This window comes from Phyllopteryx taeniolatus, chromosome 20 (assembly GCF_024500385.1).
Source record: "Phyllopteryx taeniolatus isolate TA_2022b chromosome 20, UOR_Ptae_1.2, whole genome shotgun sequence".
Taxonomy (NCBI): Eukaryota; Metazoa; Chordata; class Actinopteri; order Syngnathiformes; family Syngnathidae; genus Phyllopteryx; species Phyllopteryx taeniolatus.
Genome location: NC_084521.1, coordinates 15,978,195 through 16,225,000, shown reverse-complemented (window position 1 = coordinate 16,225,000; position 246,806 = coordinate 15,978,195). Strand labels below are relative to the sequence as shown.

The 246,806-nt window shown below is 44.8% G+C and overlaps 14 protein-coding genes across 38 annotated transcripts in view; 7 read left to right on the top strand and 7 right to left on the bottom strand.

Moving 5' to 3' along the window:
* Positions 1-3,341: 3,341 nt before the first annotated feature.
* zfhx2 (zinc finger homeobox 2) lies at positions 3,342-31,679 on the bottom strand. Of its 8 annotated transcripts, none has more exons than XM_061757842.1 (7): positions 30,627-30,917; positions 26,560-26,718; positions 25,794-25,851; positions 18,785-18,854; positions 11,706-11,903; positions 7,930-11,589; positions 3,342-6,783 (listed from the first exon to the last, which is right to left on the bottom strand). In XM_061757842.1, exons 5-7 carry the CDS (start codon positions 11,802-11,804, stop codon positions 6,340-6,342), a joined length of 4,203 nt encoding a protein of 1,400 aa, XP_061613826.1. In that variant the 5' UTR covers positions 11,805-11,903; positions 18,785-18,854; positions 25,794-25,851; positions 26,560-26,718; positions 30,627-30,917; the 3' UTR covers positions 3,342-6,339. The 8 variants fall into 8 exon arrangements, with proteins under 8 accessions (XP_061613826.1, XP_061613827.1, XP_061613825.1 ...); XM_061757843.1 differs by having other exon boundaries at positions 18,794-18,854; XM_061757841.1 differs by lacking the exon at positions 30,627-30,917 and adding an exon at positions 31,136-31,241 and having other exon boundaries at positions 7,930-11,903.
* thtpa (thiamine triphosphatase) lies at positions 30,572-38,340 on the top strand. 4 transcript variants are annotated; one of them, XM_061757846.1, is made up of 4 exons: positions 30,572-30,674; positions 35,312-35,381; positions 35,889-36,437; positions 38,124-38,340. In XM_061757846.1, exons 1-4 carry the CDS (start codon positions 30,609-30,611, stop codon positions 38,222-38,224), a joined length of 786 nt encoding a protein of 261 aa, XP_061613830.1. In that variant the 5' UTR covers positions 30,572-30,608; the 3' UTR covers positions 38,225-38,340. The 4 variants fall into 4 exon arrangements, with proteins under 4 accessions (XP_061613830.1, XP_061613831.1, XP_061613832.1 ...); XM_061757847.1 differs by lacking the exon at positions 30,572-30,674 and adding an exon at positions 32,271-32,384; XM_061757848.1 differs by lacking the exon at positions 30,572-30,674 and adding an exon at positions 32,391-32,588.
* Positions 38,341-42,262: 3,922 nt separating this feature from the next.
* dcaf11 (ddb1 and cul4 associated factor 11) lies at positions 42,263-60,932 on the top strand. 4 transcript variants are annotated; one of them, XM_061758954.1, is made up of 15 exons: positions 42,263-42,471; positions 45,340-45,571; positions 47,215-47,300; positions 47,419-47,537; positions 50,401-50,465; positions 51,164-51,264; positions 51,455-51,601; positions 52,358-52,412; positions 52,735-52,803; positions 52,996-53,053; positions 53,172-53,357; positions 54,833-54,986; positions 57,165-57,317; positions 57,391-57,497; positions 60,311-60,932. In XM_061758954.1, the coding sequence occupies exons 2-15, from the start codon at positions 45,354-45,356 to the stop codon at positions 60,398-60,400; spliced, it is 1,608 nt and encodes a 535-aa protein (XP_061614938.1). In that variant the 5' UTR covers positions 42,263-42,471; positions 45,340-45,353; the 3' UTR covers positions 60,401-60,932. The 4 variants fall into 4 exon arrangements, with proteins under 4 accessions (XP_061614938.1, XP_061614936.1, XP_061614940.1 ...); XM_061758952.1 differs by having other exon boundaries at positions 47,215-47,342; XM_061758956.1 differs by lacking the exon at positions 42,263-42,471 and adding an exon at positions 46,863-47,060 and having other exon boundaries at positions 45,435-45,571.
* A 3,313-nt stretch (positions 60,933-64,245) lies between these two features.
* On the bottom strand, positions 64,246-68,346 carry psme1 (proteasome activator subunit 1). Its single transcript, XM_061758961.1, has 11 exons — positions 68,135-68,346; positions 67,985-68,017; positions 67,664-67,726; positions 67,084-67,197; positions 66,903-66,945; positions 66,580-66,677; positions 65,838-65,906; positions 65,699-65,766; positions 65,546-65,600; positions 64,862-64,948; positions 64,246-64,424 (listed from the first exon to the last, which is right to left on the bottom strand). The coding sequence occupies exons 1-11, from the start codon at positions 68,171-68,173 to the stop codon at positions 64,344-64,346; spliced, it is 750 nt and encodes a 249-aa protein (XP_061614945.1). The 5' UTR covers positions 68,174-68,346; the 3' UTR covers positions 64,246-64,343.
* A 2,491-nt stretch (positions 68,347-70,837) lies between these two features.
* Positions 70,838-84,784, top strand: pck2 (phosphoenolpyruvate carboxykinase 2 (mitochondrial)). Of its 2 annotated transcripts, XM_061758951.1 has the most exons (11): positions 70,838-71,380; positions 78,763-78,975; positions 79,057-79,241; positions 79,634-79,704; positions 79,786-79,921; positions 80,831-81,018; positions 81,266-81,428; positions 81,494-81,709; positions 82,279-82,416; positions 82,572-82,667; positions 82,786-84,784. In XM_061758951.1, the coding sequence occupies exons 1-11, from the start codon at positions 71,349-71,351 to the stop codon at positions 83,253-83,255; spliced, it is 1,908 nt and encodes a 635-aa protein (XP_061614935.1). In that variant the 5' UTR covers positions 70,838-71,348; the 3' UTR covers positions 83,256-84,784. The 2 variants fall into 2 exon arrangements, with proteins under 2 accessions (XP_061614935.1, XP_061614934.1); XM_061758950.1 differs by lacking the exon at positions 70,838-71,380 and having other exon boundaries at positions 77,614-78,975.
* An 868-nt stretch (positions 84,785-85,652) lies between these two features.
* Positions 85,653-93,386, bottom strand: fen1 (flap structure-specific endonuclease 1). Of its 4 annotated transcripts, none has more exons than XM_061758957.1 (12): positions 93,271-93,386; positions 92,885-93,003; positions 92,677-92,779; positions 91,509-91,611; positions 91,265-91,328; positions 91,013-91,122; positions 90,024-90,160; positions 88,303-88,369; positions 88,050-88,181; positions 86,744-86,895; positions 86,410-86,524; positions 85,653-85,829 (listed from the first exon to the last, which is right to left on the bottom strand). In XM_061758957.1, the coding sequence occupies exons 2-12, from the start codon at positions 92,964-92,966 to the stop codon at positions 85,752-85,754; spliced, it is 1,143 nt and encodes a 380-aa protein (XP_061614941.1). In that variant the 5' UTR covers positions 92,967-93,003; positions 93,271-93,386; the 3' UTR covers positions 85,653-85,751. The 4 variants fall into 4 exon arrangements, with proteins under 4 accessions (XP_061614941.1, XP_061614942.1, XP_061614943.1 ...); XM_061758958.1 differs by lacking the exon at positions 93,271-93,386 and adding an exon at positions 93,102-93,264; XM_061758959.1 differs by lacking the exon at positions 86,410-86,524.
* Positions 93,387-93,847: 461 nt separating this feature from the next.
* Positions 93,848-101,607, top strand: tm9sf1 (transmembrane 9 superfamily member 1). 5 transcript variants are annotated; one of them, XM_061758321.1, is made up of 9 exons: positions 93,848-93,960; positions 95,828-96,039; positions 96,130-96,261; positions 96,531-96,653; positions 96,773-97,131; positions 97,971-98,125; positions 98,191-98,376; positions 98,840-99,113; positions 100,778-101,607. In XM_061758321.1, the coding sequence occupies exons 2-9, from the start codon at positions 95,833-95,835 to the stop codon at positions 101,169-101,171; spliced, it is 1,830 nt and encodes a 609-aa protein (XP_061614305.1). In that variant the 5' UTR covers positions 93,848-93,960; positions 95,828-95,832; the 3' UTR covers positions 101,172-101,607. The 5 variants fall into 5 exon arrangements, with proteins under 5 accessions (XP_061614305.1, XP_061614302.1, XP_061614303.1 ...); XM_061758318.1 differs by having other exon boundaries at positions 93,920-94,374; XM_061758319.1 differs by having other exon boundaries at positions 93,920-94,754.
* Positions 101,608-101,849: 242 nt separating this feature from the next.
* On the bottom strand, positions 101,850-104,862 carry nanog (nanog homeobox). The gene is made up of 4 exons (XM_061758323.1): positions 104,433-104,862; positions 102,806-103,182; positions 102,581-102,724; positions 101,850-102,350 (listed from the first exon to the last, which is right to left on the bottom strand). Exons 1-4 carry the CDS (start codon positions 104,809-104,811, stop codon positions 101,988-101,990), a joined length of 1,263 nt encoding a protein of 420 aa, XP_061614307.1. The 5' UTR covers positions 104,812-104,862; the 3' UTR covers positions 101,850-101,987.
* Positions 104,863-109,556: 4,694 nt separating this feature from the next.
* ipo4 (importin 4) lies at positions 109,557-124,759 on the top strand. The gene is made up of 30 exons (XM_061758630.1): positions 109,557-109,916; positions 110,096-110,182; positions 110,291-110,370; positions 110,474-110,515; positions 111,383-111,512; positions 111,580-111,759; positions 113,691-113,756; positions 113,852-113,953; positions 114,048-114,131; positions 114,227-114,388; positions 114,479-114,532; positions 115,229-115,338; positions 115,427-115,535; positions 115,641-115,770; positions 117,205-117,318; positions 117,505-117,621; positions 117,698-117,821; positions 117,899-118,010; positions 118,314-118,444; positions 118,524-118,601; positions 120,035-120,092; positions 120,176-120,281; positions 120,369-120,562; positions 120,796-120,840; positions 121,275-121,400; positions 122,732-122,958; positions 123,032-123,164; positions 123,250-123,354; positions 123,871-123,940; positions 124,018-124,759. The coding sequence occupies exons 1-30, from the start codon at positions 109,851-109,853 to the stop codon at positions 124,146-124,148; spliced, it is 3,273 nt and encodes a 1,090-aa protein (XP_061614614.1). The 5' UTR covers positions 109,557-109,850; the 3' UTR covers positions 124,149-124,759.
* Positions 124,760-126,635: 1,876 nt separating this feature from the next.
* pdcd6 (programmed cell death 6) lies at positions 126,636-140,519 on the top strand. The gene is made up of 6 exons (XM_061758292.1): positions 126,636-127,009; positions 130,098-130,159; positions 136,642-136,686; positions 136,851-137,009; positions 139,209-139,318; positions 139,432-140,519. Exons 1-6 carry the CDS (start codon positions 126,927-126,929, stop codon positions 139,528-139,530), a joined length of 558 nt encoding a protein of 185 aa, XP_061614276.1. The 5' UTR covers positions 126,636-126,926; the 3' UTR covers positions 139,531-140,519.
* Positions 140,520-146,109: 5,590 nt separating this feature from the next.
* Positions 146,110-190,446, top strand: bmp6 (bone morphogenetic protein 6). Of its 2 annotated transcripts, XM_061758286.1 has the most exons (8): positions 146,110-146,238; positions 150,204-150,648; positions 168,139-168,331; positions 170,473-170,621; positions 170,833-171,030; positions 186,048-186,124; positions 187,768-187,878; positions 187,949-190,446. In XM_061758286.1, the coding sequence occupies exons 1-8, from the start codon at positions 146,230-146,232 to the stop codon at positions 188,096-188,098; spliced, it is 1,332 nt and encodes a 443-aa protein (XP_061614270.1). In that variant the 5' UTR covers positions 146,110-146,229; the 3' UTR covers positions 188,099-190,446. The 2 variants fall into 2 exon arrangements, with proteins under 2 accessions (XP_061614270.1, XP_061614271.1); XM_061758287.1 differs by lacking the exons at positions 146,110-146,238; positions 150,204-150,648 and adding an exon at positions 160,627-165,329.
* txndc5 (thioredoxin domain containing 5) lies at positions 189,781-199,559 on the bottom strand. Of its 2 annotated transcripts, none has more exons than XM_061758288.1 (10): positions 199,244-199,559; positions 197,548-197,700; positions 195,834-195,942; positions 195,658-195,742; positions 194,985-195,100; positions 194,706-194,792; positions 192,886-193,140; positions 191,836-191,918; positions 191,374-191,503; positions 189,781-191,076 (listed from the first exon to the last, which is right to left on the bottom strand). In XM_061758288.1, exons 1-10 carry the CDS (start codon positions 199,423-199,425, stop codon positions 190,954-190,956), a joined length of 1,323 nt encoding a protein of 440 aa, XP_061614272.1. In that variant the 5' UTR covers positions 199,426-199,559; the 3' UTR covers positions 189,781-190,953. The 2 variants fall into 2 exon arrangements, with proteins under 2 accessions (XP_061614272.1, XP_061614273.1); XM_061758289.1 differs by lacking the exon at positions 199,244-199,559 and adding an exon at positions 198,425-198,595.
* A 6,692-nt stretch (positions 199,560-206,251) lies between these two features.
* bloc1s5 (biogenesis of lysosomal organelles complex-1, subunit 5, muted) lies at positions 206,252-217,882 on the bottom strand. 2 transcript variants are annotated; one of them, XM_061758290.1, is made up of 6 exons: positions 217,613-217,882; positions 216,982-217,064; positions 216,690-216,819; positions 216,538-216,596; positions 215,596-215,679; positions 206,252-210,081 (listed from the first exon to the last, which is right to left on the bottom strand). In XM_061758290.1, exons 1-6 carry the CDS (start codon positions 217,629-217,631, stop codon positions 209,743-209,745), a joined length of 714 nt encoding a protein of 237 aa, XP_061614274.1. In that variant the 5' UTR covers positions 217,632-217,882; the 3' UTR covers positions 206,252-209,742. The 2 variants fall into 2 exon arrangements, with proteins under 2 accessions (XP_061614274.1, XP_061614275.1); XM_061758291.1 differs by lacking the exon at positions 206,252-210,081 and having other exon boundaries at positions 214,792-215,679; positions 217,613-217,869.
* A 23,231-nt stretch (positions 217,883-241,113) lies between these two features.
* eef1e1 (eukaryotic translation elongation factor 1 epsilon 1) overlaps positions 241,114-246,806 on the bottom strand; it is a 7,364-nt gene continuing 1,671 nt past the window's right edge. The window contains exons 3-4 of the mRNA XM_061758813.1: positions 242,139-242,234; positions 241,114-241,497 (exon numbers count right to left, since the gene is read on the bottom strand). Coding sequence (XP_061614797.1) covers positions 241,354-241,497; positions 242,139-242,234 — 240 coding nt within the window. The 3' untranslated portion in view covers positions 241,114-241,353. The remainder of the gene's footprint in view (positions 241,498-242,138; positions 242,235-246,806) is intronic.

Genomic DNA, 246,806 nt, shown 5'->3' with positions numbered 1-246,806 from the left:
TTCTGAATGACACACTGACAACATTCAACTCCGGCGAAGATTGTGATTAGTGGCAACTCTCCACCGCCGGTGGGTGTCGCTCGTGTCCCATCCATTGTCCCAGATGTCTTAACGAGTTGCCTTTCAAAGGACGAATGGCCTTTGAACTTTTATCTTGGCATGCGGGACCAGCGGATTTTCAAGCTTGGACTCTCCAGCTTGGCAGAGTGGCCCGACAGAAGCCTCTACTCAGTGCAAGACACATGAAAGCCCGCATGGAGTTTGCTCAAAAACACCTGAAGGACTCAAGGATGGTGAGAAATAAGATTCTCTGGTCTGATGAGACCACGATATAAATTGTTGGCCTTAATTCTAAGCGGTACATGTGGAGAAAACCAGGCACTGCTCATCACCTGTCCAATACAGTCCCAACAGCGAAGCATGGTGGTGGCAGCATCATGCTGTGGGGGTGTTTTCCAGCTGCAGGGACAGGACGAGTGGTTGCAATCGAAGAAAAGATGAATGCAGCCAAGTACAGGGATAGTTCCAGGGAAGAAAGCCTTCTCCATAGTGCTCAGAACCTCAGACTGGGCCGAAGGTTCACCTTCAAAAAAGACAATGACCCTAAGCACAGCTAAAATACCAAAGGAGTGGCTTCAGAACAACTCCGTGACTGTTTCTGAATGGCCCAGCCACAGTCCTGACTTAAACCCAATTGGGCATCTCTGGAAAGACCTGAAAATGGCTTCCCACCAACGTTCACCATCCAACCTGACAGAACTGGAGAGGATCTGCAAGGAGGAATGGCAGATGATCCCCAAATGCAGGTGTGAAAAAGACTCATGGCTCTATGAGCTTCTACTTTGCTCAATACTGAGCAAAGGGTCTGAATACTTGTGACTGTGTGATATTTCAGTTATTCTTTTTTTTAATACATTTGCAAAAATTTCAACAATTCAGTTTTTTTTCTGTCAATATGGGGTGCTGTGTGTACATTAAGGAGGGGGAAAAAATGAACTTAAATGATTTTAGCAAATGGCTGCAATATAACAAAGAGTGAAACATTTAAGGGATCTGAATACTTTTCGTACCCACCGTCAATGCCTTCAGGAAAGTGGTTCTGTCTCAGCACCTGACCTGAAAACAACGAACAGAGAACGTGCCTGGTATGTTAACATAACATAACAGTTATTCAGATAACTATAGCATAAAGAACATGCTAACACGTTTACCAAACCATCAATGTCACTCCAAATCACTAAATCCAGTCAAATCTTCATCCTCGGTGTCACTTCTAAACAACTCCGCCAACTCCGCAGGTAGACGATGCGCCGCTTCCTCTTCGACGTCGCTTTCGGCAGACTCCTTGTCAGTTGCAGGTACAGATGCACAGGCCTAGAGCGCCCTCTTGCGGTTGTCAGTGTGAAAAGAACATGTGAAATTATATAATAATGTGTTAATAATTTCACATCAGCTCCAGAGTGTAAATCGCACCCCCGGCCAAACTATGAAAAAACTCCGACTTATAGTCCGAGAAATACAGTATACACGATGTACACACCCCTAATAATGATGGTCCAACTTTTATTCACATCTGAGCAATTTGTCAGCTAATTCAACAATTATTATAAGCGGCAACTTTAATATCGCACGTAATCCAACCATAGACCGCTCAAATTTCAAAAACAAAGTCCAAACAATCACACTATATATGCACGATTTCAGACTCCCTGACATATTGCAAACATACAAGATTCAAATGGCAAATTTACTCAATCACCACAGGAAATTAACGATATATTCTACAACTACGACAGTAGCTTATACAGGAAGTCCTCGATTTATAAACGAGTTCCGTTCCTACGCTGGCGACGTAACACGAATTTCCGCATAAGTCGTATTTCGCCGTTGAAGTTGAAATTTACGCCGAAATACTTCTGTTACAGGTGTTGTCCCACGTGATTGTGACAACAAGCTCACTCAGTGTGTGTGAGTGAGACGGGACTGCCAAGGAGGAAGGAGCGCACGCCGCTGCGAGTGTGTACGGTAGCAAGTGGAGTGACGGCGACCGGGGAAGAGTAGCGATTAGCGGAGGACCCGTTGACGTCGAATGTGCAGAGGAGGCGACCGTAGCGGGAAAGGTTAACACTTCGTATAAAGAAACTAAAATACATTCAAATAAAAAAATACGATTCTGTACTTAGCATTAGTGCTGAGAGTGTGAAAAGAAGAAGGGTGAATAAGGCAAAGATACTCCCGCCGCACAAACACAGACAAGCACTATGAACTAGCTAAGCAGAAACCTTACGGTGCTGGGACAAAATGGCGGCCGAGGCACGGGCGTCGTAAAAAGTCGAAAGGTCGAGTGCGTCGTAACTCGAGGACTTCCTGTACCCATCCCACATTAAGCAGAATAAAAACGACATTGAAACTTTCCAATAACCTAAACATCCCTCAATTAACTTGAGTTTTTAGACGCCCCATTAACTCTTGCAGAGTTACCGTGATTTCTTGGGTATAATGCGCATTTTTTCCACCCAAAATATTGTCAAAAGTCAATAGTGCGCATTATACATGGGTAAAGGGGCAAATGGAAAAAAACTTGCGCATTTTATAAATGTATGCCGCCATCTAGTGGTTATGAAAAAGCTGTACACTTTCATTCCAAAATGCCATCGCCACCTGGTGGCTATAAAAAAGGTGTAGCCTCCACTTTCATACTGACAGGGGTACGTACGTATGACTGCATATATGTACAGTTGTGCTCACAAGTTTACATAACCCTGGAGGAATTTGTCAAATATTGTGGGGGTTTTTTTTGGTTTGTTTTTTTCAAAATATGAGTGAGGACTGAACAATAACCATCATACATTTCTTTATGCTTATGTTTTGTTTAAAGATAAATGCTTTTCTGAAATTTGAATCCCAAATGTGCCGTCGGCGCAAATTTACAGGGTTTTTTTGCACCCAGAGCCCTTTGAGGTGCACGTGGAAGACCTTGCAGCTTAATTCTGTATACTTGGCTCAAATAAATTAAACTTTTCAAACTGATCATTGAAGAATCACCTTGATCAGAATAAAATCGGGTATCAGAGGTTGGCATGGCGGCCAGACTCAACCTGGGTCGTTGCCTTCCTTTGTCCATAAGCCTCTAACAGGTTTTACGGCAATGACAATGTGCCTTTTTGCCAACATGACACCAAAACATTTGAAACCCCCAAGCAGTGGTCAGAGTCCCTGACCATTTCATCCAGGTCTTGCTTTTGAACCTTTTAGGGGAACAAAGTCTGACCAAAATACAGTATTCGATCAAATCTCAGTTTTGAAGGGCAACTATATTTCAAATAAAACCAGTTCCACCGTATTTTGCCATGTTCAACTGATTTTATTTTTCTGTATATCAAAGAAAGCATAATGGAGACCAAACACAAAAAAAAGGCAAGGTACAGTAAGGAGGGGGTCGGGAGGGGGGGGGGGGACTAATCAGAGGTCTAACAATACATAACAACACTGCCACTATTATTGATCAATATTCAGAGGAATACCATACTCAGTCTGAGCATAGAGGTGGCATGAAAACAACAATAAGTAATAATCAAAACAGCATGAGTAGTAATGGTAAATCGAATAAGTAGTAGTACAGTTATAACAATAGTGATAATCAAATTGACAATGAAATGTAAGATAATAAAAGCATATCTCTGTAAAAACCTATTTCATGTGGACAGTGCAACACCGCGTTTGTTTGTCTGTGTGTATCCCAGTCTTGACATCAGAGCACTCACATCCTTGATTCACACACAAGATGATTCCCAACGGACAAACTTTTTTTTTTTTTTTTTTTTTTTTTTTTTTTTTTTTTTTTTTTAGAAGTCGGAAGGAACATTGCCACCCTTTTTGTTTCAAGACACACCGAGTCACTTGTCACGTTGCATCCATGGCTGTGTCCATTTTTGAAATGTCTGTAGCTTGTGCAAATATAGTGGACTAGTGCAAGAGTCAAGCTGTGGGATGTCCTTTACAGTTTGCATTTGTGAACACCTCTTGATTGCTTTTTGGTTGTTATGTTTTTTTAAATGACTGAAAGCAATAATAATAAAACAAACAAAAAAAAATTACTTTGGAATATCACTTAATATATATCTTTTAAAAAACATTTTAGTTTTGCATTTGAGTTAAAACTAACCATAGTAACAATATACAAATTCAAATGGAAGGAAAAAGCTCTTTAGTGAGTCGCGTGTCCTTCAACACAGCACCATCTTATTAGCTCTCAGTCAAAACAATACATTGCTAGAATGAAGTATCCACGAGCGGCCTTCAGGATATTAGTGAAAGCCAATTTCCTCCCTTGTTTGGTTTGCACACATCACGTCCCATTTCACGGCACGTGCATTACCAGCACTAGTCACTAAACAAGTGGTGGTGGGGGGGAATTGAATAAACACTCATCTTGCCAAGCTAGTTGGTGGGACCTTTCGTGCTGAGCAATTCTAATACATTTATTCAATAAGCATTTACATTTTAAGGCCATCTTACTTTAGAACTTCAGAGATGAACACTACTCACAAAAAGTAAGGTATAGCAGGATTTTCGGGAGATTAACTTAAAATGCACAATAACCTTTACAGGTGAAGTGTATTTTATCTTCACGGTAAATGTCCAACTGTTCACGTTTCAGTACTTTTTGCAGAACCTTGTGTTCCCTAACAAGGTGCTGAACGGCAAAATTTACCCGAGGTGTTTGATCCATGACATTTCAAGGACGTCTGATTCTATTCCTTTCAGTGACTCTTCCGGTCTCTCTATGCATTGTAATCTGCTGATGGCATTCTGTGACAGTCTTAAGATCAGTGGCCACTTCCCTCTGAGAATGCCTCACAATGGCAAGGTACTGTTCATGTCATCTTGGTCTCCTGATGTCAACATGTTATTAGGATGACGAAGAAGATTGTTTAACTACCAATTCTAATTCAATCAGGTAATGTATTAGTAAATTCCTGGCTCACACACCTGTTCAGCTCCTTGTAAGAAAACAAGTTGTGGAAAAGTTCTAAAACAGTTGGACATGTGCGGTCAAAAGTTTAGAAAAGCTCAAAATAAGATCACCTGTAAAAGGTTATAGTACTGACATTTCCACCGATACCAATATCCCAAACTTTTTGTGAATAGTGTTTGTATAGGTCATTAGGGTGGGAAATAGAAACCCACAGGATCATTTGTTTTGAATTTTCTTCCCCCCACCCGCAGGATCACACATTATGTCCTTGGCTGAGAAAAAGCTGGTTACAATTTAACAGGCAGGGTCTGCTCATGTGATATCAAAAGAATGACATTCACATTGCACTCCCCCCCCACCCGTGTATTAGCAATTGGGAACAGCGCTTGATTTCACTTTCATTTCCCGTAAGGTTCTTGCACAATATTATGCTTACACCCAAAGCGTGACTGAAGAGACTAGCAAGAAAAAAATAAAATATAAAAATCACAATTTATATTAAGGCATCCAACATGCATGAATGCATCTTTCCATAAAAAGACACTCGCATCAGAATGCTTAAAAACATTTCAAACAATGAAATATGTGTCAAAGTGCGGTATGCCAAGATTCCTCGCTATTTCTATAACCTGTTTTTTGTATGGATTGTCATGAAAACTATAAACATGGGTGGGAAAGGGGGCAGGGGTAGGGTTTAAAAGCCCTGTTCGCTCTCAAGTACCTCTACTGTATCCCAAATGATGTATACTCAACACTCCTCAGATCACATATCCCGTTAGCAAATGAATAAAAGCGACAGTCAACACGCATGTCACATTTGTTCAGTCCATTCATGTCATACACAAGCAATCTTTGCTCTGGAAGTGAAAGCACCCCCCCCCCCAAAAATATTCCACAGGAGCAAAGTGGGAGTTATTACTGCGAGTATTTCGTGTTATCCCAAATAGTGACATGGCAGAGAAACAGTATCAGTCTCTTTCAGTTCAAGCCTGGAAAGTCGAGTCCCTTTAGAGTTTTGTAGGAGGGTCATTGAAAATAAAAATGTTTGGGTGAAAGGTGAGATGATTTAAAGAAGTATTATCCAACACTCACAGCAAACCGATGAGCTCAGCAGCAGCATGGGAACTGTTTGGTGTGAATTCACGGTGAACTTGATGAACATGTCCATTCGAGTCATCAAAAAGCTTGAAAATGGGATATTGCGTGAACGGGACGAACAGCCAACTTCAAAACCAAAAATAATTAAGTTAGGTGGTGAGAAATAGTGCTCAAACTTATTAAAATTGGAGGAGCCCAAATGGGTCCAAATAGTCAGTGTGCAGACCAATCCTGATCTGAGTTTTTTTTGTTTTTTGTTTTTTTTAACTGTTGCTGGTGGCCGCGGATGGAGGCAACTCGATAACGACTACGCCTCCAGAACCAGCACCGGAGCCGGTCACCGGAGGAGACGAATGACAGACCTGCAAACTCAGGTTGACGCTGCCCGAACCTCCGTTGCCAGTTCCGTTCTTGTTGACGAGTGCGGTGGGCTGGCCAAAGTTAGTGGTGCGCAGCTTGGCGAGGTGAAGCGGCGAGAAGACATGGGCCCTCGCGGCCGCCCGTGATTCAAAGGAGACCTTGCAGACCTCGCAGCTGCCCGTCAGGGTCTCGATGGGTGACGTTTGGCCGGCCGCTGGGGAAGTGGGAGACTCCGTGATCGTGAGCTGAACGGGTTTGGGCAGGATGGGACGGTTGGCTTTGAGAGCATTGTACTGCAGGTAACTTCCTGATGTCATGAACACCTTCCCACCACCGGCTTGAGGACCCTGGGAGTGTGCGGTGGATAGAAAGAGAGGCCAAAAGGGAAAGGGTTTAAGAACACTCTAGGCTCGAAATATTTGCTTTTCCTTTGAGGAGCAGTTTTTCCTAATCACTCATTTGAGGTGCAACTTTCAAATTTGAGGCGCTCCGGGGTCGAATGTCAAATACTTAAGTGTTCGGGTCGCCGACTGAAAATCGAATCATTTGGATAAACTATTTTTGCATGGTTAAAGAGCAATTATGAATACCAAAGAAATTAAGACCCTTCACTTAACATATGACCAATTTGCTTCTTTGTTATATAGTCAGTTTTATTTCTTACATTCACATAAAAGACAAAAAAAAGGCATTTTTATTTTTTAAATGTATTTATATTTTTAATAATAAAAGTGTCTACTCTAGAATAAAAGGAGTAACATCGAGAATAAAGAATTTTTGAACACTTCTTAAATATGCCTTTTTTCCCTCGTTGAACTTGGACTTAAATATCATATCACAACTATATTGGAAATATACAACTTTATTCACCTAAGTTTACGATATTTTATCCAGTTTTTGTCCATGTAAAGATTACAACTTTTTTTCGAGAAAACTTCGACTTTACTCTCTTAATGCTACTTTTATCTGTTAAAAAAAATTATGAATTTGTTCCTGTAACATTACACATTTTTCCAGGAAATTTTTTAATACCTATGGGATTTAGGGGTACACATGGGGGTACACGTACACATGTGAAGAGTGTTTGGATTATGAGGGGGTCTCCTCTGTAAAGTGTCACTGGACTGAAAGCTTGAGAGCCCCTGGTTTTAAGGGTTCATTAATGCACTTGCTAGATGGAGGCTTACACTAACTTAAGAGAAATGTGTAAGCTTGTGGTCAAATGCAACAAAATACATTGTCAATGTCAACAATATATAAAAAAAAAATCATTTGATGGTAAATAATACAATGTTAAGAGCACTGAAAAGACAAAAATAAATATGATCCTTTATCACCACCAAATGGGAGCGGTGCTCACCTCCTCCCGTCTTTCTAATCTCAAACACCCCTCTTCAAAAACGTAAAGTGGCTAACTTATCATTACTCCATTTTACAAATGTATCCACTCCCAACTGTATTGTAACTTTTGGTTCCTAAAATATTTTACTCACCATTTTCTCTTGCTGCAGCCTCCAGCGCTTCTCCTTGGCTCTAGTGTTTTGAAACCAGATCTGCACCACCTTGAGGGGCAGGTTAAGCTCTGCACCAATGGCCTCGCACTCCATGGCGTTGGGGTGGGCACAGGTCTCGTAACAGGACTGCAGAATGGAGAGCTGCAGGCAAGACAAATGCGTGCGTGGCCTACGGCTGGAAGAGTGGGCCAGAAAGCTGTTTTCCGTGGGACTTGATTTACCCAGGACGGGGGTGGATGAGCGGGCCACCTTCGCCAAGTTAGGGGTGTTGGGGCTGACTGGTGCAATGCTGGGGGTGGGCGGAGGGGGGATAGTACGAGGATGCACGTGAGCGGGAAGAGCAAGTTGCTCTCGTGACAGAGTGTTGATCCTGATCGGGACTTTCGGTGTCCAGTAGTTAAGGCCGTTTGGTTTCTGGGGCAACACAGTCGTGGAAGGAGGCCTGTTATTGATGGGCGTTGTGGGCAGCTTGGGCACCATGCGGTTGGTCATCCTAGGCCCCGTCTCATTCTCGTCGTCCACATCCTCGTCTGTTTTGTCCTCCTCGCTCTCGTCCTCAATTGTTTTTTGCTGCTTCAGTCGAGGGGCAATGGGAACGGGATCCTTGGGAGGCGTTAAAAGGGTCGGGACAATGCCGGATGCGACTTTGACCATGGTGACGCTGCTGGTGGTTTCAAGCTTGGTCCTTGGCATCGCAGAGGCCCCACTACTCACCGCAGAGGCGTCAGAAACCACTTCCTTGGGCTTGATTGGAACAGGAGTGTTTTTTTTCACCACAACGGGTTTGCTTTCAGTCTTGATGAGGGTGCGCACAATTGGAGCGGTTGTGATGCAGCCAGTATTGTTTGCAACGGGCTTGTTAGAAAAAATGGGCTTGGAGAGCGGCCAAGTGAATTTGATGAGCGGTTTGCCAACTGCTGCCAGGGTGCCGTCGCTGATGAATCGCACCTCGCCTTTCCGTTCCCTCGCTCGCATGTTCTGGAACCATATCTGAACAACTTTTTTGGGAAGCTGAACCCACTCGGAGATTTGCTCAAATTCGTGTTTTCCAGGGTTGGGATCTTTGAAATAGCATCCATACAGTATGTCAAGTTGTTCAGCTTGAATGATGGTCCTGGAACGCCGCATATCGCGATACCTTTTCCCTTTGGCCTTTCTTTGCTGTTGCTCTTTATCCTTCTCTTTGTCTTTGTCGTTATCACACAGTGTGATGTTCATTTTCTCATCTGGCCTTGTGTAAAGACTGGGCTTTGTCAGGTTATTGCTGTTGACCAGATCCACACGACTATACGAAGGCGGCATGGTAGTAAGAGATTCAGGTTTTACCTGAACAACGACCAGATTTTGAGACGTGGGCCTCAGGCCAAGTCCATCAAGCAACTGTCCTTTCTGTGCTGAAATTTTGTCGGCCAGAGATGAGGATGAATTGTTTTTTCCCATACTAAGGTCCAGTGCAGTCTCACAGTCGCTGCCATTGGACAAGTATTGAGAAGATTGGTTCATGGGAGAAAGTGATTGGGAAAGAAGAGAACTCGAGAAACGTGTGATGGAAGGTGGGTTTGAGAAGACTGGTATTTTGCTCCCAACTAATGATGGTGTTAGCGAGAGGACATAAGGGCTGAGGAATTGTGCAGAGAACGGTGCGAGAGACAGTGGGAGTGAGTGAAGACCGCCACTTGGAATTTGGTCAAGAGAATAGGGCAGTGAACTTGGGGGATCCCCTTGGGCTTCCAACTCGAGGTCCACATCAGGATCCAGCCTCTCCCTTTTCACCTCCACCTCATGCTCAAATTCTCCTTTCCTTTTTTTCTTTCCAGGCCTATGAGCCCCTCCACCATCCTCTTCTTCATATTCGTCCTCCACATCAGAGAGAAACACCGTTGTGGAGCGCAAGACTTTCCCGCCAACTGAGACTTTATCACAATGGACCTCATGTTGCACTTCATCTTTAGCGGGGCTCTCTGGGGACTCCCGAAAACCTCCATTCTGACTTTCCTCGTCTGTCACAATCACAGAGGTATAAACCTCATTTTCTGAGTCAGAAGTCAGACAGGAATCTCCCTGACCCTCCCTCCCAACACCTCGCTGTCTGCGCGACCCTCTTGTACGAGACAAATCTATTACCTGACTACCTGACACGTCAGCATCCTCCTCCTCTTCTGCTATAATCAAGGAGTTTTCTTCGTCATCAAAGTCATTGTCACTGCTTGGAGTGGTCTTTGCGAATCCCGATGAGCCATGTTGGTGCGTGAGCTCTGTGGCTCTCTGTCTCTGTTTGACATATCTGGCTTGGCAGAGCCACTTGCGTACCTCCTCTTCTGAAAGCCCTACCTCTCTTCCCAGCGCCTCGCAGTCCTCGCGGAGAGGACTAGCAGCATGAGCCTCACTTCGTGACTCAAAGAAAGCCCAAAGCACCTCGGACTGAAACTCTGACAACACTGGAAGTTCCGGATAAATGGACCCCACGGTATTGCAACGTAGCCGATATTGGTTGCTTAAGACATTTGAAAGTGGGCTTGATTTGGGCGTACCAATAGATGCACAAGGACTAGTTGCAGCTTGTGATTTTTGGGGAGTGGAATCGGGGCTAAGCGTGAGATTCAAATGTACAGGGCTATAGCTTGGGTTGCTAGGCATTGATGGAGACGGTGAAAGGTTGTTATGGAGGCTCTTCTCCATGGCAACTGGGGAGAAACTTGGACTTACTGATTTATCATTTTCCACATCCATCTGATGGGCCACGGTTCTGCTATCGCCGGGCACCTTCCAAACGTCTTCATTACTCTCAACTTGCACTTTGCTTTCTGTATTGGGGCAACCCTCGTCCTCAGGTTCATCTGTTTTTATGCTTTCCCTTTCCCTGATCTGATCTGACGGCTTTTCAATACTCTCCTGCTTCACACTCTCCACAACCTCTGACGTATTAGTTGGAAGTGCAACAGGAGGCCACTGGTTCTGTAACAAACTAAGTCTTTGGGTCAAGAGGGCCTGCTGTGCTGTGTTGAGACCTACAAATGGCACGCACTGTGTAAGGAGCTGTCCTTGCTGGTTCTCAGGAGACTGCTGGGTTTGCTGAGCTTGGAGGCCGTTCAAGATCAAGGGCATGACCATGTGAGGCTGAGGCACAATCTGAGCTGCATCGGCACCAGTAGGGTGGCTGGGTGCAAACAGGGAGGGGAGGAGAGGGTGCGAGAGTGCACTAGGGCTGGACGTGAGGAGGGTGAGAAAGGCTGAGACCGCCTGAGCTGAGGCCACAGGGGGAGTGATGAGGGAGGGAGCCACTTGTGATGTTTGGAGGTGCTCCGCATTTCTTGCCGTAGTCACCATCATGCTTCCAAGAGTAGCACAGTTGGTGGTGGTCGCCAACTCGCCGGTTCCACTTGTAGAAGTGCTCACTGTGGTCTTTGGAGTACTGGCATTGCTGCCTCCACAAATACCAAGGGCAGATGAGTTCACAGCATTTCTGCTGCGCGTCTGGTGCAGGACGGATTTCATATGGCTCTCGAGGGTGATAGAATGATTGTAGGAGACTCGGCATATAGCACACTGGTAGGGTTTGTTTGATACAAATGGCCGAGAAAGAATAGAGGCGGAAGGAGCTGGAGGGTCAATTTCCCCACCTTGTATTGTTGTCATTCTCTGAATATGGGATGCAGAGTAGTAATGAACACTCAGGGCAGTTCTGGTAGGAAATGTTTCCAGGCAGGCATTGCATTTGAACCGAGCGTTATTTTCAGCAGGCACGCCATTTTTACCGTCTTCATTTTCTGCGGCAGTTTGCTTGGCTCCCATGATGTCATCTTCTGGCTCTGGTTCAGCTTCACCACCCTCCTGGTCCAACATTCTGTCTTCATCCATCTCCTTCTCGTTATGTCGAAGAGGAACGTCCAAACAAGGCTCGCGGAGTTCGGAGCAGATGTCCTCAGATGGTCTCACTTGTGTACAAACTGCAACTGATAAAACAGATATACACAAATAAATGTCACGTATTAGTTTACTGCTGGACAGACAAAATGAGACATGGGGTTTAAACTTAGAATGCGGTTGGAAATAAGCCAATCTTTGATTCAATTTTTAAAAACAATTTAGATCGATTAATAATGCGCCGAATACAGTGACTACCATTCACAATTCCACATCACAATACAGTGAGTTCTCGGTTTATGACGGAGGTCTGCTCCTACTGCGTGTTCCTACTTGCGTAAAAATTCGGGTTTACGTCAGTGTTACCCACATATACATTTATCCGTGGATGGCCGCCACAAAGGAATTTTGGCCGCCACTAATAGATTTTGGCACTACCTGTCAATATGTAACCAATGTCTAACTTCCCTGAGATTGGCTGGCGACCAGTTCAGGGTGTTCCCCACCTCTCGCCCAGAGTCAACTGGGATAGGCTCCAGGACCCTGTAACGCCTGTTCAGAAAACGGATGGATGAATGTATAACTTCCTTTTGCGCGGAGATTGTGCTGCTATTCCCCTTGTGTGCGTCTGCTAATCGATACCACCGCTTTCCATTCTGGTATGATACTGCAAATACAGTACCTCAAACAACTTAAGTATAAAAAAATATCAAGATTTAAATTTGACAGTCGATCTTAAGATCCTAACATCTGGTAACTGAGGCATCGAAATTTCAGACAGTGTCGATGCCCACACCACTCCAGAAGGCGTAATGGCAGTCTCATCACAGCACATTTGGTGCCGTTTTTGTTGTATTTGTGTATTTTTGCTTCACAGTAGGGATGGTGTTAGCCAGGTGATGAGTAGTGCCTCTTCTCCAGATATGAAGCTTGCAATTCAGGCCAAAAAGTTCTATTTTCGTTTCATCAGACCAGAGAATTTGGTTTCTGCAGGTCTGAGAATCCTTCAGGTGCCTTTTTGGCAAACTCCAAGCGGGGTGCCATGTGCCTTTTAGTGATAAGTGGCTTCCATCTGGCCACTCTACAATAAAGGCCTGATTGGTGGAGTGCGTTAGCAATGGTTGACCTTCTGGATGGTTCTCTCTCAAGGGAACACTGGAGCTCCGCCTTGGTGACCATTGGGTTCCTGTTCACCTCTCTGACCAAGGCCCTTCTTCCCCGGTTACTCAGCTTGATCGGACAGCCAGATCTAGGAAGGGTCCAGGTGGTTCAAAACCTTTTCCATTTCTGAATTATCGAGACTAGAGTGCTTTTCGGGACCTTCATTGCTGCTGAAATTCTTTTGTATCCTTCCCCAGATTTGTGCCTTGACACAATCCGGTCTCAGAGGTCTGCAGACAATTCCTTAGAATTCATTGCTTGGTTTCTGCTCTGATATGAACCGCCAACTATGAGACTTTATGCAGAATAGACAGATGTGTGCCATTCCAAATGATGTTCAATCAATTGAATTTACCACAGGTTGTAGAAGCCTCTATTCCGTTTGAATGTTGACATTTTTTAAAATGTACACAAATGTCTGAACATTTTTCACTTTGTCATTATTGGATATTTGATGATGTTTTTTTTTTTTTTTTTTTTTTAAAGAATAATTAAAGTCTGTAACAGCAAAATGTGGGGGGAAAAAAAAGGTGTGTGAGCACTTTCTGGTGGCACTGTGCAGACCCTTTCCAAAAAAATTGATTATGATGGAAAAGTGTATTTCCATAATTCCACTCAAAACGTTAAACCTTCATTGACTAGATTCAGGGCCCACAATTTAAACAATTTCAAGTATTTGTTTATTTTTACATAATATGGGCTTCAAGCTCATAAAACCCACGAAATCAAGAATTAAAAAATTGAGAATACTGTGAAGAAATCAACCCAAATTTTGCAGGCCGTAAATGTTTTAAACTGAGTGTCACACACTAATCAGCTACGAAACTCAAAGCACTTGCACAGGTTTCTCCAGGTGTCATTCAATTGCTTCCGTTTGGTTCAACTGTCTCAGTTGGGTTCAATATGGGGAAGACTGCAGACTTGACAACTGGACAGAAGACCATCATTGATACCCTCCATACAATGGGTAACCCACAAAAGCTAAGGAGGCTGGCTGTTCACGGAGTGCCGTGTCCATGCAACTCAAGGACAAGGACAAAATGCAAAAGAGATGACCGTGGGCTTCAGCAGCTGACTTAACAGAAGATTCAAGAATATAGGAGAGATCCAGAAAGAGTGGACTGAGGCAGGAGTCAAAGCTTCAAAAACCACCACATTCAGATGCATCTGTGGGAGGGGCTACAACTGTCTAGTCAAGCCCCTTCTGAGCCTGAGCAGACATAGGAAGCGTCTCAACTGGGCCAAGGAGAAGAAAGAAGGGCTGCACTGTTGGCCAGTGGTCCAAGGTCTTTTTTTCCAATGAAAGGAAAGTGTGCCTTGCAAACACCAAAGGTGTGAAAAAGGTGACAAAAAAAGATCTTTGTAGGGGGATCCCATGCAGAGATTGTTTTTATTTGAATTTTAAAATAAATTAAGCAATCTGGAAGACTGAAGAGGACAATAAGGCAAATTAAACATTTTCTTCACACAGAAAAACATTTATTTACACCGCTCAAGTCCATGTTGATGTACAAATTTAAGCTTAAAATTAAATTTGCCTCATTTCTTTGCTTTTTTGTTTTGGCCTCCAACTTGAGCCAGGCCCATCTCCATCCACCTGCACCTGATGCCTGCTTAAAGCTGTGCCACATGAAAGCATCCTCTTCTTTAAGCACGCTCATTCTGGAAAATAATTGGCTCAAAGCATTGTCTGTTTCACTTCATTTTGCACTATTACCAACTTCAAAGGCTAATCCCAAAAACATGCTCCAGGAAAATATTAAGTACAGTATTTTTCCGTTTTTTTGGCCATTTCTGAAATTGAAGTTAGTTCATTCTGTTGTGACATAATCCCTAACATCGCTCTGTCGCTTAATACATTTCACATTAAACTAATTATATAATTGTTGGCGTGTTTCCTAATGAATACAAGATCTACTAGCGGATTGGCTCTTGTCGCCGATGTTACATGTCCTCCGCGGTTCCGCTGGGACCACAACCGCAGCGAAAATACAAAAGACCAGTGCAACAAATACGACACTGGCTGATCTGGTGAGCAAAAATGTTGCTTAAACGTAAGAGTAGCAATAGAAGATGTCCGCTCCAGAGGTGGGGAGAATAGCCAAACATTGTACTCAAGTAAGAGTACTGTTACTTGACAATAATGTGACTCAAGTAAAAAGTAGCCCTCTAAAAAAGTACACAGTGAAATAATTTAAGTACTGAGTAAATAGTGAGTATAATTTTTTTTAACCACAGCAAGAACATCAATAAAAAGTAAATGTGCAAATTCTGATATTGCTGCATGCATGTATGCAAAGCCAAAACAAACATCTACAAATTACTGCAAGGTGTTTTCTCAAGTTACAAGTCGGCTGAAATTTCCACGTTTGGGAAGACAGTGCCAGACATATACTACAATATATGAAAGCTGTTGTTTTTGTTTGTCTAAAATGTAAACACAAGTAGCACGCCATTGCCTTCATAGTAACGAAGACCTTCCCAAAATGGTTGCCATGCAGGCACAACGATCAGCTGGGCTGGCTTATCTAGTGTTTTAATACCTACTCTCTGGAAGCCCAAAAGAAGACCTTGTGTGAGGTCATGTGACTTTCTTGTGTCGTTTTATTGGGGAACTAGACAAACGTCACTCGTGCTTAAATTGGATTGGAGCAACCAGAGGCCAATGTGTAGGTCGAAGTCGTAGTCGCGTGCAAGAAATAGTTGATAGATAAGCAATAATTGCTAAAAGTAGCGAACGACATTTAGATCATTGTAACAGAGTAAAAGTACCATTACTTCTTAACAGCAGAAGTGGCGTGTGAAGAAGCGTTTTTTTTTCTGGCCTCGTCAACTCCTGTGACGTATCCAAAGCAGGTCCCGAGGGCACAGGCGGAACCTCAGGCCGATGCGCTTGCATAATTAGTGTACCGTGGAGTAATAAGAAATTACATCTGTGTGCTGATGGTGGATGTGTGCAATGAATCTCGCTGCCAGCGTTCAAGGTCTACAAAACAGCCTATGACGGCAGCGATGGCGGACCCCCTACCCCAGGAAAAACTCATCTGAGCTATAAGATTCACGTAAATGGCCTATTTTGAGTTCAAAACTGCAAATTTCTCCGAAAGGCGACTGATTTGCATGTATGTTAATCAGAACAGCCGTGTGACACGCGCACTTCGTCGCGAACGTCACATCATTTATCAAGCTCAATACTATCAATACTGATTTAAAAGCAATAAAATAAAAAATAAGGGCGGACCTTATTTTTCATGATTTCAGAGGCATTAAAAAAAACATTATCGCTAGTTATTGGGAAAATATATCTTAAAAAAATTGTCATCATGACAGGCCTAGCCAATTGGTTGGAGGAACGGTTCATTTCTGGATGCTTCATCTGCACACAAAACCACCTGCTGGCCATGTGTATAATCACAGGCAGTGTTTGATGTGGTGCATCTTTACATCATTTGGCTCTTGTCAATGACTATGTCTTACAAAACAATGTCTGACCAAGTCATTTCCTGACATAAAGTGTGTCATTATTTTTAAACATACTCTGGGTATGGACTGAAATATGTGCCAGCAGGAACTGAATTTGAATCATTTATATTTGAATTTGAATTATTGCATTAAAAAACTGAATTTGGAAAAACAATTTTAACGTGTACTGTTTAATTTGAAATATTGCATTTAAAAACTGAATCTGAATAACAATTGTAAATTGAATGTATTAGTTTGGAACTGAAGGCCAATAAACCTGAACGTGAATGCAAGATTATTTTATCCCCAATGAAAATTAGAATTATATATTTTCACACCAGTTTGATCATTTCAGATTCAGTTCGACAAATTCAATTTCAAATTAGCCGTGACAGAGATTCGGGGACTGTAGGAATAGTAATTGATATACAGATCTCCTCTTCGGCCAATCAGCGCCTTCGTTTTTGAGCATGTGACATACGGACTATCCAGCAACAGTATTTTATACCACCTTTCTTTAACCTTTGTAGAATGCATCATATGGTCAGAAAAAAATAAAATGGTGCTTCCTTTCGAACATACGAAATGACTAGGCTTGACACAGGACTTTTGGGGCCGATTAAGCTAGTTTAAAAAAAAAAAACGATAACCGATCATCGAACCGATCACAAGCTGGAGCAACGTATCCATTTACATGACTTCATTTATTGTATATACTTGTGTACTTTATGACTTGTTAATTTATTGTATATACTTGTGTACTGTATAGTGAGTACTGTATCCATGCATCCATCCATTTTCTGTACCGCTTATCCCCATATGGTCGCGGGCCGTGCTGGAGCCCATCCCAGCTCAAAAATTATTCTCTAGCATTTTAGACAAAAGTTAAAACATCAATGACCTCTAGGGGACATTTAAGGATTGGCCAATGACATAAGTTTAGGTCAGATCAAACATTACAACATGACAGAAATAATGGGTGCTAACTTACTGTAATTCAATTACTTTGTTGAAATTAAATTACTTTAATAAATGCTGTTAATGACATGCTTACTCTAACTTTCTCACTGTCCCGGCTTATATGGACGAGTGATGTCCAGAGTTTGCGTAGGTTTGGCTTTTCCTTTTTTTTTTTTTTCCTCGACGCTGCGTTGCTTGAACGCGGCATGCACCTCCTTGTGCACATTCTTCAGGTGCCCGATCAAATTTGTGATGAAGCATTTAGATGACGTTCCCCACAATGTACTTCAGTTGTGCACAGACTGCAAATAATTTGCGTGTTTTTTGTCCCACACCGATGACGTGTTTTTAACTGACAAGATGGGGAAAAAACTTTATTGGCCGTCAGATACTTACATTACTGCGCCACAAGACGTGTGACAAGGCTAAAAATAAACTTTTGGATTCATACGGGACGGCGACGCGGAGTTAAATGTCTTCTGAGGAGCCGATCGATGACGTCATTGATCGGACCGACGAATTATGACATGAAAGCCGATCAGCGTAAAAGCTAATTATTATTATTTTATAATACGGTATTATAAAATAACATTTCACGAACTAGCATTTAATAATTGATCAATATGGAGGCTTGACATGACTTTGGCTCACAACACTAATTTTGACTTTATTATTATTTATTTTATTTTTGTTTTATCCCCAACTTACTCAATAATTTTTGGGGTTTAAAAAAAAAATTAAAATAAAAAAATAATTTAGGAAGACTTAAGAACATTCTAGGGGGGCTGAAGCCCCCTCTAAAACAGGCCTAACGACGGTCCTGACACAGCTGGTCCTTGCATTAAAGTCTCAGTGGGACCATACTCCCTGAAGAATCGTTCATCTTCGCTAATTTAAATATGGAAACATTTGCTCTGATTGGTCCGTATGACGGCGTCTACTATGTCATGTCCGATGCCGAGCTCAGACTCGCGTCCCGCAAGAGTTTGATTGCGGGAGTTATTTGTGCACAATGAACGTATATTCACTTTGTTTGCAGCCGTCTGGGTCCTCTTCGGCACAACGGTGGTGGCTCATGTCCGGCAGTGCAGTGCTGTGGACGGCCGCGAGGGGACGGGTGTCGCCGTGGCCGCTCATCTACTGCTAAAAATCTCCAAATGCTCCCGCAACTTAATTAGCCTGTCTGGCACAAGTGCGTCTATTTACGCTACGAGTTATGTGTTTGTGTACGTGTGCATCGTTCATATTTGTGCAGACAGCAGAGGAACATAAGAGAGAAATCCACCGAAATGAAGACTAAAAAAACATGAATAATATGGTACAAACATTTACGTGACGTGGCAGAGTGCCCTCTGAGATGTACACGCCAAATGGAAAATTTACTCACATTTCGCACCTGGCAAGTGTTAATTTTGGGCCCTGGACCTATCGTTGTGTGGATCTCAAAACTCAGCACTCTGTGGTGAAAAATAGTACAAACAAACGCAAATAACATTGCTGATATCATAAATACAGTGGAACCTCGAGTTACGAATGACTGTTTACGAAAAATTTGGGTTATGTACAAAACTTACCTTTAGTTACATATTTTGGTTTTGTGAACGGTCTTGACATGGACGAAGGGAAGGATCTATTTTGTGCTTCTACACGCGCTGCGTGACGATCATTGACTCTGTGCATAACGCTTGGATGTAAGCAGAAAACTAGTCTGCTCTGTGGCGTAAGGCCGACGACATCTGTTCTTGGCAGAGGTTCCGCCTCCACATCCTCGAACATCCAATCACAAATCTAATAGCGTTTGTGAATGGTGTAAAACGAAAAGTCCGGAAGTTTTTTTGTTTTTTTTTCGTCCCCCCAAAACGAAGTAAGTAAATAAATAATACTATTTACAGTGTGTATATCATTTATTGAATTGCAGTGCCTCTATTTAAAACAACAAATGGTTAACGGTGTCATCATGTCAAAATAGCCTTACATGGAGGCGCTTCCTAGGCAGAGGTTCCGCCTATACATACATTCAGTCAATCCAAATGCGAACAGCAGCTGCCACATTATTAGGAATGAAGAATGAAAGGTGTGCTATCGGCGCACAGAACCTTTTCTAAAAAACTAAACAAAGGGCTCAACAGTCAGAATGGCACCAAAGGGAAACTGCTAAAAGATAGTGTTACGAAGCACTTTTCATACAAGCAGAAATGTCTGTGCTTTTTGCAACTGTCATTAACTGTGCGTCTCGCGGTGCAACTACGGTAGGCACTGGATCTTTGGTTTTTTTGCTCTTTATTAGACTGACAAAACTGAGAAAGCTATCACTGGTGATAGCGTGAGCGAGGCAAGACAAAACAATTATCAAAAGAAATGTGCAGCAAATTGACCAACAGAGCACCTAATCTTCTCTAAATCACAACGTAACGTCCCACTTTTTTTTTTTTCCAGAACAAAAATAGCTCCCTGGATCAGTTTGCCTGCACCCATGGGGCCAGGCCGGGCACACCCCGAAAGGGTAACATGGGTCCGCCTTCCCATGGGCTCACCACCTGTGGGAGGGGCCATAGGGGTCGGTGCAATGTGAGCTTGACGGTGGCTGGATGCGGGGACCTTGGCGAGCCGATCCCCAGCGACAAAAGCTGGCTCTAGGGATGTAGGGATGTCACCTCTAAGGCAGGGAAGGAGCCCGAGCTGGTGTGTGAGGTTGAGAAGATCCGACCAGATATAGTCGGGCTCACCTCCACACACGGCTTTGGCTCTGGTACCAGTCTTCTTGAGAGGGGTTGGACTCTCCCCTACCTGGAGTGGAGCAGGTGTGGGTATACTTATTGCCCCCTGGCTCGGCACCTGTACGTTGGGGTTCACCCCGGTGGACATGAGGTTAGCCTCCCTCGCCTTCGGGTGAGGGGGACGGGTCCTGACTGTTGTTTGTGCATATGCACCAAACAGCAGTTTATAGTACCCTTTTTGGAGTCTTTGGAAGGGGTGCTGGAGAGCGCTCCTGCTGGGGACGCCATCGTTATGCTGGGGGACTTCAATGCTCATGTGGGCAATGACAGGGTGTTATTGGGAGGAACGTACCCCCCCCCCAAAACAGAACCCGAGTGGTGTTCTGTTATTGGACTTCTGTGCTCATCACGGATTGTCCATAACGAACACCATGTTCAAGTATAAGGGTGTCCATACGTGCACTTGGCACCAGGACAGCCTCGGTCGCAGTTCGATGATCGACTTTGTGGTCGTGTCATCGGACTTGCGGCCGTATGTCTTGGACACTCGGGTGAAGAGAGGGGTGGAGCTTCCAACTGATCACCACCTGGTGGTGAGTTGGCTCCGATGGTGCGGGAAGATCCCGGTCCGACCTGGCAGGCCCAAACGTCATACCTCCCTCTTCCTGTCGGTTTGTCCAATCAGCGATTGGTCTTATCCGCAACCTTTTCCGGTAGCTTAATGTCGTTGTTTTTTCATTTGCTGTTGTGTTTTTTTTTTTATTTGCTGTTGTGTTTTTTGAATTTGCCGTTGTGTTTGGTTACTTGCGTTTGTGTTTTTTAATTTGCCATTGTCTAGTTACTTGCTTTTGTGTTTAGTTATTTGTTGTGATTAGTTATTTGTTGTTTTTTGATTTGCTGTTGTGTTTAGTCATTTGCTGTTGTGATTAGTTATTTGTTGTGTTTTTTTAATTTGGCATTGTGTTTAGTTAGATGTTTTTTTTATTTTTGCATTGTGTTTAGTTATTTGCCGATGTGTTTTTAAATTTGAATTTTTGTTTAGTTATTTGCTGTTGTGTTTTGCACTTCAGGGCCTCCGTATCTAAGCACGTATTCTGGTGTTTCAGTACTCAACATTTCACACTGGCTTTGCGATTAGCATGTTTTCTCTTCTTCCTCCTCGTTGTGTCACATGCTTAACTACTCCTCATCGTGAACTGACAAACAACAAGGAGATAAAATATTTACATATGCAGGACAGGTACATCTCAATAAATTAGATGATGAAAACAATTCAGTACTCACACATTATGTAGATTCATTAAACACTTGGGAAATACTTGTCAGAAAGGCATATTCCTGCTTAATTTCTACATTTAAAAACCATTTCCATCATTTCTTGATTGTTAGGTAATAGTCTAATTTCCAGAGAAGGTGAATTTTGAGGTTTTGTTTAATGAAGCTATAATCATCCAAATTATGCATATTAACATAAATCATGGATTATTTCATTCTGTGTATGTGTAGTGCATTTCTATAATGAGTTTTGAATTCATCTACCCAACTAAATTAAGCTTATGACACCGTTTTAATTTATTGAGATGTACTTGTACATAGTTAATATAGTGTAATTCTCAAGCAGCCTGCAACAATGACTTTAATGTCATATTAATGTGATTACCCCCATTCAGGGTACAAAGATAGAGTCTATACAGAAGGACTCAAGAGCAAAACACAGGAACTGCGCTTCTTGGACTGATGACGGAGGCCGCTCAGAAGGACTCATTCACACCAACAACCTGAAGACAACGACAATGGCCAGCCAAAAGAGAAGTTCCACAACCTGGATCCCCGTCTTAAATTTTTGGTGAAATCCTTGCAGAAGAATTCCAGCAGCACCAGCGGCAGGCTCATGCCGCCACTGCCGCACCATCAGAGATGATCATCTACCTCTCAGAGCCACCCATCTCTCAGGGTGCATCACCACTGGAATACTGGAAAACTAATAAGGTAAGCTTTCCAGACCTTGCTACAGTAGCAAAAGCCTACCTTTCCGCACAAGTGTGGAGAGTAAGCGCTTATTCAGCGCTGCATCCAACATTGCGGATGAACACAGGACTAGACTCATGACTGAAAAAGCAGATGCTCCTCTTTATTAAAAATCATCTTCCCACAATGCTTAGTGAGTAAAGGCCAATTTATACTCCCGCGCTGGTGCGGCCCGACAACGCCCGCATTGCATCACGTGACCGTCGCATTGGGCCGCGCGGACCCTCTGTGTCACTTGACGCGCCCACAGCAAAAATTGTTGCTGCGCGTAGAATGCCGTGGAGATTCTCTCTCGTGATTGGTCTGTTTTAGTCACATGCTGTGATGACGTACTCACCGTTCCTCTCTGTTCCACATACCACCTACGCCGCCGCCTCCTTGACCGATTTTGCAGTATAATTAAATGTATCATCTGGTCATCTAGGTCCATTTGTTCTAGCAGACACTGTTCCACGGTCATCATTGTTGTTGCTATGTTCCTTGTTACGGAAAGTAAAGTAAAAGCGGCTACCGGAAATGGCCCAAAAGAAAAATGCTTAGGAAATTCCACCCTGTGACGTCCTAGCCAATACCAGCCGTAGCGACACCCCGACTTGGAGTACTGCAGTACATTTTCAAAACAGCGTGTGTGGGTTGCGCTCGAGTATAAAGGCAAACGGCGTGCGGGATAGCCACAGTGACATCAGCGCGGTCGCCGCCCACGCGAGTATAAAGAAGCCTTAACAAGTCATGGGTATTGAGCTAGGGCTGCATAATCAATTGAATTTTAATCATGACCGCGATTATGGCTGCCAAGATTAAATAAGCCTGATCATCAGCCATTTTTTTACATTTAAAATGCGGGCACTGCTGCATATGAAAAGTGCTTCATTTGCAGCAGTGCACGCAACCTGGTTGCCAATTCATGTTTACAGATATAAATATAAAACATAATCATCCAGGATGCCGTGTCTAAACTGAAATTTAATTAGTGTGTCATTGCATAAATCACGTCATAACGTGGGCAGGTTAAAAGTATATTATTAATAGATAATATAAAATAACCTTATTAGTCCCACAATGTGGAAATTTGCTTCGTTTCAGCAGCAAATGTGGATATAGGAAATATAGGTATGTATGTATGTATGTAAGCATGCAAGAGAAGACGTAATTACATTTCCTCTTCTTTCATGTACTTCTTGTACGCGTAAAAAGTACATTGCACAAATTAGAAACCAAAACCATTCTCCATAAACTACCCAATTCAGTCTATCAGCAATGTTATTTGTTTGTTTGCAAAATATAGTGCTGAGTTTTAATTTAGCATTTGAGATCGGATTAATTCGCTTTCATATCTTTTTGTTAGCAGGGTTGAGAAGAATTGGCAAATGTGAATTAATCCATAGACAGATATTTTTGATGATGGAACATCGAAATCTCATACTGGTACTTTGATTCATGCTGCAACTGCGTCCACCATTACAAGGTTGATGTAATAAAATACATATTGAAGCTAGAATATATTAACAATTATGACTGTCCCACGGAAATGTTCTTTGGGTAATATGGAAATTCAGACAAACTGTTCTGTAAGTTAATTTTTTTAGGTTGGCAGCTCTGCATGCATTTTTTTTTAACTTCACATTATGCAATCTAGGCATTGTTTGTGGCGCTTTATTTGCACTATGTAGCCTGTTGGGAGTCCTGTTAATTTCAATCTGTTGAAACATTGTGTAGCACACCTGCCTCACAATTCTGAGGACCGAGGTTCAAATCCAGCCTCGCTTGCGTGGGTTTACTCCAGTTTCCTTCCAACATCCCAAAAACATGCACGGTAGGTTGATTGAACACTAAATTGTCCGTAGGTGTGAATGTGAGTGCGAATGGTTGTTTGTTTATATGTGCCCTGCGATTGGCTGGCGACCGGTTCAGGGTGTACCCCGCCTCTCGCACAGTCAGCTGGGATAAGCTCCAGCATGGCCGCGACCCCAGTGAGGATAAGCAGTATGGAAAATGAATGGATAAACATTGTGTTACTAAAAGATGGGAAATTTAAGGTTTCAATTATGTCTGAACCGTTGCAGCATTGTGCCAGCAATCGTTTTTTCATTTATTCTCTTGACAAAATAAAATGCTTTTCTTTAAAATAAGGTGGTGTTATGGTTCTTGTGTCGTTTGATTGGTGAACTAGACTTAAAGGTCACTAGCGGTTAAATTGGATGACGCAAACGGCGCCCGATGCTGGAGTCGAAGTCGTAGTCTCACGCACAAAATAGTTCATAAATAAGCAATAATTGATATAAGTAGCGAGCGACATTTAGATCATTGTAACGGAGTAAAAGTACCGTGACTTATTAACAGCAGAAACTGCGGAAGTTTTTTGCTGGTCTCGTCAACGCCTGTGACTTCGAGGGCACAGGCGGAACCTCAGGCCGCATATTAGTCCGCCACGGAGTAATATTCAAAATTACATCTGTGTGTTGATGCTGGATGTGTGGAATGGATCTAGCTGCCAGCGTTCAAGGAGTACGAAACACCCTATGACGTCCGTGAACACAACCCCCCCACCCCCACCAGGAATAACTCATCTGACTTTTTACGATTTACAAAAATGGCCTATCTTGAGCTCAAAACGGCGAATTTCACCGAAAGGCGATTGATTTGCATGCATGTTTATAGACTGTATTTCTATGGCTTGGTAGACTTGGCTGAGACTCACTTGCTTGATATCCAAAAATTCCGTGTTGCCGTTCAGACGAGTTCAGTGGGTGGATTCCAACCACAAAGTAGGCAAGTACTTGAATATCAATTGACAAAACTATGTCGCAAAGTCAGCAATTTCAAATCAACCCGCTTTGCAAGCCTTATCCCGTTGACTTTTGCATTCAATCGAGAAACCCCATAATGTGAGATTTAAGCCATGCCACAGATTTATTTTGGCCTATGTTATGCATAAAATAGGAAAAAATGGATTCAATAGAAATTGAATTGATTGAAGGGGACCTTTAATATAAGACAATTTTACAGCGCCAGCATCCCACTTCACCTCATACTGCCATACAGGATTTGTCAGGGCTTATGTTCATTAAAATAATTTTGAAAAGGTTCCAAGTAAAATATTCAGCTGGAATTGTATTTATTGATTTTGTAAGTTTTGAAAGCAGCTACATTGGTATTAAAAATCAAGCTCTGCTCATTTATCAACTCAGCACTCCAGCAATCAACACGCCGCCTACCCCCTCAACCTGCTTGGCGAACCAATGAGTTCCGGTCATATGGGAAAGACACCGCCAGTTAGTCTATCACTAGGCTATGCTTAGACGGTCGTAAAACCAGAATTACAGTAAATGTGCGTATTACAGTAAAACACTTCTAGGCCATAAATACAAAACAATCAAATGGAAAATCAGTAAGTATGGCGGCAACTAAGCCTACCTTCTTGTTTTTTTGTCGCATGACGACGTATCCTCATGCTGCCGTGTAAACTAGCTCATTGGGTGCCGTTCGTAACCCCAAAATGATTCAAGATGGGACCATCGTAAATCGAAGAACCCTGTGATTATTTTATTAGATCCGAGTAAACTACTCCAAGCAGAGGATTATCATATGATGAATGTGATTGAAAATATTGTTTTGAAAATCAATACAACAGCGAGAAAGATTTTTAATTACCTGCAGATATTACAGCACCTTCGTCCTCTTCTTCCCTCACCCCCTGTTTCAAAACAGACTGTTTCAAAGAAAAAGAGAGGAAAGAGTCAAAATATTATTCTAAAGCAATAACTGGTTCAGGTGTGTTTTCAATTCCTCAATACTTGGGTGTGACCCATTGCTGAGTGGCTTGATTACAAATAGCGGCTATGGTATGCCTTTAATTTTCTAATTAGCCTAAAGGCACACATATAGCAGACTCCTTTTATCCGCCACTTTCAGAGAACACGAAAGTATTGCACAAAATAAGACCGCACCCCTTTCAGATAAATGAAAAAAAAATATATATATATATATATATATATTGCCTGGAGCAATGATAAAGTGTTTGCTACCATAAGCAACCCTTGACAATGTGTGAACATTTTAGCAACCCAAGGATTGTCAATGCTGACAAAATCTCAGTCGTGCACTTATGATCTTGTACTCTCGGAATCAGGAGTGTTTACAAGCACTTAAGTGAAAGAAAAATCACGTTAGGCTGAGATTTATTTTCAGACAGGACCTTGCAGAAAAACAACGCCAATGCCACCATTACAACAAAAGTTACATGATTGTCAAGTCAACGCCGTTGCCAGATTCAACAAAAACTAAATAGCTTGTAAAAGGTGTGATTGAGTACTTTCTTATGCTAGGTGCAGCGAAAGAACTGGCTCAAACAAGTTTTCATAGATATAAGCATCGACAATGTCAATCAGGTTCGGCAGTATTGCTGGGCCACACTTACGATGTCTAACAGTTTGTCAACACACGTTGGAAGTACGCTGTGTTGTTCAGTGAGGTGTTGAGACAGGGAGGCTTGGTCTTCTTGGCTTTTTTGGCACAAAGGGCACAGCCATGCTGCTGTGCCATTGCTGTAACTGCTCGCCTTCTCCCCAGACTCCTCCTAACAAAAAAACAAGTAATTGGAAGATAAGTACTCAATTTAAGTTTTTCAAGCAGGGCAGAGTTAACAGCGCATTTGCATGAATTATATGTAACAAATAAAGTGCTTAATTAGGAAAGATGTTAACACAAAAAAAATAAGAGCGAAACCTTGAAATTCAAGCATCCTTTTTTTTTTGTTTGTTTCAATCACTTATCCGAAGCCTGAAAAATGCTTGTCAATTTTTTTAAATGTAGGACAAAAACTGCCTTGTTGACCGAGGTGGTTTCATATCATTTCATATGATCACTGCATATGAGATTTAACAGAAACCAGGAAACATTCCTGCTTAGTCAGTCATGTCTTAGCAGTCTTTGAAATGCTTTACAAAAAGGACAACAGTTCATTAAATGGAAACATCAATTTGGCAACTACATGGTAATTGCAAACAAGGTGTTCCAATGTAAACTCAAACAACAAAGAGGGATGATAAACCGCACAAAAACTATTATCGTCGCAAATTGTAATCATCGTTACTACTATACTTAGCATCTCTGAGAGTTGTAGCTGTCTTTCAGTGAACGGCAAACAAACGGAAAAAAGCGGAAGACGCAAATTGTCCAAGCATCAGACTCCAAAGTTACAATGATAAGAAACGAGGCAGTCCAGGTGATGGTGATATTTCAGCTACAATAGCGGACTAGGGCAGACGTGTTAGTCTATTGTAGTGTTTATAAGACTCCAAATGGAAAATGAAGCGCAAAACAAATAACCCTGTATGCAGAGAACACAGGGAAACCACATCAAATGCTTCAAGTTACCACCCAGACGTTTGCTGTTAAACATATTACAGGCACCACACTCATTTCAGGTACATGGGGTCCTCAGTTTACAAGTGTTCTGACATTCGACATTTCAAGGTTACAAACGGCACGTGGCATATGAATAGGTGGTCACGCGGCACAGGGAGGCACACTCAGCTACTGCAGTTCATTTGATTGTTTTATATTCATGGCCTAGGATTTTTAAATATATATTTACGGTAATTATGACAGTTCAAGGTTACAAACAGGGCACAATGAACTACTTTGCGCGTGTTGTCATGCAGCACAAGAAGGTACACGGTTATTGCAGTACTTACTATTTTTCATGTCACTGTTTTATATTTAAGGCTAAGATGTGTTTCTCATAAATAACTGTAATTGTGACTTTACTACTCCCTTCGCGTAGGTTACTGCACCGTAGTTTGACATTTTGTAGTGTCTTTCATCGGTGAAAATTAATTTTAGCTGCTGTCGCTTATGAAGATGCAAAAAGTGCATAGGGTTGCTGATTTAATATATTTGTATTGAAAAAAAAAAAAGCCTGTTGCAACAATTTAAGTGCATGCATCTGTAATGTTATTTTTGTAATACCTGATCTGAACTCTGATCATTGTGGTCACTATAACATCCATCCATTTTCTATAGCGCTTATGCTTATTAGGGAGACAGGTGGACTGGATCCTATCTCAGCTGACTTTGGGTGAGAGGCGGGGTACAACATGGACTGGTCAACCTGGATAGGACAAATGACTTAACACTCAAATTCACACCTATGGACAATTTAGTGTCTTCACTGAACCTAAGAGGGAACCAGAGTGCCCTGCTGAAGATCTACGCAAGCAAGGGGAGAACATGCCAACTCCACACAATAAGGCCAGCGACTCAAACTCCGGACCTCAGAAATGTGAGGCACATGTTCTCAATATGAGGTCACCTTGCTCCTGTATATACAAATGAATAGTGGTTAACGTTAACATAATACAACTCCAACTCCACAGGAAGGCCAAAGCCAAGATTTTAACCATGAACCATTCATTCATTCCTTTTGATTGCTGCTGTTTACTTGCATACATGCATAAGGTAATACATTTGTTTTTGTTTTTTTTGGTAACCAAAATGAAGCCCGTTGCAATGCTTTCAGTGCACGGATGTGTCATTTTCATTTAGCAATATCCTGACAACCTCGATTAATTTGGTCACCACAAACCACTTCATCTCTAACTTGACTCTAAAGGCCGGATTTACTAGAAGCCCAAACGGCGGGCATGTAATTGCGTGTTCACGCTAACATTTTGTGTTGGTGGGGGTGTTGGACACAATCTACTAAGATTGCAATCTTTAAGGTCCTAAATAGTGGGCACTAAATTGAGTGTTCACTCAAACGCGGTATTTAAAGACAGCAGCCATGAACTGTGCGACAATTTTGTGCATCTGTCTGGCAGGTTAAGAGATCAGCTTCCACATCTGTTAGTGTAAGCAATTAAGTTGGCGGCAGTTTTTGCACATGAAATCAGTAGTGGCCGAGACAGGTCAACAATCGCAAACTCCGTAACACAATGAGATTAACTCACAGCGGAAATGCAAACGCCACAACACAACTCATGAAAACCACAACATAGCTACATTAAGATACTTTACAACAAAAGTGACTACGGGACTCCCTCCGACTGCATAATTTGTCTAGATTACCATATTGATGATTTATGACAATTGAAAAATATTTAATTTCCGAAACAGGTCATAAAAAGCTTACTTTCACTCATTTTTCCAATTTGGTTAATTCAAACTTGTGCAACTTCCAGCCTCAGTTTCTTTTTTTGTCCTCAACTATATTCATAGAAGTTAATACAAGGATAGATATCGTTTAAGGTTTTGAAATGTGTTTCTTTAGCTTTTGGAGATATAGGCAGTGTGAGGTATTCAGTTCTAATCAGAACTTTAATTTCGTTAGGATAATCTTTTACCATTTTCCCCTATTAAAGACAAAGGGAAGCTCGCTGGTGCGCTGGCAATATGAGTCCCCAGTAACACGGACAAATTATACAGAGGGAGTCCCGGCGCTCACTGCCATTGTACCTTAATGTCGCCGTGTTGTGGGCTGATGTCGCCGTGTTCCGGCGTTTGCATTTCCATTGTGGGTTAATGTCGTCGTGTTGTGGCATTTGCAATTGTTGTGACCTGTTTCGGACACCGTAAATCAGGCCCTAAGAAAGGCATTACTTTTCAAATATGTTTAGCACTGGCAGGATTTAACTAGGCCGAGACCTATTAATTAGGACAGTGATTTCCAAACACCTTGTGAGATCATCAGGTGTGCTGTGGGAAATAATAAAAATTGCACTTAATTATTTAATACAACTAAGATATCTTTGTTGATTTAGCTATGCCAGCTATGTTTAGTTAAAGGCAGAACAATGAACAATGCTCTTCCACCACCGCACATGACATTTTTCTAACAATTTTATTTGGTGGTGGGCAGTGACAGTTTTCTACTGTAAAATATGTTCCTTGGCTAAATAAAGGTTGAGAAACACTGATGGAGGATATCAACAATGTAAAGCCCAACATTTTACTGCCACACATTTGTTTCTAGTGCTATTAAGTATTGCCCATTTTAATACCCTCATGTCGCGACCAAATTTCTTTCATGTAGTCTCTTCTAAGTCTAAATATTATTGTTCACGTTGAACGGCACAGAAAGTTTTCCACGAGCAAAATACAGTAAGCAACTAAAAGGCGAGCAAAGTTGCCCCATGCGGCGAACGAACTATCGACAATTCTTCACTTCCTCGTCAAGCCAATTACCAAGCTAGCAGGGGTATATGACCAGATAACACTCGGAGACGTCAAATAGCCTCACGTTTAAACGCTCCACATGGCGTCATTTGCGATTAAAAGCTAAAACACAACTTGATCGCCGTTTCCGCGATAACAGTTGGCTAATTAGATAGCAGTCTAATTAGCTGGCGACGCAAATCAATTAGCTAGCAAGCTAGGTTAAGCAGCCCCCACCCCGGTCTTGTAACGTCGCATAACAGAGGTCTCGCTGGTTACTACACACAAAAAGGAGGAAGTAGTAGACACAATATGTTAAGTGAAACACACCACAGCGGGGCTCCAGGCGAGTCCGAGCTCGGTTGTAAACAACAAACGGTGAGTTCGAGTCGTGTCACTTTGCTAGGCTAGCCGTGTTAGCAAAGAGAGATAATTAAGCTCCGAACGGGGCGAGTCTGTCTCTCTCGCTCGCTCGCTCTCTCTCTCTCTCTCTCGCTCTCTCTCTCTCCCTCCCTCCCCCCTTTCCAACTCCGCATGATCCAGGTGGCCCTCAACCGCAGCTACTTCGCCCCACTAATAAGACATTAAAACACGCTCCCTTTGACACCTTATCAAACACACGGCCCTCGAGTAGTCTCCTTACCCGTCGGGCATCTACTAGTTTTCCGCCCGCCGCCTCCTGCTTGCTTGCTTGTTTAACAGCGCAAATTGAGGCCTAGCCTGACTAAAGCCATTTAATTAACGAACGTTCTCATCTTACAGATGTTTCGAAAACACTCGACTCCCCCTTCCCTCCTCCTATCAGACCTCCTTTTCATCCACCCCCCTCGGAACCCTACCTTTAAGCACCAGCAGTGCAACACATGCTCGTCCTACGGTGACATTTTTTTAAAAGCGTAATTGAGTAGAGGAATTAAACGCCTTGGGAGGGAGGGTGTTTATAAAAATAAATAAATAATAAATTAAAATAAATTAAAAAAACCGACTTGAAGCTGGTTAGTCTGCGAGTCGCGATCGCTTCCCTCGACAATGGGGGTGGTCTAAAGAGAGCAGAGCAAGGCGAAAGACAGACAAAAAAAAAGTTTGGAATGCAATGTTACATTTCTACAAAGGATCGGATTAGTAAACGGCGCAATGGTCGCTCGATAGCTTGATCCTCTATCGATCGCAGGCCACCCCCTTCCAATCCGATCACGATTGGCGTTTTAATTAAGTTCGTAGCAATTAGCTCATGTCTCTCGTTTTTACCTGCATGGTTGCCGCTCCAGCGCACGCGCACGCACGCACGCACACACGCACGCTTCCTCCGTGGGCTCCTCACAAGTGAAAAGTTTTCTTGCCTGCTCTCTCTCTCTCTCTCTCTCTCTCTCTCTCTCTCTCTCTCTCTCTCTCTCTCCCCCCCTTCCTCTATTCGCCCTCTCTCCTTCCCCCAGTAAACACACCAGAGCTCCCCCCAAGGCTGATTGCTGACGTTCAGAAGGGACACACACACACACACACACACGCACACACACGGCCATCAAATCCCTTATGTAAACCCGCAGATATGACAGATGAATCAAAAAGCCAAATATTGAAATTAGTGAAGGAAAAAACAAAAGAAAAGTAATTGTGACTAATAAAGTTACGTCAGTGTATTACATTTGAAAATTACGACATGCATATTTAAAAGCTGTTTTTAAAAAAAACTAAAAAGGTGGCCCCATTCTGCCAGTTCAAATAGTTGTAAAGCGAGTTAATCAATGATACATTACACCGATATAACCACTCGACTTGGGCTCTACTAGCGTCAATTATGTCTTTATTTATGTGTAAAATATCTTATATGTTGAACACACGTCCACACAGAGTAAATGTTTGTTTAAAAAAAAAAAAAAAAGACAGGAGATTAAAAATTTGGCACCATCCCCATGCTGCTGGGAAATGGGAGTGATGGTTCTGAAGGCCCTAATAGGTGTCCCTAATTGCGCCTGTGCAAAAATTGACTTGCTGACGTGTAGGGTGGGGGCTTCCGGAAACCGAGCGTCGCTCAAATGTGTCTTTACATGTCGATGTTCTGAGGGGATTTGAAGGACTTGACGTTGAACGGTGTGTGCTAGTTTCGTTATACGGTGGAATACTGGTGGTGATGTTTTGCTTAACTCTTTTCGGATCGAATGGAATTGAATGGCCCTCGCGTTTGATTTGCAGGGGACAGGTGCAGCAGCTATACGGCTTAAAACGCGACACGAAACGGAAACGTGCTTCTTAAACCTTCATAACTAATGCGTGTGATACCTGCTGAATTACCGAGTGAGTCGCCCAGTAAACTATATAAGGCACATGGGTCCAAAGTAGGTGCAATATACTCGTATACACAAACTAATTGGATCACATTAGGCTAGGGCTTTATTGCAATGACATTTATTAAAACAGTTTAGTTTCATATAGCTTGAAAGTAGGGTTTCGACTCCATGAGGCTTTTCAAAGTATGGTTTTTAAAATAGGATTCGAGTTTCTAGCCTGGGAATAGGAGGGATTTTTGTGGGTTTGTGTGTATGGCGTCCTTCATTGCTTTGTCCTTCTTTGCTTCCTTTTTTTCTTTCTTCCTACCTCCCTTCAATAACTGAAAAATAAACTGTATACTGTACCTACTTTTGGCCGACCTGTATAATGTAGAATGAAGTTAGTGGTTTCAGCGAGCAAGTATATTTTAGTATATATTAATATTTAATATCGTTGAAAACACTACATTTTGTAGTAACGTGGAGTAAATGTGCACAAGGCGTTAGACGTACTTACAGTGGAACCTCTACGCCCTACATCTGATTTGATTGTAATTTTAAATATTTTTTCTTTCCTGGAAGAATCAAGGACTTTTTTTTTTTTAAATAACATTTTGAAGTGTTATGTGGAAAGATAATGACTAAAATGTAAAAACAACACCACCAAACTGTGATTATAATCACAGAATGCAGGGGTGGGCATAATATGGCCCAAGGGCAACATACAGCCCGCCCCTTTCTTTAATCGGCCCACTGAGCATTTACATCGTCAAGAGTCCTGAAATATTTGTTGTTAATTTAGCTGTTTTATTTCCTTTAATTGGTTAAATAAAATGAACGCATTCATTTTTTCCAAGTTGTAGTCATTTATGTCATGAAGTCATTGGGTAACATATATTGTAAATAAAAAAAATATTTTATTTAAGTTCAATATGCTAGGTTAATTGACGACTCTAAATTGCCCGTAGGTGTGAATGTGAGTGCGAATGGTTGTTTGTTTGTATGTGCCCTGCGATTGGCTGGCAACCGGTTCAGGGTGTACCCCGCCTCCTGCCCGATGTTAGCTGGAATAGGCTGCAGCACGCCCGCGATCCTAGTGAGGAGAAGCAGCTCAGAAAATGGATGGATATTAAATATCTGGTTAATTAGGTATAATTAAAATAATTCGAAATAATAACTTTACAAATGGCACCAGGGTGTGTGTGTGGTTAGCACATCTGCCTCACAGTTCTGAGGTCCCGGGTTCAAATCGGGCCTCCTTGTGTGGAGTTTGCATGTTTCCCTGTGCCTGTGTGGGTACTCCGGTTTCCTCCCACATCCCAAAAACATGCATGGTAGGTTAATTGAAGACTCCATGATTGGAGCTCCAGTGTACCCACGACCCTTGTGAGGATAAGCTGTTCAGAAAATGGATGGATGGAAATTTACAAATGAAAATGTTATTATTTTCTGATTAAAATAAACAGTTTTAAATGCACTTTTTAACTTTTTTTTCTTTCATAATCTGCCAATGAGATGGGCCAGGTCCATTTTAAAAGTCAAAAGTGGCCCTTGAGTGCAAATGTTTGCCAACCACAGACTTAAGATCAACCTCTGATTTGATTCATGATTCAAAACTACTTTATTGACCCCTTCGGCACTAATAGAAATAGAAATCATCTTTTTCAATGTCAAACTGTTGCTATCATAAAACCTTTATTAACGACACAGACATTTTTTTAACATCTTTTGTCGTACAAGTGATGAATGTCAAAACAATTCAGTTTTGAGTACCACGGCTTAAGATGAAGGTTTTACCCTCTTCCGGTTTGGTGAACTATGACAGCTGTGTAATCAGTCTCGAGGAAACATCTGAGTAGGCACCTTTTATAAAAGATCTCTTTTTTTTAAATGACAAAATCAACACACAATGTTAGCTACATGTCCATCCGTTTTCTATACTGCGCTTTTCCTCATTAGGGTCGCGGGTGTGTTGCAGCCTATCCCTGCCAACTTCAGGCGAGAGGTGACTGGTTGCCAGCCAGTCGCAGGGCACATGTAGACAATTCTAGACAAACAAACATACACACTCACATTCACACCTAAGGACGAGTGAGTGTTCACTTAACCTAAGAAACATGTTTTTGGAATGTGGGAGGAACCCGGCGTGGCGGGTGAAAACTTGCGCATACACGGGGAGAACATGCGAACTTCATATGGGAAGGTCGGAGTTCGAATACGAACCCGTGACTGCGGATCCGTGAGGCAGATGTGCTCACCGGTTGGTCAACATGCTGCCAATGTTAGATATTTGCTGCTGAATTAACCAGAAATGTTCATACCAACATGAATACATTACCACACGCATATTATATCACTTAACTGGCATTGTTTATAAGCATATTGACAACCTGTAGCTCACGTAACCACGATGTTAGCAAGAATATTGACTAACACCTTCATATCTTAAAGCCCTTCCCTAAATTGCTGCTGGGTGCTTTGGAAGAGAACTTACAAAGACAATGTACGTCATACTATGCGTGACAGTAAGTCAAATGCTACGGTCAAATTCTAAATTTTCCGACTTTAGGTGCATTCCAATGTTATACCTGTGGCATGTGTGTGTGTGAGAGATGAGGTAATTTCTAATATAATTAGGACAAGATGAGCGGGATGAGATACTTATGGTAAAGTCGATAATGACTTCATCCTTCAGGTTTGCATGCATTTGTTGCCATGCTGTGTTGTGAATGTGAATATATTATATTTCAGATGAGTATAGAAGTGGAGAGAAAATTTGTATGCAATGCCAACAGTCTGAAAACCCTGGAAGAAATTGGAGGTACGTTTTACTTTTGTTTTCCTGACTTAAGGGGGGGACATATGATGGAAAATTCACTTTCTAACTGCTTGCAGACACAGCTGGGCCTCTGGAGTTCCTGCCTATTCATCAAGTATTGAATTAAACAACCAATTCATCTTTTTGAACTGTCTTTCTAAAAAGATTTTGTAAGCTAACAGCGTTTGCTTCTGACAAGCGGCACTTGATGTAGTAGCTGACGTTGTGGGTCTCGGTGGAGAGTTCTTTCATGTATTCGTTGACGTGTCCGTGTGCCACATATACTGGACACATCCATTGTATGTCCTTCTGCCGCGGGTCGTCACGGTAATGAAGAGCCGTATTATACGTGTAATCTATGCGGTGGATGAGGGCTGGCGCACTTGACCCGAAAAATGATTTCAGCAAGACAAGAAATAGAGTGTGAGCAAATTCGGCGTGTAGATGACACTATAAGAATAACATTTTCAGTTTTAATCAGCCTCCTCTCTTTCTCCCTTTTATATTCAGTTTGTGCCGGTCAGTGCCAGTTTCAGGACCGATACTTTGACACCCCAGAATTTGACCTCACTTTAAGCGACGTGTGGCTGCGTCAACGCAAAGGATGCTGGGAGCTCAAGTGTCCAACCACAACAGTCAAAGGGGCAGAAGAGACACGAGGAGAATCATCCAAAGCAGCCAAACTATGTACTTGCTACAAAGAGATAACCAATGTGGCCGATATTCATCTGAAGCTGAAGGAGTTTCTGAAAGACACTGGCCAAAGCGTTAAGTTCTTGATGACTGAGGGCTGTCAGACGTTAACTGACCGCCATGGTCTTGGCAATGCGGAGATGAACTGGGCGCCAGGCGAGTCCTGGGTCAGTGCTATGAATCTAGTATGCTTTGCGGAGTTTACCACATTGAGGCGGACGTTCACTTTAGAAGAGGACGGTGTGCGAGTAGATCTAGACCAAGCAGACTTCGGCTACATTGTGGGAGAGATAGAGGTACTCATACCAGAGGGAGGAGATATGCAGGCGGCCTTGGACAAGATTGAAAGAACCGGAAAGAAGCTTGGTGAGCTCAGAGCTGATATCTGTTATCATTGGAATTGTTGCACTGTGTTAAACATACAGTGCGTACATTCGGTGGGAAACAAGCTCTTCCGGGGAGCTGGCAACCTCTGATTTACTCATATTCAACATTTCCCAAAGGATGTATGCTAATAGAACTCATATATGTTATAGGGTCAACCTGTCACCAGCTTCAAACCTGTATTAACTGCATAGCGGGTCCTCGGTTCATGATGATCCCGACATAACAGTGGGTACGGAAAGTATTCGGACCCCCTTCAATTTGTCACTCTTTGTTATATTGCAGCCATTTGCTCAAATCATTTAAGTTCATTTTTTCCCCCTCATTAATGTACACACAGCACCCCATATTGACGGAAAAAAAACGGAATTGTTGACATTTTTGCAGATTTATTCAAAAAGAAAAACTGAAATATCACACAGCCAGAAGTATTCGGACCCTGATTTTAGCAAATGGCTGCAATATAACAGAGTGTGACAAATTGAAGCGGGTCCGAATACTTTCCGTACCCACTGCACAGTACTCCCTTGTAAAGAAGAGGACTCCCTGCACGGACAATTTTAAAAGTACATAAAACATCTGTAACTCATGCTTCAAGTGTAAAAAGAAGCTAATCAGCATACAGTGGAATCTCTAAGGAGGGTCGACCGCTGATTTGTTAGGATATAGAAATACAGTGGACCCTCGGTTTAATGGACTAATGGGGGCCGGGGGTATAACGGATTGTCTGTTATATTGAAGCACTTTTTTTGTGGCCATATGCACTATTCGTGCACATTACAAAATTATTTTTTTCTCATTAAATACATTTTGAAAAGTTGTACATTTTATCCACACTTACCACGCTGGTGTGCTTGTTGTTAGTACCAAGTCGAGGCTGGCGGCTTTCGTGAGGAATTAGTGCGCTTCGTGTTTCCAGTTCCGTTAATGAGAGGCCATAGACGAACGGTTTGACAAGAAAACATACTGTACCAAGGCACATGTCAACAAACTACCATTCGAACTCACATTCATACCTACGGCCAATTTAGAGTCTTAAATTAACCTACCTCCAGATGGTATGTTACCTCCAATATACCTTAAATCGGGCTTCCACTGTAATGTAATTTCTCGTAGGAAACAATGGAAATACAAATAGTCTGTTTGCAAATTGCCTTTGCAATCACTTCGCACATTGTTTACGGTCACGCAAGTGTTAAAATAACCATTGTCCTACCATGCATCTTCGATACCGCTTATCATTTTGGAAGCCTAGCCCAGCTGATGGGTAAAAGGCAGACGACACCTTGGACTGGTCGCCGGTCAATCACGGGGCACATATAGAGACAGAGGACCATTCACACTCACATTTACACCATCTATGAGTGGGAACCGAACCCGCACTGCCTGTGCAGAAGCATTACAAGCGAAGTGCTACAGTCTACGTGTCCTTCAAATGGCTGGCGACCAGTGCAGGGTATAGCCACCTCTTGTCTAAAGTCGGCTGGAATAGGCTGTGATAGGGTTAAGTAGGACATGAGGACAACTGCTATGGAGAATGGATGGATTATATTTGCCAACATTTCGATTTATTGATGATCATTTTGTCGTCGTCAAGTAGCTCGTATACAGTTGAGTCGTCTGAAACTTTCCTCAATGAAGTCAATTTGATTTCCTCCTCCTTCACAGGTGTGAATGCAGATCAGGTAGTTGATGGGAAAATGTCTGTTTACCTTCAAAGGAACTACCCAGCGCACTATGCAAGGCTACGGAGTCGATACATCTTGTAGAAGACAACTTGAAGAGATGACAGGAGGAGTCACTCACTGGCAGGGCATTTGGTTTGATTATTGAATGTGTAATTTATGTTCCTGAGAAGTAAGCCAATAAATGGTGTTCTCGCTTTTGTTGTTGTTGTTGTTGTTGTTGTTGTTCGCTGGAAGATAACGTTGTAAAAGCCATATGTTTTGAGGTATGTAATCATAATCCTATTCTGGAATAATAGCATTTGAAAAACATTGTGGAAAAGCTGACTGAACAATTAGTTTCTATTAAATATTAATTATACATAATTTGTCAAATATATTGCCTGGGCAAACAAGTTAAAATAGTTTGTCTGGGAAAACAAATTAAATTGGCTGAAGGCGCAAGGCTACTGAAACTGAAGGTGACGTAACAACTGAACGCGCATGCGATAGTGACTTCAGTTTCAAACCTCAACAAGTTAATATTTTCAAACTGTTGTTATTTTTAAAGCAACTGGGTTTTTCACTTAACGTTGAAGTTATGACCAGATAAACTAATTGCCCGTAAGACTTGTGAATACCTACATGCCCCACATCGGATCAATTACAACCCAAATTCCAATTAAGTTGGGATGTTGTGTTCAACACAAATACAAACAGAATACAATGATTTGCAAATCATGTTCATTTAATTGAATACACTACAAAGACAAGATATTTGATGTTCAAACTGATACACTTTGTTTTGAGCAAATAATCCTTAACTTAGAATTTTATGGCTGCAACGTGTTCCAAAAAAGCTGGAACAGGGTCATGTTTACCACTGTGTTACATCATCTTTTCTTTGAACGACATTCAACAAACGTTCGGGAACTGAGGACACTAATTGTTGAAGCTTTGTAGGTGGGATTCTTTCCCATTCTTGCTCGATGTACAGCTTCAGCTGTTAAACAGTCCGGGGTTTTACGCTTCATAATGCGCCACACATTTTCAATGGGAGACAGCTCTGGACCGCAGGCAGGCCAGTCTAGTACCCGCACTCTTTTACTACGAAGCCACGCTGTTGTAACACGTGCAGAATGTGGTTTGGCATTGTCTTGCTGAAATAAGCAGGGGCGTCCATGAAAAAGACGTCGCTTGGATGGCAGCATATGTTTCTCCAAAACCTTTATGTACCTTTCAGCATTAATGGTGCCTTCACAGATGTGCAAGTTACCCATGCCATTGGCACTAACACAGCCCCGTACCATCCCAGATGCTGGCTTTTGAACTTTGCATCCATAACAGTCCGGATGGTTCTTTTCCTCTTTGGCCCGGAGGACACGACATCCACAATTTCCGAAAACAATTTGAAATGTGAAACTTGTCGGACCACAGAACTCTTTTCCACTTTGCGTCGGTCCATCTTAGATGAGCTCGGGCCCAGAGAAGCCGGCGGCGTTTCTGGGTGTTGTTGATAAATGGCTTTTGCTTTGCATAGTAGAGTTTCAAGTTGCACTTACAGATGTAGCGCCAAACTGTATTTACTGACATATGTTTTGTGAAGTGTTCCTGAGCCCATGTGGTGATATCCTTTACACATTGATGTCTGAGGGATCGAAGGTCACGGGCATTCAATGTTGGTTTTTCCCGCTTACATGCAGTGATTTCTCCGGATTCTCGGAACCTTTTGATGATATTATGGACCGTAGATGATGAAATCCCTAAGTTCCTTGTGTACGTTGAGGAACATTGTCCTTAAACTATTTGACTCTTTTCTCATGCACTTGTTCACAAAGAGGCGAACCTCGCCCCATCTTTGCTTGTGAATGACTGAGCAATTCAGGGAAACTCCTTTTCTACCCAATCATGGCACCCACCAGTTCCCAATGAGCCTCTTCACGGATAAATCCCGGTTTTCACTGTTCAGGGCAGATGGCAGATGCCGTGTGTGGGTGAGCGGTTTGCTGATCAGAATCATCTTTATTTGCCGAGTATGTCCAAAAAACACAAGGAATTTGTCTCCTGCCGGATGGTGGGCCAGAATTCCCTTCAATCTGTCAAGAAATTTGTTCTCCGTAGGCCATACCGAACTCCTTCCATGCCTGAGTTTTTGCCTCAGCGACCACCAAAGCAACATTTTGCTTGCCCTATCAGTACCCATTGGCTTCCTCCAGAGTCCCATAGGCTAAAAAGGCCAGATAAGACTCCTTCAGCTTGACTGCATACCTGGTTGGTTTCCACCGACTGGTTTGGGGATTACCACCATGACAGGCATCGACCACCTTGAGAGCATTGAAGTCCCCGAGCAAACTGAGGGAGTCCCCCACGTGAGTGTTGTCCGACAACTCCAAAAACGGAGGATATAAAGTGCTGTATTGTGCATTGGCACAAACGACACCCAAAGTGGGAGGGAGGCTTCCCTCTCGTCCGCTGGGGTGAACCCCAACGTACAGGCACAGAGCTGTGAGGCGATTAAGTATGCCCACACCTGCTCGGTACTTCTCATCCAGAGAAAATCCAGAGTGCAGATGAGTCCAACCCCTCTCAAGCGGACTAGTTCCGGAAGGGTACTAGGAATGTACATCGACCGGTAAATCGAGAGCTTTGGCTTTCGGCTCAGCTCCTTCTTCACCACAACAGACCGATTCAGAATCCACATTACTGCAGACGCTGCACTGAGCCGCCTGTTGATCTCCTGCCTTATTCTTCCCTCACTCAGGAACAAGACCCCAAGATACTTGACAACGCCCCCCTCTGATTTATGCAGACATAGGAAGACGTTTTCCCTCCCGGAGGTGGGGCTTGATGGCGGGAAGCCTGGGTGCCAGGCCTGCACTGAAGTACCTCATCCTGGCACAGCCTGAGGAAGCAACATGGGTGCCCTTCCCTCGGATTCACCACCTGTGGGTGGGACAAGGGGGCCGGGTGCAATGCGAGTTGGGTGGCGGCCGAAGGCGGGGACCATGGCGTTCTGATCCCCGGTTACAGAAGCTAGCTCTAGGGACGTCAAATGTCACCTCCATGGCAGGGGAATAATAATAGTAATTATTATTATTATTATTATTCATCCATCCATATTCTACACCGCTTAATCTTATCAGGGTCGCGGGTATGCTGGAGCCTATCCCAGCTAACTGCAGGCAGGAGGCGGGGTACACCCTGAAGTGGTTGCCAGCCAATCGCAGGGCACATTTCAACAAAGAACCGTTCCCACTCACATTCCCACCTTCGGACAATTTAGAGTCTTCAATTTAACCTACCGTTCATGTTTTGGGGATGTGGGAGGAACCCGGAGTACCCGGAGAAAACCCACGCAGGCACGGGGAGAACATGCGAACTCCACACAGGCGAGGCCGGATTTGAACCCGCAACCTCACAACAGTGAGGCAGATGTGCTAACCAGACGTTCACCGTGCCGCATATTTTATTAATCATTATTATTACAACACAAAGGAATAGAATATAACTAATAAGAAAACCCGTTTTACATAATTATATATTATATAATATATAACATGATTATTTCTGAATGCATCCACTAACAGTTCAATCGAGAGCAACTGAACTGTTAACTATAATTTATTATTACTGTATGTTACTGCATTGCATTGTGTTTAATCCGCACATCGTTGCCAGTGACGTGACGGCGAAAGGTCAGAGGCACAATTTAGTAAACAACATGGCGTATTACACTGCGGTCAAGCCAGCCGCCCCTAATTTTGTTCATACTAGGCATTACGGTAATAAGTCGCCAACTCGCGGCGAGAGGTATGGCAAGACAAGTCCAGATCTGTGACAGACCACCAAGGACTCCACCAAAAGAGGTTTGATGAAGAGCTGATATTTGATTTCAAAATAAAAGTCTCTGAAAACTGCATATTCATTACCCCTGACAGAAAAAAATCTGTTCAAACAAATCTATGAGATATCGCAACACCGGTCCAGTTCTGGGGGACGCTACACCACCCCAGTGCATCTCAAGATTCAAATTAACTTTGCTGGTTGCATTCCGTAACCGAAGAGGGGTTGACGACTTTTATTTTGAAGGTGGCTTTCGCCGCGAGTTGGCGACTTATTACCGTAATGCCGACTATGAACAAAATTAGGGGCGGCTGGTTTGACTGCTACTTCACGAGTGGAGTCGAAAACTGGAGTGGACGACAGATGAAGCACCGTGCGGCCATCCTTGGGATTTTTTTTTTTTTTTTATAACCAAGCACAAGGCGTTTTATGTTTGGACTCAACCGAAGTAACACAACGGGGATAGCAACCACAGAGCGGCGTCAAGGAGACCGTTTGACAACCAAACGGTAATGTGGACGTCAAACTCGTTAGCATTGGTGCTAGCTCACAAGAATATTAGCTCACGTAGCTTGAGCACGCTAAGCAAACAGTAGAAATGCTGCTTCCTGGATTGATGTTTTTGTAACATTTCAAAGGAAGAGCTGACTCTGTAACTGTTTTGCTACCATTTCAAGTGAAGAGATGACTCTGTAACCAGTCAGCAATCTCGAAGTGACATAACGACATCGCATTGGTGCCACTGGATTCAAGTTGTTTGCGCTTTGACATTGTTTTCATGTTGGCTTACAGCTAAATCGATGTTCTTTTCTGTTAAAGGCGTCATTTACACAACGAGGCTGTTTTACCTGTATCCAGTCTGGTTATAAAAATTTGAAATAGAAAAATGTTTCCCTTTAGATTGTTTACCCAAATCAGGGGTAGTTTTTTTTTTTTAATGTAATACAAATTCAAATAAACATGCATATTAAAGTACAGTGAAATGATCCCATTAGGTTGTTTATGGTTACGCTGGTTATTTTATTTGTTCATAGAAGAAGAAGAAGAAAAAAAAAAAAACCTGTTAAATTGTTTATTGTTGCTCTGTCCGGTTAAAAACGGATCCCAATAGGGCGTTATTTATTTTTCGTTTTTATGCAATTTAAAAGTGATCACATTAGATTGTTTACCCTTACGCAGTCTGATTGGTTTTCATAAAAAAAATAACCGCATCCCATTAGCAGGCAAGCTACTCGCACAATGTAGTGAGCTAGACTACAAGTTAGTCTACATCACAGGTCTCAAACTCAAGGCCCGGGGGCCCGATCCGGCCCGCCACTTGATTCGATGTGCCCTGCGAAGGCAACTTCCGTGATTCGTGTTCAAATCTGCACCGAAATGTCAAATAGTCATATATCATAATGATCATGTTGAGATACTGCAAGCATTTTTGTGTTACCAAACATGAACAATAGTTGAAAAACCCATTACCCTTGGTTTCTGATTCCAAAACTAGTTCATAAATTTCGTGTGTAAATATGATGAGACGATTAAAGATTTTTATGGTTTCACTGTCATAACGGCCCTCTGAGGGAAACCGTAACTACAATATGGCCCCCGACAAAAATTAGTTTGACACCCCTGCTCTACATCGACTCGTGGACAAAATTGTTGGTACTCCTCTGTCAATGAAAGAAAAGCCCACAGTGGTCACAGAAATAACTTGAATCTGACAAAAGTAATAATACATAAAACAATTAAGGAAAATTAACCAATGAAAATCAGACATTGTTTTTTATTTTTGGTTCACCAGAATTATTTTTAAAAACTAACTAGTGAAACAGGCAACAAAAAGGATGGCACCTTTAAATATTTTGTTGCACAACCTTTTGAGGCAATCCCTGCAATACATTTTTTTTTAACTTTCAATGAGACTTCTGCACCTCTCAGCAGATATTTTGTCTTTGGATTTTGCCACCAGAGTACTCCAATGTTTTGCGTTTAGCCTTTTTTTTTTTTTTTTTTTTTTTTTTTGAGAGATTTTTTTTTTTTTTGCTGTGTCTTTTGGGTCAAGGCCCATGATCTGCAACTGAGACCAAGCTTTCTGACACTAGGCAACACATTTCTCTCTAGAATAGTGATTTCGAACCTTTATTGCACTACGGCACATAATTTGACATTGGAAAAATCTCAAGGCACACCACCAAACAAACACACACACACTTCATTTCTGTAGTTTCTGCCATCTAATACAAGGCCATTTATTTGTTCTGTCTGTCACAATACGTCACTTGCATAGCTAGAGGAACATAGATGCATTATTTGACAATTCTTCTTCTTGGTATGCTTTATTTTTGTGCCTGTGAACATCTCGCTTTTTTAATGCTTTATTTTCAACAGTGGTGTCCTCCTTGGTTGTCTCCCATGAAGTCCACTTTGGCTCAAACAATGACGGATGGTGCTCTCTGACACTAATGTACCTTGGCCTTAGAGTTCACCTTTAGTCTCTTTGGAGGTTGTTCTGGGCTCTTTTAGTTAGCATTTGTTTTATCTTTCTCTTCAGTTTGTGATCATTTCCCTCCTGTGGCCACGTCCAGGGAGGTTGGCTACAGTGGATCCAAAACCTTTGAATAATATGAACTGCACTTTACACCGATCTGATTGGCGTTGTCGGTATCGGCCGATAATGACAAAGTCATTTCGCGCATTCAACAACAACAAGCCGTGGTTCACTGCCAAACTTAAGCAGCTTCGCCAAGCTAAGGAGGACGCATATCAAAGCGGGAACAGGGCCATGTATAATCGAGCTAGAAACTAGCTGACTAAAGAAATTAACATTGCAAAGAGGAACTATGCAGCAAAGTCGCAAAAACAGTTTAGCGCTAACGACTCTAAATCAGTCTGGCATGCATTCCAATCGCTGACAAATTAAGACTTTCATTCGTCTTGGAGTCCTTCAGGTGTTTTTTGGCAAACTCCATGCGGGCTTTCATGTGTCTTGAACTGAGGAGAGGCTTCCGTCAGGCCACTCTGCCATAAAGCCCCGACTGGTGGAGGGCCGCAGTGACGGTCGACTCTCTAGAACTTTCAGTTTGGCCGGACGGCCGGCTCTAGGAAGGGTTCTGGTCGTCCCAAACGTCTTCCATTTCAGGATTATGGAGGCCATGATTATGTTTTTATGTTATTCCAGTTGTAGATGATCTATTTGATTGTAATTGATTGTTTTTGTATGTATTGTTTTTGTGAGAGTGGCTGTTTGGAAAAGTAATTTCAGCCCTCTGTATGTTCCACATACAGCATATTGAGGACTGACTTGAGAATAAAATGCTACCATACTATATCTTGGACATGTACTACCTCAGATGTCACGTTAATTTCAGCTGCTTTCTTCCGACCAGGCGCTCTTCAGTCTATGGGCTCTCAGTCCAGTTCTGGGATGTCTGGTCGAAGGCGCTCTTCCAGTGGCAGCCCAGTTGATCAGTCTGAATTAGAAGAGCGAAACCAGAGCAGCAGCAGCAGCAGCAGCGCCAGCGGCAGCAGCGGCAGCGGCAGCAGGCAGCAAAGAGAAACGGTGTCAGCATCAGAGGAGGACGTCGACTTAGCTGAAGTCCTGGCTTACCTACTGAGGAGGTGAATTTTGTCGACTCAACACAACGCACAATTACAATATGAGCAGCTTTCCTCCCATTTTTTGGGGTCCAGCTTTAATGTCAAACTCGTATCAGCTCAACTGTAACTGCAACCCGCCATTTTGATAATGGCATAACACAATCACAGTGATACCTTGACTTATGAGTGCCCCGACTCACAAGTTTTTGAATTCACGAGCCGTCGGTTGTTTTTTTTATTTTGTATTTGTAAGGCAAAAGCCTTCCGTTTGTGAGCCAAATATGGAGCCACAAGCGAGCTTCAGATACGGTGCCGTTTGAGTGAAGTGAAAAAAAAAAAAAAGCAATTCAAGGGATACATCCATCCATCCATCCATCCATTTTCTGAGCCGCTTATCCTCACTGTTCTAATTCATTTCAAAACATGCAGAATTTTCATGCACATTTAGTAACTTCATAAACTGTTTCAAAAATTGTAAGGGGCCCCGCCATGTTTATCGAACGTGACTGGATAAACCGATAGTGACGTCCCGTGCTCAATCTGTGGACCACACTGCACAATGAGTAGTGATCATGCATATTGCTTCGAGCGTTGATCATGGAAGGATTAGGCCGTATCGTTTCAAACCAACACGAGCAACGAGGCCTCCCGAAAGAGATTCTCCTTTGGAGGAGGAATATGCTTCTTTTTAAAGTTTTGTGTAATTAATATTTGATTCATGTATAGGGTACCTCCCATATGCGTTATAGGGGGTAACTGCATCAGCATGCCTTGTCTGGGATGGATGGAACGGCCAACAGCAACAGATCAATCAATTTTGCCCAACAAATCCACTTCCCACTCCCAACAAATGCCAAATAACTGACCAAAGCTACCGCATGCATATATTAAGAACAGCGGTAATGGAGATCAGGGGCCTCGTGTACAAAAGGCCCGTACGCACAAAAACGTGGCGTACGTTCTTTTTCACGGCAAAGTTCAGCTGTATCAAGAGTGGAATGAGCGTGGAAATGTGCGGTGCCTCACGCCAACTTCGTGGCTGGCGTACGCGCCTTTCCACAGCTGTTGGTGCTTTGGCGACACTTGCAGGTGATGCTGGGGAACTGTTATAAAACATCTGCGCATCAGAGACACATGAACAATTCGCATTGAGGAACAATTAATGCTTGCTAACATTTGATTTCAACAGTGTAAAAGAGGCAAGCACTCAGAATTCACTTGTTAACAAGAGTATTTAATGAATCACTGATATTTGTGAGGACGCCTATTAATTAATCAAGGCGATCATTTATGCTGCCTATTGCACTTTCAGGTGTTTATTGAAGAGGACAAATGCAGTCAAAACGCATAAATGCAAAATGGAAGGATAAGACACTTCAAGTGAAATGAATGGCAAACCTGACTAACTCCAGCTCCTGCTGTCACTCACTAGGCCTGATGAAGACTCTACATAATTTATATTTGAACTTTACCCATGAGTGACTTGGCCCAGCTGTCTGTTTTATAAAATGTAAGTCAATGTGGCCCTTGAGAACAAGTATGGGCAAAAGACACTGACTTGGATAGTTTCTTGTCAACGTGTAGCGAAACAGGGAAGGTGGGAGCGACATGGTCAACGCTGTGCATGTCCACATTGCAACTTGAAATTGTGTGTATTTGTGCAGGGGCCAGGTCAGACTGGTCCATGGCAGCGGAGCCACAGGGCTGCAGCTGGTTCAGTCATACTCAGATTCCGATGAGGACAGCGATGGTGCGTGGGAGGGTTGGCTGGGCAACCGCTACAATCCGCCTGGTAACCTCAGAAAGAGGCGACTGTGAACTCTTCTGTATGACTGTTGACAATTCTGAGTCTTGTGTTACTTCGACAGTGGACACCCAGCCTGACACGCATGAGCTGGACCGCAGTGAGATCCGAACTCGGATCCTGCTGGCCACTGCTTCGTCTGACCTGAAAGGCAAAACAAGTTTCACACACATGGTAACAGAGGTGAGTCTTGAAGGTCAACGCATTAGAGGCTTAACGTGAGTCGTAATGTAAGGGATAGGGCTCGGTGTGCTCAAATATAATCGCTTATTTTCTCAATAATGTGATTTTCAATAGAGCATCATAAAATGCGCCGTCAAACCGCGTGGCTCGGAAATTGCATAGAGTGGATATCAAAAGTCTACACACCCCTGATCAGGTTTTTGTGATATAAAAAAAATGAGACCAAAATAAGTAATTTCCAAACTTTTCACCACCATTAATGTGATCCATAACCTGTACAACTCAAGTAAAGAAAATAAGAAGCCTTTTGACAAGGTTAAGTCAAAATAAACAGCTGCAATAATGTGGTTGGTGAAATGTGCACACCAACCTTATAATTAGGGTTGTGGTTGTGTTCAGATTTAACCAATCACATTCAAATAAAGAGCAAATGTTCTCGTAGGCTTTTCCTGAAACCAGAATGTGGTTTGGCATTGTCTTGCCGAAATAAGCAGGGGCGTCCATGAAAAAGACGTTGCTTGGATGGCAGCATATGTTTCTCCAAAACCTGTATGTACCTTTCAGCATTAATGGTGCCTTCACAGATGTGTAAGTTACCCATGCCATTGGCACTAACACAGCCCCATACCATCACAGATGCTGACTTTTGAACTTTGCGTCCATAACAGTACGGATGTTTCGTTTCCTCTTTGGCCCGGAGGACACGATGTCCACATTTTCCAAAATAATTTGAAATGTGGACTCGTAGGACCACATAACACTTTTCCACTTTGCATCAGTTCATCTTAGATGAGCTCGGGCCCAGAGAAGACGGCGCCGTTTCTGGGTGATAAATGGCTTTTGCTTTGCATAGTAGAGTTTCAAGTTGCACTTACGGATGTAGCGCCAAACTGTATTTACTGACATTGGTTTTCTGAAGTGTTCCTGAGCCCATGTGGCGATATCCTTTACACATTGATGTCTGAGGGATCGAAGGTCACGGGCATTCAATGTTGGTTTTCGGCCTTGCCGCTTGCATGCAGTGATTTCTCCAGATTCTCTGAACCTTTCGATGATAGTATGGACTGTAGATGATCAACTCCCTAAATTCCTTGCAATTGTACGTTGAGGAACATTGTCCTTAAACTGTTGGACTATTTTCTCACGCACTTGTTCACTAAGAGGTGAACCCCGCCCCATCTTTGCTTGCAAATGACTGAGCAATTCAGGGAAGCTCCTTTTTCTACCCAATCGTGGCCCCCGTCTGTTCTGTTCCCTATTAGCCTGTTCAAACAGGTGTTTGATGAGCATTCCTCAACTTTCTCAGTCTTTTTTGCCACCTGTCCCAGCTTTTTTGGAACGTGTTGCAGCCATAAAATTCTATGTTAACGATTATTTGCTAAAAACAATCAAGTTTATCAGTTTGAAAACATCCGTTAAAACATTAGCGCTCAAAGGTGTGTGTGTGTTAGTTCCCCACATAACGCACACACATGCATACACAAGCACACAGGAAAGTTAGCTGTTTATAAACCATAAGCACAGTGCCACACATGATCAATATTCAGGTAGTAGTTGACTTCAGCGAACCCATTTTCAGCGTCCTTGGATTGACAGATGGAGGTCTCATCACAGTCCAGCAGCTCGGGTGCAGGCCTTATTTGATATTTCATCCTTTATTTAACCAGGTAAAAGCTTATTGAGAGATGAAATCTCTCTTTCAAAAGCCAAGAGGCAGCAGAAATGATTCAGTATGTAACACAACTCCATGTGTGGTTCTGGGGTTTTTGCTCACCGTTCTTGTGATAATTTGGACCCCACTGGGTGAGATCTTGCGTGGAGCCCCAGATCGAGGGAGATTATCAGTGGTCTTGTATGTCTTCCATTTTCTAATAACAGTTGATTTCTTCACACCAAGCTGCTTACCTATTGCAGATTCAGTCTTCCCAGCCTGGTGCAGGTCTACAATTTAGTTTCTGGTGTCCTTTGACAGCTCTTTGGTCTTGGCCATAGTGGAGTTTGGCGTGTGACTGTTTTAGGTTGTGGACGGGTGTCTTTTATACTGATGAGTTCAAACCGGTGCCATTAATACAAGTAACGAGCGGAGGAAAGAGGAGCCTCTGAAAGAAGCTACAGGTCTGTCAGAGCCAGAAATCTTGCTTGTTTGTAGGTGAACCAATACTTACTTTCTACCATTCCATCCATTTTCAACACCGCTTATCCTGGTTAGGGTCGCGGGACACTGGAGCCTATCCAGGCTGACTACGGGCGAAAGGCAGACTGCACCCTGAACCGGTCGCCAGTCAGTCACAGGGCACACACAACACGGACAACCATTCGCACTCACATTCACACCGTCACTGAGTGGGAACCGAACCCACGCTGCCTGCGCCAAAGTCAGGCGAGTGTACCGCTAGGCCATCAGTGACTCACTTTCCACCATAATTTGCTCAGAAAATTCTTTCAAAATCATTCAATGTGATTTTGTGGCTTTTTCTTTCTTTCTTTCTTTTCTTTTCCCTCCTCATTTTGTCTCTCATAGGTGAGGTATACCTGTGTTGGAAATGACAGGCCTCTCTCATCTTTTGAAGTGGGGGAACTTGCACAATTGGTGGCTGACTAAATACCTCTGTAAAAGCCCCTCTGTATAAATTTAAGCATCAACCGTCATATAGGGTTAGGATTACTGTATCTGTACTCCGTGACGATAAATTGCAGGGACTCATTGTTCCAGGGCTGGGACTCATTGTTTCCAGACATGTGTATCCTGGGACTCAAATAGTCTCAAGACCTCCTCATACACGATTTCAAAAATGCCTAACACTTGACAATATATGGGTAGTCAAGTATTGTTTTTTTTGTTTGTTGTTGTTGTCTTGATTAGAGGGAGCAAGGAAGGTGTAGAGGCTCGAGTTTTTCCCACGGAGAGTGCAGTCGGATCCGCTCGCAGTAAGTGCTCGTAAAAGCAGTCAGGTCTCTCAAATACACTGGATGTTTGGAACTTGCACAGTTATAGCGGTTTGAATGTCAGGCATGACTAATTTTGGGCGGCAGTGGTTCAGTAGGTAGAGCCGGTCATCCGGTGACCGAAGGGTCGCCGGTTCGAATCCCGGCTCCGACTGTCCGGATGTCGAAGTGTCCTTGAACAAGACACTGAACCCTAATTTGCTCCCAGTGGCCCTGGCGGCGCCTTGCATGGCGGCAGCCCCCCCTCTGGTGTGTGAATTTGTGTGTGAATGGGTGAACGTGAGGCTTTGTAAAGCGCTTTGGGGACTGGTAGTGCAGATAAAGCGCTATATAAGTGCAGTCCATTTACCGTTTTAATTTGTGTCATGCAAGCCCCAGCGGGCCGGCTCGGATTTTGGTAGAAAAGGAATTTGTCATTCCTGTTCAAAATAGTAAAATATCGATAGCGCGCCCAAAGACGGGGTCTGCGTTAAAGTGCTTTATGATGATGGATGAGCTTATTGTGTTGAGTTCAGAGATGTATTTCCTTATGCTGTCACAATTATTCGGCCATAAAACAGTTCTGAAGGGCCACTCTACTCTTTTTATAATTTTTTGTTTTTGTTTTTGTTTTTTTGCATTTTGCATTTATGAGGGGAATCATGTTGTTCTGTCATATTTCATTTGTGTTTCCATCCTAGTTTCCTGCCAAACTATGTCTCTCACACGGCTACATACCACCACAAAGCCTTCTGCGGCGTCTACAGCGAGGATGGAAACATGTTCCTGTCTGCCTGCCAGGGTAAAATACCCAAAACAAGCAAAACTGAAACCTAGCAATTTTTAAATTAAATAAACAGACGCTTTATACAGTCTACTGTGTATGAGGTGTATTAACGACTGCGTGCGCCGCTCATTAAAGCTGAGAGACTGAAACGCCCTCTAATATTGCAGTATGGCTTGTTCCTGTTGAAAAATATGTTCTGCTTCAGATCAGAACATCCGCTTGTACGATACAAGCAGAGGACGCTTTCTACTACGGCAAACGGTGAAGGCTCGAGATGTTGGCTGGAGCGTTCTGGACGTCTGCTTCACGCCGGACGCGCAGCACGTGCTCTACTCCAGCTGGTCAGACTACAGTGAGTAGAGGGCGCTATTGAGTCTGGAACTTGTAGCACTCCGCTCTGTGTACTTGCCATATGTCTTTCAAATAGTGGCTTGACTAGACGACAAGTCTCATAGACAAATGAACACCTCGCCTCAAAGTTGGTCTTGGTATGCTACATCCTGATTTCTATAGCGACCAAATAGTGTAGCAGTGGTTAAAAAAAGAACAGGGCCTCTCCTGTCTCCCGCTGGCATTCACAGGCATCTTCAAGTCTGTGTTTGCAAGGCTCAGGCTGTTATCATGAGTATCTGGCGAAAGGAGAAGGTATTTCAATTCCGCTAGTGTGGAGTATATGCCACAAGACAAGACTTCTCTATGTAGAGATAAAGTTGCAAATGTCGTGAATTGGTACTTTGTGAAGTTGTGCAAACGCTTTACACAAAAGTTTTACAGTGTAAGGAGTGAGTATCAAGTCGGCTCATGCACGGTTCGAATGGCCCGGCGGGACTTTTCCCTAGTTCACGAATGTAACAATTCTCCGTTGACCTGTCAGCAGACAGCAGCTCATCGAGCGCCACACTTACACAATCATTTGTTCAAATAACTGCCGTATCCCAAATAAACAAACAACCCTGTCCACTATTGGAAGAAATGAAGGGAAGGTGTTTTGACAGCGAGAGAGCAGCCACATTACTGTTTTTAAAATCCTGCTTTCAAACAACGTATTCTGTTACTTGAATGACAAATGGCAGCGTGAAGCGTTTCTCTGTTTGTGTCTCCCCTGCAGTTCATCTGTGCAGCATCAATGGGGACAGTGGGGACCACACTGCATTGGACCTCAAGTTAGTGTTTCACCTCATAGTAACTTAGACCTTTTCAAAGCAGCTCATTTATCACTCTCCACCAAACGAACCTACCTTTCCCTCCATTGCCATCTGGACGAATGATGATGTCGTACACTGTCATCCTTTTTCCACGATTTGTAGTTTCGCCATTTGTGTCTTTGCTAATTGCAGAAGTGACCGTGGCCCCTTAGGCCGTCACGCCACCATATACTGTTTAAAAATAGCATCCTTAAAGATGTGACATTTTGTGTGTCAAGTGTTGTTGCATTTGGCGTTAGTTAACCTGCTTGCGTGTGTGTTTTGTGCTTTTGTTTTGTAGTCCAGATGAGAGGAGGTTCTGTGTGTTCTCACTGGCTGCGTCCACAGATGGCAAAGAGATCCTGGGAGGGTGAATGCAGTTTGTTTTTCTGGGAAATAACAGTTTTTCTTCAAGACCTTTGAATTGGATCATCTCATTATCTTCTGTCCGTTTGTTCCATCGAGAAGCTCGTCGCACTCTCTCCTTAATAGAAGGCCTGCTTCTTAAACTAGTGACGCATGACACTAGTTTGTTCAGTCTCTTCTTCTCTTCTCCATTCAGAGCAAATGACGGCTGTCTTTATGTCTTTGACCTCGAGCAGAATAAAAGAACACTGAAGGTGAGTTTTTCCGGGTTACATGCACTCTGTGTCTGTGTCAGGGTGAGCTAAGACATTAGCAAAACCCAAACCATGCCCCTCTCATATTAAGGGCCAGCTTTACTCATGGTTTGCACAGATCGATGCCCACCAGGATGACGTGAACGCGGTGGCGTTTGCCGACAACTCGTCCCAGCTGCTGTTCTCCGGCAGTGACGATGCACTGTGCAAAGTGTGGGACAGGAGGACGCTGCGGGAGGATATGCCGCAGCCAGTCGGACAGCTGGCGGGCCACCGGGACGGCATCACCTTCATCCACAGCAAGGTGCGGGCGGGGGTGGAGGCAGTGGGTGTTTTTTATCAATCTGTCCGTGCCAACATTGCCTCACACTCACCACAGGAAGAGTTTGAGTGAGTGCGCAGTGTACCACGGTATAATCAATAGCCTTACCTGGAGGTCAACACCATCTGCACCCTCAAGCTGTATGACATTCCCCGGCCATACAATTAGGCGCAATATAATCAAATCCAATGCAAGAGCTGCGTAGAAAATGAAGTTTTGCTCAGTTTTGATTGACATGATCAGTCTGATAGCACGTTGGACTAGTTATTAATCAGTACATCTGCCTCACTCTTCTGTGGTTCAGGGTTGGAATCTGGTCTCCAGCCTCCCGGTGTGGAGTAGAGCGCTCTCGCCATGCTTGCATGGGTTTCCTGTGGGTACTCTGAAGTGAATGTTCCAAAAAAACATGCCCGATTGAAGAAACCAGCAACTCAACTTTAAATATACCTTAAAAGAACACCCAGAAAATACATCAGTCACAAGTAAAATAATATATTAAACAATAGAAATAATAAAACGAAATCAAAATCAGTCATGGCTATAAACATCGGCACGCCTGGGGTAACTGTATTCTCTATTATATGTATTTGTCTAAAAAAATCCTGTCAACATTCTGGCATTTAGCAAATAAAAATGTTGCAATCCTAATGGACCTAAAACGGGTCCGTTTTACTCCAATTTCATGTCAGCACAGTCACGGGTAAAGCCATGACTATCCGCTGTTCCTGCTGTGCATACCTTGGCCTCTTCGGGGGCGATGTGGTGCGTGCGATGCATGCATGGATGTGCATATTTACAGAAAGCTAAAAAAAAAAAAAAAAAAAAGAGTAGATGAAGAATGTCGCAATCAAATTTGATGAGACTCGTTTTTCACAGACTAGGGAGAATATATGCCTGTGACAATTGTGACATTGTCTGTCTGTATGTGTCACTACGGCGTTTGTGCGTGAATATTCGCTTTTTTTAAGTTAAATCCCTCCTGTGATGCTAATGTTAGCTATCCCGTCAAAGGGTATTTGCATTGACTGCCAGCATAAGCTGGCAATGTCTAAAACCATGCGTGTGTATACAATGTGTGCAATTATTTTAGTTTTGCATTTAGTTTTACAGTCAACTCCAACTGAGGGGGGGGTCAAGAAATAGCTTAAAGCACGCTCAGGGAGGGCGGAAGAACATGCGTCAAATATTGCACATACGAGCAACACGGGGTGCGTTCCGGATGAGTTTACAACGCAGGAACTTGCATACACAACCCGCGCTGCGGCACATTAATCGTTTTTCTTTGGTTATTACATTTTTCTGATTATGAAAAGCCAAAATCTAAATCATGACGAAATTTTGAGTACTCACCCAGCCCGACCAAAACGTGTGCATTATTCAGAGGCCAATTTGTACACCGTATCCTGATTTACCATCAGCTGTCATACCCTCTATTGTCACCGTTCGTATCGTGGCAGGGCGATGCGCGCTATCTGATCAGCAACTCGAAGGACCAGTCTATCAAGCTCTGGGACGTGAGGAAGTTCTCGCCCAAAGAGGGGTTGGCAGCCTCGCGCCTGGCCGTCACCCAGCAGAACTGGGATTACCGCTGGCAGCGGGTTCCCCAAAGAGGTATGTGGTCTGAATGGCAAGGTCCCGATGAAGAGCAAAGGCAGAGTTGAAGCTCGTAAGACATAAACGATCCATTCTATGACAGGAGTTAACTTCCAAGTTTGGATATCTTATTGAACCAAAGCAGTATTTTACATCAGAAAAAGGAGTCCATTTTGATTATTTCCAACGGCACACTAGTGTGTCATGGCACGCTTGTTGGGAGTCGCTGATCTAAACAAGTTCTCCCATAGAATAAAGTAATTCATTCCTGTCGCCATAAAAATACCTTTAATAATGGTACAGACGAGGGTTCTCGTTACTGAAGAAGGCAGTGTTGAAGGTATTCAATAGTCCCTTCGCGCATGCGCAGTTCCAGCATGCATACCAAAAATGTCGTTTGCTCCGGTGTCACTACAGAATCTTCTCGCCTGAACACAAGGATTCTCATTGACAGAGAACGCTGGCAGTCATTTGGGACTCACAGAACCGTAGTTGCATATGTAACTTTCGTCCTATTTCATCCCTGCTGATCGCCAGAGGGCGGTGCTGAAAGCACTAAATGTTTTTTACCAGCTAAGTCACGAGGAATCCCAGACATAAATCTAACTGAGAAGCCTCTGGAGACCCAAAAGCTAACTGAGAAGCCTCTGGAGACCCAAAAGCTAACTGAGAAGCCTCTGGAGACCCAAAAGCTATGCGCAGTGGATGGGAAGTAGCGACATACACAATGTAAAATACGGCATATGTGCCAGGCGTCTTACATGAGGCAGCGACACGTATATCCTCCAGGGGTTCCCCCCTCAGGGCAGTCCAAGGTGTGGCAAGATACCTGGTAGAGTGACAATGCACACCCGCTGGCAGGGGGCGCTTTGACATCTGACAAGAATGGCGAATGACATCCATCATCCAGTGAGACAAACGCTGCTCGGGAGAGAGCAGAGCCCGTCTCAGAGGCCTGAAAAGAGACCAGCCCAGAACATAGTGTCTCCAGCGTGTCCTGGGTCGTCCCCGGGGTCTCCTCTCGGTGGGATGTGCCCGGAACACCTCACCGGGGAGGCGTCCGGGAGGTATCCGAGGTGCTGATTCTCGTCCCAGCCGCTTCATACTCGGCTGCAAACCGCTCCAGTGAGAGTTGGAGATCACGGCTTGATGAAGCGAACAGATCCACATCATCTGCAAAAAGCAGAGATGCAATACTGAGGCCACCAAACCGGACCCCTTCTACGCCTCGGCTGCGCCGAGAAATTCTGTCCAGAAAAGTAGAGCTGGTCCACTGGTCCATGGCCAGGATGAAAACCACACTGCTCCTCCTGAATCTGAGATTTGACTTCCCGACAGAACCTCCTCTCCAGCACCCCTGAATAGACCTTACCAGGGAGGAGTGTGATCCCCCTGTAATTGGAACACACCCTCCGGTGTGGACCACCACCCCAGTCTGCCAATCCAGAGGCACTGTCCCCGATGTCCACTCGATGTTGCAGAGGCGTGTCAACCAGGACAGCCCCACTACATCCAGAGCCTTTAGGAACTCCGGGCGAATCTCATCCACCCCCGGGGCCTTGCCACCGAGGAGCTTTTTCACCACCTTGGTGACCTCAACCCCAGAGATAGGAGAGCCCGCCTCAGAGAACCCAGACTCTGCCTTCCTCATGAGAAGGCGTGTCGGTGGAGTTGAGGAGGTCTTCCAAGTATTCTCCCCACCGACTCACAACGTCCCGAGTCGAGGTCAGCGGCGCCCCATCCCCACTAACACTGCTTTCCCCTCCTGAGACGGCGGATGGTGGACCAGAATTTCCTCGACGCTGTCCGGAAGTCTTTTTCCATGGCCTTACCGAGCTCCTCCCATGCCCGAGTTTTTGCCTCCGCGACCACCAAAGCTGCCTTCCGCTTGGCCAGCCGGGAGTCCCGCAGGCCAAAAAGGCCCGATAGGACTCGACTTGACGGCATTCCTCACCGTTGATAAATATTAAATAACATTACACACAAATTTAAAATGTTACATACGTGCATGCAAATATTACCAATTGTATACCAAATGCCAAAGTTACCAATAACGAAGATTTTATTCACTCAATTTTGAACAATAACAGAGGCTTGAGCTGCAAATCATCCATCAATTCTTCTCTGCTCTCTAATGACTTTCACACGTCCTCAAGCAGAACATTACTTTTTCTTCCACACATTGTTATGTCGCAGCCCTGAGGCGACACAAGCTGGTCGGCGACACCTCGGTGATGACGTACCGTGGCCACGGCGTCCTGCACACGCTCATCCGCTGTCGTTTCTCGCCCGAGTTCAGCACGGGACAGAGGTTCATCTACTCCGGGTGCTCTACCGGCAAGATTGTCAGTGAGTGGAGCCTCCGTTTTGAGCAGCGGTCCCTTGCTATCGAGTGTTTCATCACTTTTTTGTCTTTGTACAGTCTACGATGTGTTGACAGGCGCCGTGGTTTCTAAACTGTTGGGTCATGGTGCCTGCGTGAGGGACGTCACTTGGCACCCGTACGACGACAACATCATCAGTAGCTCTGTGAGTGCCATGACAAAAATACAGTGGAACCTTGACTTGCGAACGTTGCCTGTGCACTGTCAGCTGTTTATTGAACAGGACAAACAATCAAACAGACAAATACGAAATGAAAACACTCGGAAGGAGCATGGAACACACACCAAAGCTGACCTATGTCACTCACTAAAGGCACACGAATATACTACTGTGTGTGTGTGTGTGTGTGTGCTTGCATGGATGCATGCGGTAAGACCATTTTTTATATTTTTTGATATTATTTTTTTTCTTTATTAAAAACCCCCCAAAATTGGGGAGTTTTTTTTGGGGGGGGCTGGAACTGATTCATTGCATTTCAATTCATTTCAGTGGGGAAAAGGTATTTGACATACGCAGAGGTTGGCACAGTACAGAATACTGTATTCAAGTAAGAGTACTGTTACTTGAGAATAATTTGACTCAAGTAAAGGGGATGTCCTGATCGTATTTCTCTGCACCGACGTCCGAGTCTTTGATTTTAAGGCCCTGCCGATATCGAGTCCCGATCCGATACCTTGACGAAGCATTAAAAATTCATATACAGCGGAACCTCGATAAAACGGACCCCAATATAAGCGATATCGGACAAAACGGACCATCAGGACTGACAACGTGTCCAAAAATAGTTTCCATCTGTCACTTAAAATGCCGTTGACAAAGTCTCTTAGTTCCAGACTTGGCCACTGTTGTTTACTGGCACTGTGATGCAATGCAAGCAGAGAATGGGGTTGACATATTTCCGGGTCACAGATATACAATATGACAAGATCCATTTCCAAAAAGCCCACGTTTCCCGTGCCTACGTGGCGGCCATGTTGAATGTGGGGCATTGACGGCATGTCTTCGAGGAATACAAAACACAAGTCTTTGGTGTCTGGAACATGCTATTTTTGGTCCAGCAACAGATTTGGTTTGTCACGCCATTTGCCTTTGGCAACGGATTTGGGAAAAGGAAGCACACTAATTCCTCACAGCTTTCCTGCCAGAAGATACACCAAGTACAAAGTCGACCACCATCTGTCCCTCCAAGTTCCTTTCCTGGATGCCGTACTTACCCATCACTTCTTCATCACCCCTGTTTCCTTCACCAACATGTCCATTACAATCTGCACCAATCACGACTCTCTCTCTGTCTGGGATGCTCGGAACTACTTCGTCTAGCGCCTTCCAGGGTTTCTCTTACACCTCCGGGTCACAGCCGACCTGTGGGGCATAGCCGCGAATCACATTATACATAACACCCTCAATTTCAGGTTTCAGCCTCATCTTTCGATCCCATAGACATTCTTAGCTAACGCTTCCTTTAAAATACCCCGACTCCATTTCTCTTCCCATCTACACCACGGTAAAACAATTGAACCCCTGCCCCTAAACTTCTAGCCTTACTGCCTTTCCACCTGCTCTCCTGGACACACAATATATCAACCTTCTTCCTAATCATCCTGTTAACCAACTCCCGAGATTTTTCCCTAACTTGAGGAATAATCACGATTAACAATCGTCATTACAATATTGGTCAAAAGCATCGTGCAGCGTTAATCACACCCTACCCTTCTCACTGTTATTGCCCACGTGAGCATTGAAATCTCCCAGCAGAACGAGGGAGTCCTCCGCCGCAGAGCTCTCTAGCAGCCTCTCCAAGGACTCCATCAAGGGTGGGTACTCTGAGCTGCTGTTTGGTGCATTGGCACAACCAACAGTCAGGACCCGTCCCCCCACCCAACGTGGAGGGAGGCTACCCTCTCGTCCCCCGGGGTCAACCCCAACGTACAGGCACCAAGCCGGGGGGGGGGGGGAATCCAGAGTGGCAGATAGTCCAACCCCTCTCAAGAGGACTGGTACTCGAGCCCAAACTGTGTGCGGAGGCGAGCTGGTCGGAACTTCTTGACCTCGCACACCAGCCTCAGGCTTCTTCCCTGCCAGAGAGGTAACATTCCACGTCCCTCGAGCCAGCTTATGTAGCCCAGTTCACTATGCATCCGGACCCCCCCGGTCCTCACCTCCAGGCCTGGCTTCGGGGCAGGGCAGGGCAGTCACCCGCATTTGGTCATCCAAAAATGGTCCTCATCATAGGAGGTTCAGAGCCATGCTTTGTCTGCATAAAGCCCCAGGTAAGCGCAGCTCCTAGGATCACACAAACCCCATAATAAGGTGACGGCTCAGGGACTAGATTATCCAATCACGGAAAAAATACACTTTATTTGTGTTTCTCTGGAGACCACGATGAAACCCATTGCCTTGTCTGTACGTGTACGTGTACGTGTGTGTGTGCGTGCGTGTGTTTTTCCAGATTAGAAATAATTTTTTTGAAATGCCAGAAGAATCTTTTTAGGCTGCCAAAAGAACACATGCACCACAACTTCTTGTATTTATATTCAAATGCATTCCTGTTTTCATTTTTGATTCTTCTATAATTACCACCACCACTTTGTGTGCAGCTGTGCTTGTTTTAAAGTTGAGTTGAGTTGAGGCCAAGAACATCAAACGATTCTCGTTAAATAAATTGTTTGCAAATTTCTCGCTTGTACAAATCGGATGCTGTCATCATCCGTGGCTCACGTTTGTCCATGTCGCCCCTGTTCCTGATTCCGCCCCTCAATCTCAGTCATCAGTTGCAGTAATTTGACAAACTAACTCATAGAAAGTACAGAGTGTCTGTTTTCAAAATGTAGGGAGTAAAATACTCAAGTTCAGTACAGACACCTGAAAAATCTATGAGAGTACCAGAACGACTTAGTTACTTCCCAAGCACTGAGAGAAGCCAGTAAGAAGTTACCATTCTCATGATGTGTTCGCAGTGGGACTGCGGCGTGCGAATGTGGGAGCACAGACAAACTCACCCTCTGGAAGAAGAGCGAGAGAGCAGAGAAGAGGGAGAAGCTGCGTGAGACGAGGACACCGCAAACGCGGCATTGCAGGAGGAGCCCGCGCCCGGAGGGAAGTCCACTTGCAAAGAGACTTAGCTTTCAATTCAGCCTTGGCTATGATGATCAGAATTTTTAGAGTGAGATGCTCGGGTGCCATCAAGAGACAGGACACGCCTACGCTTGCTTAAGTCACAAGCCCGACATTATTCTTTTGGCCTGTGACTCCGGTGCAAAAGCGAAACCATATTTGAACACGGAGGGGAGAAAGTGGCGGTCAAAATTGTCAAGTATCGGTGCAGACATTGTCTCAAGTGTGTTGAAAAGATGTCCGCTCTTGTCTGTTTTCAGGGGGCCCGATTACGCAAAAACCGTAAATCCCTCAATGTAAGATTCAAAGCTGTCATGCACCTTCTGTGAGTGCACACAGAATTGTCTCTCAATGCTGAGATGACGCCAAATCATCATGTAGGGATCTTCTGGACCCCAGTCAGCACCCAGCTCGAGAAATGCGAATGATTAAAAAGAGACAAAAAAATACTTTGTTAAGCACGAATCAGATGTGTTGTAATGATTCTGTCCAATTGCAGCGAAGGAGCGAGCGAGCGAGAAACCTACAAACGGATCTGGTCTTGCAGTTTCCTGGAACATTTCGCTCAACACAGTTTGATAGTAACATTCAAACCTTTGTCTCTTTTTTATGTTCATAATCACTTTTAAGTCTTTTAAGTCAATTGATCAAATGTTGAACCAGACTGAACCCAACTGGCTACTTCAGTTCTTCAGAAGTTGGAACACCATTAAAACATGTGATATGTTAGTTTCAATAACGTCACTCATATTTCAGTGTAGCGTATTTTCACGACCATAAGGCGCACTTAAAAGTCTTACATTTTCTCCAAAACGGACGGGGCACAATCTAGAAGTGTTGTTGTGTGACTTGAACGAGCGCTCCGCTTGACCGACTGGGAGCATTTCCTGCCGACGCCAAAGGGGGAAGGGTGCGCGTGACAGAGGACGCTAAAGGCACGCCCCCCGGTAAGTACGGACACGTATACAGTCCTCTTCTGAGGAAGGCACTTTAACGTTCTATAAAAAAAACATATATAATAATGGGGCAAGCATGCTTCTATTATCATTGGCTGAAGTGGGCACAGGTAGAGATGTCCATACGCATTTTGGTGACGATTGAAGCGATGTTGAGCTTTTTCTATACGTGTATTGGAAGACACTTTAACGTTTAATATGAATATGAGACACAGAATTCAGAATTCCAGCTTTCATTGCATGTTATTGACATCGAGATGTGATAAAGGACTCGGGACAGAGCGCATTTTGTTTGAAGCCAGCCACAGTTTCACTCTTGTGTGCTGGGCACAGTGCCGACGCGGGCAGTGTTGTTCGCTCCATCACTCGTTGTCGCTACCGCCGTTGAGGACGCGCACGCCGCCAGAACTGAGACAAGAGCGTGCAAAATCCTCTCGGACCCGGCGCATCCCGGTCACCGGCTCTTCCGGCGCCTTCCCTCAGGTAAGCGCGATCGATGGCTGCAAACTAAAAGGAGCAGACATTCCAACAGCTTCTTCCCTCTTGCCATTAACTTCTTAAACGGTTGCTGCCAATCTGTCTTGACATTGTTGTCGGGCCAATTATACATTACTCGTGCACTCACTGTAGTAGTTTCGCCACTCTGTACTACTTGCATATCTTGTTGTTGACCAATACTGGCCACTCGTGGGCTTGAAGTCTCTGCGCCATTTGCACAATCGACATTGTCCCAGATTATCGCACTACGAGTCACTTTAAACTGCGTACATTTCTTGAAGTGTCTGCGCCATTTGCACAATGTTCATTGAACCAGACTATTGTTCTATTAGTCATTTCAAACTGTTCTAATTGTGTATCATTTCTCCACAATTGTCCCAAAATAATAATAATAATAATTGTACCGGCATTACCACATTACTGGTAACCTTTTATTGCTCGGTGACTTGTGTTTTTATGTCTGTATGTCTCCAGAGTGTCTGTTGTCGTACGAGAGCGGCGCCAACTACCGATGACACATTGCTTGTGTATTTTTTGACATACTTGGCAAACAAAGAGGATTGTTTCTCTTTCAGTTCGTTTGTTTCCCGATTAGTTTGGGGAAAAACAAAAACTGTATTAAAACTGTATAAAGGTGTATTCAATTAAATATAGGTCGAACATGATTTGCAAATAATTGTTCAACACAGTCCCAGCTTCTTTGGAATTGGGTTGTTTTTCCAACCAGCAAAATAGCAGCGGTGGGGGACTCGGGTTACATGACTTGACTCAAGTAAGACTTACATTTCTCGTTTAGGACTTGGGGCCTTTTGAAGACGAACTTACATGACTTGACAAGTTCTGTTCAGGTCTGTTATTTAAAGCCTATTTACATTAAAATTGCACATGCAGTCTCGCATGTACAATGACCTTCAGAAGTGACCTGTGATTGCTGCGCCCGCACCGCGGGTACTGAGGACCCCATCCTACCCAGCCGAGAGGTGGGGTCGGGCCCAAGAGCAGCCCACTGGACAGGACACCACCCGCCTCGAGGGACCCGGGGCGCCCCAAAGGCGGCCACCCGGAGGAGGCCGCATGGGCCCAGAAACAACCCCCCGCCCCCGCGCACCCTGCCACTTTTTTTTTTAAATTTATTGTATTGAAGGAAGTTTACACCCTGAACCGGTCGCCAGCCAATCGCAGGGTACACATAAACAACCAACCATTCACACCTACGGGCAATTTAGAGTTGTCAACTAACTTGGTCAACTAACTTGGCATGCATGTTTTTGGGACTTGGGAGGAAACCGGATTGAACCCCGGTCCCCAGAACTGTTGAGGCCGACGCCTTAACCAGTCGACCGCCGTGCCGCCGAACGTTAAACTCTTTGAATGCAATTATGGAACTAAATCAACTTTTCCATGATATAAATTTTTTTGGGAAACCTTCTGTATGTAGAACTGAAGAAATGTGTATTTATGTAGAGAGCAAGCATTACACTAGTGCTTTGATGTAATGGAATATGTAAATTGTAATTATATCACGTACAATTTTGTATACAGTATGTATTTGCTTTTATTTTGCCAGGTCGGCATTATATATACCTTACCTGGGTAAGGTTCAATAAATTAATAAAGAAGAATAAGTAAAGAATTACTTCATGGACAGCTCTTATTGAGTTATTAAATACAGCAGTTTGAAATATTTAACTGTAAATGTGTCTGCATTATCTCCCCCCCCCCCAAAAAAAACCAAAACATTGTACATTGCAAAGGTTTATCTGTGAACGTCCAAACGGAGAAAAAGTCAGCCTTAATTTCCTTGTCTTGCCCAATGGCAAAGGCGGTATTTTCTGCAGACCGGAGGAGCTCCTGCTTGGGATGTTCGTTGTTGTTTGTTTTCTTTTTCCCAATTTTGGAGGGTTCCCGTCGGCCGGCGTTCGGCTCCTCTGGCCTGGCCGAGGAAGGCGCGCGCGCCCGCCCACGCGGGTTGAGGCCTCCCTCTCGCAGACAGGCGGCATCGGGTTTCTCCAACCTACGCCGCCTCAACGGAAAAATGTACAAATCCTGCTTTTCGATGTATTTGAATCCTCTTCTTTCGAGCCTTGCATACAGCTGTACACATCCAGCGATGGCGGTTCTGTGACGTCTACATCGGCACAGCCCACCCCCTCGAAGACCGTGCCCACCAGCAAGAACTAAATAATCCTTCCGTACCCTGGTAGTGTTTTGTTTTTTTTCCCCCCCAGGAGGAACTCAAGCTACCAGGGTAGCTCGGGAAGTTCCTGTGCCCCTACCGTCAACATATCATACTAAAACCAGACAAAGTAGAGGACGACTGCAAGAAATGTTCTATTTGATTTAATTATGTATTCCAAAATGTGCTCCAATCAATGGCAGTATGTCAGCTGAGCTCCAATTGCCTCTCATCCGGGCGCGTGCGTCAGTAGATGAGAGCTTTGCAGTCTCCTCGGGGCCTCTTGATCTTGGCGTAGTTCTTGTTGATGATGTCATAGAGCGCGGCCTGGTGAAAGAAGCGGCGTCACAAGAGATGAGAAGTTTAGAGGCGGAAATGGTGGCGGAAGGACACGTGATTTTGTTTGCCGCAATACCCGGAAAGTCCCGACAATATCAACGTACAGCGATGCATCCAATTCATCTCCAGTTAAAATGCTTACAGTTAAATCTGTCGTTTATACGTATACACTATATTTCCAAAAGTATTCGGGGGGGCATGCCACATATCACTGTCATTGCTCACATGAGCACTGAATCCAGCACCCAATAACGTATGTGCTAAATACAGAAATAGACCCCGTAACTGAGACTGCGCCTTTCAATACGTTGCGCCTTATGGTTGTGAAAATAGGGTATTTCATCTACTTCAGACATGCGAGATCACTGGAATATGTATATGAAAGCGGTAGTTAATAAAAGGCAGCCGTAAATGTCAGCCCTTACATATGTGGTGCAGATGTCCATGACCACGAAGCGGAGCTCGAAGTACTGAGCCTCGTCCAGCTCGTGCACCAGCTCCCGGTAGTCCCCCTGTAGAGCGCACAGAGCAAGGTGACCAACTATTTAACGTGTGCAAACCGCTATTCCAACGAAGTTAGGACGTTGCATAAAACGTAAAAAAATAAAATAATAAAAATTAAAAAAAGAATACGCTACAATGATTTGCAAATCCTTTTCAACCTATTCTCAATTGCATACACTCCCAATACTATATTAAATGTTCAAACTGATGAACGTTATTGTCGCAAACATTGTGTCATTTTGAATTTTACCTTGGTTTTTTTTTTTCCGTTTGTCTGTGTTTTATCCCGTAGAAACACCTTTTCTATCAAATTCACCACTTGCACGAGTGTTTTGTGTGACTGGGTTCGGAACAAAACCGCTGGAAAGTGTAGAACTCAAAACGTTTCTCAAGTGTTTGAGGCATCAAATTCAAAATGAGGGAATATTTGCAAAAACAAAATATCTCGTCTTTGTAGCGTCTTCAATTGAATAGAGCTTGAAAAGGTTTTTGCAAATCATTGATATTCTGTTTTGAATTTGCATTTGACACAACATCCCAACTTCATTGGAATTGAGCTTGGGCAAGTTCCCGTAGTGTAAAATGTTTTTAGTTGAGCTACCGACCACATGAGGCGTCTTCGACGCTTTCGCCACTGCGTCACCTCTCTCGCTGTAATATCTGAAAAACAAAGACAACACGCGATTACGTCATGCTTTATTCAAACAATACGTCATTAGCTACACCTAATACGTGACGTATCAAAACATTCCGCTTACTTTGACACCTGAGTCTGGAAGCCCTCAAGCTTGGTGCGTGAGTTTGTCAACATCTCAAACACTTTTTCCTAATAAAAAAAAAAAAAAAGGAAACCAAAATACTGCAGCAAGAACGCAAACGTTGCTCTCGGTTACTGACCTGCACCGCAACTCCAAAGTTGTTACCGTCTTCAATTTGGGGAATTTGAAGTTGCAGCCACATGGTCACCTGCAAGGAAAATGGAATCTTAAATCTTCAAATAAGACCATTAAAAAAAAAAAAGAATTAGTATGCACCTCGACCTGTAAAAAAAAATATTTCAAATGTCTTGTATTTATCAAAAGACAAAATAATAACGTATGAAAATGTAATTAGACCTCAAAGAATAAAATTGTAATTTATATAATTAGTATTTAATTGAAAATAAATCTAATTAGTATCGAAGTACAAAAAAAAGACTGATTTAATAATAATTGTAACCAGAAAGCACCAAGAGAGAAATATGAATTTCATTTTAAAATTCCTTTATATCCAAAGAATAAGAAAATCATTTATTTTAAAAAACAATTTCATAAGTAGGCACAGAAACATGCAAGAAAAATGAAGTGATTAAAAAAAGCAAATGAATAATGTAGACATCAGCATGAAAGCATATTGATCTAATTAGTAACAACGCAGACCATAAATACTTGTGTACGCGTTTATAATTCATTAGGATCCACAGACGTGCTAATTTTTTTGGATTTCAGTTTTAAAAAGGATCTAATTAGTAGCCAAATTAACAGCGGCAAGAAAGAAATGCCACCGCTTCCGCTCCTAACGTTTATGGCCAGAATTTCTGTTATCTGTTCACTGACAGATCTCATACGAACAAGACGACTCAAGCGGCGTCGGGGCTGACCGTGTTGATCTTCTCCTTCAGTGTCTGGATCTGAGGCCCGACCTCCTTCAGGAGCGTCTCGACCCGCTCGTTGCAGCAGACGGGTCCGCAAGGAGGCCCTGGTGCGTGGAAAACATCCCGCGTTCACTCGTGTAACCCGGCCGGGTTCTTTTGTGCGTGTAAAAATGCTTTTCAAATGAGTCAAGTCGTCACAGCTGCTAGATGGCAACCACGTAATCGCGCATTGCTATCATAATGCATATTATACATACATAATATTGGAATATTTTAATCATATAAGAGACATCATTTCCCCCGTCGTGGCTCACGACTTGAAAGTTCACCTGAATCTTCCTCCTCCTCTTTCTTGTCTTTCTTCACCTCCTTCTGCAACAAAAGGAAGCACTTCATTTGTCATCTCTTACCGAGCAATCATTTCCACCCAGGGCAGTGATTGGTTGCCGTGGTAACTAGCCAATCATTGTTTGCGTGCGCCATTATTTGTTTCCCATGGGAGCTCCCTACCTCCTTTTCCTCTTGCTCCTTCTTCTTGCGTTTGGCCTCCTCCTTCTCAGGGTTCGGGATGGGGATGTCCAGCGGTGCCTTCAGGGACGCCGGGTCATCGCACCGAAAAGAGGTCTGATGGCAAAAGTGACCAATAACTTGTAGTTGGTTAGGTTTCTAAAAACCGAAATGTCTCACACTTCTGTATATGCACACAGTGCCATACTAGCGACGCGACAAGTGGCCGACATCTGTGGAATCTTATTAAAAAAAATAATAAAAATGGAATGAGCACATCTAACGCCTCTAAAATCCCCCAGAAACAAATTGAGGGAAAAAAACATGACCTGTTCTAGTGCGCTTCTCACCCACAATGTCCCATTTGCACTATTTAAGTGGAGTTCTTAGCGCCAGTGACACCATTGGAAACGTAACCGTAATGTTGACGGGAATATCGGCCCGTAGCGGCTTATTGGTGGACAATCGGAGAAGTACCAGACAAAGCGAGAGTCCAGAAGATATCGTACGTATTTAACGTAAAAATGTTGCGTACAAAGTACTGTACACGCGCATGTTTGTCTTTAGCGATTTGGACACTAACCTTCAGGAGAAATTGCAGCTCTTCGATCTTCTGGGGGAAAAATGTTGAGACAAGCGCTTCTGCCTGTTTTCATTTTGAGAGAAAACCATATCATGTAAAAAAAGATCATATACATATATGAAACATACATTATTGTGAATTTCTGGCATGAAATGGTAAACGACTGGCATTTATATAGCATAGCGCTTTAGCTACACCGTCACGGTGCCCAAAGCACTTTACAAAGCCTCACATTCACCCGCTCGCTGCTGCCATCCAAGGCAAACAATGAGACAAACAGTATGAGAATGACGTCAATACATTGTACGTTGTGTCCATTACCTCTTTGGCGACTTTCTTGGAGAAGTCGTCCACCTGCAGATGCAAAAGTATCTTGACTGTGTTACTTCCTGGCTCCCATTACACAACCGAACGACTTTCTATAATCCACTTTGTGATCTCCATAGAAATGTGCGACTGGCCGGAGCTCACCTGCTGCTTGGACTCGGTGCAAATTTCCATAGCGGCCATGCTTCTAAAGTCGGAATCCCCACTTCAAATGAAGTGATGCGTGTTTCAAGTCGACGTGAGCGCCACGAAATATGAGCGATCCTCACACTTCGTTGGAATTCGACGCCGCTATTACGCAGCATTAAAAGTCAAAGCGAAAGTAAATGTTTTTTGGGGAAGGGGGCGGTGGGGGTTTCCGGCATTCCGTCTCCCGGTGCATTGTGGGACTTGTAGTTATAGTCGACGTTGTTTCCTCGTCTTCCTTTTTTTCTTCTTGTGTAACAAAAATCTAAATAATATTCATCCAGCCATACATTTTCCATACAGTTTATCCTATTAATACCTGCAAATATAGCAATTCACACATACACACATGTATATGTGCTTATTTTTGTTTTTGTAGTGGTTGACCGCTGTTTTTTTTATTTATTTATTTATTGAATTTTGTTCTTGTTTCTACATATGTACTAAATAAGCAGGGAACATTTTGACAAACTGCTTTCTCTATGAAGCAGTGCAGCTGTTCACCACGCGTTTTCTTCCATGATGCCGATGATATTCCGTGCCCACTAGCTAGTGCTACTGACCTAGCACACAGTAAAGTTGCTAGCCTGTGGAACTAACTAGCACTTAACTCCAAATGCTTGCGTTTACCCTTGTGTCTCCCGCAAGGTACCCCCCCTACTGGTCGCCAGCCAATCGACATCCTATGTTGCTCCATGGAGAGCAGTTTCGTTAATACTGTACTGTTTGTTTGTACATCTCTAACAATCTTTGCATGTTTTTTTTTTTTTTTTTTTTCTAGAGAAAAGGACAACATAAACTGAACTTAACATGCCGCATTTGTGTGGCGGACATCATAAGTCACTCATTAAATGTGTGCGCTTCGTCGCGCTAGGAACCAAAGGGCAAAGGCCGCACTCGCTTCCGCTGACAAGCGAGGACCACGCGAGGGGTTGATTGTTCGGTTTGACCGAACGGCTGATAAGAACTCGATGTTTTTTTTTTTTTTGTCAGGCAAGTCAGTGTGGCCGAGGAATACGGCACACGCTGTGCAAATGTTGCAAGCACACGGGGACAATTCACCATCCCTCGCTAGCTACACGCTGATTAAATAAAGATTAAGTTGTCCTGACCATTTGTATCGATGCCATTTCAATTTTGTGAGGTCCTCCAAGAAGCCGTACTGAATGTAGGGGAAAAATATATATGTATATATATATATAATGCAGCAACTGTTGATATGTGCATTGTTTTTTTTCATGTTTCGGGTAGAAACGGAGCTTATCTAGCCCGCCTTGCATTTAACAGCTCAGCTGACTTTTTAGAGACATTGAAGGTTGTTGTGGTGGTCACTTTGTGCCAGGAATGGAAGTAGAGCTCTCGCCACCATTCATTTACAGCTGAGGACAATTTAGAGTCTTCAGTTAACCTCACACGCACGTTTTTGGGCACGTGGGAGGAAACCAATTTTTTAAAAATGTGTCGGAATCCCAGCAGATTATACCGTCGATCGTTATTAGATTAGTTTTTGTCAAAATCTTCGGGACAAGAAAGCGATAGAGAGGATTTGAGGGCCCTGCAGGGAGCCATCGTGGGAGTCAAATTGGCGCATGAAAACCCGGCGATTTAACGATCATTCAAGTCATATGATTAAGCATGTGACGCGACGCTTTTGAAGTGGGCTTGGATGGGCCAATAATCTCCTCCAAATTGAAGACAATAGACCAATGGTTCTCAAACTTGATACACAAAGTTCCCCCTCAAGAAATATTTCTCCCTCCGAGCACAACCATCACGACCGACATAAAAATACAATAGCTGAGTAGTTCACATTTGCACAGTCAGCTTTAACGGCCAAGCACGTTACAAGACATGCAAGGGATTTCTCTCCGGTAGTTGGAGTCACTCTTAAGAACAATAAACCGCCACTATGACAGATATACAGCACGTTCGGTAAATAACGCGAGCTTGGAGAGTCATAGAGCAATGAAAGTGTTCCACTAGTGTGGTGATACTGACAATTGTCCCTCTACATCCTGGTCACCACCGATTCCAGATCCTTCCCTCGGTCACGTGTGGGGAGCAGCTGGACCCAAGAGCAGGCGGAGGCAGATGGTGAGTGATAAACAGCCGAGGGTCCTGTTGATGCGGTCATTCAAAATTACGAGAACTAATGCAAATATAATCAAATGTTACTCTGAGAAAGTAACTGCAAATAGTTACACTACTATTACATTTTCTACAGGCGAACTTATTATTGTAACTAACTACTTTTCCAGTCATGTTTCCAACACTGTATATTTGCAAATAATAACAATGCCGTAAACAAACTTTCCGTTTTCGTATACTGTATGAAACACGTGAACAAACTGAAATAACACTCAAAACTTTTGCACAGTATTTTGCAAAGCAATTCCTCAGTCTTTTCACCTCACAAATTCACATCCTGTGCCCCCCCTGCCCCCCCACAAAAGTTAGTTGACGCCCCTGTGTTAAAAGCGGCCGCTCAGCGTCGTGTGTGTGTTTTGTGTATGCGCTTGCAGATGTTTGCGTGCCAGTTCGTTGGCATCCACGTGGAAGATCTACTTCCGGGTTCAAGCGCGTATATGCCGCCTCCCAGTATCTGTATTTCTATATGTCTATATCTATATATCTATATTTAGAAGAGCGCGAGGCCGCGTCCTTCCCGATAGGTTGTTGAGTCGTTGCTGCTGCAAGCAAGTCAGGAAACTTGCGTCAGCCGGCGGCCGCTTCGACTTCGGGGGGAGGAGCGAGCGAAGACACGACAATGACGACGCAAGCCGCGTGGAAGTGAAAACCACTTGTGGACATATTTTGCGCTCCTCTACCTCATTCATTTCGCCCAAAGCGACTTTTTTTGTTTGTTTGGTGTTGTTGCGAAGCTTCAGCCAACTGTCACAAGAGGAGGCGAGGGGGTTAGCGTGTATGCGCTTCGCCGCTGTGTGTGAACGTCCACGCGGAGCAAAGGGCAAAGTGCAAAGTGCAAGGTCCCCCGCGAGTCCAGATATGAGCCGCGACCGGCTCGAACCGACCACTGCCTTCGTTTGCCTTCGAGCTGCTTTCCCTGCGTCTTTTGTTCTGTTTTTAATAACCCGGTTGAACTTTTTGATTTGATTTATTTATTATTGTTATTATTATTATTATTATTATTTTTTTTTTTTTTGCACCGAAGATGTCTTGCCTCTTCCTGAAGTTTGTACGAAGGTAAGAGCTATTGACTTAATTTGTAGTCTTTTAAACATGGGGCTAATTATGTTTTGATTCGTGTCACAGTTATTTTTTTTTTATATATCAGACTGTTAAAAAAATAAAATAATGATAATAATAAAAATAATCCCGAACGCCTCATTTGCTTTGGGATTCTGAACTGGTGGGTCGGGACCCAAAAGTGGGTCGCGCAGCCATTTCCGGTGGGTCATGGTCCAGGTAGTAGAAACAAATTATAGCGTCATTCAGACTGCTAAAACTGTTCTAGTTGCTTTGGTCTGCAGCCTTCATTTACTCATAAGAAGACAAAGTATTGATGTTGCACTTTCCCAAAAGAAGAGATTTGTGTTTTGATATGATTGCACAATTTCGTACATGCAGTTGTGTTCACCCTCAGTTTCTTATTGAGATTCTCTGAAAGGCATGTAAACATGAATAGTTATGTCTAAAAAGTATGAGAGGCACGCTTTCAGAAGCTATTTTTGAACAGGGCAGGAACTAAGGGTTGTTTTAATAATCGATTAATCTGTCGATTCTTTTTCGATGAATCGGATAAGAACTTTAAAAACAATTCCATCCCTTCATTCAGTGCAGAAAAGTGCACAAAATGGTTGCTGCGTAAACATCCTATCGCTCTTCAAGTCATAAATTATTTCCCAAAAATCAAAAAACGAAATGTTGTCAAATAGCCATGGGAAAACAACACAAAAACGTACAAATGCATGCTACACAATATCTGCTAAAAAAATATTGTTTTTGTCATCCTCTGTCACTTCACCGTCTGTCTCCTTCGTCGACTGCCACGTCAGGATTTCCACGCGTGCCCGTGACCGCCGCCCCCCTCTGAATCCACGAACAAAACATTCCCATTCTGGCTCGTGATCTCTTCTGCATTCCGTTCAGATCTAAGAAGGAGGAAAAAGCACAATTTCAAAGTGTGCCGCCGATGCGACTCGTTTTCTCGATTCAAGGGGCGGTGCTGTCACGGTTACCTTGAAACTTTAACTTAGTTACTTTACTGATGACTTGATTTCAAAAGTAACTAAGTTGGATTCTAAGTCACTTTTGAGTTACTTTGAGCACAGTGAGCGTCACTTACCCACAGTACAAAAAGAGCATTAGCGTAACCGTACCCATTACTTGGTAATGTACACCACACAAGTTCCAGAATGACATCATCAACGTGAACTAAAAACTTTAATATTAGTGCACTCGAAGGCACATCAGATGACCTGACGTGCCAAATACAAGAAGTACCTACCTATAAAAAAAAAATAATAATTCAAAAAGGCATCATTCATTCATTCATTCATTCATTTTCTACCGCTTATCCGAGGTCGGGTCGCGGAGGCAGTAGCTTTAGCAGGGACGCCCAGACTTCCCTCTCCCCAGTCACTTCATCCAGCTCTTCCGAGCGGATCCCGAGACGTTCCCAGGCAAGGCGAGTTACGTAGTCTCTCCGGCGTGTTCTGGGTCGTCTCCGGGGTCTCCTCCCGGTGGGACGTGCCCGGAACACCTCACCGGTGAGGCGTCCGGGAGGCATCCGAATCAGATGCCCCGGCCACCTCATCTGGCTCCTCTCGATGCGGAGGAGCAGCGGCTCTACTCTGTGATCCTCCCGGATGACCGAGCTTCTCACCTCATCTCTAAGGGAGAGCTCGGACACTCATTCCGGCCTCTTGTATCCGGGATCTCGTTCTTTGGGTCACGACCCACAACTCGTGACCATAGGTGAGGGTAGCAACGTAGATCGACCGGTAAATGGAGAGCTTCGCCTTTCGGCTTAGCTCCGTCTTTACCACAACAGACCGATGCAAAGTCCGCATCACTGCAGACGCCGCACCGATCCGCCTGTCGATCGCCCGTTCCATTCTTCCCTCACTCGTGAACAAGACCCCAAGATATTTGAACTCCTCCACTAGAGGCAGAAGATCATCCCCGATTTGGAGAGCGCACTCCACCTTTTTCCGACAGAGAACCATGGTCTCAGATTTGGAGGTGCTAATTTTCATCCAAGCCGCTTCACACTCTGCTACGAACCACTCCAGTGGTTGGCTTGATGAAGCCAACAGAACCACATCAACTGCAAAAACCAGAGATGCAATACTGAGGCCACCAAACCGGACCCCCTCCACGACTCGGCTGTGCCTAGAAATTCTGTCTATAAAAGTTATGAACAGAATCGGTGACAAAGGGCAGCCTTGGTGTAGTCCAACCCTCACCGGAAACGAGTCCGACTTGCTGCCGGCAGTGCGGAACAAACTCTGACACCGGTCGTTCAGGGACCGAACAGCCCGTATCAGGGAGTTCGGTACCTCATACTCCCGAAGCACCCCCCACAGGACTCCCCGAGGGACACGGTCGAACGCCTTCTCCAAGTCCACAAAACACATGTAAACTGGTTGGGCGAACTCCCACGCACCCTCGAAGACCCTGCGAGGGTGACGAGCTGGTCCACTGTTCCACGGCCAGGACGAAACCACACTGCTCCTCCTGAATCTTGAGATTCAACTTCCAGACGGACCCTCCTCTCCAGCACCCCTGAATAGACCTTACCAGGGAGGCTGAGGAGCGTGATCCCCCTGTAGTTGGAACACACCCTCCGGTCCCCCTTCTTAAAAAGGGGGACCACCACCCCAGTCTGCCAAGCCAGAGGCACTGTCCCCGAGGTCTTCAAAGTATTCTCCCCACCGACTCACAACGTCCTGAGTCGAGGTCAGCAGCGCCCCACCCCCACTGTACACAGTGTTGATGGTGCACTGCTTCCCCCTCCTGAGACACCGGAGGGTGGACCAGAATTTCCTCGAAGCCATCCGGAAGTCGTTCTCCATTGCCTCACCGAACTCCTCCCACGTCCGAGTTTTTGCCTCAGCAACCACCAAAGCTGCCTTCCGCTTGGCCAGCCGGTACCCATCAGCTGCCTCAGGAGTCCCACAGGCCAAGAAGGCCCGATAGGACTCCTCCTTCAGTTTAACGGCATCCCTCACCGTTGGTGTCCACCAACGTGTTCGGGGATTGCCGCCACGACGGGCACCGACCATTTTATGGCCACAGCGCCGGTCGGCCGCCTCCGCGATGCGGGCACGGAACATGGTCCACTCGGACTCAATGTCCCCCGCCTCCCCCGAGACGTGGGTGAAGTTCTGCCGGAGGTGGTAGTTGAAACGCCTTCTGACAGGGGATTCTTATCCTTTAGATAAATGTCATAATCTTACAAGTAAAAAGTGGTATTTTTGTCTTCTATCTGGGGGAAAAAAGTTAGATTTTTCTGTCAAGGGGAAAAAAAAATACTTACTAGAATAAGGTTGTCATTATTTTTACCCAAAAACTAACTCATAACAGTCTTAAACTGTGGAAAATTAGTGTATTTTTAATTTACAGCATATATTAAGCAAATATGAAATATACAACTTGCAGGACTTAATGTGAAATTGCTTTGGGAGCATTACTCTGTTGCAGAACAGACTTGAATGAATGCAGTACCGTAATTTCTCATATATAATGCGCGCTCATGTATAATACGCACCCTCAGTTGAAAATTCTGGAAAACACTTCTACCTATGTATAATGCATTTTCACAATGCACGATTTTGCTTATACCCATATAATCAAAACACGAAGTATTATCTGTATTTTGTCAGTTTTTTCAAATAATTAATCTGAAGGTAAGCACTTTATTTGAACACATAATACTTTCTTTTGATTTACTTGCTCTTATTTTGAAATTCACAGCCCTACTTTTATTTAATAAATGAGGAAACACACAGTTGTGCTCATATGTTTGATTACCCAGGCAGAATTTGTAAGATGGGTACAATTCTTTCAAGAAAACACGAAGGACCAGGCGAAACACATTGAATTTTCTTTTAATGGGATTCAAATTAAACTGCCAAGCATTCCAGAAAAGCATTAACATTAAACAAAACATAACCATAAAGAAATTATTGATGGTGGTTGTTCAGTCATCAGTCGTATTATATAAAACAACAACAACAACAGTATTTCAGAAATTCTGCCAGGGTATGTAAACTAATGAGCACAACTGTACATATATGCTGTCATACGTACCCATGTCATATTGGAATAAAAGTGTAGGCTACACCTTTTTCATAACCTCTAGGTGGCGGTGGCATACTAGAATGAAAGTGTACAACTTTTTCATAACCTCTAGGTGGCGGTGGCATATTGGAATGGAAGTGTACAACTTTTTCATAACCTCTAGGTGGCGGTGGCATATTGGAATGAAAGTGTACAGCTTTTTCAGAACCTCTAGATGGTAGCATACATTTGTAAAATGTGAAAGTTTTTTTCCCCCCATTTTCCCCTGTACTCATGTATAATGCGCATTATTGACATTTGACAATTTTTTTTTTGGGGGGGTGGGGGGAATGCGCATTATACACAATAAATGATGGTAAATCAATATGTGTGTGTGTTTTAGCATGCATCAAATGTTGAATGATTGCAAAAAAAATATTTGTTTGGTGTTAAAACTTGTCAGATGAGGACTGGAGAGAAGCGACTTGAGTGACTTGTGTCTTCATTGTGCATTCTTTCTTTTCGCCACGTCATTCTCTTCCATGCTTTGTGATGACTCACAAGTGGTCTTCTGGAGTAAATGTGAGCACTCGTGTGAGTATTTTGTGTTTGTGTTTATGCTTGAAAGATGGGGTCGCTCCCTGTTCGTTCGCCCCGCACGCTTCCGAGCATGCTGCGTGTGCTCGCGCTCCGCACGCGCCAGCAGTCATACCTCTGTGGCGGCCGTATTGGCAATTTCACGACGTGCGTGCATCTGCAAGTGATGTCCGTGTGAAAAACGTAGACGGTGGCTCGCGTCAACACGGTCCCGGCGAAAACACGATTCCAGCGGAGTTTCGACACCCAAACCAATTTTTGCGGTCGATTTACCCGAGTTCGTCGACTTTTAGGCCCAGTTTTAGTTTGGAACGTCCACCCTGGCCGAGCAAAGAGAGAATTGGTACAATTCCACCTCCGACCCGGGGATGAGGAAGCCAGAAGGATGTCAAGTGGCTGAAAAAAACAAAACCAAAACAACAACACGCCTACAATGTTGTACGTGTGCTCCTTTCTTTTTGTGGACAAAAAGCCCACGGAGGAAAACGGCGCATCCTAGTTTGCCGTTGGGCTACGACTACGACAAACCTACGGAGAAGAGTCGCGGGGCGCTAAGGAGGATCGAGAGCAATGTCGCCAGAAACTCAGGTAGGTTTTCACGTGTAAGGAGGACACAACACTTTAGTCAGGCAACGTGTATTTTGACCTTTTTCCGAACAGTTCATATGTGACATGCTGCTCACTATGAACATAAAAATGTCATCATTCCAGCACAGACATAACACATTGTTCAACGATTCAGTACTTGAATCGAAATCTTCTGCGTGTAATATACATCACGGTACTGCATATGAATAACCTGTTTTGAGTATTTGAACGATATGAGTCCAAACGTATAGACAACAAGGGGAAGGGCTAGAGAAGTTTTTTTTTGAAATTTCCAATTCCCTTTGAACATGTCAACTGCTGAATGATGTTATTTTCCTTTTGTATTATTCTAGAAAATAACTTAGGGATGAATAACATGTATGTTGATATGCTCAATAAAAATCAATAATCTAGGAAAGATGACTGTAAGAAAGGAAGGTCTTCCAATGGTAGGGAAACCATGAATGTGTTGCTAATGTCCTGTTTTGCGACCCTCAGATGAGCAAGATGGCGGAGCGAGGTGAGGAACGGCCTCGTCTTCAGCTGCATTCACCGCCACCGCAAGTCCCACACCTGCTCGCCGAGCTTCACAGTCATTCGCGTTGAGCGTGCGAGAAGGTGTCCGAAGGTCGGCGAGAGTCTCTCGCGAAGCGCGCCAATCGACGCGGCTCCCGGAAGTCTCAAAATCTGGGCAGGTTTGGTGAATTTAGGAGCTGAGCTTATTTCGAGTGAACAGTGAGAAGAAATGTTACGTGGCACCAAAATATTGTATTTCCAATAAACAATTGCAAATGTCTGATTTTCCTACATAGCATGCTTTTGTTGTTGTTGTTGTTGTTGTATGTAACACACATTACACCCTTAAGTCAGAGTGGGCCACATCGATGGGGTGTTGAAGAACAATTTTTATTTAAAAAAAAAATGTTGAATTGTTTGTTTATAGCATAGTTGTTTTTAATTAAAAAAAAAAAAAAATCCAGAAAGTAAATATGCAGTTAGAATATAATAATCTAATGACTATAATATTAATGTAACCATAATTTCCCGAATGGGCCTGCAGATGGAATGCACGCATTTGTGAACGTTTTATTGCAAGTCGGGATTCGCTTGGGGAACTATTTTAAACTTTGACCTCAACAAGATGGTTTCAATGGCACAACTCTGAATGGTTGTTGCTAAAATGCTAACGGTTGGTATGCGAACGTAAAGTATATTTCAGCGTTGCGTCCCGAGTCCAGAAAAGACAAAAGGCGCATAGAAAAGGATTGGGAGTTTTCCCAATTAGAATTGCTTTACAATTTTCATTTTGCTGCATCACTAATAATTATCATTCTTTAAATTACTTACATGTATAAAGTAGCACAAAGTTAAAAAAAAAAAAAAAAGGTAAGAAGGCGATAAAGCTAAAAGAGTGGAAAAGACGCTATTGTGGGATGCACGAAATAATGTGATTTTTTTTTTTGTTTTGTTTCTTTTGGTCTTTTTTTGTTTCAAACAGAAATAACGTTGAACTCCAAAAAAGTGCCAAACTGAAACACCGTGGGATGGTCCCAAATGGAGTACGAAGAGAAAGAAAAAGAAAAAGTCCTCCCGATGAATCCCGTAGACGAACATTAATTTATTGGCATTGTAATTTAGCATACATAAACAAAATAGAAGTCATACACTTTTACTTTGTTTGAGTGAATCACACTGAACACAAATAATTTGTTATTTTTTTTAGAATGATAAAACTACGATGCAAAAATTGCAGTTTGATGGACTAGAAGTCACAGTCAGTCATCGACATAAAACTTCTATAAAGCAGAAATCAAACATTTGACTGCAGCTCTGCTTGAACGATAAATCCGTCAGGCTGCAACTGGTGGAAGGCGAAACAACGGGGGATTATCGAAGGACAACATAACTGTTCGCAGAGAACGCGTTACTGTATTGTTGTGTGTGTGTGTGCGTGTTGTGGCATTTTTGGGCGTGACGTGTGCATGATGGGCCTTTGGCAGGAATCCAAAGCATGAACGCAGAAAAACCTGCTTTGCCGAGTGCATAGAAAACAAACAGTCGAAAAACTAGAACAGGGCTTTCTCCGTGATTTGCATGTCCAGTAAACGTCCGCGTACGTGGGTGCAAACATTCCCTCGACTTAATGTCTGTTTCAGAAAGGGGGGTGTCGGCGCCGGTCTGGGTTTACGCTCCCTGGCCTCCATCCCCTCGCTGCCCCCTGATGTGGCAGAGTTTGTGAAGGGCGCGGCGGACGAGTGCAAGCCCAGCGGCGTGCATGTCGTGACGGGCACGTCGGAGGAGATGGCCGATATCCTGGCAGGCCTGGAGAAGGAAGGGATGGTCAAGAAGCTCCCCAAATATGAAAACTGGTAAGTTGAGTTGCATTCGCACTTTGCGCGCTGAAAGTTTAGCCTCGGTAGTAAGACTGCAACTCGTCACGTTTGTGACAGCTGGCTGGCGCGCACGGACCCAAAAGACGTGGCCCGGGTGGAGAGCAAGACGGTAATCGTGACCGAGAGCCAGCGAGACGCCATCCCCATCCCTGCCGAAGGAGTCAAGAGCCAACTGGGCAGCTGGATGAGCCAATCCGACTGGCAGAAAGCGAGACGGGAGCGTTTCCCGGGGTGCATGGCAGGCATGTTGGAAAACGTCTTATCCCGGAACGAACACGGTCTCGACCTTTCGCGCGCAGGCATCCCATCGATCTCCCGGCCAAAAGTGTCACGTCGCTTTATGTCCCCGACATTTCCGAGCGCGTTCCCTAGACGCCCTCATTTTGGACACGTCGCCCGTGTGACCGGCAAACAAAAACGCTGAGCCGCGGGCCGGGATCGGCCGCCAGCGGACCTTCGCTTTGCCGAGCCGCATCACATGTATTTGCCACCGTAGCAACACTTACAAACAAATCTGCGATATAGCGCGTCTGCGATCTTTCACCGTCGGCCGTCGACCAATGATTGGCTTTGGTGCCCTCCCCTCCAGGGAAAAGCTGACGCGTTGCTTTTGTGCTCTTCCTCCACCGTGCAGGTCGCACCATGTATGTTATTCCTTTCAGTATGGGTCCAGTGGGTTCCAGTCTTGCAAAATATGGCGTTCAGGTACTGCATGACGTCCCTTTAGCGTGGGATTCCATTTCTACGCGCTGTAAAGTAAAGAGGCACATGTTGTATTTCTTTCAGGTGACTGACTCGCCATACGTCGTGGCCAGTATGGGCATCATGACCCGTATGGGCACGCCTGTTCTGAATAAGCTGGCTGAGGGAGTCGAGTTTGTCCGTTGCCAGCACTCTTTAGGGCGGCCTTTTCCGCTGAAAGGTAGCCGTTATATGACATCATATTACGTGCTTTGTTTCGTGTGCATTTCAGTGATATTGGAGAATCCTAACGCTGATGTCATCAGTGACTTCAATGTTTATTGTCTTGTCAGACAGATCCATAGAATTGTATTAAATACTGGCGGGACGGGTCGCGGGCGGGCCGGAGCCTATCTCGGCTATCTTCGGGCGAGAGGCGGGGTACGCCCTGAACTGGTTGCCGGCCAATCGCAGCGGTAGCTTAATTGAAGACTCTAAATTTCCCGCCGGAGTGAATGCGAGTGCCAATTGTTGTTTGTTTTTATGTACTCTGCGATTGGCCGGCGACCGGTTCAGGGCGTACCCCGCCTCTCGCCCGAAGGTAGTTGGCATAGGCTCCGGCACGCCCCCGACCCGAGTATGGATAAGCATTACGGAAGATGAATGAATGGTTAAATACTGGAAAAAATTAACGTGAGCTCAATTATATTCCCCTCGAACAGTGGACCGGCTCGTCACCCTCGCGGGGTCCTCGAGGGGGCGTGGGAGTCGGCCCAACCAGTCTACATGTGTTTTGAGGACTCGGAGAAGGCGTTCGACCGTGTCCCTCGGGGGGTCCCGCGGGGGGTGCTTCGGGAGTACGGGGTACCGAACCCCCTGATACGGGCTGTTCGGTCCCCGGACGACCGGAGTCAGAGTTCGGTCCGCATATCCGGCAGTAAGCCGGTCTCGTTCCCGGTGAGGGTTGGACTCCGCCGAGGCTGCCCTTCGTCACCCATTCTGTTCAGAAACTTTTCACCAATTGAAATTGGATTCATATTGTTGAAAGATAACAGACGAAGTAGGGACAGAGCAGCGCGAGTATCGGGAAATGCCGTGCACGCCTTGTGTCGGGTTTTGACCTCCGCGTGGGTACGTTTGCCCTTTTCAGCGCCGCTGGTCAACGCGTGGCCCTGCGACCCAGACAAGGTGTTAATCTCCCACTTGCCGGACACCAGGCAAATCTTGTCGTACGGCAGCGGCTACGGAGGAAACTCCCTCCTGGGGAAGAAGTGCTTTGCCCTGCGCATCGCCTCCCGCATCGCCAAGGATGAAGGGTGGCTGGCGGAGCACATGCTGGTGAGAATATAGCGAGCAGTAGGGGAAAAGAAGAAGAAGAAGAATGCATGACACCTATATGGCGGTATTTTCTCGGCACATACCATATAAAAAAAAAAAAAAAAAAACGTATTACAACTTATTAAACCACTTCAACCTTGAATATGTTGTGTGTAAAGTACCTCGCACTTTTTAAACACACGTATGTTTCGTAGTGTTAGATGTGCGGCTGGTGTGGTGGGGCATTTTTCAAATCTTCCCTCCTCAGATCCTGGGCATCACCAACCCTCAGGGAGCGAAGCGTTACGTGGCGGCAGCGTTCCCGAGCGCCTGCGGTAAAACCAACTTGGCAATGATGAAACCCTCTCTGCCAGGCTGGAAGGTGGAGTGCGTGGGCGACGACATCGCGTGGATGAAGTTCGACGCCCGAGGTGGGAGGAGCTGGACTCGGACTCTCCTGCGCGCCGCTTCGTCTCACCTCCTTTCCGTTCCGCAGGGAAGCTGAGAGCCATCAATCCCGAGAATGGCTTTTTCGGCGTGGCGCCGGGGACCTCCGACAAGACCAACCCTTATGCGATGAGCACCATCGCCAGAAACACCGTGTTCACCAACGTCGGCGAGACCAGCGACGGAGGGGTGTGGTGGGAGGGTCTCGATCCCCCCGCGGCTGGCGTCACGTTGACGGACTGGCACGGCAAAACCTGGAAGCCAGGTATCGTCATCGGCAATCGCGGCTCAGAAAATGGACGGAGGGACGGAGGGATGGAGGGATGGATATCCCACTTTCTTATCGCGGGTATTCTTTGCAATGCTGTAGAAATAATGACTTACAGGCGGCACGGCGGTCGACCGGTTAGCACATCTGCCCCACAGTTCTGAGGACCCGGGTTCAAATCCGGGTTCAAAGGTGGTACTGTGTGCGCTAAAGTACATTTGGTGCCTGTGATTAATCACAGTTCAAAAGTGTCCTGCGGAACTCGACGGCGTGACGCAGACGGGATGTTTGCTTTGAGCTCAAGTTCAATGTGCATGTTGAACTTGTCAACGCACAACAACAACATGCGAGGGGCACGGGGTCCAGATTCCAGCCAGGAGGCGGAATGCTTTTCACGTTCTTCCTACTTGCAAAATGGAAGCGTCGCCGATTCATTGACAGCACGCATCAAATGATTTCGACTCTTTTGCGCACATACGCTACATTTTGGATCCTCTAAATAAGTGAAATGGGATTTGAAATGGTGGAGATTAGAGGCAAATGTTTGTTTTCTCTGCGGTAAACAGGAAGTGGCACGCCTTGCGCTCACGCCAACTCGCGCTTCTGCGCGCCGGCAGCTCAGTGCCCCATCATTGACCCTCAATGGGAGAGCGAAGAGGGCGTTCCTATCGACGCCATCATCTTCGGCGGTCGGAGGCCGCAAGGTGGGTGACGCCATCGCGTCCAGTTATAGACAAAAACACCAAACAGGGACATTTCTGTTGTCGCACAAAACAGGGTCCACATTTGCTACCCTATTTTTTTTGTCTTTGTTCAAAACAACCAAAAAGTGTTTTCCATGATGAAATGTTGTCATCAGGAGTTCCTCTGGTCTACGAGTCTTTCAACTGGCAACACGGCGTGTTTGTTGGGGCTGCAATGAGGTCTGAGGCCACAGCGGCCGCTGAGCATAAAGGTACACACGCGCACACGCACACACACCAGTGCCGAGCACTCGGCGTCAAATCCTGAGTGACAGCCAAGTTCCGAATGTCATTTCAGTGGTCGTCAATACAAAATGTTTTCATTTTCAGGGAAGGTGATCATGCACGACCCCTTCGCCATGCGTCCGTTCTTTGGCTACAACTTCGGCGACTATCTGGCTCACTGGTTAAGCATGGAGACCCGAAAGGCGCCAACTCACCTGCCCAAGATCTTCCACGTCAACTGGTTCCGGAAGGACCCCGCCAGCGGTGCCTTCCTCTGGCCGGGATTCGGCGAAAACGCCCGCGTGCTCGAGTGGATCTTCAAGCGCTGCGGCCGGGAGCGCGACAACGAGGCGGCCAAAAAGAGCGTCATCGGCTGGTTGCCGGAAGACGGCGCCATCGACACCCGGGGGCTGGGCGGCAGCGTGGACATGGGCGCCCTGTTCGACGTGCCCGAGCACTTCTGGCAGAACGAGACCAAGGAGCTTAGAGTGTACTTCAGCCAGCAGGTAGGGGCTGACCTACCTGCAAAGGTGGAGGCTGAGCTGAAGGCTCTGGAGGTCAGGGTTCATGGCTAATAACGTCTGCGGGGCGGGGCGGGGCGGGGCGGGCGCAATCAGAGCCAGCGGCTGAATTAGTACACTTTTTTTGTTTCGCTACAACAAAATACCTTTGTTAATGTAGCACTCAACACAAAATTGTTCGGACACGAATGTTGCTGTGCAGAATTTACTCAGGCGGCACGGTGGCACAAATGGTTAGCACATCTGACTCACAGTTCCGAGGACCGGGGTTCAATGCCCGGCCCCGCCTGCGCGGAGTTTGCATGTTCTCCCCGCGCCTGCGTGGCTTTTCTCCGGGCGCTCCGGGTTCCTCCCACATGCCAAAAAACATGCACGGGAAGGTTGATTGAGGGCTCTAAATTGCCCGTAGGTGCGAACGGTTGTTTGTTTGTACGATCGGCTGCGATCGGCCGGCGACCGGTTCAGGGTGGACCCCGCCTCTCGCCCGAAGATAGCTGGGATTGGCTCCAGCACGCCCGCCACCCGCGTGAGGAGGAGCGGAACGGAAGATCAATGAATGAATGAATGAATGAATAATTTACTCAACATTTTTTTTTAGAAAAACATACATTTAAAATGATCTGGGTAATTCAAAGGACTATTACAATTGCATCAGCTATACTGCAAAAAATAAAACGAATAATTGACATAATTGTCAATTCTGCGACAGGTCTGGCTTAGTGATACTTAAACTATTAAAATATTGTTTATGCTATCAAATTCGAGTTTTCAAGGATACCCTTTTTGTTTGATCGTTTCATTCCAAATGTCACCCCACGACAGTCAAAATGTCTTGGGGAAGACCTCAGCTCTGCTGCCAATTGTTTCAGGAGTCGTTATACTGAACTCGATTCATGAAAAAGAAGTGTTTCAAACAAGTTCATATTTCGATTTGATGTTTAGACCCGCAAGGAACCAAATGTGAAGAGTTATCGTATGAAATGACGGTGACAAAAGACATGGGCTTGCGTTTGTGTGAAAACCCAACCGGTGGAGGGACGTCCCTCCCTTCGGGGGCACAGAAGAGGAAAAGCGACTAATTCAACGATGTAATACCTCCCTCGTGCACTCGATATTGATTCTGCCGCATTAAGTGGCAAAAGCGAGATCAATCGCTACGACAGGCAAACACCTTTGTACTTTTTTTTAAACAAAGACCAAAACACACCATCTGTTTGCTATGTGCAGGGTCACATGGGGCCAACCCCGAAAGATAAGAAATATAAATACAATTTGATCAGCTTTTGGGAAATAACAGCCTTTAGTTCCAACGACTGCTATCTGCTCTTTTACACACACACGATCCCTACGCATCATTCATTCTTAATAGTTTTATTTGTATAATGACTTGAATTTTAAAATGATGGAGCAATAAGTATAACTGTGATCTACTCTTTTCCAGGTATTTTCAAAAGTTGTGTGCAACTTTTTTTTTACATACTACAGTGCAATGAATTGATGTCTCAAAGTGCCTATTATTGATCGCTGTGAAGAAATATATACAATGAAATGGGTCACACAACAATAAAAAAAAAAATACAAAATGAAATGAAGAATCATCATCTTTATTGTCACAAACGTGCATGTTCATGAATATTTGCCGTCTGCACGCATCACAGTAGCGGGGGCTCCCATTGAACACGAGTTTGAATGTCATCTGTTATTGCGTAACACAGCCCCCCCCCCACATGCCAGTTCGAGGAGGGAGCTGACAAACTTTATTTAACCAGGTAAAAGATCTCTTTTGCAATGGTGACCCGGACAAGAAGGCAGCAAGTTCACCGGCGAGCCCAAGTCAATCACGTACAAAAATAAATCGGTTGAGTTGTGCAAATTCTTGGTCACCGTCATGGTGGAAAAAGCTTGAACATGATTTATCTTGGTCAAAATTATTTGACATGACAAAAACCCGGCATTTGAACAGGGGTGTGTTGACTTTTTTATATGCACCGCAGTGTTCCAGGCACGTCCCCACCGGGAGGAGACCCCGGGGACGACCCGGGCTACGCTGCAGAGACGACGTCCTTCGGCCGGCCCGGGAACGCCTCGGGATCCCCCCGGAAGAGCTGGGGGAAGTGGCTGGGGAGAGGGAAGTCTGGGCGTCCCCGCTAAAGCTACTGACCCCGCGACCCGACCTCAGATAAGCGCTAGAAAATGGATGGATGGATGGATAAAAATGGCTCCGAAGTGGGTCATGTGCAGGCCTGTTCTTTCAGCAGTTTTGGGGGGACAATTGGTCCATCTGGAACATTATGAAACTACGACACATCAATCATTTGATCAAAATACGATGTTTTAGATGTATATTTGTTATTATTAACCTCATCTACAAATTGAAAGTACAAAAGTGTGCCCACGTCTGCGTCTGACCCCACCCCAAAGCTCAAATGGAAGAAAAAAAAACAAATGACACTCCTTTCAACGAGCATTTATTCCATAAGATATGAAAAACATCATTTAAAAATGCTTGAAAGAGAGAGGGAAAAAAAAGTAAACGGTTTACTGGCTTCTTCATTTGGCTTTTTTGAATTTTCCCGGTGTCGCGGCAGTCTTCAGCTTCTTTTTAGCGGATCCTTTCGCTTCGGGCTCCTGTGTGGGAAATCAAAGTTGGTCGGAAAGACAACACACAGCAATGAATAGCAGCTGCATTGTCTCATGGTAAACCGTTATGTGATATTTGATCGGAAAAGAGTTCAATAGTTCATTTCTAAAGAAATCCCGTGAAAGTTGAACACCCCTGAAGTCGTCATTTGGAATATCATTTAAAAAAAAAAAAAAAACAGTTACAAGTACACAAACAAACAGCAAAGGAAAGTAAAAAAACTTTCACAGGCGGGGACGGGGATTGAACCCCGGGCCCCAGAACTGTGAGGCGGACGCTCTCACCGGTCGTCCACCGTGCCGCCTACTTTTATTCAAGTCAAAATCATCTATACAATTGAGACAATTGTTTTCCTCTTAACGCACCGCTGAGTTATCGGATCGGGACTCGGCCTCGGCAAACACTCCAACCAAGCGACTCGGACTCCGGTGCAAAACAATGCGATCGCAACAACTAGCGGGAAACCCTCATGAGTACAAGCGCTGTGGAAAATGGATTGCGTTTGAAGCGCCATTGTCTCATACAACGTCAATTCTCTGCTGCGCGCTTCGCTTCGATGTGCAGTACCTTCCGTTTGGACGACAGCGACCCAGTGACTGAGAAGAAGGAGTCCAGTCGTCCTTGCGTGCTCCCTTGCCGACTCTTTACCATCTTCTTACACCCGTTGCGGATCCTGTCTTCACTACATGGACGTACGATCATCTTATTCATGCGAGTGATCAGTGTCAAGTCAAAAGTCATCTTGCATTTAAGAAAGTTTGCTTTTGTGGGAAATGTTCACCCCGCGATCGCGCGCATAACAGGGCGTATGCCGCCTCTTGCCGCGAAGTGCGCCGGGGTAGGATCCAGCTCACCCGCGAGAGCGCTACAGAAAACGGATGGATGCGTGCTTGCGTTTCACCTGAACTGCTTTTCTTCGCACATGAAGCGCAGCAGCCCGTCCTCATCCGGCTCGTTCCACTTCAGCGCCACTGTGGAACAATCCACCACTTCGGGCTTGAGAAACAGGTCCCTGGCCTCCTTGTACAGCCAGTCCTCTGGAGCCGGGTGCTTCTACGTGTCAGAAATCAATCAATCCGTGCCATCCTTTATTTAACCAAATGAACACAATTGAAAAGTGAGCTGGCCAAGCCAAGCGGCCAAAAACAGACGTATAGGAAAAGACTTTGCAGTAGCATGCAGAGTGCAATGATTCACTCGGTTGCCACGTTACGCTTTGGTACACACAAACACAGACTTTTGAAATCTTAAAAGATATCTTTGACTGACCCCACAAACAAAGATTTTTCAAAAAAATCTGCCATTTAACACTTTTGGTGGGCTCCAATAATTTCAACATTGAACACCACACAATGCCAAACGCGAAATCTCACGTGGTCACACGTGATCTCACAAAAAAACGAAGAAGAAGAAGAAATTATAGTTCAGTGTCTTGCCCGAGGACATTTCGACATGCGGACAGTCGTAGCCGGGATTCGAACCAGTGACCCTTCAGTCACAAGTCCAAAAAAAACCGAAGCTTGCGGAGTGGCCTCATCAAAGTCCAGACTGAAATGCAGTGGCATGACCTTAAAAGGCCGTTCATGCTCGACAAGCCTTCACTTTTGCTAAATTCAAACAATTTTGCAAGGACAAGTGGGCTAAAATATCTCCACAGAGATGTCGAAGACTCATTGCTTGTTATACAGGGCGATTGAAAAGAACCTCCCTATTTTTCGAAATACTTCTAATGTATTCATCCTGTCCTATTTTTCTAAACTTTTTTTGCGTATGTTGCATGATTAAAGGAGCAAGTGTATTCTACCAAACCAAGGACTTCGGAAGAACTGGAAGGGCCAATACGAGAAGTTCTGTCTCCCTTGTGAAATCAGTTCAGGCGGTTGGCAGGCGGCTTGAGAAACTGCTGGCTCACGCCGGCGCCCGCATCCAATTGGAAATCAAACTCCATTCGATACACTTTCTTCTCACGTTCGTTTCTTGTAAGAATTACAAATAGGGAGTTCCTTTTCAATCACCTGGAAGAAAAGGCTTGATTTCAGTCGCTGCCGAGGGCGATGGCCCGACCAGTTATCAGGTTTAGGGCGCTATTACATTTTCACACAGGCCCTGGTGACTTTGAATGGTTTGGTTTTTTTTCCCCCCTTAATAAATGAAATGAAAAATGTGAAATTTTTCATTTCAGCACCCTTGATCGTTCTCAAGCTTACATTTGGGTCAATGTTTTCTAGGATCTCCTCGATGCTGCCGTGCTGCTTGATCAGGTCGATGGCTCTCTTGGGACCGATCCCCTTGATGGTGCCGCAGTAGTCGCAGCCCAGCAGAATGCACAGGTCTATGAACTGGCAGGGAACACATTAAGATTGCCAAGAGGTCCTGCAGCCTGACATTTCAGCTTTTCAACCATCATCCAATCACCAAACTCAAAACAAAATAGCCCATGACAACACAGTTGATTGGTACCTGTTCATTTGTCAGGTTAATGTCCTGCAGGATGCGACTGAAGTGGAACTCTTGGACTGGAAGCTTCCTAGAAACGGACATTTTCAGTGCAGAAACACAGTGCGACGTTAACAACATTTAAAAAAAAACAAAAAACAAAAACAAAAATGTCGAAATATCTTTTACACTTCTAGTGTAAACACAAAGTGACCGTCTCAAGCATTGTTCAGAAACACTATAAACCATTCATCCATCCATTTTCTTCCGGTTACCCAAGGTCGCTTCAGCAGGGAAGCCCAGACTTCCCTCTCCCCAGCCACTTCCCAGGCAAGCCGAGAGACGACGTCTCTCCAGCGTGTCACGGATCGTCACCGCTGGGACGCGCTCGCAACACCTCACCAGGGAGGCGTCCTACACAGATGCCCGAGCCACCTCATCTGGCTCCTCTCAATGCGGATGAGCAGCGGCTCTACTCTGAGGTCCTCCCGGATGACCGAGCTTCTCACCCGATCTCTACGGGAGAGCCCGGACACCCTGCGGAGGAAAGTCATTTCGGCCGCTCGTATCCGGGATCTCGTTCTTTGGGTCACGACCCACAGCTCGTGACCGTAGGCGAGGGAAGGAACGTAGATCTATCTGCGCCTTGCAGCTTAGCTCCTTCTTCCCCACAACGGACCGATACAAAGTCTGCATCACTGCAGACGCCGCACCGATCCGCCTGTCGATCTCCCCTTCCGTTCTTCCCTCGCTCGTGAACAAGACCCCTCATCCACGTGGGGCAGGCGCTCATTCCCGACCCGGAGAGGGCACTCCGCCCTTTTCCGACCGAGGACCGTGGTCTCATTTTCATTCCAACCGCTGCGAACCGCTCCAGTGAGAGTTGAGCTGGTGTCCGCGATGGAGTCTGGGATTTCCGCCACGACAGGCACAGAGCAACTTGCGGCCACAGCTCCGGTCGGCCGTCTCAGCAATGGAGGCGTGGAATAAATAAAGAATAAGAAATATACTCACACCTCGCACGGTGCGCAACTCCAGAGTGGAAGAGCGTCCAACCCCCTCTCGAGAGGACTCGTACCAGAGGCGAGTCCGACTATATCGCGTCGGAACTTTTTGACCTCACACGCCAGCCCAGGCGTCTCTTCTCGTCTCTGCCAGAGACGGCCCCTCCCGCAGGTGGTGAGCCCACGGGAAGAGGGACCCACGCTGTCCTTTCGGGCTGCGCCCGGCCCCACGGGGCCTCATGGGAGCAGGCCCTGCCACCAGGCGCTCGCCTTCGAGCCCCATCTCCAGTGGGGGGGCATAAAGCCCCTGGCAACTTAGCTCCTCGGATCATTGGGACACACAAACCCCTCCGCCGCGATAAGGTGACGGTTTAAGGAGAGGCTATACAAATAAACTCGAAAACAAATCTTACCTTTTGCCGTTGCCTTACAGAGATAAGGAATGCTCGACTTCACGTTGGCAAGTGCCAGGCTTGCAACAAACAAACCTAGTTTTTATGTCTACCATTCCTCGAAAGGGAGTTTTTGGGAAGGCAAGCCAATAAAATACAAGTTTGTCCCAAAAGCGCACACAACTCTATAGCAGCAACATTCGCATTGATGGTAGCAGCTAATCCTGAGAGAAGACACGCTTGTTGAATCTGTTATTTGACAGGCAAATTTAAAATGAGTACACTGATGCAAACGAATGCACTCTCAATGTCACCTTTGTTGAAAGATTAAAGACCAAAAGTGCATTACTTTGCTTCGCTGGCCGTGAGGTGCCTCAGCAGGACGTTCGTTCCGAACGTCAGCCCGTCCATGTCCTCCGTTGCCGTGGCAAAGACTTTCCCCGCTTTGACCAGAGCGGCGCAGCTGGCCTCAGCCTCGCACGGCGCCTGCAAACACATGAAGTACAAACGCTACTCGAGAGTCAACAAAGCCCCTGTTTAGCTAGCGTCGGTAGCTATGCCCGGCGAGCCCAATCGATGGCGTCCGAGGTCATGTGACTTTGTGTCGTTCGACCGGTGAAACGGCAGTAGCGCTAAAATGACATTGGAGCAAACAGCGCCCGATGCGGACGCCGTAGTCTCGCGCAGGAAAGATTGGATAAATAAGCAAATCATTGATATAAATAAAAGTAGCGAGCGACATTTAGAGCATTGTAAATGCCGTTGATTAATGTGATCAATTACAGTAGCGTCGAGATGATTCACTGCTTCTAAAATAAACATGACGAAGGATCTGAAGGACTTGATTTAGATTCAGGAACAAATTCTAACTAGATAAACATCCAATACTGCATTCAAAATCTTTGGTGTTAAATATTAGTAGGCTAACTTAAGATGGCGTTTTTTGTAGCACCCCTGAAATAAATCCCAGTACCCCTAACCCAATTAAGCTACAATGGCTCCGGGGTGACTTCCCGTTCATTCTTGGAAATGGGTCTTTGAGACGCGCGTCCGTACCACCCGATTTTTGTGTCGATGGCTGAAACAAATGTTTTCCAACCGTTTAAGGCGGCCAAACTGTGACGTTCTATTTTTAGTCCCCCCCCGAAGTGCGGCTCTCCTTCGTTTGGGATTTATGGCCATGTGTCTTCCCGTTCTCTTCGTCAATGTTGAGCCCACCCCGACAGATTCCTTTTAGTCATAAAAAGAGGTCATTGTGCCCATCCGGGTCGGTCGACTTTCAAATCGATTTGATTCAAAAGGGCAACATTTGTAAAGCAACGCAAACCTCCCACGAACCTCAATGTAAGGCACTCCCATCAGATTCAGCAGCTTCTTGCACTCATCGTTATGCTGCTTGGTGACTTTGACGAGACGCTTTGTGAGTTTGTCGATGTTTTCCTGCTCCCCTAAGTTGTAAAAAAAAAAAATATAATAATAATACATAATCATAACTGCAAACAAGCTAACACAGAATCTTAAATATGAATACAAAAATAAAAAAAAAAAAGGTCACGTAATAGAGATTCTTTTGTCGGTGAAATTCTGTACCGAGTTCCTGGGCTTGCGCGAGCAGTTTCTCAGCTTCGGCTCTTCTCTCCCCTCGCTTTTCCAACTGAGGAGTCAAGTTCAATTAGTGACTTCAATTATCTTCAATAACTCGTTATGGTCACCGATGAGCCGGAACCGAGCCCGTCTGATTGGGGGGTGGGGGGGGGGGGGGGGGGGATCTCTCTTGGTTCCGATGAATGGGACTTTAGGTAAGACAACAACAAGAGCGCAGGCACACACAAACCTCTCCCGACTTGAGCTGTGGGGGCTTGCCATCAAACACGTACACGGGTTTGATGCCGTGTTCGAGCATGCGGATGGTCCTGTAGAACATTCCCATGAGGTGGCTGGAAATGAGAAGCACAAGCAAAAAGTGCCGGAGCAATCAACAACTACTACTACAACCATTTCTTCATGAAAATGTGACATTACTCAAAACAAGTTGTGCTCTTTGTTTTGATTAACTTGTGGTATTTGCTTTATTTATTCTCATAATCTTTTTCTGGGCTGGGCAAGTTTTCCCCCTCGAACATGAACTTGCGTCAACCTCCGCAGATATAATAATACGTTTTTTTCAGAATAGTTGCAAACCAGCAAACCAAACGCTGTCCACCCAGTGGAATCTTAGCGGAGGAACTCGACAGGGAGGCGTTCGCAATCCATCCGTCTTCGCTCTTGCTTTGGAACCTCGGGCAGAGACAATCGACAACCACCCCGATATACAGTCGGTACGCAAAGTACCCTCTCCAGTTCTGCCAGGTTGGATGGTGAACATTGGTGGGCAGCTATTTTCAGGTCTCTCCAGAGATGCTCCATTGGGTTTAGGTCAGGGCTCTGGCTGGGCCATTCAAGAACAGTCACAGAGTTGTTCTGAAGCCACTCCTTCGTTATCTTAGCCGTGTGCTTCGAGTCATTGTCTTGTTGGAAGGTGAACACTCGGCACCAGGACACCCTAGGTCGCAGTTCGATGATCGACATTGTGGTCGTGTCGTCGGACTTGCGTCCGTCCGCACGTCTTGGACGCTCGGGTGAAATCAACTTGTATTTCTGTCTTTGGGGGAATACATTTATTCATGTTTATGCATTGTTGTCCTTTAGTGGGATTCAAATAGTTGAATGGATGGTACAGACAAAGATGGCTGTTTTCGTGGGAAAACAAAACATTATATTTGCAAAACCACAAATCAAGGTTGTGAAAAGAAAACGGAAATATGCCATTTTGATATTTTTTTGACAGGTTGGCCAGTGGCTGCGCATATCAAAGCATTTTCCGAATCCGCTTTACTGGCCGAGTGTGTTACAAGACACACAAGGAATTTGTCTTGAAGAATGATTCCGCGAAAGTTGCCGGTTTCTTGCGTGGATGACATCAATTATTCAGCAAACATTTGCCAACACGTAAGTAGCTGTACCTGGTGGTCTCTCCATCCTCATTCTGCAGCACGTTGCCATCCTGTCGCACAGCAATAAGGAACTGGTAGATGCACATGGAGGCATCTACAGCAATCTTTCGGCCTGGGGAATAAAAATACGGCCACAGATTTCTCTTTAGCCATCATAATCACGGAATATTTCATGGATCTCAAGCAGTTCTCATCATAAGCTATGACATTGATTTACCAAAGTAATTCTTGAAGTCTTGCTCTTTTATGGCATTCGGAGCCTGGTCGGCAATGAGTTTGGCGAGCCCATGTATGCCCATTGCGGTCGTGTCGCGTTCAATTCAAAACTCCGAAGCTCTAAAAAAAAAAAAATCAATCGACACAATCAAGAGTGACTACTGTTCTGATATACTCGACTGTTATATACAACAAGCTAACATATCATAAGCACGTACATTTACAAAAGTTGCCTTCAAGTCCCCGATTTAGTAAGGGAACGCACTTATTTCCGTGAGCGTGATAACTAAATAGCATTTTGTTAAAGAATAGTGAACCGCAAAGACAACAACAACAACAACGGATTCAAATTACAATGTAAAGTTTGACTATTCACCAAACACGTACAAGAATTTGCAAGTGTCGCGATGCGTCTGCCGCCAGGATGTGAGTGGATTTCGCGGGACATGAAGTAGCAGGCATGAGCAATCGAGCTATCGAGCGTCACAGATATCTAGCCAAAAATAGATTCGCCAGTGTTCCCCCCCCCCCCGGCAGCAGTAGGGCTAAGCAACATGCCTACGTAGCGGCCACATTGGTGGGGGCAATATTCCCATCAAAGGTGACGCATGGACGTTGAACATCATGCGTAACTTGTTATTTCTCAACCAATGTCATGAGATATACTGATTTTTCAAGGCTAAAAAACGTGTGATCAATACAAAACATTTGATAAAATCCCCCCAACGTATTTTTATCTAATGAAGGGTTATTTCCAGTTCCCCTGTTGTGATTGTACGGCGTTGTGTGCAACCGAGTGCAGCTAACGATTCAAGGCATCCTTGTTTTTTCGGGTTACTTGACGTTCACGCCAATGGAATGCGCTCGCATTATGCCCGCACTAGTTTAGCGTCGCCGTCGGCACGCTGCTCGAAGGGGCGTGTCAGATCTACCTGTTTTCATATTTATGTCAATGGCGAGACTTCCCAGCGATGCGTTCATGTGCATTCACATGACTTGTTATAACAAGGGTGTGTTTGATTGGTCGATTGGAGCAACAAGGAAATCCGGCAAACAGTTCATGGTCGCTGGCAGCAGGTTGACACCTCATGCAAATTCTGAATCTGAACGATTGATAGCATATGGCCGTAATACCTGGTTGTTTTTTTCTCAAGCTGTCCGCGAGCGGGCTTGCATACATGTGATAAAGGAGGGAAGTAAAGCGGAGGCTTGTGTTCTGTTTTTGTTTCTCCGCCCACTCCGGAACACCGAAGCGAGCGTTCGTTCGTTCGTTCTATGTCTTTTCCGAGGTGACGTGGAGTCGCGCGCCTCTCAATTCCTCGCTTTCTCGCGCCGCTGTTTGTGTTTGACGTAAATGGCTCGTTCGCGTGTCTGACGCTCGAGCGCATTTCGTCGACGGTTCCTCCCAATGTTCCGCTGCTAAGTCGATCTATTCTCTGAGCTCCGGCGTCGACGCGTTCCGAGAGACCGTCGGGGCCCGGGTTCGAACAGGTTTGTTGGACGCCTCAGCCGCATTATTAACGAAATGACAAAAGGTCGCAATGGCAGCGCTATGAGCTCGTCTGCTTTGACATTTCGGTGTGACGGAAATTGGAGAAGTGACAGGAAATGAGGTTTTACGGCTCTACTAACAGTACAACTCGGCTCCTTTTTAAATGGGAGCATATTAAAAGCCAATGCAAATATATCAGCGTTGCGTTCTGGAGTTGTGGAGTTATAATGTAGCGTACGCAAATGTATCTGGTGGTCTGTTCATTGAAATATTGCGCTCAGTTCATCACAAAGTGTTTAAAGACCCACTTAAATGTTACGGAGTCACTGGTTTGATGGTTCACTCGTCTGACAGACCGTGTGGGTTCGATCATCACTCAGTAAGTTTACACGTTTATTTCAAAACAAACTGTAGGAGCCAACTCAAAGGCCAAATTCTGAATTCACAACCTCTGTTTGAAATGGGGGTGGGGCAAGCAGGACCTATGCTCCAACTCTCACTGGAGTGTGAAGCGGCTGGGATGAGAATCAGCACCTATAAATCTGAGGCCTTGGTCCTCTGTCGGAAAAAGGTGGAGTGCGCTCTCCAAGTCGGGGATGAACTTCTGCCTCTAGTGGAGGAGTTCAAGTATCTTGGGGTCTTGTTCACAAGTGAGGGAAGAATGGAACGGGAGATCGACAGGCGGATCGCTGCGGCGTCTGCAGTGATGCGGACTTTGTGTCGGTCTGTTGCTACCCTCACCTATGGTCACGAGATCCCGGATACAAGAGGCCGGAATGAGTGTGCGGGCTCTCCCTTGGAGATGAGGTGAGAAGCTCGGTCATCCGGGAGGATCACAGAGTAGAGCCGCTGCTCCTCCGCATCGAGAGGAGCCAGATGAGGTGGCCGGGGCATCTGGTTCGGATGCCTCCCGGACGCCTCACCGGTGAGGTGTTCCGGGCACGTCCCACCGGGAGGAGACCCCGGGGACGACCCAGGACACGCAGGAGAGACTACGTCCTTCGGCTGGCCTGGGAACGCCTCGGGATCCCCCCGGAAGAGCTGGAGGAAGTGGCCACACATTTCACTTAAATGTAGCCTATCACAAAAGGCATTCAGTTATGTGGTATCTCAGTCCGAACACTAGGGGGCATTATGTAAAAGGAGTACAGAGGAGATAAGAGACTACTACAAAGAACTAGGACATATTTCTTTATTTGCAATGGCCTCGCTCCTCTGTTTACATGTTAGCGCCTCCCGTCGAGGAGGGACAAATGTTTGCATTTCATCATTTCATGGCGTCACCTCAAGTATCTCCACACAGTTGACACGGCTCCTACTCCCATCTGCCTGGAAGTTATTTGTCAGGCTGGCCAAATGGCATCTGCGCTGTAGTATCGGCTGTAGTATCGGCATCGCTAATAATTAAGCGGTTTTCGAAAGTTGATCGCTCACTTTTTGTGTCCGCGCCAGGAGTTATGCGCTGTAGAAGAGGACACTCGCCAGGTCGCCGCCAGAGGACGATGAGCCTGCCTCGCGTCTTGGTCCTGTGCTTCCTCACAGCCGCGGCGCTGGGCTACAAGCAGGGGGACAACGTGACGGTCTATGTCAACAAAGTGGGTCCTTATCATAACCCTCAGGAGACGTATCACTTCTACACCTTGCCTGTTTGCAGGCCAGACAAGGTGCTAATACCGTGTCATATGTCCACTTTAGGAGTAGCCGACTAAAGCTTCGTGTCATCTCTAAATATTTGATGGCTAATTATTCCGCAGGTGCATCACAAGTCTCTGAGTTTGGGAGAAGTGCTGGACGGTGACCGAATGGCCGAATCGTTGTATCACATTCGGTTTCGAGAGAATGTTGAGAAGAAAACGCTTTGTCAGCTCACGCTTTCAGAGAAACAGGTATGAAATCGCTCAAGACACTTAGGCATGTGCCATAATACACCGCTGGATATATATATATGAAGTCTCAATGGCTATCATGTAAAGTGCTTTTAGTTTACATAGATAAAGGTCTCCGTCACATTTCAAAATGGTGTTTTTTGTTTTTTTCCCGCGGACCCCGTGCAATTAATTGCGCAAGGACCACTCGTAGTCCACAGACCCATGGTTGAGAAACATGGACATCAGGGACTGACCATATGAGTTTTTAAACTATCGCTATGTTCTAGGTAGACCAGCTCCGCGAGGCGATCGAAGAGCTGTACTACTTTGAATTTGTCCTGGACGACATTCCGATCTGGGGCTTCGTGGGATACATCGAGGAGAGCGGCTTCCTGCCGCACAGCCACAAAGTAAACTCTCATGTCTTGGTGGGGTTGAGGGCTTTTTAAGAGCGACTTGGTCAAAAAGAAGCCCTGCCGCAACATCTTCACGTAAGCGCTCTGCTGCTTTGCCTCTCTCCCGCCAACAGGTGGGTCTGTGGACTCACCTGGACTTCAACATCGAGTACAACGGCGACTCTGTGATCTTCGCCAACGTCTCTGTGAAGGAGGTCAAACCCGTCCCTCTGGAGGACGGTGCCGGAGCAGCCCTGGGCGGCGTCGGGGTGGGCGGGGGAAGCCTGACGGTCATTCACACGTACAGCGTGCGCTGGTTCGAGTCCCCGCTGACCCACGCCCGCCGAGCGGAGCGCCTTAGGGACTACTCGTTCTTCCCCAAAACATTAGAGATCCACTGGCTGTCCATCATCAACTCGCTGGTGCTCGTGGTGCTGCTGCTGGGCTTCGTTATCATCATCCTCATGCGGGTTCTGAAGAACGACTTTGCCAGGTTTATTTCTCAATTTTATACTGTTTGTCTGTCTGTGTCTCTCTGTCTAGGTAAAAAGCTTTTTCCCCACTTTGTTTCAGGTCATCAAACAAATCAGCCAAATAAAACCCAAGTGAACTTAAAATAGTGTTTTTTAAATGGTGATTGAATGTATTATGGGGGGGAAACTTCAGTTGCCCCCCACTTGTTGAACCAGGAAGTCATTTGAGCTAATCACAATTTGTTTGATTTTCACTGATCACAGTCAAGCCTGATGACTTCCAGACCTGGTCAATCAAGAAATCGCTTAAACAGAATCTGTTCCGACAAAATCAAGTCGGACGAAAGATCGAAAATAGCTGCGACGAAATGATGCGAGCCAGAGAAATTCCAGAACGGTCATTAACATCTGTCAGTCTGGAAAGGCTTACAGAAGCCATTTTGAAAGCTTCAGGAATCTTGACGAACCATAGGGAGAGCAATTATCCTCCCATGGTGAAAACATGGAACAGTGGTGAGTCTTCCCAGGAGTGGCAGCCTCCAAAGATGAGAATCCGTCTGCTTTCATGGAAGACTACGGAAATCAGAATATTTTTTTGTTGAGAGGCTGAATTTCCAAAGATTTTGACAATTGTAAGTTAAACAGTGGCTCTCAATTACGCAACTAGTTGTCCATGAATCGTTTAATTGTTGCCCCTCGACTGTCTTCTCCAACGCTACTCGCGTAGCCGATGCAGCTAGTGCCGTCTTGCCTTCGAAGCCCGCGGAATTGCAAGCACTTCTAAGCGAGCGTTTCCACGTCAAGCGTGAACTGCGTTAGAATCGCTCGCTAATTTGACCATCCTGCACCTCATCTGCAGGTATAATGTCGAGGAGGAGGCAGGCTGCGATGACCCGGACCAAGGAGACATCGGCTGGAAGATCATACACACTGACGTCTTTCGGTTTCCCCCTTACAAAAGCTTGCTTTGCGCCGTGCTCGGAGTGGGGGCCCAGTTCCTTACCCTTGCTACAGGTATGCACACGCGATCGTCATAGTTACAAGTTATCGTGTTACGCCGTTACATTGTTGTGTCATAGGAATCATCGTCATGGCACTCCTGGGAATGTTCAATGTGCACCGCCACGGCGCCATTAACTCCGCGGCCATCGTCTTGTACGCCCTGACCAGTTGTGTGTCGGGTTACATCTCGTGCAGCTTTTACACACAAATTAACGGGAGGCGCTGGGTGTGGAACATCATCTTGACTTCGTCGCTCTTTTCCGGTGAGTCTTCTCAAAGGAACGTTAGGGGTAGACCGAATTCCGTGCAACTATTCAGGCTCTTCCGAGAATTATACTCACTCTTTGAGCGGCCATGATCTGTATATTTTGTTAGGATTGTATGAGGGCTGGGGCAAATGTGAAGGCCAATCTTGGAGGTGACACTTGCCGTGTCTGCAGTTTTATAGTGTAAATATCTGAAGTCAATGTTCATACTTTTGATGAAGAAGCGCTTTAAGCCTTTCAACCTTTTATTTGACCGTATTTTTTTTTTTATAGGCAAGCAAACAAAAGTGGATAGAGTAAAGATGAACTGAATATTTCAAGCGAGCAAATCAGGCAGTTTTCGTCAGTACAAACAATCGGAAGAGCGTGACGACTCTTTGTCGCGATTCATATTGACGAGTCGCTCCGGTCAAATGACGAGCTCGAATCGCCGTAAGCTGTTAATCCGTTATTCCCGCAGCTCCTCTGTTCCTGACTTGGAGCGTCGTCAACTCGGTCCACTGGTGGAGCGGCTCCACGCAGGCCTTGCCGGCCACCACCGTGCTCCTCCTCCTGGGCGCCTGGGTGTCGGTGGGCTTCCCGCTCACCGTCATCGGCGGCATCGTCGGCAAGAACCGAGCGGGCGGCTTCCAGGCTCCGTGCCGCACTCGGAACATCCCTCGGCAGATCCCTCCGCAGCCCTGGTACAAGCACGCCGCTGTGCACATGGCCATCGGTGGCTTCTTGCCATTCAGGTGAGATAATGTTGCGATAAATTGCTTTTGCGTGGAATGTCAAGAAACCTATGAACGAGTGTTAGGCCAGCGCCGAAACGGAAAAACCGCTAAATACAGCGAACCCTCACTATTGGCCCGGGTTCAGGACCCAGCCCGGAAAATCTGCGAGTCACGGACACCCGCCCCGAAATGTTACTAGTTTCCACCCTTAATACGGTGCAGTGGTGCCTTGACATACAAGTGACTCAATGTACGGGGTTTTCCCCCAGGTTCTACATTTTTTCATTTTTTTTTTTTTTAATTTGCTTTGACTTGCGAGCGCTGACTTGAGATACGAGCACTGTATGGCGGCAATGAACTCAGTTTGACACACTTTACAATCGGCAACAGTTTGGCAAATAGTGAACAGCGTATCTCCCCCCCAAAAAAAAAGCGGCTTCGAGCTGTTTAATGCCACTCCGAGTCGAAGTTTACATTCAAACTAAACGTAAAACAGAGAATTACACCTTGTATGTTTAAAAAAACAAAAAAAACAGCTTATCCTTTCAGTCTGCTAATTAGCGTCGATGTTGCAGTGCTTTAACCCTTTAAGCAACGGATTGAACACAAATGGTGCACAAAGCGCTGACAATATAACAGTACTCCCATTCGAATAACCTTTAACCTCCGTGTAGAACGACTAATATGAGTGCCATACTCATCGAAGAGCTGAGAGACTATTTATGAATCCCACTCTAGTTTGAGGCAATTGATTCAAAATTGATTAAATGATCTGCTGTGACATTAACGGTTTGAGTGTATTTCATTGTCATTACCGTATGTTCGAATGATGTACAATCTTATGGAGCGCTAATTCTCTCATGAAAATGCACATTACACCAAATTCTGTTCTTTCTTTGCGGGGGAGGCTGGAACGGATTAACGGCATATCCGTTTACATCATTGGGAAAAGATTATTTGAGATACGAGCGTGGCCAGGGAACATATTGTACTTGTATCAAGGCATCGCAGTATACCCCAAACCATATGCAATCCTTTGCAACATGACCCTTACAAATACACATTTTGAAAATGAACTTCAACGATTTAAGCAAATGGCTGCAATATGACAGAGTGAAAAATGTAAGGGTGTATGAATACTTTGCATACCCACTGGAAATTGTGCAATCGCGCAATTTTGATGATGCGGTTTGTCTTTACCGTTATGCAAGAAGTATATAGCAGCGGGTGTCACTCAATAAGAATTGCCTTTACTACGAATGCCTAAAATGTTCAATTTCAAGTGTTTCCGCGCATGCACACCTCTCCACACCGCCTTCTAATTTGGAAATGTCTTTGACGATGCCGCTCATGTCTCCTCATCTTTATTTGCAAATGTCATTTAGACTTCCGATACTGTATATACCACCATTTGATTGAGCTTCTTTATACCGTTTGTTTGCACCCTCGAGTAGCGTAATTTCAATATGTGCTACGCATATTGTAGAATTGACACAATTACATTAAAAAAAAAAAAAAAAAAATTGCCTTTATTATTTGTACATCTTTACCGTTATTGATGAAATTATATGAAAATGACCCGAGTACACCAAGTCATTGTGGCCCCACTCCTCCTCCATATGAATGAATTTCTTTCAGTGGCCAGATATCAATTTGTGGATTCTGTCCATTGTTCTCGTTAGCGCCATCTCCGTGGAGCTGTACTACATCTTTGCCACAGTGTGGGGCAGGGAGCACTACACACTCTATGGCATTCTGCTGTGCGTCTTCGCCATCCTCCTCTCAGTGGGTGCCTGCATCTCGGTGGCCCTCACCTACTTCCTGCTGTCCGGCGAGGACTACCGCTGGTGGTGGCGGAGCGTGCTGAGCACGGGCTCCACTGGCCTCTTCATCTTCGTTTACTCCGTGTTCTACTACAGGAACAGGTCCTCCATGAGCGGCCTCGTGCAGAGTACGGAGTTCTTCGGCTACTCTCTGCTCACGGCGCTGGTCTTCTCCCTGATGCTGGGTAGCGTGTCCTTCTGGGCCTCGCTGGCTTTTATTCGCTACATCTACCGCAGCCTTAAGATGGACTAGGCACGCGTGCTAAAGCTGTTAAAAGCGCTTATCTCACCACACCGAAGGGTGGTCTTTGTTCCCCTGTTCTTTTCATGCTCATGCGCACACACACACACACACACCACATGAGAGAACATACTGCGGGGTAGACTGGAGCCAGCGGTTCAAGTTGAGGAGCAGCCACCATTTATCACGGATTGTCAGATGAAGGATGCATCTGGGGCTGGTGTATAAACAATAAAATGGAGTAACAGAGGGATGTGACTTGTGGGACGCCCCGAACAAATAGTTTCGGCCAGCACTTTAGTGTACGCGAACGTTGACAAACTGTACTTTGGGTTGCACAGAATGACTTGCAATACGATTCTTTTTGAGAGCAACGGTTTTCATTGGTCCTTCAGAGGATGCCTTGTAAACAGTGTTGCATAATCAAGGGAGCGATATTGACATGGTGGCAACCGACTCATTTGTTTTGATTTAAATATGTTGTAGTCATAGACAACTATCTTACTATAGTCACTGAATTATATTAAGACTGAGGAATTATACAGCTAAATATAGACAAGACCTTGTATTTGTAGGAGAAAAAGTGTGCATAGATTTAATCAGGCATTTACCTTCAAACATTTCCCAAAAGTCAATGCAATGCATACCAACAAGCATTAAATAGTTGTGTATAAAAATAAAACTTGGTGGATTTAAAAAAAAAAAAAAAAAAAAAAAAAAAAAAAAGTTTTGGCTCAGCTATATGAACAATATACAACCGCTTAAAAAAAAAAAAAAAACATTCACCTGAAGACTCTTGGGAAGAAAATGTTATACACCACAAGCGTCCTACTGGCCGAGGTCATGTACAATGACTGTATTTGTTGAGTTTTGGCCGGTGACAGACTCGGCATCTTTCCTGTCAAAGCCGGTATCTGGCTCCGTGTTGCCAGTCGGGTGGAACACGCCTGGGTTGTATTCATACTGGTTGACGCCAGGAGGCACAGACCAACCGACCGCCTGGGGCCTGGTGGCCATTGCGGCTTGAGCCGTGCCAGAGGACCACGCGGGATACTGAGCGGATCCGGCGGTGCCGGCCATTGTGGCCAGATAGAAGGCCAGGTTCTGCGGCGCCGTCGTCTTGAAGGCGGCGTCCATCATGGGGTGATTGTAGCATTCTTTGAGTGGTGGTCTTTGGGGCTCAGGCTGATACTGAAAAGACGAGACAGGCGGTCATCACGATCAAGTTACTTTTTTTCTGTTGGACGGTGTTGCGTCTCGCCTTTAAGGCCATAACCAAACTATGGTTAGACCTCCATGATGGACGCGTCGCTCTATGTCCAAGCCGCTGCATTACTGTTATTAGCCAACAGAAAAGCCGAGCTGGACATCAGGATCGTTGAAGGGACAAATTAGAAAACACGTCAAAAGGATTCGCTTACAGGCGGCGCATGGCTGATCACCGTTCCGCTCATCAGGTTGGCTTGGCTGCGGCCGTTGTTGCCGATGTAGCGCTCGGACACCCAATTGCTGTCTTTCTGGTGTCTCCTCAGCTTCATCCTTCGATTTTGAAACCAAGTCTTCACCTACAAGCGTGAAGAATAAAAACTAGTGACGATAACGGGTTAAGATGGCCCGCGCACGCCCGTGTCAATTGTCTGACTTACCTGTTTGTAGGTAAGTCCCGTGAGTTCGGCCAGGTTCTTCATCTCGGCCGGGGTGAGGTATCTCTGCACACTGAACCGCTGGACAAGAGCGTTCATCTGGCTTTTGGAGAAGACTACGCGCACCTTTCCTTTAGGGCTCTTCGCATTGGTGCTTGGCATCTTCAGGGCCGGTATGGGCACTTGTAGCGGGAAAGCGTTGGCGTTCGGATTGCCCACATCAGTGTAGGAGGACAGCTCCCCCATAAGCGAGCTGGAAACCTGGTCTCCGGCGTCGGGGCTCCTGCTGTTAGCGTCCTCGCTGAGCTCCTTCTTGACCCATGTGGTAGGGTCCGCCTGTGGAAAACCACTTTCTCGGCCGCTATTAAAACTCCACGAATCTGCGAGGGAATATAAGGAGAGTATAATAAGAACCACTAAAAGGTGCAAACGGGTACCTTGGAGGATAACGTGAGAAATGCCTTCCCTTTGCTTTCACGGCTGCTAGCGTGTATGCCGTCGCAACCCATAAAAACACTTGACTAATAACTGCTTTCCGCAAGCGTTGATACTCAGCTGATCGGCAACTCCCACCACTGCCAATGATCATCCAGGCTTTCCTCTGCATCGTTTTGATGCGTTTTACCACATCAACTGCAGAAGAGGCCTCTTCTGCAAGCTCGCTCTATGAATACCCCAACGAGTTTTGGGTAACCATTCCTGGGTCTCTCGAAATGAGCTCGATAAAAGTATCGTCGATCTTTTCCAACTGAAAATGATTCATTCATAAAAAGAAATATTCGCAATACTGCACGGCGCTCGCGGGCATGAGGTAGCTCCACCGGTAGCCTGCGTATGGCTGAGATTTGTCACCAAAATTCGAAACGCCACATCAGATTTTGATGAACGTGGTTTTGTTGGAGCCCTGGGGTGGGCTAGTGTCCCCCAGAACTGGTTTCGTTCTGGGATAACTAAGGGATTTTTAAAAAAAAAAAATCTTTTTGAAATCAGTCAATGTCAGATATATATGGAGGTTTAAAATGTGTTTTTTAAAATATTTTATAATTTGTATATAATTTATATATATATATATATATATAATAAATGCACAATGTTGTGTGCATTTATTATATATATATATATATATAAATTATATAATTTTAAAGGTATAATAATTTAAAGGTAAATCGCGGATATATTTGTAGAAGTAATTTTGAGACATCTCGCTCTCCGTACCTGCGGGCCTGTTCTAAAAATAGCTCACCACTGATGGTGCGTTTGAAGTTCCTTGGAACGCGGTATACATTGATTGTTCGAAAACATGGAAAGTAAAGAGTTGGATATTGATATTGATCCACTGCCTACCTTGCTAAATCATTGATGACGACGACGATCAGTGCCTTCGCATGGAAGAATATTCATTGGAGCAGTTTTGTTAAGTCACCCCCCGCCCCCCCCCCCAAAAAAAAAAAAAAAAAGTTTGGCGACCCCCCCGCAGGTAAACGTGTAATTTCCCAATCGGTTCGCGAGATGTCGCCCTTCAGCAAACCCACTTTCCAGTTGGGTTTTGAAACGACCACGAGCGGCACCAAAACGGGTCTAGTAGGCTTTCTGCAGAAGTTTGTCGAGCTCGGAGCGGAGACGAACGTACCGGGAGAGGCGTGAGTCTCCGAGTCGCTCGCGGAGTCGCTGCCGGCCCTCCTGCGCTCCTCGGCGGTCGTCGCATCGGAAGCGGCTCGGGGCGTCGCACCCCGCAGCAGGCGGCCCGCTTGGCTGTCCCCGAGGTAAACGAGACCGGAGCCCGGGTACCGGCAATAGCCGTTGGCGACGCGCCGCTCCGGGCTGTGAGGCGGCGACTCCTGGCGGGGCCTGGCGGCGGCGGCGTAGTAGACTTGCGCCACCCCGGGCGTGTAGTCATTCAATTCGGGGCAGTGGTTCTGTTCGTGGCCCGATTGATACACGAGGCCGTAGGCGTAGGCGTGGTAGGGCGGCTTGTACTTGTAGCTCAGCTGCGTCTTCCAGTCTGCCATGTTAAACGTAACAAAATGCCGTCACCGGCTCTGCTGGCCAAATCGTGTTCGTAAAGCGCGCCACCGCGCCGCGGGCTCGCTTTTTTCTTTTTAAAGAGGCCCCGCGGGCAGGTGCGGGTGCTGGCCGTTGAGCTCGGAGCCAATGGCATGCCCGCACCTATGCACGAGCGAGCATCTCATTGGCCGCCTACACACCGCCCGACCAATGTGGATGCAGTAGTTCAGGCGCTCCCAAAGTGTGTGTGTGTGTGTGTGTGTGTGTGGGGGGGGGGGTGAAGGAACGAAAGCGTTGCATTAATAGCGACCTTTTAATATTGAAAAAAAGACAGAAAGAAACCGCTTCCCCTGAAAATTGTTGCACGGTTGAGGTGCTCGAAAACAGTTGCACTGATTTCAACCTGCAGTTTGTGGCAGTTACCTTTTATTTGCCCCAACAATGTGGAGCGTCGTATGAATTACAATGTGCCAAATAAACTACAATGGACTCTGAAAACCAAATGTGTATGTATGTCGTGTTTAAAAAAAATAATAATAAAATAAAAAAAAAATTTTTGGGGGGGGGGGGTGGTGCGAAAAAAAAAATATTTTGAACCGAAGGAGGGCCCAGCAGAGAAAGTTAAAGTTTGGGAAGCCCACATAAATGAAACAAAACTTCCCAGGAGAATGTCCATACATGCTGCTGTTGAAAAGTTGTGATTCCCTTCGATTCACATCACTTCGAAACTCTCTCTTTATAATTATATATATATATATATATATATATATATATATATATATATATAATTGTGATTTTGCTGGCTGCAAATGACAACTGTTGTAAAATAACAATCTTTAATGCACATCGCTGACATCTGGCTGAAAGCTGCTATGTCCCAATTTGGTCAATTGGATGTGTGTGCGTGTATGTGTATGTATATAGCGGGTGATTGAAAAGTAACTCCCGATTTCGAAGTTCGGAACTATCATTCTTACAAGAAATGAACACGAGAAGAAAGTGTGTTGCATGGAGTTTGATTTCAAATTGTGTACAGTGTGGTTATCAATGTTTTTAATCACATCGCATTTGTGTATTTCAGGTACCCTGTTGATGAAAAGTGTTGTTTTTTCAAACAAAAACAAACTTAAAAATGGCTACTCTTCAAGAAAAAGCACAATGCATATTGTGGTTTATTGAAACAAAATCGGAGATATCCATGACATCACTCAATTCCTGCGTGGCGCAATAAATGGATGTAGACAGGAAGAGCGTTGGATAAAAAGAGGCGTGGAGGACCAAACGTCAATACGTACCCCTTTTTCTTTGTCTTTGTCTTTTTCTTTTTTTTTTTTTTTTTAAATATCCAAATATTTGTTCAATTATAAAGAGATTTTATGGACACCTTGCAGTTCCAAAATCATGTTTCCATGTACAGAGACAGCATATCTCCGCGCATGTGTCTGATTTAGCGTACCGACAAGGAGTTTAGGCTAATTGTGTGGTTGTCTTGTTATTTGGGAGCTCGGGTTCCACCGTTTGCGGCCTTCGCACGGCACACAATCGATTCAAGTTGTGTGTATGTAGAGTAATACGGAGTTAGTAGTTAGTCGCGTGTCAGCGTTACATCAACGCACTCATTGAAATTCTGACTCCGAAATCATTTCATAGACCTTAGGTGATGGATTGTCTGACGTTAAGCCAACGTAAGTGTTTCATGTGCAACGCAAACACCCTGCCACTCAATTGTAAACACTAATAAAACTCTCAAACTGTTATGAAAAGCCCCCAAGTATTTAACCCGCAAATGTTGATAATAATACACATTTGGTTGATTTAGTGGCGAGTCCTTGGCGGACCGAAACGGCCCTTTCCCTGCGTCCGCTCGACTGGGCCGTACGTGTTGACACAAATTACCGCTGGCCTCATTTGCAATCCTTTTCAAAAAGACAAATCAGATTAGGCGTGTCGTTTCCATCAAAGTTGCTGTTTGTGTTCCCCCTCCTCGCGTCCATTGACGTGGTAATGATTCAGTTAGCGGCGACGTGATGTGATAATAGCGAGCCTGATGGCCCGCATTTGCGTTTCTGATCTACGACGAGACCAGGTGAGTGGCGTGTGAGTGAACAGATGTCTTAGATGTCATTAGCATCGGAATGTGCTCGGAGTGCCATTTGAAGTTGAAAGCTGTGTTTTTAGGCCGGGAAGTGTTTTACATTTTAATTGCACACTGTAGACTGAACTGAAAGACCATTATTCCCTTTTGTAAAGCAGTACACACACATTGATAATCAGGCTAAATTTGAACATTTGGGGGAAATGTTTGTTTTATTTCATTAAAAAATAAAAAGACTATCCCGAGAGACGTGAAGTTTTTCCTCATGTTTTGGGGATTGTAGGGTGGAAGCTGCAGCTGGCACCTACTGTGGACTGAAAGGGTGGCAGCAATGACGAAATGAAATGCCAGTATTTTGAGGGAAATAGCCCGTGAGCAACACTGGGGGGGGGGGGGGGGGGGGGGGGGGGGGGGGGGAATTGGACTTCGCGACGCACCTTCATCTCCAGCAACCCCCGAATAGACCTTACCAGGGAGGCTGAGGAGTGTGGGAGATAGGAGAGCCCGCCTCAGAGAACCCAGACTCTGCTTCCTCATGGGAAGGCGTTTCGGTGGAATTGAGGAGGTCTTTGAAGTATTCTCCCCACCGACTCACAACGTCCCGAGTCGAGGTCAGCGGCGCCCCATCCCCACTATACACAGTGTTGATGGTGCACTGCTTCCCCCTCCTGAGACGCCGCACGGTGGACCAGAATTTCCTCGAAGCCGTCCGGAAGTCGTTCTCCATGGCCTCACCGAACTCCTCCCATGCCCAAGTTTTTTCTTCAGCGACCACCAAAGCTGCATTCCGCTTGGCCAGCCGGTACCCATCAGCTGCCTCAGGAGGCCCACAGGCCAAAAAGGCCCGATAGGACTCCTCCTTCAGCTTGACGGCATCCCTCGCCGTTGGTGTCCACCAACGGGTTCGGGGATCGCCGCCACCTTACGGCCACAGCTGCGGTCGGCCGCCTCGGCAATGGAGGCGCGGAACATTGGCCGCTCGGACTCGATGTCCCCCGCCTCCATAGTCCTTCAGTGAACGTGAACCTTTGAACGATTCGGTGAATGAATCTTTTGAACGAATCTTTCGAAAGAACGGATTCTATTTATTCAGTACACTCAAAAGAACTGCCGTGCCCATCACTAGTATACACCCGATCGGAATAGACCACGTCACATGTAAACAGTTGAGCAGAGCTCTTCAATCGGAATGACAAAAAAGTTTCCATGTAAATCCGCCGATTGACTTTTATCTGGCATATGCGTAACCATTTGGCAAAACAGGTTAAAGCACCAAGCTCGGGTGACTAGCGCAGTAGGACTGGGACAAAGCACCCGTATGAACTTGGAAGGCTGTTATGACTGTGACCCATATACAGCACTTATAAATTATTTATTGCCTCATATATACAGAACAAATTGATGGATAACTAGTTTTGAAATCGCGGCACGGTGGCCGACTGGTTAGAGCGTCAGCCTCACAGTTCTGAGGTGCGGGGTTCAATCCCCGTCCCCGCCTGTGTGGAGTTTGCATGTTCTCCCCGTGCCTGCGTGGGTTTTCTCCGGGCACTCCGGTTTCCTCCCACATCCCAAAAACATGCATTAATTGGAGACTCTAAATTGCCCGTAGGCATGACTGTGAGTGCGAATGGTTGTTTCTATGTGCCTTGCGATTGGCTGGCAACCAGTTCAGGGTGTACCCCGCCTCTCCTGCCCGATGACAGCTGGGATAGGCTCCAGCACGCCCGCGACCCTAGTGAGGAGAAGCGGCTCAGAAAATGGATGGATGGATGGATAGTTTTGAAATCAGAAGCCAATACAAAAGTTTGTCAACTATGGCATTATTCAATTTGTTTTAAAATGGCGCTTGGTAACAAAAAAATGCTTGCGATATATCAACGTTATTAAGTGAAGATAATTTGCAATTTATGTTCATTTAGCAAGAAACAAAATCGACGCACATGATTTGCTTTCGCGGGCCGCATCAAATTATGTGGCGGGCCGCATCTGGCCCCTGGGCTATGAGTTTGATGCCCAGTGGTCTTCACAAGATGTCACCATGGAGCCATCATGATGACACCGATATTTAGGTTTTGTTTGTGTTTCCATATGTCAGATATTTTTGTGAATTAATTTATGTAAATGAATAATTGACATGTATTTAACCTGTCCAAAGACACCATCATTATTAAAGAAAACTACATTTTCATAAATTCGGCTTCAAACAATCATGTCATCAATCTGTAGTCATGCTCGTTAGCGTAGCATAAACAGGAAGTCCGCTAACATGTTTCCCGGGTTTGGTTAGGCCCTTAGAAATAAATGAGTAGTTACGCCAGCGTAACGACGCAGCCGGGCTAACGTACGTGCCTATTTAGGGGCCATGTTGGGGAGGTCGACGTTCGCATAGAAGGCAATGCATGGACACTGAACTGCATGGTCACCTCCGCCTATAGCCGATTCCGCTCAAGTTTCAGTGTGTAACAGAAATAATACGTTCATTGGCTACATTGGCTGAGTCAACTTTGGTGTATTATAATTGATCATGATGTATGATTTCTCTGGCCCTCCATAGCCACCCTTGAGGAAGGCACCGCAAATTGTTACTGCACCTAGTCCTCCTCTCCAGTTAAAGGCGCTGTTGCTTTTCATCCGTGTAAAAAAGAAAGCCAAAACGTCTGTCCCTTTATCGCGGTTCACGTGGGACTGTGGGCCGGGACTGTCTCGCGTGCTGACAGCTGATGCCAACATGCTAACCTGTCACACTCACTTCAACAGCACCGCGATCTCTTTTATTTGAGCATAAAAACAAGCGGAGTCACTGCCGACGCGTTAGCACAAACGCCAACTTTCCTTTGACAAGCGTCACTTGTTTTGTGAGGGAGCCCGCAATCTAGAGAGGACGACGCGAGCGTATTCGGTTAGCTGGTACTTTGTATAGTTCACTGGCACCTCCACCGAGTCGTGACAATGACAGAAGAACTTGAGCAGATCCTCCTGCGAATGACACAGCCCGACAGTGCTGTGATCCAGCAGGTAAAACACAAGTCACGGATGTTGCTTGGAAGTTTGATGTCAGCTCGAGTTCCCTATGAAATGATTAAATGGAGGCTTGGCTACTATGGATTCGTTGGTTTTTTTTTTGTGTGACTTCAGTCCGAGCGGCAGACCATGAATGTAACGCGTTGAGCTGTGTGCCCCCTCCCCCGTTTTAGGCCACAATCCAGCTGAAGCAGGTTTTCAAAGACCCTGCCATCATCCCTGCCCTTTGTGCTGTCATGCGTGGCTCCCAAAACCCGCAGGTATGTTACCGCACAGTTAGTTGCTAAGTGCTGTTACTTCATTCAATTTGGATATGGAGGACAAATGACATGACCCATCATTTATTATGATTATTTTTACGACTCTAGATCCGGCAGTCAGCTGCAGTGATGCTGCGGCAGAGAGTGAAGAAACAATGGAGGAAGATAAGTGATGCTGACAGAGAATGGTCAGCTCCAATGCTTTCACCCGACATGTGATAGTTGACTTTAGAGTAACTGAGCTGGGTTAAAAACCAAAAAAGCTGTCACGTTTTACCTCTGTTCACACAGCCTCAAAGTGGTGGTGTTGCAGGCGTTCATGCAGGAAACAGAGTAAGCTACTTTTTTTTTTTTTTTTTTTTATATATACATGACAAAACCTCATGTTCAATGTCCCGCCTTTTGTTTTGGACGTAAGCTTGATATACACCATAGTACAACACGCAGTACGTATACAACAGTGAAGAATTTGGTGTTTAAAAAAAAAAAAAAAAAAAAAAAAAAAAAAAAATTTGCCATTTACAATGTCAAAGTATACAACAGTGAAGAATTTGGTGTTTTAAAAAAAAAAAAAAAGTTTTTTATTTTTTTTGCCATTTACAATGTCAAAGTCATTATTGAATAACATTGCACCACTTGAGCAATCTTTATTATTGTGGTTGTATAGCGAAAGCAGAGTTCCCATCAATGCATGACAATTTCTGAAAATGCTATAATTTCATGTATCGTTTTCAAGATGTTCGGCAGCATGGTGGAATATTGCGGTTCGCGCATCTTCGTGTGGGGTTTCTCTATGTACTTCCAAATTTCCGCTCACATTCCAAAAACATGCAGGTTAGGTTCATGTTCAGTTTGAACTTGAAATATCTCGTCTTTGTAGTGTATTCAATGAAATATAAGTTGAACATGATTTGCAAATCATTGCATTCTGTTTTTATTTATGTTTAACACAACGTCCCAACTTCATTGGAATTGAGGTTGTAAAACCAAAACTTACATTTAGCGTTAAACTGTTTGACTCATCTCATTTGAAATAATGTAATGTTAGTAAATTATGAAATGATGTCCAATTTACGGGGTCACCTTGTGTACAGTATGTCAAACATAAAAGCGGAAGTTCATTACGTCAACATCGTCACTTGGGGCAATTCTGACACACGATTTGAAGGAGTGTGACTTAATTTTTCCTGTGCATTGCAGACACCAAGTGCAGCACTCGCTCTCCCAGTTGTGCGCCATGGTGGTCAAGCATGAGACCCCCGACAGCTGGCCTGCCCTGCTGCAGCTCCTGAATCATTCCACCAAGAGCATCAACCCACATGATAGACAGGTTCGGCACCGACGATTACAACCGACGCCTAAGAGGACCGAAAACCATTGTCACCTTCCTCCTGAAGGTCGGACTGCTGCTTCTGAACAAGGTGATTGAGTCCAACCCGGAGCTTTTCCAGCCTCACTACTGCCAGCTTCTGCAGCTTTTTAGCACGGTGCTACAGGACCACAACAACCCAACGGCCTTGTACTACTGCATCCTCAGCCTCACAGCCATGACGGCGTACACTGGCACCCAACACATGGTGAGACCAATGTTTTTTTTTTTGTCCTTTCCTACCTGCAATTCAGTTTCAGATGTCTGAATTAGTGTTTCCCAATCTGGATTGTGCCAAGGCACATATTTTTCACTCCCTACTACAAAAAAAAAAAAAAAAAGTCACCAAAGTATTTACTGGAAAAAAAGGCTCAATTTCCGGTGGGACCACCACCCCAGTCTGCCAATCCAGAGGCACAGTCCCAGTTGTCCATGCGATGTTGCAGAGGTGTGTCAACCAGGACAGCCCGACAACATCCACAGCTTTTAGGAACTCTCATCCACCTCTGGGGGCTTGCCACCGAGGAGCTTTTTAACCACCTCGGTGACCTCAACCTCAATGATAGGAGAGCCCGCCTCAGAGATCCCAGTTTCTGCTTCCTCATGGGAATGCGTGTCGGTGGAATTGAGGAGGTCTTTGAAGTATTCTCCCACCTACTCACAACGTCTCGAGTCGAGGTCAGCAGCACCCCATCACCACTATACAGAGTGTTGATGGTGCACTGCCCCCCCCCCCTCCTGAGATGCCAGATGGTCGACCAGAATTTCCTCGAAGCCCTCAGAAAGTCTTTCTCCATGGCCTCACTAAACTCCTCCCATGCCCGAGTTTTGCCTCAGCGACCACCACTCGTTCCGCTTGGCCAGCCGGTACCCGTCAGCTGCAAAAGCACGGTAGGACTCTTCTCTCCAGCTTGACGGCAACCCCTCCCAAAGAGGACTGGTACCAGAGCCCAAGCTGTGTGTGGAGGCGAGCCCGACTATATCTAGCCGGAGCTTCTTGACCTCCTTCCCGGCCAGAGAGGTGACGTTCTCACGTCCCGAGAGCCAGCTCCTGTAGCCGGGGATCGGATCGCCGAGGTCCCCGCCTTCGGCCGCCGCCCAGCTCGCATTGCACCCCACCCCTACGGCCCCTCCCGCAGGTGGCGAGCCCATGGCAAGGGGCACCCACGTTACCCTTTCGGACCGTGCCCATTTGACCCATGACCTCTCGACTGTGAGGTAAATGTTCTAACCACTATTCCACTGTTCTGCCTATAAAATTATACTTATTTATACTTTCTAATAAGAGCGTATCTGTGTCATTCAAATAAATGTTCGCAACATATGGCAGAAATTTTGTTGAATCAATGAATAACTAAAAAATATAGAATACTAACATAATACAAGACACAGCATGTAGTGGAACCAATTTGATGACGTCTTTGGAGATCGTATATATTTGATGGGATATGGAATATTTATGAAGGCAGAATTTTGGTTGAATCTCACCGAGTTGATTTCCTTAAATTGATTGTGCATGTGTAAAGTAAATAAAAAAGTTTTGGACTGTCATTGTTTTTAGACCGTGCCCCCTTTTTGTTTTAACGATGTCATGTATGATGTCATTTTAAGTGTGTGTACACGTCATGTGATGTTTTAAGTTGAAGCCAAGGACCCCAATGGAAATAAGTCCGACTTTATTGCGCTATCCTTGACATTTGTGTTCAATACATGACCTGTACGCGGCACGGTGGCCGACTGGTTAGAGCGTCAGCCTCACAGTTCTGAGGTGCGGGGTTCAATCCCCGTCCCCGCCTGTGTGGAGTTTGCATGTTCTCTCCGTGCCTGCGTGGGTTTTCTCCGGGCACTCCGGTTTCCTCCCACATCCCAAAAACATGCATTAATTGGAGACTCTAAATTGCCCATAGGCATGACTGTGAGTGCGACTGGTTGTTTGTTTCGATGTGCCCTGCGATTGGCTGGCAACCAGTTCAGGGTGTACCCCGCCTCCTGCCCGATGACAGCTGGGATAGGCTCCAGCACGCCCGCGACCCTAGTGAGGAGAAGCGGCTCAGAAAATGGATGGATGGATGGACATGACCTGTATTTTAAAACTGATATGTTGAATAAAGTAAAGATTACAATTTGCTGCCTTTTTAGAACCAGATGCGCTCGATCATCCCGAGTCTGATTGTTGCTCTGAAACACCTCATCAAAGCCGATCAGGTAAACGTATTCATGTGATGCATGGGTTTTTTTTGTTGTTTTTTTTTTTTAAAATGACTTCACTATTTTGAACCTGACTATTCGTTCACTCCAAGAGTCAAGCCACGGAGGCAATGGAGGTGTTCAATGAGCTAATGGAGAGTGAGGTTGCCATCGTTTTGCCTCACATTGCAGACATGGTTCGCTGCTTCTTGGAGGTGGGGAGCTTTACGGCGTCTTAAATTGCGGGCGCTTGTCGACTCCTGTTTAAAGTGTTCTGACGCAAAAGCGCGCTTGCGTTGTTGTCGCTAGGTGGGCACCGATACCTCGCTAACTGACTCGCTGCGTGTCAAAGCTCTCTCCTGCATTGCCTTTCTCATCAAGCTGAAGAGCAAGGTAGGGCCGTACGCATCACATCAGCAGGACTTGCAACAGGAAATGCAAGACTACGAGTATTTTTCCAATTTGGATGGTTCTCTTGAATGCGGCAGGTGGTGCTGAAGCAGAAGCTGCTGCTCCCCATTCTGCAGGCCATCTTCCCTGTTTTGACCGCAGCGCCTCCGCCCGGCGAGCACAACCCGGAGAACGACGACGACGACGACGACAATGGCGATGACACCGACGACGACAATCCTCAACATTGTGCTGCTCAGGTTTGTGAGTCTTTCCTGCTGAAAATGGGAGTATTTCGGAGTCTGTTGATTCAAGTAAAACGCCTTTTGATTGTACTCGGTAATGTACAGATAATTGACACCATGGCCCTCCATATGCCTCCGGAGAAACTCTTCCATCAACTGGTAAGTGATCGTGATTCTTTCGTCTGGTTTCAACAGAGTTCTGTTCCTACAGCTGCGACGTAACCCGAATTCGTCGGAACACGCTGTCGTCCGTCACTAACTTATGCTAACACGGTAGTAAAGGCAGAGTAACGGTAAATATATATCAAAAAGCAGAGACCTAATACTGGACCCCCTCGATGACTCTGCTGTGGCCAGAAATTCTGTCCGTCGAGGTTGTGAACAGAATTGGTGACAAAGGTGTGCAGCCTTTGTGGAGTCCAACCCTCACTGTACTTACGGCTGGCAATGGCCCGAAGTCTTGACACCGCGGTGTCTTGCGGGGACCGAACGGCCCATATGCCCGGAGCACCTCCCGCAGGACTCCCTGAGGGACACGGTCAAACGCCTTCTTCAAGTCCGCCAAAGCGCATGTGGATCTCGTCCACTGTTGCTCCTGTACCGGAGACGCTGCTACAACTTCTCTCGCGGAAAAACGAATTCTTCCAGAGCTGCGCAAAATTTGCACTTATTTTCAGATGATTATTTCTGCGGACGTTTATCCAAGTTAATGCTCGGAAAACAATTGGATGGAAAAAAATTGCCCATTGTCATTTCCTTTTTCTATAAGCAAGAAGCAAGTTATTACCCAGCCCTAATTGATAGAGCCCTGAAATCCTTTTTGGGGATTTTTGACTGTTTCATTTTGTACCCCAGATGCCACTGACTCAGGCCTGCCTGGCCAGCGATGACCCCTACGAGCGGAAGGGGGGCCTCATGTGTCTTGCTGTGCTGGCTGAAGGATGTGCAGATCATATATGCACCAAGTATGCCTGGTTTGTTCATAGGAAAAGTGTTTTTGTCAGGAGTGATGGAAAAGGTGCGAGCTGTGTGTTTCCATTAATGCTATTGCAGGATGCTGTCATCAGTGCTGCAGACGGTCTGCCGAAGCCTTTCGGATGGTAATCAGGTGGTGCGCAGCGCTGCCCTCTTTGCGCTTGGGCAGTTCTCTGAACATTTACAGGTGACCCTTCCCACCTTTATATCACGCTCTTTTTTGTGAATTGACCTAAAGTGCTCCTTCTGTGGAAATATTCCACGTTTGTGTCCGTATCCCTCCCTTTCACAGCCTGAAGTAAGTAAACATTGTGAGGAATTGATGCCTTTGCTGCTCGGCTACCTTTCATCCTTAAACCAGGCCAAAGTTGGCCACGTCACGAAGGCTTTCTATGCACTGGAGAACTTCATGGAGAACTTGGGTAAGCTATGGAATAGTGGTGTGTACCTTGCACACTTTCCACCAATCTGTGCACTACTTTAGGCCGGAGGACTGTGAGCTTATCTCAACAGGAATCTCTATTCTTCATCATACCGAGATATTTTGGACAGTTCCGTGCTTCCCAACTTTCCGGGAACAGTTTGCCGAAGACGTCCTTTTCAAGCTGTCTTAAGGGCGTGCTCGGATGAGTCGGCTGTCGAAGAATCTGAATTTGGCGTCACAACAATAGTAGCTTCTACTTGCGCTAACTTTGGGAGCGAGCGGTATTTCAATCTGACGCTCCCACACGCGTTGGGCATTGGCGGCGCGTCTGCCATATTGAATCTTGTCAGTTCTGCTTGTAAACATCGCGTCCTGCCCGAAGCTCCGGCCGCTCTGTCTGCACTGCGGCACTCCCAGACTGTGGGACGGCGCACTCCAACAACGCTCTGCATTTCCACCCTTACCCTCAGAGCGCAGTGAGCGCGTCCGATTGAATTTCCAAACATACCAGAAGCGTTTTTAAGACAGTTCGATGTGTAATGTACACATAACCTGAACGAGCTGAATGGGAGTTAGCGTTTTTTGACCCTAGATGGTAATCTCTTCTGCGCTAATGCTTATCGCGATTGCTAACCATTTAGCATTTTGCCGTGTCAAATTCTGTACGCCAAATGTATCCAATATACTCGGAACCAACCTATGCAGTTTAAGTATTGAAGTACATCCCTCCTAAATGAGAATAAAATGCATGGTAGTAGAATTCAAATGTTTTGTTCATAGTTGGGGCAGCGGGGGTGGGGCTGAATCAATTCCAGAAAGATTCCATTCGTGACCGTCCTAAATCTGATAACAGATTTATTTTGCATTAGTTTATTGCAAAATCATTTTTTTTTTTTTTTAACCAATTATTGTTGTTTATTTGGTATTCTTTGATGAAGCTATCTACCAAATAAACAACAATTAAGCAATATCACAGGAGAGGGAGTGATGTTGTACTAACCACCCTTTTTGGAACTGAGCGCTACTTGTTCAGTGCTGATGAATGCAAACGGCTACTAGTTGGATAGTAGCACTCCTGAGGCTGCTTCAGGTTCAACTACGTCAATTACCGGTTATTCATACTAGGGCTGCAAATACTTATTATTTTCTAAATAGCTTAAACTATTATTTCTTCCATAAATTGACTATGATTCAGTTTATGGTTTGGTCTGTAACCTGTCAGAAATATTGATCATTGTTCCAAACTAAATGCCGATTTTTGCAAAATGTCATGTTTTGATGAAACATTTGCTAAAATCGTTTCAATTCCTTTTTTCCCCCCTCAAATGGTTTTAAACAGGCTAAAAACAGGTGCGGCCATAATGTTCACTAACATTTTAAAGGAAACTATTACGATGAGTGAGGTCAATAAATATTGTTTGTTTTAAAACAGGAGCAGATATCGAGCCCTACCTTCCCACCCTGATGGATACCATGTTGTCCGCCCTCAACGGCACGGACAGCCTCAAAATCAAAGCGCTCATCGTGTCTGCCATCGGCGCCATCGGTGAGCGATGCGTCCGTGGCGCCCTCTCAAACCAAACCGCACATCTGGAAACATCACGTCTGCGAGAAGTGATTTTAGACATGATTGTCATAATCATTTGTTCACATTTCGTTCTTCGGGGCTCTAATGTGTTGATATCACCAGTGTGCAACTGCTCATCTAAAATATCAAATCTCGTCTCATCAGCCAATGCTGCCAAGGAGTTGCTGGTTCCTTACTTCCCCCAAGTCATCGAAAGCCTGAAGGGCTTCCTGACCACCACCACCACAGAGGAAATGAGGTCTCTGCAAACTCAGTCTTTAGGTAAGTGGACCCACAAATCCCCCCCCCCCCCCCAAAATGTTTACAAGACTTGTCAGCTAGCAGGTTTCTGTTACAGACACACTCTCTGTGTTGGCTCGTACCATCGGCAAAGAGGTCTTCAGTCCTCTTGCTGCAGAGTGCGTTGAACTGGGCCTCAAACTGACCGACTCCATCGATGACCCTGACCTAAGACGCTGCACGTACGTTGATCCCGTTTTCTTTTTTAGTAGCCTGTTACTGTTAACCTTGAAGGTAACACAAATCCTCTCGCCATCAGGTACAGTCTGTACTCATCCGTGGCCACAGTCAGCCCGGACTGCCTGACTCCTCACCTCACTCCCATAACGACGGTCATGCTACTCGCTCTCAAGTCCAACGAAGGCATCACGGTACGACGCAGCCCGATGTCAACTGTTTTGCACTTAGGTTTGGGAACCTCTGCTGGCATGCGGTCGATTCGATACACGTCTAGATCCGCAGGTTGTGAATCAATTCAAAACGATATCTTGAAGGGCTCACCCTATTTTCAAACATGTGAAAGACCAGTTATTCCTGAGCATTGTTCCTTTATTGCACTGTAAACAATACAAAATTGAATGTACGTAATCCGGTCGCATCGGTTTATAGTTCTCAACACAAGCTGCACTACAGCTCGTATGGAAGGTGACTTAAGGACGGTTTCCCCTTCACAGGCACACCTCGAGGAGGACAAGACTTTTGTCTTGCTGGACGACGACGACGATGACGACGACAAGGACGAGGCAAAGGATTCGGACGAATTTCTGGATGAGGAGCCTGAGATGGATTTCCATGATGCTACGGGGTACAAACTTCATCCCTAAAGCGTACATTTAAAAAAAAAAAAAATGTATGTTCCACTTCCTCTTTATCTCTTGTGTCAGGTTCAGTGTGGAGAACGCCTTCATTGATGAGAAGGAGGATGCCTGTGACGCACTGGGAGAGATTGCCTACAACATCGGGTATTTAAAGATGCTTAGAGCTGACTCGTAAATACTCCACACATTTCCCAAATAAGTACAGTGGACCAATAGGACGGCGCCTGACCACGAATAGCAGATTTTTGCGAATAATTAGCGCTCCCCTAACTGCGAGTAATTGCCTCATGCTTATATTGACAGTTTAAACCATAAATATACCACAAAGTATGATCACAAAACACTTTAATAGCATTTAAACCATGGAACATCTTCAAATATTGCTTTACCTTTAAAACTACAGTAAACAGCTTAGGTGGTGTTTACTGACCCGAAACCGCTGGATCCTTTCAGCAACAACGTGAACTGCCGGTCATAGATTTTACGACATTGCGGTGAGCTGTTACGGATTCCGCTGGTTTTTATGCTGCATTTAGTCGTATTTTGGCAAAACTATTTAGTTTTTCAATGATTTATTATTCACAAAATCCAGTAAGAATAAAGCTCCACCCTTGAGTGGTGGTGACCATAATGTCATATATTTTAAGTGAATATAATACCTCATGTATAATATGAATTCTCCCCCCGATAATCGGAATTCAGTAGAGTGCATTATACATGGGTATAAGGAAAATAAAAAAAAATGAGTTCACATTGTATTATTGTATACTGTTTACCTTAAGTGTGGACTGTCCATAATGTCATATATTTTAAGTGAATATAATACCTCATGTATAATATGAATTCTCCCCCCCGATAATCGGAATTCAGTAGAGTGCATTATAAATGGGTATAAGGAAAATAAAAAAAATGAGTTCACATTGTATTATTGTATACTGTTTACCTTAAGTGTGGACTGTCCCGACTTGGGGGATTAAAAAAACCAAAACAAAACTAAAACCAGAATCGCGTTCAGAATGCACACAGAGCAGAAAGTTTATTTGAAAAACCTAATCAAATATGGATAATACGTCGTCATGTTTTGAGCATATAGATAGCAAGCAATTGATGGTGCACATAACACAAGGGTTTTCCTCATTTTCGGGGGTGGGCGTTACACTCGAGCATATTTTACACAGCAAATTACGGTGCTGATTATATTATGTATAAATGAAAGAATTTATGATATTGTGTATCGTGGTCTGGTCCAGCCAGGCAGATTTGAAAATTGAATTTCTTTTTGGGGGTTTACATTTCTAATCAATAAAAGAAGATTAAAAGTAAATTTTTGTTTTTTTTTTAACAAAAAGTGGTAACATATTGAATGTCGTAGATTTTTCTTTGCACAAATAACAGAATGTTCATGCCTCCCTAATACACGCTTTGTCCCTTGCTGCCATCTGATTGGCTGATTTGGGTATTTGCATGAACACGATGTTGTTTCCCAATGAAGTGGCCAAGTCGGTACGTCTCCTATTGTTTTCTGATTATTATTCTTATTTTTTTGAATTCTCTCCGTGTTCTCCTTTTTTGAACAGTGCTGTTTTCCAGCCCTTCTTGGACTCCAGCTTCCAGCAGGTTTTCAAGATGAGAGATGTAAGTTCTTCAGCCTGCCTGGCTGTCATACAGCGACTCACCGCCCGCTTGCCGATCATTATGTTTGGACCCTCCTTGTCCAGTATCCCCATGAGGATGTTCGCAGGGCAGCGTTCGGGGCCATGGGTCAGTTCTGTCGGGCACAGCACAGGGTTTGGAATGAGAATCCCACTGACTTCAATCACCAAGGTAAGTATGCTGCACACAGCTACTTTGTGTGAGAACACAGGAAACGACCCCGTGAAAAAAGTCTCGTCCTGTTCCTCCTCCGGGCAGCCTTGCTGAAGATGCTGGATGTGGTGCTTCCCAGCTTCCTGGAGACGGTGCGCACCGAGCCGGAGCGTCAAGTTGTGATGGGCATCCTCGAAACTATGAACGGTGTCATCAAGACGTGCAAGGAGGAGGTTTTCAAGAACCCTACTCGCCTCAAGGAAATCAGCAGTGTAATCCGTGACGTTTTGAAGAAGAAGGTGAGAAGAAGACGTTGACCTGTTGACTTTGTTTGCGTGACACAATGTTGGATCTCAAGTTATTAGACTCCATCCATCCATTTTCTACACCTCAATAGGGTCATGCCTTTCGTGTTTGCTTGCCGGATTTGAACCCAGGTCCTCAGAACTGCGAGGCGGACGCTCTAACCGGTCGCCCGCCGTGGCGCCAGCTATCATAGTGTAATGCTAATTTATTGGATTTCTGCTTCCAGACCGAATGTCAGGACAGTGATGAAGCCGACGACGACGACCAACAGGTTGGCTCTCTCCTACTCCTATCATAGACATTCATGCAGTTCATATTCATTAAACGATGTACATAAATGAATGGAATCCAATATGAGAGCTGTATCGTTATCTGCCTTCACGAACATAATTGTGCTCAGTCAGTTGCTCGGTGTTTATTAGTAAATGGGTGTAGAAGTACACTGCATCATACTGAGGACCGAGAAGTTTATTCCGGTTTCGTTTGCATATTAGACGCCATGCAATATAATGCAGTACAGTTCGACACCAGCGCAAATGACAGTAGTATTCATTTTGTTCAACAAATGTCATGGATGCTCGGACCGCAAATGAGTGCGCGGGTGTACGTGGCCTGTTTTTGTACACACAACGAATGGCGTCATGTTAGACGAAAGCACGCCGACACGAATTGGCCCTTTCTGTTAAATGTTGCCGTTTGTTTCAGGCGGAGTACGATGCCATGCTCCAAGAGTTTGCGGGTGAAGGCATCCCCCTCCTGGCGGCCTCCGTGCCTGCAAACAACTTCGCTCCTCTCCTCAATGACCTGCTGCCTCTCATCATGAACAAAACTGTGAGTTCAGACTTGCTGACAAGCCCCAGACAACGTAGCTCCTAATAAGACGTCTACAAACAGACAATGAGGTTGGTGGGTCATAAACACAAAACAAAAAAGCAACAACCTTTGGTGCTTGAGAACCAGACCAGAATTATGCGCACTCCTGTGAATGCGTCACTGACTTGAGTTCATTCATTCTATTGGCGGATGATCAACAAGCTAATTAGCTACCTGCTGCCATCTACTGGAAGAGCATTTCATTGCATCGCCTGCCAATGCAATGCGGGCACTAGCTAGCACCTTTTTTTCCAACATATCAGACGAGATTGGCAAATTTCCCACGGCGCACATGATCCCTCACGACCCGCCAGTGTGCCGCGGCGCACGCTGATTGACTGAAGACTCAAAATTGCTCCAGCTGCCAGAGACCAATTGCCAAACAAAAAAAGATTGTTCTGTGTATTTGCCCTGCGATTGGCTGGCGACCAGTTCAGGGTGTGCCCTGCCTCTCGCCCAAAGTCAGCTGGGATAGGCTCCGCCACATCCTAAAGCGACCTATCAGGAGGATAAGCGGTACGCAGAATGGATGGATGGATGATTCAAGCTAGAGGAAATAACGAGTCCTGTTATGTCATGTTATGTAGCTCAACCCAAAAGCAAATGCTGAATCAAACATTCAAAAGTGAAAAGCTGCTCAATGACGATTTGTTGTTTAAGTGTCATGTTGTATTGTCTTGACTTGTAAGTTAAGGCACGGACTGTTTTCCCCGTGTGCTTGTAGAACGCGCAACAGTGAAATTGGATGTGCAGAATCTTTACGTGCCAAAGACGATTTAAAAACGCTGCATTAACGTCGTATCATGGCAGTCACGTGTGCTGACAATTTCATATATCTGTTGAGTTTGCAAAAATGCAAATGACACAACGCAATTCTACTCTATAGTGAGTATAAATATAAATATGGCTTAAAAAGGCGGCTCTGGTCTGTTCAGTGACGTGGAAGTGAACGTTTTAAGGACAACGATCGTATTAGCTGACTGTAGCATTAGCCGCCGTGGTGTGTCAATTGAGACTACTGGCGGGTGCGTTTGATGACTGTATTTTGTTACCGTTCGTTTAATGACGTGATTGAAAAGAGCACCAAGGAATGTTTCCGTCCTCGATCTAAACCACCTTTAATGGATGGAACAACTGTATTAAGCGAATCCAACGTGAGTCCACACTTTCTAAAGATATTGTTGTTGAGTTCATCTTGGAATAACGCGGTAAATGTGTGCTTCCTGAAATATAGCATTGACCCCATTCTGTTGTCCTCACAATGTTTTTGTTCTTTTTGTTGTCCAAAGAAATCATCATGCACCGAGGCTGAAAAGTCCTTTTCTCTGGGGACCATTGGGGAAATTCTGGAGGCTCTGATCAGCACGCCCGGCGGTCGGGAACTGGCGGGCCAACTGTCCCATCGCGTCCTCCCGGTCTTCGTCGCCGGAGTGAAAGACGGCGACGCGGAGGTTCGCAACAACAGCGTGTTTGGACTGGGATGCCTCGCTCAGGCTGCTGGGCCCCTTGTAGCCTCGTATCCTTCTTTTTCAAGCGACGTCAATTGAAATGTTCCACCTCCAAAGATTCTTTAGCAAAGTCCACGTCAGAGATTATCCCACCATGCTGTCTGTCTTTTCCAACCTACTGACTAAAGAGGCGGACCTAAGAGTGATTGACAACTTGTGCGCAGCTCTCTGCAGGATGATCTTAGGACACGTGGAAGCCGTCCCGTTGGAGCAGGTGACCTTACGTTTTGAGCACAGTGAGGTGTAGTTTTTAACGTGTGGGTGGGGGGTGGGGGTGGGATCACTGTCTTCTATGACAGGTTGTCCCAGCTCTGCTTGCTCGTCTTCCACTCAAAGAGGACATGGAGGAGAACAAGACTGTGTTCAGCTGCCTGGCCATGCTCTACTCGCACAGTCCTGCTCTGGTAGCGTGCATTCTCCTTTCAAACTATGAATACTCTGAATTTGGTCATGTTTCAAAATATACAGTTGTTGTGTTTGCAATAATAGGAGTGATTTTATTTTTTTTTAAATTTTATTTTATTTATTTATTTTATTTTATTTTATTTTATTTTTTGGGGGAGAGAAGCTCAAAAGCCGTTTAAAAGCTATAATTTCCAAACGTTTCCAAATGTTTAGTGGCGGTTCCCCTTCTAAAGGACGAAATTAAATCGCAGCTCTCTGCTTCTGGCGGTCATCCAACAATGACCTCATTTCCAAAATGGCTGACAGGAAGAGGACAGGTTTGAACAAAACATTGTTTTTAAATAACCCGTACTTAAACTACAAATTGCGGACATTTCCACGGTAAAAAAAATCGATTCGTAGGCGACTACTTTTTGATTGCCCCCTCGCACGGAATGCCATCTCTGGCATTCCATCGAATGTACATTTCATGTGATGTCTGCCGGTGTTTTGAATGAAGCGTTGGTCCCTCCCAGATTGTGAAGCTCATGAAGCCAATAGTCGAATTGTCCTGTCACATGCTCGGCGACAAGAAAGTGGATAAAGGTAAGTAACAAAGACCGCGACTGTGTGTCTCCATCGAAACCTTGTTTTTCACGCTTCTGGCTTTGGTTTGTGCTCAGAAACGCAGAAAATTCTGGCCACACTGTTGAAGCAATTCGCTCAGCAGCACCTGCCGGACTTCCAGGCGGCTGTGACCTCACTTCCCGGAGAACAACAGGCCAAGCTCGGCGCCGTCATCGTGACCTCGTGATGGCGAGCTGCATACAGTCAGCCGTAGCAGTTCATTTGTACATGCTAAAAATAAATAAATCATCATAATACGGCACTCATTGGCCCACAGCTAACAGCATTCAGTCTTGTAATTTATTAGTTGGATGATAAGAATTACCCTCTTGAAATTTTCATTCCTTAGTCGGACGCAAACGTGTTTGGCTTATTAAGCGGAATGCCAGAGCTCATAAAAGTTGACAAACGAGTAAGGCGCGCTAAGGCTGAGTCAGTGGTCCAGCTCTCCCGTTGCTATTTATGGAGCGTCTCCTGTGCCGAGATAATCAAGTCGCAGACAATATATTTGATAAGGAAAGCACATTCCTTTGCAATGACTGGCAGAAACTTCATGCAGAAATCCTGTAGTCCAGTCGTACAAGCTTTGGGACAGGAGCTTGGTTAGCCTTTTTCTTCTCTATGAATTATAGAGGCATATTGACTTCCATCAGGTAGCACGATTGCTGTCGGCCGATGTGCGCCACGTGGACTCTGACCTGCGAGCAAAGATGAGCAAGCGATCGGTGCGGTTTGCCGGTTTGCCTTGTATTCTGTCACCTGCGAGGAACGCAAATAAAGCCACATTTTCGCAACATTTCTGATGGTGTTTTGATCCGCTGATTGAAAACCAACATCCAACGTGCGCATTCGAAGTGTGTCGCTCATCGTGGATACTGAATGGTTGAAAACGATTTGAACTGGTGAAGTCGGCAAAAAAAAAAAGGAGCCATACGTGTCTTAAAAAGGGAAACGTTTCAAAGATTCCCACGCGACGCAAAAGCTGTCAGTGGAAGATATGGAGGAGGTGGAGAGGACCATTTGTTACTTTGCCATAAATTAATTTTGGCGACCTGGAAAATGGAGAATCCCTCAGTTTAAAAAAAGGACAATCAAAAACTGGACCTGACTCATTTTGCGAGTCGGTAGAAGAAGTGCAGTGCCAGTGCACCGGAAACCTCCGCTTATATCGAACCTCATCCTACGGCATAGTCATCATTGAATTGGCCACTTAGGAGGAAGCCGTAGCCATGTCAAAAGTTTAGGCTCCCTCAGGAAAATGATCAAAAATGCATATTTTCGGTTCGCCGCTTTAAGTTGCAACCAAGTGTTCAAAATGGTTTTGTTACATGGAGGAAAAATGTTATCTGTCGCAGTTCATTGATTTCATAATTGCAACACTACATTTTTTATACAGACAGGTTAAAAAAAAAAAAAAAAGTGTTCTCACTTAAGTTGTCAAAAGGGTTTTGTGGCACCATGTGATTAAATTTTTGTTATTTTTTTTTTTCCTGCCCCTCCAATGGGAGACTGTCCGAATGGCTCTTTGGCTATTTGAGGTTTGCCGACTCCTGCCCAAGGCCCAAACCATTTGCTTCCGCCGATCAAATTATTGAATTATTTTAATTAATAAAAGATGTAGATTAAATTAAACTAATTGATTATAATGATTTAGTTTGATGCTGAAAATGTCTCCTAATAATAGAAAATAAAAATACAGAGGCTCATGTACAACTGAAGAGCACGTTTACTATATTTCAGTTAAACACAACTGTATTTAGCAAAAAAAAATAAACAACAAGTGGATTCTAACAGTAAAGTTTATCCAAGTTGTTACAAGCTTCATTCGGTTTGATCATATTTCATATTTTAAATGATGCAACTTTTAATTGCATTGAATTCAGTGATTCTTTTCTGTACCACTAGAGAGCGCCTGCATTCCATTCGTACTTGTACCACACGCAGAACCACCGATTTCGAACGACAACTTCATTTGAACTAGTAGCCATAACACTACTATTCTGACTATACATATCTGCACCACTATTTTCTATTAGACAGCATGATTATTGCACAGGTGTGCCTTAGGCTGACCACAATAAAAGGCCACTCTGAAATGTGCAGGTTTGCTTTATTGTGAGGGTCTGGGGGGGGGGGGGGGGGGGGTCCGAAAAGCAGTCAGTATCTGGTGTGACCGCCATTTGCCTCACGCAGTCCCATCGGCTGGCGACCAGTTCAGGGTGTACCCCGCCTCCTGCCCGAAGATAGCCGGGATAGACTCCAGCACGCCCGCGAACCTAGTGAGGATAGGCGGTGGATGGATGGATGGTTTAGGCCCTGAATACATTATAGACATGCTAATGGCATAAAAACCCAGTTGGGCTCTGAGATCTGCCGAATCAGATCAGAAAAGCAAACACAAGAGTCCAGAGTAAACAGAGATAAGCAGCTTTTAGCTGCTATGCTGCAGGCAAATGCTCATAGATCTGAAGTCAGGTTAAAAACATTTCCTGGTTTCTCGTGCTTTTTGCAACATTTCTTCCACTTTGAAATCTTTCCTGCACTGTAAGTTGTTTTGAAATGTTATTTTTTTTGATCATGTGTATGAAATGTGCTATATAAATACATTTGATTTGCTTTCATGTTTTTTTTTTTTTTTTTTTTAACAGGAAAATGATACCGATTCCGCTCGAATAATCGTTAAAAGATCTGTTGGATAATACTCGTGCCCATTGTAAATCAATGAAACTTTGAGAAACGCACACACACACACACCTACTTGTACATTTCTAGAAAGACGCCCTAACTTTCTTCTTTCTATTTGTCCGCCGTTAGAATTGCGAGGAAAGCGTGACGTCACGCTGCCCTTCGACGATTGGCCGCGCCCAAACGCGCGAGGCAGGAAGGAAGCGGCAGGCAGAGGCGGCGGAGTGAGTTTCAAGCTACACGCCTGGAAACATCTCCCCCCCGTTTAGCCCTCTTCAAAATGGCATATCACAGCCCCTACAGAGCTCCTCCGCACATAAACGCCCCTCTGGATCAAAGCTTTCTGTGGAGTATCTTCCAGAGGTGAGTACGGCAGAGGCCATAGTCTCATTTGCGACGCCCTTTTCGCTTGACGGCTGCTATTGTGTCGCCGCGTCGTCCTTTGGCTTCATTAGGACGAAGACGTGATTCCTTCAGCTCTCAGTGGGGCTTCCCGGAACTACGTCACTTCCCCAACGGCCGAGTGACGTCATAGGACGACCATTAAATGAGGTTTAGCTCACGGCGTTTCATTGACAGGTAGCGTTGGGAATAAGTCATGCGTTATCGCTGGAATGACGCCATATCTTTTTCGTTTTTAAGTGCTACGAAGTTGCAAGCGGACGCTGCTTTGCTTCACGTCACGGTCTTACGTAATACTGCAGATGCACTGCTTTGTTTCATTGGCAGGCTGCCTTCGGAAAGCTTATGGAGTCGTGGAAAGTCACAGTACCGCGAGACACTTTCACGACGCCGCACAGTCGCATGTCACACGTCACGTGGCGCCTGCTGGCTCGCAAGGCTGACTAAGCTGGAATTCCCTGAGTCACGTGATCCGCGTCAATGGAGCTCAACATACGGGTGTTGGGCCTTTTCGAAAGCCGAATTATTCTCACGACACATTTGCTTTTTACAATCTGGAGCGATGGCACGAGTCAGTCAGTCTTCACAGCGCGCGGCTCGCCGGTTCGAATCCCGGCTCCGACTGTCCGCATGTGCAAGTGTCCCCCCCGGGCGAGACACTGAACCCGAATGTGGGCCCAGCGGGCCTGGCGGCAGTCGCCCACTGGCGTGTGAATGTGAGGCTTCGCGAAGCGTTTCGCGCACTGCGATGGCGTAGATCAACGGTGGCAAAGTCATTTTTGCTGCGGGCCGCATCGCACTTATGGTTTCCTTCGGACGATCGTCACGACTGCGAACACGTATACGATAAATGTACAATTGCCTCATATCGATACACATGCTCCCAAAAATCGATGAATAACTACATTTGAAATCAGAAGTTGTTAATTCAGTTTCTTTCGAAATGGGGATTGGGAACAAAAATGTTTGTAATCAATGTTTTTAAAAGTGAGGACGATTGGCAATGTTGTTATTTTCGCAAGAAACAGGAAGTCGACGCATTGGATTTGCTTTCGCGGGCCGCGTGAATTGATTTGGCGGGCCGGACGTGGGGGGCCTTGGGTTTGACACCTGGGGTGTAGCGAAAGTGCAGTTCACACGCGTTTCAATGGACGTGGCACCCACTGAGTCATGAATAAGCAGACGGCTAGTGGTACCGTTCATAGTTTTTCAAAATGTACCCAGGCCTTTTAAGAATCAAGAGCGGGAGACCGTGACGGTGTGGGATGTGTCCCGTCCGCCGGCATAAAAGGGGAACAGATTTTCCATTCTGCTTGACCTAACAGCCGAACAGGACAAAAAAAGAGCGAGAGACAGATTGAAGTGGATTTAGAAGCACAGCGTTGCTTGTTTTCAAAGACTTTTTTTTTGCTCTCTTTTGCGCCGTTCTGCTGGTGTGAATACAGGGCAGTGCCAACGTTCGGTCCAAAGCATGCCGCCCAAAAGTCATGCTGAAGGTAGTACAGGCCAATGCTTAACGTTTTCATTGTCAGACTGTCGAGTGGAAAACAAAGCAACCTCAGGTGGTTCTCCGATTACGGCGGTCCTGACATAAATTGTGAATTTTCCCCAATGTGGGACTAATAAAGATGATCTCATTTTGTTATCTAATACAACATGATGAGCTCGCCAACATAACACGGCAAATGAAGGCTTGCTCAATTATTGTCATAACTGACTTGAGTTCATTCATTTGATTATTTTCAGGGTCAAGAAGTGTTTGTTCATACATATATTTGCTGTCATTCTCACTTTGCAACTGTGTTAGCGTAGATTAGTGATCAACTATGGCCCATTCCGACTGAAATGCGGGTTACGCCGCGGCCAAAAGGACGGAACGCTATCTAGATAGCCGTCATGCATTTTCCAACCTGACCAGTTCCTGATAGGAAATAGTTTCCACCCTGCTCAAGACATAGCTTTGAAGTTCTTTTCCAGTAGAACTACCAGATGCTTGTCTGTCAATGCTCCAGGCCAAGAGCTTCTTGATGTCTTGCATTTTGGGGTCATTGGGAAGGAGGATGAGCTTGGGTCAAAAGTGGCAGAACAAAATGGCAGGACAGTCAGGGCTTTGACTTGGCTTGTCACTGTTTGGTCAAGGTTGGGTATCAAGCAACTACCAGAACCTGGCCTCACCTCCACAAAGTGCTCCTTTGTGGTTCTAACCTGAGGGTTGTTTTGCTTTCCAAGGACAACAATGTATGCTTTAGTGTGTGTGTGTGTGTGTGTGTGTGTGTGTGTTTGGGTGGGCGGGGGTGGGGGTGTTGGCTTGAACCCCTCGAGCACAAGTAGAGCACATAACATTGAGAAAAGCCACAGATCCTGCAGACACGGTGATACAACCAGCCATAAAGTGTCACACACACGCACACACACGAGTGGAAAATCTGCCCGCAAAGTATGCACTGGGCTGGGTCGACTTCTTTTTTAAAAAAATTTTTTACATTTACATTTTTTTTCAACGGAGAGGTTTCCCCAGCTCCTCCCCTTCCTCCTGCGCTGGAATTCAGAATGTTTGTCAGTTAAGCGCTCTGTTGACGTGTTGCTAAGGAACAACTGAGTCCCATTTTTTTGGGTAAGGCAAACTTTCCTGACTGTCAGGCAGTGTGAGGCCCACAGGCCGCGTCAATGACTTCTTCATCATATAATGACTCGGCTGATGTTGGGTCATGAGACTGTGACACAGAATTCACAACTATTTTTGTTCAGAACAAGTGTGTGTGGGGGGGGGGGGGGGGGGGGGGGGGGGATCTGAACCACTTTTTTTTTTTTTTTTTTTTTTTTTTACTGTAATTTGGATGACCACATTGAATACAGGTAGACTTTGACTGAGGTCTGCTCATTTTCGAATAATAATATGGTGGGACTTTGATGCTTGAACACAATTGGGATGGTGGATTATATATAAATATATAAAATGTTTCAGTGGTTAACCTGCGATTTGTTCTGGAGTGTAAAGTTGTTCATGCGGACGATAGCTAATCTGTGCTTTCCTCTCCTCTCTCCGCAGGGTTGACAAGGACCGCAGTGGGGTGATATCGGATTCCGAGCTCCAGCAGGCATTATCCAATGGTATGCACGCGTGTTTGACTCTTTCCTTCCCATCTTTCCTTTCTCTCCCGGTTTGATCTATTTCGCCACAGAGCATACAGTGGGGCAAAAACGTATTTAGTCAGCCACCCATTGTGCCAAGTTCTCCCACTGAAAAAGTTGACAGAGGTGTGTAATTTTCATAATAGGTATACCTCACCTATAAGAGACAAAATGAGGGGGGGGGGGGGGGGGAATCCAGAAAATCCAATTGTCTGATTTTTAAATACTTTTATTAACAAATTAAGGTGGGAAATAAGTATTTGGTCACCTAAAATGAAGCAAGATTTCTGGCTCTTATAGACCTGTAACTTCTTCTTTAAGAGGCTCCTGTGTCCTCCACTCGTTACCTGTATTAATGGCACCAGTTTGAACTCAATATCAGTATAAAAGACACCTGTCCACAACCTCAACAGTCACACTCCAAAGTCCATTGTGGCCAAGACCAAAGAGCTGTCAAAGGACACCAGAAACAAAATTGTAGACCTGCACCAGGCTGGGAAGACTGAATCTGCAATAGGTAAGCAGCTTGCTGTGAAGAAATCAACCGTGGGAGCAATTATTTTAAAATGGAAGACTTACAAGACCACTGATAATCTCCTTCGAACTGGGGCTCCACGCAAGAGTAAACCCCGCGGGGTCAAATTGATCACAAGAACGGTGATCCCAGAACCACACGGGGGGACCTAATGAATGACCTGGCTACCATCAGTAAAACACTACGCTGCCAGGGCCTCAAATCCCGCAGTGCAGGACCTGTCCCCCTGCTGAAGCCAGTACATGTCCAGGCCCGTCTGAAGTTTGCTAGAGAGCATTTAGATGATCCAGAAGAGGACTGGGAGAATGTCATATGGTCAGATGAAACCAAAATAGAACTTTTTGGTAAAAACTCAACTTGTCGTGTTTGGAGGAGAAAGAATGCAGAGTTGCATCCAAAGAAAATGACAGACCTCTGTCATCTTTTTAAGTGGGTGAACTTGCACAATTGGTGGCTGACTAAATACTTTTTTGCCCCACTGTGCGTGTGTCAAACTGCCAGCCAATTTGCAATTTTCAATCAGGGTGTGACACATTCACCACCACCAAGGGTAGCAGGTATTTAATTGTGCTTTACACAAGAATAAAGAACAGGTTCCGACATTAAAGCAAAGAAAATGGAAAGTTTTCATTTATTATTATTTGAACTTTAACCGAAAAGCCTCACTTTCCTTTATGTTTTCAGGCTTATTTGCAACATATTTTCAATTTGTATAATTTTAAGATATTTTTAGGCAGAGCAAAAATACGACCTAAGGTGTGCTTTGGGTTTTCGCTGTGTGCAGAGGTGGACTGGCCGTCGGGCATCCCGGGCAAATGCCCAGTGGGCTCCAAGTCCTTTGCGGTCGATTGTGATAGTTTTAATTTCTTCATTTTTTTCATTTTTTTTTTTCTTTGCATGTTTTTCCTCAGAGACCGGCCCACAATATAGAGGCGGCGGCCCATTGGTCCGTTTTCAATATAGACAGTCAATTCAACCAATCAGACAGAATATAGGGCAAAAGCGGCCCAAAGTGTTGCGGAAACATAGGGGCTGGCCCATTTATTTTTTTTTTTTTTAGCAAAAGGTATGCAGAATTAAAATAAGATTAAGTCAGTGTCAAGTGCTTTTAAGACATATTTGCTTTGCATGAGTTCACAAAGAAGCCCTGTTTCTGTTTCATACAAAATGTATGTTATTGCCTTTTTAACCTGAAGCCTGAGCTGCTATGTCTGGGGAATTCAGGAAATAAATATTAGAGATGCTTTCAATAACAGCGCTAAAAGATTCAATTGAACTTAACAGAGCGTACAAAAGTGGTGGAGTAACAAAAGACGTCTGCTCATGTTGAGTGAATGTACTTATTTGCGTTCCATAATTGTCGTGCTCTGCTAATTATGAGGGGCTGGTCTAAGCCCAAAACGCCAGGGCTTCATTTTTTGTATTGATCGTTTTAAATTCTAGTGCCACCCTGCCTGTGTTTTATTCTTAGCAGTTTTCATCACTGCCGCTATCACTTCTTTACACACTGCTGCTTCCCCCCCCCCCCCCCCCCCCCCCCCCCCCCCCCCCCCCCCTTTGATTGAAACCACTGCTAACCCTCAGAAGAAAAGATTATTATTATATTTGTTGCAGTGCGACCAATAAGCAGGCGAAAAGTTTACCGGTGTTTCTTCAAATAGAACACTCGACGTGAGATCAAAGCTGGCTCAGTTTGGTTCTGTGAGGCGTGTGGAACTTAAACGGCGTATCATCCATCAGGCCCGTGAGCGATTGAAAATGTTTCAACGATTTAAAATGCTTTGTTGTGGGGAAAGCAAGAATGGTCTATCTTAATTGTCATAAAGTGAAGTTTTTGAGGATTTACAACTAAGCCCAAAGGATTCATTACCTGGCCAAATGTTCAGCTAAAGTCAATCTCTATTAATTGAATGGTGGTTACCTTTCGGCTATAAATGGCGCAAGGAAATGGCGAAAGTGAACTGGAGCATGTTGTATTAAGGGATCCATTCATCCATTTTCTGTTTCTTGTCCTCGTTAGGTTCTCAGTAAGCTAAAGTAAGCTTGCTAGATCGGTATCAGCCGATGATTAGCATTCTACGCAGATCGGCTTTAATGTCATAATTTGGCTCCGAAAAAGACTAACTCCGCGTCACCGCGTGTACAGTATATTTGAATCCAATCCAAAGGCTAGTTTATTTTTAGCCTGTCGCGTGTCTTTTGAAATCTTGTATTCCGATACCACCGCATCCCATTTTTTTACGATCATTGGGCTTTAGCTTGTCAATTCAAATGCGACCGGATACACCCGTTACCGTGGAAATAAGCGTGGAGGTGAGCTGTAGCAGCTTTGACAGAAGCCATTATCAGACTGTGCGTTGGGCCGCACACTGATTAGTGTATGCGAGTGCGTGTGTGTGCATTGCACGTGTGGGATTGTTACGCATGCAATGTTTATCTGCATGGATTACACGGGTTATTTATGACCCTTTTTTTTTTTTTTTTTTTTTTTTTCTTGTGGAATTTGTTTACACTCATCTATGAAGGACAATGAGCGCGCACATTTTTTTTTTTTTTTTTTAACACATATGCTTTTTTTTGTGGCTCACTCCTAGTTCAGAGATGGGTTCCTCTCGTCTTGGGATTCTTTCAATTGTCCTGACCCACTTTGTGTCTTCTCAAGTAGTTTGTCACCTGAAGGTGTGTGCCAGTTTTTATTCCAAAAGGATGACACGTTTTCCGTTGTTCGAGCTCCATGACAAGCTTTGTCGTGGCCAATCATTTGTTTTGTTTGTATGCACTTACAGGACATTAAAGATCATCTTCTCTTTCCAGATTTGTCCTCCTCTCCTGCACTCCCAGATTTATGCTCCTTCTCGCGTCATTTGTTTGAACACACAAGCGGTTTATAGCGACTGAAATTGCTGACGAGAGCTCACCTGTTCTAGGCGCTTGTTTTCTACTACTCGTACCATACTCTTGTTAACTGGAATTAGGCGTTTGGGACATGAATTTGCACATTGGCCAAGGCCATTTTAGTGAGGATTATAGAAACTGAATGAAAAAGACCAGAAGAACTCCATGCTTCGTACTCCCCAATCTGTACTTTGACTTTGGAGGTTCCACTGTGTCCGCTTTGTCCGCAATTGGCAAAAGTTTCATCTGCATGCCACTCTCGTGACATATGGTCCTTATAGTGTTGGTTAAAAAAAAAAAACCCACCAAAACTTTTCCATGATACCGTTAATCTCTATTGGCGTTTTTGTGTTTCCACGGTTGTGGGCGATCGCCAGTGGTTACGAGTGGCTGGATTCCCCGAGCGAAAGCTGCCGTTCCGTCACACTCAACTTGACGGGCGTTTATTTCGGGTGGCATCTTCGAAATGTCGGCGTGTATGAGTGAACTCACTCTGCCATGTTTGCAAATTTGTGTTTAGATGGGAAGTCTGGACAAGACGTTTATGGCGCCGCATGCTTTAATGACTTTCACGCGTCCAGGGTGTTTGTACAAGCGACCTACTGAGCACCATACCAGCCGTTCTGTACACATCGGCTTACGTACAAATTTGTGCGTGCGTGCGTGCGTATGTACACGTGCGTGCGCACACACTGCGGTCACATCATCCTGTTTTCCTGCAGCCCTCCCCTTCCTCTTCACCTCTCCCTCCATCCAACCCCGTGAGAGAGCCTAGTGTGAAGCACAGTGAGTGTATTGTCCCACTCAGATTTTCCTCAAGCAAGAAAAGTGTGTCATTGGAAGCGTTTGTGTGATTGAATTGGTCACAGCATGGCCTCCTTTGCCTCTAAACCTAAATACATTAAAAAAAAAAAAAAAATAGTAGTGAGACTCGATTAAAATAATCAAATTATTGGAGGCTTTTTATTATTTTATTATTGCCCACAGGGGTGGGCAAACGTTTTGGCTCAGGGGCCAAGCCAAGACCAGATGCTTTCATTTAAAAAAAAAAAAAACAAAAAAAAATTGTTTTGTTAATACTTAAGATTGACTTTTAATGGGAACAGTGTTGTTTTGTTGATGAGCTTTTTTTTGACAGTGTATCAAAGTCTGGTGTTTAGTTTTGTGCTCTGTCCATTCAAAAATCAATATAACGCACTTGTGTTCGTTGCCCATGACATACGCCTGCCCATACCATGACCCCACCCCACCCCGCCGCCACCGTGGGCCACTCGATCCACAACGCTGACATCAGCAAAGCGCTCACCCACGCTGTCTGCCATCTGCCCCCGAACAGCGAAAACCGGGATTCATCCGTGAAGCGAACGCCTCTCCAACGTGCCAGGCGCCATCGAATGTGAGCACTCGCCCGCTCGAGTCGGTTACGACGACGTGCTGCAGTCAGGTCGACGAGGACGACGAGCATGCAGACGGTTTCTGACAGTCCATTTTATTTGCATCATGTTTTGCAACCTGGTGGCCGATTGATGCTCTGTAAAATGACTTTCTTGACACAAAATGCGGAGTAGGCCACTTGGGGCCACTATTTTCCCTTCCCGCGATATCCAAATTCCGTCTATCTCCGACTTGGTCGCTCCTTTCTCCATCCGCTGTTGTTTTTCTGTTGTCTCTTGGAGTTCTTTTATTTCTGCTGAGCCTCCCGGTATTTGTGAATTGTTTGATAATGTGCAGCCTGCTTGGCTGCTGAGTCAGCACTGGCGTTAGTTACCATGTGCCTCAAATGTGTCAACTTTGACGAGTGCGAGCGCATAAGGTCATTTTACAGATTCTGCTAATTCGAGGAGCAACTTTTCACCAGTGTGCCTGTAGCGGTCAGGAAATCGGTTCTTTGCCAAGCAGCCACAGGCAGAGCCTGTGTACATGTCTACAGTCTTACCTTCCGCCATAGAGTTCTGCTGACTTGGCCGAGTGTGGTGGTGGTGGTGGTGGTAGTTTTTCTGCTTCAAGGATTGAAAACACATTCTCTTCTCCTATATTTGGTGTCGTGATTGCATATGACGAGACGTCTCGGTCAAAATGACCGTGCCCATCTGTAAACGATGTCATGTCTGGGTTTTGCTGTGGTGTGCTTTGTACTCTGATTCTTTGTGCCAATTCTTCTTCCGTGACTGCCTCACAATTGTGTGACAAAAGGTGCGTTCCACAGTATCGCAGAATTTAGCGCAGTGGAGCCTGCTGTTGTGAGCAAACCTGAGGGGCCTAACCATTGTCGCAAAATCGGGAACAAAATTGTGGCTATAATTTGCCAGGCCTAGGAAAGACTGACAAAGCTAGAGGAGATGTTGTTTTGACCCTTGTCAGCCGCTGTGTAATGCGTGACGTATTGGAATCCATGTGCCTCGATGGCCCCAACAGTCTTCAATGATTACAATATATTAGACATAGTGTTCAACCTGGGAATGTGTTTGTGGTTTCCAGGAGGGGGAAAAAGCTCATGTGATTTACAAATAATCATGGGAGCAACCAGTCCTGTCTCTGGGTCAGGCTCCAGCTCACCCATGACCCTATGGAGGACAAGCACTAAAGAAGATGGGTGGCTGGATATTCTTTTAACCTCGGGCCTGTATTTTAGGACGTATTGTGAAGTGTATTGCCATAGGCTTACAAACCCATTTACCCCGTAGGGCTAGTTAAGCACCGTACTGGCTCGGCTTGGCTGAGCTCCGTTCGGGTCTACTTGCGCAAGTCTTCCAAAGCGGAAACTGCAAAAAACATCAGTCAGAATGAGACAATCGGACAAATTAAGCAACGGAGGAGAGCGAGGGGGTCCTGTATTGACTTCAACTTAACCTAAGTAAGGAGACCAAATGTAGCCAAGAGGAGACTGGAGGAGAATACTGCCGCATCCAGAGTTAAGGCACAACAACACCATATGTTAGCGTGTGTTTTGTTTGCCATTTCTGTACCGTAATGTCAAAATATCGCACAATTGACAAACAGAAAAGTTGCATTTATTCATCTCTCTTCTCAGGCACGTGGACACCGTTCAACCCTGTGACCGTGCGCTCCATAATATGTAAGTCTCTCATGATGTGGCTGCTCGCTTCTACACAACTGGCTTTTGTACACTTGTCTGTGTTTGGATGTGTGTGTGCCATGGCAACTGAATAAACCTTTACAGTACGAGCTAATGAATGTGCGTTTTTTTTGTCCTAAACACCTCCTCTTGCTGTCCTTCAGCCATGTTTGACAGGGAAAATAAGGGTGGGGTGAACTTCAACGAGTTTGCCGGCGTGTGGAAGTACATCACGGACTGGCAAAACATCTTTCGAACCTATGACAGGGACAACTCGGGCTTCATCGACAAGACCGAGCTCAAACAGGCACTGACCGGCTTCGGTGAGCTGCAAAGTATGCTTTGGTATTTTCATTTGGTTTGTGTGGTGGAGGGCTCCTCCGCTTCTTCTGTCAACAACTTTTTCCCAGCAGGCCTAAAGGTTAGATGTAGCACTTTGACGGAGCTGGGTGTTTGTATTTACTCACACGGTCATTTGTAAGAATCTTAGACTGACAGTGTATTTTTGTCAATACTTAACATACCTTTTGGGTAACACACCTCATAATGACATGAAAAAAGATAATTTTCAAGATTCAAAATAGATTAAGAAATCTCATTGAGGGTAACTTTAGGCTATAATTGTTGCTATAGTTAAGCATTGAGCAAAGGCTGTGAATATTTAATACATTTGCACAAAAAAAATCCCAAAACCTTTTTCCATGTTGCCTCATGGGGTGTTGTGCACTGTATACGTCCAATATTCAAAATTCATTTTACAGGAGTAGATGAACAAATGTTTGTCTCTTTAAAAGGCAAGCCCATGTGTCTCGTTTGTGACGGGGGGCGGGGGTGAAAAATGCCAATCTTGATGGTCATTGCAGCTCGACATCCTGTTAAATCGCATTGGAGATCGAGTGCAAAATACAGAACTAGTCAGGTCCAAAGGAAATCACATTTTGTGATGTAGTTGAGGATCCTGACAGTTCTTGCAACTGTTGACTCTTTTTGTGGTCTCATTATTATGCTAGAGGTATTATCTGGTTGTATTTGCGTTTTGAAAATCATCAACTCAAAGAAAAAGCCCACAAATGCTCAGGATATACTAGTACATGCATCCGTTTTCTATAGCGCTTGTCCTCATTAGGGTTAGATAATGTCTTTTGCGGTGCCGTCATTGATCGGAAGCCGATCAGCATAAAATGCTAAATATCGGCCGATACTGATTAGCCCGATCAAATCAGTGTAAGGTCTAGTAAATATAAACAAATACTTGAAATTGTTTCAACTGTGGGCCCTGAATCTATAATCTATGAAAGTTGAACTTTTTGAACTGAATTATGGAAATAAAGAAACTTTTCCATCATGTTAAAATTTTTTTGGAAAGGATCTGTATGTGTCCTGCGATTGTTCTGGCGAACAGTTCAGGGTGTTCCCGGCCTCTCGTCCGAAGATAGCTGGGATAGGCTCCAGCACGCCCGCGATCCTAGTGAGAGTACGCGGTTTGGAAAATGGATGGATGAATGAATGATCAGAGGTGGGTGGAGTAGCCAAATATTGTACTCGAGTAAGAGTATTGTTACTTTAGAACAGGTGTGTCAAACTCATTTTTGTCGCGGGCCACATTGTAGTCACGGTTTGCCTCAGAGGGCCGTTGACTGTGAAACCATATAAATGTTTGGTCACCTCAGAATATTATTACATACACACAACAAATTGATGGATACCTTGTTTTGAAATCAGAAGTCAAAGCAAAATAGTTTGTTCAAGTATTGTTCAAGTTCCTGTAAACAGAAAATGCTTGCAATGTCTCAACAATACTATTTATTGTTATTATTTCATGAGAATTTGAGCAAGAATCATGGAAGTTGACACAGATGATTTGCTTTCGCGGGCCACAGGAAATGACTTGGCGGGCCAGATTTGGCCCCCGGGCCTTGAGTTTGACACCCATGCTTTAGAATATGACTCAATTTAAAGTAAAACAAGTTGAGAGTAAGAAAGTACCCAGTCAAAAAACTACTTGAGTAAAGTAAAAAAAATAAATCCCAGCATGAACATCAAATAAAATAATAATAACAAAATAATATATGGGAATACGCAGACCTGCCACTATTTCAGTTTTTCAACTGCCCAAAAACACATGCATACACCATCGAAATCTATAATCGTGTCATGTTTTGAACATTTTTCAATGACCCTAGGAAGGCCTTCATAAAAACTAACATGGCCCCATATTCGGAAATACTAAAAGGTTCCCCACTGCTACACTAACTGATAAAGTTGCGTTTTAAAAGTCAGAGATAGGGTAATTTAGTCGCAAGCCATCATAAAAAATGGGTGGGTCGTGTCAAGAAGGGCAACTGGCGTAAAAAGTACACGCCAAACAAATCATGCAAGTAACTTGCTGTGGTGACCTTTGACGGGATAAGCCAAAAGTCTCAGGAAAGAGATGTTCATTTAACTGTGTATTTTATTTTTTAGTGGTGAGGATTTTAGCCCCTGTCATGACACCAACTCGGGTAACTTTTTGCTGTGCGCAGGGTATCGTCTATCGGATCAGTTCTACGGTACGCTGATCGAAAAGTTTGATCGACAGAGGAAGGGACAGGTGGCCTTTGATGACTTCATCCAGTGCTGTATTGTACTGCAGGTGACTTCATCATCCAAAAGCATCCAAACATCACATTTCTTTTTTTTTTTTTTTTTTTTTTTTTTTCTCTCTCTCCCCCACTTAAGTAAATTGCTTTTTACTCTCTTCCACAGAGGTTGACTGATGTTTTCAGGAGGTACGACACAGACCAGGATGGCTGGATCCAGGTGTCCTATGAACAGTATCTATCCATGGTCTTTAATATAGTATAATGGCACACAGGGGCAGCGAAGAGGAGCACAACTAACTGCACAGAACTGTGCCAAAAAGCTACCGGCACTTCCTGGATGTCCGTCACGGTGGACACGACAAGATTTTTTCCCCCCAAACTCTATGATAGCTGCCCCTACGTTGGGCGCCCTCACGCAAATTTATACCAATGACATAAAAGAAAAAATATCCGAGGTTTGTCAGAAAGGTTTCGGGACTGCAACACTGCAGGATCTCTGCAGATGTGCTGGTTGATCATCTGCCGGCCAAACATTAAGATGAGAACTCAGAGTTTGTAGTTGGGTTTTGTGACGCCAGTCCCGGAACCTTTCTGACACAGCTCGTATAGGGGGCTCTTGTCTGAATTTTTTAGTTTTTATTATTATTATTTTTTGTCACGTCGACAAGGTGCAAGTACAAACTTTGATGTATTTAAAAAAAAATATATATATTTCTTGTAGTGTTTTGCTTCAGGACCAGTCTTCATTTATATCTGTACTCTGCATTCCAGATTAAGGATTAATTAACTGTTGGCACAATGTCTTTTTTTTTTTTTTTTTTGTCAGTCAGTCTTGTTTGTTTATTGTCATTTTAATGTCTTAACTTTTGTTAACAGACTCATTAAAAATTGATTGTTAATATGCTATAATCAATCGCATGCTTTTCAGGGAATTTTAACCCTCCAATTGTAGCATGCTCTTCCCCTTTCTCTCGTCTCTTTCCTTTTGTTTAAAGCCATGTTTACGAATACTGTGAAAGCAGAGCTGCGTTCTGCTTTAAAATTGATATGCCAGCTTACATGCAATATTTGTACAAACTTAGTTTTTAAACATCAAATGTTATGGGTAGAGGGTGAGCATAACGCTGTATTGCTTGATTTTTATTTTTTTTAAATTTTTTATTTGTTTTGTGCATGATGCCTTAATGAAGTGATTAAAAAAACAACACAAAAAACTGAACTCTTTTAATTAAAAAAAAAAAAAAAAAAAGGAAACAAAATACTGTGTGAATTTTTCCCCCCCAAATGCTGGTCAACCACGCGTGAAAACAAATGCAACTCGGTTCAATGACACCCACTGCTGTTTGTTTTGAGTTCTTACCACTGCAATGCGTCACAGTGTTGAAACCGGAACTTTTGTGTTATGGCCTTGATTTCCGTAGGGAATTTAACGTGTTGCACGTTCACAGTTGCAACTTATTTACGTCAAGGGCTTAATTAAGACGGACCTTTTGTATCATGTTGTTATTATTTTTGGAAATATAGTTATAGCTATAGTTGTCATTTTAAGTTTTTATTCTTCTGTGACTTTTGACAATGTATCTAAAACTTGTTGGAACGGGAGTGTATCGAAATACTCTTTATGGATTGGCAGTAAAGAAACACCTGGCACCAATAAAGTCCTTCTGCAGCACAACGAAAGGTAAACACATTAGGAATTTTTACGTTTGTTTTTAAATATTCCAACCAGTCGTAGAGCATGTCAAAGCAAACGAATATTAGTTGGATCTAACATACAAGTTTACAGGTTAGAGGAAGAAATTGAGGCCATATAATATAGGTATGTGCATAATTTTTGGAAGTTTAATTGATTTACATGAGACCCGCATTATTGGAGCGATCTTTTAAAGACGATTCCGCTGATGTAAGTGTACTCCTGCTGGAGCCTCTATACACCCTGCTCTCCTCAGGGGTGTCAAACTCGTTTGAGTTCCTGGGCCGCATTCACCCCAATTAGATCTCAAGTGGGCTGGACCAGTATATATCAGTGGCCTTATAAGCTATAAATAAATCTTTTTTTTTTTTTTTTACGATTTACAAACAAAACAAAAAACATTATTACAACTGAATTCAGGAAAGTAAACAATACGTGCAATTCCATTAATATTATGAATCAGTATTTTCATTTACAGTTGCAACTGACAGATTTATAAACTATGTACCTTTTTATGAGAGCTTATTTATCCACCCATCCATTTTCTGTACTGCTAGGGTCGCAGGCGTGCAGGGGCCTATCCCAGCCATCTTCGGGTACACCCTGAAGCCTCATGAAGCACCGAGGCTTTCCTCACAATTCTCAACAAGCTTCAACACTTCAGTGACGGTGACATCTGGTGGACAACTGAAGCCATGGCAACCTCTACAGAGCACGACTGAAGCACCATGACAGCAATAAAAGTAGGCTTTACACGATCGGGATTTTTGGGGCCGATCACAAGATGGAGCAATGCGTCTATTTTCATGACTTGTTCATTTATTGTATATACTTGTGTACTGTATCCATCCATCCATCCATCCATCCATCCATTTTCTGTACAGCTCATCCTCACAAGGGGTGCGGGCGTGCTCAAATTATTCTCTAGCATTTTAGACAAAAGTGAAAACACCAATGACTTCTAGGGGGCATTCAAGGATTGGCCACTGACATAAATGTAGGTCAAATCAACATTACATGACAGAAATAATGGGTGCTAATTTACTGTAATTACATTATTTTATTGCAATTCAATTACTTGAATAAATACTGTTAATGACATGCTTACGCTAACTATATGGACTGGTGTTGTACAGAGTTCCGAGTCCCTTTGACTTATTTTGAAATGTTTAATTCCCCCCCACGCTGCGTTGCTTAAAAATCAATATGGTGTGTACCCAACTTAAGCGGAGGTGCAGCGTTATCATTTGCTAACAGTGTTATCGGCGTTAGATTTTCGAAGTGAAGCAGTCCCTTGCGTGGTGTGTGGCCTCATTTAACAGGTGAGGGAAGTGTCGCTGTTGCAGGGAAACAAAAGCAATACAAAGTGGCATCATTCATGATTACTTTTTCTGGAATGCATTCGTCAAAATTAACACACGCGAGCCGAATTGGAACGTTTCTAGAAATGACGAATACAAAAGTCACATTAAAAGCTGGTTTCCCCAAAAAGCCTTGGAGTATCCTTTGGTCGTTCCCCTTTCCGTCCCTTTTTCTCCGCCCTTGCTGCGCTTCTCACCCTGTTCCCATCTGAGCATACGTCATCCATGGTCTCATGCCAGGAAAGGGACATTGTTTCTATTTTTCGGCTTTGTTTCTTTCTTATCGCCCCCAGCTCACGTCGTATGTCTTGTGCGCTGGAACGCCAGAGACCCTGACCGCCTGACCTCCTTGATAAGTGGAAGAGGAAGCCACCGAGTGCAAGGCCAAACAAGGCTTGTGTTTTCTTGATGTTGCGCGACTTCCTCATAAACATTTTTTTGTCGCCTCGCAGCCAACGTGGGAGATTTGCCCTCTCGTGCTGCAAACGCGAGCGGCTCGAAACTGTGCATGTGCAAAGGGGACATATTATGCAAATGTATGCAAATAGTTGGATTTCTTGGGTAGTGTTGTCATGATGATAAAATTCTTCAATTTTCATGCCTTATTGAGCACGAGACAGAACAGCGCGATTTGAACCGGAGTGTGACAAGTGGCTATTAAGCGTGCTGTTCTTCTCGAGCCTTTGTGCATTTTGACCAAGGAACGTCAGAGAGCTTTTAATACGACACATGGGAACTTTGAAACGATGAAATAAATATATCATTTCCCACAAAATAAAGCCAGTGAAAACCAAACTTCCCTGCCTATTACTAGCAAACCTTTACGGTTATTTTAAGATCCAGCGTTCCGTTACGATGATTTCCTTTTAATGGCGGTTAGCATTTTCAGATGGCAGCAGCTGCAGGGAATCCCTGACGGAAAAAAAGAAACTTGCCGAATGTCTGATGTGGGCCGGGGGTGACCTTTCTGCCATACGATTGGTTGAAGCGGCTTGCGGTTTCCTCAGTGTCGGGGCCCCTTTGCTCGGCCGAAGAGGAAATGAGAAGGAGGGAGATGGTTGCGTCATGGTCGTCTGGCGGCGGCGGCGGCGGCGGCGGCGGCGGTGGTGTCTGCGGAGTGTTTTTCCAAAACAATCCTCAGCGCCCAAAAAAGAAGCCTATTGACACGTAAAACAAAGGCATGATTTTTAGTCATGCACACAACATTAGAAACAGTCAGCAAATATTGCAACACTTGAAGACAATCATTCCAGCAGAGGTTTACTGGTGAAAATATAACGGACATATTTAACCTTCAGTCATTTGTTGTTCATTCTTATCGCTTGAATGTCTGAGTCATGTTGCCACTTTTCCTGTCATTTCCAGCCATTCAACAAACCAAATCAGTGGAATTCCAATTGGAACAAAATCCGGATTTAGAATTGAGGTCTATACAGATGTAAAAATAGGTGACAGCGGAGAGAAGGTGACTTGATTTGGGAAATGAGGGGTGATCTCGCAACGACGCGATGCACATCACGACTTTGATGGCGCTCTGTGTCTAAATACATCCTCGCGGTGGTGAGTATTTTTCTTTCCCTCCATTTCAAAGAGATCTTCCAAAAGCCTACTCTTATCATTGCCACCATTTAGTCTGGAGTTGTCCGGAAATTGTTAATCCACATCAAAGTTCATCACATTAAGGGATGGGCAATATGGGGGCTTTTTAAATGTTTGTATTTTTTGGAACTTTGATGTGGTTGAGGGTGCCAGCAGGACCAGCGGCAACCTGAACCACCGTGTGTCCTGTTTTTACAGTCTGCTGCTTCCGTGGAGTGTGGTCTCCACTGGCGGGTCGAAAAATGACAAACCTTCTCTCTCTCTCGCTCTCTCGCTGGCCATTGTGATGGAAGACTTCTTCCTACGTTTGTTAACATGGCGACACAAGTTATGAATTGGAAGCAATGGCTTTCTCTCCTTTTGAACCCCCCAAAAAAAAACAACGAGAACGACTTACAAATGTCGTGAATACAATCCAAACTTCCGAGCGATGCCAGATTATCTCTAGGTGGCATCATTCCAAGGCTCTTTAAAGCAGAATTGAAAACAACATGGAGGCCACCCTCGCTGTTGTGCACAAAAGCACACATCTGATAACATTCCTGCAAAACGGGACACATTAGAGATGAGCCTATCAGCGGAGAGAGGAGAAGGGTGCTTGAAGGGTTGCTGAGGGGTGGGGTTGCCATGGAGAAGGTTAAGAGGGATCCTTCCGGTTGCTGATAGCGATGGTGCCAACAGCAACACCAATGACAGACCTACTTCCTTTATCCCGCTGGCTGCTGTCTGTGCGCCTCCTGTGGTTTTCATCTCGTCCGCGTCCCTTTCCTCGTTCAATCGAGGAGGCGATCGTGAAACTCTTTGCGACAATCCGCGCTCATCCCACGAACACCAAAGCATTGGCACGAAACCAAGGCGTAGTTGCCCATTAGGTAAATGTACAATCAATTCAAATAAAATTGCTCATATTCGCGTCAGTGGGAAATATGTCATTTTTGTTTTCGTATTTCATTTATGGCAGGACCGTGGTCTGTGGAGTTTGCATGCTCTTCCACGTGCTTGCGTGGGTTTTTCTCCAGGTACTCCGGCTTCCTTCCACATTCCAAAAACGTTTAGTCGTTCGGCGGTCGGTGCCCGTCGTGGCGGCAATCCCCGAACCCGTTGGTGGACACCAGCTGTGAGGGATGCTGTCAAGCTGAAGGAGGGCCCGATTGGACTCCTGAGGCAGCTGATGGGATCCAGCTGGCCAAGCGGAAGGTTTGATTTCATTGACTATTTCACGAAATAAAAGTCAGGCTGTGAATTTCAAAATGAGAGCAAGTAAATAAAGCGTTACATGTTCAAATAAAGTGCTTAACTTCAGAATCATTCTTTGAAAAAAATACTTTGTTTTGATCACATGGGTAGAAGCAAAATCATGCATTGTGAAAATGCATTATACATAGGTAGAAGGGTATTCCAGAATTTTGAGGTCAACTTTGGGGGTGCGCATTATACAGGGGTGCGCATTATACACGGGAAATGACGGTATTACCGCCGGCATTCCGTGTATTCCAATTTAGTTTCTTGGAATGGCGTGGGGAGTCGCTTGTGGCGTAGGATCACAGTGTTTCCAAGACTCCCCACACAATGACATGAGGGGAGGAGGGGATGGGGTGGGGGCAAGCTGATCTCCAGCGTGATGATTTGAGGTTATGAAAACACGCCTGGCACATGTGCTCTCAATAAGGAGCGGCCCAGAGAAACCGAGGGATTGTGGCACTGAAGCGGGCAACTTTTCTAGTGTGGGTGCGTGTGTGCGTTCGTTCCACTTCCAGCTGGTGCTCTTTAAATATTGGGACAGATGCCAAAAGTGTAGCACACCTTGCACTGTAATGTGTCTTGGTTTCGGCTGGAGACAGGAAAATTACAAATCTTCAGGGGGACACGAAACAACAAGAAAGAAAGCAGACGCACAGTTGAGGAGCACAACACTTTTCAAATTGTGTTACCCTGACAGCAGTCGGCTCAAGTACTACCAGCAGTAGAGTACGTTTGGACATGTACAGTTGAGTTCGTGACCGTAGCAGCAACACCTTTAAACGTAATGTGAAATTGTGGTTGATGTATTCTGTACAGGACTGCAAGACTTTTAAAGTAGGGGCAAAATGGCCATATAAGGTGTATGCGTGCACGCAAAGATTGCGATATTGGGGCTCATCCCAGGGAGTCTCATTGTTTCCTCCTTTGTCATCGCAGGAGTTCTTGCTTATGGATGGCGGCACTGGGGGAGTCCCGCGGCTTATCGGTCCGTCCGGAGCTCTGGACCTGATTTTGACCGGGAGGCCCATCGGAGCACAGGAAGCTCTGGCGAACGGAGTTGTCCCAGATGCACAAGGTAGGCATACAGTACAGTCCGGCTTGCAAATATCTGGCAAAATGTGTCAATTTTGAATGGCGTCGCTGACAAGCTTGATCTTCCGCTCATACATTTGCTCTCCTGGGGCCTTAGCTTGATGTGTTCCTTCTGCCTTTTTGCGCTTTGGGAACAGTTTGGAAACGATGTTGCATTGTGAGATGTGGTGGCCATGTTTCAACATACAAAAGGCTTTGCAGTCACTCCGAGTGAAGGATGTTCAAATGTAAGAAATTGAAGGGAATTTATGAGAAAAAGGAGGCCACAAAGCCAGAGACCGATACCAAAAAAAACCCAAATTTGTGCAAAACTACAATTACAGAGAGGAGGTGACAGCACTCTACCGGTCTGTGTTAGGTATGGTACAATGCAGTACTTTACTTTAAGGATGTCATCCTACAGGAGCTCTTCATCCATTTTCCTTCTGGTAAGCTCACACTTCTGGGCTCCGTTCTCTACCAGACTGACAAAAGACACCTTCCGTCAGGGGTCTCTCGTCAGCAGGCTCACCGACTTCAGATAAACCCATCGGCTTCTTCATTTTCTTGTTGGTGCCTCTGTTGTAGTGTTATTCATCACTGTCTTGTTCATTTCCGGTATACTGTCAGGTAGGCAGGTATATATAACCACTGTATATATATATATACGGGTTGGATGGTGCACGTTGGTGGACAGCCATTTTCAGGTTCTTCAGAGATGCTCAATTGGGTTTGAGTCAGGGCTCTGGGTGGGCCATTCAATAACAGTCACGGAGTTGTTCAGAAGCCACTCCTTCGTTATTTAAATTTGTGTGCTTCGGATCATTGTCTTGTGGGAAGGTGAACCTTCGGCCACAGTGATCTTTGGGTTCTTCTTGACCTCTCTCACCAAGGCTTTTCACCCCCGACTGCTCAGTGGCCAAACTGACGGCCAGCTCGAGGAAGGGTTCCGCTCGTCCCAAACGTTTTCCATTTAAGGATTACGGAGGCCACTGTGCTCTTAGGAACCTTAAGTGCAGCAGAATTATTATTTTTTTGTAACCTTGGCCTCTTCAGGCAGTTCCTTTGACCTTTTTTTCCATCCCAAATTAGTCCAAAATGTACTACAATTTGTGAAAAGGATATATTGCCACATCCCAACCAATTTCAATTGTGTTGCGAATGTAGACTGATTAACCTGCAATATGAAGAATTAATATTAATATTAGGATTTCATGACTTAAGAGTGAAAGTACAAGCAAGCTATATGAAATTCAAATTCTGCTTCCCAAAAAAGAAAAATGGAAGGAAGACTGTAAAAAAAAAAGTCATTCACTTGTGTGTGAGTGTGATAGACACACACAGGCAAATACCACATTAGGTCTGAGGAGGTGTCGTATCCGGACGGCGTGATGACAGGACACAGAAGCTTTCTGTTTCATGTTTCTTTCTGCATCATCCACACACATGATTCTGATTCTGATTCTGATTCACATCGCCTGTTCTGCTCGTATTTCAAGCGCTGCATTCATTCATTCATTCATTCATTCATTCATTCATCTTCCGTACCGCTTCTCCTCACGCGGGTCGCGGGCGTGCTGGAGCCTATCTCAGCTACCGTATCTTTGGGCGAGAGGCGGGGTACACCCTGAACCGGTCGCCAGCCAATCGCAGGGCACATATAGCCGAACAACCGTTGGCGCTCCCGTTCGCACCTACGGGCAATTTGGGACGTGGGAGTAAAGTCAAGTCAAAATATGAAGGATCTATACAAGTGGATTTATAAATGTATCCCGTGTGTTGGTTTATGGCGGCATCGTTGCTTTGGAAAGGCTAACGTGCACCTTAAATATTGATTCATTTCACAACATTTGCCATCTTAGCCGGTGAATGTTTTGATAGCAAAATTGGCAATGCTCACCAAAATATGTAATTTCTCAAACTCTAAATCAAATGATGACAAATCTGACTTTAGTTAACTGAGGTTGAAGAGTGTTGTGTCGAAAGTCCACCAGCGTGTGCGTGCGTGTGTGTGTGTGTGTGTGTGATATGCGGTAGCTTTGATGCTGTTTGTCACTCGTCACACACTGATAAGATAGACTCCATGCAGCAGTAGCAGAGAGACCGAGATCCGGACACCTTTGGGAGCTTATCAGTGGGACCATCCAAATTTGAGGGGGCACCGTGAAGACATAACACAGGTCTGGTCTGGGTAAAAGGAATGAAGAGGGTGGGGGATGCTTAAGTGAGGGTTTGTGGGAGACTTTTCAAACCACTACTTTCGCATCTGTTATTTGGTTGCATGTCACATGATGCCATCAATCGACTTCATCTTTTGTCCGTTTACTTTTGTGGAACCGGGGACAGTATCAAACCTAAATTCCCCACCACTTTGATGACAACAATAAAGATATTCTTAGTGTAATATCTCTGTGACAGTTGAATTAAAGAATTAGCATCATTGTATAATACTGCGGGTTTTATTTTGTTCACATTTGAATGTCTCGCCATGGCCTAATAAATTGACTTTTAACTTTTAACTTCATAATACCTTCGGTCAGGCCTCGAAAGCAATAGTAGGTCTGTTGATCTGCATGCTAGCCCATATACACTATCAACTGTTATTACACATTGACATTGAGATATTTCAAACTACTTGCGGTGTTTCCTCGAAATGTGCCAATGACCTTTTTTTTGTCCAATCGCTGACTCTTAACTTTGCTTTTTATCGACTCGGCTATTGGCGTGCCCGACAAAATCCAGATGTCCGTCGGGGTACATTGTGCTCATCTCTTCAGGGTAGCTAGCCTTGGGTAGTTAGCTACGCCAAAAAACAAAACAAAACGCACAAGCAATTCCCACGAAACTTTGAAGGGGATGATGGAAGAAAATGCTGTTGAATTATTTATTTATGACGAATATAACTGTTACTTTCCCTGCATTTTCCAATGATGAAATACAGTAACCCACTGTTGTAAATGAACAGCAATTTGGGGGTCGCCCAGCTTTTTTTTTGCCTCCACACCTTAAGTTGCAAAGTCTGAAGCGAATACAGAAGGTCGCTTGTCGGAAGCAAGACGAGCATCAATCTCAAAGCGGCTGACACATCTGCTGTGTTGGATGACGTTTCCAAGAAATGTGCAGGTGGAGCTCATGTTGACGCCGGGGAAGTGTTGTGCGTCATGACGTGGTGTTCCCATCTCCGTCGTTAGGGGTCGCACCTCAGCTAAAGACCAATTTATTCTGCGCATGCACTCATGCCTTATAATAAAGCTATTTGACTAGATATTCTACGACGTTGAGTACAGTCGGTCATTTTTTAAATTTTTTTTTATAGTATATAGTAATAGTATTTGAAATCTAATAAGAGAACAGCTGGAGTCGTGTCACACTTACTTACTGCGAAGACATGCCGTCACGTGCCCAAATATGAAAAGGTGTTATTGTTGTGGCTAAGTGCGCACGGGGGGTGGGCGGTTTCAGAACACACCCACGTGGGCAAAGCGCAAAAGCAAAAGCGGCGGATATTCTGGAGCGCAACCTCGCCGGACTGTCAGACCGCGCGAGGAGGAGGAGGAGGAGGCGGAGGAGGAGGAGGTGACCCGGAGCGCTCGTTTGTCCACTTTGGAGGCGCAAAGCCGTTGCCCGCGACATGGCTTCACCCCGAGGAGTTCTTCTCATTTCGCTTGCGATCATTTGCGTTGTGACCCGCTCGTAGAGACGACGCTTCCAATCGCATTCGCATGCTGCGCTTTTTGTCCCGAGGCCGTCCACAGCGCCACGCGTGGGACTGCGCAATGAGAAGGGGACCGGCGCGGTTTGACGCCTTTTGCTTTCGGAACGGTTTCAAATGGCTTGACGCAGCAGCGCAAGAGTGCACTGGGATTTCGGATCTCTGAGCCGGCGCCTTCTTAACAACTTTTTCCATCATCATTGCGCAGTTTTCTGTTGTTTCTTTTGTTTTGTTTGTTTGTTTGTTTGTTTAACAAGTGGGACCCGTCCCCGTCCCCGTCCCCGTCCCCGAGAGCGCAGTGGGACAAAACCATGACCCTCTGCTGGCTCGCCTTGGTCGGATTGTGCTTGGGCGCCTACTACTGCGCATCGCACTCACCGGACGGGAGCGGCCCAGCGCGCCCGGGCTTCATCCAGCGGCGCCTCAGGACGCACGAGAGGAGGGAGATGCAGAAGGAGATCCTGTCCATCCTGGGCCTGCCGCACAGACCCAGGCCTCACCTGTCCCACGCCAAGTACAACTCGGCGCCGCTCTTCATGCTGGACCTGTACAACACCATCTCCGGCGGGGACGCGAGCCGAGCGGACGGCGTGTCGGAGCGCTCGGAGCCCGCGCGGACCACGCGGAGCCCGCCACTGGCCACGTATCAAGAGGCGGCCTTTCTCAATGACGCCGACATGGTGATGAGCTTCGTTAATTTGGGTGAGTCGTCTTTACTTGGTTTCCGATTGCGCTTCAGAGCCAGATCACCTGCCCCCGCTTGATGAAACCGGCTCCCGAGTTTTATCCATCCATCCATCCATCCATCCATCCATCCATCCCAATATAGCCCCTACTATGTGACTGTATGTACCATTCAGGACTTGTATTTGAGACTAGTATGTCTCAAATACCCCCCAGCCCCACGCCCGCCCCCTCACCTCAAGCAAATGAGATCATGCTTTCATTTGCGCCAGCGGCCGTACAAGCTTTGATCGCATCCGAGTTTTCGGAAGGCGAAAGCCCTTCCTTCCATTAGCCGCTGCAGTGTTTACTCGGAGACTCCAAACAGAGCCGAGGAAGATAAACACAGAGACCACACCGACTGTCGTGCTCTTTCCGACCTGATGTCAAAAAAAGATGTCTCCGTAGACCGTGAATCGTAAGGTTCATTCAGTAGCGCACGCGCACGCATTTGGTTTCCAGCGGCCATTCGAAGCTTTATTGTTCTCTACGATTGGCCCTCAGGGTGCGGATGTTGCGACGTGATGAAATGATCATCCGCCGTCCTCGAGGAAGCACGCGAATTGCAATTGAAGCCGCACAGAAGCTTCCAAAAAAGACCTCGCGCGACTACCGTGCGTCGGGTACGGTTTGATTTGAATGGGCCTCTTTCTCCGTTGAGACACTTTGTATCACGTATGCAGGAGAATTCCGGGTGGTCCTTCTATGGAATTCACTTCCAAAGTCATACCAAAACTCTCAAGCCTGAGATCTCTACTCACCTTACTCGGTGTTTACATTTTGACACTCAATGAAACGCTCGCTTAATTAATATGGGCGCAAACAAAAGAATTGTTTGCGATGTTAAATGGAGGCAAACTTAACCGCATTATTATGAATTAACATAATCATTCATAATTATGATTAGTTTGGTGACGGCTTTTTCTGTCCCAGCTTCACTGCGCCATGCAAAATCCATAAAGGCACGCTTGGGTGAGTTCGGTGAGGAAGAAGAGATTTTGCAAAAGGTCCCAGCGACACACGTGGTCGTCTTCTTCTCATCCTCCATTTCCACTCCACTTTTTGCACCGACAGCGTATTAGCACATCATCCGTGCGTGCGTGTGTGAAGTCAAGACTTAAATCTGCTGCTTTTGCTTGCAATGATGTCTTTAGCAGCTGCCTGCAACAGTCGCTCAAGAGAAGGGAGCTCATTTTCGGACGTATTCTCGTGAGGCACGGAGCGATTCGGTAGCCGCTACGTTCCGTCCATTGCACTCGCCGACAACTGGAGGCCTTTTTTTTTTCATTTTTTCGGATTATTACGGACCCGATCCCCCCCCGAAACTGCGGATGAGTCACGCACAGGCCCGAGTCACTTTCGACACCTCGGCTTTCGTCACTCGCTCACCGCGAGCCAGTTGTGGAAAAACTCCGAATTGGGGAGCAGAAGGCCGTTTTTCATCGTCATTCCTAGAATAGCACATTCATCGCTGTTTACCTCGCGGACATCCCGCCTTCCGGCGCTGTGCGACACACTGCGGCGTGTCCCAATGTGCGGCGGGGGGGGGGGCGGCGCTCGCCGGTGACCACAGTTTAAGGCTTGCCCGGACTTGTTAGATGGGATGTCCTTTCTGGTTTTCATGGCTTATGCAGACAAACGCACACAACTCACCATTTTACTGCTTTCCTCTCTGGCGGAACATGTGAGCATCTTTTCACGTGGCCCCCCCCCGAACTGTCTGTGTTGTTGATCATTTTGTTGAATTTCGTGCATATGTGAGAACACTTTCCAGAGGTGAACACTTTTAGAGGAACGAGGTGTCCAAACGTTTTGCGTAACCTCGTAAGTCGTATGTTAATAAGACTGCCGTGAAACGACGACCCCCTGAAAGTCAGTTATGTAAGGCGTTCATGTGCGTGACATTGTTGACGCATTTTGTGTCGTTGGCGGTCATTCATCCGGACTTCAGGCGATACGTCAGCGCACCCCACAAGACCTCACAAGTCAAATTATGCTCGTGTGTGTGTGTGTCTTGACATTTATTTCCAAAAGAAGGACCGGCCCCAGCAAGGGTTGTTAGGTCATACATCGAAGTATTTAATGTAGCTGACGTGCCTCATTGTCGCTTACTTGCGCAGCTCGGTGGACAATGTCTGGAGTGACGGGTTGAAATAAAACTAAAGAGGCAAGTCGCAATCTTGCCCAGACAGTTTTGTGAATTTGTTTATTTTTTTTTAACGCAGAATCGTTACAGCCCTACTTTCGACACTTAACGGACGTGGGCTTTGAGTCTCAGAAATCACTCTGCGAGCCCCTCTCCTATTGAAAGCGTCACCGCACCACCGCTTTGGAATAGAATTTTTAATTTCACCGAGCTGCGATGCGACACGGCATCCCGTGATCCCGCTCCCTCAGCACGTACACAATGAATGGGTTTGTCGAAAGCGCACAATGCAAGCTTTTCTGCCACCTTTTGTTTGTCGAGTCCTCCGTTGAACCCCAGCGACTGCCTCGCCGGACCCCTGGGGTTCGATCAAACCCAGGTTAAGAACCACTGATCTAGAGGTTCTGAAAAAGCTGCACACTTTCATTCCAATGTGCCACCGCCACCTCGAGGTTATGAGAAAGGTGTACACTTTCATTCTAATATGCCACCGCCACCCAGAGGTTATGCAAAAGGTGTAGCCTACACTTTCATTCCAATATGACAGCGGTACATATGACTGCATATATGCACAGTTGTGCTCATAAGTTTACATACCCTGGCAGAATTTGTGCAATTCTGTAAAAATGCATTATACATTGGTAGAAGGGTTATCCAGAATTTTGAGGTCAACTTTGGGGGTGCGTATTATACATGGGTGCACATTATACACGGGAAAGTACAGTAGTATAAACATTTTTTGGGGGGCATTTCTGAAAAGTTTCAAGTCCACATGATCACAATTTGGCATTTATTATCATGTGCCCTTTGCACGGAACCCAGTTGATCAGGTTATTGCCGTAGCTGTGTTGACTTCCATACAGCCACACTGCATCAGTGCCAGCGTCTGGTGTGACGTGTGTAATACTTGTTGGACTTGTGAGTCTCTGGTGTTAAACACCCTTGCGAAGAAATGTTATGCCTCTGATCCACCGATTTCACAGAAAGGGTCTGATACTACGTAGTCAACTTTGCACCAGGAAACATTTACTGTTGCTCTCGACACTCATCGATCCCCCCCCCCCCCCCCCCCCCCCCCGCGCCCCTTGCACACAATCGCATAGCAACGCTAGAGTTGCAACAATTTCTCTTCCCTGAGTCAACAAGGAAGCCCTCCACTGCCTTGTCTTCTGCACATTTCATGGTAAACAAGCCAGGAAGCTTTGAAGGAGATTAAGCAGGTCAGAGAGCCTCGGTCAGCGTAGTGAAGTTTTCCTAGTCTTATGAAGCCCGGTTGCTTATCTCCGTGTCTAAGCTCACGTGAAGCAGCTCTGTCGAGAAATGCATCTCAAAGCCACAACACGATAAAATAATTAGTTGGCTTCCATCAAAGAGTCCATTGTTTGATGCAGAAAAACAGCTTTGGAAAATATGAACTACCGGTAAATCATCTTGAAATACTTCCTGCAGAAAGCCCTAAGACCAGAACAGAAGACCATCCGTCTCGTCACCTCAACTTAGCGTAAACAGCATTAGCCAGAGGTGAAACGAGGAATGCAAGACTTTGAGGAAATAAAAAAAAAAGCTCTTTGTCGGCAAAGATCAGTGAGGAAAAAAAAACGCATTCATGAATCGCAAGCTGCTGTTTGTTTCTGTCTGTTTATATCGTCAGATATGATTTTGTCATTACAAGTTGACTCACTGCTTGATTACTGGCTCAACACATACAAATAATTACCCTCATTGAATGAATCCTTTGTCCCCCTTTTGTTTGGGCCAGGTGTCTCTGGAAGCATGCCGAGTCGGCCGCCAGCTAGCTGCCTTCTTCGTCTATGCACGAGATGCTAATGTTGTTTGTCATGCCGAGCTGGCTTGAACCAGTTTGTCATTTGGGGGTCCACGGCATAAGATATGGTAATGGTGATAGAACTTATCTCTCAAAAAGGAATTTTTTGCCAAAAGCGGTAAAGTTACAAATGTCTTTTGCTATGTTTTTTTTGTGCTTTTTTGCCCACCTTATTGTCCTGCATAGACAACACAGTAGGTAGGCTACAAAGCTAAATTCTAAAACAACTTTCCGTTTCTAAAACAAAGTCATCGCTGTCTCACACCAAGCGCTGGACACACACATTTCATTCCCACACCCACGCAGATGCCCACCCATCCAGATGCTATCTCCCCGCTTCTCACGCCATAACTCTCTTAGCTAACAAGATGCCAGTTGTGATTGGACCCGAGATTATCCCCCTTGTTGTGTTTTTCTTCTCGCCGTCCCGCCTTCGTTTGGACATTCCACCTAAGAGTGATAGCGTCACGAGACGTGAGCCTAAGTGTAACACACTCCCGGCTGCTAACAATCGATTGAACAGAGCTGATAACCCCAGCGGAACATCTGATTAGCGCCCGCGGCTGTCATTTATCACCCCGGATGTACAGTCATGGAGGAATTTGCTCTCTGCAGCAACGCTTCACTTTCCCCCCCCCCCCCCCCATACATCTTTACTTTTTATCTCCATTTACCTCTCGTGTTTTCTCTGCAGTTCTTTATCTGTGGCCATGCATGTTCCGCTTTGACGACCAAAACCTGCTTCTACACGCTGCGCAACATTCAATGGCTCCTCAACAACATTTCGAAATGATGGCCTCCTTCGGGTACAGCACAAGATCTGTTCGATTTTGGCCCATCATTTTATTGTCGACTCATTGGAGAAATAGTTTTTTTTTGCAAATAGTGTCTTGAAGGTGTCCTCTCCCCTCTTCTCTGCTCTGGCAAGAACATGCATTTAAATTTTTTTACAGAAGTGAAAAGTATTTACTTTTGGCACGGCTCAGTGAGCCATTTTCAGTCTCAGTTCATGTTTACCTTTGTTTTTGTAATACCGCTCCTCAATCCGTTTTACAACTTGTGCTGTGCAGCCGGGAGTCTTATACTCATATGAGTGTAATTCACTTTGTGTGTGTAAAGAGAGGATACATTGTATATGTTAACATACAAGTTGTACATAAGCGCTGTAAAGCTGTCAGACTTTGGCTCGTGTTTATTAACCAGCTCTACAGGAGATCATTAACCAAACGTGAAGGAAAAAGAGGTGCCAAATCCTTATATTGATCCATAATGTAGGCCTACTTTCTTTATTATTATTATTATTATTATTTTTTTAATGACACCTTGTGGCGGCCAGCACAATGACCGAGTGCTGAGCGGGTTTGCCTCACAGTTCTGAGGTTTGTCTATCTGTCTGGCTTCGTCCTACAGTTCAAAAACGCGTTTATTAGGTTCATTGATGACTTTTAAATTCTCCATTGGTGATTGTGTATCTGTAAGTGCCCTGCGAATGCCTGGCGACCTGCCCGCCGCCCCTTGCCCAGAGATAGCTGGGATAGGCGTCATCTCAACCGCAACTGTCGAGGACAAGCGCTCTAGAACATGGATGGAGATGTATAAATCCCCTTTTAAATTTTCTGTGTGGCCGTTCTGTGTAAATGGCATCAATGCGGAAAGGGACCTCGTACCGGAAACTGCCGCTCATGTCGTCTCGTGATGTGGATGCTGCGACAATTCATGATTCAATAAAGGGAGGTCATTACTTTTTCCACACATGGCCAGGTATCTTTGAATAGATTTTTTATTTCCCTTAAAGAATGAAATTACCATTTTAAAAACACCATTTTAAGTTCACTCGGGTTATATTTGTCTGATATTTACATTTGTTTGATCCTCTTAAGTGGGGAAACTACGGAAAAATCCAAGAATTTACCTTTTCACAGCACTGTAACTTTGGAATTTCTAGCCCGCCCTGCTCTTAAAAACGTCTTCTTTATCTGTGAACCATTGAACCTACTACTTGACGACGTGGCCTTGTGCGCCGAGTCAACTTCATCCATTACCGTCATGACCCCCGCCGCCGGCAACAACCAAGAGGCTCATTGTGGTAATGGAGCTGATCACGGTGTTCAGGAATTAGATAATCGTGGAAAACATTCCATCTGTCGCATTGTTATGTGAAGACTCTGAGAGGCCCAGTGGGATTTATTGCTGCAAAAAGTGGACATAGCGAGGGAGGGGAGGGGGGGGGGGGGGGGGGAGAAAAGGTAGAAAAGAAGTGTTCCACTCATGTGTTTGTTCTAGAGTATTTATACATATTTATGTGTGCATAAATGTCCCTCTGTTAATCTTCAGGTTGTTTTTATTCACAGGGTGGCTACATTCATGGAAAAAATGTTTGTTCCAGAATGTCGCTTTAAGGTTAAAAAAAAACAAACAACAAAAACAAAAAAAAAACTTGACCACAATTCATGGAAAGAATTCCAAAGTGAGCCTATAACTGGAGGACATACTGAAGTTGCTGCGATTGGCTGGCAACCAGTTCAGGGTGTACCCCGCCTCCTGCCCGATGACAGCTGGGATAGGCTCCAGCACGCCCGCGACCCTAGTGAGGAGAAGCGGCTCAGAAAATGGATGGATGGCATACTGAAGTTGTTTGAAAAAGGTTTTGATATTATTAGTGGTCCTTTCAAGGCTGTCATTTTTAAGCACTGCAGAAATGCAGACTGCCCAAATATTGGTCAATTCTTAATATTTTTTAAAAATGATTCTTTTTTTTCTGCAATTCATTTCTAATTTGATTGTCGAATGAATGAATGAATGGTTTCACTGCAACCAGCAGAGGTGCAGTTGATTCATTCTTAACTTGTTTACTGTCTAAAGAAGTACCACCGTGACCTCAATAAGGTTATCGAGAAAGACCCTAGAGAGACTCTTTATTAAGCATACGTGGAAAACATACTATCCTCAGATAAATAGATTGATTGGTTGATTGATCTATTGATCGATCCCCGTGAAGGAAATTAAATAGTCCAAGCGGCATTATTTCACACGACTATCCGTTGTGTTTCGGGTCTTATTAATTAAGCCCGTTTCCTTGTTTCGGAGCCTATCATCGGGATAAATTCACTCTTAACACACCTCAGAGCAATGGATAATCTTCCAGAATACTCTTACAAAACAAAATAATCTGGCATTTCTCATCCTTGGTTGAAAAGGGGCAAAATTGGGACAAAAACAGCCCTATTATTTTGATATTTTGTTGGAGAAAGAGCTCCTCTGCTGATGCACTGTCACGGAGAGGATGCCCGTGATGGGGAGAAGTTGGCTTTTCACTCACTCACTCACTCACTCACTCACTCACTCACTCACTCACTCACTCACTCACTCACTCACTCACTCACTCACTCACTCACTCACTCACTCACTCACTCACTCACTCACTCACTCACTCACTCACTCACTCACTCACTCACTCACTCACTCACTCACTCACTCACTCACTCACTCACTCACTCACTCACTCACTCACTCACTCACTCACTCACTCACTCACTCACTCACTCACTCACTCACTCACTCACTCACTCACTCACTCACTCACTCACTCACTCACTCACTCACTCACTCACTCACTCACTCACTCACTCACTCACTCACTCACTCACTCACTCACTCACTCACTCACTCACTCACTCACTCACTCACTCACTCACTCACTCACTCACTCACTCACTCACTCACTCACTCACTCACTCACTCACTCACTCACTCACTCACTCACTCACTCACTCACTCACTCACTCACTCACTCACTCACTCACTCACTCACTCACTCACTCACTCACTCACTCACTCACTCACTCACTCACTCACTCACTCACTCACTCACTCACTCACTCACTCACTCACTCACTCACTCACTCACTCACTCACTCACTCACTCACTCACTCACTCACTCACTCACTCACTCACAGTTTACCTTATGTTGTGTAACACAATTGGAGAAATGCAGACGTGTGTTATTTGTCTTTCTGAGATCATCCGATACGTTTTGGAATTGCAGAATTGAAGCACGTCTTCATCCAACCAGCACCCCTCAGATCCCCCAACACACAAACTGGCGGTCTGTCTAAAAAGGACATGCCTGAAACAACAAGTGTCACTGCGCTGTGAGAAAAAGCCTCAGCGCGAGCGCTGACGCTCTTGACCCTCCCAAAGCGCCGCGGCCTCCTTTTCGACTAATTTACGAGCCCTCCACTGACCCCCTCGCTTGGCTTCCCAAACACGATATGGACAGGAAAACGGTCGTGGTCATCGGACGGTCGGAAGGAAGGCAAGGGAGGAAGGGATGAGATGAGAAGATGGAGGGAAATTTTCCATGAAGCTATAACGATGAGAATATTCACAGTCATATGGCAGTTTCGCGACAAATTGGCGAGTTACAATTCTCTTCATCAGTTTTTCCCAAACCCGATTTAGAAATGTGACCCAGACTAAAATGCAACATTGGCATCTGCTATATTTAAACTCATTCTAAAGAACACATGAAAGACATGAATCTACTACAACAGACATGGATCAAAAATCGCTTGCCAAGAAATGATGTGCATGATTGATGATCAATAGAGTGGCTTCTTACTTGACCCAATAAAAATGGACCATCATTCATTTTGGAAATCCACACTGTAACTACACTGACTGGCCCAAACTTTAACTCCATTTGTACAATCTAATGAAAGCCAGAAAGAGAAAATATATATATATATATATAACATCACGGATTGTCCATAACGAACACCATGTTCAAGCAAACGTGCACTTGGCACCAGGACACCCTACGTCTCCGTTCGAAGATCGACTTTGTGATCGTGTTATCGGATGACTTGGACACTCGGGTGAAGAGAGGGGCGGGGCTGTCAACTGATCACCACCGGGTGGTGAGTCGGCTCCGTCGGTGGGGGAAGATGCCGGTCCGACGTGGCAGGGCCAAACGTACTGTGAGGGTCTCAATTCCACCGACACGCCTTCCCGTGATGAAGTAGAGTCTGGGTTATCTTAGGTGGGCTCTCGTATCTCTGGGGTTGAGGTCACCGAGGTGGTTAAAAAGCTCCTCGGTGGCAAGGCCCCGGGGGTGGATGAGCTTCGCCCGGAGTTCCTCAAGGCTCTGGATGTTGTGGGGCTGTCCTGGTTGACACGCCTTTGCAAAATCCCGTGGACATCGGGGACAGTGCCTCTGGATTGGCAGAAAGGTCCTCTCAGACAACTGCAGTCCAGTTGCGATTGATTCAGTGCACTGAGAATGAAACGACCTGGATGAATGAGAACATTCCAAGGCAACATTTATGTACAGTATATAGTCCATATATCGCTGCTACTACATGAAAATACTGTATTTTATGTATTTTAGTCACGTTGGGCCACAGGGAGCAACCGCATTTCTAACTTTGGGTTTTTGAGCTGAACAAGTTGAGAAAACCCTGCATTAAGGCAACCATATGTCAAAAGCACACTGACGCTTAAGTAAGAGGCATTTATCGAGTTTTTTTTTGTTCCCCCCTCTAGAATAAAAAGGAGACTCTATGATGTCAGTGTATGCCGAAATGTGACAGAAATTCAGAAACGAAAAAGGGTTGTAAGAGAAGATGACCACAGGGCGAAAGTTCTAAGGGGGAAAGCAATGCATGTTTCTCCTACACAAAAGCCACAGGACACACATTCTAAATATGGCATGGCCCTTCAATGCAGAAAGATGGAAAAGTTCAATGAAGCACAGTGCAGATGATGGACTGTATGGAAAGACATCTGCTTGGAGAGGGCATACGTGAGGAATATTTCACTGTCGTTGTGTAAAACAAGCGGTGGGGCGTATATTCATCTGATTCATCAGCGGCTCGAGCTGCTGAAATGCCCTGCGGTCACTTCACAGCGGCGGCTCGGTCGCCTTCGTGACGGAGAGAACGGCGGGGAAACAGGTAGACGGAGGGGGGGGGGGGGGGGGGGGGGGGGCGTTACATGGGAGAGGGGGAAGGAAAAACGCTGGGATTGGCATGTAAAACGAGCTGTTCATTCATAGTGACAGAAAATAGTCCCTCGACCTCGTGGCTGTGGAACGCAAATCCGATATTTGGACTTGCTTTCCCCCTTTTCAAAGATATTTTTCCTTATTTATCAGATCTCACGGGAGAGATCCGTCTCCCGGCCTTGACACCGGCTTCCTCTACCAAATCTGGGAGCACTCCGCCGGAGTCCAGACATATGTATACACTCGCACACACACGCACGCATACACCTGCTTCCCAAACACAGACGTTCGTAACACATCGCGTAGCAGCGCTCTTTCCTGCTTCTACCGCTACACACTGTTGCAATAACACTTCGAAAGGTCACCGCGGGATGCTGATCGACCTCCAATTTCTTCGGATCTTGAAGACATCGTTTTGGTCGAGCTGTCGCCGTCATAAAGTGCAAAAAGTTAACCACCGTTAATAGTACAACCAAAAGAATAGTAAGAGTAAAACAAAGCAAAAGCAAAAGCAAATACACACGCAACAAACAGCACAGTGTGATGTCATTGCTCTTTCCCAATCAATGTCGACATTATGATATCGTTATTGTGCTGTTCTGCGCCCATCTGATTGTACAGTTCATTTTAAATCGTACATTCTTTCAAAGGTGTTGGCTGACTGGCCATGGCGATGGCGTCCCAAAGGCCAACAAATCACGGCCGCCGTCGCCGCAACGTATGACTTAAGTGTACATTGCGTTGTAACTAAGACGGATGCTTTGGGTTTGCGCTCTGTTGTTGTCGCCATTCCAGTCTCTGTATTTTTGTTTTGTTTTCGGGTCTTACCTCAGAGCTTTGTCGCTGACGTGCCAAGCCTCTTCCAAAAGAGAACAGGATGTTGGAGACGGCACAAAATTGGACTTGGACACCAGACACCTGCACAAATATTGTTTTTCTCATTGGAGTCTTTGGAATATTGGAAATGAAGTGAATATGTATTGCAGGAGGCAAACATGCATAATTGACTCCCGCCTTCTTGATGAACTTAATTCCAAAGCATTGGGACACCTGCGCAGCAGAAGGACATTTTCATGAGCGGCAAATTCAAACGTTTCCTCGTAATGTGAAATCCCCAAGCAGCTAGACTTCCTTTAATTAACAGACCCCCCCCCCCCCCCCTTTTAGGGAATTTGCAGTGTTTGTTTCTTGGTTGGCGTTTTCAAGTCCATTTAGCGGCAATAGTGTTCAACGTTAATGGATCCTTAAATTGCGGGAATGCCGAGTCAAGCAATTGACATCCATCCATCCAATTGCTATAGTACTTGTTCTGATTAAGGTTGTGGGTTGTACATCCTGGACTGGTTGCCAGTCAATGGCAGGGCAAATAATAGAAAAATTCACACACACATTCACATTCACACACACACACACACACACATATATGGACAATTAAGAGTGTTAAAAGAACCTAAAATGCATGTTTTCGTCATGAGGGAGCAAGCTAGAGAATCCGCGGAAAAGAGTGCATACATGAGGAAGAACTGGAATTGTGTCCGCATTCACGCCAACCAGGAATTTTCTAGTATGTATTTTGAGAATGGGTTAGGGTTAGCCTGTTGACTTCACAGTCAGGGGCGTAGTTTAGGGGTGACCCCCCCCCCCCCCCCCCCCCCCCCCCACAGAGCCATGAAACACATTTCTTTTTAACATGTCGTAACACATTCTAATGCATCATAAACAGTCGTGCGCAGATGATCAAAAACACAGACAGATCGACGGTGGAAAAATGTCGAGCAAAGCAGTTTGCAAGAGGCACAAAAACGCTGCGTGGATTTTTCCAAGCAAGCAATGTCAATTGTGTGTAACCGTTACACGATAACGTAGCCGATTTATGAATTAAGAGATAGCATAAATGTAGGGGATGATGTGGTCATTACTGTCAAAAGACCGCCTAAAGGCCAGGAAGGACATAATACTGGACTCCGATGTCCAGCATGGGAATAATTATCATTATTACTCTTATTATCACCCGTAGACTTAATAATCGGAGGGTGTCCCCGAGACATAGGGTGAGAAGCTCGGTCATCCGGGAGGTCCTCCCATTGAGGGGGGCCCGATGAGGTGACCCGGGCATATGGTGAGGATGCCTCCCCCGGTGAGGTGTTCTGGGACTACCCAGGATGCGCTGGAGAGACTATCTCCTGGTTGGCCCGGTAAAGCCTTGGGATCTCCCCAAAAGAGCTGGACGAAGTGGCTGGGGAGAAGGAAGTCTTGGCTGCCCCGCTTAAGCTGCTGCCCCCAGTGACCAGACCCCAGATGCAGTAAGCAGAAGTAAATGAATGGATGGCTAATTTGCAGCTCTACATTTTTCTCAAATTAGCGCTTAAGTATTTCGACAAGCATCTCCCCGTAACTCTTATTACCGCCGAACGGTGACGGAAGAGATGGAATCGGTTCTCCTACTGACACACAGGTATGACATGTGCCGCTGGCAGGAGACGAGCCGCAGACTGGAAAAGTGAGCTGTTGATAGCACAGCGGCGCAAGAAGCCGTAGCCCCGATAGCCATCGGCTCGCAGAGGAGCAATTACGGCACGTGATCCACCTGCTGTCAAAAGAGTCGCAGACATGTGACAGTAGACGCGTTGCCCTCATCTCTCTCGTCCTCTTTGCTTATCAACTGGCATGGAATGCGGCACAGTGATGACAGAGCAAAGGACTGTACTGGGCTGACACTTCATTCGGGACCCCAGCCAAATCGAATCGCATCCATTCGAAGGGCTAATGAGCACATTCTGGCCTCTTGAAGTCTTATTTTTGGGAGGGGCAAAATATTAGAGGCAGCAGCTTCCTGTTTTATGCAGCGCTATGCTTTCTTGCCCACATAATGGGCTCCGTAAACTGCATGAAGTTGCTCTTCTTATCGCCCGAGCCAAGCAAACTGTGAGCCGAATGACCTTTTCCAGACATTACCTGTTCGAGCTTAATCTGATTCGAGCCCCCGCACGCTCCAACGCCAAGTTCTTTTTAGTCCTACTCCAAACAAACCATCCTAACACATATAAAACATCACCGTCTGTCAACTGCAGGAATGCTCCGACAGAAGAGATGGCCCGCACCTGCTGGTTTAGCAGTAAACGTCAACATTTTTCACACAGCAGCTGCAGCGCTGACATTCATATTTAGGCAATTATTGCCGATTGTTACTTTTAAAGTGCTCTGCCCATAGAGCACTTAAGCCAGCTGTCCGTCACTTAAAGGCCTCGTATTGGACATGCAGGTTCAAGCTGATTTCTGTTTGCTTGCGGGGCTCGACAGTCTACAAACGGGCCGACCTCACTCCCTCGTATCCTCGCCGTGGACCAATGCTCCTCCTGCCCGGACCCCGGTTCTTTGCGTCACTGACGTCTGGGCTTGCGTGTGCCGGTTTAAAAGCGTCCACGCTCTTGCTTTGTGCGCGTGTGTATTTTCTCTGATTGTGTTGCATCGATGCCGTTCCCGCTCGGTCCTTTGATGATGCCGGGTCAGGAGAAAATCTCTCTCCAAAGACGCACACAAAGATAATGACGAGTCCCAGGGGACCTTTAGGGCCTTCTGAGATAATAGCACCAATTTCCTGACTACAAAGAGCAGAAACACTCCCGATTGCAGCCAAGCGTAGCAAGCTTACAGTGTTTTGCTCAGTGCTAAGTTTGGCATGCGGGTTCCTATTTTTCTACTAGTGCCAGAAATGTCTGATAAATTGACTTGACAATCACAAACATACAGTAAGTCATGAATCAAGGACCAAACACGGGTCAACATAGAAACTAAATATCAGTTATCAATCGGTAGTCATACAATTCTGAGTTTGACCAAAATTTTCAGGAGACAAATGTAGGTTCAAGTTGAAATTTAAGTCGCAATATAAAAGTGGTAAAAACAAAAAAAAAGCTGATATTATGCGAGTCCGGCTCAATGAGCATCGATTAAAACGGGGTTTCATTAACATAGCACTGCCATCCATAATGGGTGGTGGGTTGATTGTCAGAATAAATTAGTTTTGATGATTGTGTTTGTATTATTTATCTCCATAAAATGTTGTTGCCTCACACTTCTGAGGACCGGGCTTTTCTCCGGGCACTCCGGTTTCCTCCCACATCCCCCAAAACATGCATGCTGGGTTGATTGAAGACTCTTTAAATTGCCCTTAGGTATTCTTTCCATCGATCCAGCACACTGCTGGTACCAGTCAAGACATTTCCGTCACACCCTAATCTGCTGCACATCCCTCCCATCGCTATCCCTCTGTCTGGCCAACCCATATCGATCTTTTTCTCCTTCTTTAGTGTCCAACCTGGCATACATGTCATCACATGCCCCTTGTTTGGCCTTTGCCACCTCTACCTTTGCCCTCCGTCGCATCTCAACGCATTCCTTTCGCCTCTCCTCGGTCCTCTCTTAGCTAACCTTTTTCCTTGTATGGTTTCCTGTACTGTGAGGTTCCCCCACCAGGTCTGCTCCTCTCCTTTCCTGCCAGAAGGTACACCAAGTACTCTCCTGCCTGTTTCTCTGATCACCTTGGCTGCAGCGGTCCAGTCTTCTGGAAGCTCCTCCCGTCCACCAAGAGCCTGTCTCACCTCTTCCCGAAAAAACCGCGCAGCACTCTTCCCTTCTCAGCTTCCACCACATGGTTGGCTGCCATGCTTTTGTCTTCTTAATGGTAATCTTCTTAATCTTCCACCAGAGTTGTTTTCCACACCGCCATGCTATGCTGTCTAGCCACACTCTCCCCTACCACGAACTTACAGTTGGTAACCTCCTTCAGATGACACTATACAACCTCCAAGACTTTCTTATTCTTAGTCTTCCTTTCAAGTAACCCCTACTCCATTTCTCTTCCCATCTACATACACCAAGGTCAAATAATTGAAAGCCTTCAATTGTAGGCTCTGTGCTTTCCTCTTCTCTTTCTGCCTAAGAACCCGCTTTCCACCTCGCCTCCGTCTTCGACCCACAGTAGCTGAATTTCCACCGGCGCCCTGCAGGTCAACGGTGCCAGGGGCGGACGTTTGCTTGGTTCTGCTTGGTTTGTCACCCAAGTTTATGTTACTTGGCAAAATGTGGGCACCGGGTCACGGTGGGCATTCCCACCAAGATTTTCAACGTAATTCCTGCTCTTCGGGCCGAGACTAGAGGAACAAAATGTGTCATTGGCCCATTTTGGGCGGTTCCCCACGTCATAAAAGGATTTAACGATCCTGGCTCAGTAGCAGAAATAGATTGCACTTCTTACCTCATATTTGGCTTACGTCTTAAAAAATAGTATTGAATAAAATATCTCTTTAACAACGTGAAATATTGACTTAATAGCCCTGCTTTACTTTTCCTCACTCCCCACTGCGTATTACCGTAAGTCAGTCTCCAAGCGTGTGTTGAAGTCATGTAGGATGGAGTAATAATGTGATAAATGAACCCAGGTATGCAAATGTGACCACTGTGCAGAATTGCATGTTGCACGCGCGCCTGCGTGGGTTTTTCTCCGGGTACTCCGGTTTCCTCCCACATCCCAAAAACAGCCATGGTAGCTTAATTGAAGACTCTAAATGACCCGCAGGTGTGAGCAACGGTTGGCTGAACAGCCGAGCCCCAACCCTCACAAAATTCAAGATCTTGCCTCTTTTTTGTCTTGTTAAATGTAGAAAAAAAATCGTCAAAACTGTCTTCAAATAGGTACAGTTAGATCCATCCATCCATTTCTCCTCACAAGGGTCGCGGGAGCACTGGTGCCCATCCCAGCTATCATCGGGCAGGAGGCGGCGTGCACCCTGAGGCGGTCGCCAGCCAATCGCAGGGCACGCACAAACAAACAAGCATTCGCACTCGACATTCACACCTATGGGCAATTGAGAGAGTTCAATTAACGTTTTTGGGATGCGCGAGGAAACCGGAGTGCCCGGCTGAACCCCGGTCCTCAGAACTGCGAGGCAGACGCTCTAACCAATTGGGCACCGTGCCGCCAGTACGGTGAGATGTTTTCTCTGAATCAAAATAAAGATTTAGTATTTTCGCAGTAAGTCAATGTACCGATGTATTGTTAACAACAGAGGAATATCCTTTTAATAGTAAGTCGAATTATGTCACAGATTCGTTCATTCGGTAATTATTCATGATTTAGAGGTGTTTGTGTTTGATACCAAGCAGAAGGCAATGTGGGACGTACGGCCAAGCTGTGACGGGTCTTTTTACGCCGAAGTGTGTGTGGCGACGTCTGCAGTGCGAGCAAATGTGCGTGTTCTTTATTTGCTCACACATGGCCTAAAAACGTACTTAATGATACAGCCGCGCGTGCCAGACCTCCCTTTTTTTGGGGGGGGAAATTGCATTTACAAATCCAAACAATTGTGCGGCTAGTGGCGTCTTCCACGCACCGTTTGACGAGTACGTAACAATTATGAACGAGGGCCCGAGTCACCCTGCATGTAAAAAAGCTCGTGGAGTCGCATAAATCCCTCTTTGGTTCCCGGTCCGTCTGCACTTCCAGTCTGCGGTGAGGAAAGTGCAGCCCGCTCAACCTCAGTGCACTCAGTGAAAACGACCAACTTGTGTGTGCGTGCGTGCGTGCGCGCATATGTGTGTGGATGCTTGTTTGTCTTGTCTTGAATGATCTGTACAATCAATTAACTTGCACATTTTTGTGTGTGTGTTTTGCAGGATTGAGCACATTCTTGAGGTTTCAACGTTTGCTATTTATGCATCCCTTATGATGCTTTTTTTTTTTGAATCCATCCATCGAAGTGGCTGCAGGGCCCTTGCTGTGGGCGGCGGGTGGGGGTTGCGGATATATTTACACAAATATATCCGCAAATGAGACGTGTTTTTTTTTTCAGCTCTAAAAAAATCTATCCACGATTCAGACATTTTTCAGATCCACAAATATGCTGGCGATGTACACGGCTTTTCAGATCCACAAATATATCCATGGTTTACGTTTTTTTCCATGTTGTGTGTGCATCTATCATGACTTATCATTTGGAAATATTCAATTCTGCTTGTGAATATGAAATAATAAGTGGGCACACGCATCTATTTTGGAGATATCGCCTGTCCCCGTTGACAGTATCGACGATAAAATACGATGATTGCGAGCTAGCCACTGTTATGACTCCAACACAGTAACGACAAGCAATTTTTGGTATCCTGCTGACAGACGAGGAAGGCCATTTGTTTTTATTTGACTCCCCCAGGTTTTAGGGGAAAATCAATTCACCGATGACGACGAAGTTGGCAACGCCAGCTTGAATACGGTGGCTTTTGTGCATTTCCATTACACTTGGATGCACCCATTATTATTTTTTGACCCTTTGAATATACTGCCTATGCTTAGTTGAGTACTTTATGTCATTACTGTGTTCCCGGAATATCATAAATATACGATCATTTTATAACACGTGCGCTATTCCTTTCCATTGATCACCGGCTTATGTTCCCTTGGTAACGGACGTCGTCTTTGCGCGATCTCCATCCCGCAGTGGAGCACGACCGGGAGCTCTCCCCGCAACGGCATCACCACAAAGAGTACAAGTTCAACCTGTCGCAGATCCCCGAGGGCGAGGCGGTCGCCGCCGCCGAGTTCCGCCTCTACAAGGAGTGCGTGAGCCGAGCCTTCTGCAACGACACCTTCCTGCTCAAAGTCTACCAAGTGGTCAAAGAGCACCCAGACAGGTAACGCGCGAGAACATTTCGAGTCAACGTGCGCTTGGTTTTCCCTGCAAATAGGAGCATTGAGGAATAAAGAAACGGGAAGATCCTGATTCCTCTGCAGTGTTACACACACGGTCTCTCTCAGACCATGTTTACAATGTGAAATCAGGCAAAGCCATGTCTCACTGAAATAGCACCACTTCAAAATCCTCCTAGCCACCCAAACACGCAGAAGTAATACATGACAAACATTTACATTGCATCTACAGCACTACATAAACATCCAGGGAGATTTTGAAGAAATATTTGCGTTGCCCAGCGAAAGCTAACGCCGACGTGCTGAGAGCGGTTACGCTATACACTCAGTGGCCGCATTAGGTACGACAAATCTGATCCGAGCCAACACGAGAGCTATTTCTACCTTCCCAAACTGCCCACTGTTTGTTTTGGAAGTGCGCGGCTTTTTTTTTTTTCGCAGCGCTGATTGAGAGAGAATAAAGCAGTGGATGGACAGCCACCCACCTACAAGAACGCCAAAATGTTTGGGTGCGCTCCAAAAACGTTCTCATGCGCAAAGTGATCCATGTGGAGCTCTTAGGATTGAAGAAGCCCATCTCAAGATGCCGGCAATCGTCTATTTGTCTAATGCCGCCAAAGGGTTTCTGCGCGTATCGGGAGCTACTTATTTTCTGCATTCCTTTGCGCCTACAATGGGCGGTTTGTAGGCTCCAGCTTCGAGGTAAAGCCTTTTATTTTCCCAGATATTTGCAGATTAAAGGGCCCATATAGCACTGTATTATTTTGGGAACCTTTTTAAAAAAAAAAAAAAAAAAAAAAAAAAGATCATCCAAGCCTGGTTGCTCTCGTCTTGAAGAAAATAAATGAATAAATAAAAAAGACTGAAAAAGAAAGGGAAAATAGCCAAATGACAAGAGTCCAAGTATTTTGAATGAGTGAATGTTAAAGTTAGACAGCAACCTAAACGCAACTCGAAAACCATCAGCTCATCTTTCTCTCTCCCATTTACATAACAATCATCATTTGTGACACAAACCCAATAAAAGAGGCGCAATCAATCACATTGAACTGTTCTTACTCGACTATTTTATTGTTTGTTAACTCATGCTAAGTTAGTCCTTTCTTTCTTCTATTCGGGCTCGAGTCAGCCAACAATGTAGATTCTCTTTTTCGAAGATCAAGAATTTGCTGTTCTAAAATTGCACATTTTTTCATAGTTACATTTTCTGCTCAACTCAACTTGATTTTATAGAGCACTTTAAAAACAACCCTAGTTGCACATAAACAAGTTAAACATAGGACAATGAATAGCAACGTTAGAAGCGATAAAACACCAGAGCGGGCGCAGGGTCTCAGGCTGAGTTGAAAGGCCAAGAATAAAAATGGCTTTTCGAAAATGGACAGTGAGGGAGCTTAGCGAATGTTAAGGTGGAGGTTATTTCAAAGAGATGGAAAGGACAAGAAGAAAGACGGTGGGAAAAGGCTCCGATTTTGTGGATCGCGAGGCACGCGCGCGCGCGCGGCGACGCGACTGAACGACGGCTGCGGGCAACACTTGCCAATGAGATTTATTGTGGCCAGAATCACTCGGCAGTTGACCGTTGACCTTATTATTCCGCTCCATTTAAGCAGTCAGTCACAAAAGCGCTTTCGTGCGAGGCGCTTGAGCCTGTAGGCACGTTTCTATTGCCCCCCCCCCCCCCCCGCCGATGCTTAAACGCGTGAACCGAGGGGGGCTCGAAGCCGTCACACGCGTACACCGCATGACCGCGGGGGCATTCTCCGAACACCTGGACGATAACGGCGGCTTTTGATGTTGCTCCGGGAGGCGGGGTCCGCCGCACCCGCTGCCGTGTCATTACGGCCGTAACGGCCCACTCGTACTCTTGTCTTCTTTGTTATGACTCTGCTCTCTTTTTCCAATCACTTCACTCTTCTGCTCAGCGGGACGCATCGCACCATCATCCCGCTACGATGACGTTCTGGACTATTCTGTGCTTCCGACTGTGCGGGAACGGTTTCGGGAAACTGTCCTCTAGTTGGAACGGCCTTGTGGCACAATCCTTTGGTTCATACTCTTTGGGCTGATTGGGCTTGTTGAGCGCGTTATGGAACTGAGTTTGCGTCATGTTCCTCTTGCCCAGAGAGGCCGACCTGTTCCTGCTGGAGTCTCGCAGGCTGTGGGCATTGGAAGAGGGCTGGCTGGAGTTTGACGTCACGGCCACGAGCAACCTGTGGGTGATGAGCCCGGCGCACAACCTGGGCCTGCAGGTTAGCGTGGAGACCAGCAGCGGTAAGCAACGTTTGGACGAGAGTATCGCGACGTCGGGCCTTCGTAACAACTTTTGCCCAGTTAAGATTTGAATACAAAATGTTTTATGGGGATGAGATGAGGAGTCTCATACAAAGCATTATTTGGAAAAGGTGCGTCGCAAAACTTGTACCAATATAGTCCGCGTGTTCACAAAACTCCTCCTTTGGAATGATACGTTTTCCCAAAACAGGGCAGAGCATCGGTCCTAAAGACGCCGGGCTGGTCGGGCGCGATGGTGCTCTGGAGAGGCAGCCTTTCACGGTGGCCTTCTTCAAGGTCAGCGACGTGCACATCCGCAACTCCCGCTCCGCCGGCGGCAAACGTCGACAGCAGAACCGCAACCGATCCACACAAACGCAGGAAGCATCCAGAGGGCCGAGCCAAGCAGGTCAGTCCGATGCCCGTCCGACCGCGACGTTAGAATAATATCAACCCTTACAAAACGTTTCTTTCCTGATCCCTTCTCGCTTGTTGCTTGGCAGGATACTTCTAATAATAATAATAAACAACAACAACAAAAAAACATTGGCTGCACAATTGACAAAGTAGGGTAGAAGACAGTCTGACCCTGGACAGACAGCTGAGAAGGTTACTCAAAAAAAAAAAAAAAAATCACTTTATCTATGCAAAGGAATTTCTTAACAGAAACTCACAAATGTAAAACAACAATTTCTTACATTTATTTGCGAAAGAGTTTTTTTGCTTAAATTGGATGATGGCGCTCCTTGGACACCATTGTGGACACTTCAGAAGCACGAATCAAATTGAAAGAGGAAAATCATAAAAACATGAAATGATATTCAGAAGATATACTGTCGAGTTGCACACTTCGATAAATATGAAACGAGTATTGGAAAGAAAGAAAATGATAGTGGATGCAGAATATTTACAGTATATACAGTAGATATAAAAGTCTACACACCCTTGTTCCAATGTCAGGTTGTTGTGAAACCAAATCATTGCAAATCTTTTTTTTCGATCGCCTGTACAACTGAATTTAAGTTTTTTTGGGAAGTAAAAACCAAAATACTTCAACGCAGTTGCACAAGTTGCACGCCCGCTTTTAACCGTGTTCAGAATTAACCAGTCACGTTCAAACTCATGCTAAATAGGAATCAGCACACACCTGCCACCATTTAAAGTACCTCTGATTAAACGCAAATCATTTTTAGATATTCCGGTAGGCTTTTCCTGTCATTTTTTTTTTTTGCTTCGCACACTTTGCGCACTGCTCTTTCAAACTGTTCATTATTCCTTCCACATTGTCTAAGGCCCGAGTTCCAGCTGAAGAAAAAAAACCCATAAGAAATATTCCCACGTCTTCGTATGGTCCAATGAAACCGAGGTTGAACTTTTGGGCCGTAACTGTTTGGCGCAAACACAGCAGTGCTTATCACCAAAAGAGCTAGTACTATACCTATACCTACAGCCAAGCAGCTTCGGCCACCACGCCGACCATTAATAATTACTTTTATGAAATGATCAAAGACACAAAAACTACATCCGTCCATTTTCTGAACAATAAAACTTATCATCAATACATCAATTCCCACACGATGCCAACCTCGCTGTCAGCATTTTGTCCTAAGTCGCCGAAAACGGGCAGCTGAACAGGATCGGCGCGATAGAAAATGGAGCCTAAAACCACAAAGTAGGTTCAAGAAATGAAAGCATTGACCTGACGCACACCCCGCGGGGGACTGAGGAAGCGCTAAATGATCCGCCAGAACGAACGCAGTGATCCAAGACAACTCCGCAAGTGTCGTATGAATGTCTCAGCTTACTACTTGAGCGGCGTCTTCTCTCCCTCCTCATCTCACTCTGTTTTGCTTTCGAAAGCCGTCTGTGATGTTCCAGCTTTAGGTTCTGTTTGCCCGCGGCTTTTCCATTCACCCACTGGTTCCCGGTGCACGTCTGTTGACTCAAGAGGCTACGAGTGAAATTCCTCCAGTCTTTTTTTTTTGTGGGGGGGGTCAGTAATCGCATCAGATGAAAGCTTTCAAAACAGAGAACATCGATGTGGAATGAAACACATGTTCACTCTTGGCTTCGGACTGACTTGCGCTCAGGCCGTCCGACGATGTGACAAAATCTCCTTGCGGATGCTGTTGGCGAAGTGGAAAGCGATGGCGCTTTCCTGTTGTCCCGGCCGGCTGTGTCCGAAAAGTGTAGGGGTGCACACGGGCCGCTACATTAGGGACACCTGGATGAGCTAAAGCAGTGTGAACGCATACCTGTGTGTGCCTACGGTTAACTGAAACAGGACGCGGCGAAGTGAATATTGCCCATGTTCGCCACGCTGGCAAATCAAAGTCGAAAGCCGGATAATTCTGCCGCGTGTGAACAGTGTTAATGGTCTTGTTTTTTCCCCCTGCTTCGTAAAATGCTTCAATCCACCGTCCCGCCGCTGCAGGCTAAGCTAATTGAAGCATGCTCATTTGTTACCGCGACGTATGTTTGACGTGTCGATGGTCAATATGACAACTTTGGTTGTCACGTCGAGCGGCGGCGCCGGCTCGAAACAGGGCGGAGCTAGGTAGTCCTCAAAAATTGCATGCTAAATCGCAATTGCAGTAATTGTTGACAAGAAACGAACAAAGTATTTTCCCAAATTTGCAGCCCTACTGCTGTTTGATGACGTTTAATTGGGCCTACATCGTTAAAGCTTATCGGCTTTGTTCCCAGTGACGAGGACTGGCTAAGTGTGGCTAAAGGTTTAGCTACGTTGTGGCTAGCTACACGCGTGTGGCTAGATTTTTATACTGTTTGGCCACATTGGCTAAGAGCCATGACTACAAGTGTGTTTATAGTTTGCTTTCGCAAAAAAAAAAAAAAAAATTATGAGGATATCCATGGAACAGGAAGTAGAACTTACTCAAACGAAAACATTATTAATTTGACCAAAACCAATAAGAGACAACTTGGTGACAATATTGCTGGAGTTTCCTGTTTTCTCTCCATTATGGTCACTATATCATAGTTTTCTTTTTTCATTTTACAGATAACTGAATACTTGAAAAGAATATGACTTAAAACATTACCTGTAGAGTGAATAAAGGCTACAGAGAATTTAGTGACTTGATGTTATTTCCTGTGGGGCAATTGGTTTTGAAAGTCAACCAGCGTCACGGTATGGCCCGTGACGGAACGGTGGAGGTTCCACTGTCGAACGAATACATATGTATTTTTCACCCGATTTTTCAATTCCATTCCAATTACATTTGCTCTATATAGTGCCAAATCACAACACTTTACACATGGAGCAGGTCGAAGACCTCGCTCCTGACTCATTATAAGACCAACAGAAACCCACATGAGCAAGCAGTCGGCGACGGAGGCAAGAAAAAACCGCAATTAAGCATTATTAGCTTCCTATAATCTCTGATAAGGAGACGTGTTAAAGCTACGTGTTCATATTCAACTTGCATGTTCTGCATTTAGGCTAGGTGACGCATACAAACCAATCCCTCCCAAAGCTATCTGTTGGCATAGCAACCAGACACCCGAGTACGTGCCCTCGTCGGTCTCGAGGATGGAAAAAGACTCATGTTCAAACATTATCAAAGGAAAATCAATGCAATGAGTCAAATAATGATATAGTACATAACTACTAACTTGTAAAGGTTTAAGATATACAAACAGGATGAGCTCATTCAAGTAGCTCGTACCGAGTCCGCATTTGCATCGGAAGTGATGCAATGCCATTTTCTCAGTTAAGAATCTGCCCTAACTGGGACAGTGTGTGAATAATGTGCGCCTCGGCACAACCCGGAACATCAAAAACCGTCTGCCGTGCCACTTGGGACGGCGGCGCGGCTAAATATTTAGATCTGACGCAGGAAGTAAGGAGCCCACCCTCCCAGCTCCTTCTGCATGATGGCGAAGCATCTGCGGGATTGTTTGAGATGGGAGGATCGGCGAGGAACTCCAGAGTGTATCAAATACAGAATCACGCACTCCAGAGACAGGGAGGGGGACGGGAATAATGGAAGGACGGGTGGATGGTAGGAGCTTCATCAAAACCAACCAAACGTAAACACGGTCCGCCGAGCTTTCTGTATTCTCTGAAACAACATTTGGACATTACGAAGGGTGGCGCTGTATGTTTTCATCGCTCCACTGTGCACCACCTTCTACATGGGGGCTTGGATGGATACGAGAAATGATGGACACATTTCACATTCATGATGTCTGCTCTTCGCTTTTTTATTGACTCTTATCAGTCTGATGCTTTTCTAGCCTAAATCTTTTAACAAGAACGAAGTATTTTTTCCCTATCTGTGCTCCCTTTGAGAGATTTCTCATTTTCATAATTTGAAAATGACATCAATATCGCGGTAGGAAAATGTTTTCCAGATGACACAAGCACTTCAAATGTCTGCCAAGAAAATTTCTGCTGCATTAGTTTGAGACATCATTATGGATGTGATAAATTATAGCAAGCTGCACTTTCCAAAGCAGACAATCTGCAGGCTCGCAGCCACGGGGTCCCCACCTGTGGGAGGGGCCGTAGGGGTCGGGCGCAGTGTGAGCTGGGCGGTGGCCGAAGGCGGGGCCTTTGGCGATCCGATCCCCGGCTACAGAAACTGGCCTAGGCACTTGGAACGTCACCTCTCTAGCAGGGAAGCGGCCCGAGCTGGTTGTGTGAAGTTGAGAAGTTCCGACTAGATATAGTCGGGCTCGCCTCCGCACACGGCTTGGGCTCTGGTACCAGTCCTCTCGAGAGGGGTTGGACTCTTTTCCACTCTGTAGTTGCTCATGGTGAGAGGCGCCGAGGGTGTGGGTATACTTATTGCCCCCCGGCTCGGCGCCTGTACATTGGGTTTCACCCCGGTGGACGAGAGGGTAGCCTCCCTCCGCCTTCGGGTGGGGGGACGGGTCCTGACTGTTGTTTGTGCCTATGCACCAAACAGCAGTTCAGAGTACCCACCCTTTTTGGAGTCCTTGGAGGGGGTGCTGGAGTCCCATTGTTCTGCTGAGGGACTTCAATGCTCACATGGGCAATGACAGTGGGACCGGGAAGGGCGTGATTGGGAGGAACGCCCTTTGACACCCTAGGTCGCAGTTCGATGATCGACTTTGTGCTCGTGTCATCGGACTTGCGGCCGCATGTCTTGGACACTCAACTTGGTGGTGAGTTGGCTCCGATGGTGGGGGAAGATGGCAGGCCTGGCAGACCCAAACATATTGTGAGGGTCTGCTGGGAACATCTGACAGAATCCCCTGTCAGAAGGAGTTTCAACTCCCACCTCCGGCAGAACTTCACCCACGTCTCGGGGGAGTTGGGGAAGATCGAGTCCGAGTGGACCATGTTCTGTGCCTCTATTGCCAAGGCGGCTGGCCGGAGCTGTGGCCGTAAGGTAGTCGGTGCCTGTCGTGGTGGCAATCCCCGAACCTGTTGGTGGACACCAGCGGCGAGGGATGCCGTCAACCTGAAGAAGGAGTCCTATCGGGCCTTTATAGCCGGTGGGACTTCTGAAGCAGCTGACGGGTACCGGCTGGCCGAGCGGAATGCAGCTTTGGCAAAAACGCGGGTGTGGGAGGAGTTCAGTGAGGCCATGGAGAATGACTTCCGGACGGCTTTGAGGAAATTCTGGTCCACCGTCCGGCATCTCAGGAGGGGGAAGCAGTGCACCATCAACGCTGTGTATAGTGGGGATGGGGCGCTGCTGACCTCGACTCGGGACGGTGGGGAGAATACTTCGAAGACCTCCTCAATTCGCTCGACATGCCTTCCCATGAGGAAGCAGAGTCTGGGGTCTCTGAGGCGGGCTCTCCTATCTCTGGGGTGGAGGTCACCGAGGTGGTTGAAAAGCTCCTCATTGGCAAGGTCCCGGGGGTCCCTCCACAGTTGGTCCTTGGCTCTTAAAGCTGTCATTGCAAACAAAGGCTTTTGTCCAAAGTATTAAATAAATACCAGTTGGTGTGTTCAATACTTTTTCCTTGTGTAATTTCGCATTATTGCACACAACCTAATTTCTGATCTTATTTGTTCTCGTTTCTTTGTATGTATGAATTACTTTTTTTTTTTTTTTTTTTTTTTTACAGATTTTACATCTGGTAAAATGTTCATGTCAATAGCACCTTTGGAAATATATTTAGTGTTATTTTGTGTTCAATACGTATTTCAGCCGCTGTATAAACAAACAACCATTCGCATCCACATTCACACCAATTTTCGAGTCTTCACACATTTTTTGGGGATGTGGGAGGAAAGTTCTCCGGAGTTCCCGGAGAAAACCCACATGCAAACTCCACACGGCAGTGGAGTTAAATACTTATTTAAACCTGTTAAATACTTATTTACCGCTATGTGTGTGTGTGTGTGTGCGCGCGCGCACGTGTGTGTGTATATATCTATATATATGTTTGTTATGTTTACCATCGGAGTAATTATAGATAGAAAAACAAATTACAAGATTGAAGTCGTAATCTTAGAATCAATTTGTATATTTTCGAGGGGAAAAGAGTCAAGGCAATGAAAATAATCCAATAAATTATATTCAGTTTTGCAACTTTGTATTCCTCTGAGTTATTCTAATTTATTCTCATGATATTATGACTTTAATCTCGAAATGTTGGATTTTTTTTGTTTTTCCGTGTCGGACATTAATCTCATTTTTTTCTTTTCAGCGTGGGCTTTATACTGCTTTGCCCCCTAAATCTTGCCACTTTAATGTTTATCCATTTGCATGTTTTTTTTGTTTTGTTTTTGTTTTTTATTAAAGGGACTGAGAGATAATTCTCAGAATGTTTAAAATGCTGAATCTTTCCAACCTTTCTACAGTACTGTATTTCTTTCCATTGCAAATTGGAAGAATAATGTGTAATTAGCGAATTTTGACACTTGTGCGTCCTTTGAGTGGATCTTTAGTGAGTACCTTGTCAAAAGAACAATGCAACACCTTTAAGGATTAATTTAGGATTTTGTGGGGGCGACGCAGCTAATGGGAGTCGGGCTGGGCTCTATAGCTTTGGGGGGGGGGGTTTAACAACCATCCAGGGTAGAAATATCACATCCCAAGAGAGCACGGGTGGCCTGTGATTAGGCCTAGCCAGTCATTAACCGTGCAGCTAAAAGACTGACCACACTAACAGTATCGCTTCAAGAATTCTAATGACACAGCGCTGGGCCAGCTGTGTTTTTTCATCTGTCTCTCCTCCTCCTCATTCTCCTCGCTCCTTCCCCGCCCAACCTCCTTTTGTTTACCATCGGGGTAATTAGACGAGGCAGAGCTCCCTCGCAGGGTTTAATAACCTCTGTGATGAAAGACAGGAAGAAAGATAAACTTGCAGGGAGGAGAGCGACAACATCAGGACGTCAGAGGCAAAGACGCCGTTGTCCTTTCAAGTCCTCTTCGCTTGGGTGTTGAGGAATCAGCGGCGCACTTCCGGTTGGAGTTCAAACTGTGGGCTTGTTGTGACTCTATGTACATGTAAGGGCTACTGTAAAGGCCGCAATCCTTTCTCACTTCTAAATGAGTCCCGATCGAGGGCATACAGTAGCACCCTAGCTCGGAAAGTCCAAATTGACAACGTATGATTTGTGTGTTTTTGGAACGACACGCGATCAAAAGTTGTTTATGGGTTTTTCCTCCTCCTGACAGAAGGTGCTAGAGTTTTATTTTTAAGGCTCAGTGAATGGCAGGTAGTGTTGTGAAGAGCTGATATGTGCTTCGGACTTGCAGTGCATGTTAAGAGTGTCGCACAGCATTTCCTTGCCTATTGAGTAGGACCCTGGTGTGAGAACCTCAGTGAACCTCAGTGAAGTCATATTTAGATGTTTATTTTTTTGTTACGCCCTGCTCGCCTTTATATACAAGCCCAGCTCCAATGAAGTTGGCACGTTGTGTTAAACATCAATACAAACACAATACAATGATTTGCAAATCATGTTCAACCTATATTTAATTGAATACACTACAAAGACAAAATATTTCATGTTCAAACTGATAAACTTTGTTGTTTTTAGCAAATAATCATGAACTTAGAATTTTATGGCTGCATCACGTTCCAAAAAAGCTGCGACAGGTGGCAAAAAAGACTGAGAAAGTTGAGGAATGCTCATGAAACACCCGTTTGGAACATCCCACAGGTGAACAGGCTTCCCTGAATTGCTCAGTCATTCACAAGCAAAGATGGGGCGAGGTTCACCTCTTTGTGAACAAGTGTGTGAGAAAATAGTCCAACAGTTGAAGGACAATGTTCCTCAACGTACAATTGCAAGGAATTTAGGGATTTCATCATCTACGGTCCAAAATATCATCAAAAGGTTCAGAGAATCTGGAGAAATCACTGCATGGAAGCGGCAAGGCCGGAAACCAACATTGAATGCCCGTGATCCAAAACCGACATCAACGTGTTAAGGATATCACCACATGGGATCAGGAACACTTCAGAAAACCAATTTCAGCAAATACAGTTCGGCGCTACATCCGTAAGTGCAACTTGAAACTCTACTATGCAAAGCAAAAGCCATTTATCAACAACACCCAGAAACGCCGCCGGCTTCTCTGGGCCCGAGCTCATCTAAGATGGACCGACGCAAAGTGGAAAAGTGTTCTGTGGTCCGACAAGTTTCACATTTCAAATTGTTTTCGGAAATTGTGGATGTCGTGTCCTCCGGGCCAAAGAGGGAAATAACCATCCGGACTGTTATGGACGCAAAGTTCAAAAGCCAGCATCTGTGATGGTATGGGGCTTTGTTAGTGCCAATGGCATGGGTCACTTACACATCTGTGAAGGCACCATTAATGCTGAAAGGTACATAGAGGTTTTGGAGAAACATATGCTGCCATCCAAGCAACGTCTTTTTCATGGACGCCCCTGCTTATTCCAGCAAGACAATGGCAAACCACATTCTGCACGTGTGACAACAGCGTAAAATTCGAAGTTAATAATTACTTGCTAAAAACAATCAAGTTTATCAGTTTGAACATTAAATATCTTGTCTTTGTAGTTGTTTGTTTCATTAAATATAGGGTGAACATGATTTGCAAATCATTGTATTCTGTTATTTATTTTTAACACAACGTCCCAACTTCATTGGAATTGGGCTCGTATTTTGTTGCTATTCAGAGTTCACAAGTCTCAATCCTCACTTAACCCTCAAATTGACCCCAAAAATAATAGGAGAATGTTTATCATCTCTGCATGAATGATGAATGTCTTGACCTAATGTAATGGTGACAACTGTCTAAATTAAAATAAAAGCTAATTATTGCATTTGCAACACCGAGGTCTTCTTTTGGGTCAGCATGATCCCAGGATCATTTTTGATGAATATATATTTCTGAAATATATTAAGGGCTGTTTGTCGACAAACAAACCTGATGTAACTGATACATAGTTTTGGGTAAAAGCAAACAGTTGATTATTTTGGGAGGTTTAAATTACGTGTGTCAAATTGACTTTTACGAACGTGTACAACAACAGGTTGACACATTACATAATACTTTACCCAGTTGTCCCCATTGAATTAGGTAATGTCATGAAACCTAAAAACAAAGTCAATCTTTCGAGGGTATCCAAAACGTGTAATAGGAGGCTTAACCCAAAATAGCACAGAAAGGAAATTGCTCCAAAAACAACACATTGAGGATTATACATGTTTATTTACTGATCCATATTCAATCTAGAATATGTACAGTATACAAAGTCAATTGGTCATCAAAAATATACCTTATTTGGGGTATTTAGACCACCATAGAGTGACTCTTTAAAATGGACTTAGTGTAAAAGTGTCAATTTTATTTTAAAAAAAAACCCACCTTGTTTTTGTCATATGAGTGTCCAGAAAAGCTACTTCTGTTTGACCCAGTTTTGTATCCGCTTTGTGCATATTTCCTCTGATTGGTTGCCTCCGTGTAGAAGACCCACTTGTGAGAGCACGCTGGCTCGGAAACGGAGAGAGACAATATTACATCCCGAATACTAGAAAAAGTTGGTCTGGCGAACTATGTCCCCTTCGAGGTTGCTGGTTGCTGACCCCCGGCATGGAAACCTGTGATGATTACCATAGAAAATGATTTTTGGGGGCATTTTGCATTATGTAGGAGAGTCTTGCTGCTCAGTATAATATGAGCAATACAGTCAATTGAATCAATCAATCAATTACATGCACACATTTTGCCATGCAGATTGCAAGCACGTAGCTGAAAGCAAAATGACTCGTACAAGAATGTGAAAAGATTTACATTTACTTTAGGTTTACCTCGTATGAAGGTTATTAATTAGGTGGCTGAGTTTAATACTGGGATAATATATATATATATATTTTTTGTGGTGGGGGGAGGGGGGGCCACTAAATAAATGACAAGCGGCCAATTGGTTTATTTAGCATGTATGCAGATCGTCGAGAGTCTTGAATGCTAATATATGTTGGCCTGGCGCTAACTATCGCATCACTTTTATTTTCATTTTTATGACGGACATTTCTCTGAGACCACAAACCAAACATCCCGAACTACTCCCAAAGACATAAGTGTCACAAGTAGCCTTCTAAACGTTAGAATTGCCAATATTATATACCCCTTTTTTGAATGTTTCTTTCCACCTCTGCTCTCAGTTAGGTAAAGGAAAAAGAAATGAATGCAGGGCTCGGCGGTAGCTGCGTGGCGTTCAATCTTTACTGGCAGGAAGGGGCGATGTGGTTTATGTGCACCACAAATCTGGGCCTTTCCACTCAATGAAAGCCCACTGTAGATATCGGCGTTCTTTCTCTCGAAGAGCGCTGTAGACTGCGCATGCTGTTTGCTTACAGCTGCTACTACTTGCTAACTGCATGACCTTGGCTCTAGGGGACGTGGAACGTCACCACTCTGGCAACTCAGGAGCCCGAGTCGGTGCGTGAGGTTGACGAGTTGTGACCAGATAGAGTCGGCCTCGTAATGCACACAGAGCCTGGAAGTTTATTTTTACATTTTGTTCATACCGCCTTTTTATTATCGGAATGACATCACCAGATTTTATGTCCTCATTGATATGTTATTCAGGTCTTCCTCCCATCTGCTGCAACATCCCTAATGTTGGATCAGGACTTGTGCTATGATTTAATCTCTCATGAAGCAACTTCCGCTTCCAAGAGGCTGTAATAATCGTACGCGGTCACTAGAATAGGGATGAAACAGGATTCAATTCAAAAACTTTAGTTCAGTATTACTGTTATTAATGATCGTGAATCTCTTATGTAATCTGTAATCTTTCAACATTAGCTAACAGGCTGAAAGGAGGTATTTCTGATCCAGTTTATTCCCACCATGCTTCATTATCATGATCGTTATGTAACTACAGGTTGTATGTAAGCAGATGAGACCATTGACTCAGTGGATGTCAAATTCTGCTCCACCGTCCGGCGTCTCAGGAGGGGGAAGCAATGCACCGTCAACGAGGATGGGGCGCCGCTGACCTCGACTCGGAACGTTGTGAGCCGCTCGGGAGAATACTTCGAAGACCTCGTCAATTCCACCGACACGCCTTCCCATGAGGAAGCAGAGTCTGGGGTCTCTGAGGCGGGCTCTCCTATCTCTGGGGTTGTGGTCACCGAGGTGGTTGAAAAGCTCCTCGGTGGACAGGATGAGATTCGCCCGGAGTTCCTAAAGGCTCTGGATGTAGTGGGGCTGTCCTGGTTGACAGTGCGTCTGGATTGGCAGACTGGGGTGGTGGTCCAAATCCGAGACCATGGTCCTAAATCGGAAAAGGGCGGACTGCCCTCTCCAGATCGGCGATGAGATCCTGCCCCAAGTGGAGGAGTTCCAGTATCTCGGGGTCTTGTTCACGAGTGAGGGAAGAACGGATCGGGAGATCGACAGGCGGATCGGTGCGGCGTCTGCAGTGATGCGGACTTTGTATCGATCCGTTGCGGTGAAGAAGGAGCTAAGCCGAAAGGCCAAGCTCTCGATTTACCGGTCGATCTACGTTCCTACCCTCACCCGTGGTCACGAGCTGGGGGTCGTAAAGCTACTGTCTCCCCGTGCTTGTTTGGGTTATCGCCTGGTGAGCGTGCATGCTTGTGTGTATGTATGTGCTCCGCGATTGGCTGGCGACCAGTCCGGGGTGTGTACCCTGCTTCTCACTCATAGTCAGCCGAGACAGGCTGCAGCTCTCCCAGGGACACATGCTATAGGAAATGCTATAGGATACCGGGGTCATTTTTGCTCACGAGAATTGCGATAGGAGATTTTGCATCCAGCATTCTAGTTACCGTCTCACAACTGTACACAGACTAACGTGTGATTTAAGAGCCACTCTCACAAACATTACCTCAAGTTCACATCGGGTTCCGTTTCCTATGTCCTTGGATCCTTGCTATCTATACTCCACATCCCAAACATTCACAGGTCGTTTTGTCTTAATCTTATTTGAAGACGGCTTCCTAAATGCCCGTGTGTTAATTCAGTGCTCCCTCGCACATCCAAATAAACATCCAGCAAGCGGCGCTTCCTATCAAAGAGGAAGGAACTCGGGAACAGACGGGAAACGCCTGAACGGACCCGACCGACGGTGGAGAAGTGATCTGTCAGGGCACGTTTGACGTGGCTAATGCAGCCTCTTCTGTTTTGCATAATACGTTTATAGGTTTCGGTCTTCCTGTGTGGTTACTATAGCTAAGAAAAGACAAAAGGAAATTCAACAGATGCCATGATTTTAGTAACAATATAAACAACAACTTGTCATTTCTATTTCTGGCCGATGCATGTTTAGAGCCTGTTGACTTTTGTTTAAAGGGGCGTAAAATGTCAAATGTGACTTTTTATTTACCAGTAGACCTATAGTTGGGTCTTGAGTGTCTGCCCACCCATCAAATGAGAAATTAAACAACCGAGTCAATATTGTATTTTAAGCGAGGTGTTCTGCACAATTTACCGAACAACCACCCCACGTAGTTTCTCTTCCGGTAAGAAATGGGAAAAGATGTCGAGCCACTTTCAAGCCTTTGCATGTCTGAAAAACTATCATAGAAGACTTACAGGGGTGTGAGACTGAATCGCAAAACTCAAAACACACTTTAGGTCACGGGGCGAACAGGACATTGATGGAAAATGATTGTTGTGTGAAGGACAAGAAAGAGTTGTGATGCTACACGTTGCCGTTGCTGCTTTGTTTACATAATAACCGACAATGGGCTACCAAAGATACTAGTGTTTGAGCTGCATGAATACAGAGCTACAAGATGATCCGTTCAGTACGATACGGCGGCTGAAATAAGTATTGAACGTATTTGAACACAATTTTTCTCACGAAATATCTAAAGGTGCTATTGACGTGACATTTTCACCAAATGTTGGGAGCAACCCAGGCAATCAAGTGGAACAAGATGGCAGCACATTTTTTGTCAAGAATGTCTTGGTAGATTTGCCCATTAATCCTTCCTTCAATAATGTGAAGTTTACCAGTACCATTTGCTGAAAAGCAGCCCCAGAGCGTCATGTTCCCGCCTCCGAACTTGACTGTCGGAACGGTGTTTTTAGGGTGATGTGCAGTGCCATTTCTCCTCCAAACGTAGTGTGGGTTACGACATCCAAAGAGTTCCATTTTGCGCTCACCGTTCTTGTGATGACTTTGGCTACACGGGCTGAGATCATTGCAACAATTACTTTGGCTCTTTGCTCTTACTTATCATGAGATGTGTCTTGACTCACACCTTGGCAATGAGACCTTTTCGTAGGCCGTCAATTCGGACCGAAGCAGCTGATATTCATTTGCGCTGACAAGGGGGCTGGATTGCTGTTTGATGATTGATCGATTTCAGGTGCTGTCTTGGCTTTCCGTGCTTTTTTTTGCTCCTCCCTTTCGTCATGTGTTCAATACTTTTTTCACGTGATGACACTCATCTCGTTTGTTCTACTTTCTTCGTATGTATGGATTGCTTGGGCCGTTCCCAACATCGACAAATATATTTAGTGAGGAAAACGGTGCATCGACGGATTTTGTAGTTTGTGCGTCATAAGCAATTCACGTCGCATAATTCCAAAAGACATCGAAATGTTTTGTGCGTGTTCGGCAATCAGAGGCATTTCCCAGCGTGTGTTGCTGTAGTTCCAATTGTCAGGTTTGATTGTTATCTATGCCTCCCTCTAATATATGATTTCATACTGTGATAGCGCATAATTAAAAGCGGTGTCGTAAAGTGCAGTTGAAAAATTGCTACTTTTGGTCAAATGTTAATGACGCTGTATGTGTCACACGTGTGTTTGACTTTGACACATACGACCTCGAGGCATTATCATGCAGGAACGCTCTCGTTCCCTACGAGCACGATGCCCCCGGCCGGCTGTCGTGTCAAAACCAAAAGGTAAGCGGAGCTGTATTGATTTTTGTTCCATGCATAGATTAGCATCGTCGATAAGAGATGGCGTTCGATTGTTGTTGAGATGGCGTAGCACTCCACGGAAACTTGCTTTAAAAATTAAAATGAAAATCAAAATCGCAGCCGCTTCCACAAGGTCGCTGTTGACAAGCGCTTGCCGACCCGGTGACAAACACCAACGTCCGCAGTCCCGACTCCCCGTGACAGAAGCACTCGCATTCGTCTGGAAAGGGTTCCGACTTCTTGCTTTTCTGCACACTGCATGGCAACGGCGACTTGGAGAAAATGTCAACCGGCATTGAAATGGCTTGTGGGCGCAAGGGAGAGCATATTGCGGTCGTGGTTAGTCACCCGCGCCTTTTCAGTTCTGCGTGCCCGCCTCTCTGTGGATGTTGTGGCAGGACCCAGCGCGGTGCCATGTTCTTCCTGCCATTGTCTCCAATGGAGCGCAGCAAGACATAAAGCGCGTCAGTGAAAGCGAGCGAGGGAAGGCGTCAGTGGAAAGTCGGCATCGCCGTCCTGACTTCAGCACGGTGACGCGTGCCAGCAATGACCTACTCGACTCTGAAAGCAATACCTGCGCCGTCTCCTCCTCCCCTGCCGCTCGGGCCCGCAAGATCGTTAAGCGCAAACCGCAGGAGAAGTCCTCGAGGCCGCTTTGCTTGTGCGGTGCGTGTCACTTCTTGTACTGGGGCCAGTGCAATATTTGAATGCTGATTAATTCAATCGGGTGCGCGGCGCAGTGAGCACTGTAATGAGCTTTTTGGGCCTGAGCGCCGGTTACGCCCTCAAATGCGTCCACACCCAAGCGTCTTGCACGATATTACAGTTGTTCTTCAGAAAGCACTGTGTCACAGTTGCACGGTTGAATTGGGAGATATTTAGAAAAACGTGACCGTCATGATGCCAAGCCTCTAATGCCATTTTCTCTTCTTGACGTGGACCCACTGGATATTTTTAGTGTCTAAATATACTGGATAGTAAGGTGTAAGTTATATTTAAAGTATTGGTCATTGTAACACTTGCAAAAACATTTTTAAAATGTCCGGAAAAAAATACATGAATAAATAAGAAGAAGAAGAATTTCTCTGTTTCAGACTACAACGGCAGCGATCAAAAGTCAGCCTGCAGAAGACACGAGCTCTACGTCAGCTTCCGAGAGCTGGGCTGGCAGGTAAAGGACGCGTACGCTGACGGTGCACTTCAAGTGGATGGGCTGGAATCGAGTTAACCCAAAAAAAAATGCAGCGATGGGGGGGGAAAAAAAAATAGACTTATATATAGAGATATATAAGCAACAGTACAGTGGAATCCTAAAAGTGGAAAGCCCCGGACACTGTGACATGCGGAATTTGCTCAAATCCAACCGCTGTTATGCGTGGCGTTGTACTGTAAATATGCGCTCGTGAAGTCACGTTCAAAACAAGAGACACCAGTGTTTTGGTTTTGTTGTTCACTCGCCTCACATCCGTCCAGGCATCCGTGCGCGGCTTAGCCTCATGTCGGATGGGATGAGCGTCAACAGGTTAAGCGCTATGCAGAATAATACATGCTTAATGTCCTTTTACACTTCTGTCAGTGGAATTTTGAAGGTGTATCGATGATTCACCAAGTTTGGGACTGACTTTTTAGTTGGTACATTTTTGATTACTTCCTACGGGGAAAATAGTTACAAAATGATGTCAATCATTTTGTCCTTCCGCAGATATTTTTTCTAATGCAATATACCCTAGGATGAGATTCAATCGGTAGATTATTTAGTTTTGTCCTGAAAAAAACCAACAAAAAAACCCAGTCCGTTTCTCATCGTAAAACATGCCTCCGAAGAGCTAGACTGCAATCCGGATTTAAAGCCTCTTGTGAATATAGTCGTAGTGAGCCTTTGAATGCAGCCCGCAGCATCGCTTGACTGCTTTACGGCGTCATTCCTGACACGCGGCGAGTGCCAAGAAAACAACGTCCGTCTGACAAAAAGCGGACTTAAGTAGCTCGGAGACCTCAAGATGTCAGATTTAACGACGTTGGCGTTCTGTTAGTGTGTGTTAGTTGTGTTTTACATAGAGACAGACAGAGAGAAGAATAAAAATAACATACCTTTCAAACAAGCTGTCTGGAAACACTGAGCTGACACCAACAGGGAGACGCACGCACACTCTTAGGTGCTGAGAATGTGCCAGAAAAGCGTCGAAGGAGACAAGAAGTATGACTTGCCCGAGTGACTTCACAGACCAAAATGCTTGAGCAGGACTCGTACTGAGACAAACTTCAGAGATTCATGCGGAATTTGCTCCACCGAAGCTCATCGGGCCTCATTCGCAAACCGCGCACACGCACACGCACACGCACGGATTGGTGCTGAAATCGTGGGTGCGCAAACCTGTGATTTGGTCCTTGTTTTTGTTCGTCCTCTGTGAGCAACTTTAGAAGCTCCTCAGACCACGAGTATGCACAAATAATGCAGGATCAGCCATCGTGAATGCATCTTTTACCGACACGTTGAAGCGACAGTTATTCATTCAAAACAATAAGAATTGTCAGCATTGTTTCTGATCCCTGCGATAATGTGTCGTCATTGTCATTTGCTTTTTTTTTTTTTTTTTTTCTTTCTTCAGTGAAGCGGGTGAAACAATCCATTCAAATGAGATTTTTATTGGGGGGAAAAAAAAAAGATTGTATTTTAAGGCCGTATCGCCCCAGTCAGTCCTAAATGATACTGCAATACAATTGGTAGGGAAAAGAAACTTTTGCTTTCCTTCTTTAACATTCCAGCTCAGCAACAGTACTTCATCCAAATGTAAAACGCTTCCCATGTTTTAGGACTGGATCATTGCTCCTGAAGGCTACGCCGCCAACTATTGTGAAGGAGAGTGCTCCTTCCCCCTCAACGCGCACATGAATGCCACCAACCACGCCATCGTACAGACTCTGGTACGACCCGCATACGCGTGGCAAGAGTTGTCTTATGTTCCAAGCATAATAAGCCGCTGTCGTCTTTCAGGTGCACCTGATGAATCCCGAGAATGTCCCGAAGCCCTGCTGCGCCCCCACCAAGCTCCACGCCATCTCCGTGCTCTACTTTGACGACAACTCCAACGTCATTTTGAAGAAATACAAGAACATGGTGGTGCGAGCCTGCGGCTGCCATTGACGCTCCCCGCCGGAGAGCGGGCGGGGGGCACTGGCCGTCGATGCGGTTCCTCAGACCTGCACGGGATGTTCAGCGTTGCGTGTGGTTTACGGTAATCCCAGGGATGTCTCCAGCATTAGTTGGAAAATCGGACATGGGTTTAAAGGGACAATGCGTGTCATCTCGTGGGAAACTTCCGGCAAAGATGCTCCAAGTGATTCTGACTGCACCTTCTCCATCAATGAGTGGGCAAAACTGAACTGTGGTTAGACCAGTCAGAGTGCTGCTTTCATGCCCCTCCCATTCCTGTTTAATCACCTTCTAATGGCAGGTCTTGGCAACAGATTATGGAGGCGGACAGACCACGCCCATTTCGTCTTATTACACATTAGAGTGGAATTTATTATCCTCATTCTGGATTAATGGCCAGCGTGCTCCCAGTGACTGTAAAATTCTTATCAGTTCTTACGATTTCAAGTCCCACCAGGAGATAATCCCAATCACAGGAATAGGAAAAAGTCTGGGCATTTTTTTTGGTGGCCTAAATTACCCAGCAGCGAGCCGTTGTCATTAAAGTCCCTGTAAAGTGAAAATCAATGTCTTGTAAATTTGACACACCGCAATAGAAGAGTGATGTTAACAACCCCGCCAAGCGTGAACGATTAAAGCAATCGCGGAGTGTACAGAATGAGACCTCATAATCATGGAGAAAATTCTGTGCGCTCACATGCTTTGGGCGTGGGGTTTCTACAATCAAAGACGTACATGAGCTGTTCACACACTACAGTACCAATACAGTGTGTGTGTGTATACATATATATATATATAATTTAAGTTCAGTTAAGTAACGTAGGTGCCGAGTCACTGAAATGCATCCGCGCAGTCAGTGAACAGGATGCGCGCTGATCATTGCAATCCATCCACTCATCCATTTTCCGAACCGCTTATCATCAGTGGGGTCGCTAGCCCCTCCCTGTTCCTCCACCTTCGATGTGACTATTCGCCTCTCCCGTGCCGATCGTGCCGCGGATTTGTGGTTCAATAAAATATATTACAGTATTTTTGTATGTGGAGCCACAAAACTCAATACAGGGTCACATTTGTACCATTGCAGCGCTTCGTGCGCAGTAAAGGACTCTTTGGCCGTGGTCCACTTCAGTTGCATTAGTAACTTGTCATTACGCAAGGTAACCACTCATGCAATGAAGGTGTTACACTTTCTATGCACCCCAAAAAATATTTCACGCCGTATCATCACAATTGAGCACGACGTAGTTCTGTCTTTGCACGTTTTCATCCATTACGTTCAAACATGCATACTGTATTTAGAAGGAAGTCTCTTGAATTCTCTTTAGTAAGGTCACATGGCGGAAAACAGCCAACTTTTGTGTGTTAAAACTACGGCAAAAGCAATGATCATTTGCAGGCAAATCCTGTTTTTTGTTCACCATTTATTTGCTTCTCAAATTATATTTACACTCCCAATATATAAAAGACTGAACCAAAGTGTCCACAGGCTATTTTAGCAGCACCTTCCTCCAAATAAACCCCAGTGTCAATATTTGTGCGTTCAACATGATGCATGTTGCGGCTCGGGATGTTTTGGTCCAAACAAGTCAAGAATAAGGCCTTTTCCGCCCAACACACCCACTTCTGTCGCTAATGCTGCTGACAGCCTGTCAAGAAAGTGTGCAAAAACATCATCCAAGCAGTTGGCTTTTATTCATTATTTTTTCTTCTTCTGTGGATTCTTTTTAGACAATATATTTGAATGAGAATCTAACAGCAATACGAAGACTCTCAATACCTTACGTGCCTAGCCAATCATCAAACACAAAATATACCTCTGGTAAGCTGCTGTTTACATTTGTGATCATGTTCTTGTGTAAATACTTGTACATTCGCAGTTTATTTATTGCACTTTTGTTAAAAAATGAATTACACCTTGTGAGACACGTGGAGAACCAAACCTTTTTTGTATATATTTTTTTTTATTATGAAATCTCATGTTACAACTTGCCATTAAGTGTTTTTTTTTTTTTTATTGTACAAATCCGTGGGCTGAGCACAACCCATGACTGCATAACAAAAAAAACAAACAAACAAAAAAAAGTGTCACTGGAGTTCCTTAGACCATGTGCTTTCCATAAAGATTTACTGGCAAAAACAACGACACGTGTGTACCTTGTATTACTTTGTCACATGAACTGTGTCAAAGAGCAACATGTGCGTCACATCTCATTTACTGTCCACTTTGTGCAAAAATAAAGAAACAGTTTCAGCATATGGAGCAAAAACAATGGTTTGGTTGAGTGATTGATCGATCGATTCAACTTCTTCATGGCTGAGTTTTTAGAAACTAAAATCAGTGCTTTCAACAAAAATATTATCCCAGTATTTGAACACTTCCTTTCAAAAGTACCAACAAAAAGACTATTTTAAAACGACACCGCACGTCGTCCACATTTGTGACTTTCTGTTCTAAAAACGTCCACCAACCCTTTTGAGGATATTTAGAGAGGTTTTCAGATAAACCGAAGCAGCAGAAACTAAAACCTTCTTTAGTAATGGAGATATTATGGGGGCACCATAGAGGAGCTGATCTGTCTTCAAATGTCTTCGTGTCAGACTCCAAGCTCAGTGAGCTTTGTCCCTGAGAGTTAAGTTACGCTGAAAGGTAACAATTAATGGCTTGCGTTTGAACAACAGATCCCATGTATAAAAAAATAAAATAAAAAAAAGAGGTTTAGAAAGAACCAAGAACGAGAAATACATTCACATACCCAAACACCCCAAATTGTTCTGTCAACACAGTAAAAAGAGAGTGAGGGTTGGCTGGTGCAGGACACGTGCTGCTGCTGCTGCAATGCGGGTCCTCACAGCTCATCCCTCACCTGCTTCAGGACAAAGTCGTGCAGGCTCTCCAGTTCCCGGGGGCCATTATACTCATTGCCCTGCTTCCCGGCGCGGAAGATCATCAGGGTGGGGTAGCCTTGCACCTGAGGAGGGGTACCGGAAAGAATCGGGCTATAAAATCGGCCACATTGTCGCTCCGGTGTGAATCTCGAATGCTCATGGCAGCACTTCGTTAAAGATTAAACCCTGTGTTAAGATGGCAAACAAATCTAGATGGCCATCCCAGTTTCCACACCTCATTAGCAAACAGATTACAGCCAATTACGTCGTTTATAGCTGCATTAAAGTTGCATTTCCCCATCGTAACACTTTTAGTGCTTTATGTATTCCGATTGTCAGGGGCCCATCCAGTGTCAACACATCCTCGCGTGCGGACTTACAGAGTACTTGTTGCAGAGCGTGCGCTCCACTGTGCAGTCCACTTTGGCAATCTTGACGTCGGTCAGGGCAGGAAAGTCCTTGGTGGAAAGCTCCTCCCACACTGGCGCCAGATGTTTACAGTGGCCGCACCTGCACGGGACCATAGTCCATTAAGTTCTCCCCGTGCCTGCGTGGCTTTTCTCCGGGCACTCCGCTTTCCTCCCACATCCCAAAAACATGCGCGCTGGGTTGATTGGAGACTCTAAATTGCCCGTAGTTGTGAATGTGAGTGCGAATGGTTGGTTGTTTGTATGTGCCCCGCGATTGGCAGCCCAGGGTGTACCCCGCCTCTTGGGAGAGGCTCCAGCATGCCGTAGGATCATTGGGACACACAAACGTTTGCCCATCGCTGGATTCAATACACAAGCATGACAAAATATTCTGTCAATGAAATGAAGTGACAGCCAACGTAACAATCCTACCATGGAGCAAAGAATTTGACAAAAGTGAATCCTTTGGCGATGGTCTCATCAAAGTTGTTTTCTGTCAGGTTCAAGATGCTGGACTGTGGGCAGAAACAGACAACATGAGGGGGGGAAATGTTCACATTGTTTGCAATACGTCGATGAAGATACGAGCTGGGTGGAAGGCAATCATGGAGTCAATTGCGCGGAAAATTGCCAACGACACGGTGCCCAAAAAGGTTACCGAAGCGGAGATTTACGCTCACACCAGTTATTTAATAAGTCACGAACTTTGCTCATCGCTCCAGGGGTTCTAGGAAAAAGCCCCTGTGCTGAATAAAACAGGAGTTCAGAACATTCACAGAGAGATTCTCCCATCCCTTAGAAAGTCACTTTTATCACCAGCAAAAAAGCAAATTGATGTATTGATATGCAAACTGCCAAAGTGAGGGCGGGACCAATAAAAACGGATACGTCATCGTGGTGGGACTCAATTGAAAAATAATTATCCAATTAATTAGAGGCTTTGTAATTGCATTTTAATCATTTCATTGGTCCTGAATCCGGCCCCTTGCTCGAGTTTGATTTTCCGACAAGTCTCAGAACTCATAGCGTGACAGCTAGCGCTAACAGCTTCGGCTTCCTCTGTGCTTGCTCTGACGCGCTTTGCATTTGGATTGTACAAGACGGTTGAGGTGTTTTGATGGCACGCAAACACCTTTTTTGCATAGCCTGCACAAGACTATCCTTTTTATTACATATTTTTTTTACATGAAATGGACCTCCCAACAGTCCTTCGTCGGATTCCGCCATTGTATTAGCCCTTAGCCACGTGACGTCTGACGTGTGAGCCAGTGTAATTGGTGTACCAGGAAATCGTGCACTGACACGAACATTTTTTTGTGATCAATTCATGGTGATTAACACGTTGGAGTCCCACCACTAGTACGTACATCACACACGTGATACCCTGTCCCTTCTGGTCATTTGGAAATGGTCAACGTCTGCTCTTAGTTAGCAGTTGAACTATTTTCTTCCCATCAGGATCATGACGCACATCAAGCTCACCTTCTCCTCCTCCTTGGCGTCTTCTTTGACTTCTACCTTTTCTGGCTCCTCCTTGGCGTCTTCTTTGACTTCTACCTTTTCTGGCTCCTCCTTGGCGTCTTCTTTGACTTCTACCTTTTCTGGCGCCTCCTTGGCTTCTTCCTCCGCTTCTTTTTCAGTTTCTTCCTCTTTCATCTTTGCAGCGTTCAACATCTGATCCACAAAGTCTTTGAGGGTGTCATAGTCTCGCTTGCCTTTGTAACGCGTTACTTCTATCTGCAGTGGGAAGCACATATAAGCAATAATCTTCAATTTGTCAACACAGATATTATTAATCTCTGAACACGATAGAATATGGTGTTTAAAAAAAAAAAAAAATGTTTTAAATTAAAAAAAAGGCTTAGTGATGTGTGTTTGAATTAGGAGCCATTTGTATTAAAAAAGCCTGTTACAAATTGACTTTACACCGATTTTATCGGGCTGATCGGGATCGGCCGATATTTAGCATTTTATGCTGATCGGCTTTAAGGTCGTAATTCGCCGATCCGATCAATGACGTCATTGATCACCTCCGCAAAAGACAAATTGACTCCGCGTCGCCGCGTGCACAGTATATTGGAATCCAAAAGCCAGTTTATTTTTAGCCTTGTCGCGTGTCTTTTGCAATCAAATCTTGTATTCCGATACCACCGCATCCTGTTTTTTACGATCATTGGGCTTTATCTTGTCCACTCAAATGCGACCAGATACACTCGTTACCGTGGCGACGACAACAAGAGTGGATCGCGCCGACTGTATTCTAAGGACGAAATGGGGAAAAACGTGTGTTGGTGGTCACCGGTGCTCAGGACAGGAGAGGACGTTCGTTTCAGGCTCGCTTGACGTACGTTCACGTACGTTTAATACGATACGGCAATAAAATGTTACGTAGCCTAGCAAGATACTGCTAGCATGAACGGTTGGCCATAAACATCCCGCCGTTCTGTCGAATGATGCTCTAAAGTTTCGGTGTGGGTGAAGTCATTTCATTAAAAACAAAAAGTGGATCCATTCATGACTGTATTTACTTCCTGCCATTTACCATCAAATAATTTAGCGTTTGTTGTCCTTAATTGGCAAAAACAGCCCGATTATCTTTATGTTTGTACCAGACCCAATGCATGTTTGTATTTGTTATTTTGAGGTTAAATGATTCTGCATCCTTTTCTTTCAGTCATTAATTTCATGATAATACCTTTTATCTTTAGGCGCCTTTCTATAAACTCAAATACACCCAACCCAAAAAGTATATGAAGGTTGCCGTTATAAAATAATACAAATGTTCAACACAATTTTGATTAATAATGCAACATATAAAATAGAATGATAGTAAAATGATATATATACATATTTTGTGTACATACAGTATATGGCAGTATAAGATTTATTGAAAAATATTGCCTGTAGGGTTAATAAAGCTTTTATCACGCTGGGAGTATTTTTGTCTTGTCGGCTTTGTCATAAAGTGCTGTGATTATAGTGAACATTTCTTTTCTCTGGGTTTATCGTAGCCGCCCGCTCACACTGTCCCACCCCTTAGTTCCAACCAATCGTCACGGTAACAAAAGCACAATCAACAGTGGTCCAATGGTAGTACAGGGGCGGTGACTCATTTGCACAAACCGATATGACCCCGACCAAACTGATTTCAATCCGCAGTGTTACAAGGGGATCGTGTCCTGAAATTCTTTATCGTTGGTGTATTTTGACGGGTTTTTTTTATGAGGAAACAATTTCTATTAAAATCTTGCAAGAACATGTTAAGTCAGTCGTGATGCGGCGAGTTAGAAAATGTCCCATACCTTCTCGCCTGACTTGAAGTACAGCAGTGAGGGATATCCCCGCACGCCAAACTGAAGACACACTTGCTGGTATTGTGTGCAGTCCAGCTGAAGAACAACACAGCAACATTGGAATTAAAAGACTCATTTGAATAGAAAACCTGCTTGAATGTGCTGTCATCGTGACATACTAACTCAAAACAAATGTGGGGGGGGGAAAAAAACAAAAAACAGGTGATAGTTGAGTTTCTAGGTCATTTGGGTTGTAAATTGCTATAATGTGTGATAAAAAGGGCCCACCTTTCCTATTTTGAGGTCATCAGAGTGCTCAAAGGTGGCGGCCATCTGCTCCCAAGTGGGAGCCATGGCTTTGCAGTGGCCACACCATGGGGCGTAGAACTTGACGAAATGTGCGCCTGAACAAAGAAAAGGGGCCAATTCTCAGGCAACCTGAATGAACTAAAAAAAACAATCACAACAATACACTTGACAGATACAGTTGTGCACACCGTGTTGTTCTATATTGAGGCCGAGCCGTTTACAGATTGACACAGTGCTGTAAAAGCAAATCGCCACCTCCTACGCAGTTTAATGCAACCATTACAGCACATTTACTGCTCCTCTGTTGCCAAAATGTGAACGAAGGACCAATAAACACAGCCTTAAAAAAAAAATGCCTACGTCATGTCCTGTCCATTCTGGTCATGTATTTTTGCTCGAGAACCAAAATAGTAGCGACTTCAGCGAGGGCTGCTCCGCTTTTCACCGACTCGTGCGACCGAGTCAAATAAATTGTCAGTTACAATCAATTAAGGCAAGGAGGAACGGATCCAGATTGACCGCTTTTGCTGGTTGGAACTTGAACAGCAGGTTTTGCATTTGGGACACAACACAAAAGCTTTAGCTACAGTAATAAGGCAAGATTCATCTCATAAAAGACAGCTGGAACTTGTCTAACAAACAGGAGTTTTACCTTTGCTAATGTGCACCTTAAAGTTGCCGGCGGTGATCTCATACATGCCGTCCTTGGGCTCTGGAGGAACATCGGCGGGTGGCTCCTGCGCAGGAAGCAGAACAAGGAGCGGCAAGTGAGACTCATTAACGGCTGGATTTCAACACAACTACTTTACATGACGTGGCATCGCTTACGGAAGAAGGCTCCTTCTCAAGCGTCGTCAACATCCAGTCCTCCAAAGCCTGCAGCTCCCTCATTCCGTGGTATTTGATAGGCGTCTGGTCAGGCTTGTACAACACTAGCCTAAAGATAACACAAACATGCTAGAAATAGTAGCGATGCACCAAAAGCACCAATACGGCCGAAACAAGGTGTTGTGATGACGTGAGCAAAAAAACCGCATCCAGAGCAGCACACTTCTCCGAATGAAGCTCGGAGGGGCCACCAACGACGCGGCGCGCTTCACGGGCGTCTCAAAATATGTCTTAAATAGGGCTAGGCGATAATACAATAATCAAAATAGCTTTTCCGTGATAAGCATATGAACCGCAGTCAAGAGACTTCGAAAGGTTGCATTTGTCAGACAATGTTTCGACGGACAATCCGAACAGCCAAATGGCGCAAAAGGTTCTGCAGTGTGTAGTTATTTTGGTTTTGTCTGACAAGGAAGCTGAGTAACATGCACCCTTCACCCCCGCCCAAAAACAACAAACAAATTGTATCGCAAAAGACGAGCGACCGGTAAGCACAATTGAAAATGACAATTAACGTAAGCCTCGTTGCCAGCTCCCTGGGCGGAAATTGGAATTGGAAAACTTGAAAGCTTTAGGAATACTTATTATTCATTATTTATTTAACTTTAGGAATATATGTTTTATTTGTATTACACAGTTGTATAATGTTGCATGTCATCTTAAACTTCAGAAACAAAAATATTACATTCAAAAGGTTAAGAGGAAAAGGAAATTTTAAGATAGAAAAAAAAAGCCTGCGACCCGTTGACTTCAGACTGTTGCATTCTTCAATTGAAAAGCTTTTCCAGGCCTTTACTGCAGCCTGTTTCAGTTCTTGTTTGTTTTTGGGGGGGGTTCTCCCTTCAGTCTTCTCTTCAGGAGGTAAAATGCATGCTCTAATGGGTTAAGGTCCGGTGACTGACTTGACCAGTCTAAGACCTTCCACTTTTCCCCCCTGATGAAGTCCTTTGTTGTGTGTGTTTTAGGTCGTTGTTTTGTTGCACGATGAAGCTTCTCCCGATTATTTTGGATGCATTTTTTCTGTGAACTTGTCGACTTGAGAATTCATTCTGCTGCTACCGTCCCGAGTTATATAATCAATAAAGACTAGCGAGCCCGTTCCAGAAGCAGCCACGCAAGCCCAAGCCATGACATGACCGCATATGAGCTTGTGCAATTTCCCCTCTTCTCTCAACTTCAAATTGGTTAGAGACCGCTCTCTGGTCTTAATGTTTGCTTAACAGCAAATGTAGTTTTCACAGGTGAAACCTAAAGACAAACACGAGCACTATCTAATGTTTGCGCAATCAATCTAAAAGGCAACACCTGAGCAACTAGAAACACCCATCAGTCACGCTCCAATACTTTTGAACACCTGACTAGTAGGTGGCTTCAAACAAAAGGTGCTCTGTCCTGAGTTGTTGAACACATCGAGATGTAAATGCCAGGAAATAAAAGCTGGAATTGGGAACTTTTGTCTCGTATTCATCTTTTGATCTGAAACCCAAATGTCTTCGGTATACAACAAAAACAAAGGAATTGACCTTGCCGTTCCAATGCTTTTGGAGGGGACTGTACATCAATATCGACTGATATGATAAAAATATTGTGATGGGATTTTTTTTCCCATATCGCTTTGCAACCATACACTGAAGACAAGTAGAGAAATACTTGCGTGGGGTAGCCTTGGATCTTGTGTTCGTTGGAGCAGAACTTGGTGTCCTGGGTGCAGTCTACTTTTACGACATAGACGGGGGGCTCCTCCATGCTGTTGTACTTCTCTGCCAATTCATTCCATGTTGGCTGCAGCTTCTGACAGTGGCCGCACCTGTTCACAACAAAAGGTAGAGAGACAGCTTTAAAAACATATTTCATAGTGACACTCGAGTCAAAGTTGAAAACATTTTAAATAAAAATAACTAGGAACTATGTTAGGGTTCTTCTCTATAGTGAGCATCTCCAAGGAATTCGAACATGTTCAATTTCACGGCGACCAGGCAAGTCTCCAGGAGACTACATGAGATGTCTCAGCAACCTGCGGAGACTCGAGTCGCCATCAAGTCACCAACTAGTCTCCAGGCCAGTCTTATCATACTGTCTGCATCGTCTGGATTGGAGGAACAAACTCTTGAGAGTTGGAAGGGGCGTGTCTAGCTTCTGCCATTTTGAGCATCACAATTTTGCTTTTAATATCTGTATTGTTACGGTCTTATGAAATATCCAATGAAATGGAATCAATTCAACATGTCGTCATTAAGTGTAAAAAAAAAAAAAAAAAAATGTGGTAAGAAAAGTATTGTATAATGACTATAGGAGAGACATTTAATGCAATAATTGTAATAAAGTCCCGGTCACCGGCTCCTTCCCTCGGGTAGGCGCTACCGAGCAATGCAAACCAGAACTAGTAGACATTCCAACAGCTTCTTCCCTCTTGCGATCAACTTCTTAAACAGCTAACCTCCAATTCCATTGCAACATGCTGCCAATTTTTTTGTCTTTGAGTTGGCTGTCACATTTCTGCGGGGCCAATTATATATTACTCGTGCACTCACTGTCGTAGTCTCCGTTGTTGACCAATACTGGCCACTCATGCCAGAGTAGCATCTGCTCCATTTGCACGCTGACCGAGGAGTATCTGCAACATTTGCACAATCAACATTGTCCCACATTATCGCACGACTCGCTTGAAGTCTCGGCGCCCTTTGCACAATGGTCATTATTGCTATTGCTATATTAGTCATTCGAACTGCTCTATCTTTTTGCACAATTGTCAAAAAAATAATAATCATTTGTGCAGGCATTACCAGATAACTAGCAACCCTTTATTGCCCCATGACGTTTTTGTTTTTGTTGTCAATGTCTTTATGTCTCAAAGGTGTTCTCTGTCAATTGTCGTACTAGAGCGGCTTCAACTACCGGAGACAAATTCCTTGTGTTTTTCGGAAATACTTGGCACATAAAGATGATTCTGACTCTGAGGAACAAGTCTGCTTGTGCCACGTCAGCTCAGTGAGCTCACGCAGCATCCCGACTCGCCACTTTCAACTACGTCATTTATCCTTGAAAAATAAACCCCCAAAAAAGTAACTTCTAAGCCACTAACCCTCACTAGCAAACTATCAAATGGATAGTTCTCGGATTTAATGGCGAAGATAGCCGCTCCACTTCGCCGAAATGAGCTCACCGCTGTAAAAGCTGTGCTGCTAGCTTGAGGCTAACTACAAGCGTAAACCCAATACAAAAAACCAAGCCAAGCGACAACTAGCGTGTATGCTAACTAGCTCACTCGCCGGTTAGCTCTTATGTCGCTACATAGCTTTTGCCAAACGCTGCGTTCAAATAGCCGCGAGTGGGAAATCGCGTGAACTCACCGTGGGGCGTAAAACATGACAAAGTGCGGCGCAGTGGGCACCGCTTCCTTGAACATTTCCACCGTGTACGTATGCTTTGCGTGCTCGTCTTCCGTGTCGTTGTGTTCGCAAAAGACCGCCGCGAACAGTAGCGAATAAATACAAACTCGGGTAAAAGGAGCGGAATTGGGCGAGGATGCCATGATGCGTGTCTGCCAGCCGCACGATGGAGAAAGCGCGTTCACGCTGCGAATCCGGAACGGCGACTGAGGATGGGACGCGCGCGCGCGTGTGAAGGTTGCATTATCGCGCACATCCGCCGATCCTCGATCCTCCAATCGCTGCGACGCGGAGATCTGCAGGCGGTTCAACTCATCTTACCGGCCCGACTGGTTCGAGGAAGCCGGACCAATTCGCACCAATGGAGAACACTGCTTGTGAAGAAACTGAATTTCAAAAGGGAGTCTTGGTCCTCATCAGTCTTGTTTTTCACCGTCTTATGGAGGAGCAATACCGTGCGATACCGTTCAGTTCGACCGTCACCTTGAAGCTTGAACGTTGACATGTTCCATCACTTGGCGTTTTTAACTTGGGAGGCACGGGGCCGTGTCGACCCCAAATTGTCGATGGAGAACAGCTTGTACGTCACTTTGACTGGGCTTCCTGCCAGTCAAACACATTTCCAGTTACACACACCGTGGCATTCCAGAGTTTCAACATGTTTTCCAAATACCAATCCTTGACTGAACAATCCCATGATTTCAAAACCTTAACACATAGTTCTGAACACGATGTCTCTACAGAAGTCAGTGTTAGCAAACGATCGTACAGCCATTTAGACCCGCGCGTCATTTTGACACCAGCGGTCTTTGCCGGTGCCCATTTCATGTTACAAGCACCAGTAACCTTTATAATCGGAACCAAATCCAAGTTTAATAATAAGGATTAAAATTTGCGCGGAATCGTGAAACACATCCTCAACACTGCTGTGACTCGGCAAAATTACCAGCGAGTCAGCAGTAAAATGAACCGTAGTTTGTAAGAATGGGATAAGGATGAAGGATTGCATGCCACGTTATATGTCGTGAATGTCACGAAAGCCTACGACTCGATGCCACACACATGAATACTGTAGTGCCTGGAACTGTATCAGATCAACAGGATCCTAACAGCATTTAGCAATACCTCAATGAGACTGTGGACGACAAACCCTGGAAGCCAACTCAAAGCCGGTTGGACAGGTGAACATCTAATGTGGCATATTCCAAGGAGATGCTCTGTGCCCGCTGCTGTTCTGCACAGGCCTGAACCCCCTCAGATCATAACCAAGAGCGGTTAGAGCGAATATCGGTCCAGAAGTGGAACAATGATCAGCAACCTCCTCTACATGGATGACATCAGGCTTTATGCCAAGAACGAGCGTGGCATTGACCACACAAGGATATACAGCAATGACATTGGCGGCACGATGGATGATGATGATGATGCCATAAAGTTCTTCTCCGCTGGAAACTAACCACTACAGTAATATACATTTGGTTAAATTAGTACCTTTGCCAATCAAAACTGTGTATTATCATCTTTGAAAAGCCAGAACTTCTGATTGTGCAAATCATCAAAACTTGGCATTCGGTCGCTGGACATTTAGAGTTACATTATTTTGCTTTTCGTTACTGACGATTCCGCATCACCAAATGCAGCGTAAGGTGTAGACTCGTACAAATATTTCTCGTTTCACAGCGCATTTAAGATGATGAATGTGAGCTAAGCCTCTTGTGTGAACTCTGTTAAAGTCAAAGCCGATGAAGTCATTGGTGGCAGAGCGAAATGTGTCATTAAACTGTAATTTAAGAGACATTTTGTTCACCTCCACTAAAGCCTAATTACTTGAAATGGTTCGGCGCTCCAATAAGTTATGGCTGAATACAGGGCCTTGGCAGGCAGTGTAATATTCCTAAGAAGACATATTTTAGTGCAGGCTTGGATGACAGAACGACTCTCGGTTGTTACACTGAACATCGGTTACCTCATTGTCAAGATGAGTCTGTGTTGTTCTAGCAGGGTTTTCCTGACATTTTATTCGTTTTTGCTTTCTAGCAGAAGCCTGAGGGTTTTGTACTCTTGTGCCGCTGTTCATAATTCCCTCCACCTCGTCTAAGGCCCCAAGTCCAGAAGAAAAACATCCCCAAAGCATTATACTGCCACCACCATGTTTCAACGTAGGCCAGGTTTGCTTTTGATGATGAGCAGTGTTGTGTTTCCAACAAACACACCTTTTGGAATTATGGCCAAAAACGTTCAACCTTGGTTTCATCGGACCAAAACAAAATCTCCAAAACACGTGGGAAAATGTGTTGTAGTCCGATGAAATTACAGCACAGGAAACACAGAATGGATTTATTCCAAGAGCTCTTCCAAATATGAGTTTGGCTTGCATTTCCATAGTCCAAAAAAAATGACATTTTTATGTAATGAAATTGTAGCATGCAACAGGCACAAGTCAAGATTTGATTGTAGACATCGCAGTCTAAAGTGTTTATGAGGTGCTCCCTGCACATTGTGTTTTCACTTCACTTCTTCAAAATGTCCTGCTGTTCGCCAGAAGACAATTGAAAATGGACTTTTCCGTCGCAAACGCGCAGAAAAAGGAAAGCACAGTAGTTCTCTCCTACTGTCTGCTGTGCTTTTGAATTCCAGTTTCTCTTCCTACGCCAATGTCCGAAATTGCAATGACAACAAAAGTCCTTTTTGATCCGCCATAAATAAAGAACTCTAATCTCCGCCAGTAATGTACATCGTCAGAGTGCTCATGTCAAACATAGGCGTGTGAAACAAAGTTTATAGGGCTCCTAGGCCAATAATAAATTGGCATATGACAGCCACCTCCACCAAGTTTCCAGAATGTCAAACTAGTATCCAGGGAAATTACTCACACACCGCATGGGGTCCTTGGTTTACGACAGTTTCAGATGACATCATCTGAATTTGTACGTAAATCGGAATGCACAACCGCAATGCATCATCTATTTAACGCTCACTAACTGACGCTAATGTTGTCGTAAAGTCATAGTTAAAGTAAAGCCGGTATTTGGATGAAATGCACTTCCAGGTCATGAATGTAAAGCATCCATCCATCCATTTTCCGCGCCGCTTATCCTCGCTATCCTCTATCCTATCCTCGCGTGCGTGCCGGAGCCTATCCCATCTGACGCTGGGCAAGAGGCGGGGTACACACCCTTAATTGCTCGCCAACCAATCGCAGGGCACATATAGACAAACAATCATTCGCACTCACAGACTTCAATTAACCTACCATGCCTGTTTTTGGGATGTGGGAGGAAACCGGAGTACCCGGAGAAGACCCATGCAAGCATGGGGAGAACACGCAAACTCCACACAGGCGAGGCCGGATTTGAACCCGGGTCCTCAGAACTGTGAGGCAGATTTGCTAACCAGTTGCTACCGTGCCGCCGAATGTAAAACAATCAAACGAGAATAAGTATGGTGGTAACTGAGCATGGGAGTTCTGTGTATTGAATTGATATACTCGCTTCAGAGATCAATACTGTTGCTGTCTGATGTCCAAGTGGAGTTGCACACTGGAAGTCCCTGCAAAGATTTGTTTATAAAGACAGTACATTACACGTTTGACGGTAATAGCTAAACATATGAAATTGTGGCTATATAGCGTGAAAGTGTACTTCACCATTTCAGTTTCGCTTCCATCCTGCTGGCTCAGGGGGACAACGGCATGACTGTGGTCCTGCTCCACCTTGGACTCCTTTCCAATTGCCGTGGTTAATCGTGCGCCACACGTCTCTCCTGTCTCCTGTTCATCTGTAGTGGCTGACACCCACCCCCACCGTTGGCTCTTTTCCCGACACCCGCCTCGGACACGGCGCTGCCCTGTTCATCCAAGTGGCTCGGCTACCGGATGCTTTCTCTGGCAATCTTTGCCTCGGTGGAGGACTCCACCGGAAACACATTAGACGCATCTGCGTGTGTGTCGGTGTGACCGTGTATGTTACGTGGCGGACAGCCAGGTGTCCCGCAATTGCTCAGGGCCCCTGAAATGTTGCCCACTTTTTCCGCCCCGTTCGACGCCCACGAGTGTACCCAACCAACCATGAACCTTGAACAGTATACATACATGGCATAAGCGATGCACTGTGCCCCGCTGCCCCTAATGCAGAGTAGTCCCAGCTCACTTACAGTGTTTAAAAATTGTCTAAAAAGACAATCGACCACCTTTCACTGGCTTAAGTTGGGTAAAGGATTTTATTTGGAGTGCTTCCGATTAAAGGTTGCTGGCCCTTTTCTTTCCACAGGAGGACTTCATTTACGTATCCGGAGTGTTATGACTGATTCCGATCTCATCATATTTCTGCCCTGATTTAGTCCACTGTGCTGATGTGAAGCACACGTTCTCCCACCCGCTCGCGTTTATTTGAGTAACTGTCTTTTGGACCGGACTTGACATCTCCTCACTTCTCCCCCGTCCTGCTACCTTCTCGCTTTGCAGCTGTCTCTGAAGTCAAACGCACTACTGTTCTGTTAATTGAAGGTGAAAAATGATACTTAACATTCTTGACTTCTTGCAGCGGGGCTCTATATTTCTATGGCTCCATGGTGATACCATAACCGCACATCTCAACATGTCATGTTAGTGACTAAATTGCTACTGACACATTTTACATTTGTGTGAAGTGCAGGCCGCATACTTGTGGGTGTCTCCTGGTTACACATTGTTGATGGGAGGGCACCTTGCCAGGCCTGCTACTGCATGGTTTAATAAGAGAAGGGAAGATTAATGGAGCATGGGGACCAGATGACAGTCTGATTATTTTCTTGAGTGCGTGGAGTCAGTGGACATTTTCTACAAGCTGGCAGGTGGCAAACTGAGGCACAGTGAGAACCTTGAGTGAGATTGAAAACTAACAAGAGTGCAGTGCATGCATTCTGATATATTATCAACTTCTACAGTGGCATTATGATAAACGAGCCCAATTCCAATGAAGTTGGGCCGTTGTCTTAAACATAAATAAAAACAGAATACAATGATTTGCAAATCATGTTCGACCTATATTTAATTGAATACACTACAAATACAAAGAAGATATTTAATGTTCAAACTGATAAACTTGACTGTTTTTAGCAAATAATCATGAACTTAGAATTTTATGGCTGCAACACGTTCCAAAAAAAGCTGGAACAGGGTCGTGTTTACCACTGTGTTACATCACCTTTTCTTTTAACGACATTCAACAAACGTTTGGGAACTGAGGACACTAATTGTTGAAGCTTTGTAGGTGGGATTCTTTCCCATTCTTGCTCGATGTACAGCTTCAGCTGTTCAACAGTCCGGGGTTTTACGCTTCATAATGCGCCACACATTTTCAATGGGAGACAGGTCTGGACTGCAGGCAGGCCAGTCTCGTGCCCGCAATCTTTTACTACGAAGCCACGCTATTGTAACACGTGCAGAATGTGGTTTGGCATTGTCTTGCTGAAATAAGCAGGGGCGTCCATGAAAAAGACGTTGCTTGGATGGCAGCATATGTTTCTCCAAAACCTTTATGTACCTTTCAGCATTAATGGTGCCTTCACAGATGTGTAAGTTACCCATGCCATTGGCACAACACAGCCCCATACCATCACAGATGCTGGCTTTTGAACTTTGCGTCCATAACAGTCCGGATGGTTCTTTTCCTCTTTGGCCCGGAGGACACGACATCCACAATTTCCGAAAACAATTTGAAATGTGAAACTTGTCGGACCACAGAACACTTTTCCACTTTGCGTCGGTCCATCTTAGATGAGCTCGGGCCCAGAGAAGCCGGCGGCGTTTCTGGGTGTTGTTGATAAATGGCTTTTGCTTCGCATCGTAGAGTTTCAAGTTGCACTTACGGATGTAGCGCCAAACTGTATTTACTGACGTTGGTTTTCTGAAGTGTTCCTGAGCCCATGTGGTGAAATCCTTCACACATTGATGTCGGTTTTTGATGCAGTGCCCTTAGCCTGTTCACCTGTGGGATGTTCCAAACAGGTGTTTGATGAGAATTCCTCAACTTTGTCCGTCTTTTTTGCCACCTGTCCCAGCTTTTTTGGAACGTGTTGCAGCTATCAAATTCTAAGTTAATGATTATTTGCTAAAAACAATAAAGTTTATCAGTTTGAACATTAAATATCTTGTCTTTGTAGTGTATTCCATGGGTTGAACATGATTTGCAAATCATTGTATTCTGTTTTTATTTATGTTTAACACAACGTCCCAACTTCGTTGGAATTGGGGTTGTATATAGCTATAGCGTAATACTTTGTTTTGCAGTATACTGTTGATGTACAGCAGTTTTTATTAAAACATCTGACACTAAAAATGTAGTCCCCCAAGGATGGAATAGCATTTGTGCAATTACAAAAGCATGAGTGAGATGAAGTTAGTGTTTCTTGAGTTTCCTTTCGTCTACTAACAACTTGACACATGTGCAACAAGGAGTAAAACTCTGTACCTCCTTTTTGCTAAATGCCTATGTAATGGTAAACGCTTGTATATTTCAATCAGAAAATAACATTTTATTTACTGTAGTTATTTATTATTGTTGTATTATTATTTTAATGATTGTCTTTAATGTTTCATGTACAGCACTCTTTTACAGCATCTTAAAGTGCTCTCGAAATAATGTTTCATAGATAGCTGAGTTGCGTTGAGTTTCTTTGCCATACTGCCGTTACTGACTATATTTGGGAGAACAGTTGCAGTCTTTCGGGAGACCATATGGTGTGTATTATTTTCAAAGATGGTGCCAAATAACTGCCCAATATGCTAAATATGGTAACTTCCGTGGTATTTCTACATATTTGTATATATTGCTTGATTTTTTTAAAATGACTTTTTGAAGTTGTTTGTCATAGAAATACAGAAAAAAATAGATATGAGCGGTACAGTGCCATGAAAAATGATTTGCAATCTTTTCAAGATCATCAGAAAAATGTAAACATCAGACAAAGATCACCCAAGTAAACATAAAATGCAGTTTTGTGATTTTATTTATTGAGGAAAACAAATACTATTCAAAGCTACCTGGCTCTTTGTGAAAAAGGAATTGCCCCCTAAACCTTTCAAATTAAAAGATTTTAAATCAAGCATTTTCTATAACTGGCTTTCACAGCTCTGTGAGGATATTATGGCTCACTCCTCCTTGCAGAATTGTTTTAATTCAGCAACACTGGAGGGTTTTTACCAGCATGAAGGGCCTTTTAAAGTTCATTCCACAGCATTTCAATTACATTCAAGTCTGGACTTTGCCTAGGTCGCTCCAAAACCTTAATCTTGGTTTTATTTTAAAGCCATTCCGAAATGGACTCGCTGCTATGCTTTGGATTGTTATCCTGCTGCAGAACCCAAGTGTGCTTCAGCTTGAGGTCACGAACTAATGGCCGAACACTCTCCTTCAGAATTTATTTATTTTTTTGCTCGGCCTGCAATGGATACCATTTCTACGCAGTCTCTTCTGGCTGAGCCAGAAGAAAGACCCACGATCTACGACTGAGACCAAGCTTTCTGACCCTGGGCAGTACATTTTTCTCTAGAATACCTAGATATTCTTGAGATTTTAATTGTACTCTGCACAGATACAAGATACCCTGTGCCACATTAAGCAAAGCAGCCCCAAAACATAAAGACGCCTCCTCCATGTTTCACAGTAGGCACAGTGTTCTTTTCTTGCTATGCTTAATTTTGCGTCTGTGAACATACAGCTGATGTGCCTTGCCAAAAGGTTCCAGTTTTGTTTGCCTTGTGACTTGTCAAAGCTTCTGGGAGAATGTCCTATGGACAGACAAGACAACACTCAAAAGTTTTGGCAAGACACACCATCTCTATGTTCACAGATGATGATGTTGATGGGTGTTTGGAGTCGGTTGAAGGGGGTCTTGTGGGGGCACCTGTCTCACTGTGACATTGACACACATTTGTCTGCTGAGATGTACCATTAATAGCCTTATGTTTGCAGAATTGATATTATCCAGTTTACCAACACTGAAAATTATCCAGTGAAAAATTACAAAGCCACAGAACCAGTAGGCTACAGTACGAGAACAGTGTCCAAAGGGTTTGTCTGTGAAACAGCAGGGAATTACTGCATACTTTCAATTCTTTCCAAAAAAGCTCTCAGCATTCTCCTCCCATGACTGCGCAACGCAATCCAAAGCCAAATGACTTTCCATTAGGTCCACATGACAGTATCATATCCGGGACACAGGATATGACCAACAGAGGGGAACCAATGTCCTTTTCAGATGAGTCACTAGAGCAGTAGACACCTGTGCTGGGAATGGGAAACAGCAGCAGGGAAAGGGCTCTCCCACATCCTTGCAAAGCCCGTCCGTCCCTTCAAAAACATTAAAGGATGGAAACTGAAAAGCATTCTGTGGTTTTTTTCTGACAGTGTGTGAGCGGAAGTAAGGTGAGGGCGAATAAAGAAGAAAAATGTGGGGGAGGTGGAAAGTGCGAGATAGAATGACACCAAGTGCCACATAATGGGTGTAAAACTGACTTTGGAAAGCAAAGCAGAGACTGGAGCGCCATGAAGAGAACGAAATGACAGGGAAGGGAAGGGTGTGTTGAAAGTTGGTCATAACGGTTGTGGAGTGAAATCTTCCGCTGGAGTTCAAATGGGTCTATGTTGTGCCACTGCTTTGTGCTGGATGCAGGAAGACCGATAAAAGCTGCGTTTAACAGGGAAAGTATTGGAATTGTCACCTGCTTTCCTTGAATTGAACATGCTGCAAAGCTGGAAAAATATAAAAATGCTGTTTTCACTTTTATTTGTGATTGGAATAAAATTGGAACAGGGAACTTTGTTCACAAATTGTGAATAACGAAACTAGTTCCTTTTTGGAACGGCGGGCTGAACTTTGAACTGGTTTGCGTCGAAAATGAACTTTCCCCGACGCTGGATGTCACAGTGATGTGACGGAGAGTCTTTTTCCGATAAAGGAGAGGATAACACGGTGTCGCCGGAGTCCAAGAAAAAGCCGATGCGTAGCGACAAATAAAGCAGCTGCCATGCAAGCCAAGAAAGTTACAAAGAAGAGGTTGGTTGAATCAATATTTAAGCAGATGGAATTTCATATGAGACGTGCCATAAATGTCTTTAATAAACCAGTATGACTTGTCCATTCGCAAGCCATATACTGTACAGCATGTATAAGACTGTGCTTTTATTCCCTTTGGACATGCTTCTAAGGCGCTCCAAAAAGTGTTCCTGCATTTAATGCTTGCGTCAATGTTTGTTAATATTTTCCCCAGCTTACGCAAAAGAAAAAAAAAAAAAGATGCTGTCACTCGCTGATTGGTGCTCTCGCTCGCTGTCATGGGAAATGTTAAAGGGGGCCAAGGCTTCATTCAGGTCTGGCCCACGTTGCTGACGAGAGGTGGCCAACTTACAAAACAGATGTTTACTGTTTTTCTCAGACAGATTGGTTTCCAATTCCTGTCCAAGACTCACCAAACCGCATTTGTCTGCGCACACAGGTGGACACTACAATGCTCGTGTTCATGTCTTATTGTAAACGTCGGCTTTATTGTGCGCCTGTGTCATCAAAGTCAGTTTATGTCTCCGTGCCTGAGCAGGTGACCAATAAAATGACCTGATGGATCACATGTAGGAAAGCGTGTGTGTCTCGGATATGATGTGGAGTAAGGCTCGTGTGAGTGCGCGGGTGACTGAGTGCAGCCTGCACCTTGCGGCATCTGCAGAAGCAGTCACAGCGCAAGCGAAGGTGCATCCACAGAAGCCATTAAGCCGTGTAATGAGTTTGACTTGGCTGTTGGGGAAGCAGCAGGTCCTGGGAAGACTGGGCCTTACTTTGATATGCAGGCCAGGGTCTGCTCTTTTCTTGCATTTTATGGCTAATTTCATCTTTGTTCCCCTCATCCCTACCCAACCTTTTTTGGAACTTTGTTTTTGATTGATCATGTCTTTCTCTCTATGCGTCTTTTGGCTTTGGAAGAGCTTTCAGGCCCAGGGTTAGGGTTACTCGGTTAGTGTTAGCAGGTTCAGATTTGGATTCGGGTTCGGTCTCGAGTCTCTCTCTGAGTCTTTTAGTAAAAAAAAAAAATGTCAGCAATATGTCAGGCCCAGGCCCAGGGTTAATGGGTTAGGGTGGATTATAAACATTGGAACCTCTCAGGTCAAGCACATTGGCTGGTCGACCATGCATGGTAGGTTGATTGAAGATTCTAAATTGCCCGTAGGTGTGAAGGTGAGTTTATATGTGCACTGCGATTGGCAGGCGACCGGTTCAGGGTGTACCCCGCCTCTCGCCCCAAGTTAGCTGGGATAGGCTCCAGCACGCCCGCGACCCTAGCGAAGATAATCGGTACAGAAAATGGATGGATGGATCCACAGTGGGTACGGAAAGTATTCAGACCCCCTTATATTTTTTCACTCTTTGTTATAGTGCAGCCATTTGAAAAACTGAAATATCACACAGCCATAAGTATTCAGACCTTTTGCTCAGTATTTAGTAGAATACTTTTTTAATAAATCAGCAAAAATGTCAACAATTCCAAATGTCAAAATGGGCTGCTGTGTGTACAATAATGAGGAAAAAAAATAACAAATGATTTTAACAAATGGCTGCAATATAACAAAGAGTGAAAAATTTAAGGGGGTCTGAAAACCTTCCGTACCCACTGTTATGTTGACACAGTTCGAAGTTGCGGTCGCAAACAAAATGGTTTCGTCGACACAAAAGCAGGAGACGGGGTGCAGTTGGAAGTTAGGCCAGAGAAAGAGGAACAACAGCTCCAGCTGTGGCCATTTTACAGTCCACCGGCAGTCAGCTTCCAGCACCTGGAAAATGCAAAATGACGGGCGAGGTTGGCAGCGCCAACACAACAATGACCCAGTGTAATAATAACAGAAAGAGACATGTATAGTATGCAGTCACTCACAGTCCTGTAGTTCATGTAGAAATACGCATGCAATTTGCTCCTGCACTTTTTATTTGAGATCCGTCCTCATCATGTGTGTTTCTGAAATAGGTAGTAACGCACGCACACACAAATGGGGATGTTCCGAATGAAGTAATCACATTCGAACTCGTGTTTAACGGCAGTCATCACACGAAGAGGCACTGTTTGTTCCTATTCCAAAGTGGGATGCCACACCGAGCAGCTACAGGACGAAACTCCTCATTGGCCAGTGGTTAGGGTGGCTCGGGCTAGGCTAGGACGTTCAAGAATAGATAAGAAGATCTCTTTTAAATTGTCTCTTTTAAAGTGACTTTCTCCCTTCTTCACTTCTTTTGTCATAGTTTCAAAAGGTTAGTTTTGTTACAGCATGCTACATACCGAAAAACAAAAAAATACCTACCTAGTTGGCATTGAAAAGAAGGAAAATGAAAGCCATTGTTAGAATGTGTGGTTGGCGGTGAAGTCAGACATTCCGGAGCTTGAGGAATCTAGACAGCTACACATTTTTCTTTCTGCTGGTGGCTGACGACAGCATCCCCTCAGACCATTGTTTGGTCCATGATTGACTATGCAAGGGGTTTGTTGATACTGGAGTCTTATCTGTATGTCTTGGACAAGTTCGACCTGGATGGAACGCCACGCCACGCTGACGCTTAGCAGCCCCAAAACATAGTTCTTGATAACGGTGCAACTACATTGCTACGCATTCACAGATGAAGATGAATGTAGTACACAATTAGACATGTTGTAATATTTCATGCAAAAACTAATCTATCCATCCATCCATTTTCTGTACCTCACTAGGGTCACAGGCATTCTGAAGCCTATCCCAGCTATATCATTTTTTTTTAAATGTGTCAAACTGTTCAAATAAATAAGAATGTTACATTTCATGTTCAGAGGCTTGTGAACATCATATGCTAAAAATCAGCTTTAATGACAGAAGATGATGTTGACTCTATACCGGAATGTATTTGATATATTATTCTATAATGGTAGACTCTAAATTGCCCACGATTTGTGTCACATAAATACATATACTGTATATGTTTTAAAGTTACACTCCAAACCCGTATTTCCGTATAAAACTGGTAACAAACAAACTTCCCAAAATCTCATCAGCTAATGAATTGAATTGATGAATTTGACATTTTAGTTTAGGGTGGCGCGGTGGGCGACTGGTTAGCACATCTGCCTCGCACTTCTGAGGACCCGAGTTCAAATCCAGCCTCACCTGTGTGGCGACGTATCTAACAGTAATGACAATAGTGTCTTTGGTGCAGGCAATTATTGCGCAAAGGAAAGACTACATGTATTAAACAAAGGGAAGCAAAAAAATAAAAATAAAAATAAAACTAAAAAGTCGAGTCAGCGCTTGCTAAGAGGGGAGTACAGCATTTTCGAGCGTAGGGTGGGAAATTTCATTTCAGGTCCATTTCTTGGCAATGATTGCTTCTCTATGCCACCCGGTGCTCATTTTAAGCCAAGCTGAGACTGCCCGTGTGCCTGGTAACCTCCCCTCGGACAAATATCAATTTGTGAATTAGTTTTACTGCAGCTTCGAGGGTGTTTCGTCTCACATTGAGTGAGGCAAGGAATTCATATCACCACCTGCATTAGCATCTGCCTCGGGAGCACCAGGGGCCCCCCTGGGTGTTGTTATGCTGGCTTATTAACTTGCAAGCACAGTGCTTTTGTTCACTGGCATTTTCATTTTGGACCCTCCATAATTGACTAACAGTGGCCCATCTTGTGACACAATAGAACAAGAAAGGGGCTGAGAATTCTCATAAGCCGCCAGGAAAGCTCCAGTGAAGGAATACCTTACGTCCCATTGTTCCAGGAAAACACGCTTCAATGGTGTACTGAAGACCTGCTTTTTCTCATCCGTCAACCCAAGTGAAAGGTGAGCAGGCCGCAGAGAAAGCGGCGCGCTGGAAACGCAACAGCTCGGTTGAGACTTTTGCTTGTGCCGATTTGATTTGTTTCTTCAAGGAAGCTCAAATCTCACGGCACTGGCATTTTATTCGCTTTATTTAAGTGGCCGTAAAAAGGAGGGGGAATGAGGGATCGCATATGCAGGATATATTGGGAATATTTTGAGTGGGTTGCAATTGTGCAGAGCGGTGTTGGTTGAGGTTTCTGAAAGTTCAACAGGGTCAGATTGTCAGAAGTGAATTAGGCTGGACAGATATTGTATACTGCTGCACTGACTTTGACGTTAGTAACCGTTGTTCTCGGCAAACTTCAAAACCTCGACTACAGTCCGCGCATCATGTTCTTTAATAACAAACATACTGCTCTTATCTCTTGACTTTGATTAACAGGGCGCCGGATGGGTGCTGCGTGGTTTCCGCTCGCATTTATGTTGGCACTGGGCACACCGCAAGAACCCCCGAAAAACAGGAAGAAAAAAGTGACTCAAAAACAAAAGTTAAAACACGGAATCGAGATACACGAAGCAGCTGGCCGTCGAGGATCTCGTAGACTTACAGCAGGTACGCCTGCGCGAGAACCCGATCCAACCTGCCACATAATTTGTTGTGACCCACCAAAGCAAACAAAGTGTGTTTACGTCATCTCCCTTGCTAAATTGCTAGCTTGTCGCTCTTTTCACTGACTTCTGATTTTAAATTCCGAGGGAAACCGTCACTACTATTTGGCCCACGATAAAAGGGCGCTTGACAGCCCAGCATTGATCGAAAAGGATTCTTTACAAAAAGAATAACATCGCAGTCACCAATGTCGGTGAACTCAGTTGGGCGCTACATCCGGCAGTGCAACTTGAAACCCTACTATGCGAAGCAAAAGCCATTTATCAACAACACCCCGAAACGCCGCCTCACCACTACGACGGACGACGTATATGCTAAGAACAAATATGAATATTTTGATGGTAAGGAAGAAAAGTAGCTACAGTTCGTTTCTCAATCTGACAACATCCAGTTGAGTCCAATTCATCAGAACAGATCTGAGTGGTGAACATTTTTACGTCAGGCTCGAGAAGAGGCCCCGCCCTCGTCGCTGACCTTTCACTGGCTCTGTTTTTCTTTCTTTCCAGTCAAACCGAAAAATAAACAAGGGCAGATGAAAAGGTGCCTCGCTGGCAGAGGCCAACCGTGTTTCCGTCTTGTCACTCCTTATTAGCCGATGATGAGCCGTCTCTATATTGGACAGCTGTTCCGTGTCTCTAAAACGAGAAGTTTGCTCACACGCGCGCACATGTTAAATACAGACGAGGCAAATTGGCGTTGGCCCTTTCCCTGTGAACATCTGCCGTCACGGCTGTGCCCTCACTGATCTCTGACATCGCGACCACCGCCGGCTGCCTCGGCACCCGCCATCACCGACTCTTACTTCGACACCCGTGAACGCACACAAGCACAGAAAAGGAAGCGCGACCTCGCATGAGAGCTGAAGGAGACGTCGTCGCTGCAAGCCAAACGGAGAAAAAAGCTCCCCCCCCCCCCCCCCCCCCCCCCCCCCCGCCCCTTACAGAATCTTTAGTGAAATTCCTGTGATGAAGACCTGCTGCAGACCGCTTCCAGACTAAAATACAGTGGCTATAAAAGGTCGACACACCCCAGGTCAAATGCAAGGTTTTAGATAATCATTTCAAAACTCGGTCCACTATTAATGTGACCTATAACCTGTACAAGTTAATTGACGAAAAGGTTTTGGAGAGGGGGGTAAGTCAAAATGGATCAGGAAGCGGGGTACACCCTGAACTGGTTGCCAGCCAATCGCAGGACACATACGAACAAACAACCATTTGCACTCACATTCACACCTACGGGCAATTTGGAGTCTCCAATTAACCTAGCATGCATGTTTTTGGGATGTGGGAGGAAAGCGGCGTGCCCGGAGAAAAGCCACGCAGGCACGAGGAGAACATGCAAACTCCACACGGGCGGGGCCGGGGATTGAACCCCGGTCCTCAGAAGTGTGAGGCAGCTGCTCTAAGCAGTCGTCCGCCGTGCCGCGATGTAAACACATTAAAAGTGTAATTCCTCTACCTAGTGGCGAGAATGGTGGATTACAGTTCCATCAACAACCAAACCATTCAACAAAATCACGTACGTACACTAATATAATTAATTGTACATAAATGAAGTACTTCAATAATAATATAACAATTCACGTGTCCGATTGAGCTTGAAGAAATGGGCTTTTTAGGAAGCTCCATTTACTGAATATTTTACAGAAGAATTCCCCATAATGTGACAAAAGGCTGCACTGTATTGTTTGTATTAACAAACTTTAGTCAACATCCCAGGCTAACATTTCAGAAATGATTTGCTACCATCATTGAGATGTACTGTGATCATCATCATATCCATTTTTTTTTTTTTGGTAGTGGCTAATCCAATTTGTAATAACTAGTCCAACGACTAAACCAGTAAAACCGATTTGTACCCATTTTCCCATTTTCCTTGTACAGGGCTGAGTGTTCTTTCTAATAGTTTGTTATTGAGCAAAGTGGTGGCTGAATAGCGTATTATGCATTCTTCCACTGTTAGCATTGGCTGTCATTTGACAGGCTTGACGGTGATGATGTATAATCAGTTGAACAACAGCACAAGGAAACTAAGACTCAGGGTTTGTGTTTATTACCGCATTTGTAGTCCGAAAGCACCAGGCCTGACCGTGACTGAAACGTACACAGTGCGCATGTCCTCCTTTTCACGTGCATGGGGCAACATTAGACCGAGGAGGAAATTGGAACCGGGACAACATATGTCGCATGTTGGCGTTACGCAGCCAAAGCGGCAGTACAAACAGTGGACTTGATGTGGCGGAGCAAACCAGAAGCAGCTGTTACTGATCATTCAAGTGGTGTTCATCACGAGCGTTACTTTACAGACAACCGCTTTATTTGAAGACGTCAGGGGTCAAATGTTCCACACGAGTGAGCCGGTGATTTATTCTGGAAACAAAAACTTCTGTTTGCACTCACTTCTACAACACTTGACCTGTGCTTTAAACACACCTGCTAGGCATGTTTCCCCCTCACCTTTTGTGAAGGCTAATTCGAACAATCCTTTTCCTTTACGAAAATGATGCATCAGTGCCCTCCCAGTAGGAATTCATTATTACTTGGCAATGATTATTATTATTTTTTTTTTTGGGGGGCGCATTTAAAAGTGACATAATCCAGACTTTTTCCCCCGTTGTGCTCATTCTGTGCAGTGATTTGTGATGGTACTGTATGTGAAACGACAACATTAATCACACATGAATATTCATGATTTGAAAACATATTGTGCACAAGCAGAACTCTTCTAACCACACGCAATGACTAAACATCTGACAACAACTTATCCAGGTCCTTCTTCTTCTCACTGTACTGAGTGCTGACTTGTCCGACTGCCTTAGCATGCTCTTCGCTCACCTCTTCCTTCCATCGCTGCTGCTCCTTCAGGAAGTCCGCCCACTCATCTTTCATACGCTCCATGTTTTCCTGCAGCTGGCTGCTCTGGAAGGACATAAACACAAGACACGAGTGTAAAAAAAAATGAATGGTTGAAGGACATCAAAATAAACACAACTAATGACTGTAATTTCATATCCAGTACAGGTATTTTAGCTTTGTTTTTGGTTTTTCGACATCACACTGTGCGTAATAGTCTACGATAGGAGACAATAAATTTAAACCTTTTCGAATTTCAACTTTATACCTCTCGTAGAACCTCCAAAGTGGAACACAATCTGTTTGATGGCAGTGGTTAACTTCCAAGTTGTTCCACGTTAAAATAAAAAATCCCATAAGAAATAATGTAAACTAGTGACTCAATTTGTTCAAAGCTCAAACTGTCACCATCATAAAACTTGTATTAACTCTACAGGCTACGTTGCGATTATGGCGATCAATAAAGTTGCCTTTCTGGTGTTTTCCATATTTTCAGTCACACGCTCCACAAATTATTGATCCGCACGTGTCACACGCTTGCTGCAGTTGCATGCAACAGAGGCACAATCACGGCGCTTTTGCAGCAAAGGAACTTGCGTGCACACCACTCCGTATTGCGGCGCATTCATCGTTTTTCCTCGATTATCATGTTTTTTTACGATCGCCGGCCAAAAGCCAAAATCAATCGCGTTTCTACGTAGCTTCCGTTTTAGTTGATCACATCTCTTTGATGTTTGCACAATTATTCCCATCTTATATGGTGTGTGTGTGTGTGTGTCAGAAGTCCGGTTGGGAGTATACGTGAAGAGGAAAAGTTCGGAAGCCCATGTGCGTAAAAAAAAAAGGACATCCACTCAAACGGGAGCGAATGGCGCTTCGTGGGGCTTTCTGTCAAGTGTATACACACAATCCATTTGCATTTACCTGCTGGGCCTCTAGCTCCCTCTGCTGGATTCTTTCTGCCATGTGATTAGCAGCCCTCACTGTGACAGAAGCAAAAAGTTGCAATCACCATATATTTGCATTTTCATTGTTTGAGTCATTGTCTCACCATAACTGTGGGAGAGAATACTCACATCGAGCAATGACATCGGAGAGCTGCTGCTTCATGCCCTCTAAATCGGAGGGAAGCACTTGCTCATTTGCTTCTTGCACCACTTTACTCAGGCTCTCCAGTTGCCGACTTTCCCTGTGCGCCCTTTTCTCCTGGGAAAAAGGAGACGTTATGAAAATCTTTCACACACACGCGATGACGATCCATAAAAGGTTGATTCCATTCAAAGATGTGGTGTGCGCAGGTGTGTTATGATGGGACGAGCCAAATAATGTCCAAATAAATTAAGCATCTCATTGTGTAATCTTTCATACCTCAAATTCCCTCACAAAGTAACGGATCTCTGCATTGATAACGGGCCTGTGGTCGAGCAGCCGGGACTGGATATCCCCAACATCTGCAGTAGCAACAAAGGAAACACACACACACATATATTACATTTCAATTCACAATCAAATAAAAATAGCATAGCAAGGACTAAATAAAGGAATGACTGAATGAAGGCTTTATTTCAAACATGGTAGTACACGCTGAAATCGAACATGTGATAGCACACGTTCAAAAGAGTCTCACCAATTAAAAGTATTCAAACAATACTAAAGAAATAAACAGCAAACAACATGCAAAAAGTAGGAGTGGAATAAACTCCTACCCCTTTTCCACTGGTCCGTTGGAATAGAAAGGCCCTATTGTGACACATTCCTACATCACACATGCAAACACCGAAGGCACGAAAATGTTCTGTGCAACACATTTTATTTGAATCCATTTCAGCGCGGTGTTAACATTCAAAAGGCACATACTGCTACAGTGACATACAATGATATTAGATAGTTTTGAGGAATAAAAGCTCTCATTTTGAGAAACCATACCATGTGAGAAAACAATGTTTAGCATGTATGAAGCGCAACATGACGCAGGTAACCGTGACTGGGTTACACTCACCTTTAATAATTTTATCCATTTTCACTAATTGACCAGTCTCTTTGAGGTAGCTAGCTCGACATGCTAGCGTCTAATTGCTCCAGACACAAGCAAACACGAAATGAATGTGTAGCGACAAGCTACGAGGAAACCGGAGGCTAATTGCGACACAAAGGTAACTTAATATGTAATGTCTCCCTCTGCGTCCCACAGACTAATCTCCGAAGGCTTCTAGCTAACAGCAGTCATATGAATAGAAGTCAGCTGACACCAGTACCCATAGGTATATATTGGTAGATACGACACGCCCACATGAAATCCGTGCCAAAGGCGACGCTAAACTAGGGAGGTCCCAATCGTCTCTCTCTCTCTCTCTCTCTCTCTCTCTCTCTCTCTCTCTCGCTCTCTCTCTCCAACGACCAACGATGCCGGTACATCATGCTGCATACGGTTGCGTAAAACGGGGTACGATTACGAAAAGGGAACTGAGAGTCCCTTTCACACATATATACATATATGTATTCTTTTTACTTAAACATACTAATAGTTAAAAATAAAATAATTAATAATAGTTATTATGATTATTATTGATAGCATGCGGTTTAGCGTTAACAAAACAGTAACCCTCATGAAAATCGATTGAGGAATAAGGAAGTTACGACTTCATTGCAGGGTCCATGCATTGCCTTCTATGGGAACGTCGACCTCCCCAACATGGCCGCTATATATGCACGTTAGTTAGCCGGGGTGCTCCATTACGTTGTCGTATCTAACCAGTCATAGCTATGCCAGTAACCAAAACATTTCCTAGCCTACTACTTCCAGGTACAACGGAGTGGGTTGAACCAAGTCACTAAAATAGGGGTGGGCCATTTAGTAGGACTTCCTTTATTGTTGGTTTACGATCATATGACAAATATGTTTTAGGGTCATTATTGACTACGCAAAGTTAGAGTAAAGCTACAATACAATTAAAAAGACGTACTAATTGACTTGTTCATGTAGTGAAAGAAAAAAAATTGAAAGTGGGCTTTCGGTGGCCCAGCAGAGGTCAGTCTTGCTCCGTGGAAACTCTTCAAAGCACACCCAAATACAATTTCCCCTTGAAAAATTATACACACGATTATAACCTAACTAACCTATATTATATATATTTATGCCGTAGTCTTAAAGGACATTTACGTTATTATACTGATACAACTTGTTAATACCTTAAAAGCTCCCCAGTATTTCCCAAGAAGAATACTAGACACGAGTGAACTATCGAAAAAGCCCCCATTTTTCCACAATCCAAGGCCTTAATTTACCACAGTGACCACAATACGGCCCTAAATTCTCCTTTGGCTATTGCATTACAAATATATACTAAACATGTAAATATATGTGCATAAATGAATGAATGAAAATTGTACTAGTGGCAAAACAAAAGTAGCAACATACAGAGTGACAGGATGCATTGTTTGGGCCACATAGTTTATACCTTGCTAACCCCAAAATTCATTAAGACTGTCACACTCAGTCAAGGATGAAATCACTAAGGCGCCACAAATACTCTACTGTCCACAATGTTTACTTAGACAGTTATTACATGCACCATTAGTTTTGATTCGGGCCTATTAAAGAGATTAAATGATTGATCATTGCCAAGGGATAAAACCAAACACGGCTTTTACTGGAGCCCGCTGGTAGGAGTTGAAAAAGCATGACAATAAATAGACAATGTCAGCACCGGCTAGTATCCGCCGTAAAACCAGTGTGCGTCGTGTTGCTTTGTTTATTCATAATTCTGGAGGGGGCAATTAAAAACATTAAAAGCGAGAATTGAAACGACAGGATGGTTCAATGCAGTATTCATTTCCAAAGCTAATTTGTAGTTTGGATGGATTCAAATGATTTGCCGTAAATGTTTGACTTGCTTACAATAACTTTCATTTTTTTTTTAAAATTCACACAAGGTCATTTCCAGTAGTTAACATAATTACAAGTGAATAAAATGAACATTTTGAGTAGTTTTGGGAGTTTTATATTCAACAGTATCACTTTGGATTGTGCATTTTAAAGGCAACTGGAAAAGGTTTGAGCACAAAAAAAAAAAAAAAAAAAACATACACCGACTCAAATTGCAACTGCTAGCATCAAAGTAACAAGCACATAAATGGCCTCCTGCGTCATTATTTCCAAAAAGCGCAGCTACATCCTGCAAGCGAGTGTCTGAGAGCTCTTTTTTTTTTTTTTGTATTCTCGTCCTGCAGCTTTATCAAGAAAATGTTGCTTTTTTTTATTTGCCAACTCTACACGGATCCTCTCCAAAAATGTTGCAGGAGAGAACAACGAAGCTCCAAGTGGATCCAAAAGAGCCAGCAATGTGACGGTACACGAGATGGCGTTACTGTATTGGTTCGAGATGAATTGCACCAAACCAACAGGCATTAATTACCCACTGAGTTGATTTTGAATAAAATGCACATGACAAAATATTTATTTGAAATTTTGTGGTGGGAAGGAAGTGTACCTATTCAGATTTTTCAGGTACTATCTGTACTTGAATTCAAATACATTTTTCTGATGACCTTTTACTGTTTACTGTCCTAAATTTGAAAACAGACAAGGTCATTTTCAAATATTTGGATCAATAACCGTAAAGGCACTTGTAAAAAAAAACTTCAATACTTATTTCAGCCGCTATATGTCACAGGTGTCCAACTTAAGATCATGCAGCCCGCGTAAGGAAAAACCTGTGCATCTACTTCATGTGCTTCCGGATCAAAATTAGAAATTGTCTTTACTTTTAACAATGTTAAGAAATTGCAATGATTTTAAAATAAGAAAGTTAGGAGCGAACACGGGCAGGCGGATGCGTGTTGCGCTCGGACCAATTTCAACTGTACGAAACCAAGCGGATGTCGAAAAACTGGGCCAAACTTTTGGCAAAAAAAACAAAAAAAAAAAATGGCAAAAACGCAATCATACGAAAACTAAGGTATACGAAAACCGACGTCCCCGTGAAGCTAATATACGTACATTTATATGATTCGACAGTCATAACGTCCCGCTGAGGGAAATGTTTGACACCCCCAGTGCATGTCATCAATGCGGTCTTATTCTTTAAAATAAAGGGAAAATATAAGATCAAAATCCAACTTCGGCAATATACAAATGAAAGCGGCTCGACCGCCCTTCGACAGCTAGCTAGTCGAATTATTGCCGACGCCAATTGGTGACGACATGCTGATGCGTCAATCATAAACAGATGATGTCCTGCAGCGCTGTTGCAGTTGTGCAGGTGGTACGCGGGGTTCAGCACATACAGGATGCACACTGGTCTTGTGTATGAGCCCCTGCCATCCCTCCACCTCTCTCTCTCACACACACACACACAAAATGCATAATAATTATACCCACTGGGTAATGTGTTCGGTGTGTGTGTGTCTTTCAGGCCCTGACAGCAAAGGTCCAGGCGGGCGGGCGGGCGGGGGTGGGATGTGGGCCGCAGCTTCCTGTTCACAATACGCTCAATGCCACTCACGGGATCGCACTTGTGAACAGGTGGGGGCGCACGCAGAGGTGAAGGGCGGCCACTGTTGCTTGCTTTATCACGTCCGGCCCTTTCTCAGCGCTCGGACAGGCAGCAGAACGTCCATCCCGGGTGCCACGCGCCTCTTTCTTGTCCCTCCTCCCGCCAGAGGGGGAATATATCAGGTCATGAAGTTGGCGTGGGCACAGAGTGAAAGGCAAAGTAGTGAGTGAAACAGTAAGTGCAGCGGGGAGCCAAAGATTGAAAGCACACACGCACGCGCACGCGCACGCACACACTGAAGACTGTGGTACTTTGCAGAAGGAAGCGCATGTAGCGTGACTCCTTGCTGCCGCCGCTCTGTCCCAAGGCATGATGGGAAGTCAGAGCGGTGGCTTGAAAATCAACATATGTGCTCGTCACTGCGCTTTTCAGGGAACATTTTTTATCTTTTTTTGCTGCAAGAACGGAATGAAACCTTGTCAAAGGAATCTCAACTTGAGCTCAGGGAGACTGTGTGTGTGTGTGAGTGTCAGAGAGTAGGACGAGCTCAGTGTGTCAGTAGCCATTAGCCTCATCTGCCATTTCGGGGCTCGTCCTGGAGATTAACAGGAATGGGGATGTCATTTTTTCCTCCACGGGGGGCTCGTCCCCCGGTCCGTCGCCTCCCCTTGCTCTCATGGAGGGCAACAGGCTCGGGAGGACGCACTGGACCTGTTGAGGCTGAAGTGCCCCCGCGATAGAAGTGACGCGTAATGCGTGGCTCTTTGCTTTGGAGTGGAGACGATCGCTGCCTGTGCAGTAGAACATGCGAAAACCTGAGCAAGACTTGGCGGGCGAAGCGTTTCTTGATGCTTTTTGAAGTTTGCGTGTCGGGTGGAATTGGACGCGGGACAGAGTAAGGAGGCGAGGAGGGGGAATAATCATCATTTATATATATTTTTGAAAAAGGCGGTGTGCCCTGAGGTCACGCACGAAGCACAAACATACACACACGTCTTGCTGCTGTGGCATGTTTGGAGCGGTGCCTCGTCAGATTAGGGCCACGCTGGCTGTGTTTGATGGCCAACCTGGACAGACAAAGCCTGCTAGGCACAAACTGCTCAGGCACATGATGTCAGGGCGGGCACACACACACACACACACGCACGCACGCACGTACGCACACACTCGCACGGAAATTCTTCGCCAGCCCAAAGAGACAGATGACACCCAGCATGAATCCAAAGCCAAATCTGTAAGCATCCACTGCGATCCAGCTGGCTAGCCCTAGGGTACCTGTCTCGGCGAACTGGAATCAGCGTCACCCCCGTGAGCTGTCAAATTAGCTCACAGGGCTGGAAATGCTGAAGAGATTTGGCCCCCTCGTCGGGGGACGGGGGAGGGGAGGGTTCTTATTAAATGAGCTGACTTTTGAAGTAACACGGTTAAAAACAAGTACACTCGGGAAAGGTGAGTGTTTTCATTTGGGGGCTTGTTGATCAAGTCGCGCACGTACGCGCGAGCTCGGACAGAAAGCAAACGTGTGTGTCCTTGTCGTAGACTAACGCACGATGCCAGGGGGGGGGCAAGTTTTCAACGGGAGTTAAGCGGTCGCTCGGGAGCAATGATGCACCGCGCTCGAGTCAAAAGGTAGTCCCACCGAGACATTTTTTGTTGGGAATTTCTCATCCCGGGTCGGCTTTGCCTGTCGGACACACGATCAAGAAGATTAAACAAACACAGAGTCGCTTCCGGCGGCACGGTGGCCGACTGGTTAGAGCGTCAGCCTCACAGTTCTGAGGACCCGGGTTCAATCCCGCCTGTGTGGAGTTTGCATGTTCTCCCCCGTGCCTGCGTGGGTTTTCTCCGGGTACTCCGGTTTCCTCCCACATCCCAAAAACATGCATGAATTGGAGACTCTAAATTGCCCGTAGGCATGACTGTGATTGCGAATGGTTGTTTGTTCCTATGTGCCCTGCGATTGGCTGGCAACCAGTTCAGGGTGTACCCCGCCTCCTGCCCGATGACAGCTGGGATAGGCTCCAGCACGCCCGCGACCCTAGTGAGGAGAAGCGGCTCAGAAAATGGATGGATGGATGGAGAGTCGCTTCCGTACACCGAAGGACGTCTCGCAACTGTCGAACGCGTCGGTACGAAGCGGACGGCGGCTTGCGTAATACTTGATAGTATAAAGTATAAATACGTTAGGTGAACTTTGATAGCAAAACTTGCTTCCAAAGTCTTTCTGCATCGTTTGACGACCAAATTGATTTCGTACGTTTAGAATCAAAATCAATTTGACGAGAAAAGAAACTACGCGGTATGCTCGTTGGGCCGAACAGGAAATTATTCAGCACAGAGATTAAAGATGGAGCCCATCTCAGCTATCTCCGGGCGAGAGGCGAGGTACACCCTGAACCGGTCGCCAGCCAATCGCAGGGCACATACAAACAACCAGCCATTCGCACCTACGGGCAATTTAGAGTCTTCAATCAACCTACCGTGCATGTTTTTGGGAACGTGGGAGGAAACCGGAGTGAACATGCAAACTCCACACAGGCGGGAACCCCGGACCCCCGCACTATGAGGCAGATGTGTTAACCAGTCGTCCACCGTGCCGGCTCTAAAATGTTATGCAGTTTTATTTCAGAGGAATAGTGCAAAGTGCGCTGCCATGCCAGTAACAGGTTTTGTGTGATGATGGTGTGCGACATTGTGTTGACCCGCACTTCAAGCCTGCTCTGCCGCGCGCGCGTGTGTGTGTGTGTGTGTGTGTGTGGGTGTGTGTGTGTGTCTGTTTTGAGGCATAACGCGGCACAACATACAAAACACTGTACGTTTTTTTTGTACTTGCACTGTGTTTCGACACACTGATGAAAGAGTCCGTGGCGTGAGCATGTCAATTGAAATGTGCATATCTATTTTTTTCAAAATAAAACAAATAGGTTAAAGAAAGGGTTACATATATGTAGGTATTTGTGGTCACATCTAAGCACTGAAGTGCGAGTTTGAGGTTATTCTCCCCCTTCCCCACTGAGGTTTTCTCCCCAGAGGTGCTCTCTTAATGTCTTTGACTAAACTTGAGTGAGTCCTGACAGTGTTGGTGCCCCGTAGGAGCACAGTTGCGAGTGTAATGGAGGGTTTGCGGGCAGGGTCTATCGCACAGTGTGTCACCGAGAGCCAAACATGGCGGGGTGCACACCGCAGCCCTTTAAGATGACTTACAGTGGAGATGCCGCCGTGAGGTGAGGGGGATGTATTTTTGTGATGTCACACTCACCTGAAGCGCTGAAGACAGCAAGGGGTGTCACACTGAAATCCAAAAATCGAAACTTACTGAGCTCTTTTTCATCTTAATGAGGAATGTTTGTTTTTTTGTTTTTTTTTAATCAGACTATAGTACAGGTATGTGGATCAATTGTCTTATCAAATCAGACGAGAATTGGTTTGGATGAGAACCAAATTGCAGAGGTGGGATTAAGTCATATACAGGATGTGCAAGTCTCCAGTCACAACCTCCAAGTCCCAAGTCACTGTAGGAAAAATCCAAAAACAAAAAATCAATCAAGCAAGTCAAGTTGAGTCGCCACTAAATTTCCATCCATTTTTTAGCGCTTATCCGAGGTTGGGTCGCGGGGGCAGTAGCTTTAGCAGGAATGCCGAGACTTCCCTCTCCCCAGCCACTTCCTCCAGCTCTTCCACCTCGCTGACCTCAACCCCAGAGGTAGGAGAGCCCGCCTCAGAGAACCCAGACTCTGTTTCGTGTCGGTGGAATTGAGGAGATCTTCGAAGTATTCTCCCCACCGACTCACAACGTCGCGAGTCGAGGTCAGCGGCGCCCCATCCCCACTATACGCAGTGTTGATGGTGCACTGCTTGAGACGCCGGACGGTGGACCAGAATTTCCTCAAAGTCTTTCTCCATGGCCTCACCCAACTCCTCCCTTACCCGAGTTTTATGGGTCACATCATTGGTGGAAAAAGTTGGAAAAGGATTTATCTTGGTCTAAATTCTATTACGTCACAAAAGCCTGGCATTTGAACAGAACAGGATGTGTGGAGACTTTTTCTATCCACTGCAGCCTTGTTCCTGGTTTTTTTGCAATGTCTCTGATGATCCTATTGTACTTTGAGCAATTGGAAACAAAATGGTATAAGACTATTTCTTGGAGCTGAATTTACCTTACCGTATTTTCCTGACCGTAAGGCGCATTTAAAAGTCTTACATTTTCTCCAAAATGGACGGGGCGCTTTATTTATGCGGCGCGCCTGATGTGTGCAGTTCCAAAATCTGTAAACGTTCTTGTGTGACTTTGATGAGCGCTCCGTTTGACCGACTGGGAGCATTTCCTGCCGACGCGCTGCTTATATAGAGGAAGGCGGACGTGGCTGAGGACAGCATGCGGACGTTAAAGGGGGAAGGGTGCGCGTGAAAGAGGACGCTGAAGGCAAACGAAATCGGTTTGGCTAAGGACCACCGAAAATGGCCCCTACCAAGAGACACGCTCACGAAGCACAGTTTAAACTGCAAGCTATCAGTTACGCGCAGGAACATGGCAGGAGCCGCGAGAGAATTCAAGATCAACGAATCCGTTCGCAAGTGGAGGAAGCAGGAAAACGCCGGCATCATTGCTGAACAGCCCCCCCCCGGCAACGAGACTGACTTCGACAATGACCAGAGGGAACCCGGCGTGTTTGATGGAGAACTTGCCCGGCTGTTCATTTCGGATACAGAACATGAGGACTTTGATGGATTTGTGGGTGAGGATTGATCCAAAAATAACGTGAGTGCGTTGTTAAATACTTCAATAAAGTACAACCCAACTCAGTTTTGCTCCCGCTGCCTTTTTAAAAACATACGCTAGCATGCATCCTGCCGTATGTTTTAAGCTAGCGTATGTTTGACCATGCCTGCGCCCGATAATGCGGTTATGCGCCTTATGTGTGTGATAAATACAGATATGAAACTGAAACTTACTAGTCGCACGATCGCTCACAAAGCCAGCTAGCCAACGAAATCAATCATACGTGACGTCAAACAGCGTGATTCCCACAGTGCAACGTGGACTTTCTTTGTTTGTAATAATTAACATGAACACCCTTATTGTGATGTTAATTGCCATTGTCTTTTCTGTGTATGTTACCAGCACTTCGTGGAATGTGTACCTTAATGAACTGTCCCATTTTTTGTTTTTCCCAAATGAATCCATGACTTTAGGTAGTGTGGGAAAGAGCGACGGCCTGCACAATTCCTCCTTGAGCCAGGAAATCATGTCTGCATGGGTTATTGTTGACGTCACTCAAGCGGATGTGAGCGCACTTGTGCTCACGTCGCGTGTGTGGACAGCAACCCTTAAGTGGACAATCGGAATACCGGCACCTCTCTAAACTATCTAAACTATTGACATTGAGTTGCACGAATGAGAACTTTAAAATGTATATAAAGAATGATTGGTCGCTACTTGGTTGACTTTGTCTATTGCGGGGCTTTGCTGGAACTTCCCCGTGATAAACAAGGGCTTACCATACTCCTCAATGTTTGGCTGCTTTCAGAAAATCTGGCACTGTTTACACTAATAGGAATTCCCGGATCTGGAGCTGTACTGAAATTTAGTAAAAGTAATAACCTCCTCGTCGGAGGTTTAAAAGATCGACGGATGCCTTGGGAGCGGGCACATCGTAGCTAGCAGCAAGCAGAACAAGTGGATAAAGGGCTTGGTTATGCATCGACATTGCAAATGCAGTATTTCGCAAAAAGTCCAAAAACCGAGCAGATCGTTAATGACACAACACCATGTGAAATTGCATTAGGACGAGTAACACGCCTTCTTCACAACATACCAGCACTTAGCTAAACGATGACATATTTGAAAATTCATTCATGCGTACGCATTGATTGTGTGTGTGCGTGTGTGCGTGCGTGTGTTGTGCTTAATCACATGCTCTCGTCCCGGATGTAAGATGATCAATGAGATCAGTAAAGAGGAGGACGACAACGGTGAAAGTTACAAGGGGAGTCCGCCAGAGCTGTAAAAAAAAAGCAGCAGCCCCCCCCGGCCCCCCGGCCCCCCGGCCCAAAGAAAAACCTCCTCTGGGTCAGACCCGTGTGTGTACATTTGGATGTCGCTGAAATATAACATCTATTATGTGTGGTTCGAGAGAACAAAAACGCAGTCGGTTTTTTGTGTGTGTGTGTGTGTGTGTATTTCTGTATCCTGAAGCTAAATGCCACACACACTGGAGTCTATTGTGGAGGCCATCAAGCCCCCCCTCCGTCTGTCTGCCTTCATCCCTCCCTCTCATCATGAGCATCTTTCATTGCCTTGCTCCCACCTTCATCCCTAAGGCACCGCGTGTGTTTCCCCCCCCGAGTAGTTCACTTCAAAGACTCGCGGCTTTTCAACGGGTCAAAATTTGTGACGTGTTGAGGCAACTTTGAGACGTTGCATACAGCAGTTCAATGCGTGCATGCGTGTGATGCGAGAGTATCAGGAGACACAGAGATGACTTTGTGTTTTCCTGTCCAAATGTCGATTTCACGCCCCCGTTTTTTGCGGGTGCCTTTCAAAGTCGCCACTGATCAGCTGTGTGTCATGTGCTGTTAAATTTAGCCCGAGCGAAGCGTGTTTTTCTTTTTTTTTTTAAGATCAAATGCTGTTAAGACTACACTAAGGCACACTGTGCAGTTAAGTGTCCTCAGGGGTCACCAAAAAGGCATCCACTTTTTGAGTGAACTGTACGTTGCTTTTATATGTGTTTTATTTCTTCAATAGCATAGCGTCATAGCTGTCAGCTCACTGAGAAAACTCCCTGAATGTGTGCCATTTACGATGCAACACGCCACTCACGTAGCTTCGTAGGTGTGAATCGAGACCCCCATCCACACTGACAACCCGGCCCACTGACTTAGTACCATGCACAGGGTGTCATTCATTTCACACAGCAAATCGGAGAATGACCTTGTCTTTAAACTTGTGCGTTGTTTCGTCTTGCTTCTGCTTCTCCGTCCGTGCATGTCGCTGTTAAACATAGAAACAAACACACAAAGCCCCCCCCCCCCGCAACCGGTGTTGGGAAGATGACTTTGGAAATGTAATCGGAGTGTAACTATTTCTCCAAGTAATGTAAATCATTACATTTGGATTACTTTTCTTAATTTGGAATGAATGCGTGAAACCATGATTCAATCAAAAATATAGTCAATCATAAAAATGGGTTTGTTGCATGTTGCATGATACCATATTGACTTGTGCACAATTTAGACAATAGCGCTTCATACGACGATACATATGTTGCTTTGTGCGCAGAGTTTCAAATATTAAATTGATAGGCCAATAAATATGACAGTATTTGTGACAGTTACATCTGCTAAAAACAAGGATAATGCAAAAGGTGATTTCAAGAAAGAAATACAAAGGCACCCCGAGCTAGAAAATAGACACAAAAAAAAAAGGCTAGAGAGCTAAAAGGACAGATAAATATAAATATGATACCAGTTTAAATAATAATCTGAACATTACATCACATTTAATCCAAATTCACTGGAGAAAACTGTAAAAAAAAAAAAAAAAAAAATGATTGGATGAATCAAGCTTTTCTCTGCACTGGTACTGGCGGTTTCCAGAAGAGCGTACAAAGCCTATAAAAGGAAATGGAACAAGCGTTCCTACAGTTTATCTTTAGAATGCATAACTTTGTTTTTTCTCTCTGGATAAATCCTTGCCAAAGGCGTATGTGTTTAATCAAATGAAAAGTGTTTATGTTCTATTAACCTGTCTCCAGCCCCAACCCCCTGGTTTTAGCCATTCATTAGGCAAATGAGACGCAATGCAAAAGAGAAAGGCGGCAGCTCATTTAACTGCAGGTTTAAATAAATTAGTCGTCTGAAATTAAAAGCCAATCTAGTCTAATAATAAAAGACATGGGATAAACATTTGCGGGCCCGGTGACGTATGCAGATGATAATTATGCAAATAAGTAGACTTGCTGCTTTTGGTTTTTTTTCCTTCTTCCCATGGTGGTCACATTACAGGAAATAGCTGAGGGCAGTGCTCCCGACCCACCCATGATCTACCCCCCCCCCCATAATAGCACTTCTATGTCTATTTGAAATGCACTCCACCCCAAACCCTCACAAGGTTTCAGTCGCAATTACCTTTAGTATCACTTCTCAGTGAGAAGTCAACTTCCCTGGAGGCGTCCTATCAAAACCTATTAGAGTCGGGGGGCAGGCTGAAGTTAAGTGACACGACCTGTGGGGTTGGACGGCGCAGACGCGGGGGGGGTGGGGGGGGGGGGTGGGGGGGGGGGGGGGTGGGGGGGCCTTGGGTTGTGGTGACGAGGCAGTGGAGTTCTAAAATGTATGGCTAATGAGAGCGATGAGGATTGTGAGTTATGGCGCATGAGAAACGGCGGAGGACACAAAATCGCATCTTGACACACGTTTAAATAATAAACGCCTCCTACAAATCAACATATATAATAGGAATATTCTTGCATGTGCTTTTTAAAAAAAAAAAAAAAAAAAAAACAATCCAAAGACAATAAAAGCATTTAAACACATGGAGGCAGAAATGTATCCACAACACAATCTTTCAATAAGCCAAATTTTACATTATACGGTACACACTGAAATAATCTCTTCTCGACGACTGTACTCAAAAATGAACTTCGTGTATATGTGCCACGGCCTCGTCTGCTGTACGAATGGCAACAGGTGCGTACAGAGGTTAAGAAAGCATTTTCTGCCTGTCACCACACATTACTGGTAGGCCTGAACAATTTTGATGGAAGATATTGACATTTCGATTCAAGATTTTCTTCAAATCAAGCTTCAGTGCAATATTTACTATGTACAGTAACAGTCACAAAAAAGCATCATACCATCTAAACATTAAAACCTATAACTCGAATAATGCGATGACATTAAAAAAGGCTGTGTGAGCTTCTTCAAGGCTTTGAGATTGATTAAGAAATAACTACATCCATTCGAGTGCTGCTGTCATACACGTGCGATTATGTGTAATACCGTATGCAAAAATTTTTACCAAAAATGTATGTAATAAATCATTCATTGCAAATCCTCTTCAACCTATATTTAATTGAATACACTAGAAAGACAAGGTATTTAATGTTCAAACTGATCAACTTGATTGTTTTGAGCAAATAATCATTAACTTGGAATGTTATGGGTGCAACACGTTCCCAAAAAGCTGGGACAGGTGGCAAAAAAGTTGAGGAATGCTCATCCAACACCTGTTTGGAACATCCCACAGGTGAACAGGCTCATTGGGAGCAGGCGGGTGCCGTGATTGGCTAGAAAAGGAGCTTCCCTGAATTCACAAGTCATTCGCAAGCAAAGATGGCGCAGTAAATACAGTTCGGCGCTCCATCCGGAAGTGCAACTTGAAACTCTACTATGCAAAGCAAAAGCCGTTCATCAACAACACAACAGAAACGCCGCCGGCTTCTCTGGACCCGAGATGGACTGATACAAAGTGGAAAAGTGTTCTGTGGTCCGACGAGTCCACATTTCAAATTGTTTTTGGAAATTGTGGACGTCCTCCGGGCCAAAGTGGAAAAGAACCACCAGCCATTTGTTTTTTTTTTTATCATGAAATATTTAAAACCCAGAAAATAATGAAGACAAAGTTTATTGGTAAATAGAACATACTTTATGATCATAACATTTTCCCCAGAAGCAATAGAACAGTAACGAACGAAACATCTTAAATAAAGTGCACGAAGAAAATACTGTTCAAATGCTCATACACAAAAATGTTAAAAACGTATCCCTTCTGTGCACTCCTTTTGTTTTTGGAAAAGACCAAAAACAAACAAACAACAGGTGGCCTTTTGTACAAAAATAAGCAACCCTGTGCAGAACAAATGTTTTGTTTCAATTCTAAAATTAATATTAACACATCACGTTGTCTGGTTTTTAAAGAATTGATTAGCAAATTATGGTGGAAAATAAGTATTTGGTCACTTGAATGATTTTCTCCGGGCACTCCGGTTTCCTCCCACATCCCAAAAACATGCGTGGAGGGTTGATTGAAGACTCAATTGCCCGTAGGTGTGAATGGGAGTGCGAATGGTTGTTTGTTTCCTATGTGCCCTGCGATTGGCTGGCGACCGGCTCAGGGTGTGCCCCGCCTCCTGTCCGAAGATAACCGGGATGGGCTCCAGCAGCCCGCGACCCGCGTGAGGAGAAGCGCTAATGAAAATGGATTCAAATGATTCAGTGACACTCAAAAGAACTGCTGTGCCCATCACTCGGAGCAAGTTAGCTTAGCGCGCTGCGTAGCATCCCATTCCCGCCTCTTGCTAGCAGCTGGGAAAGGAGGACGGATGCACCGTTTCTTTTAACCAGCTCAGAGCTGATTGGTTTGCGTGACCTGTCTACAAGACGCATGCCGCTTCTGATTGGTGAGCTTGGCAAGATGCTTTATATACGTAGTCGACACAGAGATTCTGGGTCAGTCCGGAAACACTGGGGGGAAAAAAAACACACAGCTTTGGCAATCGCACGATCGCGTTGTCTCAAGTCATGATTTCAATCTAAAAAGGATAAATCGTTCAGCCCTTATTGCTGGCATAGGTAGCTGACCAAAGATTTAGTGTTTGTTGTGAATACAAATTTGGGGACTAATTAAGTGCCATCGGATAATTTCCTGCTGATGATCTCTCACTCTGGCACAGTCGTTAGCAATAACTGCACTATTCTGTGTTGGTGCCACGTGGACGCGTCATGGAACACAAATACACGGCACCCCGTAAACTCCACTACAGCGCAATCAATCTGTACATCCAGCGAAACTCAACGTAGCTCTGTTGCGCATTGCACGATGCCACGAGTAACTCATTTAACCATATCCCCCCTGATGAAAACTCGAGGCCGAGTTTCAGGCCTCTTACTTGAGAAGAAAAAGTGCACGAGTAACAAATTAACTATTCAACTTACAAAAGATCATGGAATCAATCTCCAAACCAAAATGGATTCTCAACCTTTGACTTATTAAAAAGGAGCCACCTTGGGCAGATATATCAGTTGAACACACTTGTGGCATTTCCCCTAAAATGGAAATGAAATATTCATCAGAAAGTCCTTCCTAACTCTATTGCGGAAGTTCTCATAACCGTGTGGTTATTCAATTAGACTTTAAGTCCTTGATTTTCAACTGAAAATAAATAAATCAATTGATTGTGTTCTAAAACTTTTGACCCATTTCACTTTTTTGTGTGTGTGTGTTTTTGCTTTTTGAGTTCAGTTTTTTTTTTTTTTTCCAACCTCTGGAAGTTCACCACCGAGTTTGTACCAATTCAAGCTATTCATGGGTCTTGAACTACAGTATTTCCCAACCACTGGGCAGTACATACTATGCATATTATGTACATTATATCAAAAATGAAGTTGTCCTGCTCCTTTGCTTTATGACCTCCTTCACTCTCAATCAACCCTCCCACACAAACACCTACACCCACGCACACACGGGAATATTCAAAAGGAGCAGCTGAGGTAGCTCAACAAGGAGGGCTGATGAGCGATTGAGGCGGCTAATTCAAAAACATTCACACACTTTGGGTTGCGCAATCACTGCGCCGCGGGTCACACACATGCACCTCAGCACTTTACGTGCCGAATCAGCCACCCATCTCCCTGATTGATGAGCTGAGAGGCTGAATCTCATCCACTCTGGCTTGGACGCACACCTGGGATCCTTACGTAACCCGTGTACGAGGCACAGACATGAGTGGAGAAGAGCAGTGTGAAGTTCAATTGCGCAAAGTAATATTCAAAAAGTGGGTTCTTGTGATGTACGAGATGTGTCAGAACGGTTCCAGGACTAAAAGATATTTCAAAACCAAACTAAAACCTTTCAATGTTACCCTTTAATGCGTCGGTGTGATTTTCTTCTTCTTTCCCAAACTCAAGGGCGTATGATGTTTTGAAGACGTGGACGAAATCAAGATGGCGGTGAAGCTGGAGCTCTCGAGCAATCTGGAACAATCCTTCCAGCAGTGCATGAAGGCACGGCAGAAAGTACGTTCGGCTCCAGGGGGGATTACTTGGAAGTATGTAGTTTGGATTTGAAATGTATCTTTTGTGACACCAGTCTTGGAACTCTTCTGACACACTTTCCAGCTACGCAGGTCTAGTCTATCAACAGACATTGGTAGATTCACATCTGGGCTAATACTCTTGAGGTAAAGGAATGAAATCATGATGTAATCTTACACGAATGCATACATTCCTTGAAGTCTTGAAGTGAATGGTTTCATGCCTAGAAAGAGTACCACAGATGCATTATTTGCCTTGAGGATGTTGATGGAAAAGTCCAGAGAAGGTCAGAAGGAGCTACATTGTGTCTTTGTAGATCTAGAGAAAGCCTATGACAGAGGACCCAGAGAGGAATTGTGGTACCTCAATGCGGAAGTCTGGAGTGGCAGAGAAGTATGTTAGAATAATACAGGACATGTACGAGGCCAGCAGAACAGCGGTGAGGTGTGCTGTAGGTGTGACAGACAAATTTAAGGTGGAGGTGGGACTGCATCAGGGATCAGCCCTGAGCCCCTTCCTGTTTGCAGCGGTGATGGATAGGCTGACAGATGAGGTTAGACTGGAATCCCCGTGGACCGTGATGTTCGCAGAGGACATTGTGATCTGCAGTGAAAGCAGGGAGCAGGTGGAGGAACAGTTAGAAAGATGGAGGCATGCACCGGAAAGCAGAGGAATGAAGATTAGCCGAAGTAAAACAGAATATATGTGCATGAATGAGAGGGGTGGTGGGGGAAGAATGAGGCTACAGCGAGAAGAGATAGCAAGGGTGGAGGACTTGAAATACTTGGGGTCAACCGCCCAGACCAATGGTGAGTGTGGTCAGGGAGTGAAGAAAGGGGTCCGATCAGGTTGGAACGGGTGGAGGAAGGTGTCAGGTGTGTTATGTGACCGAAGAGTCTCTGCTACGATGAAGGGCAAAGTTTATAAAACCGTGGTGAGGCCAGCCATGATGTACGGATGAGAGACGGATGAGATTTTAACAATTCAACTTAAAATTACGATAAGCCGGAAGTAAGCAAGCGTCGCTTCCGGCTTATTCTTTTCTCCAAAATTAATTACATTTTTATTTGACCAATATACGCTAAAACAGTTGGGCAAATAATGCAGAGTGATGAAGCTACAACGTGTAGTAGTTGTAATAATGTCCCAACAGCGATGTGCTAAATTGGCAAAAAATTGGCAATGTCACGGTGGAATTGTAAGTCAACTGTTTAAAACGTTAATGTAACGAGAGAAGTAGCTTTTGGAATATCAGATGATGTTAGTGTGCCTTGTTCGAGAGCGCCTACCCGAGGGAAGGGGCTGGAAAAGATGGTGACCGGGATGTGGTGGATCCAAGAAAATGTTTTCGTTCTTGCAGCTTGCGAGTCCTCAAGGGTGGCTAGAGGGTGACCAATTATCCTCACGGTAGTCCTTACTGCCTTTCGCAGTTGGATTTTGTCGTCCTTTGTAGCAGCACCGAACCAGACTGTGAGGGATGAACACAGGACTGATTCAAAGACCGCTGCATAGAACTGCTTCAACAGCTCCTATGGCGGGCCGTGCTTCCTCAGAAGCCGCAGAACCTCTATCCTCTGCTGATCCTTTTTCAGGAAGAAGTCGATGTTGGTCTTCCACTTCTGGTCCTAAGAAAACTGTAATTCCCAGTCCCAAAGTCAGCTGGGATAGCCTCCAGGTCATCGTAGTGAGGACAAGCAGTAGAGAAAATGGATGGCTGGTAAGAGCCATACAGTACATTACGATGTCTATCATGCATTGCTTCGATATGCAGGTGCATTTATGAATTGGCCTGTGTGAGAGCACATTTTTCTCTTAAGTGAGAAGACTAAGTTTACTGGAAGAGCATCCTAAGCTAAACACACGTCCCCACACCAGCTCCTCAATGCCGTCCTTCACAGCCTTGCTCTTGCACTCGTGTAATTGCAATAGACAATCAGATGCCATATTCACGGTCGCATGGTCCAACTGTCACACTGTGTAAGCGCACAAGAATAAGTGCTGTCAAAAGAGCTTATGAAATGGTAACGCTGGCCTTCCTAGCACTCGTCGTTGATGGTTCCAGTGAATCAGAGACGGTCCCCTCATCTTAGCACATGTCGGCGCCGATGCACCGCCTGATGTTGATGACAAAAGGGTGGTGGCGCCTGTGCGACTCTTCAAATGTTGAGAGTGCTGCATGTTCTCCATCTCGTGATTGGAAAACACAAGGCGGCAAAGGTGTTGACAGAGCGTGTGGAGGTGACGTGGGGAACACTTTATTCGTTTCACCATCATAAAATAAAAACCTTGCCACCAGGGTTGACACTAGCTGGTGACAGTCTGTTTGGGGATGTCTTAAAAGTAGGTTTGTACAATATGTTCCTTGGCTCCATAAAGTTTGGAAATCACTGCTCTAGTCAGGTCAAACCAACATTACAACATTACATAAATAATGGGCGCTAACTTACGGTAATTAAATTACTTTATTGCAATTAAATTACTTCACTCACATCGAAACATTAGAGGATGATTCGACAGAAGGCCGGTACGAGCGTTAGTGCTAGCAGTAGCTTGCTAGGCTACATAATATTTTGTTGCCTGCTTGCGAGCCGTATCGTATAAAAAGTAAGTGAACATACCTCAAGCAAGCCTTAAACCAAGGTCCTCTCCCGAGCACCGGTGACCACCAACACACGTTTCCCCCATTTTGTTCTCATAATAAAGTCGGCGCGATCCACGCGTGTTGTTGTCATCGCCATGGGAACGAGTGCATCCGGTCAGGTTTATGAGTTGACAAGATAAGGCCCCATGATCGTTAAAAAAATGGATGCGGTGGTATCGGAATACAAGATTCTATTGCAGGAGTCTGCAATCGTGAAAGAGCAAATTTGCCTTGCAGACTGATTCACGCATTATGTGTTGTCTGTCTCAGACGTGTTGTCTCTCCCGCACCGCCGACATGTTTTCTTTTAAAATCACTTTATTGGTAGTCACTTATTTAAAGTACTACGTCAAAAGACATGCGACAAGGCTAAAAAGAAACTAGCTTGTGGATTCAAATATACTGTACACAATGGCGACGTGGAGTAAATGTCTTTTGCGGAGCCGATCAATCGACGAATTATGACATTAAAGCCGATCAGATTGGTGTAAAGTCTACTTAAAAGTATTGTTGACACTTTATTCCTGAAGCATGTTCAACCATTGATTTCTAAAGATTTTACATTTATTTCCCGAATAAAAAATATAGAATTAGGTTTACTCCATTCCAGGGGACACATACAAACACAGTCGAGTATAGTTCACTGGATATCAGTGCAGTTACACAACTGTTTTTAGTAAAATTGCTTTTGCTTCATTATTGTATATGTCTATTTGCTGATCATTTAATATCATTAAGCGTTATCAAATCATCAATCCATCCAGCCATTTTCCATAGCGCTAATCCTCACGAGGGTCGCGGCCGTGCTGGAGCTTATCCCAGCTGACACTGGACGAGAGGCAGGGTACACCCTGAACTGGTCGCCAGCACATATAGGCCAACATATAAACAACCATTCACATTCACACCTACAGGCAATTTAGAGTCTTCAATTAACCTACCATGCATGTTTTTGGGATGTGGGAGGAAACCAGAGTACCTGGAGAAAATTCACGCAGGCATGGGGAGAACATGCTAACACCACACAGACGAAGTCAGATTTGAAGCTGGTTCCTCAGAACTGAACAATTTGATAATGCCAATAATACAAGTCTGCTGCATATTTTGACGGGAACGACAAAACTCCTCGTCGTGTGACATAAGCCACGATCTTCCGTGTCGTGGGGCATAACAATGAAAACCCTGTGACATAGCACCTTGACGTCAACTAATAGGATTGTGCCTTGCAACGGTGCATCACCTCCCTCGGACGCTGCTATTTATTGGAATTGAAGAACAACTCATGACTTATGGCAGCAGCATCAGGGTGTGACGATTATCTTGACCGCACGCAATAAGAGAAAACAGAGTGAAACAGCTAGCGACATAATTACGACATAAAAACGGACGGCCCAAACTGTCCTCTTCGGAGCACCCAGGGATGACACCACACACGTTTTGTCTTTTTTTTTTTCAACACAAAACTTTGCCGCAATCAAAACTAGCACCCGCTCCTCCAAGATTGTTGTTGTTGCCGCTACTCCTGACTTACCCGACTTGGCTCTGTGTGATTTTGTTTCCTCTTTCCCATCTCAAGGTGGTCATCTAGGGGACTGGTTTTGAAGACGTTGAGATCAAGATGGCCGTGCAGCGGAGCTGCTGAGGATCCCGGAAGAATCCCTCCAGGTGTACATGAAGGTGTGGCAGAGAAGGTTGGTTACCCTCCAGACTTAAAAGGAGAAAACTTGGGTTTGGATTTGAAAAATATCTTTTCTGACACCAGTCCTGGAAATCTTTTGACATACCCAATAAGCTCTATCAGATGCCAGTTGCCAACATTTTGCATACTAATATGCATTGCATAAAATGACTCGAAGTAGCTGAAACAATTAAATATGCCATTTATTATTATTATTTTTTTAAACCGCCTCGTTCAGCTGCATGGCCATGCAGAATGGTGGAACTGTACACCTTTTTGTGCTGGAACAGTTTTGCTGTACAACAGCGGGTCAAAATACTCCCTATGCTTATTTTTTTTTATTCTTATGCTTATTGAAAATGCAGCTGGACAGAAAAGAGTTTTAGGGGACGGAACAGACAAGGGCAATACGGGTGCGAACCACAGCAGAACAATGGTTAGTGTAGATATTTGACCACAAGTAACGTTAAAAGAGTCAAATCGAGTTCTTATTTGAGGGTGGGGGTGGACACACACACACACACACACACACACCAGGTGAGGACATGCAACAACTAACCAATAGGACAATATGAGAGAGGACAGAAAAGGGCAGGACGAGACAGGATGTGGGAAATGAGGGAGGCAGTGCTACTGATGAGTGGTGCGGTGGGATGCTTTTGTAGTGTCTAAACACCTGTAAGAAACTGTGTGTTGATATTTTTTGACTGCTTCAGCGATTTCTCTTTCAACTTTCAGCTTCAAATAGGACAATTGCATTCCTGAGACCAAATGCTTATCCATAGATCTCCCCTGCAATTTACAGGGCAATACGTCGTCTGGGTAAGCTTCGAGACGAGCCATAAACGGGGAGGGGGGGGGGGGGGGCTGCTTGTGTAACATCAAAGATTACGATCGCCATTTGGTGGGTGAAATCCAGATTCATTCATTCCTTTGGGTTCGGTTGATTCAATGATAAGAGGGCCATCAGGTGGACAAAAAGTGACACCAAGTATAGTTAAGAGGAGGTTAGCGCGACAATTCAAACCTTAGTGAACCCGTCAGGCCTAGGGGCGGTACTAAAGAGGATGCCCACAGATGCGAGACTGTATAAGCTCGTGACTGAAATTTCTGGGGCTGGCTTTATAGCAAATCTGACCATGAAAACAGCTGTTAAGACACAAAGTCTTGTTCAATGAACCTGATTTAGCCCAACCGCCCGTGTCTCGGAGTATTCTTTGCTTCCGCTCGACACGAAGGCTTTCTCAGACCCGGAAATTCACCTCAGTCTCTTAATATAACCCGTGTGTTATTGTTAGTTGTCCCAGCATAAGCAATTCAAGGCTATATAGCGTGTCGATGAAACTTATGAGTGAATGAACACCATATCGCATGCATATTAGTTATACTGGTGTATGGCGTTGCTGAGCTGGCACAGGTCATCCGGGAGGGGCTCAGAGTAGAGCGGCTGCTCCTCCACATTGAGATGAGCCAGATGAGGTGGCTCAGGCATCTGATTGGGATGCCTCCCGGACGTCTCCCTCGTGGCACGTCCCACCACCGGAGACCCCGGGGACGACCTAGGACATGCTAGAGAGACTGGTGTGGGCGCACCTCGGGATCCCCCCGGAAGAGCTGGATGAAGTGACTGGGGAGAGGGAAGTCTGGGCTTCCCTGCCAAAGCTACGGCCCCCGCGACCCGACCTCAGACAAGCAGAAGAAAATGAAAAGATTTTTTATTTATCCTCAACCCCTTTTTTTTACATAATTTTATATTTGGTTTGTTTCCTCTCTCAAGCGATGCGGAAAATGCATTGTACATATTCAAATGTACTATTTTCTGCGCACAATAGTCTACTAACGTTGATTTCAGAGTACAATATTCATTATTGTTCAGATGCCAAATGGTTTTCCACCTAAACATTTTGTAACACACTGTAATTTTCCTACCTTAACTCGTTGAAAAATGGTTTTGCAATTCACTTTTACATTTTCTGTTGACCACATTAGGAATGCTAAAGCGAAACAAGGAATCATGGCATCGTTAGAAACAAATTAATTTAGAAAATAAGTCCAGGGGCAACTTTTGCGGCGAGCAGTCTTGACAGCACAGCATTCCAACTAAATGTTAAAACAAGCGAGAAGACAAAGGCGTCTTTAATGGCTCCCAACACCACAAACAGCCCCATCTAGTCACAAGGGCTGCCTGGATGACTGCAAGCCATTTCCCCCCTCCTTACATCTTCATAACACTTACCACAAACACAAATCTTTTTTGAACAACAATCATCTTCTGGCTGATTTACGCAAGACAAATTGTGAGAAAAAAGTACACACTGAATTACATTGCAGGGTCTTGTGTGTCATGAGCTCGTTTGATGTGTTGATGCGTCGTTGCCGGGGTGACGGCAAGAGGGCATAGTCACTGCACTTGTAAGAAACACAAATTAGCAAAATGCTCAGTATCTTTTTTTCAAACTACAGTTCACTTGCAAATCAACGCTCACAAATACATCACCTTTGCAGATGATAACTCTCACCCTCATGTCTGTTCAAGGTTCCAATAGTGAAAGTGGAGAACACCTTCTGGGGGCACGGATCATCGTTCACATCATAAAAAGATCTCTCGGCCTACTGGGCGCTCTTTTCTGCTCTCTCAATGGCTGTCTGCCCTCCTCCTTCGTCCTTCTCTCTCTAGAAGCCCCCTGTGGTAGTGTTAGGTCTGAAGTGACACACAGTGGCTGACTGTCGCCCAAGGGGGACCCAGGCTCAGGTCTTGGCTGGCTGGCTGTGTGGCAGCTGGTGAGCCCGTTGCCCTCTGCCTGGCCTCAAGCATCAACAGCGGTGCTTATTGGGACTTGAGCAGAGCCTCGGTCTGATCTCTTTCCTCTGGGGCTGATGCGCGACTGCTTGCTGCCGCTGCCCACATGACTGGTGGTGAGGAATTGGGGCAGAGCACTGGGATGCGGTCACGCAGCACACACAGGCAGGGAGACCGGCCGGCACACCGTGGACTGGTCGCCGGTCAATTGTGCGGTACATAATATGGACAAACATTCGTGCTCACTTTCACACCTAAGGCCAATTTAGACTTCAATAAAATGTTTGTGTAATGTGGGAGGAATAGGTAAAACCCACACAAGCATTAGATGAGATTTGAACTCCCTACCCGTGAGGCAGGCTGACTACACTAGCCCTCCGTAAGCTAATGTTAGCATTATTGTCATTTTTAGTCGTGCAGTCGCAAACATTACAATGACACAGCGAGGACCACATGATCTCAGTTTGGCACGCTTGGAATCCCGGCTGACTAGGTAGTATAAATAGTAGGTTGTACTCCTACTTTTTTACCAACAAAGTGTCAATAAGCTGCAGAGCCGCATCGATCGCAGTAGGTGACATGCAGGTTTTAGGGTGTTGAGCCATTTTGAGCGAACACTGTTAAATGACAAATTCTTTCCTTTATCAATTTGTCAATGAGAACACCTTTTTATTAAGTTAGAAGCAACTGTGAAAGTTTACCTTTACAAAAACACATACAAACCTCCAACAAACAAACAACACCAATTATACTGCTGCACTGTTTATGTCTGCAGATTCACCCATCTTATTGTGTGAAAAGGGGTGGCAGGATGTCAACAGTCAATGATGCAACCGATACTAAGAGACAAGTGGGAGGTGACCTAGTTTATTATTTGGAAGCAATCATGTGATAGCTTAAGTACCTGTTCTTCAACAACAGGCATGTCGGTCTTAATGTTGGTTATATAAAAAAAACAAACAAACAAACAAAAAAGTCTATGGTGGCAAGAAAGATCTAAACCAGGAATCCTGACATTGATGGGACCTGCGCTCATTCCAAATCATTTTGGAGGAGGAAATAAAGACATTTGGTGCATCTAAGGGCCTCAGTGGTGTTTACATGTGTAAATTTTGTTCCTGAGTACAACGACTCGGGGGAGGTGGTGTCGGATGCCAGCGCGATGCTGGATGTGGTCGAACCATCGCGTCACATTCATGTACTGCTCCTTCTCCTGGAAAGTCAAGTCCACCTGGGTGAGAGACGAAGATCAGGTCTTTACCAAGACTGTGTGTCATTAACATGTAATAATACGGTTGGCGAAGGTCACACAAGCGCCTGGGAGAGGCTCATTGCGGCACAAAAGCAGGTTGCAAACTGCAGTGGATGAATCATAGCCCAATAAAATCAGTGTGTCCTTGGAAAATACTATTTGGGATCTAATTAAATGGAATTTGGAAGCTGACAAAATCGTTGCCTAGAACTATCAGTCGGTTTTAATGATTGTGAAATCTTGTTGTGCGTGAAGTGAACATTTAAGAATCGAGTGGCGGGACTCAATGTCCCTGAGGTTAAAAGGAACACTGAGTCCAAACCAAAGTGACGCCGTGCCTGGTGGCGAAGCTGACCTTTCGTCTATGCTAAACACACTGACATCTCCTCACGGGATCATCCTCTTTCTTCTTTTTACTCTTCTCTTTACTTTTTGAATCCTAAAAACTTATCAACTTCTGATGTCCCTGATCCAGGACTTCATTTCCAGCGAAGTGATATGGTATGAATAGTGTATGACTTCATGACTAATTTTGCGTGACAAGCTGGTAAGTTATGCTGATAGAATGATAGCTTGAACAAACATTCAACAACTATGTAAACAAGTAAAAGGTAACTCACTATTAGTGGGTGAATTCCATTGTACATTAGCACATCTGCTAAGGTGAAGTGGTTGCCGGCCATGCAAACTTTGTCTTGCAAGTAGAGGTTCAGGTCCTGGAAGAGCCAAAAAAAAATAAAAACAAAACACACACATTCAATGCATTATAAAGGGTTGTGTGATCATCAGTCTATCTGCATGTTTGAGGGAGCAACATTTAAGATTTAATCATTTCCTTTTTAAGGCCGCTTCAAATTTAAGACAATTTACGATTCAACATTCTATCATTTTCTTCTGCAAATCGTGCCAGTCATGCTAAACTCCATTATGCTATGCAAAATATCCATTTTATGTATTTTACAAATGAAACAGCAACATTGTTTACAGTGACATTTTTGAGACCTCTGAGCATTTTTTTTTTTTTTTTTTTTTTTGCATAATCAAGGACTTTTGGACGTTACACATTTTAGGGACACCCTTGATCCCACCATCCTCCCAAAGTCAAATCACTATTAATGGCATTGTAATGAGTACAAACAGAGGTTTTGGGTTACTTTATGGATTTTATACAGCCAATTAATAATGTGGCAAAAAAGCACAGCTTTGCATGTTTACACGGTTGTCTTATCGTATCGTCACACAAAGGAGTGCTTTATTGTTTACGCAATTTTCTACTAAATTCTTGAACGTGACTTTTCACTTAGCAAGTATTGGGAAGTCAAGTGACAAATTGACTTCAAAATCAAATCAAGTGAAATCATCCAATAAGAAGTTGGTAACATTTCTTGTATGTTAGCCATCTATTTGAGAAGTGAAAAAGGGAGCATGACAGCAGGTCCATTAACCTATAAATCTGGCTGCGTGCGTGAAGTGGCTCCTCGCTCGCATGTGAAATATAAGGGAGACAATAATGTAAATCCTCGGGGGGGTTTGTCATCCCTAGTCCATAACTGGCGACTTAGCACAGATGCCACACTAAACAGGCTGTTTGTTTACCACTGCCAAATGACTCCAACTCTCACTTTGCATGTCTAATGAAGCCGTCTAAACTTGGGTGGCGTGATTTGCATTTCTGATGCCAAAGTCGCGCACGGAAGTGCTGGTCCCAGGGGAGGGGGACCATCTTTAGCACTTGTACGCCACGCGAAGGGAACTCTCGCCATGCACACTGAGCATCTTGGGGGCAAATGGAGTTATTGTGCGGCAAAAGTGGCTGATGCCAAACAAGGCATGAAGACTGCAGACTTCCACCATCAGATCCTTGCTTTTTGTAGCCTACAGCCATGGAGCTGAAGCCCAGTCAAGCATTGGAGGAGAGGCGGTGCTCCCCGGTTGCCTCCGCCCACCACATATAGGTTAGAAAAGTACAGTTGTTGATTTTTGCAGCAAACACAAACGGAACTAAGAACTGAGTACACTGAAGATGATTAAGGATGAATTTCCAAGGTCCAGGAGAACTTTACACGTGCAAAGGCATTCAATCTAAAAAGGGGGGCCAAGTCACCATCAGAAAAAACAGACGATAATTCCAATTGCACACCTTGCTCCGCAGGGAATTAAAAATATATGCGGTTGTTTACTTGACTTTGTTCTTGTAGTTGTCATTATCTCTTATCTTTTGATAGTTCCAAAGCAGTTCTCATTCATACTTACTTTACAAGACAGAGGGATGCATTTTGCAGTAGCTTCTTACACACTACAGTACTTATCAAACTTCTTTTCAACACGCAGGGGCTTGGGCAGTGAGTATCGGGTGTTCAATTTCACACCCCGGTCGCGACTTACTGCAATACCCCGTTCCGCTCTACTACTACGTCGTGCTGGCAAATCTGCCCATGGAAGGTTAACCCCTCATTTTCTATCGGTGCCTTTCACTTTACAAACTTTTTAATAAACGTGACCAGGAAAAGCTGTGAAAAATACAGCTTTGATGGAAATCATGAAACGGGGCTACGACTCAACAAAAAAAGTTCCACAACTTTAAACTCTTTCAGTAACCTGTGACAAGTAGACCTCCTGATGGGAAATGATTTTGTTTGTTTATGCCTTTAACAGGCAATTATGGTTTTAGAGAACTATGTTTAATTTTCAGAACTCCCGGGCCACCTTTCTGAGTCTTATTCGTGCTTCCCTTGCACAGAATGTTTGCTTTGCTGCCACACACCCGCAGTGTTATCGAGCCATCGTACACATTTTGTTTTTTAATTGCATGCACTTTTGTATGTTTCTGTGCATTTGTGAAGGAACATGCAGACTGCCTCATGAAACAGTCGTCTCAATTAAGGTAGAAAGGTGAGTAACTTTAGATTCAAGTGTGAAACCGTTTGACCTTCTTGTTGTCACATCACGAGCGACAGTCTGTATGAAAAGCTATGAGTTTCCTGTCTGCATCCTGGGGTGAAAATGTTTTTTTTTTTAAATATGGTGCACATGGCAGTTTGTCTCTGTGATCCATTTCATGGAGGATGACTGGTGTTTGAAAGAAGGGTGTTATGGCCACAGCAAGACAGCTGTGGTGGTGAGGGAGCACTGGGCACCAGAGCTGAGACGCTCAGGGCGACTTCCTTCTGTAAGCGGCACCATTAAAATATTTAAGAGGCCTGTCCAGATAACATGCTGCCGCCCAGCGTGACTTTGCCGACATGCAACAAGCGTGTGTGTCACTGTGAGAAGTGCACACATACATACGCGCTTCATGCTGACAGGACAGTGCCAAGAGGCGCTGAGTGTCCAGCAGACCCGTGGCTGGCGATCCATTTCACGCTGACTGGCGTTGGGCACATTAAGGCATTTTTCTCTGTCATGAGGGGCCATGTCACTGAAAGGCCATACATCAGTCTGCATTGCTGTCGCGTGTGCCTTCCCAAGACACACACACACACACACACACACACACACACACAGTCTGTACTTTTGGCCAAACTAAATGAGAGGGGAACGCCGAGGCACCTCTCAGAGGAATTGCTTTTCGAGTAACATCAATACTGCGAAGGCTTTTACACTGACATGAGGCTTTTATGCAAGAATTTGGTCAAACAACACCATGAGTCACACAAAATCTTTGCATAACACCACTCAAAAATACTGAGACCTCACCACGTACCGTATTAAGGGCAATAGTCTCCTTTTTGCACTTAAGTCCTTATTTTACGCAGCTGGGCTTAAGCACCTTTCATCTACGTGCATTCTCTCATCCAGACTTCTGACAATGCGTAACCAGGGAAATAATGTGCAAACAACAAGGTGTGATTTATGGAAATATGAGGCTAGCTGTAAATCGCGGAGCATGGAATTTTCCTGAGACTTATACACTTTATATACACACTTTAAATATGAAAATACCGTTTGTAGCAGATGTGTTGTCAGCCAGTCTGTATGTACACACCGCTCTGGCTAATGTATTGACACTTTGAAGGAGGAGTAGAGCTGCACGATTATAGCCAAAATGATAATCACAATTATTTTGATCAGTATTGAAATCACAATCGTTACCGGTAATCACAACTATTCCTCATGTTAGGGAAACAGGCGGCACGGTGGACGACCGGTTAGCACATCCACCTCACGGTTCTGAGGACCCGGGTTCAAATCCGGCCTCGCCTGTTTGGAGTTTGCATTTCTCCCCGTGCATGAGTGGGTTTTCTCTGGGTACTCCGGTTCCCTCCCACATCCCAAAAACATGCATGTTAGGTTAATTGAAGACTCTAAATTGCCCATAGGTGTGAATGTGAGTGAGAATGGTTGTTTGTTAATATTTGCCCTGCAATTGGCTGGCGACCAGTTCAGGGTGTATCCTGCCTCTCGCCCGAAGATAGCTGGGATAGGCTCCAGCACGCCCGCGACCTTAGTTAGGATAAGCGGTACGGAAAATGAATAACCTCTGATGTTCTGTTTGACAGTCCTTGTTCATAGAGTGTATTTAATGCCACGTTGGAGAAATAATTGCGTGAGCGGATCACGTTTCTTGTCCAGTCTTTTGCCATTTTTCTGCTGTTTTTTCAGCTGGCCAAACAGATTAGCTGTGTTACCTTGCGGGACAGAGAACTCTGCTGCACTCTTCACATATGGCTTCTTGTTTAACGTCTCTTGCCTTGAATCAAAACATGTCCAGAAAACAGATGTTGATCTCTTTTTGAGGCACTATGTCCAATTTTTGCTGTACTTTACTAGCTTAGCGTCGCCGTAGGCACGAAGCACAAAAGGGGCGTGTCGTATCTACCTATTTGTATCTATGGGGAGGTTACGATATTGCACACAACTCAGTCAGGATTTTATGATAAAGTGCAACAGATATGTAAACCCAACAGTTAAATAAGACACACATTCAACGAACTGTGGGTAACATAAACACACAAATGATAACGTTTAACGTCCTTATTACGGCAAAAATTCAGCATTTTATGGTGCAATGCATGCTAGGCTACATGCGAGAAATATACTGAAGATCACAAACAACAGTGACTTTTTTTTAAAATTTCTTCACAAGAACCATTGAGAGTTTAATAAAATGTGTCCTTCAAAAACATACACTATATTGTCAAAAGTATTGGCTCACCCTCCTTGAATCACATCATTCCTAATCCATAGGCTGCAATATGACGTCGATCCAGCCTTTGCAGCTATAACGGCTTAAACTCCTCTGGGAAGGCGGTCCACAAAGTTTAGGAGTGCGTTTCTGGGAATTTTTG

Excerpts from the sequence above, each read along its gene's own strand:
- txndc5 (XM_061758288.1), bottom strand. The coding sequence starts at position 199,425 with ATGGCATCCTCGCCCAATTCCGCTCCTTTTACCCGAGTTTGTATTTAT. Across the intron at positions 195,743-195,833 it reads TTGAGAAGGAGCCTTCTTCC|GAGCCACCCGCCGATGTTCC; the intron begins GTAAGCGATGCC and ends CTTCCTGCGCAG. Across the intron at positions 194,793-194,984 it reads ATGACCTCAAAATAGGAAAG|CTGGACTGCACACAATACCA; the intron begins GTGGGCCCTTTT and ends GTTGTTCTTCAG.
- zfhx2 (XM_061757837.1), bottom strand. The coding sequence starts at position 28,157 with ATGGATGGATGTTATAGTGACCACAATGATCAGAGTTCAGATCAG. Across the intron at positions 25,852-26,559 it reads TTGACAAACTGTTAGACATC|TCTGTTTTGAAACAGGGGGT; the intron begins GTAAGTGTGGCC and ends TCTTTGAAACAG. Across the intron at positions 6,784-7,929 it reads GGCTGCAGCAAGAGAAAATG|GGTCCTCAAGCCGGTGGTGG; the intron begins GTGAGTAAAATA and ends GCACACTCCCAG.
- tm9sf1 (XM_061758321.1), top strand. The coding sequence starts at position 95,833 with ATGCGCTGTAGAAGAGGACACTCGCCAGGTCGCCGCCAGAGGACGATG. Across the intron at positions 96,040-96,129 it reads CTGTTTGCAGGCCAGACAAG|GTGCATCACAAGTCTCTGAG; the intron begins GTGCTAATACCG and ends ATTATTCCGCAG. Across the intron at positions 98,126-98,190 it reads GTTCCTTACCCTTGCTACAG|GAATCATCGTCATGGCACTC; the intron begins GTATGCACACGC and ends GTTGTGTCATAG.
- bloc1s5 (XM_061758290.1), bottom strand. Across the intron at positions 216,597-216,689 it reads CTCCGATGTCATTGCTCGAT|TGAGGGCTGCTAATCACATG; the intron begins GTGAGTATTCTC and ends CTTCTGTCACAG. Across the intron at positions 215,680-216,537 it reads GGGAGCTAGAGGCCCAGCAG|AGCAGCCAGCTGCAGGAAAA; the intron begins GTAAATGCAAAT and ends ATGTCCTTCCAG.
- bmp6 (XM_061758286.1), top strand. Across the intron at positions 171,031-186,047 it reads CAGAGGGCCGAGCCAAGCAG|ACTACAACGGCAGCGATCAA; the intron begins GTCAGTCCGATG and ends TCTCTGTTTCAG. Across the intron at positions 186,125-187,767 it reads TCCGAGAGCTGGGCTGGCAG|GACTGGATCATTGCTCCTGA; the intron begins GTAAAGGACGCG and ends CCCATGTTTTAG.
- pdcd6 (XM_061758292.1), top strand. The coding sequence starts at position 126,927 with ATGGCATATCACAGCCCCTACAGAGCTCCTCCGCACATAAACGCCCCT. Across the intron at positions 127,010-130,097 it reads CTGTGGAGTATCTTCCAGAG|GGTTGACAAGGACCGCAGTG; the intron begins GTGAGTACGGCA and ends CTCTCTCCGCAG. Across the intron at positions 130,160-136,641 it reads CCAGCAGGCATTATCCAATG|GCACGTGGACACCGTTCAAC; the intron begins GTATGCACGCGT and ends CTCTCTTCTCAG.
- dcaf11 (XM_061758952.1), top strand. The coding sequence starts at position 45,354 with ATGGGCTCTCAGTCCAGTTCTGGGATGTCTGGTCGAAGGCGCTCTTCC. Across the intron at positions 47,538-50,400 it reads TCACACACATGGTAACAGAG|AGGGAGCAAGGAAGGTGTAG; the intron begins GTGAGTCTTGAA and ends TGTCTTGATTAG. Across the intron at positions 51,602-52,357 it reads CTCCAGCTGGTCAGACTACA|TTCATCTGTGCAGCATCAAT; the intron begins GTGAGTAGAGGG and ends TCTCCCCTGCAG.
- pck2 (XM_061758950.1), top strand. The coding sequence starts at position 78,701 with ATGTCCAGTAAACGTCCGCGTACGTGGGTGCAAACATTCCCTCGACTT. Across the intron at positions 82,417-82,571 it reads CGGCGGTCGGAGGCCGCAAG|GAGTTCCTCTGGTCTACGAG; the intron begins GTGGGTGACGCC and ends TGTTGTCATCAG. Across the intron at positions 82,668-82,785 it reads AGCGGCCGCTGAGCATAAAG|GGAAGGTGATCATGCACGAC; the intron begins GTACACACGCGC and ends TTTCATTTTCAG.
- ipo4 (XM_061758630.1), top strand. The coding sequence starts at position 109,851 with ATGACAGAAGAACTTGAGCAGATCCTCCTGCGAATGACACAGCCCGAC. Across the intron at positions 110,371-110,473 it reads AGTGATGCTGACAGAGAATG|CCTCAAAGTGGTGGTGTTGC; the intron begins GTCAGCTCCAAT and ends CTGTTCACACAG. Across the intron at positions 121,401-122,731 it reads CTCTCATCATGAACAAAACT|AAATCATCATGCACCGAGGC; the intron begins GTGAGTTCAGAC and ends TGTTGTCCAAAG.
- thtpa (XM_061757846.1), top strand. The coding sequence starts at position 30,609 with ATGTTAAGTGAAACACACCACAGCGGGGCTCCAGGCGAGTCCGAGCTC. Across the intron at positions 35,382-35,888 it reads AACCCTGGAAGAAATTGGAG|TTTGTGCCGGTCAGTGCCAG; the intron begins GTACGTTTTACT and ends TTTTATATTCAG. Across the intron at positions 36,438-38,123 it reads AAGAACCGGAAAGAAGCTTG|GTGTGAATGCAGATCAGGTA; the intron begins GTGAGCTCAGAG and ends CCTCCTTCACAG.
- psme1 (XM_061758961.1), bottom strand. The coding sequence starts at position 68,173 with ATGGCCGCTATGGAAATTTGCACCGAGTCCAAGCAGCAG. Across the intron at positions 67,727-67,984 it reads CCAAGAAAGTCGCCAAAGAG|GCAGAAGCGCTTGTCTCAAC; the intron begins GTAATGGACACA and ends AAATGAAAACAG. Across the intron at positions 65,907-66,579 it reads TGAAGGAGAAGATCAACACG|GTGACCATGTGGCTGCAACT; the intron begins GTCAGCCCCGAC and ends TTTTCCTTGCAG.
- fen1 (XM_061758957.1), bottom strand. The coding sequence starts at position 92,966 with ATGGGCATACATGGGCTCGCCAAACTCATTGCCGACCAGGCTCCGAAT. Across the intron at positions 90,161-91,012 it reads TGGGAGTGCCTTACATTGAG|GCGCCGTGCGAGGCTGAGGC; the intron begins GTTCGTGGGAGG and ends ATGTGTTTGCAG. Across the intron at positions 88,182-88,302 it reads TTAACCTGACAAATGAACAG|TTCATAGACCTGTGCATTCT; the intron begins GTACCAATCAAC and ends GTTCCCTGCCAG.
- nanog (XM_061758323.1), bottom strand. The coding sequence starts at position 104,811 with ATGGCAGACTGGAAGACGCAGCTGAGCTACAAGTACAAGCCGCCCTAC. Across the intron at positions 103,183-104,432 it reads GGAGACTCACGCCTCTCCCG|ATTCGTGGAGTTTTAATAGC; the intron begins GTACGTTCGTCT and ends ATTCCCTCGCAG. Across the intron at positions 102,351-102,580 it reads TGATCAGCCATGCGCCGCCT|TATCAGCCTGAGCCCCAAAG; the intron begins GTAAGCGAATCC and ends TCGTCTTTTCAG.